The 237766-nt window shown below is 40.0% G+C and overlaps 2 protein-coding genes and 1 long non-coding RNA gene across 12 annotated transcripts; 2 read left to right on the top strand and 1 right to left on the bottom strand.

Annotated features, from left to right (window-relative positions):
- Positions 1–2587: 2587 nt before the first annotated feature.
- Positions 2588–76812, bottom strand: polk (polymerase (DNA directed) kappa). 5 transcript variants are annotated; one of them, XM_063049267.1, is made up of 15 exons: positions 76553–76812; positions 58666–58869; positions 48875–48994; positions 43356–43508; positions 34467–34598; positions 31234–31372; positions 27284–27559; positions 24670–24794; positions 21969–22135; positions 17403–17435; positions 12906–13002; positions 12561–12732; positions 10269–11360; positions 6023–6074; positions 2588–4481 (listed from the first exon to the last, which is right to left on the bottom strand). In XM_063049267.1, the coding sequence occupies exons 2-15, from the start codon at positions 58810–58812 to the stop codon at positions 4397–4399; spliced, it is 2790 nt and encodes a 929-aa protein (XP_062905337.1). In that variant the 5' UTR covers positions 58813–58869; positions 76553–76812; the 3' UTR covers positions 2588–4396. The 5 variants fall into 5 exon arrangements, with proteins under 5 accessions (XP_062905337.1, XP_062905335.1, XP_062905338.1 ...); XM_063049265.1 differs by lacking the exon at positions 76553–76812 and adding an exon at positions 67294–67434; XM_063049268.1 differs by lacking the exon at positions 76553–76812 and adding an exon at positions 67385–67430.
- On the top strand, positions 67475–72936 carry LOC134347118 (uncharacterized). The gene is made up of 3 exons (XR_010018087.1): positions 67475–67762; positions 69287–69344; positions 69536–72936. It is a non-coding gene; the product is annotated as an uncharacterized LOC134347118 (long non-coding RNA).
- Positions 76813–76878: 66 nt separating the features above from the next.
- Positions 76879–215899, top strand: LOC134347117 (ceramide transfer protein). 6 transcript variants are annotated; one of them, XM_063049272.1, is made up of 19 exons: positions 76879–77108; positions 77816–77950; positions 126887–127003; positions 161634–161741; positions 165775–165810; positions 170300–170438; positions 176542–176622; positions 185061–185218; positions 185994–186086; positions 186900–186986; positions 187642–187734; positions 188928–189002; positions 203658–203753; positions 203912–204044; positions 207105–207175; positions 210082–210210; positions 210944–211070; positions 214595–214730; positions 215613–215899. In XM_063049272.1, the coding sequence occupies exons 1-18, from the start codon at positions 77016–77018 to the stop codon at positions 214720–214722; spliced, it is 1899 nt and encodes a 632-aa protein (XP_062905342.1). In that variant the 5' UTR covers positions 76879–77015; the 3' UTR covers positions 214723–214730; positions 215613–215899. The 6 variants fall into 6 exon arrangements, with proteins under 6 accessions (XP_062905342.1, XP_062905341.1, XP_062905346.1 ...); XM_063049271.1 differs by having other exon boundaries at positions 210941–211070; XM_063049276.1 differs by lacking the exon at positions 165775–165810.
- The last annotated feature ends 21867 nt before the right edge of the window (positions 215900–237766 follow it).

Here is a 237766-nt window from a genome sequence, read left to right as displayed (position 1 = left end):
TCATGGATAGATTTGGATCACAAGTTTACTGGTAGAGAAACTAGGAGATTCTTCCCAATGAAAGTGAACACCTAGGGAGACCAGGCACTGAAGTTGGTGTGGTGTCCTCAGATTGTTAGAGGTTAGCTTTTGTTGAGAGTTAGACCACAAGTCCTTAACACATAGGAGCAGAATTAGGTCATTCATCCCATCGAGTCTGTTCCTCCATTTAGTCATGGCTGATTTATTATCCTTCTTAAGCCCACTCTCCTGCCTTCCCCCCATAACCTTTGACACCCTTACAAATCAAGAACATATTAACCTCCATTTTAAATATATCCAATGACTTGGCCAAATGAGATAGCTTAAGTTAGGTTATGTGGGATTTTGCAGGCTACTCATTGATTTTCTTATGTAAGCATTTATGTTGCCTTCATTGTTTTGGACATAGGTTGGTGGAAATGACAGACCAAATTTTAATGGTGATCAGTTCATCCGTCATTGGCTCTGTTGTGGCACATGTTATACAGATACATTTCTGGAATCAGGTTTAGTCTAATAGGTGCTAGTGCATAGATCATAGCTATTGTTGGATCATCTTCTACCTGCCTCTCTGATGAAACCAAGTGTTATTTATATGGAGGTGGTATTCCAAGTGAAGAGTGGAGTCAGTGTTCCCTGATCTTTCCTTATCAATCATTGGTCTGCAACCTTTCCAAACCTGACACTGAAGTTCAGCTGTGACTCTTTGTCACTTAAGCCAGAAGCTGTTCAATGTTATACGAAGATCCCTCCTTGACCTCACCTATAGCATCCAGGATTTGGGGGTAAACACTGATAAATACAACATACTGTTGGTGTGAGCAGAAGTTGTGAAATTATCTCACACTTTACTAGCATATTTTAACAGCAAAACCCATAAATTAGGAAGTCAGACTGTTCCGTACAGCAAAAAAAAAACAGGCCCATCAAGTCTATACTGAACTATTATTCTGCCTGGTCCCATCGATCTAACTTCATAACCCTCCCATCCACGTAGTTATCCAAAATTCTCTTAAGCGTTGGAATCAAACTCACATCCATTACTTCTGCTGGGAGTTTCTTCCATCCTTTGAGTGATGTTCCCTTTAAAATTCGAGATTCAAGTTTGTTTAATGTCACTTCCAGTATACAAATGTAAAGGAGAACTTGAATATGGTGTTGGACCTGAACTTAGCCACATATTCGTAAGTGTAAAGCAATTAGAGCAGGGGGCTAAACACACAGCCCTATCATGCATCTGTGTTGATGGAGATTGTGGAGATGTTATTGCCAATCCAAATTGACAGTGGTCTGCAAGTGAGGAAATCCAATGTCCAATTGAACAAGGGGGTAGTGAGACCAAGGTCTCAGAATTTACTGATTAGTTTTGAGAGGACGATGGTATTAAATGCTGAGGTGTGAATGATAAAGAGCATTCTGAGGTATGTATCTTTGCTGTCCAGATGTTCCAGAGTTGTGTGAAGAGCCAATGAATTGGCATCTGCTGTGGACCTGTTGCTTTGGTAGGCAAATTGGAGTGGACCCAAGTTGCCACTCAGACAGGAGTTGATATGTTTCATCACTATCCTCTCAAAACACATCATCACTGTGGATGTAAGTGCAACTGGGCAATAGTCACTGAGGCAGTTTTCCACGCTCTTCTTAGACACCGGAGTCAATGAAGCCTGCTTGAAGCAGGTGGGTACCACACATTGTCGAAGTGAGAGGTTGATGATACCAGTGAACACACCAGTCAGTTGGTCAGCACAGGTCTTCAGTACTCAGCCAGGTATTCCATCTAAACTTCATATGGAGGAGTGAAGATGTCTGAAAAACTTATTTCAATGTTAGCTACATTGATTCTTCCATTTCACACACACAACCTTGCCCATTACTTCTTTCCCACATCTCCTACCCCCAACCTCCCCAGCTCACACTGCTTTCTGTTCAACTGCCTCCTTTCCTATTCCCCTTCTCCAAACTTTGCTACAGTCAGTACAGATTCACAATTTTAATATTTTGACCCTATGGCCCTGAATCAACAAATTTTGTCAAAATCTATTGCTGGGAATGGTCTGCATCTTCCTACATTTATGGGGTTCTAAGCACTGTCTAAGAGAGCCAGCAGATCCCCAGTCTGGACAGCAATTTGCAGTCTATCATAACTGATGAAACATGGAAATCTGTATGTACCAGAAGAGCTCTATATACCAACACAATCCAGGCAACAAAAATGTATAATGGTTTCGAATAAGGTGAGATTGCATATGGAAAAAAATATACATCTCAAGGCAAGTCAACTAACTTTAGTATATAAATATATATCTCAAAGCAAATCAATTAACTTTAGTATATAAATATACATCTCAAGGCAAGTCAATTAACTTTAGAATATAAAATATCAAGGACAATTCATCAGACAAATCTTCCAATTTAAACACATCCCACCAATTCTTAACAGAACATTTAGGGTCAGCAGGCCATGGCTGAAGATGGTATCACTCAGCTACAACATCCATGATCATACTGAATGGTAGGATAGGCTTGAGAGACCAAGTGATCCACTCCTACTCCACTTCTTTCTTTCACGTCTGATTTTTTGGGTTCAAGATCACATTAGAAATCCAATTCAAAATCTTGTCCAAAATTCCACTGCAGCAAAGGAGTTAGTGATGGATTCCTTCTGAGGAATTGTTAAACTAAGTCTCATCTGTTCTCTCAGATAGTGGAAATGATCTCATTGCCTTAAAAAAAAGGTATCCCTTATGTCCTGATCAATGTTAGTTTCTTAATAAAACAAACACCACAAAATATTAGCTGAATATTACATTTCACTTTTGTGGCAGCTTGTGCAAGTATGCCCATCAGCTACCAACTTCCTAAATATCATTCATTTTCAAAGTAGTGCTGGAGATAAAGAACACTGGAGGTCACACTAATTGAAGCTGTGAAATTTACAATGTAAAAGTAAGTCCTTCACATTTGAACATCTTATATTCACTTTCTCCTCTTGAACAATTTTCAATATATTTTTCTATTTTGCAACAACAGTAATTTTGGGTGCATTGGTACACTGTCTATTTTTGGGGTGATCAGTATTAAACAGAAATAAACTAGCACAGAACCATTTTACAATAATTGTAAAACGCTTTGGTGACACTGCAGCTGCAGTTTTGCTGTTCTTACTTATATAATATATTGCCAGAGGTGGTGCAGTGAATGTACACCAGAATGGTTTTTTGGATAGAGGGACAATCATACAGGGAGAGATTAAGCTACCAAAACCTATTTTCCCTAAAAATGAGAATGGGCAGGGATTACACTGAAACATGCACAACTCTGACAAGGAATGACGTGCTTGGTGCAGGGAGGCTGTTTCTGACGATGACGTTGGTGAAGGAGGGGCCTAATACTCTGGTCATTAGCTCAGGAAGTGGTGCAAATCATTTCTGACTGAATGTACTGAAGGAGATGGAAAGATTTCTAATCATGGCATCAAGGTGTATTGGGAGAGAATGGGAATGTGGTATTGACATAGGAGATCAGACACAATTGTACTGAATGGCAAGGTAGGCACAGGTCAAATGGCCAACTACCACTAGTTTGCAATATTTTCTGTTTTGCAAGCTATTCCTCAGCTTATTGAGCTAAATAAAGCACTTAAACTGAGAAAATAAAGCAAGTAATTTGTTTATCAAAGGGCCTCTCTGTGTGCAGTATAACTGCTAATGCTAACAAATAAATGTTTTAGAACAAGATGTCACATTATTAGTAAATGTTTCACCAGATGACTAGGTACATTAAAACAGATCCAGAAAAACTGAACATGCAAATGCAGATAATGCAGATTTTAATGCAAATAATGGTATATATGAATAAGGCTGGACAGAACCAAATCTCACCACGTCAACCAAGAAGTACTGTTTCACTGATAGAAATACTTAAAAACTTTCATTAAAATAATTCAATTATAGTTTTATATATTTTCATAAATAGCTTATAAAATATTAACAATTAATCATACTAAACATATAGAATTTAAAAATATATTACTCTGAAATAGAGAGCTTTTTTACAATTTTTGCATATTACATGATATAAGAGCCTAATTATATTCTTTATTTCAAATTTGTACTGTTTCTTGTAAATAGTATTTCATAGATTCATTTATTACAATTAAATTCAGTTGATAAAGTTAGTTATACATTATTGATGAAGGTATGGACATTTGAAGTCTGACTTAACTATGTGATGAACAATTCTTTAACAACCTAATCAATGTAAAGTCGCTGATCTGTAGAATCTATTAAATACTTCAACAAAAGTGCTTGCTTACATTTATATTACAGGCAATTCAAAGTGAAATAAAATCAAATATTTGTTACATTGCAGCTTTTCATTTAAAGAATCTGTCAATTGTGTTTATGGAACTATTGCACCTCGCTTTCTTAGTTATTGGCTGCTGGGCTGTTGATCCAGTCCTGAAAATGAGTAAATATTAAAGAAGTATATTAAAAAAAAAACAAAGCAGCAAGAGACAACTTGAGTAATTTAACTTTTGCTGGGATTTCCAAACAGGGCTGAACAGAATACAATACCGAAATTCTAAGACTGCTGATTTTCCATCTGTTAAGTGTTGGTATGAATATACATATCTATTCTTCAGAATACACTGGAATATGATCTATATTAAAATAATCAGAGCAATTTAATGTTTAAAATTTATTTTGATAATTGCTCGCATTGAGGAAAAGCAAGAGAGGAAGGTAAAAAAAAATCACTCCTTGATATTGTGATCTTATTAATTCTTGTACAAATGGTACAGAAAACGATTAACTTTTGTCAGAGTGAATTGATGAACATACACTCATCTACAACTCTTAGTAAAGTAACCTTCTAAGCTTACTAACATTTTAACTTCTGTAAAGCAAAATCAGACATCAGCTGAAAGACATGCAATCTTGAGAATCAGAGAAAACATGTCTGGTGCCACTGACTGGTGATGCAAGGAATCCACAGGAACACAGAAGAAAGATATTAAAGATTATCCCAGTGCTAGTCTGTGCGAGCAAGTTCATCCTTAATGTTGCCCTATTGCCTGAAACTAGAAACCAACAATATGCTTTTCTCAAACAAGAGAAGATCTCCAGATGCTGGAAATAAAAGCATCACACACAAAATGCTTTTCTTATTTAGCAGATATTACAAAGGATTCCTACTAAATTCTCCTTATCTATTTTTGAAAAGCAATAAACATCCCTTTCTCAAGACCTTGAGATTGGGCAATCATGCAGAAAATGATCAGATTTAACAATAGTTATGCTATCCTAAAATAACGAACACCATTAAAAATCAGTGAAAAATTTGTATTACTCAGAAAGAATAATGACCACAGATAACAGAACATGCCCACAAGCCAGAAGTATTCCAAAGGCAAAGCTACAGATGTTGGTGCATTATGCAAACACAAGAAAATCACAGATGCTGGAAATCCAAAGTAACACACAGAAAATGCCGGAGGCCTGAGGAAGGGTCTCGCCTAAAAGGTCGACTATTTTCTCTTTTCCATAGGTGCTGCCTGGCTTATATAATTTGCTGAGGTTAGAATTTAGTAAGTAATGAATAAAATCTATGAAAATAAATTATAAATATACTGCAGTAAAACTGCCTCCTCACAGCTCCAGAGCTCTGATCCTAACATTGGGTGCCATCTGTGTGGAATTTATATGTTCTCACTTTGACTATGTGGGTTTTTCCCTCAGATATTCTGCTTTCTGCCCACATGACAGGCACATGCTGACTGGTAGGTTTTGTGGCTTTTGAAAATTGTCTCCAGAATAGGCGGTTGGTAGAAGAATATGGGGCATGTGAGGGGAGTTGATGGAATACTAGAGGAAAAGAAATGAGATAGACATAGATGGTTATTTGATGGTCACCCCAGACATGATGGGTGAACACAGCCTGTTTCATTTTTATCGCAATGTATAAATAGCAATATTGCAAAGTAACCTAATTATCTCACCTTTTGGTTCGAACAAATGAATTTGAAGATCCCTTTCCAATTTCTGATGGACCTAATAATAAAACAAAGGAATACTATTAATTCTCCCCCAAAACACAGTAACTAAAACAAAAGAATTAACTGTCAAGTTCACCAGTCATGTGGCCCCGGACTTTTCTATTTCTTCCAGCAGTGATCAGAGCTATTTTTCTCTGGGATTGGCTCCAAGCTAGTTACTGAGCCTTCCCAGTTATAAGTAGCTGCTTTGTTGCCATTCAATCCCATGTACAAGGTTGAAGACCATGGTGTAATTTGCATAATAGTGTCCTGTGAGAACTTATCAAATTCAGAATCACACCATTCTCCACTGCAACTCTCAAATTTTATCATCCTTAACTGTATAACATCATCCAACTCTAGGGAGTCACCAAACAGACTGTTACAACTTCTGGGAAATGCTAAATTTTCTCCCTCAAGTTTACCACCTCACTTAAGAACATACCCAGAAAGGTGTAAAAATTTTGAGCAGTGCATATAAAATGTATAAACTACAATTCTATTCTGCTAGTATTTTTCCTACTAGAAAGGATTGAGTGTTAAAACTCGCTGTGATGTTAATCTACTCAACTTCTGTTTAAACATATTACCTTGATGTTACAAAGTCATATTTTACAGATATGATAGCTTCAGTCTTAGTCAGAAATTAGTTAGTTATTGAGTCACAGAATCTTAGAAAAGGACAGCACAGACACAGGCCCATCGGTCCATCTAGTCTGTGCCGAACCATTTGAACTGCCTACTCCCACTGACCTACACTGGGACCATAGCCCTCCAGACCGTTACTATCCTTGTATCTATACAAACTTTTCTTGAACGCTGTAATCAAACTTGCATGCACCACTTGCGCTGGCAGCTTGTTCCGTACCAACACGACCCTCTGAGTGAAGAAGTTTCCCCTTATGGTCCCTTTAAACTTTTCACATTTCACCTTTAAACCGTGTCCTCTAGTTGGAGTCCCACCCAACCTCAATGGAAAAAGTCTTCTTCTATTTACCCATCTATACCGCTCATAATTTTGTATACCTTCATCAAATCTCCCCTCAATCTTCTACATTCCAAAGAATAAAATCCTAACCTATTCAATCTTTCCTCATAACTCAGGTCCTCCAGTTCCAATACCATCCTTGTAAATTTTCTCCGAACACTTTCAACCTTATTTAGATCTTTCCTGTAACCAGAACTGCACACAGTACTCCAAATTAGGCCTCACCAACTTCTCATACAACTTCAACATAACATCCCATCTCCTGTGCACAATACTTTTGATTTACGAAGGCCAGTGTGGCAAAAGCTCTTTATGACCGTATCTACCCGTGCCACCGCTTCTAATGAATTATAGACTTGTATTCCCAGATCCCTTTGTTCTGCTGCACTCCTCAATGCATTACTGTTCACAATGTAATACCTAACCCGGTTGGTCTTACAAAAGTGCAACAAGTCACACTTGTCTGCATTAAATTCCATCTGCCATTTTTTTAGCCCATTTTTGCAGCTGGTCCAGACCCGCTGCAAGATCTGATAAGCAACACACATAAAAGTTGCTGGTGAACGCAGCAGGCCAGGCAGCATCTATAGGAAGAGGTACAGTCGACGTTTCAGGCTGAGACCCTTCGTCAGGACTAACTGAAGGAAGAGTGAGTAAGGGATTTGAAAGTTGGAGGGGGAGGGGGAGATCCAAAATGATAGGAGAAGACAGGAGGGGGAGGGATGGAGCCAAGAGCTGGACAGGTGATTGGCAAAAGGGATATGAGAGGATCATGGGACAGGAGGTCCGGGAAGAAAGACGGGGGGGGGGAGGACCCAGAGGATGGGCAAGGGGTATATTAGAGGGACAGAGGGAGAAAAAGGAGAGTGAGAGAAAGAATGTGTACACAAAAATAAATAACGGATGGGGTACGAGGGGGAGGTGGGGCATTAGTGGAAGTTAGAGAAGTCGATGTTCATGCCATCAGGTTGGAGGCTACCCAGACAGAATATAAGGTGTTGTTCCTCCAATCTGAGTGTGGCTTCATCTTTACAGTAGAGGAGGCCGTGGATAGACATGTCAGAATGGGAATGGGATATGGAATTAAAATGTGTGGCCACTGGGAGATCCTGCTTTCTCTGGCGGACAGAGCGTAGACGTTCAGCAAAGCGGTCTCCCAGTCTGCGTCGGGTCTCGCCAATATATAAAAGGCCACATCGGGAGCACCGGACGCAGTACATCACCCCAGCTGACTCACAGGTGAGGTGTTGCCTCACCTGGAAGGACTGTTTGGGGCCCTGAATGGTGGTAAGGGAGGAAGTGTAAGGGCATGTGTAGCACTTGTTCCGCTTACACGGATAAGTGCCAGGAGGGAGATCAGTGGGGAGGGATGGGGGGGACGAATGGACAAGGGAGTTGCGTAGGGAGCGATCCCTGCGGAATGCAGAGAGAGGTGGGGAGGGAAAGATGTGCTTAGTGGTGGGATCCCGTTGGAGGTGGCGGAAGTTACGGAGAATAATATGTTGGACCCGGAGGCTGGTGGGGTGGTAGGTGAGGACCAGGGGAACCCTATTCCTAGTGGGGTGGTGGGAGGATGGAGTGAGAGCAGATGTACGTGAAATGGGGGAGATGCGTTTAAGAGCAGAGTTGATAGTGGAGGAAGGGAAGCCCCTTTCTTTAAAAAAGGAAGACATCTCCCTCGTCCTAGAATGAAAAGCCTCATCCTGAGAGCAGGTGCGGCGGAGACGGAGGAATTGCGAGAAGGGGATGGCGTTTTTGCAAGAGACAGGGTGAGAAGAGGAATAGTCAGGACTCTGTACTCTGTACTCTCAAACTTTCGCTTTTGGAGGCCTCTGACTTACTACGTATACCTTTGCCAGAAAATAGCCTGTCCCAATCCACACATGCCTTTCTGATACCATCAAAATTAGCCTTTTTTAATTTAGAATCTCAATCCATGGACTAGATCTATCTTTTTCCACATTTACTTTGAAACTAATGGTATTATGATCACTTAATGCAAAATGTTCCCTACACAAACCTGTCAGCTGCCCTGTCTCATTCCCTAATAGCAGATCAAGGATCACACGCTGTCTCATTGGAACTTCTACGTACTCATTAAGGAAACTTTCCTGAACACATTTGACAAATTCTATCCCATCTAGTCCTTTTACAGTATGGGGGTCCCAGTCAATATGTGGAAAGTTGCAGTCACCTAGTTTAACAACCTTATGCTTCTTACAACAGTCTGTGATCTCTCTACAAATTTGTTCGGGTGGTCTGTAATATAGTCTGATTAACATGGTCATATCTTTCTAATTCTTCAGTTCCACCCATAATGCCTCACTAGACGAGTTCTCCAGTCCATCTTGATTGAGCACTGTCGTGACATTTTCCCTGACTAGTAATGCCACCCCTCCTCCTTTAATCCCTCCCACTCTAAAACAATATTGAGCTGCAAGTCTGCCCCTCCTGCAACCAAGTCTCACTAATGGCTACAATACTGATGCATGCCCTGAGCTCACCTGCCTTTCCTTCAATACTTTTTGCATTGAAATATACACAGCTCAGGACGTTAGCCGCATCATGCTCAACCTTTTGATTCTTGACTTTATCAACATCTGTCTCCACAGCCTCTCCACTATCCGTTCTGGCACTCTGGTTCCTATCCCCGGTAACTCTAGTTAACCCACCTCCCATGCAGCACTAGCAAACCTTCCCACTAGGATATTAGTTCCTCTCCAGTTAGGGTGCAGACCATCTCCTCTGGTACAGGTCCTACCTTCTCTGGAAGAGAGCCCAATAATCCAAAATTCAGATGCCTACCCTTCTACACCAGCTCCTTAGCCACATGTTAAACTGTATGATCTTCCCATTTCTGGCCTCACGAGCACGTGGCACTGGTTGCAATCCTGAGATCACAACTCTGTAGGTCCTGCCTTTACCTTAGCACCTAACTCTCCATTAATTGTTCTCCATTGGAGCAAGTAATGGAATAAAGTTTCCCCACTGCTCTCAAACTTGGGACACTTAAGAATATTAAAAGTTTCTTACTCAGCATGCAATCTATTGGCCTTTGTTGTCTGTCAAAGAAATGATTGGGCCTCTATTCCTTGGTCTGGTTGATTTATAAGAGACCACACATGACAAAATGAATGGGTTTCAAAAGAAATATTTCCTTTTAAAAGGCTCTCAATTAATACTCATTACTGAAATTGATTACGTGGAAATAAGGTTGCTCACCTACTTCCTTTGAAGTGCAGTCATTGGAAAATAGGTGTGTTGATCTTTCAGTAAGCTCTTGTATAACCCCTTGATTTAGGCAGATATCAACATGCCCGTTGAACAATGAAAGATCTGTTGTTTCTTGCCTAATGTTGCAAACTGGACATACCAGACCAGTTGGTTCTGCTGACTCTGAAGACAACCTTCCTTTTAACGATGTAGCATGCCGTACTGCCTGGGCTGACTGTTGCTGAGGACCCAGTTTTGACAGGTTGAGTTGTGTAAACAATGGGTAATCTAACCTGCTCGTATTAGATTTAGTTAAATCCAGCTGAATTGAATGAGTATCTTTACCAGACATAACTGAGAAATTGCAGTGGTCTGAAAATTCTTCTTCTAAAATACGTTTATCTTTAATGAGTGTCAGAGATCTATTAGATGGCTGCATGTGATCTTTAAGACAAGTCTGGTTACTAGATTGTACAATCGGACAGGTAATGTTTTTAACTAATGATTCACCATTAAAGCTGTTATTTTCAATCCTTCCATGCAAATCTACATCCGTAATTCTCGGATACATTTCTGAGCAGCTCTCCTGATGTTCTGTTCCTTTTTGTTCATATGGATCCGTTATTTTTTCATTTTTAAAATTAGTGTCCAAGATACATGCGTCCTTCATGATTGTACAGCTTGCCTTTGCTTCCCCTACTGTTACACATAGGCAACAATCAATATGGTTCCTCAATTCCTCTGAAGTTGATATACCTACTCTTTTTAAACATTTTTGGCACTTATCAGCCTTTAACGCTAGAATCAGGCCACCATCCTTGGGCTGCATATCATCCACTGTGCAAGCTGGGGGCGTTATAGCAGGTGTGCACTTTTCTTGTTGTTTGACTGCAAGAACCTGGCTATTTTGCTGTCGCTTTTTATTGAAGAAACTTTCTCCTTTGGATGTTTCTGCTAGTTCTGTTGGGTTCTTCATGTCTACGCACTCAAAATCAGAGCTGCAAATCGGGGTCTCAGATTTTCCAGTTTGGAAAAAATTGATGATGCTTTTCTGGGGAGGTTTTTTCTCATCCTGATGGACAAACCCAGAAATTCGTACACCTTACAGGAGAAACAATAATATATTAATTGAGCAATAGTGACAATTTAATAATACTGAGTGGTTCCCATGAGACTTAAAGGAGAGAAAAATTCAAAGATATACTACATAGTTAAAAAAGTATGAAAAAGAATAGATCCTAATATCAAATAGCAGTGGAATGAATTAACAAACTAGACCAAGTATTTGTCAGGAATCCATGCGACAATGTCCAGCAGTCTCTTCTCCTCAAATAGAATTAAAAGCAAGGAAGCAAATTAGACTAAGCTGAAGCCTCATTCTATCAACTGGTGAAATACCAATGGCTTGGTATGACCCAAGAAAAATGTGGAAGGGAGATTTCAGACTAACATTAGGAAGCATTTCTTTACACATCGAGTTGAGGACACATGGAATAAACTCCCTAGTTGTGTAGTCGAGAGTAGTACCTTGGAGACTTTCAAATCAAAACTTGATAGTTACTTCAACACACTGTATGAATAGGAATTTGGCAAGCTTTGTTGGTCCAAATGACCTGTTCTTGTCAAAAACTTTCTAATGTTCTAATGATACAAAATATGCCAAATAAAGTTTTAAAAAATTAAAACAAAGGTTGTGATTCTCTTTGTTACCGATATGAAATTACATCCAACTTTTATAGCTTTATACATAAGAAAGGTAAATGTACTGTTAATCCTTTCATAATAGCTGTCATTATTCCAAAATTATGTAACTTAGCCCTGGTATATTAACAGAAAGCTATCGGCTTGTTCTGTCTTAAGTTATCTTAAAATGCTCATTACATTCTATGATTCTTACTGCTTTCATAATCAGTAAAGTAGAATAGGTTAAGCTGAATCCTCCAGGTCATTCATTAACGTTCTTTTTTTTGAACTTTTGGCAGTGCATTTTCAGTTCTGAATAAAAGTTTCACTCAGAGTCTTTCTTTTTTCTGCAGAAGCTGACCACTTTATATTTCAAATAGTTGTCTACTATTTAGATTTTACACAATTGTTATTTGCATTGTGTCCCCTTGAGTTTGCAACGTAGGTAACCTGCAACCAGTTGAATTTACAATTTCCTGATAACAGTCTACTTTTGCCATCTCATCAAAGGGAACAAAAAGGGAGTCTAGTCAAAATTAATGACAATTGGCTATTGAACTAAAGAAACATTTATCTGACATTGTACAATTATATTTGGAAATTCCTGTTAAGTGTTACCCATAAGTCTGAGTCTCAATGGCTGAGGATGTAGGTTCTCAAGCTCAGTCTTCAGTAATTCAGATGCAACAGCATAAATTTCTTCTTCCTTAGAAACAGCCGATGGAACTGTACAGGCTCTTGTCTTCACTTCAAAGTTTATATTCTTCAATTTTAGAGTTACAGTCTTCCCCTAAAATTTTAGAAGATTTATTTTACAAAGTCTTAAAAATCCTCTATATACTGAACACAGCTTCAGGTAGCATTCATTATTTTTGTGAAGTACACCATTAAACCTTCAAACTTTACAACGTTTAAGAGGAAAAAGACTTCAGAAATACTTTGACAAAACGAGAAAAGCTGTACCCTTAGTCCCTCCTTGTGGAGATCTTCCTCAAGATCATGACAAAGTTCACGGCATAAGCTGAGCTGCTCCGATGCCTCACTGATTTCATTGAAAGTCCTAGAATTCAAAAATAAATTCTACTTCACACAGGTTCTAAAGTCAGAAAATACGTTGTAGAAATAGCAAATAGCTTGATGACAGTAAATGCCTACAAGTCACGTATGTAAGAATGCATGCTAAAGAGGGAACCCACACTAGTTTCAGCTGAGGCTGGTGGGGGTTGGTATTCTAACAAGCAAGATGTGTAAAGAATTCTGTATATTTGAATTATGAATCCTAAGTCATCACATACAAACTTAATTAGGTCCAACATCAAGCAGGTAAACAGTTTGCTTTATGACCTCTGTGTGGTGCAATTTATCAGTGATCATTCTTTGAATGAGAACTCACTGAAAAATGAATTCATTGCAATGGAATTGATTTACAGCAGATCTTCCCTGTGTGCAGTGGGTGAAATTTGGGGAAGTGCACCACACTTCCCAAAGAATGATGACATTATGCCATTAGAGGTGGGCATGATCATCTTTTTGGAACAAATTCATTACCAGCAGCACCACTCATAAAGAATTCAACTACTGATTTCCTGCGGGACCTCTCAGTGCATTTGGGCTTAACTTACATTTGCAAGAAAAAGTTTGTGAATCCTTTGCAATTATCCGTGATGAAAAAGCGAGCCTGCAGAGAGACTTAGATAGTTTAGGGGAATGGGCAAAGAAGTGGCAAATGAAATACAATGTTGGTAAGTGTATGGTCATGCACTTTGGTGGAAGAAATAAACAGGCAGACTATTATTTAGATAGGGAGAGAATTCAAAATGCAGAGATGCAAAGGGACTTGGGAGTCCTTGTGCAGGATACTCTAAAGGTTAACCTCTAGGTTGAGTTGGTGGTGAAGAAGATGAATGCAATGTTGGCATTCATTTCTAGAGGTACAGAATATAAGAGCAGGGATGTGATGTTGAGGCTCTACAAGGCACTCGTGAGACCACACTTGGAGTATTGTGTGGAGTTCTGGGCTCCTTATTTTAGAAAAGATATACTGAAATGGGAGAGGGTTCAGAGAAGATTCATGAGAATGATTCCAGGAATGAAAGGGTTACCATATGAGGAACGTCTGGCAGCTCTTGGGCTGTATTCCCTGGAGTTCAGAAGGAGGGGTGGATCTCATAGAAACATTCCGAATGTTAAAAGGCCTGAACAGATTAGATATGGCAAAGTTATTTCCCATGATAGGGAAGTCTAGGACAAGAGGGCACAACTTGAGGATTGAAGGACATCAATTTAGAACAGAGATATGGAGAAATTACTTTAGTCAGAGGATCATAAGTCTGTGGAATTTGTTGCCACGAGCAGCTGTGTAAGTCAAGTCATTGGGTGCATTTAAGGCAGAGATAGATAGGTTCTTGATTAGCCAGGGCATCAAAGGGTATGGGGAGAAGGTAGGGGAGTGGGGATGACTGGAAGAATTGGATCAGCCCATGATTGAATGGCAGAGCAGACTCGATGGGCCGAATAGCCTACTTCTGTTCCTATATTTTATGGTCTTATCTGGTTTTCTGCATTATTTACTCATAAAATGTGGTCTGATCTTCACCTAAGTCACAAAAATAGACAAACACAATCTGCCTAAACTAATAACACTTAAACAATTGTAATTTTCATGTATTTATGGAACACATTGTTTAATCATTCACAGTCCAAGCTGGAAAAGGTATGTGAACACCTGTATTTAATAACTGGTAGAACCTCCTTTAGCAGCAATAACTTCCACCAAACATTTCTTGTAGCGCTGATCAGACCTATACAACGGCAAGAAGGAATTTTAGCCCATTCCTCCATACAAAACTGTTCCAGTTCATCATTTTTCAGGGATACCTTGGCCTTCTAAAACACGAATTTTCTTCTTTTTAAACCATTCTGTTGTTTATTTACCCTTGTGTTTCGGATCATTGTTGCAGCATCCAATTTTTATTAATCTTCAGGTGACGGACTGCCACCAACATTCTCCTGGAAAATGTCTTGATACAATTTTGGATTCATTGTTCCCTCAATGATTGCAAGCTATCCAGCCCCTGAAGCAACAAAGCAGCCCCAAACCATGATGCTCCTTCCACCATGCTTCACAGATGGGATGAGGTTTTGGTGTTGGTGCTCAGTGCCCTTTTCCCTCCAAACATAGCAGTGTGCATTTTTGCCAAAAAGTTTAACTTTTGTCTAATCTGTCCACAGATTTTTGTCCTTGAAGCGTTGTGGAACATCCAAGTGGTCTTTTGCAAACCTGAGACACGAGCAATGTTTTTTTTTGGAGAGTGGTGGTTTGCTCCATATTGTCCTTCAATTCTTGTTCAGTGATTTTCTTATAGTGGACAAATGAACAGAGACTTTAGCAAGTTCTCGAGATCTCTGCTGTTACCCTTGGGTTCTTTTTCACCTGCTTCACTGTTGCACATTGTGCTCTTAGTCTTTGCAGGATGCTCACTCCTAGGGAGAGTAGCAACAGTATTGAGTTTCCTCCATTTGTAGACAATTTCTTTCACTGTGGACTGATGAACACTCGGGTCTTTAGAAATGCTTATGTAACCTTTTCCAGCTTCATGCATCTCTACAATTCTTCATCTAAAGCCCTCTGAAAGTTGTTTTGATCAAAGCATGATGTACATGAACAGATCTTTCTTGAGAAGAGCAGGCTGTGTCAGTAACCTAACTTTGGATTTTTTTTAAATCAGGCAGGGCACCTCTATAACACACACCTCCAATCTCATCTCATTGATTAGAACACCTGACTCCAAATAGCTTTTGGAGACGGCTTTACCCCATAGGTTCACATATGTTTTCGAACCTAGACTGTGATTGTTTAAATGGTGTATTCAGTATTGACGAGAAGTATAATTGTTTCTGCGTTATTAGTTCAGGCAGACTGTGTTTGTCTATTAACGTGACTCAGATGAAGATAAGACCACGAATAATTAATGCAGAAAACCAAGTAATTGCAAGGGATTCACAAACTTTTGCAACTGTATGCCTATATTTATCATCAGTGTTTTACTATAATACTGCAAGAACTCAAATTTTGAGTGCCTCCATGCATAACTAAATTACATATTAAAATGATGATGATATGAATCAAAAAAGGCCAGAAATACAGACAGAATTGCATCAGTTATAATGACTAGCTTCCTCATAAAAATATTATTACATAACACCAGAGAATGTCTAGACCTGTGACTTGTAAATAAAAACCTCTTAAAATTCAATTTATTTTCTTCCATAGATATATGTATAATACCAAATATATTGTGCTGCTTCTGAATTCCATTGCCGTGAAAATTTATTTATTCTGGTTTGAAAACTGATAAATAAGTTGATGGATTCCTATACACAAGTGATTATCACGATGGTGACCTTGCACGGGAGCATTTCCTGCTTTTTGCCTCAGCGAGTTTGAAGATCTTTGCAGGAATATTCACCAAACAGCTTTAAGCTTTTTTCTGCCACAAGACTAGCCAAATTGTTCAATCAAAAGTCAAAGTCACTCTCAGCAAAAATAAATCCAGTATTGTGACTGATTAACCTTGTTTCTCCTTCTCAATGTCACCTTAATATTTGACCATTTTACCATCTTTCACACCTGTTCACCAGAATTCACTACTGCTGTGAGTCAACAAGAAAATATAAAATTTCTTCCACTCAAACACAAGTAAAACCTGAGAGTCCTTAAGACCAAAAGACCATAAGACACAGGAGCAGATTTAGGCCATTCGGCCCATCAAATTTCCATTAGCAAACATCAAAACCCCTTCTACCTTGCCAATCCAGCTGAAAATATTTGTCCCTGAGATCAGTTATAAACTTCAAACTGCAACTAATGGCAGTGCTGCCTAATTTCACTGCTTCGGTACAGTCCATATCACCTCTGCTAAAACTCATGTATTTATCACCAAAGTCAATTTCATTCAATGTTTTGCTGGTATTTCAAGCACCAAATTATCAAGGTCCAAATTATTCAAAACCCTGTCAGCAACATTATGCACTGTCCCTATCTTTGCTCGTCTCCAGTGGATATTCATCTCCCAAAACACTGAATTGAAAATCTTTACTATTTATGAATTTCTGGTTACCTTATTTTACCCTAATCCCCAATCTCTTCCAGCCCCATAATCCCAGATAGTTTTTTATGATGATCCTGCATTCTCTGTCCCACCAGTATTAATGTGGCCCTAAACTCTCTTAAGTTTCTTTCTAATTTTCTGCTTTCTACTTCCCATTATATACTTAGAATGGCTTTGATCATTTTCCTTTGCTTGTACCACTGCTCTGTAAAGAATTTTGACCACTACATAAAGACAAGTAATCATAATTCATGTTTTCATATAGGCTTTAACAAAGAGCTAAGCAATAGGAATTATTAAGAGCAAAACTTACAGCCAAATCAGATGTGAAATACTAAAGAGGGCTCACCTTTCTGTGCTCATACTCTTCCGATCACCATCTCTACAACAATAAAAGTTATTATTGTTAACAATACAATTTTCTTCAAAATATATAAAGCTAACATGTGGAGATATTTTAAGAATGAAGTTTAAATCTCTCTTCAAACGAAGATGATTTTGCATTAATATACATCTGCTCTTTTAATTGCAGCAAACATCATTTGTGCATTTACATTTATATTAGTGCTGATACAATCAATGTATATAGATTATGTATTTAGACATAATTGGTGGCTATCTGCAATGACATATCAGAATAAATGTAGAAAGAAATAGAATTAAGTTTAAAAGGAATTTGGATAAGTAGTTAGATAGAAATGGCATAGAGGGGATATTGGCCTAAAGCAGGCAAATAGGATTAGTGTAGATAGGCAACACATTTAGCATAGACACAGTGTCCAAAGGAGACCAAGTCTGCGATGTACGATTCTATGATTAGTCCTTTAGTACTGCATATGATTAGGCAGTGTACAAGACATCCAGTGCCATATATTTGGGTCCATAATACACTTTCATGTTATAGTTTTATTGTATATTTATTAATGTCATTCACAGGTTTCAGAACAAATAAAAAGATAATTTCTAACACTGCATAATGACCTAAATTACTTCTCTTTTTTTTTGAGAATGCACGCTTTCAATTTAACAACTAAATAAAAAACTGACATTTTGCATTTTGCTAGCATTTTTGCATTGCTTCACATTTCAGACTTACGGTTTTCCTTTACAATTTTAGTTTCAGTGCCATGTTCATTTTCCACATAATTCAACAACTGCAGAGCTAGATGTATAAAGAGCTTTAGTTTAAAAAAAAAGGCCCTAGGCAAGCTTCTTTTTTTAAAATAAGTTAATTTAAGACAGGAATGGAAAGGCAGGTGATGTATTCCAACTGCAGTATTTAGGACCTGATTTAAACCATTTATGACCCATACCCAGAGAAGGAGTATGCAGCTGTATCACCTTCTGCACAAGAGTTGAATAGGTGGCTTTCAGCTGGAATGCATCAGGAAGGGGAAAAGTTACTTGAATATTTTATTCCATGGAGCAGTCACACCCCTTTGAAGAAGTACTGCAAAACTCATCAGTCAAGATGGACGGGTGTGTGGGAAAGGTAGCTTTTCAGGAGTTTCAGTCCTTTTACTTGTCCAATAGATAATACAATTTTTGCAGACTATGTGGGTGAGTGCAAAGACTAAAGGGAGAATAAGCAAATTGAACACAGCATCATGGTTCCTAATACATAATATCATCTTCCCTTCTTCAACTATTAAACTACTTGGATGTTTGTTGAGAGATTTGAAGTGACATCAGCAATTCTTTCCTCACAGTTAATAACACTTCAACCTACTGTGAGAGAAGCTTTAGCAAAAGTCTTCCAGAGAGCAAATGATCACACCATGACAAAAGTCATCACTGATACCAGTAACACTACTTTCTGCCTTTCAGTTCTTTTCATTCACCACTAAACATATGCCATAGAATGCAGGACTCTGCTTTATTGGTTTATTGGACTATAAAATTATTATGTGACCCAGAGCCTAACGTGATTCAGCTCGGACAATCCAAACTTAACTCTTGATAATTTTTTCCCCATATCTAACCATCACCATACATATAACAATATCAGATATGCTATTCTTCTAGTTTGGGATGAAACAACTCACAATGATCAAGAACAGAAAGGACATGGGGTAATTATAAACAAATCATCCCTACCTGGTAAAATATTAATTTATTTGTCCAACGAGTTTGAGAGACCTTCAGACACAAGAGTGAACAGGCAGGGAATAGAGGAATACAGACCTTGTGCAGGTAGATGGGATTAGTTGAGATTGTCATTGTGGTCAGTGGAGACACGGTGGGTCAAAGAGCCTGTTCTTGCACTGTCTGTTCTATGCTCTATCACATAGTTCACATAAGATATACACTTGACCTCATTATGATCCTGCTCCTTATTAAGTCCTCTGAGAATATACCTGACCAGTGAGACTGTTACTTCTTTGTATTATGGCTATTCCAAATGATTCCCAAGATGACATACTACCGTTTATTTGACCCTAAAGCCTGAAAAGTTTCGATATGGCTTTTATTTTTTAAAAAAACCTATAGCTGACCTGTGAACCATAATTAAAAATAGCCATCTTCCCAACAGAAAGCTTGGAAGTAATTCTTGCTGGATATAAACATCCACAGATCAGCACACAATACTGTATACTGACTCAAAAACCTAAGTCATGCCACGCCCAAGTTGCATGTGTACTCCACAATACATTTTTATTTACTTTCTAGGTGGTGTTTTCATTTATTTGAATCAGTTTCATTCTTTGTATTTGCATTTGAAACAAATCCATGCTGTGTCTTGTTGGATAACTTTCAGATTCCAAGTTAAATTTCCCAATCCAATTAGATCATCTGGACTGAATATACAAAATGCACAGCTAATACTAGAAAAAAACACAGCTCAAAAACATCTACAACTATTTAACCTTCTCCTCCCACTAGATGGCCATAAAGCTCATGAAAAGTTTCACAGATTCCCTGCTGATCGACACTCACTGCCAAGGTCTTTCTGGCAGCATTCTTTATAAAAACAAAATTTATAACTTGGACAAGATTTAAGATAAAAAGTAAATCTGATCCCCATACTCTCTAGCAACATCCATTTATAATCTATTTTCTCTAAGAATCTGAAATGTGTCAAATTGTCCTTCTTTCATTTCCTATTTAAATCATTTTAGGCAGCTTCCTCCCATCTTTGTCACCAGTAACATTCTTTGGGCAAGGTGGTCCTCATATGCAATTCTCTTGATTAACAGCATAAGATTTTGTCTTCCTGTAACATGACTCGTCAGTAATCAACCACTTTCACACGATTCTTACTAAGTCTTAATTCCTCCTGCAATGGCACTTCAGGCTTCGCCCTACTGCAAATTGCTCCTTTGTCCTATCCATCGCCGCAACTTAAAACTAATCTATATTCTCACTTTTGCAGTTCTGTAAAGGATCCTTAGTTTGAAACTTTCTCTTTCCACAGCTGATGCCTGATCAGAGAGGTTAAGAGAAAACTTAACAAAGGTATTCAAAATGATGAGTAGCTTTAATAGAGGAATTTGGCACTTACTGAAAATGTGATTGAATCATTGGAAATCTATCCCTACAAACTGCTATGATTTCTTACTAGTTTCAAAATCCTTCTTGAGCCTAACTTTTTAAAACACATGAACAAAAAAAAATTGCTGGAAGATCCTAATGAGCGAAGCAGCAACTGCGAAGATGGTTGACATTTTCGGCCATGACTGTGTATCAGGACAGAAGTTAGCCAGCATAAAGTGGTGAAAGGAAGAGGTGAGACAGAGGTTAGCAGGTGATAGTTGGAAGGCAGTTGATTGCAGATAGAGCCAGGTGGGGCAAGGGAGGGAGAAGGTAGAGGCTGGAAGGTGATCAATGGAGCTAGGTAGGGGAGGGGTGTTGGGCAGATGGGACCAGATGGTGGAGGAGATAGAGAGAGTAGGCAAGAGGAGAAGAAACACAGATAGATAGGTGTGTAGGTTACAGCCAACTGTAAATGGGAAAAGTGGACAAAAGGAGAGAGAATCCTGATGCACCAAAAGAAGTAGGAACATCGGGTGCCTGAAATTGGGCAATTCAATATTCATACTATTGAGTTATATACTACCAAAATGGAATACGAAGTTACAAGACAAGATCTTCTAGTTTGCATTTGACCTTGCCTTGACAGCAGACAAGGCAGAGAACAGACAGGGATTAGGAAGAGGAACTGAAGTGACATGCAACCAGAAAGTCAAGATGGGCATTTTGGACTGAGTGCAAGTGATCTGCAAAATGGTTGCCAGATCTACCCTTGGTCTCACAAATGTAGAGGAAGCCGTATCAAGAGCACCAAGTGCAACAGATGAGATTGGAGGGGATGCACATGAATCACTCCACATAGGCATCACTAATTTTTAAACACAATGATTTGTCACATGTATATCGAAACATACAGTGAAATGTGCTATTTGCAACACAGTCCGAGGATGTGGTGAGGGAAGCCCGCAAGGATCAACATGCTTCCAGTGTCAACATAGCATGCCCACAACTTACTAACCCTAAAACCGGAGCACCTGGAGAAAACCCATGTGGTCATGGGTAGACTGTAAAAATTTCTTCCAGACAGTGATCTTTCAACCCCAATCTTTCAGATCACTGGTGCTGTATAGAATTACACTAACCTCTACCGTGCTGCCCTTCAAATCTTATCATCTGTCACAACTTCAAATATTTTCTTATTTGTAGTCACTTTGCTATTCTACTTAGGTGAGATATAATACATTCCAAATGTATCCAACTTGTTTTTCAGGGGAATGAATTGTTAAAAAAGTCTTAACTCAGTATGTTCAAATTCTAAATTCTTTAACACATCCATTTTTCAGATAGTGTTCTCAGTTTTTAATTTAATAACATTTTAGCTGACTAATTATGTTTGTAACAACTGATAACACACTACACAAACTTCCAGAAGCAACTTATTTACCTTTCAAGGTGTGTCTCACTCAGACCAAGTGAGATCTGTAAAAAATGGTACCAGGTACTCTCAGAGAACAACAAGGACAGCAAGGCCCTCTGCTGGTACAGTTCAGTGCATGTTGTAATTCCTAATGCATTCAGCATTTTTTCTGTTACCTTTCCTATACCAGGTACCTGCAGATAAAAGTAGCAAGCAGAATATTTTATTAGTGTAATATCTAAAGGGTAACAATATTCTCCAATACAGTACCTTTAATATGGTAAATCATCCCATCACAAGAGCATCATCAAGCAATATCTGACACTAAGCCACAAGGTTAGCATAACTAAGTTATTACCTTGGTCAGAGAGATGCAATTTCAGAAGTGTCATTATGGGGAGAGGAGCAGAGAGATGAGAGAAAGAGACAGAGAGGATGAAGGATAGGGGTGGGGGACAGGAACACTCCACTTACCTCTGAAGAATCTGGACAGTTAAGACAGCTACATTAGACTATTGTTTATTGACTACATGTGGTTAGACCAGGATAGAGTACTGGTGATTTCTCTCCTAGGAACTGATATTTGAAAGCTTCAGTTCCTAGAAGTGAACATCACCAATATCCTGTCTTGGTCTAACCATATTGATGCCACAATCAAGAAAGCACGCTAGCACCTCTATTTCCTCAGGAGGATAAGGAAATCTGACACGCCTCCTCTGACCCAATTTGTATTGATGTACTACAGAAAGCATCCTGTCCAGATGCATCACAGCTTGGTATGTCAACTGCCCTGCCTGAGACCACAAGAAACTGCACAGATATGTGGACACAATTCAGCTCATCTTGGAAAGCAGCCTCCTCTCCACGGACTCTGCTCTTCTCACTACTTCCAAGTAAAGCAGCCAGCAAAAGTAAATACTTTACCCTGGACATTCTCTCTTCTTCCCCTCGTATCAGAGACTGAAAGCACGTATAACCAAGCTCGAGGACAGCTTCTATTCAGCTGTTATTAGACTATTGAATGGTCCCCTAGTACAATAATATAGATCACTGACTTCAGAATCCAACTCATCATGGTCTTGCACTTTATGGTCTAATTGCACCACACTTTTTCTGTAATTGTAACACTTTATTCTGCAGTCATCCACTGTTGTAATGAACTGATCTCTATGGCTGATAATGGAAAACAGCCTTTCATTGTCCTTTGTACATGTGGCAATAATAAACCAATTTACCACTCCACTATTTTTAGCCAGCTTTTCCAGCAGATTTGTCAGCTCAAGTCTTCTCTAACAAATCTTGCAAGCTCACTCTAGCTGTTGAAACTTTTCAAGTGAGTCTGTCACTCTTAGTTTTGAGAGAGAAGCTGACATAAATGCAAATATTTAATTTAAATAAAAAATGAACTTAAAGATCAAGTTTTAAACATGTAAAACCAGATACAAAATTCACAGGACATGTACGGGGATTAGGAACTAAAAAAAATTGATCAAAAGTCAACATAAATTCCAACAAGCAGGAGATTAACCTGACATAGACTGCAAAGGATAAATATTATAAGGAACTTTAAGTCATTTGACAAGGTCCCGCATGGAAGGTTGGTGAGGAAGGTTCAGCTGCTTCAGTCAAGATGAAGTAATAAATTGGATTAGACATTGGCTTTGTGGAAAAAGCCAGAGAGTGGTAGTAGATGGCTGCCTCTCTAACTGGAGACTTGTGACTAGTGGAGTGCCACAGTGATCAATGCTGGGTCTGTTGTGTTTGTCATCTGTATCAATGATCTGGATGATAATGTGGTTAACTGGATCAGCAAACTTGCAGATGACACTAATATTGGGGATACAGTGGACAGCGAGGAAGGCTATCACGGCTTACAGCAGGATCTGGACCAGCTGGAAAAATGGTAGAGAGAATTTAATGGAGACAAGTGCAAGGTGTTGCACTTTGGTAGGACCAACCAGGGTAGGCCTTACACAGTGAACAGTAGGGCACTGAGGAGTGTGGTAGAGCAAAGGGATCTGGAAACACAGGTCCACAATTCATTGAAAGTGGTGGCACAAATAGAAAAGGTCATAAAGAAAGCTTTGGTACATTGGCCTTCATAAATCAAAGTACTGAATACAGGAGATAGGATGTTCAGTTGAAGTCGCATAAGACCTAATTTAGAGTATTGTGTGCATCTTTGATCACCTACCTACAGGAAAGATATAACTAAGGTTGAAAGAGTACAGAGAAGATGTGGGAGGATGTTGCTAGGACTGGAGGATCAGAGATATAAGGAAAGGTTGAACAGATTACAACTTTATTCCCTGGAACGTAGAAGATTGAGGGAAGATTTGCTCGAGGTATACACAATTATGAGAGGTATAGATAGGGTAAATGCAAGCAGGCTTTTTCCACTGAGGGAGGTGGGACTACAACTAGAATTCATGGGTTAAGGGTGAAAGGTGAAAGTTTAAATGGTTCGGCATGGACTAGGTGTGCCAAAGAGCCTCTTTCTGTGCTGTACTTTTCTATGGCTCAATTCTATTACATGGAATCATCAGCCTCAGAGTGATATGGTCACCTTGATGGATAAAATAGGAACTTCCTCTAAATTGCCCAGGGTTTTAAACCTGGCTTTTTTGCACTATAGTATTAGCGATGGTGTAAGGAGATTAACCACTTCTCAAGTTGATGACTTTGACTGTGTATATGTAGAAACAATAAAATCTACGCAACAGGTTACCTTTCTAATAGGCATATTCTTTACGAAGTTCAGCACAGCATCACTGTCTGCTGGAATTTGATACTGACCATTTGGCTTGTTTACTTCACTGCACACTTTGGACAACATCATGTTTGGCGCAATTCCTAGAAAAATCAAGTTAAGCAGTAATGATTTGTTCAGCATCACTTGGCCACTGAGCCAAGTGTACATATAGCAGCATACGTGCGTTGAACTCATTTCCAATGAAATCTGACCAAAATACAGTATATAGGGTGTTCAATGAAATAGACTACACTCTAGTTGACAACTTGCTGCAGGTTAACAGAATTGGGAAATGAATGAACACGTGAGAGAGAATAGGTTGTAAGGAATTAAGTGACTTAAAGAGAGGGGTCTGAGAGCTGACAAAGACTGGATCTATGACGTTATTAAATCCAACATGTGGCTCTTTTCCCACTGTTGCAATCCTTTGAAACAAGTTACTTTCTCGTTTGTTGATTAGCAGCTTGGTGAATTCCTACAGTTGGGAGATGAACCTGATGTTAACTGTGACAGCTTCTACAGAAGCTCGGTATGATCCCCTAGGTGGGTGAAATAGGAATTTCAATTTAACAGTTTTTAAATCTGCTCTTTACTTCTTTCGGGAGTTATACAGTAAACAATAGTGTACCAAGGAATGTTGATGAACAGAGGGATGTTTGGGATTCAAGTCCCTTGTTCATTGCTGATGGCAATACAGGTATTTAGGGTATGGAGAAAACATTTGATATGCTTGTCTTCATAGGTTGAGGCAAAGAACATTATATGGCAACTTTACTAAATCCGGTTAGGCCAGACTCGAAGTATTGTGTGTAGTTCTGGTCTCCACACTATAGGAAGTTGCACTGTAGACAGTGTAGAGGAGATTTACCGGAATCATGCCGGGCTTGGAGGACTGTAATTATAGGGAAAGATTGGACAGGCTGGGCTTGTTCAAGAAGGCTGACAGGTGACCTGACAGAAGTACATAAAATTGTGATGGCATAGATAGGGTAGATAGCCAGAATGTTTTTTTTCCATGGTAGGGACAGAAATAGAACACAGTTTTAAGTTGAAAGGAAGGAATTTTAATGAGAATCTGAAGGGAAAGATTTTTTTTAATACAGAGAGTGGTTGACATTTGAATGTGTTGCCATTAAAGGTACAGAAATAAGATGTAATCAATACATAAAAGAGGAATTTAGAAATGCACTTGAATAGACAAGGCACAGGATACAAATCTAATGCGGGCAAATGAGATTAGTGTTGTTGGACATTTGATACATCCTTTAAATTTGAGCAAATCTGGCAACCTTTTATTCAATATTTTCATTTAATTTGATTTATTACTCTTTTTTTTCCGAAGTTTTAGATTTGATCAGAAAGTCTTTCTTTTTTTTTGGTCGTATCCTCAGAATGGACTTTTTTTCCCCTTTTTTTGTATAGCGTAGTGGGTTTCTTTTCCTTCATTTAAAATTCAAAGTTTTTTCTTTCCTCTTCATGAACTGATAAGAGGAGAATTGCTGTTTTCTTTTTTATTATATATTATATACTAGCTTAACACTATGTATGATTTTGATAATGTCTATTTCAATCTCTGTATTGTTATATATATTTGAGATAATTCTCCTCTTGTTTGTATTTGTGTTCCTTTTAAATCAATAAAAAGACTATTAAAGAAAGAAATGAGAGAGATTAGTGTAGGTGAGCAAACAAGTTGGCATGAACATAATAGACCAAAAAGGCACATTTCTGTGCTGCATTAGTCCATGAAAGATGAATCATATTTGGTATTTTACAGTTTTTATTTGCCTTATTAAATTAAAATCTTGCTTTATTTGTAAAGACAAGATGTGGAAAATCTTCAGCCCGGAAGCTTAATTCACAAAATGCCAAAGATTTTGAGAAGAATTAGAATGTAAATTAACTGCAACTGATCTTCTAGTGACCAGCATGAGTTTTTACAAAGCCAATGGTGACTATGTTCATAAGACATTATTAGGTTATTAATCTTTCTGTCAGCAGTGGTTCAGAGGGTACAGTTTGGCCTCTGAGAGCAAGCTTGGGTTCAAATCCCACTCCAGGGTCTTGGGTACAACGTTGCATCTGATGCTGCCAGTACAGCACTGTGTAAATGATATTATGTCAGAAGTCAAGGGTAGTACAATGACACTGCTAGAAGTGTTGCTGTCTTACAGCTCCAGCAACCAGAGTTTGGAGATTCTCCCTGTGACTGGTTAGGTTTCTTCCAGGTGCCCCAGTTTCCTCCCACATCCCAAAGATATGCAGGCTGATAGATCAGTTGTCTATTATAAATTCCACCAAGTTTATACGTGAATGGTAGAATCTGGGGGGAGGGTACAAATAATAAGATTACTGTAGGATTTCTGTCAATGTTTGTCATGGATACAATGGCCTAAAGGGCCTGTTTCTGCTGTATTTTATTTTATAATCCTACTGCATTATTCTTTGGCTATTAGTTCAATGTTAAGCTACTAAATGCTGTGCACTGGCATAATGCTTTATTGTGCACAGCTGTTTCATAAAACTATGCCCATGCCCAATACTGAAACAGGAAAAAAAAAGTTAAAGAAATTATAAAGGCACAAATTACCTGCACTTGCTGTTAATTTTGTCTTCTGTTCAATTCTGAAGCGCAGTTCTTTAACAGCCTCCTCTGCTGTAATACCAAACACAATTGGCTCTTTCTCCTGCTGGTATGATTCTTTTTCATTGCTTTGCAGACTAGCATCTGTCTGTTGCACTGCACTGTGAACTGGTTCCTGCTGTGACAACATGGGAGGGCTATCCTTGAAAAGTATAGGTGAAATATCTCCCATATTTCCCACATCTTCATTGCATAGCTGTAAACTATCCATGTTTTCTTTTGCTGTATAAATAGTTCAATTAAATTGTCAGTGTCAAAACATACAGAATTTGGATTATTTCTTAAAATTGCACAGTTCCTCTTCTATTAGAAATCTGCTGGTCAAAAATATTTCTTTGAACTTCTATAATTATTTCATCTGATCTTTTTCTTTCATTCTATATCAAAACACTTGCATTATTTAAAAAAAAACTTAACATACAATGCAGTGTAGACTCTAATTTGATTCCTGGAAGTTGGGGGGCTCCTTTGAGTGGACATTAAATATTGGCTACAAATTGCTGGAGTTTAAAAGAATGAGCAATGATGTCATTGAGAAATACCCTAGTCTGACTGACTGACAACATGGATGGCGATAAACTATTTCCTCAGACAAGTAAGTCTAGGAAAGGGTGGGGGAGTTGCATAATCTCAGAATAAGGGTTCAGATCTTCAGGACCTCAGGTGAGGAGAAAATTCTTTATATTCAGTCGACTGTACATATTTGGAATTCACTGCCCTGAGTGAGCTGTGAATGCTGTCCTCATATGTATCTGCAGACGTAATCAACCAATTTTTGCGTATCATGAAAGTCAGAGGGTAAGAGGTGAAACAAGATACTGTAGATGCATGGGTCAAAACGCAAACAGAGGAATACACTGTAGGAAAGGCAGTGTCTATGGAGGGAAACAGATGTTTCAAGTCCAGATAAAAGGGTTCCAACCCAAAACAGTCACTGTCTAATTCCTTCTAAAGATACTGCCTGACCCACCGATTTCCTCCAGCAGTGTGCTTTATTTGTGCAGAGAAAGGTGGAAAGCTGATCAGCCATCATAAAAAGCAGAAAGGTATATGGGGTGGAATATTTTATGGAATAAAGAAGATTGAGGGAATGGAAACAATGCAATAATTTATTTTATTTAATACAAGATAGTTTCTAAATGACACCAAAAGAAAGAACTCCAAAATATATGAATAATTTTAATGACATTACGATTTTTCTTTAAACAATAAACAACAGTTGAACTTCAGTTATGAAACTGCATTTCCAAGAGAAAAAAGGGAAATAGTGGTTTTCTTTCAGTTATTAAATCATAAAATGCTAAAATTAAATGCTTTGATGGCAGCTGGATGGAAAAAATACAAGTTAATATTCTGTTGTATAACCTTGATCAGTACTTCAGTTTTTTGCCTCTGTGGAACTACTGTGTATTTCAAGCATTTTCTCATTTTTACATAACCATATGTTGGTTTGGATTGTATAGGATTTATTGTAGTTATACAGTATAACAATGTTTTACATGTATTTGGACATCCAGCACAATTAATTAGTTAGCATAAATATCATAACAACATCCTGTTTTGTCAGTAAGTACAAGGAGCTCACAATGGCATCTCTCAGTGAAGGCACTGGGCACTTGCCAGTTCCATAATTTGAGAAAGCTACAATAAAGTTGCCCGCATTACCCATGCCAGAACAACGATGACCAATGCTAGATCAAAAGGTGCCTAATATTTTCTGTTATCTCCACCAACTGAGTCCTGAGTTGGCAATGCAGCTGAAATAATGCTGCAGGTGAATCAATAACACATAGACTTCAAAGATCCCCAAATAAATCTCTTTTCATGTCAATTTCTCAAAGCCAACCAAGTCCAATGTAAGCAAAAGGAATCATGCCTCATCTCACATCTAGACACATTGCAATCTTCAGGTCTCAATATTAAATCTCACGTAACTTATTCTTTCTGTTACTCTCAGAATTGGCTGATTCTACTGTAAGAATACCTTTTTATAAAATGAACTCAGTATTTCTCTCTCCATATCAGTCTAATCTGATGCCTATTTCCAAGAGACTTCATTTGGTATCTGTCCTCTGCAACAGCTCTAACCTACATTTACAAATTGTTAAATGTCTCTTTATTTGTTTTCTCTCTTTCTAAATGTCTCGCTTAATTTATTAACCAAAGAGCCAAATAAAGAGCATATCAATATATCAATCTAGCCTCACCCTATTGGAGATGTCCCTTAGTTCTAGCCACCTTTCCCCTCCCCCCTCTGCAACTTGAAACTAACACTTTTTCTTACCTTCCTCTTTTGAAATGTTAACATAGGAACATAAGAACATAAGAAATAGGAGCAGGAGAAGGCCCTCTGTCCTGCCGAGCCTGCTCTGCAATTCAATAAGATCATGGCTGACCTGACCATGGACTCACCTCCACCTACCTGTCGTTTCTCCATAATCCTTAATTCCCCTACTATACAAAAATCTATCCAACCTTCTCTTAAATATATTTACTGAGGTAGCCTCCACTGTTTCATTGGGCAGAGAATTTCACAGATTCACCACTCTCTGGGAAAAGCAGCTCCTCCTCATCTCCGTCCGCAATCTATTCCCCCGAATCTTGAGGCTATGTCTCCTAGTTCTAGTCTCACCTACCAGTGGAAACAACTTTCCTGTTCCTTTCTTATCAATCCCTTCCATAATTTTATGTTTCTATAAGATCTCCTCTCATTCTTCTGAATTCCAGCAAGTACAGTCCCAGGCGACTCAATCTCTCCTCATAGTCTAACCCCCTCATCTCTGAAATCAACCTGGTGAACCCCCTCTGCACTGCCTCCAAAGCCAGTATATCCTTCCTCAAGTAAGGAGACCAGAACAGCACACAGGACTCCAGGTGTGGCCTCACCAGTACCCTGTACAGTTGCAGCATAACCTCCCTGCTCTTAAACTCCTCTTAATTCCTCGTGTTTGCGCTCTTGAACTCAATCTCTCTAGCAATGAAGGCCACATTCAATTTGCCTTCTTGGTAGCCTGCTGTACCTACAAACCAACATTTTGTGATTCATGCACAAGCACTGCCAAGTCCCTCTGCACAGCAGCATACTGCATTTTTTTCTATTTAAATAATAATCTGCTCTTTCATTTTTCCTTCCAAAGTAGAGGACCTTGCATTTACCAACATAGTACTCCATCTGTCAGACTCCGACCTACTCATTTAACCTATCTATATTTCTCTGTAAACTCTCTGTATCCTCTGCACAACTCTGTTTCTTTTTCCACAGTTGCTGACTAATCTATTAAGTGTTTCCAGCATTTTCTGTTTTATTTTGGATTTCATACATCTGCTGTAGTTGTTTTCACTTCCAACCGGGAAGACAAACCAGGTGAAAAGAGACATTAAATTTGGATTCCAATTGAGCACAGCAAGAATAAATAAATTTTGGAATTAAAGTGCATCAGTAATGTATACAACAAAACTACTGGATCTGCATTTAAAAACTCTGCTGTCCTACTCAGCCTGGGTGGGTCCAGGTCCAGGCTCACAACAGTGTGGTTGACTCATAGGTGACCCAACAAGGTCACTCAATTCAAAGGCAATTATGGATGGGCAATAAATTCTGAATTTGTCAGTAATCCATATATCTGTGACTTAAAATAATAGGATTGAAATGAGATAAATCTATTTTACAAAAGATTGCAATTATATTTCAAAGAAAATCCTGATTCTTTTTCATGAGGCTCACCTATGTCAAATGTGTGTTTCCTTCCAGCTCTGGTAAACACAATGTACAAATTGGGCAGAGATCCATCACCCGGATCATTTACTCGATGAAATTTATCCGTATCAAATGTTGTACTGTGTGAGATCTGAATGACTTTTATATGAGGAAGCAAAATTATTAATTTTTGAATTACCTTCTCCATGGCAGTAATATGTCCTTTTGTGTTCTGGCCAATTCTCTCTTTGTTCTAAATGCTCTGTTATATCCAGGTAGGCTTCATCAAGACTTACTGGTAGGAAATTGGGGTCATAGTCTACCATTATCTCTCGTACCTTTGTCAGAGAAGATATAAAAATATTAAAAATTTTATACAGGCACTGATGATCACATAACAATACATCACATTCTTCCATCAAAAAAGGAACAAAGGGTTTGTACTCTGCAATCTATCTGGCCATCAACCATCAGGTAATAACTAAAGAGAAGAAAATAAATATTCTCACTACAAAAGACTTTCTGTGCACATATAACCTTTTAAAGAATGCTATGACCTACTTGAGAGGATAGTATCAATTTAAAAACTACAGTTTACCATAGAATCTCCTGTTACTTCAGGGAAAAAACGGTTTCACAAAACAGGCAGGTAAACACAGAAATGAGGAAGCATGCTGCAATATGTAGTGGAAGACATATTACATAACAACGTAAAATAATATGACTGAAGCCCATAACAAACAGATTATTACAATACATTGTATGTAACACAGACAGGTCTTATGAGCAGAACAAGATCTGATACCTAGTCCAGAAAAAAATCTACATCATTTCTATTACATATTGTGTTGTTCTGTCTCTTCTGTTGTGTATTAAAACACCCTTTAATATGTGCTTTGAGTATTAAACATGCTTAGTCTTAACAAAAATTCCTGCTCATTGTCATTACTACATTGTAGTTGATAGAAATGTTCTCTACACAAGACAAATTTATAAAGTACATGAATGTAGAGAAAATTATTTCATGCCCATTTCACATTATAGTAACATCTGCTGATAAATGTTTTAAATGAAGGAAGATGCTTTAAATAATTTCATTGTGATTGATGTTATGCAAAGTCATAAAGCTTTGACTTTTGGATAAGATTATATGGAGAACTAAATTTTGAATAGTCAGCAATTTGCCATTCAAATGTTTCAACAAGTTTAGGTGAATTACTTATCTAAAAATATTTCACATGAAAACCTTCCTACGAAGATTAAAACCAAGCTTTAACCTAAGAATACTAATTACAATAGGTTTAAATATCCAAAGTAAATGTGATATTAAATATACCCTAAAAATCCCACAATTTTGAACAAATTATTTCTGAAACAATTTTTTATTTCTAAAAGCAAATAGTATAACATAATTTCTTTAATTTTAACTTCTAGACTACTTCATAACAATGAAATAAAAAGTGATGCAGTAGTGAAAATGGATGCAGGAGAGGTGCTCGCATTTAAGGAAATACTAAAGGAGGGAAGTAGAAAGCCTATGAGAACTCTAGACCAGAGGAATGAGGAATCTGTAGGTACAAGGCTTAGGGAAACACAAAATTAACTGGACTCAGTAAGGATATTCCAGGAGAAAAATCTTTGAATCTGGTATTGAAGCCCTGAAATATGCATTTATCTTCATATCTTAAAAATCTAATTTCTTCCTCATCTATTCCCCCTACCATCCATAAGTTTGAAGTAATCAAAAACTCCTGTTTTAACTTACACAAATTCACATTTAGTGACACTTGCAGAATTGCTGACTTTATCACGAATCCATATAAATTTTCCAGTATTCATCCTTGCCTAACCCTACAATATCCTCAGGCTTTACAACCTCAAAAGTATCAGCAGTTCTTCCATTCTAGCCATTTAATAAAGATTTCTGATTTCACCTAGAAATTAGGAACTTAGAACAGTACAGCACAGGAACAGGTCCTTCTGTCTATGAAGTCTGTGCCAAGTGTGATACCAAATTAAACTAATCCCTTCTGCCTACACAGATCAATATCCCTCCATTCCCTTCAATATTGCTTCTGGAACACCACTACTTTATTTTAATCAATCTACTATTGACAGTCATTGTCTTTGAGAGTTCAAGGGTGGCACAGCAGTGTAACTAGTGGGCCTGCTGCACCATAGCTCCAGTTACCTGGGTTCAATCATGTTCCCTGGTCTAGTGTCTGTGAAATTTGTACTTTCTCACTATAACCACATAGTTTTCACTCACATCCCAAATGCGCGTAAGTGGATATGTTAAGTGATTGCTACCAACTGCTCCTAGCTTGTAGGTTACTGATAGAAACATGGGAGAAATGAGGTTAGTAATAGCTTAGTTGGATAACTGATAGTTGGCACAGACACTGTGGTCTGAAAGGATTTTGTCCTGCTGCATGACTGTAACATCATTGTGAGATTATCATCCTTTATAGAAATGAAAAAAAAAACAAGGCTATGGAGAAAATGTAGTGGAAGGGAGCTAGATGGAATACTCTTAAATAGATCTGGTTTGGAATCAATGGAAATTTGATGAGGAGGCTTGCTAAAACCCATGTAGACTATATCAAATATCCTACCTTCATTAGTCTTCCTCTAAGGAAATAGACAGAAACTTATTTTTTCTTCTTGTTCTACAGGACTAAATCCTTCTTCTTCTTAAGCAGTCCTGTAGGGGTTGACAATAATTTATCTATGGAATTGGCTGATGAGGCTCATATCTCTGAATGTACTCTACTGCCCTTGATACACATGATTTTTTTAAAAATCAGCTTGATTACTTGATTTTTGAACATTTTACCTCAATAGGCTATACTGGTGCACTTAGGTGATGGTGAATCTCATCATACATATCAGTGTTTTATCTTAATATTTGAAAAGTGGTCTAGGTATTCCAGGGTTTCTTTGTGAATCTTTATTCTTGGGGGAGCAGTATTATGCAGGCAGATTGATGACCTTTGTTTGCAAATATTTAGTGCAAGGACCTGACATATGCTTCAGTAAACAAATCAGTGATGCCTTGGAGCTCAGCTGCCCTGTACTTTCTGTAGATTGATAACCAGAGTGGGATGTTCTATAGTGGAAGTGGTGAGATTGAACGGTTCCTTATTTACTCCTAATAAATTGGTTGAAAATGTGCATAGAGCTTTGCAACAATTACTTGGATTTAGTATGCAAAAGATAAAGCAAGATAGAAAAATATTACAAAGATGCTTCACTGGGAATTTTTCATATCTTAGAACTACAATGAAAGTATAAGTAAAATATCTTAAATTAAATTATGGGAAAATAATACAAGGAAAGCAATGGTAAATTTATAGTAAAGATATAGCAGGCAAATCTATCAGAAACAGCAATAAACAAAACAATGGAATATTACCGGAAAATTAGACACACCTCTTTGCTTACTGCTCGATACTTATCAAAGTGTGCTGGAACAATAGTTAAATTTGGACACAGCTTCTTAGCAATAAACCCAGGCATAGCTGCACGTACTCCATATTTCCGAGCATGATAATTTGATGTTGACTAAAAGAATAAAAATTATTGTATTAGATAAGCAACTCTCATAACTACAACAGCTATCTACTAAAATTAATAACAATCATAAAACTCTATAAAACTAAAAATGTACAGATTTCTAAAATAAACATAATCATTAAATTATTAAACACAGAATAGTTGAATACAATACACTTTAAAGCATATTTAGAAAGCAATTGAACAGTGTGATGAATAATCATATCCAAATGACTAGAAATATTTCTTTGGGTAAATTTAAAATGCAAATCTGCTGTGATACTGCTACTTAACTGGAATAAGTGTGCAGTGTGCAAAGGCCTACAAACTGGTACAACTCCATAACTACAAGTCTGTGGAGGTCTGCATTCTCACATATGCTTCTTGTGAGCAGTACCATTGTCAGGCAAAGGAGTTCACAGTAAATTCACAGGTTCAATTCTCTTGCTATTGTTTGTATGAGCTTCTTCTGTGAAAATAGAGAAGCCGTCCACATAGGCACTACGGTAACAAGCAGTTAGTGCAACACTATTACAGCTTGGAGTGTTGGAGTTTGGAGTTCAATTCCAGCTACGCTTGTAAGGAGTTTATACCTTTTCCCCGTGACTGCGTAGGTTTCTTCCAGATGCTCTGGTTTCCAAACACATCACTGGTACATTAACTGGTCATTATAAATCGTCCTGTGATTAGTCTACGATTAAATAGGTGGGCTGCTGGGTAGTGTGGCACGTTGCGTCTAAAGGGTCTGTTCCATGATATATCTCTAAATAAATAAGTAAATAAATCTCAGTATTATAACCATGATTATGTTATAGACAACAGACAACAGATGCAGGAGTAGGCCATTCGGCCCTTCGAGCCAGCACCACCATTCACTGTGATCATGGCTGATCATCCACAATCAGTATCCAGTTCCTGCCTTATCCCCATAACCTTTGATTCCGCTATCTTTAAGGGCTCTATCCATCTCTTTCTTGAAAGCATCCAGAGACTTGGCCTCCACAGCCTTCTGGGGCAGAGCATTCCATACATCCACCACTCTCTGGGTGAAAAAGTTTTTCCTCAACTCCGTTCTAAATGGCTTACCCCTTATTCTTAAACTGTGGCCTCTGGGTTCTGGACTCACCCATCAGCGGGAACATGCTTCCTGCCTCCAGCGTGTCCAATCCCTTAATAATCTTATATGTTTCAATAAGATCCCCTCTCAGCCTTCTAAATTCCAGAGTATACAAGCCCAGTCGCTCCAATCTTTCGACATATGACAGTCCCATCCTGGGAATTAACCTCGTGAACCTACGCTGCACTCCCTCAATAGCAAGAATGTCCTTCCTCAAATTTGGAGACCAAAACTGCACGCAGTACTCCAGGTGTGGTCTCACCAGGGCCCTGTACAGCTGCAGAAGGACCTCTCTGCCTCTGATCCCAGCTCTCATCCATGCCCTCTGACCTACAACTTTCTGAGGCAGAACGCTCTGCCCTCAGTAAGGGCCTCACCTTTGTCCCCCTTCGCCCACACCTCAGCGAGTTCCGCGTTCGCCATGATACGGAACTCTTCTTCTGCCATCTCCGTCTCCGAGCCTACTTCTTCGGCAAGGACTCTTCCACCCCCACTGATGACCCCTTCTCCCGTCTTCAACCCTCCTCCTCTTCATGGACACCCCGCTCTGGTCTTCTGCCTGCTCTGGATCTCTTTATTGCTAACAGCCGATGGGATATCAACCGTCTCGAGTTCACCGCACCTTGTTCCCATTCCAACCTTACTCCTTCCGAACGCTCTGCTCTCCACTCCCTCCGCACTAATCCTAACCTTACTATTAAACCCGCCGATAAGGGGGGGTGCTGTTGTAGTCTGGTGTACTGACCTCTACCTTGCCGAGGCACAGCGACAACTCGCGGATACCTCCTCTTATTTATCCCTCGATCGTGACCCCACTAAGGAGCACCAGGCCATTGTCTCCCACACCATCACCGACTTCATCCGCTCAAGGGATCTCCCATCCACTGCTATCAACCTTATAGTTCCCATACCTCGCACTTCCCGTTTCTACCTTCTACCCAAGATCCACAAACCTGCCTGTCCTGGCAGACCTATTGTCTCAGCTTGCTCCTGCCCCACCAAACTCGTTTCTGCATAACTCGACACAGTTTTATCCCCCCTTGTTCAATCCCTTCCTACCTATGTTCGTGACACTTCTCATGCTCTTAAACTTTTCGATGATTTTAAGTTCCCTGGCCCCACCGCTTTATTTTCACCATGGAAGTCCAGTCCCTATATACTTCCATTCCCCATCAGGAAGGTCTCAAAGCTCTCCGCTTCTTTTTGGATTCCAGACCTAATCAGTTCCCCTCTACCACCACTCTGCTCCGTCTAGCGGAATTAGTCCTCACTCTTAATAATTTCTCCTTTGCGTCCTCCCACTTCCTCCAAATTAAAGGTGTAGCTATGGGCACCCAAATGGGTCCTAGCTATGCCTGTCTTTTTGTTGGCTTTGTGGAACGATCTATGTTCCAAACCCATTCTGGTATCTGTCCCCCACTTTTCCGACACTACATTGACGACTGCATTGGTGCTGCTTCCTGAACGCATGCTGAGCTCGTTGACTTCATTAACTTTGCCTCCAACTTTCACCCTGCCCTTAAGTTTACCTGGTCCATTTCTGACACCTCCCTCCCCTTTCTAGATCTTTCTGTCTCTATCTCTGGAGACAGCTTATCTACTGATGTCTACTATAAGCCTACTGACTCTCACAGCATTTTTTTAAATAAAGGAAGGGTCTCAGCCCAAAACGTCGACTGTACCTCTTCCTAGAGATGCTGCCTGGCCTGCTGCGTTCACCAGCAACTTTGATGTCTCTGCTCTTATACTCAATTCCCCTTGTTATGAAGGCCAGCATGCCATTAGCTTTCTTCACTGCCTGCTGTACTTGCATGCTTGCTTTCAGTGACTGATGTACAAGAACACCTAGATCTCGTTGTACTTCCCCTTTTCCTAACTTGACTCCATTTAGATAATAATCTGCCTTCCAGTTCTTACCACCAAAGTGGATAACCTCACATTTATCCACATTAAACTGCATCTGCCATGCATCTGCCCACTCACTCAGCCAGTCCAAGTCACCCTGCATTCTCATAACATCCTCCTCACATTTCACACTGCCACCCAGCTTTGTGTCATCGGCAAATTTGCTAATGTTACTTTTAATTCCCTCACCTTAATCATTAATATATATTGTAAACAGCTGCGGTCCCAGCACTGAACCCTGCGGTACCCTACTGGTCACCACCTGCCATTCCAAAAGGGACCCATTAATCGCTACTCTTTGTTTTCTGTCAGCCAGCCAATTTTCAATCCATGTCAGTACTCTGCCCCCAATACCATGTGCCCTAATTTTGCCCACTAATCTCCTATGTGGGACTTTATCAAAGGCTTTCTGAAAGTCCAGGTACACTACATCCACTGGCTCTCCCTTGTCCATTTTCATAGTTACATCCTCAAAAAATTCCACGAAGTTGTGAAGTGAGAGACTGGGGAGAATATTATATTAATACAAGTCTGTTCCCTCTTGCTCAGTCCCGTGTTATAGATGTCAGCACATGGTAGTTTCAAATGCCTCCTTGCCACCTGCATGACCGCAGGCACTCCGTACTACGAAGCATATACAGCCTCCAGGTTTTGCAGCTTAAATATTGTACTTTGGAGTTTTGGCGCCTGCTGAATGCACTACAAGGCTACTTGGTTAGCACATTTTTTTTAAGAAAAGGAATATATGACACAGAGGAAAGGAAGCAGACGGGTCATCAGAGAAACGTCAAACAAATACAGTGGGAGTGAATGTATCTCTGTGGAATGCAACCAGAACCGAGGTAATGATACTGTCGGTGTCTCATCTACACAAGAGGGAGGAGCAAGAATCCAAGTGCAAAAGTATTGAATTTGACAGGGAGGGGAATAGACAGGTGTTTCTGCTAATGGAAATACAAGACCAGAATGCTGTGTTGCCTCCCAGGTAATTGGGTTAAAATGTCACAGAGTGACTCAAGGCCTTCTCAAGGGGAAGTGTAAACAACAAAAGATTGTTATTCACATTGATACTAACAACATAGCTTGAAAACAAAAGGGGATGAGATGCTTCAACATGAATTTAGAGAGCAGACTAAAATACCGTACCTCTCAAGTTGGAATCTCTAAGTTACTTCCTATGCCATGTGCTATCAAGTACTGTATAGGAACCGGTATCTGGATAACAAGATACAAGTTTGCTTAAGGAGGTGCACCAAAGGAGGGCCTCAGACTCCCAGATCACCAGCACTGCTTCTGGGGAAGATAGTGTGTGTACAAACTGTAATCATTTAAATGTACAGTATATACAGGATGGTGTGCTAGTACTGTTGTAGAAAGTTTAAACTAATTAGACAGAGCATATGTACAGTTGAGGACAGATCCAAATATAGAAGGAAAATTAATCCACTCTAGTTGACTGAGCATACAGTACATTGGTGCGACAATGCACACGGGAGTATTACTAGATTAAATTCACCTATCTTGATGCAAGCAGTCTGACTATTAAGGAAAATTAACCAAGAGCATTGATTAGCACATGAGAATACAAGAAAACTCCAGATGCTGGAATGGGAGCAACATGCAAAAATGCTGGAGGAACTCAGTAGATCAGGTAGCGTAAAAGGAGAGAAATGAACAGTTGACGTTTTGGGATGAGACCCTTCATAACGACGAAAGAAAGACGGAAAAACTCAAAATAAAGGGGTGGGGGGAGGGGAAGAGCACAATCTGGCATGTTACAGGTGAGTCCAGGTGAGAGGGGAAGGTAGGTAAGTGTGGTTGAAAAGGATTTATGTGAAAAAGCTGAGAGGGGATAGATGGAAGAGGCAAAGGGCTGAAAAGAATGCAATCTGATACAAGAGGGCAGTAGACCATGGAATGAAGGGGAGGAGCTGGAGAATCAGAAGAGGGGAAGTGTAGTGATAGCAGGTTGTGAAGACAGGAGGGGAAGGAGAAGGGGTAATGGGCTAGAAGATTAAGGGAAAAGAAAGTTGGGTGGGGGCAGGTAGGAAAGCAGAGAGGAGTGGTTACTGGAAATCTGAGAAATTAATGCTGGTGCCATCAAGTTGGAGGCTACCAAGACGGAATACGGGGTACTTCCAGCCTCAATTTGGCAGTAGAGGAAGCCATGGGCAGACACAACATTGTGGGAATGGGAAGTAGAATAAAAAGGTTGGTCACCAGGAAGTCCTGGTTGTTACGGATGACAGATCGAAGATGATTACCAAAGTGATCCCACAATCTGCATCAGGTCTCACCGATGCAGAAGAGGCCACAGAAGGAGCACCAGATGCAATAAATGACACGGATGTGTGAAGCATTGTCTCACCTGGAAGGACTGTTTATCGTCCTGAATGGTGATGAGGGAGGAGGTATAGTTCCAGCTATAACGTTTGGGATGGCGAAAGGGGTAAGTGCCTGAAAGGAAATCAGAGGGGAGAGACTAGCGGACAAGGGAACAAGAGATTCATGGACAGAATGATCCGGGCGGAAAGCAGAGAGGGGAAGATGTGCCTGGTGGTGGGCTCCTGCTGAGATTGTGCAAGTTGCAGAGAATATGTTGGATGTCGAGGCTCAAGGGACAATAGGTGAGGACAAGGGGCTCATTATCCCTGTTATGTCGGGGGGGGATGGGGTGAGGGCAGGTATGAGGGAAAAGGAGGATATGCAGATGAGGGCTGTGTTAATAGAGGTGGAAATGAGTCCCTGTTTTCAGAAAAGGAGATGGCATCTCAGATGTCCTGAAATGAGAAGCCCCATCATGAAAATAACTGCAGTGTGGATGGAAGAACTGAGAGAATACAATAGTAGTCTTGTAAGTGTAAAAGTGGGAACAGATGCAATCAAGATAACTGTGGGCATCAGTAGTTTTTTTTTAGCGTGTCCATGGTCCGCTCTTTATCAAATTATTTTATTGCTTTGCACTGCTGTAACTATATGTTATAATAATGTGGTTTTGCCAGTGTTAGTCTTTGGTTTGTCCTTTTTTTTTGTGATATCACTCTGGAGGAACATTGTATAATTTCTTAATGCATGCATGCATTTCGAAATGACAATAAACGGGGACTGAGGGTCCTCATAATCTAAGATGTCGAAAGATATCTGTCTCCAGAGATGGAGATAGAGATCAAGAAAGGGAACAAGGGTGTCATCTGACCAACTGAATTTGTGAGCAGGTGAAAGTTGGTGGCAAAGTTGATAAAATTGACAGGTTTCACATAGGACCAGGATGCAGCACCAATACAGTCATCAATGCAGTAGAGAAATAGATGGGGAGAGTTACTGGTTTAGGTTTAGAACATGTCATACGAGAATATTGTTATAGAGAGATGGTTACAACAAGGGAAGGCCTGGCAAGTTAATATTCCAGGATGTATTTTGTCAGACATAATAGGAGTAGTAATGGGGTGTCAGATGCACAAAATTGCGGAGCTGACATTTAAATATTAATTAAGAAGTTCAATTACTGCAGAAATGAGGGAGAACATCCTAGAAGACTCTTTAAATGAGGCCATATGTTCAGAAACAAAACCAAAGATGAGGGTTGGACATCACTTTGCTACAGCCTCCCATTAGCCAGCAGGAGATTAAGGAGCAGAAATTTAGTTAACTCACAAAAATATGTCAGAATAATAGGCTATAATAAGAAGTGATTTTAACTTCCCCAATATCAATTGGGATATCCTAGTGTTAAAGGCCTAGACAGAATGGGATTTTTAAAATGCATCCAGAAGAGCAATTTGACTAGTACGTGGATAGCCTTTCTAGAGAAGGGGCAGTTGCTCTGACTTGTGTTCTTTTGCAGAACTCCTGAAATCTGTGACTTTTATCACTTATTAGGACTAAGGTCTAACGAATTGCCTTTGTGGCGCATGGCCAAGTGGTTAGGGCGTTGGGCTCACGAGCTGAAGGTCGTGGGTTTGAGTCTTGGCCAAGGCAGCGTGTTGTGTCTTTGAGCAAGGCACTTAACCACACACTGCGCCAGTCCACGCAGCTGAAAATCTGGGGGTTAACCTCGCGATAGACTGGCTTCCTATCGGGGGGGGGGGGAGTCTCGTACTCTCAGTCGCTTCACGCCACAGAAACCGGCATAAGCACTGGCATGATGGGCCACAAGGCTCGGGTTTCCACAGATGTTGCCTAACCTGTTAAGTGTTTCCAACATTTTCTGTTTTTATTTCAGATTTCCAAAGCTCATACTCAATATCCTCTATGTCAGTAAGTCAGTCAACAAGGAGTGAACAAAATATAAAATCATAGATCATGGGTTCAACAGTACTTGATTTTCCATTGCCACTGATGTATTTTTATTTAAACTTAATCACTTAGTTAGTGCACAAAAATATCGCGTATTATAAAGGCAACACTGATAAATCTTAAACTCTAATTCTCTGCATTTATGTGGAGAATCCCAGAATAGCTTCCCCAACTAAATTATACAAATATGAAGAATTTTGAATTGTCTTCGATTTTCTTAGTTTAGCTTTAGAGATAAACAACTGATATGGAGTTACAAAGGACAGATCAACTCTTCTAATTTTTAAACAAAGCAGTATGCTATTAAGGTTCTTCATAGTTTAATTATGGCCTTCGTCTAAGATTAGATGAATAATAGAAATACATACCTGGTCAAGCAGCAGCTATAGATAGAGAAACTGACAATAATTCAAGTCACAAACACAAAATACTAGAGGAACTCAGCAGGCCAGGCAGCATCTTTGGCAGGGACATGGCCCGAAACGTCAACTGTACTTTTCTCCCCCCCCATAGGTGCTGCCTGGCCTGCTAAGTTCCTCCAGCATTTTGTGTATGTTGCTTGGATTTCCAGCATCTGCAAATTTTCTCTTGTTAATGTTTCAAGTCTATGACAATTCTTCAAAACCTGAAATGTCATGCTTATCAGGCATGCTTACATGCTGGAGTCGGTGCTGTCCTCTAATACTTGCTCAGCAGAAGACAAGCTGGATTGTGTTTGACTGCAGGCTGCTGTAACATTCATGGACTCAGGGACAGACTATATATTTACCATGTGACTGCATGTAACTGCTGTCTTGTACAGTATGCGCAATGTATGACTATTGGTATTGTGTTTTGCATCTTGGCCCCAGAGTACTGCAGCTTTGTTTGGCTCTATTCATGGGTACTCATGTATGTTTGAATGACAATTAAATTTGAACTTGGTGTAATCGAATTCTTTTTGCCCATGTACTCACTGCATATTAATCAAAGTTTATCACAATATTTCATATCTCTGTGGGAGGGGGGAATCTCATCTATTCAATTAAAAACAAAGTGGTAATATACATGGAAGAGGATTTAAAAACAGAATAAAAAGTACATTGGTACAAGAAACAGCATTCTCTGGAACTACAAGAGGTAGTGTAAATTGACTTTTGTTTCAAATAGCACAATAACCACTTTGTCAATTCAATGCAGTTAACACAAACACCATTCGTTGTTCCAGTTTTGGCAAACTAATAAACTTACAAACTTAATATTAATGAGGATACATTTAAACTTACGATCCAAATAATACTGCACTGTATATTGATATTATAAGCTATTAGATATTCTAATACTTTTCATTCAGATATTAAACACATAATCTACATACGAATAGCAATATAGTTAAAACTCAATAATTTGATGCTACTCCAAAATATAGGAGTCTAAGCATTATTATTTTATTTTATTATTATCCATACCAGCATACTCATTGATCCAACAGCCATGGGTTTGTCTTTCAGTTCTGGGTTATCCTTCATCTCCACAGCAGCATAAAATGCATCCATGTCAATATGTACAATTGTGTGACTAAGGTCACGGTTCTTCTTTAATTCAATCACAATTCGATCCATCTGGATAATTAGGTGAAGTCAAATATTACATCCATATTAGACAAAATATTGATGTTCTTGGTTATGCAATCTAGGCTCTAAATACATATACTTGTACTAAGTTTTTGTTTGTTTGTCATAGCTCCCACACACAGGATTAGAATGGTACCTGCAAAGAGAAATCAATCATGTGAAGAAACCACATAATTTAGGATGGTTTTCATTAAAGGAGAGAAAACTGGAGACATTAACAGAAGTCAAACTTTTGAAAAAGTTCAGAACAATGTTTGGGCTGACCAGGATGCCAACCTAAACTAACCCCATTCATAAGTACTTGCTTTGTATGCTTCTGTTCCTAGTTTGTCTAAATGCCTTTTAAATATTGCTATCACATCTGCTTCTGTCTCCTCCCTGCATCTACCACTTCCTGTCCAAAAAAAAAACTTGCCTTGCAAACTTCCTTTGAACTTTCTCCCTCCTACTTATGTCCTTGAGTATTTGACATTTCCACCCTGGAGAGAACACTATCTACCTTGCCTGCACACACAAAATGCTGGAGGATCTCAGCAGGCCGGGTAGCATCTATGGAAAAGAGAAAAGTCGATGTATGGACTGAGACCCCTCATCAGGACTGAAGAAACAAAAGACAAGGAGTCAGTGCTAGAGGGTGGGGGGGAGGGGAGGAAGAAACTCAAGGTGATAGGTGAAACCGGGAGGGGGAAAGGGGTGAAGTAAAGAGCTGGGAAGTTGATTGGTGAAAGAGATACAGGCTGGAGAAGAGGGAATCTAATGGGAGAGGACAGAAAGCCATGGAAGATAGAAAAGGGGGAACAGCACCAGAGGGAAGTGACGGACAGATAAGGATATGAGGTGAGAGGGAAAAGGGAGTGAGTAATGGCAAGGGGGGAGGGGGCCTTACCGAAAATTTGAGAAATTGATGTTGATACCATCAGGTTGGAGGCTACCCAGATGGAATATAAGATGTTGTCCCTCCAACCTGAGTATGGTCTCATCGTGACAGTACAGGCCATGGACTGGTAAGGGAATGGGAATGGGAAGTGGAATTAAAATTTAAATGGGTGGCCACTGGGAGATCCCACTTTTTTGGAGCGTAGGTACTTGGTGAAGTGGATTCCCAATCTAAGTCAGACCTCACCAATATACAGGAGGCCACACCAGGAGCACCCCAACAAACTCACAGGAGAAGTGTCACCTCACTTCAAGGACTGTTTGGGGCCCTGAATGGTAGTGAGGGAGGAGGTGTAGAGATAGGTGTAGCACTCGTTCTGCTTGCAAGGAGGGAGATCTGGGGGGGGGGGGAGGGACCTTATCCTTTGACATTCATCCCTCCCCACTGATCTCCCTCCTGGATGAACTCATTAACTGAGCTTCTACAGCCTTCTGGTACAGTATTCCAAAGATTTACCACCATTTTGGTAATGAACTCTCCTCTTTGTAATCCTAAACAACATGCCCTTTATTTTTAGACTACAGTTCCTCAGACAAGGAAAACATCCTCACTGCATTCATCCTGCTGAATCCTGTAAGAAATCTCAATGGTTTTTTTTTATGAGAGGACTTGAATGTCCAACAGTGAAAGACTTATGTGGAATGGGCGAGACAGTTTATAACATAGGTCTATCGATCTCCTTTCATAGCAATCCTGAGTCTTAAATTGTTATTTCACCAAATGATCAATTTTCAAGCTTCCTCTTAATGCTATTCTGCCAGAAAACCTAATATTTCAGTCCCTTTAGATTTCTTATCTGCACAGCATTTTGCAGTGCCCAAATATCAGTTTAATTATTTACTATGCATCACCCATTACAAATCTTGAATGCTAATTTTAGGCTTGGTTCTTCTCCGATAAATATTGATATTATTTTCTGATGATACTTGAAGCAGTATCCAAGGGACAGTTTCAGAAGACTGCCAACTCTAAGCCACACGTCATAAACAGGGACATAAAAGACTTGCTTATGATTCAAATTATGACAGATCACCAATTTATCAAATTCTAGTCAGCAACTGGGACTACTAGAAATAACTTCTGAAACACTAAAATAAGGAGGAGGGGAAAATGAAAATGTTTCCAAATGGTTTCAAGTTGCTTTATAATAATTTTTGAACGGACAGGGTCCAGACTGGTTGAAATACTTTTCAGGGCTACATAACTTTCCATCACACACAAATGATTTACAAAGGAAACTAGCTCTCACTAATCATGCCAGACTATCTGCCCTGAGCTGGTTCCTCCAGAAAAAATGGGATTAGTTTTTTAAAATTAACTTTAAATTTAAAAAAACAAGCAATCATAATGAATAGTTCAGGATAAAATAATCTGAAGAATTTGACAAAAGATTTAATTTTTACTCTGGCTTTGTTCCTTAAATTTCCAGAATCCCATAATAATAATCAATTAATCATACGATACAATTTCTATCAAATGCTATTTTAATATCAGAATAAATCAACTTATTTTTCAATTCTTTAACACAACCATTTAAATATATGCTTAAAAAACATGGCAGTCACATAATCCACTGCTGTTGGTCCTTTTCCAAAACAAAATAAACTGTTCATTTATATTTCAGAAAAAAAAGTATTGCCAAAGATAAATGAAGACATATTAAAGACCAACCTTGATTATATTTTTGACCCTGTTTAACTTGTGACAATCTGGCAAAAACTCAGATCAAGTTTTAAAAATAATGAAGTCCACTATGAACTTTGACTGGTTCTTTTACCACGGGGTTTCAAATATTATAATTAATATTGGAATGAAAGAGCTATGTGTTAGCATGTGAATGATTTTGGAACATCATGCCCCTTGGATGTCACTGCAAATTCCTCATAGTTGAAACACATGATCTACTTCATGCCACGAGGGTATGACTAATCAAAGTTTTCTCACTCACTTAGTTGGCAAGGAATTCACTATAAAATCTATTTAATCAGTACTTAGAAACACTACCAAGAACTACAGTTCATTTGAAGCCACTACGCATTACTTCAGAAAAATAGTGTTATACTTTTCAGAAAAAGGTAACAGAATGAGGTACCGCATACAGATTGACTGAATATACAAAACCAATCAGGACCAAGAACAATGTAAACAAAAGAAAATCTAATGGAAATGTTGCAGGCTATTAAAAGAATTCAGGTGCTTCTACATTACGGACATTTGAGTTAAGGAAATTATCCCTCATGGAATTCATAAATAACAACCTCAGAAATCCAAGATAAGGAATAAAGTTCACACTTATGGAATTTGCATGGGGGAAAATAGGGTACCGGTAAAATGTAAAATTAAATGAATAACCTGGGATTTGAAAAAAAAACACCTGGATTTCATAATGGTGACTGTAGAAACTACCAGGTCAACATAAGAATCTGGTTCACTGATGCGTTACTTCTACCCTTAATTGTTTTGAACTAAGTTGCTTTCTGCTTCCTAAATGGTGGTTTGCTAAATGGTAGTCTTGCTGATGAAACTTAGATCACTTGCAAAAACTGAACAAATTCAATTTGATTTTTTAAATTAGGAGCAAGTTTAAAGAAAAACTCATGCTAACTTTCTTTTACTTGTGTATAGGAAATCTGAAATAAGAGCTGAAAACAGAGACCAAGGTAGCGTGCAATAGGTGGAGGGGGCTCTGAAGAGAATGCAGATTGGGTTCAGGGAATACAGATGCATTTAGTGAATGGGCAAAATCACTGGAGACTAATAGGTGAGGTAATCTATTTTGTTGAGAAAACAGAAAGGCAGATTTTGTTTTAAATGGTGACAAATTATTTGGTGTCAGATAGACTTGGATCTAGATTCAGCAATCATCTAGAAAGGCTATAATGGAAGTGTAAAGTACTGCATTTTGGGAAGTCAAGTAGGGGACATATATAAAAAATGGCTGGGTTCTCAGGAAAGTTGATGAATAGAGGGGCAATGGAGTTCAAGTCCATAGTTCCCTGAAAATGGCAACAGAAGTGGAGGGGGGAGTAAAAAAGGCAAATGGCATGCTTGTCTTCATAGGTCATGACAGAAAATAAATTTCGAAGGCTATGCCCGCAACTTTACCAAATACTAATTAGGCAAATCTGGAGTATTTGTGTAGTTCTCATCACCACTCTATAGGAAAGAAGTTGTGTCAGAGAGAGTGCAATATTCACCAGGATATTGCCTGAATTGGAAGACTTCAATTCTGGGGTCAGATTGGATACACAAGGTTTGTTTTCCCAGGAACAAAAGTGGTGACCTGATATAAGGTGTATGAACTTATAGAAGGCATAGATATCATAGTAAGTCAGAATAATTTTCCCTTGGTAGAAATATCAAAGAAACAAGAGAATGTAGGTTTAAAGTAAGATGTAAGAGCTTTAGAAGACATTTGAAGGCAAGTTTTATTTTATTACATAGAAAGTAATAAATCCCTGGAACATACAGCTGAGGAAGTAGTGACATAACCATGATGTCTAAGAGACAATTGGTCAGGCACCTAAACAGGTGGGGCAGAGAATGATACAGACCTAATGGGATGAGTGTAGATGGGTTAAATGGTTATCACAGATGTGGTTGGAGAAAGAGCCGATTCTGTAGTATACAACTCTCTATATCTTGACCATTTGTTGATCCTGCATGTACAGATGATTTCCCCTAATTATGCAGAACTGAAATATTGAATACAGCTGGCTTCCCTACCTCAGGAAAGATATATCTGGGATGGAGGGAATACAGTGAAGGCTCACCAGATTAATTTCTTGGAATGGCAGGTCTGTCATTATAGGCAAGATGAAACTGAATATGCCTGTGTTTTCTTAAGTTTACAAGAATAGAGTTTCCAATGAAACAGACAAAATTCTTATGAACCTACAGGATAAAAGCAAAGGTAATGCTTCCCCTGGGTGGGGAGTCTAGAATCAGGAGTCACATTCTCCAAATAAAAGGCAGTGATGAAATGAATTTCTTCACAAGAGGATGATGAATCTTTGAAATTCACTGCCCAATAGGGCTGTGGATGTTCAGTTGCTCAGTATATTACAAGCAGAGATAGATATTTAGATATCAAAGGAGTCAAGGGACATGGGGTTAATGCAGAGAGGTGCAGAATCAGTTATGACCCTATTTAAACTGACAGAGTGGGCACAAGAGGCCTGCTGCTGCTTCTATTTTTTTATATTCCAATGTATGTCATAGGGCAGAGACTGAAAGAGACAGATGGTGGTAACGTTGACACAGAAAGTTGTGAAAGCTTATTAACCATTGTTGATCTGTCAGAAGGAAGTATAAATAGAAACTGTGAATGAGAAAAAAATGTTGAAAATGTGAAATATAACTGCTGGAACTGGGAAATAAATACATGCTTATTTCTACTTTCTTCCTTGGCAATTACCTGCTGCTGACGCTTCTTTAGCTGATGCTCTGTAATCTGCATTTTCTGCTGCAACATTTTCTCAATACGTTGATTCACCTGTTGTTCCTTCTTTTGTTCATTTTCATAGAATCTCGATCCCTAGGACCAAAAAGAAATTACAATTAAATTTAGAGTTAAAAAGAATACAAAGATGCTGGCCATCTAATTACAAGCAAAGCAATTTTGAGACTCAATTTTTTGACAAAGATAATCCTCAGATTATAATTAAAACAAAATTATGCAAGATGAGCTGTTAGTTTTCAAAGACAATACTCTTAAATGCTACAATGGTGATGCACAATTTTCAATAAACAAATGAATTCACAAATTCAATATTGGCAGATCGAGACCAATATAGGGAAGTGTAAGATCATCCACATTCAACTCAAGAAAGGTAAGTGAATTTTTCAAATGCTGAAAAACCTCGAAATTATGGAAGAGCAGACAATCAAGAGTCCATGCATTGAAATTAGTAAAAGCCGACAGAACAGATACAAAAAAAAATTAAAGTTCTCCCAATGATTGGAATATAAATGAGGGGAATGTTTATGTTTCCAATACTGGAAATACTTTAGTCACCTGAACCCAAAATAAAAATCATAGTGGCAAGCAATCAGCACAGATATGTAACTATATGTCAAATGTCCCCAATTTTACCATAATTCCTCATGAAAGGCATTAGCAGAGAGGAGATAATCAGACTCTATAACAAATATCAATGTGAAAAATACTAACTTTTTTAAAATTCAGATTTATTTGTTACGTATACCTCAAAACATACAGTGGAATGTATCAATTTTGTTAAAATGAACACACTTAAGGAAGTGCTGGGGCAGTCCACAACTGTCACCACACATTCCAGTGTCAACCTGGCATGCCTGGAATGTACACAATGTAAGAGAAAACTAATATAACATAAAAGAAAATAGAGAGGAGAGGGAGGAGTAAATAAATCTGGATAAGTGAAAGTACAATAGTCAATTGATGATCAACTAGCCTAAATCTGGGATTCCACATAGTGAATTCTTTGTTAGTTGAACTATAGGATAGAAGTTAAAAATACCTACTTAATAACCCTAGTGAATACAGAAGTACAGATAGCATATTATACATGTGTTATTCATAAAGTAAATTACCAAATGATGATACAATTAGCCCATCTTTCCTGATCAGTATACATGAGTCACATAACAACCCAGGGTTTAAACATTCAGTTCCAAGTGAAGCAGTGATTCACTTGCATGTGGTCTAATCTAGTGTACTGCATTTGGGATTCAAAGTATGGGCTCCTCTACAATGGAGAAACTAAATGTAGAGTAGATGATCACCTTAAGACCACAAGACATAGGAGCAGAATTTGCCATTCTATCATGGCTGAATTATTATCCCTCTCAACCCCATTCTCCTGCCTTCTACTCATAACCTTTGATGCCCTGACTAATCAAGAACCCATCAAGCTCCACTTTAAATATACCCAATGATTTGGCCCCTACAGTCATCTGTGGCATTGTATTCCACAGGTTCACCACCCTTTGGCTACAGAAATCCTTCCTCACCTCTGTTCTAAAGGGACGTCATTCTATTCTGAGGCTGTTCTCTCTGGTCCTAGACTCTCCCATAATAGGAAACGTCCTCTCTACATCCACTCTATCTAGGTGTTTTGATGGGTTTAAATGAGGTCCCCCTTCATTCTGCTAAACACCAGCAAGTAGAGGCTCAGAGCCATCAAACACTCATATGTTAACACTTTCATTAGCGGAATTATTCTCATGAAACTCCTCTGGACCCTCTCCAATGCCAGCACATTTTTTCGTAGATAAGAGGCCTAAAGTTGCTCACAATACTCCAGGTATGATCTGACCAATTCCTTATAAAGCACCAGCATTACATCCTTGCCTTTATGTTCTAGTCCTTTCGAAATGAATGGTAATATTGCAGTTACCTGCCTTACCACCAACTCAACCTGCAAGTTAACCTTTCGGGAATCCTGCATGAGGGTTCCCAAGTTCCTTTGCACCTCTGATTTCACAATTTTCTCCCTGTTTAGATAACAGTCTATACCTTTATTCCTTCTACTAAAGTGCACGAACATACACTTCCCTACACTGTATGCTATCTGTAAGTCCTTCTGCAGATTCCCTGCTTCTTCAACACTACCTAACCCCTCCGTATCTCCGTAACATCCGCAAACCTGGCCACAAAGCCACCAATTCCGTCATCCAAATTATTTACATATAACGTGAAAAGAAGTGGTCCCAACACTGACCCCTGCAGAACACCACTAGTCACTGGTAGCCAATCAGAAAAGGCCCCCTTTATTCCCACTGTTTGCCTATCTTCTATCCATGCTAATATCTTTCTTGTAATACCATGGACTCTGATTTTATTTTGAAGCTTCATGTGCAGCACCTTGTCAAAGGCCTTCTGAAAATCAAAGTGAACAACACCCACTGACTCTTCTTTGTCTATCCTGTCTGGTATTTCCTCAAAGAATTCGAACAGATTTGTAAGGCAAGATTTTCCCTTCAGGAAACTATTGCTGACTTTGTGCTATTTTAGCTTGTGACTCCAAGTACCCTGAAACTTCATCCTTAATAATGGACTCAAACATCTTCCCAATCCTGAAGTCAAGCTAACTGGCCTATAATTTCCTGTCTTTTGCCTCAAACCCTTCTTAAAGAGTGGAGTGACATTTGCAATTTTCCAGTCTTCTGGAACCATTCCAGAGTCTAGTGATTCTTGAAAGATCACTACTTATCATTCCACAATCTCTTCAGCTACCTCTTCCAGAACCCTGGGGTAGAGTCTATATGGTCTGGGTGATTTACCTGCCATCAGACCTTCCAGTTTCCCAAGCACCTTTGCCATAGTAATAGCAACTACACTCACTTGTGCCCGCAGGCACTCTTGAATTTCTAGTGGTGTCTTCTACAGTGAAGATTTTCACACTCAGCAGAGCAGTGGTAATCCAAAAACGTCCTGTTGTGTGTCATTTTAATTCACAATCTTGCTTCTCTTCTGACCTGTCCTCCTGCAGCCTCCACCTCTGCTTGGTTGAGATTTAACATAAACTTGAAAAAAATCTCGTCATCTATACAGTCATGCTGTTTCCTTAAAATGTCTTGTTAACTGTCATGCTGTTTATCACCTCATCTAGTTTAACCTATCCCCATAGATCCTCACTAGTCCTGCCAGTTCTGCTTTGAAAATGATAAAACCTCCACTGCCCACAGTTCTGACGCTGGGTCGTTGACCCAAAATGCTAACTGGTTTCTCCTTCCATATAAGCTGCTTGACTAAGAACTCTTTCAGCATTTTAGTTGTTGATTCATAATGTCCACAAACCAATCAGATCCCAATAATCAATTTGTAAGTCAGAGGCAATGATAGAACACAGAACATAGAATAGTACAGCACAGTACAGGCCCTTTGGCCACATTGTTGTGCCGACCCTCAAACCCTGCCTCCCATATAACTCCCCACCTTAAATTCCTCCATATACCTGTCTAGTAGTCTCTTAAACTTCACTAGTGTATCTGCCTCCACCACTGACTCAGGCAGTGTATTCCACGCACCAACCACTCTCTGAGTAAAAAACCTTCCTCTAATATCCCCCTTGAACTTCCCACCCCTTACCTTAAAGCCATGTCCTCTTGTATTGAGCAGTGGTGCACTGGGGAAGAGGCGCTGGCTATCCACTCTATCTATTCCTCTTAATATCTTGTACACCTCTATCATGTCTCCTCTCATCGTCCTTCTCTCCAAAGAGCAAAGCCCTAGCTCCCGTAATCTCTGATCACAATCCATACTCTCCAAACCAGGCAGCATCCTGGTAAATTTCCTCTGTACCCTTTCCAATGCTTCCACATCCTTCCTACAGTGAAGCGACCAGAACTGGACACAGTACTCCAAGTGTGGCCTAACCAGAGTTTTATAGAGCTGCACTCTTAAACTCTATCCCGTGACTCTTAAACTCTATCCCTCGACTTATGAAAGCTAACACCCCATAAGCTTTCTTAACTACCCTATCCACCTGTGAGGCAACTTTCAGGGATCTGTGGACATGTACCCCCAGATCCCTCTGCTCCTCCACACTACCAAGTACCCTGCCATTTACTTTGTACTCTGCCTTGGAGTTTGTCCTTCCAAAGTGTACCACCTCACACTTCTCTGGGTTGAACTCCATCTGCCACTTCTCAGCCCACTTCTGCAACGTATCAATGTCTCTCTGCAATCTTTGACAATCCTCTACACTATCTACAACACCACCAACCTTAGTGTCATCTGCAAACTTGCAAACCCACCTTTCTACCCCCACATCCAGGTCGTTAAAAAAATCACGAAAAGTAGAGGTCCCAGAACAGATCCTTGTGGGACACCACTAGTCACAATCCTCTAATCTGACTGTACTCCCTCCACCACCACCCTCTGCCTTCTGCAGGCAAGCCAATTCTGGATCCACCTGGCCAAACTTCCCTGGATCCCATGCCTTCTAACTCTCTGAATAAGCCTACCGTGTGGAACCTTGTCAAATGCCTTACTAAAATCCATGTAGATCACATCCACTGCACTACCCTCATCTATATGCCTGGTCACCTCCTCAAAGAACTCTATCAGGCTTGTTTGACACAATCTGCCCCTCACAAAGCCATGCTGACTGTCCCTGATCAGACCATGATTCTCTAAATGCCAACAGATCCCATCTCTAAGAATCTTTTCCAACAGCTTTCCCACCACAGACATGAGGCTCACTAGTCTATAATTACCTGGACTATCCCTACTACCTTTTTTGAACAAGGGGACAACATTCGCCTCTCTCCAATTCTCCGGTACCATTCCCGTAGACAAGGACATAAAGATCCTAGCCAGAGGCTCAGCAATCTATTCCCTCACCTCATGGAGCAGCCTGGGGAATATTCCTTCAGGCCCTGGGGACTTATCTGTCCTAATGTATTTTAATAACTCCAGCACCTCCTCTCCCTTAATAGCAACATGCTCCAGAACATCAACCTCACTCATATTGTCCTCACCGTCAACAAGTTCCCTCTCATTGGTGAATACCGAAGAAAAGTATTCATAGAGGACCTCGCTCACTTCCACAGCCTCCAGGCACATCTTCCCAGCTTTATCCCTAATCGGTCCTATCTTCACTCCTGTCATCCTTTTGTTCTTCACATAATTGAAGAATGCCCTGGGGTTCTCCTTTACCCTACTCGCTAAGGCGAAACTTGATACTTTTGTTCAATTAAAAAAACATTCTCCGTATTACATAAGGAAACATAAGGATGGAGATAAAGGGAAAGTGAGAATAAGAAAAGTTAAGAATGACAGCAGAATCAACAGAGCATAAAGCTCAAGAAGGGATCGTTCAGTATGGCCAAGTGATATAAGAACTGATATGGGAGGTGAGAGGAGTAATGAATTAAAAGTATTGTATATGAATGCACGGAGTATAAGAAATAAAGTGGATGTGCTTGGGGCACAGTTGGAAATTGGTAAGTATGATGTTGTGGGAATAACAGAGACTTGGCTTCAAGTGGACAGGGCCTGGGAAATGAATATTCTAGGGTATACGTCCTATTGAAAGGACAGACTGGTGGGCAGAGGGGGTGGGGTGGTTCTGTTGGTGAGGAATGATATTCAGTCCCTTGTGAGGGGGGACATAGAATCAGGAGACGTAGAGTCAGTATGGATAGAACTGAGAAATTCTAAGGGTGAAAAACCCTAATGGGAGTTATCTACAGGCCCCCAAACAGTAGTCTGGATGTAGGGTGTACGCTGAATCAAGAGTTAAAATTGGCATGTCGCAAAGGTAATGCTACAGCTGTTATGGGGGACTTCAACATGCAGGTAGACTGGAGGAATCAGGTTGGTACTGGACCCCAAGAAAGGGAGTTTGTGGAGTCCCTCCGAGATAGATTCTTAGAACAGCTTGTACTGGAGCCTACCAGAGAGAACGCAATTCTAGATTTAGTGTTGTGCAATGAACTGGATTTGATCAGGGACCTCGAGGTAAAGGAGCCATTAGGAGGTAGTGACCATAATATGGTAAGTTTTAATCTACAATTTGAGAGGGAGAAGGGAAACTCGGAAGTGTCAGTATTACAGCTGAACAAAGGGAACTATGGTGCTATGAGGGAGGAGCTGGCCAAAGTTCAATGGAACAATACCCTAGCAGGGATGACAGTGGAACAGCAATGGCAAGTGTTTCTGGGAATAATGCAGAAGGTGCAGGATCAGTTCATTCCAAAGAGGAAGAAAGATCCTAAGGGTAGTAAGGGGAGGCCGTGGCTGACAAGAGAAGTAATGGACAGTATAAAAATAAAAGAGAAGTATAACATAGCAAAGACGAGTGGGAAGCCGGAGGATTGGGAAACTTTTAAAGAGCAACAGAAGGTAACTAAAAAGGCAATACGCGGAGAAAAATTGAGGTACAAAGGTAAACTAGCCAAGCATATAAAGGAGGATAGTAAAAGCTTCTTTAGGTATGTGAAAAGGAAAAAAATAGTTAAGACCAAAATTGGCCCCTTGAAGACAGAAGCGGGTGAATTTATTATGGGGAAAAAGGAAATGGCAGACGAGTTGAACAGGTACTATGGATCTGTCTTCACTAGGGAAGACACAAACAATCTCCCAGATGTAATAGTGGCCAAAGGACCTAGGGTAATGGATGAACTGAAGGAAATTTATATTAGGCAGGAAATGGTGTTGGATAGGCTGTTGGGTCTGAAGGCTGATAAGTCCCCGGGACCTGATGGTCTGCATCCCAGGGTACTTAAGGAGGTGGCTTTAGAAATCGTGGATGCATTGGTAATCATTTTCCAATGTTCTATAGATTCAAGATCGGTTCCTGTGGATTGGAGGGTGGCTAATGTTGTCCCTCTCTTCAAGAAGGGAGGAAGAGAGAAAACAGGGAATTATAGACCGGTTAGCCTGACGTCGGTGGTGGGAAAGATGCTGGAGTCAATTATAAAAGATGAAATTACAACACATCTGGATAGTAGTAACAGGATTGGTCCGAGTCAGCATGGATTTACGAAGGGGAAATCGTGCTTGACTAATCTTCTGGAATTTTTTGAGGATGTAACTATGAAAATGGACAAGGGAGAGCCAGTGGATGTAGTGTACCTGGACTTTCAGGAAGCCTTTGATAAAGTCCCACATAGGAGATTAGTGGGCAAAATTAGGGCACATGGTATTGGGGGCAGAGTACTGACATGGATTGAAAATTGGCTGGCTGACGGAAAACAAAGAGTAGCCATTAACGGGTCCCTTTCGGAATGGCAGGCGGTGACCAGTAGGGTACTGCAGGGTTCAGTGCTGGGACCGCAGCTGTTTACAATATATATTAATGATTTAGGTGAGGGAATTAAAAGTAACATTAGCAAATTTGCCGATGACACAAAGCTGGGTGGCAGTGTGAAATGTGAGGAGGATGTTATGAAAATGCAGGGTGACTTGGACAGGCTGGGTGAGTGGGCAGATGCATGGCAGATGCAGTTTAATGTGGATAAATGTGAGGTTATCCACTTTGGCGGTAAGAACGGGAAGGCAGATTATTATCTAAATGGAGTCACGTTAGGAAAAGGGGAAACACAACGAGATCTAGGTGTTCTTGTACATCAGTCACTGAAAGCAAGCATGTAAGTACAGCAGGCAGTGAAGAAAGCTAATAGCATGCTGGCCTTCATAACAAGGGGAGTTGAGTATAAGAGCAAAGAGGTCCTTCTGTAGCTGTACAGGGCCCTGGTGAGACCACACCTGGAGTACTGTGTGCAGTTTTAGTCTCCAAATTTGAGGAAGGACATTCTTGCTATTGAAGGAGTGCAGCGTAGGTTCACAAGTTTAATTCCCGGGGTGGCAGGACTGTCATATGTCGAAAGATTGGAGCAACTGGGCTTGTATACTCTGGAATTTAGAAGGCTGAGAGGGGATCTTATTGAAACATATAAGATTATTAAGGGATTGGACACACTGGAGGCAGGAAGCATGTTCCCGCTGATGGGTGAGTCCAGAACCAGAGGCCACAGTTTAAGAATAAGGGGTAGGCCATTTAGAATGGAGTTGAGAAAAACTTTTTCACCCAGGGAGTGGTGGATATATGGAATGCTCTGCCCCAGAAGGCTGTGGAGGCCAAGTCTCTGGATGCTTTCAAAAAAAGAGATGGATAAAGCTCTTAAAGATAGTGGAATCAAAGGTTATGGGGATAAGGCAGGAACTGGATATTGATAGTGGATGATCAGCCAGGATCACAGTGAATGGCAGTGCTGGCTCGAAGGGCCGAATGGCCTACTCCTGCACCTATTGTCTATTGTCTATTACTTTCCCATTTTAAAAATTATTTTTAGAGTTCTTATAAAACACTCTGGCTAGGCACGAGATAAATCTCTTCCTAGTTGGTGTGAAAAGGCAGTAGCTTTTCCAGAGCAAAACAATGATGAGAGTAAATTGTACTTCTTGGGCCAAAATTCAGGTCTCTGCTAAAATGCAATTGTCATGTGTTGGATTCCAAATATTCTGTTAATCCTCATAGTGAGTATAATTATACTTTCTTTCACAGAAAAGCATATTCTGTGCAGTAATTCAGGGTGGAAACTCTGATCAATTTATTAATACAGTTGAAAAGGTGGTTTAATTACAAAAACAGTATTTCTAATGAGTGTCCAAACTGTAAGTAATCAGTTTGATCCAAAATAACACCAGCTCAGCCTTGTAAAAGGTAACATTCCTCGGTGTAATTTAGATAAAAAGCACGTTTTTACATCATACCAAAAGAGAAGAAAAATAAAGTTTGTGATATTATTGAAGGCAATTTATAAATAAATCACTGTACAGGTGAAGTCAACTTGTTGATCATATAACTCCAGATATCAATGCCCTATAACAAGCAAGTTCCAGTGCCGCTGAATGGATTTCCAAGCATATTTATCAAAACATTTTTTTCAGTGGCTTTGCAAAGTCATATACATGAATAAATGACTATTTTTGAGGTTTGGAAATTCAGGAAAAGTGCTGTAACGCCTATTTGGGACCATTTGTGAGATAATAGTGAGTGTTTTTCCCAGGACTGAAATGGCTAACGCAAGAAGTTCCAGTTTTAGGGTGCTTGGAAGTAGGTACAGAGGAGATGTCAGGGGTGAGTTTTTTAACACAGAGAGCAGTGAGTGCGTGGAATGGGCTGCCAGTGACAGTGGTGGAGGTGAATACAATCGAGTCTTTTAAGAGACTCTTGGATAGGTACATGGAGCTTAGAAAAATAGAGGGCTATGGGTAACCATACTTAATTTCTAAAGTAAGTACATGTTCAGCACAGCATTGTGGGTCAAAGGGCCTGTATTGTGCTGTACATTCTCTATGCTTCTATAATACAGGATAGTAAAGCTTTAAATGAGTTGAAACTTGGAGGGCAGAGATTCAAAGGTCAGCCAGGCATGCAAGTTATTAGTGGCAATCAGGATACATTAAGAATGTAGGCTGACAAGAATCTGGGTTATACAGTGCTTCAGTAGGAAAAATATTGTGGTGAATTACTCATTAGTTTTATGATTGGGTGTCACATGTGCATTTCTGATAAATATTACCAGTTGAGCCTATTTTAACAATAGGAGGAAAGGAGGAAACCTATTTCATTCATCAATCATAACCTTCCCAGGCAGATAGTTAAATCAGTAGGGTTAGATTTAACATCTCAACACAACTTAGCTCACAAATTAGAAGAGCATGAAAAATGTTTAATCTTGTTTTGTTTCCTAAGATCTGTTTTAACTAACCTTAGAAGTTTCCATTATTATTTTGTTAATTTTTTCTTTATCCAAACCTCCCATTCCAGCTTTGTTATCATTAAGTCCTATTCTGGACAGAATGCCAACATCATTAGCAGTGGTGCTATCTTCGTTTTCTTTTGCAGTGCATTCCATGATGGCTTCTGTTTTTCAATTTCTTTGTACCTTGATCTCTTCTTCAATATCCTAGTCCTAAATAATTAAAATAAGCAAAAAAAGTCTGATCAGTTCTCAAAAAATTAAACAAGTTGACTTATTTTAAAATTGTTGGCCAGCTGAGCTCTACCATTCCTGTTTTTGATTCAGAACCCAACATAAGCAGTTCTACTTGTTTTCTATTTGGCACTGTTATGTCGTAGTGCTAAGATTTACTATGACAGCATTATTAAGATCATTCAGTGTAAAAAAAAATGTTTGAGGAAGGACTTAATGATTATGCTTTCAGATAGGTATCCACTTTCCTTCTGAACACTACAATTGAACCTCCATTCACTACAACCCCTGGCAATGCATTTCAGCACATAAGCATTACATATAGAAAAAATATTTTTTTGTTCTTTTGTCAAACACACGTCTATCTTAATTCTTGGAGCCTTCACCAGTAAAAAAAAATGTTTCTCACAGTCTATTCTGCCTACATCCTCAGTGTTCCCCAAGGTCCCAACATTCACTAAGTACTGTATACCAGTACTCCTAAAGTGCTTCACCTTGTACTTATCAGGATTAAATTCTAACTGCCATTACTCTGCCCATCAGGGTGTCAACATCTCTGAAGATCTATCCTGCGCCCAACATATGATCCAATTACAAAGAAGGGACATAAGCAGCTATATTTCATTAGGAGTTTGAGGAGACTTGGTATGTCACCAAATACTCTCGCAAATTTCTAAAGACGTACCATGGAGAGAGTGAATTCTAACTGGATGCAGTACTGTCAGTGGAGGGGCTACTACAGGTTCGGAAAAAGCAGCAGGAAGTTACAAATTTAGCCAGCTCGCTCCATCATGAGCACTAGCCTTCCCAGCATCGAGAGTATCTTCAAAAGGCAATATCCATCATTAAGGACCCCCCTCCACCCTCAATTACCTAGGGCCTGCCCTCTTCTCATTGTTGCCATCAAGGAGGAGGAACAGGAGCTGTGCAAAAGTCTTAGGCATATATATAGCTAGAGCACCCAAGATTTTTGTACAGTAATCTATTTGGCAATGTGGAGCGGAGAGTGAATTTATAAGTCTGGCAGGAGCAAAGAATGTTGGAAATGGCGAGGGTGGAGCACCACGGGAGAGATGTGGGACAGGTGGCAGAGAACTGGAACGGGGATGGCACAAATGCAGAAACACCCAGCCCTAAGGCACCAGGCAAGGTCATAAGATTCTAAAAAAAATTAGTTTATTGATCATTACAGGATGTCTCTCTGATGTCTCCTACTCCCTCCCTCTCCCTTCCCCTTTTCCCAACCATGATTCCCCTCTTCTTGTCCCCTTCCCGCTCTCAGTCCACAACAGACACTCATATCAGAATCAGGCTTATCATCAAACTTCCTTTTGCAGCAACAGTACAATGCATTATATAAAATTACTACAGTACTGTACAAGTCTTAAGCACTCTAACCATATATATATATGATTTTTGCATGATACTGTGTGTGTATATACATGCTTTTTATATACATTCCTTACTGTCATCTAGAGGGTTTTTTAAATTATGCATTGTAATGTATTGCTGCCACAAAACAACATACTTCAGGGCATATGCCAGTGATATTAACCCTGATTCTGATTTCCAATTGATCATAATCACCTTCCTATCTTTGACTTCCTCAGTTTCAGCAACAATATATTGAATGTCTAGATCTCTGTTGTTATACAACTTTCAGAATTGTGTTTGCTAGTTTATATTGTCAACTTGCCAATCAAAATGTAATACTTTACATATATTCTGTATTAAATTCCTGCATTAAATTTCATCTGTCATATATCTGGCTTGCTACCAACCTCTTTGTGCCTCCTGCAATTCCATTACAATCCTCATCACAGTTTAATAAACTTCCATGTTTATATTACCTCTTCTCATTCTATCAAAACGTAACACTTCACATTTCATCTTCTGTATTTTCGCTTGGTGTCTTTCCTATAATTCTTATCTTCTATCAGCCTCTCTATACCCCTTTGAAATCTCCAACTATCATCCAAATTCACTACACCAAGTTTTTTTTTTGTCATTTGTAAATTGTGGTTTGCACTCAAAAGCCACTATTTTAAAGATGTCACAGCAAGCCAAAACAAACAATCCCAGGCTGGATTTCACTAACTGTATGTTGTTCTAATCAAAGTCTTGAATGTTCTTTGGGCAATCCATTTAAATTGTGCTTTGGGATGTACAGTTTTTTGAGATTTTGTAGTTGCATAGTTTTGCTGAACAAAGGAGTATTTCGAGATCCAGCTTTGTTCTATCTCCTGGCTTCAGATCTCATCAGTAGTTATCAGTGAGTGAACACAACAAATTAGCAATGAGGTGCTGTATTATATCGACATGGCAAGTTCAGCAGAAGGCTTGTGCACAAGTCCACAATACCAGCAAACTCAATGGCAGCCCAGCTGAAGTTAATCGAAACTTTGACCAGCAGTTTACTAGTGAGTCAGTGTCAAAAACTGAACAGAACTCATGTTAGTCAGTTGTGCCCATTACCAACTTCCAGTTCAACGCCACTTTGGGAGCTACATCTGAATCATGCCTTAAACGGTATAAAGATATACTCCGGGTCGAGTTCGCCAGTAAACTCAGCTTATAGAAGACATGAAATTTGCCCCGCAAATGGGATACTGTTGAACACGAGCATTATTTCAGCTTCATTCTGCTCAAGAACCCATGTGACCTATCATTTAACAAAACTGTCCGACAGCTAACAAGCATTTTTGGAGAGCAGTCATCTCTGTTCAGTGTTTGCTATCAATGCCTGAAACTCATTAAATATGACACCGATGACTTCATCACATATGCCAGTGTCGTCAATCACAAATGTAAAAAGTTCAAGCTGGGTAACATGACTGAATCACAGTTCAAATGTCCGATTTTTATTTGCAGACTTCAGGCACTTGGTGATGCAGAGATTTGCAAATGGATCCTGGCCAGACTGGAGCAAGACCCTGATATGACTTTACAAGCTGTCACTCAAGAATGTCAGTGTTTGATCAACCTGAAACATGATTCCAACCTGGTCAAACAGCCCAAACACCAACACTCAGCAGATCTCCAAGTGGCCAAACACAGCTTGTTGGAACTGTGGTGCATGGCATTATGCAAGAAACTGCCAATACAAGAAACTCATTTATAGCAAATGCCAACACCACAGTCACAAAGAAGACTTTTGCCATCTTTCACTCACTTCTAGGCTACTGAAAACACAAGGACAAGAAAGACAAAAGCCATGAAAATCTACAGAGTTTAATGGTCACGTTCAAATTTGACTTTACCCCCAGGAGATGGTACGTCCACATACTTATCGACAATGAGTTGGTCAAGCTACAACTTGATATGGTGTCAGACATGACCATAATCTCCAAACGCATGTGCTGGGCACTTGCCTCCCCACCAGTCAAAATAACTTCTCATTCCGCCTGCAATGCATCCGGTGGAACCCTCCAGATGACTGGCGAATTGCACTGCACCTTGAAGCTGAATTGCAAACAAGCAAATGGTGCGTGCTACCCAACAGACCAGCCAAAATTGAATGTCCTCGGCACTGACTGGATGAACAAGCTTGATCTCTGGAGCACCCCTCCGAATGAGGACTGTACAAAGAAACTGGCCGTTCAAATCACATCAGTCGACACAATACCACCATCAGTATGTGAGATCATGCAACAACACTGCAACAGCACCATGCAGCAGTGTTTCAAGAAGGTTTAGGTTGTTGTACCAAACTGCAAGTGGAAGTGCATCTCCATACAGATGCAAAGCCCCAAAAGATCAGCACCATGCGCTGCCATACCAATCATGCAGCAAGAGCTAGGTCGCCTGCAATACACTGTTGCAATCAAAGCTGCCAACTACTCACAATGGGTGGCTCCAATAGTTATTATCAAGAAAGCTAAGGGTACAGTGAGGTTGTGTGCAAATTTTTCAACAGGTCTCAGTGGGGCTCTGGATTCACTCCAGTACCTATTACCAGTACCGGCAGATCTTTTTCCAGAATTGAACAGTGGAATCTACTTTGGATTTGGCTGAAGTGGCAGAAAATTCACAGGAGCTTCTCACCATTACAACACATTAAGGGGTCACTTTCCTTCCTCTGTCTGCCTTTCAGGGTAAATGCGGCTCCTTCAATTTTCCTAAAGCTTATGGACAGCATGCTGAGTGGCATTGACAGTGTTGCCGCTTACCTCAATGACATCATTGTGATTGGCACAAGCTACTGTTGTCAATCTTCATGTCTAAGAAAGGTATCCTGGTGTACACAGCTAACCATCTACAAAGGTGGGCAACGATTTAATTAGCCTACTGATTTTGAAATCAAGTACACATCAAACAGGAAACTTGGTCAGCCAGATGCGCTCTCCAGACTTACGACTCAGCAGATTGCTGAAAACAAAGACAGTTGTGGCTGCAATTTCAGTGGATTCCGAAGTCCAATAGGTAGTATGGGATGCTGCTGAAGGTCCTCTGGTCACGGTCCACAAGATCTGAGCAGAAATGGCTGCAGATCTTCTTCTTCAGCATATCGCCAGATACCAGATGGTCAGTTAAGGTTGAGGAAGATGTCATACCCTTTTACCATGTCATACATCACTCTCAACTGTGGACTCCTGCCCAATATTTGGAGAGAGAATAGTGATTCCATGAACACTTCGACCAAAAGTATTGAAACAACTCAACTATGGTCACTCGGGTATCAACTGAATGAAAGCACTGGCAAGAAGCTTTGTATACTGGCTGGTCATAGATAAACATTAGGATGCAAGCAGTGGACTCAGTGCTCTATGGCAGCAAAGAATCCAAGTCGAGCTGATCCACAACCATGACCTCACGCTACCAGACCTTGGCATCAAGTACATACGAATAACCTGGAGGAAGGAACCTTATGTAAATTTACCAATGATACAAAAATAGGTAGAAGGGCGTGTTGTGATAAGGAGACTGCGACTGTGCAACAGGATATAGGTAGATTGCATGAGTGGGCAAAAGGTTGTCAAATTAAGTTTATGGTGGGAAAGTATGATGTCATGCACTTTAGTAAGTAAAGTCAAAAGGCAGATTATTATCTAAACAAAGATTGAGATGTTCCAGTGCATGAGTCAAAACAGGTCCAACAAGTAGTTAAGGCGGCAAACAACATTTTGGTCTTCATTACAAAGGGACTGGAGTCTGAAAACAGGGAGGCTTTGTTCAGTTGTACATGGTGTTGGTGAGGTTTCATCTGGAATACAGCATATAGTTTTCATCCACTCACTTAAAAGCAATATATAGTAGCACTGGAGAGGGGATAAAGGATAATTCCTGAGATGCGAGATTCTTGTCCTACAAAGAAAGTCTAAATAGTTTGGGCTATGTTCCTTAAAGTTTTTAAGAACCTTATACAGGAATAAAATATCTTAAGTAGGCTTGACAGGATAGATGCTGGGATGTTTTCACTAGTGGAAGAATCTTGGACTAGAGAACATAAGAACAAGGTAAGGGCCCATTCATTTAAAACTAAGTACACAGAAATTTGATCTTGCAGAGGGCAGAGAGTAGCTGGAATTTTCTGCCCCAGTGGGTGATGGAAGCTGAATCATTAGCCCTACTTACAGTGGAGGAGTTAATATTTGATATTTCAAGCATGAAGAATTGACAAAGAAAAGTTGAGGTCAGAGATCAACCATGATCATATTAGATGGTGAAAAAGGCTTGAAGGGTCTGATAGCTCACTCCTGCTTCTATATTCTTGTGCTCTTATATAAAACTGTACAATCCCAATTAAGTTATTGCTGACCCCTTACCCTCACCATAGTCTTCAACTTACTTTTCAGCAATTAGACTGTGAATGATCATAATGGGAAGACTTTCTCGACTTGGCAATATTGTTAACTGATATATTTCTATACAGTACTTCCTTCTGATATAGGAGACTATTCTGACCCATTGAATCTATGCCAAACATCAGAGCAACCAATCTATCATTAGTTTTTTTGTAACCTATTCTTCCTTCATTTCCTATCAACTTCCCCAGAATTCAATACCCATCTACAGCAGCGGCAAATTAACCTTTGTTACACGGGTGGAAATCTGAGCACTTGGAGGAAACCTACGTGATAACAGGGAGAATGCAGATTCCATAAAGGCAGCACCCATTGTCAGCACTAAACTCTGGTCACGGGAGCTGAGAGACAGTAATTTTATTAGCTGTGCCCAATGCATTTTAGTCGGGTGACTCTTGACCATCCAGATGGTACAGGGAAATGAGATTACATTGGTCCAAATTATGCTGGAATGGACTTTGTATAGAATGCAGCACCAGTGTGACATGTTCCCCTGCTGGAAAGAAGAAAGATTTCCCAGACGTAGAAACACAGAAAACCTACAGCACAATACAGGCCCTTCGGCCCACAAAGCTGTGCCAAACACGTCCTTACCTTTGAACTATCTAAGCTTACCCATAGCCCTCCATTTTTCTAAGCTCCATGTACCTATCCAGGAGTCTCTTAAAAGACCCTATCGTTTCCGCCTCCACCACCGCTACCGGCAGCCCATTCCATGCACTCACCACTCTCTTGTAAAAAACTTATCCGACATCTACTCTGTACCTACTGCCAAGCACCTTAAAACTATGCCCTCTCACGCTAGCCACTTCAGCCCTGGGAAAAAGTCTCTGACTATCCACACGATCAATGCCTCTCATTATCTTGTACACGTCTATCAGGTCACTTCTTATCCTCCGTCGCTCCAAGGAGAAAAGGCCGAGTTCACGCAACCTATTCTCATAAGGCATGCTCCCCAATCCAGGCAACAGCCTTGTAAATCCCCTCTGCACTCTTTCTATGGTTTCCACGTCTTTCCTGTAGTGAGGCAACCAGAACCGAGCACAGTACTCCAAATGGGGTCTGACCAGGGTCCTATATAGCTCGGCTCTTAAACTCAAACCCGCAACTGATGAAGGCCAATGCACTGTATGCCTTCGTAGTGAATGACCTTAGTAAATGAAAAGTTCAGTTCCTTAATTCAGAAAGTTTGAGATTAAGAAAGAGGCAGGAATGATAGCGAAGTGAATCAGATGAAATAGTCAAATCAGAAACCGAAATAAGAAATGGGGAAAGAAAGACTTATGTCAAAGAGAAAGAGACAGGAAAATAAGAGGGAAAGCAACATTTCTCAGTTTCTGCCTGAAATTTGAAACTCCTCAATTAAACTATTCCCTTTTAGATTTACTGTACATTCTTCCAATGTCACTTAATATCTTAGCTGAGACTATTTTATATTGTAAAGTTTCATCTTACTGTTGTAATGAATTTGTTCTTTAATGTAAGCACACAATACTCTAATTAAAGTGAGGATGACTTATTTTAACAAGTCCAACCACACAGTAGCACACCACTTATCATCTTCTGTGGTTTAGTTTACGGAAAAATAATGTACAGTTTTTTTTAGCATTTTTATTGCACCAAGATCAAGTTCAAATTGCATTTCAATATTTGTAAATGTACCACAGGAGATCTTGATGCACCCTGAAATTGTAGTAGTTCATAAGATAAATAATACGATTTCTAAGTTTTGAGAGTTTCCATTTATATACATCTTAAATATAGCAAAACACTGAGGCACTTCAGAGGAGCATAATCAAACTAAAATTAAAACCATCCTGCAGGAAATATCAGGGTATATGGTCGCAGACTTAGTCCGAGACAGATTTTCAGAACACTTTAAGGTTTAGGGAGAAAATTCCAAATAGTAGGGCCGTGGTTACCAATGTTCCAGTTTTTCTATTTGGAAAGAAGTAATAGACAAGAATTATAGAACAGCATATAAACGAAGAGTGGTGTTACAGCACATATATTTGAATAAAAGTGAGAAATCTTATAAAAAGGTGTTACTTAAATGTGGGTTAGCAAGTACAGATGTGAAAAATGAGAGTGGCTTTTTGCTAAGTCAAAGACGAGAAGTAGTCTTTTTGCAACCTCAAGTTCACACAGGCTGATCAGGACCAGAAGGAGTTGAAAATCATGAAGGTTTTAGCAACAGATGAACTGAAACAGGGAAGACTGAGACCAACGTAAAGAAGTGGAAATAAGCTGTCTTGGTGAGGTCCGAATATAGTCTGAATTACATTGAAAATGTGAATATTTGTGTAAGATGACTCCTCCCTCCACCCCCCCCCCCCAGAAAGACATTCAATTAACGGATAACGATAGCAATTTTCTCTCCGGGACTACCACTAAAATTCTCTCAACCCAGGCATTATTGGGGCCGAGCCACTGATTTGCAACAAGTGAACCATTTACAGTTTAGCAACAGGACGCAGACTCTTATGAATTACAGCCTAACGCTATGTGAAATAGCTCAGCATCGTCCCATGACTTGCACAACTTCCGGTGCCGGGAACTGAACGATGCCCTAAAAGAGGAAGCCGAGCCAACCACGCACCATGAAATTCATGTGGCGAAATAACATCTGCTTTACCAGAAACGTTATCGCTCTCTTACTACACGTAGTTTTCTAAAGACACTCATCTCACCACCAGCAGCCACTTCACCATTACTGCGACCATGGTTACGTCACTTCCTCGCAACCGATGATCCACATCCGAGTGAAGGGTGGAACTTCATAATCCTTCTGTCTCAGCTCTGAGAATGAAACTTCAATTCCGTTTCGGGAGACTATTTCATCATTCATTTAGTTTTGTACCATTTTTTATGCATGTTTTGCCTTCACATCTTGACATATGACATAAGAGATTTTGCAGATGCTGAAAATCTTGAGCAATACACACAAAATGCTGGAGGAAATTGGCAGGCGGCATCTATGGAGAGGAATGAACAGTTAACGTTTCGGGCTGAGACCATCAATCGGGATTGGAAAGAGAAAGGGCAGAAACCAGAATTTTTTAAAAAAGGTAGGAGAGAAGCACAAGCTAGCAGGTGGTGGTAAGTCCAGGTGAGAGAGGGGAGGGGAAAATGAAGGGGAACAATGTGAGGGCGTGATCGGTGGAAGAGGCAAACGGTTGAAGGAGGAATCTAACAGAAGATGGTAGACATTGGAATAAAGGGGAGAAAGTGGAGAACCAGAGGGAGGCGATGGGCAGGTTGTGAGTGTTCCTTCCCCCCACCTTTGTTTCCCTCCTTCCTATGCCCCACTCACCCCTTCTCCTTCCTCATCTTCACAACATGACCATAATCACCGTCTGGCTTCCACCTTCTTTCCTTTATTCCATGACCTACTGCCCTCTCCTATCAGATTCCCTCCTGAGCCCTTTGCCTCTTCTACCCATCACCTAGCTTCTCACATTCCCTTTCATCTCCATTCACCTACCTTCCCCCCCCCCCCTTACCTGGACTTGCCTATACCTACCAGTTTGAGCTCCTCCCACTACCCCTACCTTTTTATTTTGGCTTCTGCCCTCTTCCTTTCCAGCCCTGATAAAGAATCTTAGTCAAGGTCATCAATTGTTCATTTTCCTCCATAGATGCTGCCTGACCTGCCTTGTTCCTCCTGCATTTTATGTGTGTTTCCTCGGTACTGTGTGCATTTCTGACTGCAGCACTTCAAGAAAAAGATACAATCCAATTTGCTAAATTCTGGAATCTGATTAACCCATGAGAGACCAACTCAGTAAGATTACTTTAATCAAAGTCTCTGCAACATTAATACTGTATTAACCAAATGTTTTTCAATATTCCTTTTGTCACTTCTGTATCTTATTTCATAAACAACTCTATTCATGACAACACTCACAAAATGCTGGAGGAACTCAGAAGGCCAGGCAGCATCCATGGAAATGAACAGTCAATGATTTGGGCCAAGACCCTTCTTCAGGACTGGAGGGGAAGGGGAATGATGCCAGAATAAAAAGGTGGGGGTAGAGGCAGAAGGGTAGCTAGAAGGTGATAGGTGAAGTTAGGCAGGAAAAGTAAAGGATGGAGAGGAAGGACTCTGATAGGAGATGACAGTAGACCATAAGAGAAAGGGAAGGAGAAGGGGCACCAGAGGAAGGTGATATACAGTTGAGAAGAGGTAAGAGGCCAGAGTGGGAAATCGGGGGGGATTTTTTTTACTTGAAGGAGAAATCAATATTTACGCTATCAGGTTGGAGGCTCCCCAGACGGAATATAAGGTGTTGCTCCTCCACCTTGAGGATGGCCTCATCGTGGCACAAGAGCAAAACTTGGACTGACATGTCAGAATGGGAATGGAAATCGGAATAAAAATATTTGGGTACCAGGAAGTTCCACTTTTGGAGGTTGGAGTGGAGGTGGTCCTTGAAGCGGTCCCCCAATTTACAATGGGTCTCACCTTTGTAGAAGAGGCTGCATCGGGAGCACCTGACACAATAGACCAATGTAGAAGAGATCTCTATACATGATTATGTTTCCTCCAAATCCATGTACTGTATTCAAATTTGTCTCTTTTTTTTAAACAGTGGTAAACTGACATTCATAACTCCTGTCTTTTCCAAAATACTTAACCAGCAACTAAAAGTAAGGAATTTTTACTACCTGTATGCCATGCACCGAATGTATATATCATGTCTGAGATTTTCACAAATGTACTATTGCACACATTTGAATTAATTCAGCAACTGACATTCCTTGCTCATGCTATAAATATCATCTATGATCTTAAATCAAATCCATAAAACTTTGGAAATAAAACATTTTTTATTTTTCAGAAAAGGAGAGGAATGGGCAGATCGAAGAGAATGTGTGTGACAGAAGCCGAGAGAGACTGAAAGAGCAAGTGCTGGTGATGCCAGATGACAGAAGATGGTGAAGGTTGTTAATTAAGATGCCCCAATCATAAACAAGACAAAATCTGCGGATACTGGAAATCCAAGCAATACACAAAAAATGCTGGAGGAACTCAGCACCCCAGAAGCTGTCTGCCCTTTTGAGCATTTCCAATTTCTTCTGTTTTTATATCAGATTTCCAGCTTTTTTTAGGTAGCTTTACTTCACTGGATGAGGATACATGTTGGCCAAACAATAGTACTGTTTTTTGTTAAATATCTCTCAAAGATTATTTAAGTATGCATATATCATCAGATCAATATTTAATACCTCCTCAGGATAATGGTACATTTGTTGCTGTGCTGCTCATAGTTATGTATTCAGTTTTCACAATGAAATTGAGTCCAATGTTTGATATTCCTGGAATGAAAATTATGATGTGAGGCAACGCACATAAAAATTGCTGGTGAACGCAGCAATTCTCAAAAGGACAGACAGCATCTGGCCTGCTGAGTTCCTCCAGCATTTTGTGTGTGTTGCTTGGATTTCCAGCATCTGCAGATTTTGTCTTGTTTATGATAAGAGGTAGAGGATTTCATAGATTTTGTATATGATCTCATAGAAATATCATTTTCAGGAGCACAATGAGTTGGACTACAGGGAACACATTTTATATGTCCGGAAGGTCCAATACTATGCAAAACAGTTTCCCAATGTAATGGGGTCGGATATTAATGATTGAGCTGAGGAGATATTTCTTCATTTTTAAAAAAAGGTGTGAATAGTTAGGAATCTTTCCCCCAAATGACAGTGGACACTTGGTAATTGAATATATTTAAAACTATTGGAATACTAGGGGAAATAATTTGTTAACATTGTGGGAATTTGGAACGGACATATGAGTATTAATTATGATCTTATTGAATGTCAGGCAGTCTTCTTGAGAGAACTTTTGTAATATTGCAAAAGTATTGCCCGATTTTCCTGAACCTTAACTGTTCAAGTAAATTAATTTCCTTTCTTGCCCCCTTCCCTCTCCACCACACCTAGAATTTACATAATATGCTAGTCTGACTGGAAATTGCTTACAACATGTTTACAGAATGCCACCAGTGACAGGCAGTCTGCAGTGGTCAGAGAAGGCTGCTTTCTGTAATCAAATCAGATTAGAGATGGAAGGCTAATGATTAGCTTTTCTTGTTCTTCCTGTTCAGGATAATGTAATTATTTGAAAACTTAAATCTGGTCTTGAAAAAACAGTTCCACTAATTTGATTCATAGTTTTCCATTTATGTAAGTAAAAGCTGGCTTTACTTAATTATTGGAGAAACCTGGTGTCTTGTTCCAGGATAAGGTGTGCACGACTTGTGGGGTTGCAATTAGTGGTGGCGGGTGTGGGAATGAGTGTTTGGAAAACAGCAGTACAGCCACTCTCTTTTAATAGTCTTTCCAAAATACATGTGATTATGAACAAGCACACCCTAAAATGTTAAGGACTTGCACAAGTGCTCCTTCAGTAGCTGGAAAACTTAAATTCCTGTATATGCCCCATTCTACTTTAAATAAAAATTGGGAGAAGCATGTAACAAAGACATTGTGCAATGAATTGCAATACAGAGTTGTGTATAAACTTACTTAGGAGGATGAAGAAATATGTCTTCATTGCGTCAGTTTCTGTCAAATGAAACTGAAGACTATTGTGTACAATGTTGCAATAGTTAAACATGTGACACAGCTCCATAAGGAAAAATTACCTCACAAATCTTACATCTACACTTTTCACATTATATATTTCATATACTGTATGCAAGTATTTATTAAGTGATTCCTTTTTATGTTGAACCACCATGTAGTGAAAAACAGGGGACTCTAGATTCTTTGTTTCCAATATAAATCTTTTTCTCCAAATTGCTACGGTTCACTATGGCAAATGTTGAATTGTAATTTTTTAGAAGTTTTAAAAGTATCCGGGAGATACTGGAGTATTTTACTGTCCAAATCAGAAAATGGAAAAATAACTGTTTTCAGTGTACTGTATATAATAATCATAAAAGGTATTCATTGTTTATTCTCGTCAGGGTAACTTGATACTTTGTGTGTATAATCAAGTTTTGGGTCATAAAACTGAATGTCTGCACATAGGCTCTATTTGTACATGGTATGCCAGAACTGTAAAGGGAGGACCTAACACATAATATTTTTCTCTCTGCTAGATCATGTATTGCAATGAACTGCTGCTGCTAAGTTAACTAATTTCGCGTTACATGCCGGTAATAATAAACCTGATTCTGATTCTAATAAGAGGTACGGTACGACACAAACGAGGAAATCTGCAGAAGGTGGAAATCCTGAGCAATACACAGGATCTATGGAAAAGAGTAAACAGTCGATGTTTCGAGCCGAGACCCGACCCTTCAGCACAGAGAGGGAAGGGGCGAGATGCCTGAATTAAAAGGTGGGGGAGAGGGGAAGGAGCCTGGTTGGAAGGTGATAGGTGAAGCCAGATGAGTGGGAAAGGTCAAGGACTAGAGAAGAAAGAATCTGATAGGACAGGAGAATGGACAATAGAAGAAAGTAGAGTAGTAGTTTATGCAGGGTCAGACTTTATCCTGACACGGGATAAATGCAAATCTAAGCCACACACACTGTAGAGGATTCAGCGTTTACTTGCAAGTGAGACACTCACAGATAGACAGTTACAGACCCATCGACCAGTTTTGGGGATTCTGCGTGCTTACCAGACTCGTAGTCACTGTCTACTTGTAGTTCTATTTGGAGCCACACGTGATTCTGTACTTCATTTCTTGAGATGCAGCGTGGAGTAGCCCCTTCCGGCCCTTCAAGTCGTGCCACCCAGCAACCCCCTATTTAACCCTAGCCTAATCACAGGGCAAGTTATAATTACCAATTAACCTACCAAACAGTAGATCTTTGAACTGTGGGAGGAACTGGAGGAAACCCACACGGTCAAAGAACGTATAAATTCCTTACAGGCAGTGGCAGAAATTGATCCCAGCTGCTGGTACTGCAAAGCGTTGTGCTAACCACTACGCTGGCATGCCACCCATTTTAGAAGAATGTGAATCAGGCAATTAGTCATCTTCATCCATCTATACAGACCTTTTGTACTTGCTGTAGGAGAATTGTGTTCAATGTGTGAACCTTGCATACAAACATACAATTTAGAAGCAGGAGTAAGCCACTCAGTCTCTTGAGCCATGCTGTTATGTTGTTATTTATAATCTTTCAACTCAAATAAATGAAAATCAGGAGTAAGAATTTCTGGTCTCTCAACATTTATTAAACCCCTCGATCATACTTTGTACACCCTGCAGTAATTCAGTTCCTGCCCATTATAAATGTCAATGACTTAGTGCAGATTTCCCTTCTACCTGTTGTAAGGCTCCCCTCAAAACTCAGGTTTAAATAGACGTATGGTAACTTTCTATAACTGATTGGTGATCTTTCCCTATAACTGTGCATCTATGAACCAGCTATCTATTTTTCTTCATTACTGGAGTTATTATATAAATGCAAACTGTAGCCTTGACAGCAAGAAATGGTTGGAGCTGACAGGAAATTTTATGGAATTTGTAAACAGATGGCTTCCAAAACTAAATTAATGTGGGATTGGAAAACAGTTTGGGGTCAAATAGCACAGAGAATGCAAACTGGTTTAGCATTTAACAGTGACAGAAATGATGGCATCAAAGGCAGAGGTACAAAGTTTTACGTTGAGGAATAAAGCTGATGCCTAGCTGGGAGGAAATGCAAATCCTGTAAAACTGCATGAGTGTCAAGCAGTTTGACATAAAACAAAATGCATATTGCCCCAAAATTGGGTAACAGCACATAAGACTGAATAGAGAATTTAAAAAGCAGAACAGAATGACTGAAAGATTAGCAGAAAAGGGAAAAAAAATCAGATGTATATTGGGCATTAAAACACAGGATGGAGTTCAGGAAAATTATAACTGGAATGGTAGTGGCGCAGAGAACTTTTTTCAAGCCATGGGGTGATAATGACTTCACCCCAGGATCCTAAAAGTGATAAGATAGTTAATGTGTTCAGTTTCGATTTACAGAAGTTTCCATTAGATTGTAAAATAGAAAATTTAACCCTATTATTTGAAGAAATCAGGAAATGAAAGGGATTATTGAGATCAACAAAAGTCACACCAATAGATGAGTATACAAACAGTGCTTGTATACTTGCTAATTCAAGGCCAACCTCAAAGTCATGATCAACCCAGTCACTTAAGCATATGGAAGCATATGCCTTACACTTAACACCTTCAAAGCAAAGTTCTCCGGCAACCTACTCTGCTGTATATAATGTTCAATAATAAAGTTTCATGATAAAATCATGGAAAATAGGGACTGTTTTCTATTTCTTGAGATTTCTCTATCACCAAAGACGTACATTGATGAAGATATTCACCATGCCTTCAGTGTACTATTACTGCATTTGCCAACTACTGTCAAGGAAAAAGGTGCTTGAATATCAAAACCTGAGACCCATTACCATACTTATGGTCTGCCCACTACATCTCGGGTAAAGCCCTCCCAACCATTGAGCACATCCACATGAAGCGTTGCTGTGGAAAAGCAGCATCCATCATCAAAGTTCCTCACTGCCCAGGCCATGCTTTTTTCTTGCTGCTGCCATCAGATAGAAGGTACAAGTGCCTCAGAACTCACACTACCAGATTGAAGAACAGTTACGACCCCTTAACCATCAGACCCTTGAACAAAAAGGGATAACTACATTCCTTTTCCAGTGTTTCCACAACCAAAGGTCTCATTTTAAGGGCTCTCTACCTTATTATTTCATACTCATTATTTATTACTATTTATTTATGTTTGCATCCACACAGTTTGTTGTTCATTGATCCTGTTTACAGTTACTGTTCTATAGATTTGCTAAGTATGCCCGCAGGAAAAAGAATCTCAGGGTTGTATGTGGTGACATGTATGAACTCTGATAATAAATCTTACTTTGAACTTTGAAATTGTGATTGTGCCCTCCCATATGCTAATAATACCTGGGCTATCTACAGAAGGCCTTTCATGGAACTTGACAGATAGCGCCAATGCTGTCTTTAAAAATCCTTCAGATCCACTGCCAGGTAAGTGGCAGTGTGCTTTTCCACTACAGAGACATATCATCAACACCACTGTCCAAGCTATATCGTTCTCACACCTGACACCAGATTCACAAAGCACATACTCTATTGCTAGTACAGTAGACAGGTTATCAGGTGATAAGGATTTGGATGTTCACCCTGACTTCGGTTGGGGAAAAACGCCATGTTCCCACCAACCAAGTAGGATTTCTGGCCCCTGAATATTTATTTCAGATGATATTGAGAACTTAAGAGTCCATTTGTTGGGAGCCCAGCATAAATGATGACTGGCATACATAACCTCACAAACTACCCATCTGCCTATCCTCGCAAACACAAGGAATTCTGCAGATGCTGGAAATTCAAGCCATACACATCAAAGTTGCTGGTGAATGCAGGCCAGGCAGCATCTCTAGGAAGAGGTACAGTCGACATTTCAGGCCTAGACCCTTCCTGACGAAGGGTCTCGGCCTGAAACGTCGACTGTACCTCTTCCTAGAGATGCTGCCTGGCCTGCTGTGTTCACCAGCCACTTTGATGTGTGTTGCTTTCATCTGACTGCCCTGTCAGGAATGTCCTCCACATCTATATGGGGATCAGCAAAGGAATGGGCATATTTTTCATGAAGAGGTCAGTTGGTTTCAGGAATGTGCTGCCTGAAGACTTGATGAAGTAGACATTTTCACAACAGTTAAGAAGCATCTTGACAAGTACTTGAATCACCAAGGCATAAAAGACTACAGACCTAATGCAGGTAAATGGGATTAGTGTAGATGCATATGGACATGATGGGCAGAAGGGCTCATTTTGGTGTTGTATAACTCTAAAACCATCTGTACTGCCTGTACAGATTGATGCTCCTTTCCCCATTTTCCAGTTAGGCCTACTACACTCCTCAGGAGTTAATAGTGAGTCGAACAATTTCAAATAAATCTCAGTTGGCAATGACTACCATTGTTTCATTTAGCCTCTGCATCGTTTTGTTCTGAGTGCCTTTTTTGAAAAGTACTTGTTACCTGCACACAATGAATCTGTTCCACATCAGACTATTTATTACACGAGGAAATCTGCAGATGCTGGAATTTCAAGCAACACACATAAAAGTTGCTGGTGAAGAGGTACAGTCGACGTTTCGGGCAGAGACCCTTCGTCAGGACTAACTGAAAGAAGCGCTTACTAGTTAGTAAGCTCTTCTTTCAGTTAGTCCTGACGAAGGGTCTCGGCTGGAAATGTCGACTGTACCTCTTCCTAGAGATGCTGCCTGGCCTGCTGCGTTCACCAGCAACTTTGATGTGTGTTGCTTGAGACTATTTATTAAACTGTTCTTTCCATCTGCCCTCTGCACCTGAAAACGTGCATCTCACTTTTTGCATTGATGATGTGTCCTTCGTCTGAAATGTCAGTCCTGTTTCTCAGTCACTAATGTGGCCTGGCCTTTTGAGTGCTCCTTCACTTTTTTTTTTCCAGACTTCCACTATCTGCAATGTTTTGCTTAAGTAATCTAGACACCCATTTTCAAATCCCAGTATGACAGCTGTATAATATAAAATAATTAAATAATCTGGATTTTACAACAAGACTAGTCTTAGTAATACTGACCTAAAAATAAAACTTGTTAAATTGCCTCCTGGCTCATTAATGTTCTCCAGGGAAGGAATTCTGCCATTCTGACTTACCTTGTGTGGAATTCATATGTGTTAATTAAGGAAATAATAAACTACTGTACCAACAAAACAAGGCCTACTTTATTTAGATAGTTAACATTCAATTTACAGCAGTGGCTGGTGCACCGATGTAGCACTGCACAGTACGCTGCTCTTCAAGTATACTCACAGTCATATATACTATAATGTGGAGGGAAGTTTCCGGGTTCTTTGTGACTCGGAGGAACTGCAGGCTTGGAGAGTAGAAACATGGAAACAATTAATTTAGCTTCATATTTTTCTCTCTGTTTGGTTGTTGTTTACTCGCAGATTGGCAACGACGCTGACTGGCGTCCTGCTTGGGCAACCACAACTCCGAGCAGAGGAGGGGAAAGGCTCCGGACGCTCCCCGCCGCCGCCGCCGCTGTTTCGATGACGCCTCGAACCTTGGCCCAGATCTGGGTTCCACGTCACGAGCAGCCAGCGCCCTGCGCGCGCGCCCTCCGAGCCCGGCCCACCTCCTGGGTGATGTCACAAACATGGTGGCGATTTGAGTCCCGGTGCGAGGAGAAACCAGAGCGGCGACAAAAAGCAGCAGACGCGGCTGCCGTGCCCTGACTCAGCCTGTCCTCGGTTCGCCCGACCCCCTCTCAATGTCGGACAATCAGAGCTGGAATTCTTCCTCCGAAGAGGATCTGGACACCGAATCGGGGCCGCCTGTTGAGCTGTGCGGGATATTGAGCAAGGTGAGTCCACCGAACTGCCCGAGGACGAGTCGGTGTTGCCGTCCCTCCTCGCCTGTTGCTCGGGATCTCCCAGCTTTTCCAGTGCGCCAGGCAGCAGAGGCAGAGCCACGACCGGAGCAGCCAGAGCTTTCTCTCACTGTGGTGCAGACCCTATTCTACCTCTGCTTAAATCTTCGACTACCTCAAGCTGTCTCTCCGGTAACGGAGAGGTTTTGGCTCCGAGCCCCGAGGCCTGTCAGTTGCTCCCAACAACCATGGGGGGAATGGGAGTTGCTCGTTGGTAGTGATTACAAACGGCTGTGTAGTAAACTAAAAGTCACTAATGGTGGGCCGAGTTTCTCTCTGATTTTTGTAAATAAACAGCAGGTAAAGCCCGTTAAATTTTGTTTTCAGTAATAGTTACAATTTGGTCTTTTTGACCGCGAATCAGAAGTTTGTGTACCCGTGCTGGCTGATGTACTCTTCGCTTTTAAACTTTCATATGAAGTCGGGTGTGTTCTTGTTCCCGCAACACTGACAGGAGTGAGTAATGCTCCCATCTCTCCTTGCCATCTAGAACTAGACTGAATTGTTTTATTTCAGCGTATGTTTTCCCGTGGTTTGCGAGTATTCTAGCCAATCGACGTCGAAGAATGATAAAATTCTTGTGATAGGGTATCTTTAAATATAAGCCGAATCAAAGGTTTTCTTGCATATTATATTTTCAGTGGACCAACTATATCCATGGCTGGCAGGACCGATGGGTGGTTTTAAAAACCAATACCCTAAGTTACTACAAGTCCGAGGATGAAACAGAGTACGGTTGTAGAGGTTCAATCTGTCTGAGCAAGGCCGTCATTACTGTAAGTTTTTTATGATTTTATTGATGTTAGTGATCTTACACATTGAGCAATAGTTAATACATTTGCACTATTCACATTTGCCTGGTTAGTTCAGGGTTTAATGTTGTCAATGTAGGTGCCTTGTTGAGGGTTAATCATTGAACCCTGTTAATATATTTAAACACTTCCTTTGTGGCTTTAAAATCTGATTGGATTGCCTTCCTTCTTTTCTGTCATGAACTGTAATGAACTTGAGGAGATACCCTTTTGGCAACTGTAGGCAACCTTTGTCCAAGTATTCTGTAATTCAGCATTGTCACACAAAACAGCTTCAGTCCAAATTTCAAATCAGTATTTGATCAGTTGTAACTTATTAGTTTTGCTCTTGTTTCCAGTCTTATTTGTGTCTCATTGTTGAAGTACGATTTATTTAGCACTAGGCATAAACTTAAGGATGTCTGAACATTTTGCCGTCAATTAAATACTTTTGAAATAAGCTTGCATTGGAATATAAAAAAATCTAAAGTGCTGGGAATGAATTTTTACTACACTATTAATGCTAATGTATTTAGTCTTGAAATCATATGATGGATATGGATATTTATGGTCTTTTAGAAGTTGCTAAAAGGTTAAGCAAGACTAGTGTTGTGGAGATTAGTTTCTCTCCCTCCCTATAGGGAATTTCATGCCATTTACTTGGCAGGCCTTGAGTGTAAAGTTGATTAGAATTGCATTCTGGGAATCATTTGCTTTTTTTTCATTTTAATGTTGCACTGCAGCATGGCTAATGTGAAGTGATTTAAAAATTTGTAATGGTCTTTCTACAATTCAGGGCCTACAATAAATATTAAATGTTCTAATATAAAATATTAGGCATCTTATTATCTATTCAACAGGGTCACTTGTGTTTACATTAGCTTTTGATGAATACGCAAGGAAAGAGGTGGCAGCAAAGGATCTTTCCTGAACCTGAGTGTGTGCCCTGGTAGATTTGTTAATTGATGAGTGTTTTGAGTATTAAACTGAGTGGGGAAAACAATACCACCTGTTGTTTGAATTTGGCATTTGCATACTTATTAAAATGTACTTTTTGCAAGCACTGTAGTCTTTGTTATAACACAAATATGCAACAGGTTGTACAAATCAGATAATCATCAGTTGACAATTTTTAATGATGTATGTGGGACAAATATTTGTTAAAATCTGGCAAAAACTATTCCTATTATTGGGGTAACTTGTGGCTAGTGGAGAGGGCAGATATGGCACCAGGTTCAGATTACTCAGGAAGGAGATCACCTATGACAGTACTGAAGAAATTCTGTGCAGGGCAGAAGTGTCAACCTAGGTTTTGTTGATTCTGAAAAGGGATTTCAATCATAAACACAAGAGGTTCTACAGATGCTGGAAATCTAGAGTAACACAAATTCTGGAGGAACTCATAACATGTCAGGCAGCATTTATGGGAAGGGATAAAGAGTCAATGTTTTGGGCAGAGACCCTTCATGTGATCCTGAGTCCTTCCAGCATTTTGTGTGTTACTAGGGATTTCAACCAGCAGCCTTCTGATATGGTTTCATGTGCCATGGCTGATGCATTCTTAAGAGTGCTTGTTATACCAGTCTGCTGAAATGTCAGAAGTATAGCCTACTCTTGTGAGTAGGACTAGGTGAGGAACAAATGCTAATATTTATGGAAGTACTTTAAAATTTTTCTATAATTTGTTATCGTAGATGTGTATATAGTATGATAAAGTGTTTTTAATGTCTATTCAGTTTAAGTATGTTTAAACTAGTTTTAATACAATACAAATATTGTGCAACAGTTCAGTCCTAAGGTTACATACTTTTCAAATAAATGGAGTTTCTCCCTCCTATTTCTGACATACGAGCATTTATTGGCACTCAAGTGATTTGTTCATATTATATAGCAAGAGAACTGAAATGGTGACTACATTTCAGTCATGGAGAGACTCGATATGTAGTTGATTCCTGAAGTGATTATTAGTCAAGGATCTGGAATGACAAAATGTTCTCTCATTTCTCATCCTTTCCTGAGTGTAAATTTATTTATAACTGGTGTACAAGGTGACTCAGCGCATCAAAGTATGTCCTAATAGTGGTGGGATGTGATAGTTCTGGCTCAAACTTTGTTCCAAGGGATTCAGTGTATGGACTATGTCATTGGTGTATGGTGCATCTGGTTGAATGTGTTCCCTGATACGGCCAAGTCTTTGCCATGTTTGTTTTGGAAGGTAGCTATGTTTATAAGAATAATTAGAATGTCAATAAACATTAGTTATGGCATCACTAATTGTATAAATACAATGGCCGTTAAACAGAATACATTCCTGAGGTTCTTGGTTCTCATTTTAATCTTTTCCTATCATAAATTAACAATAAGATAGATGCTTGCAGCTTGGGTGCATATTGGAACTTTCTAATGAAATGCACAATTTGTGTAAGAGGAATTAGGTACCTGATTAATAGGTAAGTGTATTGGAATGATATGTCACCTAGAGTGATCTCAGTCGTACCTGGTCACTTAGTCAAATTCACAAGACTGTCTGTCTGTCTTTCTTTCTTTCTTTCTTTTTTTTTTTGTTGGCCCTGAACTCCCTTGAGTGCTAAGTTGGGACTTGGTTGAGGCATTAACAAGGAGTACTGTCTTCCTGATGCTGCTTCCCCTCTTCCCCTACATGCCATAATCCTGGCCAAAAAGGTACAGCAGGGAATAAAGTTAGGTTGCTGTCAAGAATTTGTGTTCCTTTTTTTAACGTTCAGAGGTATTTTAAATTATTACAATTGAAGTAAACAAGAAATTATAAATCAAAATGGGGATTCAGAATATCAACTTTAGTTATCAAGGGAAATTCAAGGAGTTACCTTTTTATCAGAACATGGAAGGTAGAGACTTCTCTTTGGAATGATTAATATTTCTTGTTGGTGCACCTGTCCTGCCTCCCTCTTTCCCGCACCCCCCCCCCCACCATTGAACTTTCCACTGAGTTGAGAGGATAAGAGTTAAAACTGAAGCTGGAATTTTTCTTTAAGCAGAGAGGCATTAAGATACAATATTTTGACAGAAATTATATGAAAACAGAATCCCTATTTTTTGATTGGAAGTTGCATTATTTTTGCAGAGGGAGGTGTGGTTGGAGATTAAACAAATTATCTGGAAATTGAGACTATATGGTTAGTTCTTTCAGATAAATGATAGTATAATGGCTCAAATTATCAATAGGAAATAGTGCTTTGACCTGCGTAAGATCAGTTATGCTATTGGCTGAATGGGGAGAAGTTTTCAAAGACATCATAGCACAATATTGTGCTCAAAGTATCTTAATAGAATTTGCTACAATTGTATAGTTTAATCATGTTAAATATATCTGACAATGAATATATATGCTGTTCCTATTGTGAAAGTCAGATTCAGTGGGATTAAAACTCAAAACTGCTCCAGCACTTAAAGTGTTTTGTACTGTAGTGCATATCAAATGTTCTTGAGTATTTCCCAAAGGAGAAATACAGTGGTACAGGTAAAAACTTCCTGCCTCGGACATTGATTTCTATCTTGTATGTCTGTGTTTTTTAAAAAAAAAACAACTGTGACTTTGTCCATTACTGAGTATTTTGTTCTCGCAATGTGGAGCTTTCCATTTCCTGCAGTAGGTCTTCTGAGACTGTTATTATCTTGATGAATCATTTAATCCTTAAGCTTGTGTTGTAGCCACATGGACATAAGTTGTAGAAGCAAGAGCAGGTTGTTAGAATTATTCCTTAATATTTAAAGTATTATGCTGTTCCAATTATGATTGAACCTCCACAGCACACTTGAGAGAGAATTTCAAAGATTTGCCACCCTCAAGTGAAGAAATTTCTGTTCGCCTATGCTGAATAGCTGGGCCTTTTATTTTGAGATTATGACCATTGGCTCCTTACACTCTTGACAGGGAAATGTTAAGGGCTTGATAGGAAGAGACATTATTAAATAATCTGGTGCATTTTATCACAATCATCTCATTTTCCTGAACTAAATAGTCCTGTACTTTTAAAAATAATGTAAGAAATAGGAATAGAAGGAAGTCCCCTACCACCTTAAGAAAACATGGTTCCGTGTGTTTTATCTCTCCTTGTGTGTCAGACCTGCCATCCTAGCCATCTACCTGATGAACCACTGCACTCGTTTATACTTGCCTTTGGTTTGTATGCCCTATCCTCGTTATATGCCGGGGATATGTTCCTCGAAGTTGACACATAATGTGAAATCGCATAATGTGAATAATTATTTAAATGGAGAAAATAGGAATACGTTCCAGAGGGCTTCCTAAATACGTTTTTTCGGTAATTTATTCACAATTTCATACCAATACGACACAAAAGCAGTACTACAAGACAGCATTTGTATTATATTTAATCAATTTAAGGTAATATTCAATGTAATAATTCATATTAAGTTAACATCCTAGGGTGTACAGTACATGCCAACAGTGGCAGGTGTGTTCGCCAGGATCATATCAAGCACAGCAAGGGGTGAAGGAAGACTCACAGAACTCTTAGAACTGCCTGCAGCAGAAGATTACACCGATTTAAATAAAGTGGTGAGGGTTGTTTGCTTGGCAGCATTTTGTTTTTCAGCATAAATTTGCTTGTAGGGAAGAAGGGTTGACGGCAGGGAATGACTGAAATGCTGACTCTGTTCTAAACTTGGGTCCATGTCCATCGCCGTTTGTGCCAAGTGTTCTGACTTCCACCATTCCCTCACTGTTGGTAAACTCCTGGGATTTTCAAAATCGCCTGTTGCTTGCAACATCTGAGAGATAGTTCGCCGTTTAAAGAAAAAAATGTGGATTACACCTTGGTCGAGCGGTTGAATCAGCGATGTTGTGTTAGGCGGCAGGAAACGCACTGTTATGTTAGGATGAATGCTGTCCAAATGTTTAGGATGGGCTGGCGCGTTGTCAAGCAACAAAAGAACTTTAAAGGCACGATTCTCTTCCTGGCAGTAGCGTCCCAGAGCTGTGTTACCTTCAGCGGGTGCTGCGCTGTTTATAATTTCCAACTTTTTTCAAGTGTTAAAGCGGTTCTCTGCCGCTCGGCTGACGGCCCAGGACATGACATCGGACGCTTAGGAGGCATGGTTAAATATTCCGAGCACAAAATCACTGCACTGTAGGTAAAACCAACAGAAGTTTAAGATCGCGCATCCACACCTTGCCAAAACCAATGCGAGATTGGCGGGAGAGAGATCGTGAGGCGCGCGCACCTGACTTGTATTGGCGGGAAAGCGGTGCTTCTCGTCCCAACAGTGAGACTGTGAAGTGTGCACACGTGACTTGTATTGGTGGGAGAGGTGCTCCTCGCATAACTGAGAGTTTTGGACGCATATAATGAGACATTGGTAGAAATAGGTTCCTTGCATAACTGTGAATCCGCATTGTCCGAAGACGCATATAACGAGGATAGGGTGTATTCCAAAAGCAATTTCACTGAGAGTCTACGTATTTGGAATTAAGATTCTTGTATTGGCAATTAAAAGCCAATATGCTGTTTGTCTTCATAATTGCTTGTTGTCCTTGCATGTTAACTTTGATGAATGTACACATTCACCCAGTTCCTTCTCAATGCTAACAGATTTCAAATTCTCAGTACAGTGGATTCTGGTTAATTAGGACACATCAGGACCAGTACATTTTGGCCAATTAAGCGCTTGCCCAATTAGCTGAAGTTTCATGGAAATATTTGATAAGGTATATTTTTAAAAAAAAGACAAACTGAGTAACAAATCATGTGTTTAAACAAAATGTAGAACAAATTAGAACACTAATGTCCCTCAATGTTGCAAAAACAAAGGAGCTGGGTGTGGAGTAGAAGAGGAATAGAGACGGGCTAACCCCTATTGACACCAATGGATCTGGGGTTGAGAGGGTGAACAGCTTTAAGTTCTTTGGCATACACATCACCAAGGTTCTCATGTGGTGTGTAGATACCGGGTGTGTGGTGAAAAAGGCGCAACAGTACCTCTTTCACCTCAGACAGTTGAAGAAGTTTGGTATGGGCCCCCAAATCCTAAAGACTTTCTACAGGGGCACAATTGAGAGCATCTTGACTGGCTGCATCACTGTCTGGTATGAGAACTGTACTTCCCTCAAACGCAGGACTCTGCTGAGAGTGGTGCGGACAGCCCAGCACATCTGTAGATATGAACTTCCCACTCTTCGGGACATTTACAGGTGTGTAAAGGGGCCTGAAGGAGCACTGGGGACCCAAGTCACCCCAACCACAAACTGTTGCAGCTGCTACCATCTGGGAAACGGTACCACAGCATAAAAGCCGGGACCAACAGGCTCTGGGACAGCTTGGCCGTCAGACTGATTAATTCACGCTGAGACAATTGCACTTCTATGCTATATTGACTGCCCTGTTGTACATACTATTTATTGCAAATTACTATAAGTTGCACATTTAGATGGAGATGTAATGTAAAGATTTTTACTCGTGTATGTGAAGGATCTAAGAAATAAAGTCAGCACTACAGTACTATAAAATTGTATTAATTCCTAATAGTTATCAATGGTGGAGTTAATTCCAAGTACATAATGAACAAAATCAGTGCAAACACGTAGTGCAGGTAATGGACTACCTTCATATAATGCTGTCGATAATTGCATCCTCTAAATCTTAATTTTAATTACAACATTAATGATTATTTCAAATTCTTTGCATTTCCTAACTTGTTGAAATAGTGAAATCATTTCATTTTCACTCCTGGCCATTTCTAGCATCTCCAAGCCTGAATGCTTGAAACCACAGTAAGCAAGACAGTTCTGAATTATTTTACTGCTTACTTCTGCCAACTATTAGTGACAAATATCACTGCTGTTTTAACGCAAACATGTGCAACTGTAGCTATTGAAAAACTGTTTAAGCATGCGAGTGCATGCAATTGACACAAGCTAGAACCCGTTCAGCAACAGTCTCTACCCTAATTAAGCGGCATATTCTCCCAAATAAACAAAGGGAATCGCAGCAATTTTCTTGAATGGGTTTTTGTTCTATAAGAGTTGTGCCAAATAACAGCTGCCTCGATTAATTGTCTAATTAACTGGAATCCACTGTATTAAAAACAAAACCATTCTATTTTATTTAAAAATTTTAAACTTCAGTTTTTTTTTCACATTACTTTTTCTCAGCCATTTTCTTGCCAATTCACTTAACCTATCTGTATATACTTGCTTGACGAATAGCTAACTGCCCGCAATAAAAAATATTACTGAACTCCATTCTAAGGGGATGTTGTAAGCAGTTGTGATGTGCTATCAAGAATGACTTTGGAATTGGTTTAACCAAAAAAAAAGGATGTTTGAAAGATGTAGACATAATTATAAAAAGTAGATTGCAGAGTTTGTTCCTCATCTTTAGAATAATTCATTCATTTTATGTAAGTTTTATTTACAAGTCTGTATGTTTGGAGTATGTTTTAAATTTCTGAAGTTCATTACAATGAATTCAGTGCCCCTCTCTACATAGAGAAATGCAGCATACCAAAATGTTATGATGCATTTGTCCAACCTTTTAAAATTGTACGTAACAAAACATCTTCCAGGAATGTATCAATTTTTAAAAAAATAATTCCACATCCCATTCCCATTCTGATATGTTTATCCACGGCCTCCTCTAGTGTAAAGATGAAGCCACACTCAGGTTGGAGGAGCAACACCTTATATTCCGTCTGGGTAGCCTCCAACCTGATGGCATGAAAATTAACTTCTCTAACTTCCGCTAATGCCCCACCTCCCCCTTATACCCCATCCGTTATTTATTTATATACACACATTCTTACTCTCTCTCTCCTTTTTCTCCCTCTGTCCCTCTGACTATACCCCTTGCCCATCCTCTGGGTTTTCCCCCCCCTCCCCCTTTTCCTTCTCCCTGGGCCTCCTGTCCCATGGTCCTCTCATATCCTTTTTGCCTGTCACCTGTCCAGCTCTTGGCTCCATCCTTCCCCCTCCTGTCTTCTCCTATCATTTTGGCTGTCCCCCTTCCCCTCCCACTTTCAAATCTCTTACTAGCTCTTCCTTCAGTTAGTCCTGATGAAGGGTCTTGGCCCAAAACGTCGACTGTACCTCTTCCTAGAGATGCTGCCTGGCCTGCTGCGTTGTGTGAATAGTGTTTGCTGTTTTAATCCATGATTCTTTCAGAAGCCAGGAAAGGTGCACATAACTTGTTGTTTCGTGATTATTTCATTGAGAGTTGATAGAACATGAAAGATAGACTTCTTACTGTCTGTCCATTAGTGAAGAGAAAGCTGAGATTAAGAATGTGCAAACAACAGGAATTCTGCAGATGCTGGAAATTCAAGCAATACACATCAAAATTGCTGGTAAATGCAGCAGGCCAGGCAGCATCTCTAGGAGGAGGTACAGTCGACGTTTCAGGCCGAGACCCTTCGTAAGAATGTGCTGCACTATTCTATTAATAGTTACCTTAAGTAAAAAAGATGTAAGTTATGACAAAATATATTAGTACTCATAGTAATTAGGCAAAATTGGCAAAAATATAACGTTAGAATAAACTTCATAATGTTCAGTAATTGTTAACTTTCTTGAAGTCTTCTGGCTATTTCGTGATTTGCTCACTGTAGCCCAGCAATGTAGGCAGTGTGGCCAAGAGGTTACTAGCACATTAACCATAGTGTTGTGGTCCTCGCAGGATACTGCTTACAGTGGCTGGCGTGTAGCTATTTACTTTTACCTTCTGCTTTCAATGCTGAGTTGGTAATTAATAGCACTTGATAAGGACCTTCCCATCCAGCTCCCAGTGGTTCCTTGTGCAGTTTCTTAATCAGGACTCACTCATGTGGAAATAGGTTGTGTCCTCCTTTTAGTAGGTCTTCCCATGTGGCAGAAACCTGTTGAGAAGCGGACTGGACAGCTTGGGCTAATTTCACACAGCCTCCCTGAGATCAAGGGCTGCCAGCAACGACATAAGATCCCCATTACCAACTCGAATGGACTTGATTCAGTTTTCTTGTTTGGATTTGCTTTGCTGCTACATAAGACCATTGGAAGAGCTGTAGGCCATGGTACGCCTTCCTCATGATACTTAGTCAGTCATTGTTTGGTTCCATTCATCTGTTCGATTTTGTCCTGATGATTTTGGGTGATTGGTATTTTCATTGTCCACTTTCATCAGTCGACATAATTCCTGACATACACTCCCACTGAAATGTGTTCCCCAGTCAGAGTTGAATATAGCATGGCAATCTCCATCTAGAAATATAGTCCTGGATAAGAGTTTTTGCTGTATGTATGGCAGTAGCTTTTCTTGCTGGAATAACTTCCACCCATCTTGAAAACCTGTCCACTATGGTCCACTATGTGAGTATCCTTCACACTTTGGTGAAGAAATGCAGTCCACTAGTAAGTGTAAAAATAGATTGGGCTGGGTAGGAGTACTTAATTGTGGTAGCTTTTCTGCAGCTCTAGGATTCATTTTCTGACATGTCATGCATCTTTAAAATGTTTGTCGAGCTTGTGCCTTGAACTTTGGATTCCACCACCATCTGCAGAACCAGTTGATCATCTTTCACACTGTATTTGGGGCTATCAGTCTATGACTATTGCCATATTTCCGTACTCTATCACTGTTTAACTTCCGACCATTGTCCACCCAGAGCCACTTTTCCGGTGAAGAGTATTGAGCTTGCATCTCCTGAATATCTTGTATGTTCATCTGTGATAGTGTTCAACTTCATTAATATATTCCAGCTGTTGGGTTCACTGCACATAGTCATAGTTATACTTTATTGATCCCGAGGGAAATTGGTTTTTGTTACAGTTGCACCAACCAAGAATAGAATATAAATAAATCAATATAAAACCATAAGGAATTAAATAGTAATATGTAAATGCCAGGAAATAAGTCCAGGACCAGCCTATTGGCTCAGGGTGTCTGACCCTCCAAGGGAGGAGTTGTGAAGTTTGATGGCCACAGGCAGGAATGACTTCCTATGACGCTCAGTGCTGCATCTCGGTGGAATGAGTCTCTCTTCCTACTCTGGAAACTTTTTGGAGAGACATTTTTAATATTATTTCAGAGGTATTGAATATAGATATTTCTCCTCATCCTATTACAACTATCTTTGGATTACCTAAAATTTCCAGTAATCTTTCCCCTTCAGTCCGTAGAATGATTGCATTTCTTACTTTAATGGCGAAAAGATGTATCTTACAACATTGGAAAGAGCCTAATGCTCCAACTACCTTTTTTTGGTTTTCCCAGACGATATTATGCTTAAATTTGGAGAAAATTAGAAGTAATCTTTATGATTCCACACTTAAATTTGAACAAACCTGGAGATCTTTTATTCAATATTTTCATTTAATGTAATTTTTTTTCTCTTTTGTTCCATATTTATATTCCCTTCTTGCCTTTTTTTTAAAACTGTTTTTAATGGAGGTCGGGTTTGAGGATGTGATTTTAAGTTCTTTAACTCTACCTGTTTCCAAGTTAGCCCATTGCTTTGCTTTGCTTTTAGTTTAGTTGCACGGTGGGTTTTTTCCTTTTCTCTATTGATATATATATAAATCAGTATACTATTATTTTATGTTTAAATTGCACTGTTTGTATCAATTTTTTCTTCTGTATTAATATCTCCTGTAATTTCTAACAGTGTATTAGTGCCTTTATGGTTTACCCTTTGTATACTTATTTAATAAAAAGATTTAAAAAGAAAAGAGTCTCTGGCTGAATGTACTCCTGTGCCCAACCAGGACAATATGTAGTGGATGGGAGACATTGTCCAAGATGGCATGCAACTTGGACAGCATCTTCTTTTCAGACACCACAGTCAGAGAGTCCAGTTCCATCCCCACAACATCACTGGCCTTACGAATGAGTTTGTTGATTCTGTTGGTGTCTGCTACCCTCAGCCTGCTGCCCCAGCTCACAACAGCAAACATGATAGCACTAGCCACAACAGACTTGTAGAACATCCTCAGCATCGTCTGACAGATGTTAAAGGACCTCAGTCTCCTCAGGAAATATGTTCTTTTATACCTTTCATTCCTTCCTATGCTGCCTTATTTTTGCAATTTCATCTGTGAATGCATTTCCACAGCTTTCCATTGTAGTTATTTTGGAGTGCCTTTTACATTTTAATATGGCAACTTCTGACGACAGTTGTAGGGCATCCTTAAGTTCTTGTACTAGTTGGCCATTCTTGATTGGGATTCCTACAGCTGTAAGAAATTCTGTCTCCATAAGCTTCCAAAATCATAAACAACTCCAAAAGCGTTTCGAGATTCAGTGCAGATATTAGCTGATCTTCCTTATGCCAACTTGGAGGCTTCAATCAAAGCTTTTAATTCTGCCTGTTGTTTGGAGGTACCATCTAAATTTCTCTGTCAACCGTTGAGAAGCAATCATAGTACAGAATCAGATCTTTGGCAGAGTAATATCTTTGGTGGTGTTGGTCTCCATGTTCTTGAATCAAAATCAGGTTTAATATTACCTGCATCTGTCATGGAATTTATTACTTTGTGACAGCAGTACAATGCACCACATGATAATAGAGAAAAAATGAATTACAGTAAATGTATATGTAAAATGTATATAGTAAAATTAAACAAGTAGTGCAAAAAAAAGAAATCAGTGAGTTAGTGTTCATGAGTTGAATGTCCATTCAGAAATCGAATGGCAAAGGTGAAAAAACTGTTCCTGAATCATTGAGTGTGTGTCTTTAGGCTTCTGTACCTCCTTTCTGACAGTAGTGATGAGAACGGGGCACGTCCTGGGTGATGGGGTTCCTTAATGCTGAATGCTACCTTCCTAAGGCACTGCTTCTTGAAGATGTCTTGGATACTTCAGAAGATAGTGTCCTTGGAGCTGACTAACTTTACAACTCTCTGCAGCTTGCATTGATCCTGTGCAAATGCTCCAACCCACCCCCAAACCAAGTGGTGATGCGGACAGTTAGAATGCTTGCCACATCTGTTGAAATCTCCTTTTTCTTTTTGGTGACATACTAAATCTCTTCAAACTCCTATTGAAATATAGCCACTGTCATGTAGCTGCATCGATATGTTGGGTGTTGAGTTAAGACTGCCATCGTGTGTTTCTCATTTACATACAGGGTGAATAGTTTACCTATATCAGGGATTCTTAATGTATGTGCAATACACAATGTCATTTTGAAACACTTTCACTTGTTTTTCTTTAAGAATCACAGGGTCGTCTGAGCATTTAGTGTCCTGATGCAGATCGTTGAATGGTTGATGAATCTGCCACTAGGTTGTCCGTACATTGATTAATAATGGATTTATCTTCAGTCTTGAGTCTTCACTTCCTTGATCTTTATTGGAACAAGCTGTGACATCGCTGTTGGTCTTATTGTTTCATCACTGTCATCCTCACTTTAAAAAGTCACTTGGAGCTGCTGTAGAATCCACGTCATGTAATTCCTCAGAGATCAGATGGTGTCACTGTATTGGGAGACAGTCCACCGTAGACTAATTCTTTGGAGTTTGGATGGTGTCGCTGTCTGGGAGATCTGTCTGATGTTGGCTGTAATTCTCTGAGTGGAGTTTCAGAAGTGGGTGTTTCCCAGGGCGAAGCAGTAGCAGCGACACTATCAGGACCACTCACTTGAAGTCATGGCTGTGCTTTTCCATTTTGTTTTAGTTTGTGAGCTCTGCACAATGCACTTCAATTGAATTATCATACCATTCTTTCGCTTATTACAAGTTTTTCATTTCTTTTGATTGGTAAAAGACTTTACACGTTATACTAACTCTCAATCACTCACACAGTTGATCAAACTGACCACGAGGTTATATCCTGATATTCATTTTCTTGTGGGAATACTCAATTAATCTATTATAGGATAATAATCATAATAGAATCAATGAGAGACTGCACCAACTTGGGCATTCAACCAGTGAGCAAAAGACAACAAACTATGCAAATACAAAAAGAAAGAAGTAATAATAATAAATACGCTGTAAGTATAGAGAGCATGAGATGAGGAGTCTTGAAAGTTAGTCCAAAGGTCGTGGGAACATTTCAATGATGGGGCAAGTGAAGTTAACTCCTTTGGTCCAAGATGGTTGTTTCTGAACCTGGTAGTGCGAGTCCTGAGGGTCCTGATGGCAGCAGTGAGAAGAGGGCATATTCTGGGTGGTAGAGGTCTCTGATGATAGATGCTACTTTAGTGCGACATTGTTTCGTGTAGATGTGCTCAATGGTAAGGAGGGCTTTACCTGTGATGAAAGGTATCCACTACTTCCTTATGTAGTATTTTCCATTCAAGTGTATTGGTGTTTCTATACCAGGCTGTGATGCAACCAGTCAATATACATTCCACTACACATTCATATGTCAAAGTTTTAGATATCATGCTGAATCTTCATACATACTTTAATCACTTTGACCACAATCTCAAAATATTAATGGATTGTAACCAAATTGCTCCTCCAAGCAAATAGATTGCAACCAAATAAGTTGATCTTACAACCATAGATTGATCCAGCAACCAAGCAGGTTGCAATGCCAATATTTTTCCCAGGTACCAAAAGAGATCATCATGTGAACATATTAATGTAACCAAATTAATATCTGGCTATTAATCATAACCAACTAGGTTGCAGCAATGCTGTTTGCTAGGTGCCAATGTAGATCATAACTGAATAGGCTGCAACCATATATTTTCAGCTGTTTTTCTTTTTAAATAACAATGATGTGTTCTCAATCCTAATTTCCAACTGATATTTGAAACCAGAACCCTTTTTTTTCCTCTCAGACAACAGAAGAACAAAGAAAGTTCTTGCCCCTTTCGTGTGCACTTAAAAAGTCCACTTCTGTCTTCAATTGTTCAAAATTCTAAACTTCAGAATATCCTCTGTGGACTACTCCTTACTGGTATTTTGATGTTTTAATCCAAGGTTAAGAGGCAAAAACCTTGTTGCTATACAATTGTTTTATTGAGAACAGAGGAAAGCTGACAGTGACAGAGGTCTACAAGTCAAAGGAAAACTCCGATTAATGATTAAGTTGGTGCCTCTTTTTGTTTCTCTATTTATACCCATAGAGATGATGAAAATTTAATTGCGGTTGACTCGTATCTACAAATGAGAAAGTACTCATTTGAAATATTGCAGTACCAAGCTAACCAATGAGAAAGCACTTAAATAATGCAGTACAAATAAGCTTCTAGAGCTTTCCAAAATTATACTTCGTAAGCCTCTTTGTGTAGAGGCTATACATATTAAATTGTTATATGCATACAAGAACTAAAAATACAAGCAGATAATTATTAACTGTAAAGAAAATGCAATTTAAAAAGTCTAATCTAAGAATTAAACAGGTTAATCTGACAATGGCAATCAGTGAGCATTTTAAGTTAGACTTCAGGATAATAACACCTTTTTTTTTCTCTCTTGGTTTTGTGTGTTTTGAGATAGCTAATGAAGCCAATATTAGAAGTGGTTAATGGGTAGGTAGTTGGGTAGTTTGTGATGTAACCTATCCACATAAAACTTCAGTGTGCTCTTAAAGTGTGGCCTCAAGGTTCCCAACACCACCCTGATGTGCATCCAAGGAGAAGCAAACCTGTTTAAGGAGATTCCCTAGAGTCAGTTGAGAAGGTGCATTCATCAAGAAATTATATATTCTAGGGTATTTTCCTGTCTGGATTAGATTAGAGCACCTGTTTTGGGAAATTGGCAATGGAATGTGAAAAATGTGGTTTGCCCAGTGTACTTGAATAAGTTAGGAGGGTCTTAACTTTGGGGATATTGACCCAGGAAAGGACGTAGGTGTGGTTTGCTTGTCCTTCCAGTGAATTTGGGGTGTTTTGTGGAGCTGGCTGATAGCTGGGCCTAAGGACTTAATCTTTACATATCTTTTTTTCCTCACTTGTTGAAAGCTGTACTGGCATTTTGAAGGTGACAGTGCATTTCATCTTCCATGATATGAACACACTTAACTGCATATGACAGCAACCTTTCCAGTCCAGCCTTCATGGATCATAAAGAAGTCTATGTCCCAATGATAAGAAAGTCTTGTGAGGAGACGTTATCGTCACTAAGAGTTTCAGACACATGCACAGTTTTTAAGCGGAGGATGTTCCAGGGATATTTGTGCTGTATTCATGATCGTCTTCAAGAAAGGAGACAGGCCCAACTGTGGGGTCTTGCAGCCACAGGGAAAGTCACAAAAAGGGTCCTGCTCAGCTGCTTCCTCCCAATGGCTAAAGAAGTTCCTCCCAGACTTGGTTAAATATGTTTATCTGGGGGCATAGTTGACATGATCTTCACTGCATGACAGCTCTAGGAAAAATGTCAAAAAGATATCAGCTACTAAGTTGCCTCAGACTCGGGAGAGACTAAGGAACACCTTCCTCAGATTCAGCTTCTCCGTCTTCTATTTGCTAGAAATCAGTGTGCAATCTATGATAATCAAAGGTTCTGTAATAGAAAACTGTGGTGTTAAACAATGATGCCCAATGCTTTCATCAACCTACTGCAATGTGTTATCTAACACCCGACAAATATTCTGCAGTGAAATTAATCTTAAGCTAATGGAAGTCTGTAACAAATGTATTCCAGAATTTGGTTTCCCAATCTTTTGTAGCTGCAATATTCAGATTCATGTTTGCAAACACTCAAGAGGCAAAGTAATTTATTACAATTGATTACAGCATCACTGGATCAAAAGGGGTAAATAAGTCACTGTTCCTTTCTTCATTCCTATTCCAGCTGTAGATGGAGGTTTGTATGTATGAATGCTGAGAAGATTTAATCATGCAACAATGCTTCAAGCAATTGTGCAACACATTTGCTTCTGCAAATGTAATAGTAACTTGGGAAAGGTACTGGAGGATAACTGCTTTTGAAACTATCCATACAACTGATTTCAACAGTATAAGATGACAGTTTGTAGTTATGAATTTACTACTTAGAACCTAGCCATTAGATGTGGGACATTCTGATCCTGTGCCACTGTAACCACACAGAGGAAGACAATACATGTACCTGTTAAGCAATCCTTATCGAAATAGTTTTGTTTCTGACTTGAGCAAAAGTTAGTTTATGAACAGTTCTCATTGGCAAATCCCGTGCATAACCTGGGGAAGACCTATAAATTACTAGGTTAATTACTGATGTTAATTCTATGCTTCTATGTTTTAAAATTGCTAAGCCCCTTCATTTTTTTTGCTTGAAATAAAATGTTTTTGTAGTTAATCCTGCATCCTTTAAGTTTAATTATAAGCTATTGTGTATATCATTCTGGCAACAACAAATTCTTCAGAAGTACCTTTATCATTGCATGTTGTTTTGAACTACAGAGTGAATGAAATTCTATTATTGTAGCTGGCAACGTAACTGGGTTTTGCAACACCTAGTTTTATAACAGCTTTTATATTTTGAAGTGCTTGATGTACGTTGTTCCATTATTATACATCTTAACTTTTATCCAAAGAACATTTTAGGCACAGTACCACGTAACTATTGTTTCATTCTCTCTGAGCATTGAAGGCTAGGACTGGATGTTCTAGTTATTGCTACAAACTAACTCCAACCTCAAAATAATTGAGGAGTTGTGACTATCTGAACTTGGGATAGAACAGTGCAGTACTGGCCCTTCAGCCCTCGATGTTGTGCTGGCCTATATAAACCTACTCCACAATAAATCTAATCCTTCTGTCCAGCACAGGCCATGACCCTCCATTGTTCTTATATCCATGTGACTATCTGCAATGTGTTCTAGAAATGTACCACACTCTGTAAATTTAAACAAAAAACTACCTTTGACATCTTCTCTTTCCTCCCTCCACTCACCTCAAATGGTTGTCCTCTGATATTGGCCATTGCCACCCTAGGGAAAAGGTGCTGGCTATCAAACAGGAATTAGCTAAGCATCCGAGGAGGGAAAACATTAGAAGCCATTTAACTTCACTACATCAGGGACATGAAATTCAAGTAAATTTAATGTGGTTTTATGAAACGGGGAAATCATATTGATCTTTTTAAAAAGTAGCATGCTATGGATAAAGGGGAACTGGTGCTCTTGAATAGTGGAAGGCATCAGTTTGTTGCAGAAAGTGAAGGTTGAATGGTTCTCAAAAAAGACGAGTAGACGTTAATAGGTCATTTTCTGCTTGACCAAATATAACTGGTATCTCGAAATGCTGCCGCATTCATTCTTTATATAAAATAATTGACTTGGAAGAAGGCACAGGTGGTATAGTTGCTGAATTTCCTCTGCACTTAAGGATGTGTAAGATAGTAAATTGGGAAGAGGACATAAGGAGAGAAATACAGAAGAGTTAAATGAATGGACAGATCTGGTAATGAAATATAATGTAGGAAAATATAACATTGTCCGTTTTGGTAGTAAAAGCAAATGAAGGTTATCAAAATGACAACAGATTTGCAGAGCCACACACAGCCAGTCAGGCAGCATCTATGGAAAAGAGTACAGCTGATGTTTCGAGAAACGACTGTACTCTTTCCTTAGATGCTGCCTGGCCTGCTGAGTTCCTTCAACATTTTGTGTGTGTGTGTGTTGCTAAGATTTCCAGCATCCGCAGATTTTCTCTTGTTTGAGATTTGCAGAGGTGTATGATGCAGAGAAATTGTAATGTTATTAGACATTTGCAAATCATGCAATATATGTAGATGAAGCAACTGGAATATCTACCACTTGCTGCAAAGAAATGGTCTGTAAAAATCAGAATTATGTGATGGTGAGTTCCCATTTAGATCTTATAGAGCAGGGGTCCCCAACCTTAACAATATTCTTGCGGACCGGCCAACGGTGGGGGCAGGGGTTAATCACAACTGGAATATAGGTGATAAGTCAACTATAAGTCACTTGTAAGTGGTTAATACACTCAATTTCGTTTCTAAAAGGATTTATCTAACGAATTTAATATTAAACACACAGCGTATATTTTCCTCGCATGAATATAGTGATGTCAATTATAAGTCACTTAAGTCAATAGCATCATTACATTTTAAGTAACCTTTGGATATTAAACAAACAGCGCATATTTTCGCATATTTTCCTCGTATGAACATATAAAATCATTGCAACACACCAATATTGCTGAATCAGTGGGAGCCCTGGGCTTGTTTCCTTGCAACAAGACGGTCCCATCGAGGGGTGATGGGAAACAGCGATACTCGAAGGGCGTTCAGAGATATGATGCTGGAAATGGAAGCAACTTTTTCAGTGCTTTCGTGGCTATCTCAGGATATTCAGCCTTGACTTTGATCCAGAATGCCGGCAGAGATGTTATGTCAAACATACTTTTCAGCCCACCGTCATTTGCAAGCTCGAGGAGTTGATCTTCTTCCCACACTGACATGGATGATTCACTGGGGACATTCACAAATGGGTCACGGACCCATTCCTTTGCACGTCTTGGGTCATTTGCGGTTGGGAAGTAACGCTCGAATTCTGTCGACAGCGAAGATAGGTGATTGCGCACCAGCTGTGTGAAGGACAGTGCAGCCTCAGTCTCTCCTAAAATGCCAGCTAATGTTGGGAACATGTCAAATATGCCCCTGTCCACTTGCTGTCCCCACAGTTAGATTATGAGAACACTCGGTCCTCTTTTATTGTCATTTAGAAATGCATACATGCATTAAAAAATTATACAATGTTTCTCTGGAGTGATATCACAGGAAACAAGACAGACCAAAGACTAACACTGACAGAACCACATAATTATAACATATAGTTACAGCAGTGCAAAACAATACCATAATTTGATAAAGAACAGACCATAGGCACAGTAAAAAAAAAGTCTCAATGTCCCGAGTCGATAGACTCCCGAGTCCCCGATAGCAGGCGGCAAAAGGGAGAAACTCTCTGCCATAAACCTCCAGGCACCATCAACTTGCCGATACCTTGGAAGCAGCCGACCCTGAGTCCATCCGTCCGAAAACTCCGAGCTTCCGAGCAGCCTCTCCGATACAGCCTCCCGAGCGTCATCCTCTGCCGTGCACTTTCGACCTCTCCCCAGCCGCTGTAACACGCAAAGCCGAGGATTTCGGGGCCTTCGGCTCCGGAGATTCTGGTTACCACACAGTAGCAGCGGTAGCAAAGCAGACATTTCAGAAGTTTTCCAGATGTTCCGCTGTGCTCTCACGTCTGTCTCCATCAAATCAGGATTGTGCACGGTCCCCTACTTGACAAATAAAAGATATTCATCACCGAAGTGGCTGCGCGTGCTGCCGTCGCGTCGCCATCTTCTCTCCACTCCCGGGAGTTCCAGTTTGGCTTTAAAAGCAGACACTTTATCAGCCAACTTGAAGACAGTTGTCATTCTCCCCTGAAGTGACAAATTGAGTTCATTGAGCAGGTTGAAGATGTCACACAGATAAGCGAGTTTTGCTATCCACTCCTCGTTACTGAAGTGTGCTGTCAGTGGTGACTTTTTTTCTGAAAGAAATCTCTGTAGCTGCTCCCTTAACTCAAAAACCCAGGCCAGGGGTCTCCCCCTTGATAGCCACCTGACTTCAGTGTGTAAGAGAAGGCGTTTGTGCTCTGCATCCATTTCCTCACAAGGCTGCTCAGACAGACATGAGTTGAGGGCTTTTGGTTTGATGTGATTGATAACTTCAACAACGTCACTCAATACGCTGTTAAGATCAGGTGACATTTTTCGGCTAGCCAGCATTTCCCTGTGTGTGACACAGTGTGTTGACTGGCATTCAGGAGCAACCTCTTTGACTCGGGTAGTGAAACCAGACAGCCGTCCAGTCATAGCTGCAGCCCCGTCTGTGCCTATTCCAACACAGAATGACCAGTAGTCATTCAAAGACTTGAATAGTTCTGCCCCATTTGTGTTAGTTGGCAGCAGCAGTGCACACAACATAACCTCGTACACATCATCCTGAAATATATATCGCACATAACCCAGCAGTATTGCCTTGTTGTCGACATCGGTAGACTCGTCGACCTGGATAGCGTACCATGGTGACTCATTAAGCCGTTCCAACAGCTGTGCTTCGACGTCCTCCACTATGTCATCGATTCTCTTTGAAACTGTGGTAGCTGAAAGAGAAACCTCTGCCATCTTGTTAGCTGCAGCTTCTCCCAACAGTTCATGGCACATGTCCTTGGCAGAATCAATTCTTCACCAACAGTGAAAGGCTTCTTAGCCTTAGCAATACGGCTAGCCACTAAGTACGACGCTCTCAGAGCAGCAGCATTTGTGGAGATGGTGGCTCTCAGCACTTGCTTCTGTCCCGCTTGCTCACGTTTTTTCTGCTCAAAAAACTCGACGGGTTTGTCTTTAAGTGCCGGGTGCTTGGACTCAAGGTGCCGAAGCAGTTTTGGGGGCTTCATTGCCTCATTAGACAGCTTGTCTCCACATATCACACACAGGGGGCTTGGAGCGTGCGAGTCACCGATCGCAATAAAGCCGTATTTTATGTACGACTGGTCGTATTTTCTGTTGAAGGAAGCTTTTTTTTTGCAGTCTCGGCCTCAGCTGTCTCTGCGTTATCATCATCGTTTCGCCTTTTATGTCCCCTACCACCTCTTCCAAAGAAACTCTCAAGCAACGTTTGTTTTTTACTCATTGAGTAGTTGTAGGTTAATGCCCAACTGATGACCTCATGTGCATAATGACCTCGTGTGCGTTCAAGTTCAACAGTGGGCATGACGGAATGAGGAAAGATGCAGCTGACTCATCGTTTCCTTGCGGTCCGGTAGCACATGCTCTGCGGCTCGGTGGTTGGGGACCACTGTTATAGAGTATTGATCTCATCAATAAGAGACTATGATTGCTGCTTTTATTAAGTGAAGGTTGACTAGAGGAATAACTTGAATGAAAATTGAATTGCTAGGTTTGCATCGGTTGCAATCTGGGCAAATGTTGGAAATCCTGATTAAAACATACAAAAAGCTAAAGAGTGACAGGATGGATGTGGAGAGATTGGCTCCTCTTGTGGATGAATACTGAACTAGGAAGAGATTGCTTAAAAATAGCAGCTGATTCCAGACCAATAAGGATTTTTTTCCCTTTTGGGATAGAACCTTTTGAACCTTTCCTGGCAGGGCAGTTGAAATTGTATTTTTTTTTACATGCAGTTGAGAAGATACAGGACCACACCGGGTTACAAATTCCCACCTATGGACATCCTGTAGATACAAACAAGCATTTGGGAGATCAGTGAGATGGGTTTGTTGTCTGCTGCAGGGCTGTAAGCTGTTCTTTCCACACCTGATCATTCTCTTATAGTTCATAAGTTGGAAATGAATAAAAAATAATGTGTGGAAAAGGAACACGGAAGTAGCTAGGATAGGAGAATGGAACCCTGTTGTAACCTGGGTCTGCCTGTACATGTTTATCAAGAGTTTGAATTTACAGTCCAATTAGCCACAATCGTACTATACGGTGGAAAAGGAGACCAGCCTTGTGGTCTCATAGAGTTTTAAAATCATATGTTCATGTTGGGTAAAATGATAAGGAGTATGAATTTGCAGAACAAATGTTATCGTATCTGGCTGATCTTGATTGTGTAAAAAGGCAGAAACTTTCCTTGGTTTGTTTGTGCTGTGGGATGCTGACTTGGTGGTTAAAAACCAGTACGGGGCATAAAAACAAGTCTGTCTTTTAATGCAGAATGAAATTGTTTCTTTAAAGTGCTTTCTTGAAGTGTATTAATAGAAATTGTAACCAGAATGCTGATTGTCCTATTGTAATAGACAACTTGGACATAAGCGTTATCTCTTAATTTTCTGAAAAGTCAATTTTGTATCCACTGAAGTTTCTAAACTTAAAATGAAGCAAGATTGCAGATGCTGGTATCTGGAGCAAAATGTTTTAAGTTTCTTTCTAGTACATTTTTTTTTACCTCACAAGCAAGAGAAAATCTGCAGATGCTGGAAATCTGAACAATGCACAAAATGCTGGAGGAGCTCAAGCTGGGCAGCATCTATGGGGGCCGGGGTGGAGTACAGTCAACATTTCAGGCTGAAACCCTTTGGCAGGACTGGAGGGGGAAATAAGCTGAGGAGTAGATTTGAAGAGGATGGGGAGAGAGAGAAATGCCGGGCGATAGGTGAAACCTGGAGGGGGAGGGATGAAGCAAAGTGCTAGGAAGTTGATTAGTGAAAGAGACAGAAGGCTGTGGAAGAAAGAAAAAAGGGGGGGGAGGGTAGGGAGGAGCACCAGAGGGAAGTGATGGGCAGGGAAGGAGATAACATGAGAGACGGACAAGGGGATGGGAAATGGTGAAGGGGGGTGGAGGCATTACTGGAAGTTTGAGAAATCAATGTTCATGCCTTCAGGTTGGAGGCTACCCAAATGGAATATAAGGTATTGTTCCTCTAACCTAAGTGTGGCCTTGTTGCAACAGTGGAGGAGGCCATGGATGGACATATCGGAATGGGAAGTGGAATTAAAATGTGTGGCCACTGGGAGATTCCACTTGTTCAGGTGGACGGAGCATAGATACTCGGCAAGGTGGTCTCTCAATCTATGTCGGGTCCCACCAATAGACAAGAGACCACACTGTGAGCACCAAAAACAGTATATGACCCCAATATACTCACAGGTGAAGTGTCGCCTCACCTGGAAGGACTGTTTGGGCCCTTGAATAGTAGTGAGAGAAGAAGTGTAGGTGCAGGTGTAGCACTTGTTCCGTTTGCAAGGATAGGTGCCAGGAGGGAGATCAATTGGGGGGGGGGAAACGATTGGACAAGGGAGTCACATAGGGAGCGATCCCTGCTGAAAGTAGGGGAGGGGAAGATGTGTTTGGTGGTGGGATCCAGTTGGAGGTAGTGGAACTTGTCCTCACTCAAAATAATTTCTCCTTTGGGTATCCTCCCGCTTCCTTCAAACAAACAAAGGGGTAGCCTTGGGCACTTGCATGGTTCCCAGCTATGCCTGGCTGTTTGTCGGCTGTGTGAAACAGTCTTTGTTCCAAGCCTACACTGGTGACTGTCCCACACTTTTCTTGCACTACATCGACTGAATTGGTCCTGCTTCCTGCACCCATGCCGAACTCGTCGATTTCATCCACTTTGCCTCCAATTTCCACCCTGTCCTCAAATTCACCTGGTCCATTTCTGACACTTCATTTCCCTTTCTCAATCTCACTGTCTCCAGAGATAGTGTATCTACTAATGTCTGTCTATTATAAACCAACAGATTCTCACAGCTACCTGGACCATACCTCGTCCCACCCTGCTACTTGTTAAAAACGTCATCCCGTTCTCTCAATTCCTTCGTCTCCACCGCATCTGCTCTCAGGATGAGGCTTTTCATTCTAGAATGAAGGAGATGTCCTCCTTTTTCAAAGAAAGGGGCTTCCCTTCCTCCACCATCAACGCTGCCCTCAACCGCATCTCTTCCATTTCACACGTCTGCTCTTACCCCATCCTCCAGCCACGCTACGAGGGATAGGGTTCCTCGTCCTCACCTACCAGCCTCCGTGTCCAGCACATAGTTCACTGAAACTTCCGTCACCTCCAACTGGATCCCACTACCAAGCACATCATTTCCTGTTCACTACCCCCCCCCCACTCCCCCAACTTTCTGCTTTCCACAGGGATGGCTTCCTACGTGACTCCTTTGTCCATTCATCTCTCCCCACTGACCTCTCTCCTGGAACTTATCCTTGCAAGTGGAACACGCCCTACACCTACCATGCCCCTATACCACCTCCCTCATTACCATTCAGGGACCCAAACAGTCCTTGCAGGTGAGGTGGCACTTCACCGGTGAGTCTCTTGAGGTCCTACACTGTGTACGGTGCTCCCGATTATGGCTTCTTGTATATCAGTGACCCCCGACGTAGATTGGGAGACCACCAAGCACCTGCACTCCATCTGCCAGAACAAGTGGGATCTCCCAGTGGCCACCCATTTTAATTCCACTTCCCATTCCGATATGTCCATCCATGGTGTCCTCCACTTTCGGGATAAGGCCACACTTCGGTTGGAGGAACAACACCTTGCATTTTGTTTGGGTAGCCTCCAAACTGATAGCATAAACATAGATTTCTCAATCTTCCAGTAATGCCCCCCCCCACTTACTTCCGATCCCCTTGTCCCTCTTTCATGTTATCTCCTTGCCCACCCATCGCTTCCCTCTGGTGCTCCTCCCTCCCTCCCTCCTCCCCTTTCTTTCTTCCACAGCCTTCTGCCTCTTTCACTAATTAATTTCCTAGCTCTTTGCTGCATCCCTCCCGCTCCCAGTTTCACCGATCACCTGGCATTTTTCTCTCTCCCCTCCCTCCACCTTTCAAATCCGCTCCTCAGCTTTCTTTCTCCAGTCCTGCTGAAGGGTTTCGGCTCAAAATGTTGACTGTACTTTTTTTTTTCCCATGGATGCTGCTTGGCCTGCTGAGTTCCGCCAGCATTTTGTGTGTGTTGCTCATCTTTTTTACCTGTCTGCTTTTCTACTGGTATTCTAATACGTTAAATGTCTATTATACTTCCCTGCTATTTCACCAACTATTAAATTAATTTATTTTGGAAATTTTCTTGAACTTTCTGGTTTATATGAACTTTTGGATTGTAGAATCAATTCAAATTCAACCTTCATTAAATTATTTTCACCCAAATGCTGAAATTGTCATGTGGTTGGAAGAATGTCAATAATATTTTGGGTAAATTTTCACCTAAATCATTAAATATTTTTTTTCCTGCACAAATGTTACCCGACTCATGCGTTTCTTAGATTTTTTCTTTTTTTTAATGGCATATAACTTGAAGCAGATTGATTTTTTAAGTTTATTGAATTAAATGTATGGGCTGTAGTTTATAAAGTAAAAGTTTGCTAATAGGTGTAGATAAGCATCAATTGTTCTTGTATGCACAATTTCTGAGTCTGCATAATTAAATGTTAATTTACTTTATTAGTGTACTTTGTCTCAAATCTAAAAAAACTGCTATTTTTTATTTAGTTTTGATCTCAGAACATTTACTTCCAATCAATAATTGAATTTATTTTTTGCCCATCTTAGCTTAATGACATGTTCTACTAGTTATATAAATTTTGTGCTGTGATAACATCACTCTTTGTTAACACAGCATCAGACTTCTCGTATTGCTCACCAAGAATTTTTTTTTTTTTATTACTTCCAAGCCACAAACACTCAATATGTGCCCATGAACATCATTTGTGAGCTATATTATTAATTACAATCTAAGCTAAAAAGCCTGAAAGTATTTCATTGATGGGTTGAATGCCCCAATTTTGCTCTTCTGTCCTATGGCCTTGTAAGCAATTCCCTGAAGTTTCTAGTATTTCCCACTTTATTGTCTCAAATTTTATATTTCCTGACTTTTGCATATATTGCAAGAGATAATAATGATCCAGGGCAGAATTCCAGATATACTGCCTATGAATTTTAATTTCAAAGGAATCAAATTATTTCAAATGATTTGGTTGGCAGTGAAGATGCTCTAAAACTAAATGGATATTAAAGTATGTGGATCGAGTGATTGGAAGTGCATTTTTGTGGTAGAGTGATATGATGCACTTAGATTGACGTAATTTAAAATGGCAAAGATTAGAAGTTAAAAACTTTGAAAGAAGTTGCCTAATTTGTTGCATGTTTTTAGCAATCCTTTTTTACTTCCAGTTTCCAGCATGTTGAATTTTGTTTGCTGTTTGTTAGCTAGTCCAATCTTACCAAGCAGAGGTGACTTGGTAATTATGGACTGATAGTGATTACTTTAAAAGAGTGGAGGTCTTCAAGAAGTAAAGTTAGGTGAGATTTTTATCAATAAGATAAAGATTTTGCCTCCCTTAATCACTTATTTCCATGGTACTTTGAAATAGTGTGTTAGTAAGTGTTCTCTGTTATTATTTCAGAGAACACGATCATTTTGATTTTAAACATATTGCAAAAATCACTTAAAAACAAATCTTTAATGAACTCTTCATGAATCCCCTCAGATTCTACCATTCACCAATAGCCAATGGTTGATTTATAGTACTACATGTCTGGGATTTAGAAGGAAACAAACCCATACAATCAGAGGGAAAATATGCAAACCTCATACAAATACACCAGATGTCAGGACTGAGCGTAAGTCTTGAGTTTTTGAGGCAATGATTCTAATATCTATGCAAATGTCCTGTGTAGAAATAGAGGTTGGAAATTCCACCATCATTATTTAACTATTATAATGCTCTTCTCTGGATTTTCAGCACTCATTTTGTCAAGTATTGACCTTTGACCTTGTGATAGCACACTTCTGAATCAAAATATTGCGAAGCCTACTCTGTCGTTATGGTAATGAGAGTGTTGTATTGCTAAAGTGTTAAATTAAGGTGTATTGACTCCTTAAGTGGATGTAAGTAAATTTATCTAGATTTGTCATTTATATTCTCTTGGATGTAACTTTTAATAAAATCTAGTTATAGTATGTTTCAATATTACAATAGCCATAAGTGTTATGCTATCAGATTTTTTTCTATCATCTATTTTACTTTTCAGATGTCTTCTGTACCTAAAGATTCAAGCTTTCTAATTTCTCGTTCCCTTCCAATACTCATAATATTAAAAGATCTGTACCTTTCATAAGATTGGAAATGGTGCTCAGATAGAATTATTAATTACCCATGCTATGTTTGTCAATATGTACTGTGTGAAGCCAGTTATTGCCTATTCATGAGGTTCAGGAAACATTTCACCTCATTTGGAAATTGGGGCCTTAATGCAATTGCACTTTTGAGTTTTCTTTTCTGTACTCATGAATAACTGCCTTGTGTAACAAAATGGGAGAATTCCTTCACTCTGTGAATACAGGCAGTCCCTGATTACGTAAGGGTTTGTTCCTGAGAACTCTCCATAAACTTTCTTTTCCCTAGATACTACAAGTATAGATATGATTGCCAAGAGGGACTTAGTATGAATTGGGATGTGGAAAGCAAGATTTTGTTTATGTCAGTCCTAAAGCTATGTTGCATTTTCTTATTTAATGCTCATTGTCCCTAGGTGTATATAACTACTGTCAGTCTGTTCTTTAATGCATTAAAGGACTTATTACCGATATCAGTGCAGAAGGTTTCTACAAGCCCACTGGATAATTCACTCACAAAACCAGGTCTTCCAAAGAGCTAATTAAATAGGTTTGGGAACTGAAAATTATAATCAGGAATAGCATTGCCCATATTGAATAATATCTATTCATTAGATTGTATCGCTGTTGTAACATGTTTAGTGTGCACTTCCCATAATCCTATCGCTTAATTAAAAATCATCTTGTGCTTATCCTAATGTAACCTACATTGGAACACATACTGTATTCATTTTTGTGCTTTTCTGTAATTGTCATCTTGAAAAATTCTTAAAATACAAGGGAGAATTTGCTTGAAGATGAACTTGCCAAGTCAGGTCTTCAGTAACTCATGGAGTTCCTGCATAGTAATACTTCAGATGTTGATCTTGTTGAATGTTCTATTTGTTTGACCATAAATTTTCCCTTTAAGTACTGGGTGAGCTTGGCATCTTCCATGGCTTTGGCATTTTTGCAATAACCATGGTAATATAAATGATCTCATGGTATGTCGAGGTAAAGTACAATGCTGGGCATTTATACTCTATTGTAGGGGTTCCCAACATTTTTTTTTATGCCACGAACCAATACCATTAAGCAAGGGGTCCATGGACCCCAGGTTAGGAACCACTGCTCTATTGGCTGGTACATTCAACATGTTACTTGTAGTATATTTACAGACCGCAATAGTCACAAAAGCAAAATGAATAGAAGCAGCACACACAGTGCTGGAGGAACTTTGCAGACTAGGCAGCATTTATGGAAAAGAGTAAATAGTCAACGTTCATCTCAACCCCGAAACGTTGACTGTTTGTTTCTTTCTATAGATGCTGCCAAGGCCTGCTGAGCTCCTCCAGTATTTTGTGTGTGTTGCTTGGATATCCAGCATCTATAGATTTTCTCATGTTTATGGGAAAGGCCAATATTTCATCTGCCTTCCTAAGTGTTGCCCATACCTACAAGTTAATTATCCTTGCATGGATCTGAAATTAACTAAATCCTTTTGCAAACCCATTGTGCACTTTATTTCGATTTGTGCTATTCATTAACTTGACCATCATGAATTCAGTGTGCATTCAGATAGAGCCTTCATTTTGGCCTTTCGCCATTCTCCTCCACACTTGACTGTTTCTCTGATCATTGTTACCACTACACTTTTGTCTTTACTCAAATTTCCTAAATTAAATGCTCAGTTCAACCCAATTTAGATGAAGCCAATCTCAATGAAACTGATGAAAAGTTGCAAATGCTGGCAATCCGGAATAAAACAATGCTACAAAAATAAATGTGCTAATCAGATGGTAGTGGTGGAAACAAAGTTATTAAAGATTCATATGAATGATCCTTGGCCATAATTGGGAAAGAATCCCTTTGTTCAAAAGACAGTTGAGGCAGTATGCAACGGACTAGTTGGCTTAACACCTGTAATTTGGGGGTGGGGGAGAGCTGGGGAGCTTGGAAAAAGTCTGAAGGTAATCTAGGCTGTGATACGGCATTATTTTATGAAATTGGAAATCCTATTAGACCAATGTATTGAACTTCTTGAGGTAATGTGCTCTGGATAAAAGGGAACTAATGAATAGTTAGTTTGGATGTCAGAAATACATTTGATATAACAACATGTTGTAGACTATTGCAGGAAATGGCTCATAGTATAGGACATTTTTTGTGCGGTTAGATTTAGCTGGCTAATGGGGAATAGAGTGGGCATAAATAGGTGATTTCTCATTGGCTGTATGCCATGGGTAGTACTGTGGCTTCCTTCATTGCTTTTTTTAAAAAAAAGACCGAAGGGTACTTTGGTAAAGTAGGTAGAAAAGTGCAGACGGCAAATTGAGATTACAAAGGGGTACAGAGGAAACACGGGATAAACTGGGGGTGCTGCAATCTGGAGCAAAAGATAAACTGTTGAAAGAACTCTGCTTGTAATGCAGGATCTGTGGAGCTAAGTTGCTGTCTTGAGAATAGACCCTGCATTAGAATTGAGAGTTCAGTGGGATAGTAACCTGTATGGAGCACTGAAAGGGAGGGATGAAAAAGAGACTGCAAGATGATGAATGGAGCCAGATACATCACATCCGCCAGCTCTGGTGGGATATCACCATCATCCACAAATTGCCTTTACTGCTCCTGCCTCCTTCCACTTTTTTCTGCAGGAATTACTCCATGATTCCTATTCGTTTATTTCCTCAACTCGCCCCTCCCCAACCTTAGCACATTCCCCTGCCCAGCAACTCTAAAAGCCCATGTCTTGTTTTGCTCCTCCATCACCACCATCCAGTGACCAAAGTAACCTTTGCATGTGAAGCAGAGATTCATGTGCTGCAAACTGGTGAACTGCATTCAGATCTAACAATGAGGCTTCCTCTACATTAGTGAGACCAAGCACAGACTAAGTGAACACTTTCCAGAGCACCTGGACTCTGTCCACAATGGACACCTTGAGTTTTTTTTTGTTCAATGTCATTTGAACTCTAGTGGCTGTCTTTTTTTTCTATACTCTCAGTTCTGATGCAAGGTCTCGACTCAAAGTATCAATTATTCCTTTGGTGCTTGACCTGCTGAGTTCTTCCAACAATTTTTCTTTTGCCACAAAGAGATGCGTATAACTAAGTGGGTAAAGATCTAAAACTGATTTTGATGTGCAAAGAAGAAATTGTACATTTTAGCAGTTAAAAAAAAAATTGTTTTATCCTAAAGTTGAGAGGTTGAATAGTTCTAGCCATGTATGGTCATCTATCTAGGTGACCGAATACTAGTACAGGTAAAGAAAGATAGAACAGTGTTACTGTCTTTTTTAGGAGAATTAATTCAAAAGTAGGAAGATTGTATTTCAATATTATAGGTTACTAATGGACCACACTTGGAATAATACGTACAGTATTAGTTTCATTTAAGAAAAAACAAAGTGCTGGAATTGGTTCAGAAGCTTATTAGCATAACGACTGGAATAGGTGATTTGTTTTACGGGGAAAAGTTGGGCGAGTGCAGTTTGCATTGGCTGCAGTTTAACAAGTAAGACTGGTCTTGACAGAGCATATGTGCAGAGATGTTTCCTCCTGTGGAAGAATCGAGTACTATGGGTCAGTGTTTTTGAAAAAAATAAGGAAACACCTGCGTACTATTTCCTTGGAGGGTGATGAGTCTTTGGAACTCTTCCTGAAATGGTGGTGGAAACAATCTTTAAATATTTTAAGGCAGTGGTAAGTGGGTTCTTGGTAAGTAAAGAGTGGAAAATTACTAGGGGTTAGACAAGAATTGATAGCTGATGTGATCGGATCAGCCAGTATCATGCAGATGCTATTGTTATGGATCCTAATGGTTTCCACAGACTCTTGAGCATTACTGTAACACACACACCCTGCCATTTTAACCCAACGTTTAAAAAAAAATTGTTCAAATCTGCCAACGCCACAATTGACAGAAAATGTATGCTGCATTTAAAGAGTACTGTGCTAAAAGTACAAAGCTTTAGCAGGGCAATTCAGATTTATTTTGAACTGGTCATTCCGAAGGACAAATTAAACAGATGCTTCCTTAATAAATATGGTTTTTAATTCACTCGAGGAAACATTGCTACACACATGCCTTGTCAAGATTGTTCTCTGCTAAACACCAGCTAAAACATGCCAATCCTGTCCAACTTCTACATAAAAGTGGATAACTATTTATAGAAACTTCGTCTGGATACGAAGGAACTGTCATGCAGCTTAGAATGGCTTTCCTCAATCGCTTATTCATGGGTTTCATTTACAGTTATGTTTCAGATGTTCTACTTTAAGAATCTGTAAAGATTTTGGAAATGACTGATAAATATTTTAAGCAAAGGTTGACTTTGGTGATTCTTTCAGTGGAATCACAATTGCATGGCATGCTACGTTGCTTTCTCCTACCTCAATATATTGCGGACAGTGACCTATTAAAGTGAATGGATTGCACCTAACCTGCAATAGGATAATTTTATTTTCCATTTGTGACAATTTTCGCAATTATCAGTGTACTATCCTGATACTGTATTTGGTACATGGCAGCATGTCTCCCAACATTTGAAGAAGAACTGCTAGAGAGAAATGTTCACTAAGTACAGTAATGATACAAACTAAATGTGTTGCTGAAGTGGAATTTTTATCTTTTTCATTGATGTGCTTAAGGTATTGGCAGCAGCTGATCATTCTAATGCAACTCTTTATTTTGAGTACAGACCAAGTACATAAACCAGAAAATTGAAGCAACTGCTTGTGCTTGCGGTGCATTGTCTTCTGGGGTGAATGAAAGGGTGAGGTCAATAACTGTATAATGGAATAAATTCATCTCAAACATAAAACCAATAGACATGGGAGCAGAATTGGGCCATTTAGTCCATCAGTTCTGCTCTGCCTTTCCATCATGGCTGATTTATTATACCCGTTTTCCTGCCTTCTCCCTGCCATTGCTACTAACCTGTGTAGCATCCAAGACCACTTCAAGGAACGGTGACTCAGGAAGGTGGTGTCCATCATCAGCGACCCTCACCATTCAGGGCATGCATTCTTCTCATTGTTACCATCAGGAAGGAGGTACAAGAGTTTCTTCCCCTCTGCCATCCAATTTCTAAATGGACATTGAACCTGTGAACATTACCTCATACATTTTTAAAATTTGATTTTGCACTACTTATTTCAACTTAACAATTTAATATTCATTTATAAATATGTAATTCAGTTTTTTCTATGTTTACCATGTATTGCATTGTACTGCTGCTACAAAGTTAACATATTTCATGACATTAAATTTGATTCTGATTCTAACCTTGAACACCCTTACTAATCAATAATCTATCAACCGCCGCTTTAAATATACCTAATGATTTGGCCTCCACAGCCATCTGTGGCAGTGAATTCCACCAATTCCTCACCCTCTGGCTAAAGAAATCCTTCTCATCTCTTTAATTTTCTGCCCCCCCCCACCCCACCTGAAGGACTGGTTTGCAACTTACAGAGTGACTCAACACATCCTTTGTTTTGCCATGATAGCATTGTTGGTAAGGGTTATCACACTGATCATGCATTAATACTCTTGTTTATTCTATGAGGGAATTTTGTTTTTGTTATTGGCACAGTTGGACTATCTGGGTAGATGAAATTTGGATCTCGCAGTTTAAAACCTGGTTAGAAGAATCCTACATCAGCAGAATTGTATGCTGCTATGACCAGTCATATGGCTTGAAATGTCCTTCCACTCATTGCTAAGTCAGGTTCTTCAAGTAGAGTTGAAACACTGTGGGATATGCAGCTAATTCATCCTTCAGCAATGCTGCCTTTTTGTTTAATATTATTTCTTAAATATATTGTCGCTTTATACAAGATATCCAGAGTCTAGTTAAGATGATCACAAAGTTTTGTATATGGAGTATACAGGTATCATATTTTATAAGTGATTAATTTGGTTACTTCAGAGAAAAATGAAATGTTTGCAAATTCAATTTAAATTGCAGATTGGTTTGTTTTATAAAGCATATTGAATATTAAAAGCCAATCCAACTTTTTTAAATTTAAAAAATTGAGATCATCTGTACTTTTTGAAATAACTCACTAACTTCTAGGATTGCTGTTTTTGTTTGCAAATTTGTATCCGATGAAAATATTGAATATAAACTTTTAATTACAATTGTAACTTTGGGTTATACGAAATAGAAGCAAGATTTGCTCATGTGGTCCCTTGATAAGTCGGTGGCACCACCTGATAAGATCGTAAGCCAACTCTGTATTCCTAACTGACACCATTAGTTTGTGGGAGGAACTATCCTGGTCTTCAGTGTACTCAACTTTTCAGATCCACAGATCTGAGAATTATAAATATTTATAATCATCTGTGAGAAGAAACTTCTCTGTCTACTGTATATATTTATTAAGTGGGTGATCCTAACTCTGAGACGTAGCCCTTTATTCCCCAGGGAAACATTCTCGGTGCATCTGTCCTGTCAAACTGATCAGAATTTATGCTTCAATGAGATCACCTCACTTTTGTCTAAATTTCTGTGTTTGGCCAGTAAAACACAACTTAATAAGGCACCTCCTTTATCCCAGAAATTAACTCAAGCGAGCCTTCAGTGCACTGCAAGAAAACAAGTGTATCCTTAAGTAAGGAGTCAAAACGTTCACACAGGACATCAAGTATGGTATCTTGAGTCATATGCCGTCATAGAATAGCTGTAATATGTAATATCGACAGCTGAAAACAGGGGTTCCTAACCTTTTTTTTTTGGTGACGTGGACCCCTACCATTGACTGAAGGGACCATGGACTCCAGGTTGGGAACCTTCGGATAAGTTCTGAACAATAGTTTCACTCCTTGAGATTTTGTTGGAGGTGTGATGTAATCGTGTCACAAGAAAGATTGTGAGGCAAGTTTGGCAGCAAACCCAAAATATTTCTGATGCATTTTTGTTTGACAATGGTTTCATTGTATACCAATTGGTAGACGTCACGACTTGCATGTGTAGAGCAAATGCACGATAGTAACACATCTGAGAACAGCCGAATTTGAGGGTGCATCGTACTCTCCCCTGTTGGAATCAAAGGCTTCTCTGAGGTCAAAGCGCCGCATGTATATTTGTTAATGCTGTGTCATGTATTTTGCTTGTTGTTAAGGTCAGGTTCATCATGCTCCTTATATCCCAGTGTTGAGGTCCTGAATCAGCTCTGTTTTACAGCCAAATTAACTGTGTGCTCCAAAGGAGACATTCAATTCTGAGCTTCCCCACAAGGTTTAGATTGCCATGTGGACTGGGAAAATTCAAGGATGTGTTCAAAGTCTCCTTGAGGAAATGCTTCATCCCCATTTCTAGAAATCTCTAACCAATGATTTCAAGTAGAGGAGTATTCAGGGTGGTATTGAGAAGTTCAGCATATGTTGGGGCTTAAAGCATTGCCTGCCCCCACCTGCTCTATCTGTGCAAAAGTCTGTGCTTCCCATATTGGTCTCTGAGCTCTCAAAGTATCTTTCCTCAGTCCATTTGTGGCAATATTTCCTTGCTTCTGCAAGTTAAACTTTTGTCTAAAATTCCAGGTGAGAAACAGAAAAATATTGAATATTCTATTATTGCAGGTTAAAGAGCTGCTTTAGCAACTTAGACCAATTTGCAGTTTCAGAACCAGTCAGTGTATGTTTGCAGTGCTTTGAAAGTTCATCTTGACATTCTAGTTAATATAGTTCTAACAGAAAATCTTGTTTCCTGCTTTGAAATAAAAAAAAGTTTGTCTAATAAGAGTAATATGAAGACCTTAAAGACATACAAACGTGTATATTAGAAATGAGAGGAAAAGTAGATTCTACTGAAGAGATGACTAAGAAGATATAAACTTTCAGTTTTTGGCCAGTTACTGATTGGATTGCCCATTAACTTCCTTGTGAAAGGTGGTAGAATATTAATTGCCAGGCCTCATCGATTGAGGCATAATAGAGCAGCAGAAGGAGAGACTGTCAAGTTGGAGGAGATTTGTTTGGGAAGGACAGTGGGATTTAAATACATGTGGAGAGGAGGGAACTGAAGGAATGTGTTTTGATGTGATAATGCAGAAAGTTATGTGCATTAATTGAAGTTTAAGGTGGAGAAAGGGAGCCAAGTTTGAGCACTGAAATAAGTTTGAAGCAATAAATGAGTGTTTGACTATTGTACGGTAATGCATGGGTAGGGAAATGAGGGGTGGGGATTTAAGCTAGGAAGATTATTTATGGCCTGAAAATGATTGCTTTTTGATGTTTGTAATTGGCAAGATTTGTTAATGGTTCATCCAGGGTTATGTATAATGTTTGTGCACAGACTGTGGAGGGATAGAGTTGCCTGTTTCCAATACATCATATAGAAAGCTAGCTCTATCATTCATGTATGCATGATCTATAAATCAAAATATTTTAAACAGGATTAATAGGATGTGTGTTTTGCTGCTTAATCATGGCTAACAAAATTGTCATCCTTTGGTCTTTAATAACTAGAATATATAATTGAATCAATATTTTACTTAAAAATTCAATTTGCTGATTCTCCTATTGTTTAGGGGTTATGAGGGTTGATGAAGGAAGGCTATTTTGTCTGACTGGAGAATCTAGAACAAGGAGTCATTGCACTGAAATGAGGGGGTCAGGCTTCTGGGGTTGAGAAATATCATACTTGGTATTAACCTTTTGGAGATATCTCACCTTGTGCTTTGATTTAAGCTGATTTACCATTTTTTTGGGCTCTAAGAGGATCGGAGTACAGGGATTAGATGGCATCAGTGTAAGTAATCCGTTTGAATGGCAGAACGGGCTTGAGCAACTGCGGTATTTGCATTTATTCACTACACCAAGGATTATGGCAGTTTTTAAAAATTTCCTTATTTGATTGCAACTATTTTATATATGTGAACGTGAGAATGATTTACCATTTTCTTCTCACCACCCCACTCCCACTTTTGTTTAGTCCTGCTGGAGTCTCTTCTCAGTAAACATCCCTAGATATGGTAACAACAGATTGAGGTAAACACTTGTAATTTTTTAAGTGTATGAAGGAGTAAAGTAAATGCACAGAGGAACAATGATATTTTGTAATTTTTTCAGGCTTTAGTGCAGTCTTTAAATATGCAAAAGAGTAAGGTTGTATAATCATTGGATCAATGCTCATTTTACCATTTTGCATATACTGGTGATAAAAGCGCAACTTGCATATTTTCACCAGTAAAGGTTTTTCTTTTGTGGTTGATCAGCTGCAGCCTTATCAGTAGTTTCGTCTTTCTTGACTAATGGAAATTATTGTTTAACTACTTTAGTCTTGTGATCTGATTTTGCTAATCTATCAATGGGATAAAATTTATGACCTTGACAAGTTTTCATATATTTGGAGTTCATGCTGTAGGCTTTTCCTTAGTTTGAGTTTTTAAAAAATCCTTTCCCCTCAAGACATTTGGTCAAGAAACAAGGTTGGGTCACTTATTAAACTACTTGGAGCAGCAGAGCCATTCAAGAATGGCCACTTATGATCTGCTAAGTTGTACAATGATTTGCTGCGCAATTGCAAATTGCTCTCAAAGCAAAACCTCAATAAGCTCCCATTTCATCAAGCAAGTTGCAATTTTAATAGACTTTGTTGGTGAGGAATTACCTAGAAGGTGTGGCTTGGATACTTTTTGAAGCAAATCATGTTGCCTAACTTGCCTGTGCTGATAGTTACATTCCACATGAACCTATTGATGTTCTGTGTACCTCATCTTGGCTTTTGAGCACAATTTTCAGTTTTGTTTCTTTCTGCACAAGCCAGTATTCCTTTAAAAGGCAAAGCAAGTATTCAGTGGAAGTCGTCATTGCCTAATATTGGGGCGGTGTAACTTTGTGTCACTTACCAGCCTGAATGTTGTTGTGTGCAAGTGCACATGGTTTCATTAAGTGAGGATTTGGGTGTGAAGTTGAAGGTTGCAGTTATCAGAAAACATCCCCTCTTCTTGGTCATGATGGTGCAGTTAAAGATAGCTGGCGCCAGGGTTTCTTTGTTGTGTCCTGGGGCTGACATAATTGACCTTGTCTTTGCTGTGAATGGAGATGATTATCACTGATTCACATTCTAATAGAGTCTGTGTTGGCTCTTGTCACATGCCAATCAGTGCCAGTTCCCAATTTACTCTCCTTCACACCCATCGACTGTGTCCTCCCACCACACGAGCTAGGGGTAATTTGCTATAGCCAGTTAACTTGCCAAATGTTGGACTGTGAAAGGAAACTAGAGTACCCAGAGAAACCCACATGGCCACAAGAATGTGTAAGCTCCAGCCCGATACTGTCTGTTGGGATCCTATCTGAGTTGCTGGAGCTCTGTAGCTGTAGTACCAATTGTGTGTGATGTGCCAGCCACACTTGACTGGAGTTTGCTATTTGGGCTTGGTGAATTTTGGATTTTCTGCAACCTACTTTTTGCCAGAAAAGAACACTAGAGTGAGTTTTTAATGAATATTATAGGTTTCTACTTAATTTTTTTTTGTTGTGTGAGGTACAAGTTTTCCAAAGACTTTTTATTATAAACCTCTAATCAACCTTTTTTGACCTGACTGTTATGGGTGCAGAATTATAACTTTGTTTTTATGGACTCTGGCATGTAATTCTGTTAAGAGGGGCTGGCATCAAAAGTAATTAATTGGCTGTGATTTGATTTGACCCAAGGCCATAAATGGCAATACACAGGAGACACAGGAAATTGGAATTTGAAGCAAAAGGTAAACTGCTGGAAGAACTCCCCAGGTCAAGTAGCAGAGGCACAGGAGCAGCTGATATTTCGGGTCAAAACCCTGACAGGAGTGAGTGCGTAGAGGGAAGATGGCCAGCGTGTAGAAATAACAGGGAGGGGTGAGATGAAGGCTGGTCGGTTGTATATGGGGGATGGGAGGATGCAGGAATGGGGTGTGCAGAGAACCATGTAGGAGAGAGGTTAAGAAGAGTGAATCCAGGTTGAAGAGACCCAAGTAGATAGGAATGTGGCTGATGGAACCGAGTGGGAAAGGGTAATGAATCTTGGTATCTGGGTGATGGAAAGAGGGGAGAGAACTTGGATGAATTGATGAAAATGGGAAAGGAACATGGGAGTGGATTATGAGAAATTTGAAAAATTAAACTTCTGCTACTATAAAAATCAGATTTTTTTTTAAAGAATTAATTTGTGTTGAACTCAGCTACAGGATATTTATGCCACATTTGAAACTGATATTGAATTCCTAAAATCCTGCATTGCTAATGATTTTACCCTCATTGTCACAATGGGGGGCGTTGATGGCAGACCCAAATGCAAGACACAAACACATCTTGTGAGGTTAACTTAGTTGAGTTTATTGCTCGTTACAAAGGGAGCAAAGCAGAAGCAGGAATAGCATACTGGACAAGGACTCAGGCCTTGGACGAGGCTGGGACTAAGGGTCTGGGCCAGGACTTGGTACTTGGAGCCTCCGGAGCCAGGAACTCTTCTTATTCACGGGACAGACTCAGACACAGGACATAAAACATAAGCCGGGAATCCTCCTAAGACACAGAACGGAGGGGACTCTTCTTGACACAGGGTCAGGACCCTTCCAGGGTACAGGGCCAGGACCCCTTTTAGACGCACGACATGGATACGGAGACTACACAACAATGGACAGAACTATAACTGGGCTCAAGTACGCTCCAAGCTGCAGCGAGCTCTTGACTCACCCCAGCAGGTTAACTTAGACTGGCCCGTACTGACAAGGGAAGGTGGCTTGCTGGCACTTGCTCCAGGAGGAGACTAGGCTTGCTCCGGCCAGATGACATTGGCTCGCAATACCTTTGGTGACTTTGCAAACGCTCTCGCACTGAACGGCTTAAAGCCGGAGACTATAAACTGCCGGTTCAGCCGAGAGTAAGTTGCCTCCGATCACCCAGCCGGAGGGACAAGGGAAAATAGGGAACCAAAGGGAAACAGGGAGTCAACGGTCCGGATCGTAACATAAACAAAGTAAGTTTAAAGGGACCCCGATCCGGACCATGACACTCATTGGTTTAACGTTGTTGGTTAGGTCAGGAATATTTTTGCATTATATCCATTAACTTTAAGTGTTACTAATGTTACGTACCCCGTAACTGGGTTGCCAAACCAGCAGAAATGGATCACTCAGTTGGAGTCTGGAGTACTAGAACTAAGAAAGTTTTATTAAAGAAACAAGCAACACAGTAATCGAAAGAATAATAAATGCAACAATTCAACAATGATAACCACACATGTGCACAGAATTAAGATAACAGCATCAATCAAGCTCTATCGTTGTCTAGGGGTAAATGACCAATTTCAAAATGACTCAAAGTTCAGTCCAGTTTGTAGTTCAGTTCGCAGTAATCGTTGCCATGGCGATGGACAAGGTGGGGGAAGAGAGACATAGAATAGGAACAACTGATCATTCAGAACGGCTTCACTCACAGACCAGCGGTATGGCTCACAAACAGCTTTTGGGCGGGACCTTGGTGATGTCACCTGAGGTCACCGACTGTGACCTCTCCTCCAGATGCGGTCGATCCTCTGCAGTGAACCCGGCACCCAGGCAAGGGCGGACACACACCGGGTTCCCGCTGATCGTACCTTCCCACCCTGTGCGTTGTCCGGTACTTCTCACCACTCGTGAGAGGCGCACCGCTTCCAGGGTCTCGTTACCTCGGGTGGCGTGTGTCCCTGTCTTAGCGAACCTGTCCCTTTTTATCCCCCTGCTGGGGTATCGCCTGTCCATCACTTCAAACAGTTCAGGGTTCAAAGGGGGAGCCGCTCCAGACAGCTCTCTCTCCCACGTCCCTTCATTACACATCTCCAGACGCTGCTCCATTGTTCCTTATCTCTCCTTCCCCTGAGGGCAGGTGGCAGACCAACTGCTGATGCCACTGATGCTAGCCCAGGCCAGCAAACATCTTAATTTTATGTGTATTCTCGTAACACTTCCCCCCTTTAAGGATTTTTACCGGGAGGTAAAAATTACAAACATGACTACATTATCTGATACATACACAATATACATCTTTAACAGTTATTTAGCTAATACAGAGAATTTGAAGCTGTCAACACCTTGACAGACAGTCATCACATTTTCTGTTCCTTTTACACGTGTTATTAATAATCCCTTAGACCAGGCTCCAACTCAGCAAACTTCATAGTGGCCAAAAACACTGATGAATTGCGACCAATGTAACCTCTCATTTGGTTTTGTCCCGGACCACAATAACAAGGGTCGTCCCATTCCGACTCAATTTTCTCTCGCAGGGGCTTAGTAGGAGGGGAACGGGTATTGACCGCAGAGTTATTGCAAAACTTCCTGCAGTACCCCACCATCTCCAAAAGCCTTCTGAGGGCCCTCTTGTCTGTCGGGGTTGAGAGGTCAGCGATAGCCTGCACTGTAGCTTGCATCACTGCCAGCTGCCCCTGTGTCACCACAATTCCCAGGTAAGTGACCCTTGTGTGGCCGAATTCATTTTTTTTCAAGGTTCACTATCAAACTGGCTTCAGACAGCCGTATTAAATTGCCAATACACACCTCTGTGTTCATCAGCCCTTTAGTCACTGAATTACTCAAAAAATATGGGTGTTGTTTACTTGGCTGCCCTATTGTAACCACAATCACCCAACGTCCCAGTTCTTTGCATTTCCTCGGGACAATCAAACACATGGGTGCGAGTCGTTTAATTACTCCTTCGGGGATTAAGGGAGAGACCTTATCAGTAGACCTGGCCAAAACAATAGCCTTCTCCCATCTGACCGATCCCATCCTAATCTTTTCAAAATGGTTTTTTCCTCTTAACAGGGGGCCCCTAGCTTCATTGATTTCCACGCTAACACCGACTAGGTTTGTTAGCATATCAAAAGCCGGTGACCGTCTCAGTTCGCGTCGGTCATGATCAATAACATTTTTCCCCCTGGGCAGCCGGTAACTCTCTTTCATGATTCCACCAACTGTTTCCTCCAGCACCGCAAAATGTCCACCGGGGGGTACCTCGTGGGCCATGTTAAAAACCTCATCCCCATAACTCTTTTGCACCACCCCCCACTCCTCATCTGCGGATGCTGTACTTGATTTCCCTTTCTTCCTTAGCACTTCCTCCTCCGCACAATAGCTTGTCAAGGCTGTGTCAGAGAGAGCGGTCTCTGCCAAAACCATCAGCCCCTCGTCTCGCTCCTGCGTCTGCACAAATTCTTTCCTGGCTACTGCTACGTCCGTCCCAGCTCCCTCACTACCTCTTATCTCACTACACCCTGTCTCATACAAGGTTGGCAGAAATGTTTCAGCCAAATTCACCATCGCGGGCGGGGCCTCCATGCTGGCAGGCTGACCCGTCAATCTCACGACTGGGAACACGATTCCTCCGGCGATGTCATTACCGAGCAAGACTTCCACGTCTTTCATCGGTAATTCGGACCTCACCCCGATCGTGACTAGTCCAGAGACCAGGTTGCTCTGCAAGTGTATCTGGTGCAAAGGGACTGACTCTGTCCCTTTCCCAACACCTTTGACCTCTACCTCCCCAGTCTGGGTCTCTGAGCTAAACTCTAATACACTCTTCAATATCAATGACTGACACGCTCCCGTGTCTCTCCAGATCCGCACTGGAACTGGTTTTAACCTCTCCTTCACCGACACCAATCCGGCCGAGATAAACCTCTCGCGCCCTTCCTGAACTTTTTCAGACCTGTCCTTCCCTAGCGGTTCGCTTAACAGCTCGATACAGCCATTCAAAATTTCCGCTTTTCCTTTCCCCGTCTCCTTCCTTGGGGCAAAGCACCTGGACGCAAAGTGTCCGACTTTCCCACAATTATAACAGACGACCCCAGGAGACTTCCTACCAGACTGCTCCCGGTCTACCTTATCCTTTTCACTAGTCCCCGGCTTACTTTCTGACTTTTCCGGTGGACTCTCCCCGCCGTCCTGACTACCCTTCTGGTAGCCTTTACTCGGGGCAACCTTCATTTTATGCGTCAACGCATACTCATCCGCTAACTTAGCAGTTGCGGCTAACGTGGCTGCCTCTTTCTCATCGAGGTAGGGTCTCATACCCTCAGGGACACAACCTTTAAACTGCTCAATCAGAATCAGCTGCAGCAGTCTGTCATAATCCCCCTTTACCCCCTTCGAGGCGCACCAACGCTCACAATATGTTTGCATCTCACGAGCAAACTCCAAATACGTGCGGTCCCACCGCTTCCTCGCATTCCGGAACCTCTGCCGGTATGCCTCCGGGACCAACTCATAAATCCTGAGGATGGCCTCCTTCACCACCTCATACTTCTGGGCATCTTCCGCGGATAAAGCGGAGTAAGCTTGTTGGGCCTTCCCTTTCAGTACACTCTGAAGTAAGACAACCCACTTATCCCTCGGCCATTCCTGACTTATAGCCACCTTTTCGAAGTGGAGAAAGTACCGATCCACATCGGTATCGTCAAATGGGGGAACCAGCCTAACCTCCTGAGTCGCCCGGAACCCTCCACCTTGGTTCGGCACGAGCCCCTGCTCGGCCCTTATCTTTAACTTCTCCAGCTCAAATTCCCTTTCCCTCTGTTTCTCCTCTCTCTCCAACTGTCTTTCTCTCTCTTGCCTTTCTACCTCTTTCTCTCTCTCCCGCCTTTCTAACTCTCTCTCTTTCTCCCGCCTTTCTAACTCTCTCTCTCTCTCCTGCCTTTCTAACTCTCTCTCTTTCTCCTGCCTTTCTAACTCTTTCTCTCTCTCCCGCCTTTCTAACTCTCTCTCCTGCCTTTCTAACTGCTTCTCTTCGTGTTCTAACTGCCGTACCCGGAACTCGTGCTCGAGTCTCAGTTTTTCAAGCTGTACCGCGTCTCCAGCAGGTTTTTCAATAGACACCACCCCCAGCTCACCTTGGGGAAACACACCTTTAGATACATAGTGCTCTACAATAGCTCTGTGTATCTCCTCTCTCCTCATTGTCGACTTCACCTTAGCAAGATTCACCCGTTTGGCCACAGCTATCAATTCCGATTTCCTGGCATCCTCTAATGCCTCCAAGGTCGGCGCCTTTATAAATTCCTCAACCTCCATTTCTGCTGTTTGTCTTTTCTTTCTTTCGGGAATTTTAACCCAATCAATTTACTCCGTCCCAAATTTAGCGTTCAAAATCGCGGACGAGAACCCCACTTATGTTACGTACCCCGTAACTGGGTTGCCAAACCAGCAGAAATGGATCACTCAGTTGGAGTCTGGAGTACTAGAACTAAGAAAGTTTTATTAAAGAAACAAGCAACACAGTAATCGAAAGAATAATAAATGCAACAATTCAACAATGATAACCACACATGTGCACAGAATTAAGATAACAGCATCAATCAAGCTCTATCGTTGTCTAGGGGTAAATGACCAATTTCAAAATGACTCAAAGTTCAGTCCAGTTTGTAGTTCAGTTCGCAGTAATCGTTGCCATGGCGATGGACAAGGTGGGGGAAGAGAGACATAGAATAGGAACAACTGATCATTCAGAACGGCTTCACTCACAGACCAGCGGTATGGCTCACAAACAGCTTTTGGGCGGGACCTTGGTGATGTCACCTGAGGTCACCGACTGTGACCTCTCCTCCAGATGCGGTCGATCCTCTGCAGTGAACCCGGCACCCAGGCAAGGGCGGACACACACCGGGTTCCCGCTGATCGTACCTTCCCACCCTGTGCGTTGTCCGGTACTTCTCACCACTCGTGAGAGGCGCACCGCTTCCAGGGTCTCGTTACCTCGGGTGGCGTGTGTCCCTGTCTTAGCGAACCTGTCCCTTTTTATCCCCCTGCTGGGGTATCGCCTGTCCATCACTTCAAACAGTTCAGGGTTCAAAGGGGGAGCCGCTCCAGACAGCTCTCTCTCCCACGTCCCTTCATTACACATCTCCAGACGCTGCTCCATTGTTCCTTATCTCTCCTTCCCCTGAGGGCAGGTGGCAGACCAACTGCTGATGCCACTGATGCTAGCCCAGGCCAGCAAACATCTTAATTTTATGTGTATTCTCGTAACACTAAATAAACATAAAGAGTATGAAACATATTAATGAACTAGTGGAATAAAAGTTGTTTTCAATCCTGTGGCTGAGTTGCTGGCATAAAATATTGTCCTGATGTTGTATAACTGAAGCTTGATTTATTGTGACAGTTAACTGTTAACTTTACAGCTGTTAAAACAGTTATCTTAACTTGCATATCCTATTCACTATATAAAGAACTCTATTTGCTCTTCCCCTCTCGTTCAGTATTTTTCTGTATTGCTTTCCATATTTTTTATTCTGCTAAAATTAAAAATGTACTTTAAGGGCACTGGCAAATACCAGAGTGATGTTCTATAGGTGCTAGAAGCTTCAGATATTATCAAGTTGACAGTTATTCATTTGGTTTATTGACTTCTAGAAGGTTATTTAAAATTACTGCAATACGTGTGTGTGTGTGTGTGTGTGTGATGGTTTTACTGGAAAGTGATCATGTGTCAGTCTTTTTTTTAAAAGAAAAAAATCACTTCCAAGTTTTATGCACCATGACTGGCAATGTAGTCTTTTAGAGCCTTACTGAGATCAGGTGATTAAGCACCATCGTGGAAATGAAACCCAGACAAAGCTTGGCATGGAGTAGTTAAGTTTAAAAGTAAATTGGTTTATTAATGTACTGCCAATCCCTGCGTGGAAGAGCTGTGAAATGTGGAGTATGTGCATGTATAACAGAGTAGCATCACAAGTGTTTAATATCTTCCTTGTGGTGAATACTGGGATCATTGCCAACGTACTTTTCCACCATGAATGCATGTTTGTTTAAGCACTGAAGACTGGTGATCAGGAAAGCCAAAAAATGTATGATCTTATTTGAGTTGATTTTAGTATGGCTGTTGGCTTTCTCAGCTTGTGTAAAGAAGGCGGACAGCTGAAAAACCAATACAGGGGGCATAAAATTGATAGTTGAACTATGAAAAGCATGGAGGTCCAAAATTGGCAGAATCTTTTATTCCATTATTATAATTAAAAATTATGTATGTACTAGAAGTTCAATTATTTCTTTTACATCTTGATGACCAGATTAGAATTTGTTCATATTATGTGGCATGTTCAAAGTGCAAGGCTTTTCAGAAAGAAACAAGTTAAGCTAGTGCTGTTACCAATAATTGTGAGTCATTGCACTAATGCATAACCTCTCTAAGGTAGCGACAGTCAATATACTTTTTGTTTGTGGCTGGCAGCTAAATGTGTTTTAGTTATAGTACAGTTTGGAAGTTCTAGAATTGTTTGGTTTCTGATTCAGTTTTTTGAAGCCAGGAGTTGTCTCTTAAATGAGAAAGAAAGGAAGATGAAGCATCTAAGTTATCCAATCCCAAATTTTTGCTCTTTTCCCCAGAGAAATGTATTTCTTCCCCTCAAAGCAATTGTAAAATTTTTTTTTTGAAGATTGTGGTTGAATCTGTTTCCTCTAAAGCACATGTAAACAGCAGGTGGAGATTACAATCACTTGCTGTGTAAATATTTTTCATTAGTAGCCTTAGTTCTTTTGCCAATTGTCATAAATCATTGGAACCAGTTTTCTTATTTTATCAAAACACAAGGATATTAAACTTGTATTTTCATTTAACGTTGGCTCAGAACAATCCCAGTTATTTTACACTCTCCACATAATTAAGTCCTTAAACTCTAGTAATATTCAAGTGTTCTTGGGCTGATTTAAAGATGAGCATGCATTTGTTTTCAGACCTCCAATATCACAACTCCAGTGCATGCATGTTTTGTGCTAACAAGTTTTATGGTATTATAGTTTTCTTTCTGGGGTTTTGGTAATCCAGTGGTTCATTAATATAACTCTTCAACTTCATGGAGAAAGGACTTTCAAATTTGGCCATTACTAGAAATGCTACAGTGGCAACAAGTGAACAAAGATGGATCATTGATGAATTTTGGCTTTAAAAGTAGATTGTTGTAATTTCATGGATCTTTTCAGTTAATAAGGGAATCACTGGCAAAGCCTGCATTTGTGGATCTTCTAACTGCGTTAAACAAATTTCACGACATATGCCAGTGATATTAAATCTGTTTCTGATTCTGAAGCAAAGTGGTCTTCTAGATCATTTTACGTAGTAATTAAATGTCATTCAGGTTATTGCAAACTGCATGGATGCTAGACTGAATACTTCATATTTCTGCCCCTGCAGAGTGTGGTCAATTACGTAGTTTTCAATAATGAATCCAATAATTTCATGGTCCATGTCACTGTATACTTGCATTCCTCAATTGCATTTGAGGCTGTTGGATCACTAACTGTGAATTCCAGACAGCTGCAGAGGAACAAAACAGCAAAGCTGCCATGTTGCAATATCACATTTTGTTATAGGCCAGTGGCTATGACAATCTCCTTGCAGGGTTTGTAATTGATTTCTGTGGCATTGCTAATGCTGATGTCATGTGTCCGGCTGATGTTATGCACCATTTTGGGCAAGGTGATTTCTGGTTGCTGTGGGAAGGAACTGTAACTGTTTCGTTTGCTTTTGGGTTATAATTCTGCATGTTGCTGTCCACTTACGGGTATTTCAAATATATGTAGGCTTTTCAAATTTATGTAGGCTTATTAAAAAATCTTTTCTGTTACTTTTTTGTATTTGGAACTAAGCTATTAAAAATTTGACAGCATTTCATTATTCTCCAACAAAGTGCTATGTTGAAGCAGACTGAATCAATTTTGATCAATTAAGCATTTATAAAACTTCTAACAAACTAAAGTTGGAGGGAAAACCTTTTGAGTTTTAAATTGCCTTTATTGTTAAAGCAGTTGTCTATTGAACAACAGGGTCAAAGCAAAAGGAGTTAGCTATGTTACAGTGAGGTAATCATTGTTCATCTTTAGGAACTTCATTTGCTAGATTGTTGTTAAATATCAAGTACAAATTGTTATATTTTCCTTAATTAAAACACAGTACAAGTACAGGCTTTTTGACCCACAATGTGCTGAACCAATTAAACAAATGACACCTAATCCCTTCTGCCTACAATTGGTTTCATATGGAAGGATAGTTTATTGATCCCGAAAGAAATTAGTGTTGCAGTAGCACAAGTGCACAGATGTACAAATATTGGGAGAGAAGTAAGAAAGAATTTTTTAAAAAGTTGCCTCAAACAGTCTTAACAGGAGGGGATCATCACTTCCCTAGCTATAGGTTGATTCATTATAGAGCCTATTGGCCAAGGGTAAGAATGACCTCATGTAGCGCTCTTTGAAGCAGGGCATTTGTCTTGGTCTATTATTAAAATTGCTCCTCTGTTCAGCCAAAGTGGCCTGTAGAGGGTGAGAAACATTGTCCAGAATTGCCAGGATTTTCCGTAGGGTCCATTGTTCTACCACAGCCTCCAGTGTGTCCAGTTTGACTCCCATAACAGAGCCAGCCTTTCTGTTGAGCCTGTTGGCATCACCTGTGTTGATGCCATTGCCCCAGCACACCACTGCATCGAAGATTGTACTGGCAACAATGGACTGGTAGAATACATACTTGCATGCTTGCATACTCCAAAGGACCTCAGTATCCTCAAGAAGTACAGGCAACTCTGGCCCTTCTTGTATGTAGCCTCTGTTGGTGCTCCCCTTTGCCGTATTCCAGGTGCACCCCAAGGTACTTGTAGGTCCTCACTATCAATAGTAACAGGGAGCAGTGCAGGCTTAGTCTTCCTAAAGTCCATCACCATCTCTTTTGTCAAATGGTGTAAGCTGAATCACCTGCAGCTCAACATCTGTAAGACAAGGTCCTCCATCAGGGCCCTGTGTGCATCCTCCTGTCTTCTCTTTTATACACCCAACTATTGCTGAGTTATCAGAATTTCTGCACATGAGATGACTCAGTGTTGTATCTGAAGTCCAAGGTATACAGGGTAAATGGGAGGAGAGCCAATACAGTCCCCTGTGGGGCCCCAATGCTGCTTATAGCCATGTTTGACACACGTTTCCAAAGCTGCACATACTGTGGTCTGCCAGTCAGGTAGTCCCTGATCCCGAATATAATGGAAGTGCCAACCTGCACTGATCGGAGCTCTCCACCCAGGCACTTGACAATTTTTTTAAAAAATGATCCTTATAGTGCTGCCCTGCTTATTCAATGGGAGTAGGCTCTGCTCAGCAGGTAGGTGACAGCATCATCTACTTCAGTGGACTCCTGGCAAGCAAACTGCAGGAGATCGAGGGCTGATCGGACCAGGGTTCAGAAGTGAGTCAGTACCAGTCTCTCTCGTGTCTTCATGACGTATGAGGTCAGGGCCTCTGGATGGTAGTCGTTCAAGACCTTCAGTTGGCCCTTTGGTACTGGGACGACACATGATGTTTTCCACATATCCCTCAGTTCTCTGCATATTCATTTGAAATGAATTAGATTTAATAATTCAAACTTATTGAGCAATTAGATACTCACCCCTCCCTTGTAGGATGTCAAGTTTGTATATTAGCTTGAATCAGTCAATGGCGAAAGATCTATTGTCTTGTACCAGAGGGCTTGCAGTTAAGATGAGAAGGGCTACGTCCAAAAGGGATGTGTTGGGCAAGCTTTTTCTAAAGAGAGGTGGATGCCTGAAAGGCGCTGTCTAGGGTGATGGTGGAGGCAAATACGATAGGGTTTTAAGGAGGCACTTAGCACATGAATAAGCAAGGTCTAGATGGATATGGACAGTGTGTAGGCAGAAGGGATTAGTTTAATTGTTTTTATTAATAATGTAATTAGTTTGGCACAACAGTGTGGGCTGAAGGGCCTGTTCCTGTAATGCACTTGTCTATGTTCTATCACTAGAGACTTTCTATACCAAAACGACTAACTTTGAAAGAATTCTCTCAAGCTCATTATGATCAAGAGCCAGTGAAAATCAAAATTTTAATATAATACAGAATTTCAGCAGAGTGGGATTAGTTTTTCAACACCAATTGATTGAAGTGATGAGAATGGATTGAATTTGATCATGGTTGAAAATTAATTGAAATGTAGACTTGAACTATGTATCTATTTGGCAGTGAGGCTTTAATCCTTGTGAGTTCATGGTCCAACTTTATATGAAAGTTTATTAATTTTTATTTATCTTCATTGCAGTTGTGATCTATTTTAACTTGATTTTTTTCCCCAGTTCAATACCTAATAAGTCCTGAACCAAAAATGGTAGTTTCCATACAATCTGTTTCACATAGAGAATTTAAAATCAATCCAGGCTTGCACAGTTTTAAATAAATAGATAAATAACATGATTCTACTCTTAAATGTTGAAGTTTTAGTAGAATGGAATTGAATAATATTGCTGCTTAAAGTCTTCCTGTGCATTCTATTCAAACAAAGGTGAATAGGTTTTGCCAGGGAAAATGATCATGTTCCATACAAACATAATGTCTTTTTTGTTAATTGTCTGCTGTGAAATTTTGAATGAACCCAGACTGATTATGGTTTGCAAATTTCTCCACAGCCCCATGAGTTTGATGAATGTCGCTTTGATATCAGTGTGAATGATAGTGTCTGGTATCTCCGTGCTCAAGACCCAGACCATAGACAGCAATGGATAGAGGCTATTGAACAGCACAAGGTAAAACAAGAATTTTTAATTGTCTGAAATGTTATTTTAAGATTAATTGTGACTGATGTTTCAATCGTACTTAAGTTTGACATATTTGGTTTCTTGCTCTTAATGCCTCTTGAGAAATATTGCATTTCTCATAATGCCTTATGAATTGAACTTTCTTTTTCTTTTTTAAATCTTTTTATTGAGTAAGTATACAAAAAAGGTAAGCCATATAAACATTAATACAATGTTAAAGTATAATAAAATTCCAAAAGATAACAATACCAAAAAGAAAATACTACAAACAATGTAATTTAAGCATGAGAAACCAAGATAACATAATAGTATACTAGATTTTATATATATCAATGGAAAAAAAGAAAAAAAAAACCCAAAAAAAAACCCACCGTGCAACTAACTAAAAGCAAAGCAAAGCAATGGGCTAACTTGAAACCAAACAGAGTTAAACTTAAAATCACGTCCTCAATCCCGACCTCCATTAAAACAGTAAAAAAAACAAGAAGGGTGAATTGAACTTTCAATTGAGTCAATAAGGACAAGAAACTGGAGAAACCTCCACTATCATAATGAAAGATTTGTTTCTATTTAAGTACTAGTGTGTGCCCTTGATAAAGCCGGCTGGTGGTGTAGTGGCATCCACACTGGACTTCAAGGCAAGAGGTCCCAGGTTCAAATTCGGCTGGCTCCTTGCAGGGTTGAGTGTCAAGCTAGCAACTTAGCCTTCTATTTTTTTTTTAAAAAACACAAAAATGCTAAAGGAATGGCAAGGCTGCATGGCAGCCTTTATTTACCTAAAATTGTCTCTTGATTTACAAAATGAAAGGTACTATTTGAGGTTACAGTAAAAAGTATTATGGTATTAATGAAATAGAAAATAAATTGGGAAGAGGGGTGTGTACCATCAAAACTAAATAAATATCTCATTAGTAAATATTGAACATTGGTTTTTGAAATGGTTCGCTTTGAACAAATTAGTTGTCAGTTCCTCCTGCTGTCAGTATGTTCTACCTTATGTTCCAAATGATGGGGCAACTCTTATTTACTATAAATTTAGGAAGTGAGAATATAAAAATTAATGGATATTAAGTTGAAGTGTTTTTTCAGATGTTAAATTTATCAAACATCAGTCTTCATTGAGGGATTAGCAGTGGAAAATGTGTATAAACTCTATCAAATGTAATTCAGGAAGATGATAAGTAGCAGGTGTGACAGTCTTATGTATCGAGACAAAGAAATTTAAATATAGAGGAATAGTGGCTACATTTCAAACACTGAGTGACAGAAGGGTATACTGTATCTATTACAAAGATTGACTATGCAATAACTTGTAGCAATGAAAAAACAAAAAAATAATAGTTTCACTATCTGGAACCAAAAATTACAAAAGCAAGAAAATAATGTTGAACTAGGAGGTGTGGTGAAGACTATTTTTAAGGCTACAATAGAATTATACTATGCACATGTTTGAGCATAACATGAAGAAATAGTTGTTTAAAAAAAAACTTCAAGTCACTGGAATGAAAGTTAGAATTTCTGAAGAGGATTGCGGTAAGAGGTGACCCATGGAGATCTTCATGAGAGCTTATGATAAGGTGAACAGTGATAGATTGTTTCAATTACTTGTGTTATAATGAGAGAGTACAAAGTGGCTCTTATTGCGCAGAACTAGAGGTCATTTTCTTTTCACAATGAAGTTGGTCTCTGAAATTCATCACTGAAGTAGTGTAATAAAACTGTTACTCAGAAAAGAACTTAGTGTTTTGGGTGAACAGAAATTGGGATTAAATGCGATACATTATGAAAAACTGTTGTATTGATTTAGTTACTGAATTATTTGTATGCTCTCATATTCAATGTTTTAGCTTGGCTAGGTACCCATTTAGTCCAATAAACTAGCATAGTGTAGCATAGTGTACTTCGGATTTGTAGCCCTTTGCTCTGCATTCTCTATCAAGTTTAAACTATACACCAGGCACTTAGAGAAAGCACCACATGTATGGAAGACCTGTACTTGCCACCATTTGAACTAATTGCTGGAGATTTTATTCTGAATTTCTGATATTTGTGATGACCATTTGTGCCTCTTGCATAATGAACAATTCCACACTATTATCACTGTAACTTGATCTGCTTTTTAAGAATATATAGAGACTTCCGGTAGCGCTCATGGAGTGAAGTCGCGTTCTTGACTCGCTCCATTACCTCTGAGTTTTTTCTCTCTATGGTCAGCTATACTTTAATTAACTATTAAGGCATCAATTTTTACAATACTTTGAATTAAACTGAATTCTCTGACAATTGGATGATACTGAGATCGGCTATGTCTAAGAACGGGAAAGACGGCAAGGATGGTAAACCTCCGGTTAAACCGAAAGCTACGGATCTCCCTCCGACTGAATCACCGGTGACTTTGAAAGCGATATCGGAGTTAATTCAGAGGGAAATTTCAACCTCTGTTAGGGAGATGATTCGTACAGAAATTATGGGCTTTGTTAAAGACCTGATTCATACGGAAATCTCAACTAAGTTCCAGAAAATTGCCGATTTAATTGATAAGATGCAAACATGTATTGCGGAACATCAGTCGGCTATATCTGATCTTCAAAAATCCGCGCAACAAAGTGAGCTTAAGATGGGGAAAGTCGAAGAAACAATTAATGTAATGAAGAAGAAACTTGACTTTTTGACTTTTAAAAACTCTGACTTGGAATCTAGAATGCGACGGCAGAATTTACGAATGATTGGCGTCAGGGAAGCCGTGGAAGCTAACAACCCTATGAAATATTTCTCCCAACTTTTAAAAGATGCATTCCCTACTGTATTTCCTGACCAACCACCGCTACTGGATCGTGTTCACAGAATCCCATCATACTCGTCTAGGTCAGATAGACCGAGGCATGTTATTTTACGTTTTCATTACTTTCAAGACAAGGAGAGACTGTTTCGATTCGCTCGATCTAAAGGTTTCATTGATTTTTCGGATCTTAAGTTCCGATTCGTGGAAGATTTCAGTAAACCAATCTGGGACCAACGGGTCCGTTACAGATCCGTGATGTCGGAATTCTATAAGATGGATTTAAGACCAGCGCTGCTGTACCCTGCACGTCTAAGGATTCGCATGTTAGATGGAGCCCTTCGTTTTTTTGATTCTCCATCGGATGCTCAGAGTTATCTGGATCAACTTTCATCTTCAACATCTTAATTGCCTTTTTTTAAATTTTCTCCGTTGATCGGAGGCTGTGAATTGGTTGGTTTTAACTTTTCTGTGCCCTATTTGGGCAGAAAAGTTTACTTTCGATTTCTTAATATGGCTGCTAAACTTTCTTTTTAACTGCGTCATTTCTTTCTTTTCCCAGGGGATTCTGAGTGGTTACTTCCCTTTTGTCATCTTACGTATTTCCTGTGCGGCCTTAAATTTTGTAGTTTTTTTTAAATTTTATTCTGTTTTGCTTTTTATAATCATTTTATGTTAATAATCCTATTTTTTTTTGTTGCTGTGTCTATTCATGAGTTTGAGGTTTATTGTGGTTTTTTTTTAATATATACTTTCCGGCTTTTGTTCTGTTCTGTGTGTATTTTAATTGAGCTAACTTTTTTTTACTTATTTTTTTACTGTTTTACAATTAGCTGACCCTTTTCATATTTATACCTTTTTTTTAGGGAGCGTATACCGGAAGTCATGGGGGTAGTTTTAGCGCTTGCTTCTTTCTGGCGGGTCTGCTTTAGATTTCGCCTTGGGGTCTTGGGGTGGGGGGTGGTGGGAGGGGCTTCACGTTTTAGTTTGTTTCTCTTTGGGCTATATACATTATTGAAGTATTGGTTGCGTCCTTTTCCCCGGTATCTTTTGTATGTTCTGTTTCCTCTCCGGGTTTGTGGGTCGCGCCTATTGTCAATCCTCCTTGTTATGGGTTGACTTTAGGATTTATGGAGTCTATTATTAATTTTGTCTCCTGGAATACTAATGGTCTTAATCATCCTATTAAAAGGAAAAAAGTTTTTAAAGTGTTCCGGAGACTTAAAGCACAAATTTTATTTTTACAAGAGACCCATGTACGGAGGGGGGACAGACTACGTTTTTTCAAATTCTGGAAGGGACAACAATTTCATTCGAACTCCAATGCTAAGATTCGAGGCGTCTCTATTTTTATAGACTCCTCAGTTACTTTTATACAACAGGATATTATCTCTGATCCGAATGGTAGATTTTTACTGGTTAGTGGTTTACTATTTAATAAAAAAGTAGTTTTGGTTAATGTTTATGCTCCTAATATGGATTGTCCGGAATTTTATAAATCATTGTTTGATCAGTTTCCGAATTTGAACGAGTTTTCATTGATTTGGGGCGGAGATCTTAATACCTGTTTATCTCCAGCTTTGGACCGTTCGGCTCCTTTACGGACTTTACCTAATAAATCTGCAAATTTGATTAATTTTTTCCTTTCTGATTCTGGGTCGACGGACATTTGGCGTTTTCTGCATCCTCAGGAAAAAGATTTTTCCTTCTTTTCACATGTTCATCATTCCTATTCAAGAATTGATTATTTTTTCATTGATTCTCGTCTCATTCCTTCAGTGATTAAATGTGATTATGATTCTATAACCATTTCGGATCATGCTCCACTTAAGCTTTCTATTAAAATTATGGCCAATATACCAAACAATAGACAATGGCGTTTTAATTCGCTGTTGCTTCAGGACTCGGACTTTGTTAATTTTATGAATGAACAGATTGAGCTTTTTTTTACAATTAACCATACAGAAGATATTTCGGTTAACACTCTTTGGGACACTTTTAAAGCCTATATTCGGGGTCAGATTATTTCGTATTCCGTTGCTTTGAGGAAGAAACAGAAGCAGGAGGAGATGGCAATTGTGGACAAGATTAAAGAAATTGATAAGAAATATGTTATGGCTCCTTCTGAGGAGCTATACAAACAAAGAACTGAACTTCAAATGGAACACAGTTTACTACTCTCGTCCTCGATTGTAAACCAATTAAAGAAAACAAGAAGTGATTTTTATGTTCACAGTGATAAAATTGGCAAGCTGCTGGCTAATCAATTGAAATCTAATTATGTTAAATCTCAAATCAATCAGATTTATAACCAAAATGATCGATTGATATTGGATCATGTGGGGATTAATCAAACCTTTTGTGATTTTTATTCTTCTTTATATCAATCAGAGTCTCCTCGAGATTCTAAATATATGAATGATTTTTTAGATAAGTTAGACTTCCCTCAGATTTCACAGGATATGTCTTCTTTATTAGATACTTCCATTACAATGGATGAGATTAAGAATGTTATTTTTTCTATGAATCTGGGGAAAGCTCCTGGCCCTGATGGGTTTACCGTTGAATTTTATAAATGTTTTGCTTCTTTATTGATTCCTTGGCTCTATAAGGTTTTTGAGGCTTCTTTGAAACTTGGTAAACTTCCGGAATCTTTTAATAGAGCATCAATTTCTTTAATACTAAAGAAGGATAAAGACCCTGCTCAATGTGCATCTTATAGACCAATATCTTTATTAAATGTTGATTCTAAAGTTTTTTCTAAGTTATTAGCAAATAGACTAGAAAAAGTACTTCCTTCTATTATTTCGGAAGACCAAACGGGTTTTATTAAAGGTCGTTACTCTTTTTATAATATTCGTACATTGTTAAATATCGTTTATACTCCCTCACAAAATGTTCCTGAGTGTGTTATTTCTTTAGATGCCGAGAAAGCTTTTGATAGAGTAGAATGGCCTTATTTATTTAAGGTGCTTGAAATGTTTAATTTTAGCTTGAAATTTATATCCTGGATTAAACTGTTATATCACTCCCCTGTAGCCTCGGTTCGTACTAACTCCTTAAACTCACCTTTTTTTCCTCTCTTTCGTGGTACTCGACAAGGCTGTCCTCTTAGTCCCCTATTATTTGATATTGCATTAGAACCTCTTGCAATTGCTATTCGAGAATCTTCAAATATTACTGGGATAACTCGGGGATTAAAGTCCCATAAATTATCACTCTATGCTGATGATTTACTTTTATATATTTCTAATCCTGAGAGATCCATTCCTGCTGTTTTAGAGTTATTAGCACAATTTGGTCTTTTCTCAGGTTATAAATTAAATCTTAGTAAGAGTGAACTTTTTCCGATTAATAAACATCTTCCCTTATATTATAAATTTCCATTTAAATTGATTAATAATTACTTTTCATATCTTGGGATTAAAATTACTTGTAAACATAAAGATTTATTTAAGACTAACTTTTTACCATTAATAGACCATATTACTCAACTTTCATCTAAATGGTTTCCCTTATATTTAACTTTGATTGGTCGTATTAATGCAGTTAAGATGTTTTTTTTGCCAAAATTTTTATATGTGTTTCAGGCATTACCAATTTTCGTTCCTAAATCTTTTTTTGATAAAGTTGACTCTAAAATTTCTTCATTTATTTGGCAGAATAAGAATCCGAGACTGGGTAAAATACATTTACAGAAAGCTAAGAGAGATGGAGGTTTAGCATTACCTAACTTTAGATTTTATTATTGGGCTATTAATATTCGACATATGAAATTTTGGTTACTTGACTGGGACATACTATCTATTCCTAAATGGGTAGCATTGGAATTACAATCTGTTCAGGGTTATACACTTGGTTCTATTTTAGGTTCCTCTCTTCCTTTTGATTCGAAACGCCTTAAGCAGGTCTCTAACCCGATAGTTAAATATGCTTTGCGCATTTGGTTTCAATTCAGAAAATTTTTTGATCTTAATCAATTCGGGTTAGCGATTCCTATTTTAGGCAACATATTTTTTCCTCCCTCTTTTACGGATCGCGCTTTTCAAATTTGGAAGACTAAGGGTATTTTACAGTTTTTGGATTTATTTTTAGATGGTTCCCTTATGTCTTTTGAACAATTATCTAATAAATATAACTTATCAAGAATACATTTTTTTAGATATTTACAAGTTAGAAATTTCCTAAGTACTATACTCTCTTCCTTTCCAATGCTTCCTCCTATATATATTTTAGATTCGATAATTAACCTTAATCCATGTCAGAAAGGTGCATCGGCTATGATTTATAATATTATTATGAAACTTAGGAAAGCTCCATTTGATAAGATTAGGGTAGATTGCGAACAGGAATTGGGGCTTACCATTTCTGTGGATGATTGGGGGCAGATTTTACAATTAGTTAATACTTCCTCTATTTGTGCTAAACATTCCCTAATTCAATTTAAAGTGGTTCATAGAGCACATATGTCCAAAGATAAGTTAGCGCGTTTTTACTCGCATATTAATCCTTTCTGTGATAGATGTTCGGGGCAGATAGCCTCTTTAACTCATATGTTTTGGTCTTGCCCTACTTTGGAAACTTTTTGGAGAGATATTTTCAATATTATTTCTAAGGTATTAAATATAGATATCTCTCCTCACCCTATTACTGCTATCTTTGGACTACCTAAAATTTCTAGTAATCTTTCCCCTTCAGCCCGTAGAATGATTGCATTTCTTACTTTAATGGCGAAAAGATGTATTTTACAACATTGGAAAGAGCTTAATGCTCCAACTACCTTTTTTTGGTTTTCTCAGACGATTTTATGTTTGAATCTGGAGAAAATTAGAAGTAACCTTTATGATTCTTCATTTAAATTTGAACAGATTTGGGGACCTTTTATTCGATATTTTCATTTAATGTAATATTTACCCTTCTTGTTTTTTTTTCACTGTTTTAATGGAGGCCGGGATTGAGGACGTGATTTTAAGTTTAACTCTGTTTGGTTTCAAGTTAGCCCATTGCTTTGCTTTGCTTTTAGGTAGTTGCACGGTGGGTTTTTTTTTGGGGGGTTTTTTTTTTCTTTTTTTTTTCCATTGATATATATAAAATCTAGTATACTATTATGTTATCTTGGTTTCTTATGCTTAAATTACATTGTTTGTAGTATTTTCTTTTTGGTATTGTTATCTTTTGGAATTTTATTGTACTTTAACATTGTATTAATGTTTATATGGCTTACCTTTTTTGTATACTTACTCAATAAAAAGATTTAAAAAGAAAGAAAAAGAATATATAAAATAATCTTATTCCATAAATTAACACACAGAATGCTGGAGGAACACAACAGGATAGGCAGCATCTATGGAAATTAATAAAATGGTCGACATTCCGTGCCCAGACAGTTCTTCAGGATTTACGCCTTTCTGTGTAGGAATGACTTTCCTTTTCCTTCATTTCATGCACTGACTTTTCAGAACTGTAATGGAAACTGTATTTGAGCGAACAATTGGATCTGGCATTTGTGCAAGTCTTATTCTGTATACCATAAAACCATCTGCATACCATCAATTAAATTCTGTATAGAATATAGAAATCTACGGCACATTACAGACCCTTTGGCCCACAATGTTGTGCTGACTATGTAATCTACTCCAGAAACTGCCTTGAGTTTCCCTACCGCATAGCCCTCTTACTTTTTTTGAGCTCCATGTACCTATCCAAGAGTCTCTTAAAAGACCCTGTTGCATCCACCTCTACCACTGTCGCTGGCAGTGCATTTCCACGCACCCACCACTCTGTGGGAAAAAAAACTTACTTCTGACATCCCCTTTGTACCTACTTCCAAGTACCTTAAAACTATGCCCCCTTGTGTTAGCTATTTCAGTCCTGGGTAAAAGCCTCTGGCTATCCACACAATCAAATGCTTCTCACCATCCTGTACACCTCTATCAGGTCGCCTCTCATCCTCCGTCACTCCAAGGAGAAAAGGCCAAGTTCACTCAACTTATTCTCCGAAGGCATGCTCACCAATCCAGGCAACACCTTTGTAATTCTCCTGTAGTACACTGTAGAGTAGTGGTCGCCAACCCGTCAATCGCAATCGACCGGTCCATCTTTGACACTTTCCCAGTAGATCCCGAAAAAAATCAAAAATAAATACACAAATACTCCGGCCAGACGTGGTCCTGTGGTCCACAACAGCCAAGCTGGCATATGTTGTGGAATTGACAGTATCATGGGAAGATGGTGTCGAAGAAGCTTATGAGAGGGAAAAGATGAAGTACTCTGAACTGGCAACTGAAGCTGCCCAGAATGGCTGGAAGACCAAGGTTTTTCCTGTAGAAGTGGGATGCAGGGGATTCGTTGCGACATCTATGACCAGTCTATTGAAGAAGATAGGGGTGAGGGGTCACTCCCTCTAACAAGCAGTCAAGTCCTTGTCAAATGCAACAGAATAAAGCAGCAATTGGATTTGGATTAAAAAGAAAGACAACAACTGGGCTGCAAGATGAAGACAGGAGGGTATGGAACTGAGGGGGGTGTATCTGGGATGCCAGGTAGCACCTTTGAGCCCTCTGGAGACATTGTGAGCTTATCAACAAAACGTTAAAGAAGGAGGGTGCCCACCTGATGACCCCGATGACGTACCTACCCTCCCTCCTTGTCACCACTCCAAGCCCACTGCCAACATCGAGAATGCCGACTTACCATAGGGATTGAAACATCAAGTCCTAGTAGCTCTACTGTAATGTGAGCATTATAAAAATAAGTAATACTAATTAGGATAATGGTAATATAGCAATACTTTCGCTACTGAAAACTGTTTGTAAAGAGAGATTATTTCCGGGTTGCGGGGTTTTAGTTCGGTTCCTTCTGCTCAGTGCGCATGTGTGTAGTTCCCCCACCATGCACCGTGTTTTCAGTGTAGCTTGTGCTGCATCAAAGTGACGAATTAGATTAATTAAGAGTACAGACTGTCGAAAACATCAATATACAGCAGTGGTCCCCCACCGCCAGGCCGCGGACCGATACATTGCCACGAAGAATACAGTGGTGCAGCGGTGGCCGGAATGCACCCAGAACGTTTTTAAGAAAAAAGCCGAAATAAACAAGCTAATTAATTAGGTGCCGCCCGGCACATAAACGTCGGCCCAGATCAGAGGCGACGCAATCATTTCATGTAAGTCACCTTTTGGCTAAACACAAGAAGCCTTTTACAAATGGCGATTTATTCAAGGAAGCAATGGCCATTACTGCAGAGACTGTTTTTAATGACTTTAAAAACAAAAACGACATCACAAACGTAATACATATATACTGCTTGGCCCTGCAGCAGTGACAAGGAGAGTAGAGTCACTGTCAGAGGACGTGGATCGACAAGTGTTAAAGGACTTGTCATTCTGTGAATATTTTTCATGACAGTTCGATGAACCCCTGTATGTAATGCAAACAGCTCAGCCTGTTGTATTTGTCAGAATGGCTTTCCAGGATTTTACAACAAAGGAGGACCCTCCTCACTCTTTTACAATTAAAGGAAAGAACAAGAGGTGAGGATATCTACAATGAGTTTAAAAAACATGTCCGGGAAAATGACATCCCCATTCATAAACTGGTGGCAATTACTACTGATGGGGCCCCAGCAATGCACGGTGTGCGCGTTGGCTTTACAGCACTAAAAGTCAGTGCCTACTTTGGGTCAACTTATCTATGTGAAATTGCATTTTCACAGATGAAAATTATTAAATCTAAGTACAGGAGCTGTCTTACTGACAGACACCTCACAGACTGTCTCAGACTGGCTGTCTGTAGTTATGAACCAAATTTCAGGGAACTAGCAGAAAGTATTCAGCCCTAGTCATCACACTGAGTGCAATAGTCAATTTTTATTCATTTATTTTTCGTGTTGAAATAAAATTAAATAGTGACCCTTAGAATTAAAGGTATGAAGTATTGTAATATTAAAGAAAGACAGCTATGGTCTGTTTGATATGCTAGTTACAGTGTTTTCTAGTTGGAATTAATTTGAAAGTTTGACAGAAGTATTTTGTGTAATTCAAATACAATTAGCCCAAATAAAAGGCCTCAAATTGGAAGTACAATCTGAGCTGTTTTTTCTCTAAACGATTTAGTTGGTAGATCTTGCCTTTCAGTAAGGTCAAGGTAGGGGATCTTGGGCTTAAAAAAAGTTGGTGACCACTACTCTAGAGTGTCCACATCCTTCCCGAAGGGAGGTAACCAGAAGTGAACACCGTACTCTAAATAGGGCTAACTAAGGTCTTGTAGCTTTAACATTACCTCACAACTCTTTAGTCCCATAGTTGAAGGCCATCACACCATACACCTTCTTAACAACACTGTCAACCTGTGCAGTAGCTTTGAGTGTCCAATGCGCACAGGCACCAAGATCTCGCTGATCCTCCACATTGCCAAGAGTCTTAACATTAATACTGTATTCTGTCTTCAAATTTGACTTACCAAAATGAACCACTTCACACTTAGCTGGGTTGAACTCCATCTGCCACTTCAGTCCAGTTCTGCATCCTATCGATGTCCTGCTGTAACCTCTGACAACCCTCCAGACTATCGCAACACCCCCAACCTTTGTGTGCTCAGCAAACTTACAAGCCCACCCTTCTACTTCCTCATCCAGTTCATTTATAAAAATCACAAAGGGGGGGTGGGGGGGTGACAGAACAGATCCCTGCGGAACACCACTTGACACTGTCCTCCATGCAGAATATGAACCATCTACAACCACCCTTTGCCTTCTGTGGGCAAGCCAATTCTGGATCCACAAAGCAAGATCTCCTTGGATTCCATGCCTCATTACTTTCTGAATGAACCTTGCATGGGGAAACTTATCAAATACCTTACTGAAATCCATATATACTACATCCACTGCTCTACCTTCATCAACGTGTTTTGTTACATTCTCAAAGAATTCACTCAGGTTCGTAAGGCATGACCTGCCCCTGACAAAGCCATACTGACTAAACGTAATCAGATTACGTATCTCCAAATGCCCACCACTGAAGTAAGAATCACTGGTCTATAATTTCCTGGGTTATCTCTACTCCCTTTCTTGTACAAGGGAACAATATTTGCAACCTTCCAGTCTACTGGTACTTTTCTCATCCCTATTTGATGATGCAAGGAACATCGTCAGATGCTCAGCAGTCTTCTCCCTCACTTCCCATAGTAGCCTGTAATATATCTCATCCGGTTGCAGTGATTTATCTAACTTAATACTTTTCAAAAGCTCTAGCACATCCTATTTCTTAATGTCTATACACTCAAGCTTTTCAGTCCACTGTAAGTCATCCCCACGATTGCCAAGGTCTTTTTCACTGGTGAATACTGAAGCAAAGTATTCGCTGAGTACCACTCCTACTTCCTCCAACTCCATGCACATTTCCCTTATTGCTCCTCATTGGTCCTGTTTTCACAAGGTTCATCCCCTTGCTCTTCACATACTTGCAGAATGCCTTGGGGTTTTCCTTAATCCTGCTCCTCCTAGCTCTCCTAATTTCATTCTCGAGCTCCTTCCTGGCACCCTTGGAATTTTCTAGAGCTCTAACAGTATCTAGTTTCTTGAACCTTTCAAGAATAGTGACTTTAGTTGCTTATTGTAGAAACATGGAAAACCTACAGCACAATTCAGGCCCTTCGGCCCACAAAGCTGTGCCGAACATATCCTTAGAGATTACATAGGGTTACCCATAGCCCTCTATTTTTCTGAGCTCCATATACCTGTCCAAGAGTTTCTTAAAAGACCCTATTCTATCCACCTCCACCACTGTCGCCGGTAGCGCATTCCATGCACTTAACACTCTTTGCGTTTATTTAAAAAAAAACCTTATCCCTGACATTTCCTCTGTACTTACTTCCAAACACCCTAAAACTGTGCCCTCTTGTGCTAGCCATTTCACCCCTGGGGAAAAAGCCTCCGACTGTCCACACGATAAATGCCTCTCATCATTTTATACACCTCTTTTATGTTGCCTCTCATCCTCTGTCACTCCAAGGAAAAAGGCCGAATTCACTCAACCTATTTTCATAAGGCATGCCAATCCAGGGAACATCCTTGTAAATCTCCTCTGCACCCTTTCTATGGTATCCACATCCTTCCTGTAGTGAGGCGACCAGAACTGAGCACAGTACTCCAAATGGGGTCTGACCAGTGTCCTGTATAGTTGCAACATTACCTCTCAACTCGTAAGCACAATCCCACGATTGATAAAGGCCAATGTACTGTGTGCTCCTCCCTCGCATCCCACAGTAGCCTGGACTACATCTCATCCGGTCCCAGTGACTTATCCAACTTGAGGCTCTCCAAAAGCTCCAGCGCATCCTCTTTCTTAATATTTACATGCTCAAGCTTTCTGGTCCGCTGTAAGTCATCCCTATAATCACCAAAGTCCTTTTCCATAGTGAATACTGAAGCAAAGTATTCAGTAAGTACCTCTGCTATGTCCTCCGGTTCCATACATACTTTTCCACTGTCACACTTGATTGGTCCTGTTCTCTCGCGTCTTATCCTCTTGCTCTTCACATACATATAGAATGCATTGAGGTTTTCTTTAATCCTGTCTGCCAAGGCCTTCTCATGGCCCCTTCAGGCTCTCCTAATTTTTCTTAAGCTCCTTCCTACTAGCCTTATAATCTTCTAGATCTCTATCATTACCTAGTTTTTTGAACCTTCCGTAAGCTCTTCTATTCTTCTTGACAAGATTTACAACAGCTTTTATACACCACAGTTCCTGTACCCTACCATCCTCTCCCTGTATCACTGGAACTTAGCTGTGCAGAACTCCATGCAAATATCCTCTGAACATTTGCCACATTCCTTCCGTATATTTCCTTGAAAACAACTGTTCCCAATTTATGCTTCCAAGTTCCTGCCTGATAGCCTTGTATTTCCCCTTACTCCAATTAAAAGCTTTCCTAACCTGTCTGTTCCTGTCCCTCTCCAATGCCATGGTAAAGGAGGTAGAATTGTGATCTCTATTTCCAAAATGCTCTCCCACTGAGAGGTCTGATGCCTGGCCAGGTTCGTTTTCCAATACCAGATCAAGTATGGCCTCTCTTCTTCTAGGCTTATCTACATATTGTGTCAAGAATACAATATGTAGACCCCATCTAAACCCCTTGCTCTAGGGAAATGCCAATCGATATTTGGGAAATTAAAATCTCCCACCACGACAAACCTATTATTATTACACTTTTCCAGAATCTGTCTCCCCTATCTGCTCCTCGATGTCCCTGTTACTATTGGGTGGTTAACAAAAAAAAAACACCCAGTAAAGTTATTGACCCCTTCCTGTTCCTAATTTGCACCCACAGAGAGTCCGCTCCTTTTCTGCAGCTGTGACACTATCTCTGATCAATAGTGCGACACCCCACCTCTTTTGCCTCCCTCCCCGTCCTGTTGTGGTAAATATTATCTTCAAAGGTAATGAAATGTTGAGGGCTGTTTCATAACGCCTTCAAAGCTGAGACAGAAGTAATAAATTATAGATAATACAGCCAGTTAATCCTGTCTTGAGGTGAGCCCCCCCCCAACCCAAGATTAGCGTAGTTATTACTGCATTGCAAAGTTAGTTGGGTTGGTTGTGACATTATTGTATCAAATTAAGTTGATGAAAGATGGAATGTCTAGTTTTGCTATTTAGGTTTGTAACTGTGCTGATGAAGTTTACCAGCCTATTCAGAGCGCAGTTAAGGGTTAATAAAATTTGAGTGCAGAATCATACATGATAAAGATAGCTGCTCTCTGTTTTGAAAGGACATTGGTGAAATGGGTAGGCTTGATTGACAATCCAGTAGCTACGTGGTCACCATATTGATTGTCTTGTTTTTCTTTCACCTCAGTCAAAATCCAGAAATGACCTATCTTAATTTAAAAGTACAGGTGTCCCCCACTTTTCGAACGTTCGCTTTACGAAACCTCACTGTTACGAAAGACCTACATTAGTACCCTGTTTTCGCTAACAAGGTTTTTTCACTGTTACGAAAAAAGCAATGCACGAAAAATGGCGGCGTGTGGAAAAAAAACAGCGCGCGCCCCGAGCAGCCAAGCTCCTCCCCCAGAACTGCATTCTAGCCGTCATTGCTTAAATCTTGATTTATGTGCTTTATCTTGATTTATTTTGTGCATCCGTTAGCAAGATGAGTTCGAAGGTATCGGAAAAACCTAAAAGAGCTCGTAAGGGTATTACACTTAGAGTAAAACTAGACATAATTAAGCATTTCGATCATGGTGAACGAAGTAAGGATATCGTCCACGTGTTGAACTTGCCTGCATCCACCATTCGCACTATTTATATGCAGAGAGAAAAAATCTTGAAAGCTGCCGATGTTACTGTTGGTTCTGCTTGTTGCAAAGTGGTCTCTCTTAGTCGGCATCCAGTAATGGATAAAATGGAAAGTCTATTGCTTGAGTGAATTGATGGGTGTGCAAAACGTGGTGTTCCTTTAAGTTATCTTATATTTAAGGAGAAATCAGTCAATCTCTTTAATAAGCTGAAACAGAAAGCACTCGCTGATGGTGATGAAAGCATTGCGAAAGTGGAATTTAAAGGTAGTCACGGGTGGTTTGATCGGTTTCTGAGGCGAGGGCAGCTTCATAGTTTAACGTTTACTGGAGAGAGTGCTTCGGCTGATAGCTGAAGCTGCTGAAAGGTTCCCAACAGAACTGAAGAAAATAATTACAGAAGGTGGTTATTCGTATAAGCAAGTGTCTAACTGTGATGAAACTGCAATTTATTGGAAAAAATTGCCGAGTAAGACATTTATTTCAAAAGAAGAAAAGCAGGTTGAGGGACACAAGGCATCGAAGGACAAGTTTCCCCAATGCCTATTATTAACGCTACTAAGCCTCTACTAGTGTACCATTCAGAAAATCCGAGGGCACTTAAAGGTGTTGATAAGAAAACACTTCCCGTTGTGTTCCATTCACATCCAAGCAGTTGGAACACCCAAGTGCTTTTTTCTGAGTACATGAGCAGATACATTCGTCCTTTTGTTGAAAAATACTGTAGAGCAAATAACCTCGATAATAGGTGTCTTGTGATTGTCGATAATTGTGCTGCTCATCCGCCTGCCATTACCGAGTATGGCAGTAACATTCATGTTGCGTTCTTACCGCCGAATACGACATCGTTGCTGCAGCCCTGTGACCAAGGCCTAATAGCCACAATTAAGGCTTACTATACACAAAATGTGATGCGTTGTATTTTAAGTGCTACTGACAGAGAGGGCAACTCCGAAGCATCTTTGCGAGAGGTCTGGAAAGACTACAATATAAAACTGGCAATCGCCAACATTGAAGATGCTCTCGATAGGCTAACAGTCTCGATGAGAAATGACGTTTGGAGGAAACTATGTCCCGAAGCAGGGAACGATTTTAAAGGCTTCGAGCCATCAACAATAAATATGACAATAGTGAGCTTGGCTAAGGAGGCTGGGTTTGTGGAAGTTGACGAAGATGATGTTGAAGAGGTTTTGGCATCCCATGACCAAGAATTGACAGATGAAGAGCTGATGCAATTGCAAGAAGAAAGGATAACAATCGAAAACGAACGCAGTAGCGAAAATGAAGTCGTCCAGGGACTGAACGTGAAGCAGTTGCGTGAGATTTTCGCTGCAATTGACAGCGCTGCAATGATTGCAGAAAAGTATGACTTTAATTTTGAAAGGGCACGTAGGTTTAGGGCAGGTTTGCAGGATGTTTTGAGTGCTTACAAAGAACTCTATGATCTAAAAATGCGCGAGGCTCAGCAGTCAAGTATACTGTCGTTTTTCAAGCCTTGTACATCAGCCACAGCAGACGACGGACCTCGACCTTCGACATCGAGGCAGGCAGACATGGAAGAAGATGACCTGGCTGCCCTATTGGAAATAGACTACAATGAGATGACATCCCAGTCTCCTCTACCTCCCACCACCCCAATTTCCGACGACTCAGCCTAGCACACCATCCCGATTCCCGTAAGTGAAACTACACTGTACATACATTATTTCTACTTTATATAGGTTGTGTATTTTTGTGTTATTTAGTATGATTTGTTGTTTGGTATGATTTGGCAGTCTCACAGCTTAAAGGTTACTGGAGAGAGTGCTTCCGCCGACAGCGCATGCGTGAGATTTTTGCTGCGCTAGACTGTGTTTCAATGATTGTGTACTTTTGTGTTATTTAGTATGATTTGGCAGCCTCATAGCTTAAAGGTTACTGGAGAGAGTGCTTCTGCCGAGAGCGCATGCGTGAGATTTTCGCTACACTAGACAGTACTTCAATGATTGCAAAACGTATTTCTACTTTATATAGGCTGTATATTTATCATATCATTCCTGCTTTTACTATATGTTACTGTTATTTTAGGTTTTATGTGTTATTTGGCATGATTTGGTAGGTTATTTTTTGGGTCTGGAAACACTCAAAAAATTTTTCCGTTATTAATAAATGGTAATTGCTTCTTCACTTCACAACATTTTGGCTTGCGAACAGTTCCATAGGAACGCTCTACCTTCGGATGGCAGGGGAAACCTGTACTTCCATATGAGCTTCTGAAATGTAAGACTGCAGATTACTGCCACAATCATGGACGGTTTAGAATGGATACATTTGTAGGCAAAATTAAAGACCCGTTTAAAAGTTTATAATTTTTGTGGATCAGAATAGTTTTCTTTAATTATTAGCATTCAATGTGTTAATAGGTTAACGTCACTATTTTAAGTTGCCTGCATTGTATGGTGGAAACTGGGGCAGGGCAGGGTGTCAATAAGAATGTAGGCAGAATAAGCAAAAATGGGATTAATGTACACTCGACAAAGTGATATAGATTTAGTGTAAATGGGTTATGGGGCATGCAGTGGGCCTCTGAGCTTATGCTGTATTATGAACTTCACATGTGGTTCATATTATATTTTGGCTTAAGATTAATATTATATTTTTGGCAGACATTTCATTGTATTTCATTGCATCAACGGTAGGTTCTTAACCATGTGGTAGCCAGATGCATTTTTAATTATGAAAGGGTGATGCAAGACCACAAGACCAAAGACATAAAAGCAGAATTAGGCTATTCAGCCCATTGAGTCTGCTCCGCCATTTCATCATTGCTGTTCCCGGATCCCACTCAACCCCATACACCTGCCCTGTCATCATACCTCTTGATACCCCGACCAATCAGGATCTATCACCTTCCATTTTGAGTGTACCCACTGACTTGGCCTCCACCGCAGTCTGTGGCAGAGAATTCCACCGATTCACCACTCCTTCCTTCTGTTCTAAAAGGTCTCCCCTCAATTTTGAGGCTGTGCCCTCTAGTACCCCCACCAGAGGAAATATCCTCTCCATATCCACCTTATCTCGTCCTTTAAATATTTGGTAGGTTTCAATGAGATCCTCTTGCATTCTTCTGAATTCCAGTGAGTACAGGGCCAAAGCTGCCAAATGTTTCTTGTATGTTAGCCCCTTCATTCCTGAAATCATCCCTCTGAACCTCCTCTGGACTCTCTCCAATGACAACACATCTTTTCAGATAAGGGGCCCAAAGTTGTTGACAATACTCCAAGTGCAACCTGACTGTCTTATAAAGCTTCAGCATTATCTCCTTGTTTTTATATTCTATTCCCCTTGAAATAAATGTCAATATTGCATTTGCCTCCTTTACCACAAACTCAACCTGTGAATGAACCTTCTGGAGTCTTGCACGAGTACTCCCGACTCCTCTCGCACTTCTGATGTTGGAATTTTCTCCCCATTTAGAAAATAGTCTGCACTATTGTTCCTTTGACAAAAATTATCATACATTTCCCAACACTGTAATCAATGTATTGCATTTTGCTTGTGGTAATTGTGAAATTATTAGTTATCTACTTCCCATTAATGTATTTAAAACAATCTGATGTAATGTATTTGCAGTCCTTGGGTTTGAAATTACTTGGGTAGAAAAGCCTCAATGGATTGTCAATATATTCACAAATTCTATTAGCTTCTGATTGTTATAGTACTCTTATCTATCCGTAATGATGTGACTGAATGTTGGAAGCTCTTCACAGAATTATAAAATTATGTCAAGTTAAAATCTGCATTTTAACATGAAGATATGTTATGAAGAACCTCTGTGTTCTGAAATGGTTGAATTGACTTATTTCCCTCCAGACAACTTTGCTTGTTTGGTCGAGTTGCTTGTCTTGTCCGCAGTTGCAGAGCGGTTGGGAAACGAGACTTTGTCTTATCCAGGAGGGTAGATGCTTCTTTGGCTGCGGTGAGGTGGGTGTGCAGTGGCAAAGGTGGGGAGGCATTGCTGCAGAAAGGTGAGATGGCTTGCTTATGAGTTTACTCATGTCTACCTGATGGCAGTCTGCATTCCACCTCAGACACTCAATGAGCTATACTCTGCGGTCAACAACCTTGAAGTGAGATAACCAGAGACTATTTTCATCATTGCCGGTGTCTTCAGCTAAGCTAACCTCATAGTGGTAGTACCCACAATACTACCACTATATCTCCTGTCCCACCAGGGGCCAATAATAGTTTGGCATGGACTCAATGGGCCGAGGGGCTGTTTCTGTACTGAGGTGCTCTCTGATTCTGACTCTGCCGGAAAGACCCCAAATCCAGACTTTTATGATAAATCAGACCACCAGGCTGTGGTCCTCCTATCTGCTTGCAAGAGAATCTGGACCAGAAAATCTTACAGAATTGGTCTGAGGAAGCAGATGAGATTTTACATGACTGCTTTGAGTCACTGTTCAAACACTCAGCTGCCAGCTTAGATGATTATATCACTGTCATCACAGACTTAATCAGCAAGTGTGTTAAGTGTGTACCAAAGAGGTATTTCCAAACCGGAAGCCATGGCTGAACTGGGCGATCCACTGTCTTCTGAAGTCTAAATCTGATGTATTCAAAGCAAGTGAGCCTAACCTTTATGAGAAATCAAGATATGACCTCCATAAACCTATCTAAGATGCTGAGACAAAGTACCAGTCCAAAGAGTCTCTGTCCAGCTGTCCGCTGTGGCAGGGCTTGCATATTATAATGGGTTATGAAAGAAAAATGGGCAGCATTGCACATCCCTCCCAATGAGCTTAAAATATTATGCGTAGAATAGAAGGGAACGAGGACAGTATGGCAAAAGTCTTGGTCTTGGCTCGGGTACCTAAGACTTTTGCAGAGAACTGTATTTGTCAACATGGAACAGAGAAAGTTTGTAGATCTGGTGGGAGCAAAGGGTGTTGAAAATGGTGAGGGTGGAGTGCCATAGGAGGGATGTTCAGGTGGTAGAGGAGGAGTGCCAGGAGTAGAGTGGTGCAGGTTTAGACACACTCAGTCCTAAGACACCAGGCAAGGTGACTTGATTCCAAACAATTAGTTTATTGATCATTACAGAATGTCCCTCTGATGCATCCTGCTCCCTGCTCTCTCCCTGCCCCCTTCCCACTCTCAGTCCACAACAGAAACCCATATCAGAATCGGCATTATCACTCACATATCATGAAATTTGTTTTTTTTGTGGCAGCAGTACAGTGTAACACATAAAATTACTAGAGTACTGTGTCAAAGTCTTAGCACCCTAGCTATATAACTGTATGTCACCACCCATCCTGATAGTTTGCCATATACCCTGAATCTATAGTGACTGTCATGGATGTAGGAACAGTATTCTAGAAGGGGAATCCGTGGAAAACATCGGCCTGGTTGGTGTCCCTGTCTGTGTTCTTGGATCCTGTGTGGTTTAGCAGGCAGGGGTATTTGCAGATATTTTCAACTGCTCCCCGTTTCAGGTTGCAGATGTCCTGTGTTTAGGAAGACTAGTTTCATCCCGGTACGTTAGAAAAACAAGATAACATGCCTTAATGACTACTGCCTATTCGCTGTAACGTCTACTATCGTGAAATGCTTTGGAGAGACTGGTCATGGCACATATCAGCTCCAGCTTTACAAAAAACCTCAACTTACTGCAATTTGCCCACCACTAAAACTGATCTACACTCATCTCCTCACCCATCACCCATCCACAATCAGCAACTGGAGTATTTGCACGGTAAAGGCACCTATGTTTATTGTTGTGTTCTTTATATTTATATGTACCGTGGGTTACTAATAAAGAAACATATTCTGGAAGACATAGAACTTTTATTTACAGCAACAACCAAACCACGTTTCTTACAGTATCATGTTCTCGATCATTCTTATCATTTCTACGCATGCTCAGACCTCTCTCCAATCACGTTCTGACACATCATATCACCACATTTATTGATTGAAAGTCTGACTTCCATCCCAGGCAAACATCACCAAACACCAAATGCCTCCTTCTGCAACTGACTAACAGACCGCAATCAGTAAGGATAGGTAAAACCTCTGTCCCAATTATTCTAAGCACCGATATACCATGAGATTGGCCTCAGCCCTTTACTCCCTGTACACTCATGACTGCATAGCTAGATTCTGCTTGAATGCCAACTACAAGTTTGCAGATGATACCACCATAGTAAGCTGCATCTCAAATAATAATGGGTTGGCGTACAAGCAGGAGATAGAGAGCTTAGTGACATGTCGTAGCCACGAGCTTTCACTAAATCTTAATAAGACAAGAGGATGGCACACATGCTCTTGCCTATATAAACTATGTTGAGGTTGAAAGCTTCAGATTCCCAGGAGTGAGCATCAATAGCCTGTCCTGTCCAATCACGTTGGTGTCATGGCCAAGAAAGCGAACCAATAACTTTACTACTTTACTGAAGAAATTCTGCACGTCCTCATCGACCCTTACTAATTTTTATTGATCCTCCATAGAAAGCATTTTTATATAGATGCATAATGTCTTGGTATGGCAGCAGCTTTGCACATGACTGCAAGAAACTACTAAGAGTGCGAACACAGTTTAGCACCTCACAGGAAGCAGCTTCCTCTCGATGGACTCTGTCTGTACTTGCTGCCACAGTAAAGTAGCCAGCATAATTAAAGTCTCTTCCTACCCTGGACATGCTCTCTTCCCCTCTCTCCCATTGGGCGTGTACCACCAAGCTCAAGGTCAGCTTCTGTCCCACTGTTATCAGATTCTTGAATAAGCCCTTTGTACAATAACATGGACTCTTGGTCTTGCAAATTACCTTATGATCTTGAACTTTATCATTTATCTACACTGAACTTTTTTGGTAGCTTTTATGCTTTATTGTGCATTGTTACTGTTTTACCTCAGTGCACTGTGTAATGCTTTGATCTGTATAAACAGTATGCAAAGCAAGCTTTTCACTAGATTTTGGCACATGTGGCAATATTAAACCAAACTATCAGCTGCCTAAACTATTATAAATTTAATGTGTGTAAAATATCTACCTGGGAGAGGGGGTGGGGAATGTTACTGTGGATCTTGGTCTTTAGTCTTGCAGGGGAGGTTGTTGCAGCAGCTGCTCATCAACAAGCATAAGATAGTGGAAACTTTTGTCAGTGGATTTATGACCAAAGAGTTGGTTGTTGCACAGAAATAATACTGTTGGCCAGATCTTGACTTTTGTCTTGAAGTTACCAAATTAGTTGAGATCTCAATGTTAGAAATGGCACATCGTAATTAAGAGAGGAAAAACTATTTCCCATGTACTATCCTTTTCTGTTTTAACTGGAGGAACAAATACAATATTGATACAAATGTAAGTTCTAAAATTTCCATCTCATTTTCTAAAATTCTTCAAGAGCTGTCATCTTTCTCTTTCATTGCACTGTCAGATTTCCAAAGCTGATGAATTTAAAACATTCTGAACTGTTTAACGCAACTATCAGGGTTTATTTCCAGTCACTGACCGTGAGTAACCTTTTGCTATGTCAGGTTTGTATGCAAGTATTGTGCAGTGCCATCTGCAGGTTATGTTGGAAATCAGTTTATTATTGTCACATGTATAACAGAGATAATGAAAATCCTCTGTTTTGCATGCTATACAGACCGATTAGTGCATACGTAATGGATGTACAAAAGCAGAAAAAAGAACGTAGAATATAGTGTTGCAGAGAAACTGCAGGGCAAGTAGACAAAGTGCAAGAACTATGGCAAGATAGGTTGGGCAAGTGAGTTCATCTTTATCATTCAAGAGGTCTATTCAAGAATCTAATAACGGTGGAATAGAAGCTGTCCTGTAGTCTGGTGGTAAGTGTTCTCCAGCTTTTGTATCTTCTGGCCGAGGAGAGTGGGGAGGGGGGGTGCGGGAAACAAAAGAGAAAGACCAGGGTGGGAGGGGTCAGTGATGTTGGTTGCTTTACTGCAACATGGTCTATAGAAGAGGGACAAGTTTTCATGATGGATAGGGCTGTGTTCACAACTCTTAATTTTTTTGCAGGCTTGGTCAGAGCAGTTGCCATACCATCCAGTTGGGAGGCTTTTTAAATTCCACAAATTTAAAAGAAAATGTTCTTGTACATGTTCTTGATCAATGATAGAGCAGCTGCTTTGTTACTAAAGCTAGTTGATCCTCCTCTCTGAGCCACATTTGCTGCTTGGAATATTTGTATATTTGGTCTCTGCTCCATCAATCTTATAGGTTTAGCAACAAATCAACATAGATCTGAAAAATACCCTCCTGTTCGCAGCCATATTAGCGAACACTTGCTATCATCAGAATTTTATTTGGTGGTACTTGGGGTGGACCTGCAAACAGCAGTGTATAAAATTATATATAAAGTTGGAGACAACCAATTGTTTAACCTTCTTCAAATATTTAATAAAGCAGACATTAAAAAGGGTCAGGCAATATGACCAAGGTCAGGTTAGACTTTTTGAATAACGCTGTAGTCTTTTTAATCTCTAATCAATTTGCTGCAGTCTTCAGTGAAACCAGCATGAAATAGGAAAGGCTGTTGTATACTAACATTACATGTTGCAATCCTTTGAAGAGGTGGGCTGTTGTCTTTCCCTCCCCCATCCAATAATGGAGAGATCTTTAACCAAATACAGATTTTATCCTATATTTGAGAGCTTGGTTGATACAGCTGAATATGCAATTGGATAATTAGCTACCGAACAATTAAATGCATTTTAAGTTTAGTAACACTTCCACGTTTTTTTTAGATTAAATGTCCATACAAAATTGTACTGTCAAAGCTAATGAGTATGTTCTTTAATGGTCATATTAAGACCATAAGATATTGGAGCAGAATTGGGCCATTTGGCCCATAAGGTCTGCTCTGCCATGTCATCATGGCTGATCCAACAATTTTCCCCTCAGCCCCTCTCCAGCAGACTTCATCATGATCATCATGACTCCAGTATTTCTACTAGTTTTTAATATTTCTTAATTCTACATATGATTTTTTTTGTTCTATCGCTGAGCAGCAGTGAACCATCTAATTGGCCTGTCAGAATTCTCTTTTGGGAACTAGTTGACTTGACCAGCATTTCTGATCTGGCTATTGTCTAAGATTGCACTTAATAAATAATTTTTTAAAAAACTGCTGCCTTCTCCCCGTATCCCTTCATGCCCTGACCAGTCAAGAATCTGTCAACTCCTGCCTTAAATATACATAAGACTTGGCTTCCACGGCTGCCTGTGGCAAAGAATTCCACAGATTTGCCATTCTCTGGCTAAAGGAATTCCTCTTCATCTCTAGTCTAGAAGGTTGCCCCTCTATTCTGATGCAATGTCCTCTGGGTCTAGGAAACAATCTCTCCACCTCCACGCTATCAAGGCCTTTCACCATTTGATAGGTTTCAATGAGGTCACCCTTCATTCTTTTGAATTCTAGTGAATACAGTCCCAGAGCCATCAAATGCTCTTCATATGACCAGCCATTCAATCCAGGAATAATTTTGTACTAATAAACCTGTATTAATTCAAGTGGTTTATTCTTTTGTTAGGTAATCTATACTGAACTACTTTGTGGAGTAAACTGATAATAAACTAGCTCCACCTAATATAGTTCCTTATGATATAGGAGGCCGTTCAGCTCAAGTCTGTACTGGCCCTCAGACCAATGCCATCCCCCCCCCACCTATTTCCTGTAGCCTATTCTTTCAGAACCCCATTAACAGTCCAGATTTTTTTAAATCACCTGTCTACACTGGGAGCAATTTAATCTACCAAACATTATGTCTTTGCAATGTGGGAGAAAGTTGGAGCACTTGAGGATCCGTATGTACACCGAGATAATATGCAACTCTGCACAACAGTGATCAGAATTAAAACTGGGCTGCTTGACTTGAGATTCTGTATTTGCTGCAGTGCCATTGTGCCGTCCTTTTATACTACCATTGTCATGTATTTTATTTAAAACCCATAAAATGTTGGTCAATTACTAAAATATTTGGAAAAATTAGCCTGAAGTTGTCAACATTTTCCAAATTGTCATTTTCATGATGAATGAAGGGTTTAAGGGCACAGAGCATTCCCTAACCACTCTCTGTAGGTCTCCTATAGAATATTTTTGTATTATTAGGACCATAACGGTAGGGTAGCCATTTAGCCTCATGACTATTGCTTATTTGCACATTTATTTACTAATTTCACTCCTAAATAGCACAGATCTGAGATTGAGATTATGCCTTTTCAGGATTCCTCAACTCACCAGAGAAATAATTCTTCTACCTAAATTTATGCCTTTATATACCTTGTTTAATCTTTGGCCTTCTAAATTCAAGAATTTATTAGTATTCATACATTCTATCACTAATTATTTTCCTTTCACAACAGATCTGTCATTAGCATAGTTTCCTAAAGCCTCTGTGTGCTGTTGCAAATGCAGCTTTCCCCATGCAGCGAATGTTTTTCAATCTGTAGGGCTTTTGAAAATTGGGATTGAAGTATTGAAAATGTCCCCTCTAATTTGCTTTCAACACAATGTCAGAAGAATCATACAAGTATATGTGATGCAGAAGAAAAACATTTGATTGTTGAGCAACACTCCAAATGTTCAGAGATCAGGAGGTCTGTCAGCATTGACAACTAATTGTTTCCAACCTGATGGCATGAACATTGACTTCTCTAACTTCCGTTAATGCCCCACCTCCCCTTCGTACCCCATCCCTCATTTATTTATTATTATTCCCCCCTTCCTCTTTTTTTTTCTCCCTCTGCCCCTCTCACTATAACTCCTTGCCCATCCTCTGGGTTTCCCCTCTCTCCCTTTCTTTCTCCCTAGGCCTCCCGTCCCATGATCCTCTCCCTTCTCCAGCCTCGTATTCCTTTTGCCAATGAACTTTCCAGCTCTTGGCTCCATCCCTCCCCCTCCTGTCTTCTCCTATCATTTTGGATCTCCCCCCTCCCCTTCCCACTTTCAAATCTCTTACTAGCTCTTCTTTCAGTTAGTCCTGATGAAGGGTCTCAGCCCGAAACGTCGACTGTACCTCTTCCTGTAGATGCTGCCTGGCCTGCTACGTTCACCAGCACCAGTGTGTTGCTTGAATTTTCAGCATCTGCAGATCTCCTCGTGTTTGCGTAATTGTTTTCTTGACTACGTTTGTCGGTTTCTCGCACTAACAGTGTTTGAGGATCATCTGTCTTGTTCTGTTTTACGTACTTTCAAAAAGAAAGTGCAGTGGATTCCAGTTAATTAGATCATCAGTTAGTCGAGGCAGCTGCTTATTTGGGATAACTCTCGAAGAACAAAAACTAATCAAGAAAATAAACAAAGATTCCCTTTGTTTATTTGGGACACTGTCTTTAATTGGGACAGGAGAGTGTTGCCAAACAATTTCTAACTAGATGGAATTGTGTGGCCATTAGACACTGCACTGCTTAGTGCATACATTTTTCAGTAGTGTCAGTTGCATGTGCTCGCTATCCATTTGGGCTAACGGACAACAAATCAAATGCTTTTGGATCATTTTGTTTATTTTGGTTAAAATTTTCAGACCCTTACCAAGATGCAGAAAGGCATTGATTTCATTATCTACACTAGGTGTTTGTGCTGATTTTCTTCATTTGCAGTCAATCAAAAGAACACAACAGCATAAAGTAGATCAATTCCTCTGATAACAATTAGAGTTGATACTGTTTTATAGTTCTATAGTAGTATTGGTAATGTTCTAATTTGTTCTGTATTTCATTTAAATACATAATTTGTTACTCAGATGCATGGTACTTCAACTTTTTAACCATTTCTATGAATCTTTGGCTAGTTGAGACAACCATTTAATTGGGCCAAAATGTACTGTCCCGATGTGTCCCAAATTAACCTGAATCCACTGTTCTTGTTAAATGCACTGAATTATTTTCATTGCATCCTGGTTTCTTGAAATGCTGATACCTTAAGTGTGAAATTGGGTGAAGTGTTAATTATTAATTGTCTATAATAATCTTCAATGCACTTGTCTTAGTGAAGCCACATTCCTCTTTATCTTCTATGTTAGTATAGTTGTAAGTGCCTAGAAATTAAATTGTTTAGTGCAATGTTCTGTGTGTTCAGACATGTGACATCAGGGTCTTGCAGGAACAACTATGATTTTAATTTCACTGTCTATCTCCAACTTTCATGAAGGAGCCATTAGACTGTGTATTCGTAACTTTTGCCTCCCAAATTGAGATAGGGGCAGAAGGGAGAAAATTGGACAACTTGAACATAGAAATGTATTGTTTAGGGTGTAGAATTCTACTTAGAAAGTTTGTAATGGCTAAGTAATGCACAAGTACATCACATCTTTACGAGGATTCTGGTAATTTTAGATGGTTGACCTGGAAACAAAAAAAAAAAGATGATTCCTATTTGCTACTGATGGAACTGTTACATAAATCAACATTTTTTTTCCATGTCATGATGACGTAAGGTAATGAGGATCAGCAACAAGTATGTGAATTTTTGGTGTTGTCATCAGTGAAGGTGGAGACCAGAAAAGTATCAGAGAGTATACTGTACAGTTTCAGTTGTATTTTAGTTAACTAGATGAGTGAGAAACCTAAGTTATAGAAACTGTTTATGACCTCTTCATTCGTTGAAGTCTAATAATATGTCAGCAAACTAAACAGACATGAACTGAAGTTTCAGCAGTTCATTTCAACTGAGTTTCGATCTCTCCTATGGTGAAGCAATGTATTTTCTTAAAATGTCTGCATATATCCACTAATTGTGACAACTGATATTGTATCCAACCAGCTTGTTGTACTGCTTTACATGAGGCAGGTATATCCGGCTTGATTCTTGAAGATTGGATCAGGAATCTTCTAGTTGGTGCTTTTTTTTTTAAAAAAGTGCAAGTTGACAACATTCTTGGATATGGAGTTGTTTGTGTATCAGTTTCTCTTTCAAGTTGTCAGGACCGCAATGTGGCAGTTGTCATGTTAAAGGAATTCCACATTTCTTAACTGAAATCAATCATACTGATTTTAGTCTAGCTTCCCAGGATGTTAAGTTGCAGCAGTATTATGAAGAATGCAGGTGCCAGCTGTGTGCTGCATTTTGCTGTTGTTGGCTACAAATAATTATGTTGCAACAAAAAGCTGCCTTAATGCATGCTCGTATGGGACATCAAAATAAAATTTAAATTTGCTTGGCAGAAATATTTTGGTAAAATGCATATTAAATTAATTCCCATGATGCTTTGCATTTGTGCTAGTGTGATTATTGACCTACTTTAGATTGATTAGAACTAAGTGTGGGATGAGGTTTTTGTCTATTTTTGAGGCAGTAAGGGAGAAGCTGCAGACCCACGCTCTGTGCTTTGCTGCCAACAGCATTTCACACCAGCAGTGAACTGAATTTGCAGATTGCAGTGTTTTTCTTTGAAAAACAAGGAAGCTGTAATGGATCCTGTGGTGGGATGTAGCAGACAGCAGCAGCCATCGTTGCAGTGCACCATTAATGTCAGTCTGTGAGAATCATCTGGTATAATTTCTGCATGGATCTCCAGCTCTTGAAAATACACCCTTACTCTTGGCATGGTAACCAGCATCATTAACTTGCAGAGTTTTGTTTTATATGGCATTTGCAGCAGAGCATCACATTTTTGCTTTGCTCCTGTTGGAACCAGGAGACTGCTGTTAACCATACCCCTTCATGGAAATTTCAGTTTGTATTCTGTTGCATTGGAATTATTACATGTATGACAAAGAAATGTATTGTTTCTACAGTTTAAGGCTTTGCAGTGAACAGCTAATGATATGAACCAACAGTCTTGATTATGGCATGAACCAGTTTTGCTTTAGTTGCATCTCTTGAAATACCTTTGCATGTCTGTATACTTACCCTATGCATTTTTCAGATGTAGTTTCTACTACTAATCAAAACTAATCTTAAGTTCTTAGGTATAGTGTGTTTGTTTTATATGTATAATTAACATCACATTTCCATTAATTACTATGAACAAAGGAAATTGACCCTCAGGAGAAGAAATTCTGTCGTGTCTGAATTTGAGCCATTTATTTTGTCCACGGTGTAGTATGCTGCATTAGTCCTGCAGGAAACAAAGTACCAATTAAGTGATTTGTGATCTGCATTTCAGAAGTGTCTTCAGAAAGCAGAGTAAACTACCTTCCAACTTGCTTGCTGAACCTGCTGCTTTGAATATATTCAAGAATAATGGCTGCTGTCCAAACAACATAGCAAATGAAGTTGAATCGTGTGAATTTTTTTAAAAACTGGCAATGTTATCCCAAAAGTCTTCAGTATCAATGTTAGCCTCTACTGCAGTGGAGATATTTTTGACCTAATCATAAAGTTGCATGTGAATTTGCTTATAATTCACTTAGTCATGAAGAATGAGGTTTCATGTGATATTTCTGTTACCCAGAGCTCTCCCCTTCTACCTGCCCTATTGTGAGTTATGCCTTCTCAGGAACTGCTATTTCATAGTTTGTGAACCTGCAGATAGATTAAAATCAGTATTTTTCTCCATTCTTTTGTGAGATGGTTTGAAGGCTTTGTATTTAATCTTGGTTTAAACTGCTAACTTTTTTTAAAAAGAAGTTTTGCCACATGTCTTCCTACTTCAGATCTCCAATACACCTACCTGTGGCTGACTTGTGTTCACACCCAGCAATGCTTCATGCTAAATGCAAATCATGCACTGTTCCATGCCCAAGTAGATAAGTATCATTCAAATTACAAACCATTCTCCACCCTGTCCCTTAACGCAATCTTCATTATTTTTATAATTAATAAATACAAGTCTTCAAACAAAGTTGGGGAAAGACCCAGTTTCTTGATTATGCCCTATGATGTTTGTCCCAGTTACTTGCAACAAAGTCAAGGGGAGTAATATTTTAATTCCTTGCAGCTGGAAACTAAGAATGGCTGGCAGCTCCTACTTGTATTTCCTTATGGCAGCTTCCAGCGTTATACAGCAAATTGTGTTTATCCCAGTGTTAGAGCCCATCTGTCAGTTCCAATATCCCCAGTTAACTAACTGCAACCTATTCTCTGTCGCATGCCCACCAGCTACCCCTGTCTTTTAAACTACAATCACACCTTTGCTACGTTTGATTAAACCAGGGCACCCAGAAGAAACCCATGTAATCACAGGAATTATTTGGATTGAAGACACATTAGTAGAGTTGTCCATAGCACGAACTGATGAACAACTGATAACTGTACTGCCATTCCAGAGTTTGAGAGCAAAGCTTAGATTTGTAGAAAACTGTTGCATAGCAACAGCATTGTTGCAAGTAAAATTCTCACTTCTATTGAGATGTTCAACATTTGTGTACTATTAGATAAAATTTAATTAGAAACCACTGAATGTAATTGGGGACTTACAAACATCAAACGTCTAATTTTCTTTTTGGGTGTGCTGTGTGCCCGATGTGTTTCCAGGAAGGATCACTTAGCATGCACACTCAGTCTAGGTGCCATTAATATTATATACATTTGTGATCTAGTGGCAGAAGCTAATTAGGCAAAGTTGCTCTTTGCAAGACCAGTGAGGCCAGGTTCATTGTAGCTTAAAGGGGACTCTGGATGCATTTGAAATGAAGGACATCTATAACCCGTTTTCCTTCATGTTTTGTGCTCATAGGGCAATTAGAGGAAAGGACTTTGAGACAGTTAATTATGCTACATTTGATCTACGTAGTGCCATTGTCTATGTACCCAATAGGATTTTACAGTAATCTTTGGCATTTTGTGCATTATACATTTTAAGTTCTCTGTGTTTCTAAAAAAAAAACTCCTGGGCCGCCGATTTTAGTACGTGATAAGACATAAATGCATTAGAAATAGGAGCAGGCAAATTAACCCATTGTGCTTGGCCTATGAATCGACAAGATCATGGACGATATTCCACCTCAATACTTTGTTTTGTAACCCAAAGCATTAAACTAATTGAAAGAAAAACATGGGACAGGGGATGACTTGTGTACATTTAGTTTTGCTTTTAGTGCGGAGTGCGCAGATGTCGTGTTGGCTTAATGACGTATAATATTACTGAAGTATTACATACATACCATTTTTCCAAAATGTGCCCAGAATTGCATGATTTTCATCTTGTCCATAAACAATAAGTTGATCTGGTTTGAATGAAATCAATTACTGGATCTCCCAACTATCTTGAGTAATGAATTTTGAAAGGTTGCAACGATTTGACTGAAGAAATTTCTCTTCCTTTCAGTCCCTGAAGGCTTGCATCTTTGATACTCCTCCGCACTGCACTTGGGTCTTCAGTCCTACGCCAACGCTGTATTGGCTCTTATTGAAAAACGTACAAATTGAGTGGGGGAGGGGTGATCACAATTGAAAGCCTGTTACAATACCCAGGACAAATTTGTTGCAACTTCTGCCCATTTTTGCATTTTCTGTTTCCCATCCTCTCGATCAGTGCCACAAATGCCACACATTAAATTTTGAGAGAAAGGGGGTTTGATGTAGTATGCATCTGTTTTAGAGCTCCCATAATATTGTTTCTACAAACAGCAGAATTAGTTTCCTCTTTCTCTCCACTATTAATAATTGTTCTTATCAGTTTCGTGTGCTTTTGATGCCAGTTATTACAATACTGTGCAGAAATGGTTACCATATTGAGTATTTTTTTGTGTATTTTTAGACTTGGAGACAAAATTGATATAGGGATAGCTTTAAAAACAGAACTTGTTTGTTACCCAGTCTATAAATAAAGTTGAAGCACTACAACAGGGTGAACTTACTTCATTTTAGCTAAGACTATAGTGCTGTGCAAAAGTCTTACGCATATGTAAAAAGTCTTACGAGGCCAAAATGTTCTACTCAAAAGGTGCAAAGGAACATCTAAACAAGCCTGATGCATTTTGGAAACAAGTCCTGTGGACTGATGAAGTTAAAGTAGAACTTGGCCGCAATGAGCAAAGGTATGTTTGGAGAAAAAAGGGTGCAGAATTTCATGAAAAGATCCCCTCTCCAACTGTTAAGCATGCTTTGGGCTTGTGTTGCAGCCAGTGGCACGGGGAACATTTACTGGTAGAGGGAAGAATGAATTTAATTAAATACCAGAAAATTCTGGAAGCAAACATCACACCGTCTGTAAAAAAAAAAGCTGAAGATGAAAAGGGGAGGACTTCAACAGGATAATGAACCTAAACACATCTCAAAATCCACAATGGACTACCTCAAGAGGCGCAAGCTGAAGATTTTGCCATGGCCCTCACAGTCCCCTGACCTAAACATCATCGAAAATCTGTGGATAGACCTCAAAAGAGCAGTGCATGCAAGAGGGCCCAAGAATCTCACAGAACTAGAAGCCTTTTGCAAGGAAGAATGGGCGAAAATTCCCCAAACAAGAATTGAAAGATTCTTGGCTGACTACAGAAAGCGTTTACAAGCTGTGATACTTGCCTAATGGGGTGTTACTAAGTACTGACTGTGCAGGTGCCCAAATTTTTGCTTCGGGCCCTTTTCCTTTTTTGTTATTTTGAAACTGTAAAAGATGGAAATATAGAAGTTTCCTTGCTTAAAATATTAAAGAAATGTGTCATCTTTAACTTTATGCCTTTTGGAAATCAGTTCGTCTTTTACTCACTTAGCTATTCACAGTAACAGAAATTTTGACCGGGGTGCCCAAGCTTTTGCACAGTACTATAATGATTTTTTTTTGTATTGCGCTGTACTATTGCCACAAAAAACAAATTTCATGACGTGAGTAATGATAAACCTGATTCTGATATGGGTCTATTGTGAGAGTGGGATGGGGACAGGGAGAGTGAAATCATGATTGGGAAAGGGGGGAGGGGAGGGAGTGGGAAGTACCAGAGAGACATTCTGTAATGATCAATAAACCAATTGTTTGAAACCAAATGACCTGCACCCAAGCCACCCCACCCCACCCCAAGCACTCCTCCTCTGCCACCTGTTCCACACCTCCCACAGCACTTCATGCTTGCCATTCCCAACAATCTTTGCTCCCACTAGATTTACAAACTTGCTCTCCATTCCACGTTAACAAATATAGTACTGTACAAAAGTCTTAACCACCCTAGCTGTATACTGTATATGTGCCTAAGACTTTTGCACAGTACTGCATAACAATAAATGAGGGACACAAATTTCAGTTGGGCAAAGAATTAGTGTGAAATTGAGGAAATTGATGATAGAAAAATCCCTCGCCGTATCTACAGTGTATCTGGATAACCAAGATCTGGGCATTTAACAGCTAGCAGACATCTACATAACATAGAACATAAGAAACAGGAGCAGGAGTGAGCCATCTGGTCTGTCGAGCCTGCTCAACCATTCAGTAAGATCATGGCTGATCTGGCCATGGACTCATCTCTCCCTACCTGCTTTTCCCCCATAACCCTTAATTCCCCTTCTATGCAAAAATCTATCTAACCTTGTCTGAAATATATTTCCACAGATTCACCACCCTGTAGGAAAAGCGGTTCCTTCTCAGCTGTGTCCTGAATTTACTCCCCCGAATCTTGAGGCTATGTCCCCTGGCTTTAGTCTCACCAATCAGTTGAAACAACTTTCCTGCCTCTATTTCTATTAAACATGTTTTGCAAAGGTGCACTGTTACTTTAGTGTTTAAAAAGCATCAGAGGTTTTCCATAATTCCCAGAACCCAATTCCCATATTCGAAATTGGTTATTGTGATAAAAATGCAAAAATCTTGTGGACAGTGGTAGCAAGATGCTAGATAGTGTCTGTCTAAAATATTGTACTTAATACTAAATGAAATGGCACTTTTATGGCACATACAGCTAAGAGAAGCAAACCATGGACATTGTTGAGACATTCCATTATGCGTACTTGCATTCCGTGAGTTTTGAGGACATTAACATCAGAGGTGCAGGCAGTATCAGAAAATTGGACTGAAGTCATAAAGAAGGGTACTTTGTCAGAATCAGGAACCAACAGCATGCATTTGAATAGCAATTGAATGCACCTGCTGTTCTACGTGTTTCCTTTGATCTGACATGTGATATCCATGTCTTAACTGAATGCTAAGGAGCATTCACTTTCCTTGTTTATATGACTATTAAGATTCAGAGTATGTTTGAAAAATATTTGCCATCTTATTCTTTCATTGGTAGAATACCTTGCATTTGTAATCACTTGAGGAATAGTGGCATAAAGGGGTGCTAGAACTGAAACATCAAAGCATGAGGACTGAGGTTGGAAGGAAGGAAAAAGTTTGGATTAGCATTTACATAAAATAACATGGGGAAGAAGCAAACTGATGTGGGGAAAATTATAAAACAAAGTTTATAACAAACCAGGCAGCATCTTTGGAAAGGAGTAAACAGTTGATGAAACATCAACTGTTTACTCTTTTCCATTGATGCTGCCAGACCTGCTGAGTTCCTACAGCATTTTGTATGTGTTGCTTGCATTTCCAGCATCTGCAGGTTTTCTCGTCATAAAGTTTGAACATTCAATTACCTCAAGCTTTAGCAAATGCATAGATTTGAGTTATGAAATGCACATGATGCACTAAGTGTGTTTTTTTTTAAATATAGGCAGAATCTGGCTATGGATCAGAATCAAGTTTACGACGTCATGGTTCCATGCTCTCCCTCACATCAGCAGCAAGTGGTTATTCTGCTACATCCACCTCATCGTTTAAGGTGAGTATATTATCCTGTTATGCACCCTTGATCTTTCCATCCTCGCTCTAGTCCAACCTAAGTGCACCCCATAACAATTTGATGAATTTTATTCCAATGCATCAAATTCTGGAGAAACTTGTTAGGTTTGCGATACGGATTTTGTAGACTAGACACTATTGATTAACATCATAAAATTGAAGTTCTGACGGATTCACTGAAACTGTACCCTGAGGTGGAAATTGAGAGGTTTATTAGTCAATTTGTGATAAAGTAGCCTAGCCCAAAAGATTAAGTTGGGAAGAATAAAAGAGGTTGCCATCTGAATTTTTAACATCTGAGGAGGACTATGACATTAAATAGTCCCGATCTTGCTCCTAAAGCTCCACTCTGGGGTTTGGCTCTATGTATATCTATCCCATGTACGTGAAATAAGAAAGATATCAGAGTATTGTCATTGTGAGGGGATGGGATTGATGAAAGTTGGATTGATTTGGAGCTCTGAAGGGAACTGGACAATTGCCTGATTTTACTTTTTTTTTCAATTTGTATCATTGTTTCTTAATCATCCTTTTAATAATTTTCATCTGCACCTGCAAAAGAATCATACAGCACAGAAAAAGGCCCTATGGCCCAACCCATCCATGCTGACCAAGTCACCGAACTGAGTTAGTCCCATATGCCTGTGTCTGGCCTATATTCCTCCTAAACCTTTCCCATTTGTGTACCGGCCAAATGTCTTTCAATTGTAGCTGCCTGTACCACTTCTGCCAGCTCATTCCACATACAAAACCTCCTCCTGTGATGGGTAAAAGATGCCCCTCAAGTCCCTTTTTACATCATCATTAACCACAGGACTGGAGGGAAGCAAGTATTGTGCCCTTGTTTACGAAGGGCAGTGTAGAAAATCTTGGGAGCTATAGATCAGCAAGGCTGATATCTGTGGTAGTTAAGTTACTGGAGAGAATTCTGATTAATTAGCTATATAAGCATCTGGAATCTCTGATTGATAAGAGATAGTCAACATGGCTTTGAATGGGGGAGCATCTCACAAGCTTGATTTTTTTTTTGATGTGACCAAGAAAGTTGGCAAGGGCTGAGCAGCAGAGGTTGTTTATATGAACTTCAGTCAGGCTTTTGAGATTCCATATGGTAGACTGTTTGGGAAGGTTAGATTGCATGTAATCCAGGGAGAGCTGGCTAATTGGATACACAGTTGGCTTGATGCTAGAAAGCAGAGGGTGATATTGGGACGTTATTTCTTGAATTGGAGGCCCATAATGGTGTGCCTCAGTGCTTGGTGCTGGACCCATTGTTTGCACACTATATCAATAATTTGTGTAGGAATGTAATGGTTAGTAAGTTTGCAAATGACACTAAAATAGATGGTATATAGGACAATAAAAAAGATTATCAAAAATTACAGGGGGATCTTGATCAGTTAAGTAAGTGAGCTGAGGAATGGCAAATGCAGTTTTATTGGGATAAGTGTGAAATGTTGCATTTTATGGAGTCAAATTCAAGTAAGACTTTCACGGTGCATGGTAGGGCCCTAGAGAGTATTACAAAACAGACCTTGGAGTACAAGTACAGCACTGTGCAAAAGTTAGTGCATATTTTTATATATAGATATATAGATTGTAGAGATATATATAAATGCTGTGAAGTGAGGATGCTTTCAAAAATAATGAAATGAAATAAGGTTTCTAAGTATCAAAAATTCTATAAAGAGCAGTAAACAGTTTTTAAAAGACTAAATCAAATCAATATTTGATGTGACCACACTTTGCCTTTAAAACTCTTTGATACACTGTTGTGCAGTTTTATAAGAAAATCGGCTGGTAGGTTGTTCGAGGCATCTTGCAGAACTTGCCACAGTTCCGCTGCAGACTTTGGGATTACCTGGAGAGACAGAAGCAAGTGACACAGCCAGATAGCCTCAATGATGTTGAGATCAGGGCTCTGTGGAGACCATATTACCTGGAAGCCAAATTTAAAAAAAAATCTAGGGTGCTCAAGACTTTGGGACTGTACTGTACATATGTACTGAAAATTGAGTCATAGGTTGACAGGGTGGTGAAGAAGGGTGTACAAGATATTGGTGAGGCTACACTTGGAGTATTGTGTTCAGTTTTGATCACGCAGCTTTCAGAAAGATATAAATCTTTTCTGTACTCTTTCCAGTTTAGTACAAGGATGTTTTCAAGGCTTGAGGATCTGAGTTGCAGGGAAAAGTTGAATAAATTAGGAACTTATTTCTAAGACTGTAGGAGATTGAGAAATGATTTTATAGAGGTGTATAAATTCACATGGGGTATTGGTAGGATGAACGCATGTAGTTTTTTTTCCCCCAAGGATTGGGGAACCAAGAACTTGAGGCAAAGGTTTACGGTGAGAGAGTAAACATTTAAGAGGAACTTTGACAGGCAACTTTTTTTTCCCCTCGTGTGTACGTGGAATAAGCTGCCAGAGAACATAATTGAGTTGGGAACAGTAATGACTGTTGGATAGGTACATGGTTTGGAAAGGTTTAAAGGCCATGGGCAAATGCTGCTAAATTGGACAAACTTGTATGGGCCATTCCATAAAGGGTCAAGTTCCAGGTGGTCATGACTTCGTTTATTTAGCTAAAGTGTTGTCACTGGACTTGTTGGGCATGAGGAAACAGGATGTCATTCTGGCACCGTGGTAGCATAGCAGTTAGTGTGACAGTGTTAGCACAGGGCATTCCGGCGTTCAGAGTTCAAATCCGGTGCAGTCTATAAAGCATTTGTACATTCTCCCTATGAACATGTGGGTTTTCTTCGGGTGCTCCAGCTTCCTCCCACAATCCAAAGACATACTGGTTAGTAGGTTAACTGGTCATTGTAAATTGTCCTGTAATTAGGCTAGTGTTAAATAATTGGATGTGTGGGCACGTGGCCAAGTGGTTAAGGCATTGGACTAGCAACCTGAAGGTCATGAGTTCGAGCCCCAGCCGAGGCAATGTGTTGTGTCCTTGAGCAAGGCACTTAATCACACATTGCTCTGCGACGACACTGGTGCCAAGCTGTATGGGTCCTAATGCCCTTCCCTTGGACAACATTGGTGTCGTGGAGAGGGGAGACTTGCAACATGAGCAACTGCTGGTCTTCCATACAACCTTGCCCAGGCCTGCGCCCTGGAGAGTGAAGACTTTCCAGGCGCAGATCCGTGGTCTCGCAAGACTAATGGATGCCTTAAATCATTGGGTTGCTGGGTAGTGCAGCTCATTGGGCCAGAAGGGCTTGTTCTGTGCTGTATCTATAAATAAAAAAACAATTAATAGTGTGTCACTCAGAATTCATGTCAGTAGTGGAGTTCACCATTCAATGCTTTCGTTTGCCATGACTTTTATATATGATAGCTTTCCAGGTTACTGATTTCAATCCATGGAAGTTGTTACATTGTACAAAAGTATTAATGAAATTTGTACAGGAAGAGGGTGGAAGATGGGTATTCTGAGAATGGAATCAGCCTTGGCTGGTGATGCAAAATTATCCTCAGAAGAAAAATTGTTCAGGCAGAGTATAAAGAAGGCTTGTTGCTGTGTTTTTCAGCTTTTGTGCTGCTACCAAGTTAAACCTCAAATTAAAAAAAAAATATGAATCCAAACAAATAGAAAGGTAGAAGAAAGTCTGGCTTTTCCATTCCAGCATATATAGGTGAAAGTTTCTAAAAGTATAACTGAATTATCCTTGTAAATGATTTTTTTTTTAAAAAAGGGGAGAGAGTTAAATGTACTCAGTGACCCAGCGACATCTTGTTCTTGAAAAATTTACTCAGGTTTTTGTGCTGTTTCTGATGAACCGCTTTGGGCTGACTCCTAGATTTTCTGAAAATAGACACTACAGAACTATTTTACAGATGCCCTACGTTCCACATGTGGGTCAAATAATTCCTTTGTAGTGTACTTTTGCATAACCGCCATCAACACAAAAATGCCGACTCTGTTCAGTTCCAAGAGACACTAGTTACTTGTGTAAACGAATGGTTATAGATGAAAAACTATACAGTCCTTCATTTGTTACCACAGACTTCCATTGGGCCAGTCCAAGATCTCAACCTTCAGGTAGGAAAGATTAAAATTTGCACATAAGCAACATGCACCATTGGCTGTCTATAATCTACAAGCTAACTTTCAACACTGAGATTTAAGATAAGATGTACCTTGTACAATTATATCATCTTTGATCAATTACAAAAATACTGTATAATTGGGCTTTAATCGGTTATTTTGGGTCAAATCATAAAGCAATCCACTTTGATGAGTAGTGCATATCTCTGGGCTGGGGGGTGCAAAGTACAGCTATCTTTGAAAGATTCAGGTAATGAAAACTATAACTTGAATGATGATGTCAAAAAGCTCACCTACACAAGTCATGCCCATAAATCTGATTCAGAACCTATTATTATTTGAGGAAATTGAATTTTCTCTTGGTCTTGGCATTGTAAAAATTCAGTAAAAGGGACCAATGTGACTGACCTGTATCAAAATGTAAAAACAGAACAAGCCAGAAACACTCAGCAGACCACAGCGCATTTGCCAATTTGTTTTTTTTTGTTTCAGATTTCCAGCTTTTTTTTGCTTTTGAATCTTTGATTGTAACGCTGAGCTATCAACCTGTTACAGTTACTGAGCTTTTCTGTCTCCACAGATGCTGTCTGATCAGCTGGGGTTTTCCGGCATTTCCTTTCTCAGATTTACAGTAACTATTGTATCTAATTGGTCTAGCATTTTCCTCTGTTCTCTGTTTATGCTATCTCCAGAAAGATTAACTACCACTAATCAGTCTTCATTCTCTTCCAGCCAATGTGAGTTTGAGATCTGTTTTTGCTTGGGCTTCACCTTTAACACAGACATTCTTGGTTTTTTCCCTTCAGCTACTGTCTCTCCAACTCAAAATGCGCCTGTGTTCAAACATTTACTAACCCTATTGAAAAGTCAAAGACTTGAAGCATTAGTTCTACTTCCCTATCCACAGAATTTACCTGACCTGCTGAGTGTTTCCAGCAGCTTCTGTTTTTATTTCAGACCTGCAACAAATGCAGCAACATGCACAAAATGCTGGAGGAACTCAGCAAGCCAGGCAGCATCTGTGGAAAAAAGTACAGTCGAAATTCAAGCGAAGACCCTTTGGCAGGACACCCTGAAACGTCGACTGTACTTTTTTTCCATAGACACTGCTTGACTTGCTGAGTTCCTACAGCATTTAGTGTTTTGCTTTGATTTCCTGAATCTACAGGTTTCTACAAGTGCAGCAATCTTGCTTTTCAGTACCAAGATATATTGCAATCAATCGTTTTAAGACAAATGCTGTATAACTTTTTTGAAGACAAGTGAGCATATTGTGGTTGCATTTCAGCCTTCTGATTAAGCAATAAAAGGTGTCTTGTTTGCCCTTGAATATAATGAATGAAGTGCTGGGGTATTGTGCGAGATGTCTAGTGAACATGGTTGTATCCTACTTGAAACTTGGTAGTATTGGTTATATGTTCTTTGTAACGGATGACAACTTTTGAAGACCCACTAAGCATTGGAGATAAATCATTTCCCATCTCAAATTATTTATTTAGCCAAAAATATGATACAGTAAGAAAGCCTTACTTTCTCCTGCCATGGCACAATACTCAGTTACCCATCAAGAACACCCAGTCAAAATCTCTGCATAGTCCTTTTGAACTTAATTGCAATATTTGGCAGATCATTCTGAGCCTTCAGCAGGTAGGTTCTTCATAATAAGTATTTCTAAATCCATGTACCTCCTCTTACAAATATTAGCAATTTAAATTACCTTCCCTGTATAATAATTGCAAACCCAGAGTAACAAATGCACCATAAAAAGTGAGACGGCATTCTACTTTTTTCCAAAAAAAAGTTCACTCAACCCCAAAGAAGGATCTGTGCTCAGTAAATCTATAAGGAACAGTATTGGAGATTGAGCTAGTTTTGGACTGTATGTTATGTTGCAGCAGCCTTATTTACCAGTACAGAATGTGTTTCCTGTACAGTAATTGCTGTCTGCTTCAGTTTAGAATTAGAATCCGAATCGGATTTAATATCACTGGCATATGTCATGAAATTTGTTGTTTTCCAGCAGCAGTATATTGCAATACACAACGAAAAAAAACTATAGATTACAGAAAGTATATACCTATATAAAAATTAAATTAATTGAGTTAGTGTGGGAGAGAAGTGAGGTGGTATTCATGGGATCCTTGTCCATTCAGAAATCTGATGGTGGAGGGGAGGAAGCTGCTTCCTGAAACATTGAGTGTGTGTCTTCAGGTACCACCACCTTGATGGTAGCAATGAGAAGAGTACATATCCTGGGTGAATGGGGTCCTTAATGACAGATGCTGCCTTTTTGAGGCATAGCCTTTTGAAGATGTCCTCAGTGCTAGGGAGTCTAGTACTTATGATGGAGCTGGCTGAGTTTACAACTTTCTGCACCCTCCATACCAGATGGTGATGCAACCAGTTAGAATGATCTCCATAGCCCATCTGTAGAAATTTGTGTATATGTCTTTGACTACGAAATTTCCTCAAATTCCTGATGAAGTATAGCCGCTGTCATGCCTTCTTTGTAATTGCATCAGTATGTTGGACCCAGGATAGATCTTCAGAGGTGTTGTCACCCAGGAACTTCAAGCTGCTCCCTCTTTCCACTGCTAATCACTCCATGAGAACTGTTGCGTGTTTCCTGAACTTCCCCTTGAAGTCCACAATCAATTCCTTGGTCTTATTGACATTGAGTGCAAGGCTGTCATTGCGACACCAGTGAACCAGCTGATCTATCTCACTCTATACTTCCTTGTCACCATTTGAAATTCTGGCAATAATAGTTGTGTCATCGGCAGCTGAAAGATGGCATTTGAGCTGTGCCTAGCCATACATTCGTGGGTGTATGCTAAGCATGCATCCTATACATGTGCCAGTGTTGACTGTCAAGAAGTAGGAGATGTTATTTCCGATATGGTCTCCTGGTGAGGAAGTAAAGGATCCAGTTGCAGAGGGAGGTACAGAGGCACAGGCTTAAAAGCTTGTTGATTAGAAATGTGTGTATGATTGTGTTGCACACTGAGGTGGAAGTAGTAAACAGCAGCCTGACATTAGTATAACTTTTACTCAGATATCCAAGGCCAAGTGGAGACTTGGTGAGATTGCATCCGCTGAAAACCTATTGTGGCAATAGGCAAATATATTGGGTTCAGGTCCTTGCTTAGATAGAAGTTGATTCTAGCCATGACCAAACTGTCAAGGCACTTCATCACAGCAGATGTGAGTACAACTGGGAAAGTTGCATTTCGGGTGAGCAGGACTGAGACAGAACTGCCACGTCTGTGCACCATGATAATCATAAAACATACTTCACCTCCTCTGCTTTTAATAGACTGAGCTGCCCTGTCTTTACGGAGAATGGTGAAGCCATCGAGCTGCAGCGCTGCATCCAAAACGGCAGGGACAGCCAAGTTTCCGTGAAGCAAAGTATACAGCAGTCCCTGATGTCCCTCTGGTACTGCAATCTTGCACTGAGGTCTTCAGTTTTATTTTCCAGAGACTGGACATGCACTGGCGGGATGGTTGGGAATTGGTGGGGTGGGTGGGGGAAGTGGTCTAAAGCCTCTATATTTCAAATGTACTTATAGAGTGGCTAAGGTTTCGCACTTCCATTTTCTTAAAGGGAACTGCACCTGAGTCTGCAGTCCAGGGTCTGCGGATTTTTAGAATTTTTTTTAAAACATCTTAAAACAATGTTGCTTACTGAAGTACCTTATGGCTGTGACTGTGGGTTTCAGCTGTAGTATTCGTAAAGGGGAACATTTGATGATTCCCATTGGAGCTGCAAACAAGAGTTTCCAAAATCAGTGCCATTTAGCATTAAACTGGTGACTATTTGTCTTCTGAGTTGGTGTTGGAGAAAATTCCATAAGTGCCATCTCTGTCTATAGTGCATGTATAATCAAGAGCAGAAATGAACTTTATCTTTTTATTTATAGTTCCACGTCCCAGTTGTTGAAAGAAAATCTTCCATCTCAGGCTTAGTTTCATTGCTAAAGTTGAACTGAACTATTTGAAGGTGATAACTTTGAGCAGTAGAATGAAACTATCATACCCAACTTTGCTAGGTAAACTCATCCATGTAGATACCGGGTAACATATTTGCAGTTTTAATAATAATGGGAATGGAGAAAATTAGATTTGAAATATACATTCACAGATTCTGGATTTTGTTTAACAAGCCTACAATATTTCTATTTTATAGTGTTACCATTGGCTAAATTAATCTTCAAGAATTTTTTTAAATCTTGTTTCAGTAGAACATGTGATTTGAAATTACTGGCTGTTTTCAAAATTTTAATTAAAAGCCCAAGTCTCAAAACAAATTCATATAGCTGCTGTTACGATGCCCATTAAATGTACTCTTTTGCAGTGTTTGTCACTACAGGTTTATCTAATTAAATGGCATGGTTTGCCACTTACTGAAAAGTATCTTATCAAATTTAATTAACAGCATTTTTTGTAGAAGTTAAAGCTTTCTTTGTGCTTTGAATTTCAGAAAGGCCATAGCTTGCGTGAAAAGCTTGCTGAAATGGAAACCTTCCGTGATATCCTCTGCCGACAGGTTGACACACTACAGAAGTACTTTGATGCTTGTGCAGATGCTGTATCTAAAGATGAACTTCAGAGAGATAAAGGTGCATTTATATTTTCATTCTGAGTTTGAAATCATTTTATTGACATTTTAATTTTAAAATCTAATTACATTGTCTCTTTGTGGGTTCAAAAGTCTTATTTGCTATTAATAGGGATACTCATTCAAAATATTTGTTCTTCAGGTAGAAATAGACTAGAGCAGTGTGTTTAATTTATTGCCTCTTCCTATTGTTTGGGGCTGCAGATTTTTTTTGGCAATCGTGAAGTGCTAGAACTTCAAGCCACCAATGCAACAGGAAATCCCAAAAGGATGCATCTTAGTTTCATGATCTCCAGAAGTCCATAAGCCAGGGGAGTACATTAGGCCATTTGGCTCATTGAGTCTGTTTTGCCATTTGATCGTAGCTGATTTCTTATTCCTCCCTGAACCTCATTCTTTTGTCTTCTCCTTGTAACCTTTGAGACTATTAATAATCAAGAACCTCTCAACCCCTGTTGTAAGTACACCCAATGGCTCAGTCTTTAGCTTCAGTGGCAATGAATTCCATAAATTCACCACCCTCTGGCTAAACAAATTCATCCTTATCTGTTCTAAAGGAATGTCCATTTATTCTGGTCCAAATCCTAGAGTCTCATCAGTGTCATCCTAGAGTTTTCCTCAGTGACTTTGTCCTAAAGGCAAGGCCTTGGCATCAGTTTGAAACAGCTGTGCCTTGTTCCATTCCTTTGTCACTTTCCTCACTACTTCACTGTTTTTGTGTTGAATCTCTACTTGCTCATTTTGATGAGGTCCAATATTGTCTTGTTAAATTATGAGCTTCACCAGAAAAATCTGCTGTGAAGCTAGCTAGTTGTATCACTTCTCTATTTAATCAGGTTTTGTTGGATCTTGCGGTTTAATTGTCCATTTTCTTTGCAGTTTAACAGTTAATTATCTGCTCATAATTTAAGTAACCTTTATATATCTAACAGTTTAATATGCTTCTAGTGGCTATACAAAGTGTAATCCTGGAAGCTGCTTTGCTCTTCATTAAGTGAATCAGTGTTTTCTCACTGGTCAAATTTTACTGCAGTATTGAATGTGATTTTTAATTGGTTTATTATTATCTACAAATTTGAATGGAATTTTTCGTAAAAATGGCTGTTTTATACGAGACACCATCCCAGCAACTGCGTAACAGAGGGATTCTCTGATCTACGGGCTATTCCTGGGGACACACACGGAGACCAACATCCGGTGCTGCTGGCAGATCATCAACTCAGTGAAAGACGCTCTTTGGTCAGCCCGAAACTTGATGATCTACCAGCACATGGAGATGTCCGTGGGAGAATGCTGCCGACTGGCACATCCTCGGCTGCAGGAGTATGTGCTGAGGGACGCACTGAAATTTGGTGCAGTCACCGCAAGGGCCCGGTGGGGAAGGACCATGGTATAGGTTTCTTCACCCGTGGGAGTGGGAGGGGTCGGGTGGCCAGGAGTATACTCCTCAACAATGATGTGGTAAGGTGAACAACTGGAGGGCCACATGGGTGGCCATAAGTATGGATATGTATAGACCATAATGGAAATGTATGTAAAGGATGGAAAGTTATTGAATGGTTTATTGTATATAATTTTATTTTTGAATAAAATGTATTTTGAAATTTTTTAAAAAAGTAGATGCTACGAAACTGTGCACCCTGGTGCCCTCCCTATCTTTGTGGGAGATTTCAACCAGGCCAGCTTGAAGTTTTTGAACAACTACCACCAACATATCACCTGTGGAATCAAAGGGGCCAACACACTTGACCACCATCAAGAACGCCTACCATGCTAGCCCATGCCCACACTGTGGAAACTCTGATCACCTGGATGTACTTCTCCTTGTGTATAGTTAGAGACTAAAGCTGGCAACACCAGTAGTGAGGACTAAGAAAGAATGGTCAAGGGAAATAGAAGAATGCTTGCAGGACTGCTTTGAGTTGGTAAACTAGACAATACTCAGAGATTCATCTTCAAATCTGAATGAATACACCACAGTTGTCACTAACTTCAAAACTCAAGTGGGTGAGTGTGTGCCTTCGAGAACATACCAGACATATGCAAACCAAAAGTCATGGATGAACCAGGAAGTCCATTGTCTGCTGAAGGAGGGATCTGTGGCATTCAAAGACAGTGATCCATAACTAAACAACGTACAGCTATATCCTGTGGAAGGCCATTTTAAGAGTGAGAAAACAATTCCAATTGAGGTTAGAGACCACACTGGATGCACATCAACTCTAGCAGGGTTTGCAGGCCATTACTTCCTGTAGAGTAAAACCTAACGTCACGAATGGCTGTGATGCTTCATTCACAGATCAGCACAATGCCTTTTATGCACACTTTGAAAGGGAGAATAAAACTACATCTGTGTGAATCCTTGCAGCATCTGTCTCAGAGGCCAATGTCAGAATATCTTTCTTGAGGGTGAACTTTCGTAAGGCATTAGGACCTAATAGTGTACCTGGTAGGGTCTAAAAGCCTTGCTAATCAACTAGCGGTAGTATTCAAGGACACCTTCAATCTCGCTGCTGTCGTTGGAGGTTCCCACTTGCTTCAAAAGGGTGACAATCGTACCAGTGCCCAAGAAGAGCAGGATGAGCTGCTTTAATGACTGTCGCACCGTAGCACTCACATCTACTGTGATTAAATGCTTTGAGAGGTTGGTCATGGCCAGAATCAGCTCCTGCCTAAGTGAGGACCTGGATATGATGCAATTTGCCTATCACCATGATAGGTCTACAACGTATGCAATGTTACTGTTTCTTCACTCTGCCTTGGATCACCTGGACAATAGTATTATCTGCGTCAGGCTGTTGCTTATTGATTACAATTCACCGTTCAACACAATCATACCCTTGGTTCCAATCAACAAGCTCCAAATCCAGGGCCTTTACCTCCCTCTGCAACTGAGTCCTTGACTTCCTCACTGGAGACTACAAAACTTGGCACTCTACATCATTAAAACCAAGGAATTGTTTGAGAACTTCAGGAAGGGGAATTTGGGAGTACACACCAGAACTCATAGAGGGTCAGAAGTGAAGAGCCTCAGATGTTGGGTGTTAACATCTGAGACTCAATCCTGGGCCCAATATGTTGTAATTACAAAGGCACAACAGAGGCTATATTTCATTCAGAGTTTGAGAATTGGTTTGTCACATTTCCTACAGGTGTGCAGTAGAGGGCCATCTGAGTGGGTGCATCACCAACTGGTATGGAGGGGCCACTGCACAAGATTGGAAGAAATTGAAGAAAGTTGTAAACTCAGCCATCTCTCCCATGGGCACTAGTCATAGTCATACTTTATTGATACCGGGGGAAATTGGATTTCGTTACAGTTGCACCATAAATAATTAAATAGTAATAAAACCATAAATAGTTAAATAGTAATATGTAAATTATGCCAGGAAGTAAGTCCAGGACCAGCCTATTGGCTCAGGGTGTCTGACCCTCCAAGGGAGGAGTTGTAAAGTTTGATGGCCACAGGCAGGAATGACTTCCTATGACGCTCTGTGTTGCGTCTTGGTGGAATGAGTCTCTGGCTGAATGTACTCCTGTGCCCAACCAGTACATTATGTAGTGGATGGGAGACATTGTCCAAGATGGCATGCAAATTGGACAGCATCCTCTTTTCAGACACCACCGTCAGAGAGTCCAGTTCCATCCCCACAACATCACTGGCCTTACGAATGAGTTTGTTGATTCTGTTGGTGTCTGCTACCCTCAGCCCGCTGCCCCAGCACACAACAACAAACATGATCGCACTGGCCACCACAGACTCGTAAAACATCCTCAGCATCGTCCGGCAGATGTTAAAGGACCTCAGTCTCCTCAGGAAATAGAGACGGCTCTGACCCTTCTTGTAGACAGCCTCAGTGTTCTTTGACCAGTCCAGTTTATTGTCAATTCGTATCCCCAGGTATTTGTAACCCTCCACCATGTCCACACTGACCCCCTGGATGGAAACAGGGGTCACCGGTACCTTAGCTCTCCTCAGATCTACCACCAGCTCCTTAGTCTTTTTCACACTAAGCTGCAGATAATTCTGCTCACACCATGTGACAAAGTTTCCTACTGTAGCCCTGTACTCAGCCTTATCTCCCTTGCTGATGCATCTAACTATGGCAGAGTCATCAGAAAACTTCTGAAGATGACAAGACTCTGTGCAGTAGTTGAAGTCCGAGGTGTAAATGGTGAAGAGAAAGGGAGACACGACAGTCCCCTGTGGAGCCCCAGTGCTGCTGATCACTCTGTCCGACACACAGTGTTGCAAGCACACGTACTGTGGTAGCCTCCCAGTCGGGCATCAGGGACATCTTTAAAAGGTGATGCTTTAAAAAGGTGGCATCCATTATTAAAGAACCCCATCACCTAGGTCATGCACTTTTCTCATTACTACCATCAAGGAGGAGGTCGACGAGTCTGAAGACACACTTGGTGATTCAGGAACAGTTTCTTTCCTCTGCCATCAGATTTCTGAATGAACAATGTACCTGTGATCACTATCTCAGTATTTTATTTCCTCTTTTTGCACTCCTTATTTAATTTATTTTTTATATATACTTGTAATTTATAGTTTCTATTTTTATATATTGCAATGGACTGCTGCCGCAAAACAATAAATTTGACAACATAAGGCAGTGACATTAAACCTGATTCTGATTAAAACAATTGTGAAGCAATGAGTTTTGTGCCTCTTTCCTGACTTCTAAAAGAACCTTGGATTAAACACCAAAATCCTTCCGTTTCAAATGCCAGATTCCGTCACAAAGATACTGTGCTTCCATCTCGGTAACATTTGTCAGGCCTAGTTCCTGTACCAGGCTATCATTGCCAAATGTACATGCTTGCCTCCTCCTCCTCCTTCCCCCGCCCACCCCCCCCCAACCTTGTCCCCTGACTACACTGTTGTTCTTGGCTTGCTTCCCAAAAACTTGAGTCTGTCCAATTTACTGCTGCCCACATTCCAACATGCATCAAAACCTATTTGTATGTCACCCTATCATTGTTTTCACTTAGCCCATTTGCAAATTAGCTTTTGCACCTTTTTGTCCAAATCCAAGCTTGCACTTCACATAACTAGCCTGTACAACCTTCACTTCCATCTCACTGGTCCATTTCTGCCTTTCCACCTGTCTCCATCCTGTATTGTACATTCTCTCCATGAACTGTGTATGTTTTCTCAGTGCTTTGGCTTCCTCCCCCTATCCAAAGACTTGCCAGCTAGTCATTATAAATTACCCTGTGATTAGACTTGGGTTAAATAGGAGGGTCACTGGGCAGTGCGGCTCATTAGGCCAGAAGGGTCTATTCTGTGCCATATCTCTAAATAAATAATGGTAATTGAGTGTATCAATCTAGTTGTAGATTATCTTTCCATTGCTGTGTTTGTGTCTGTCCTCCCCACCTCTTAACCTGTATTAATCACTAACTCTTGTGGGCGCCATTTTAGCATGTCTTATTTTTAACTGTTTATTTTACTTGATTATGCTTTTAGAAAATCTCCTTGGAGTGTTTTATGTTGTGATCTTAATGGCTGTACGTTGCATTCTCAGGATTAGCAAATTGCCCAGGAGCAAAAGGTCGAACTTCCATCTAAAAGCCATAAAGAATAATCAGTCAAAAGCTATCAAAGTTAATTAAGAGATTTTTATTTTTTTTTGAATTTTGCTACAAAATCTTTTTCTACAGAGGGGGAGGAAGAATTTTAAGTACAGACCTTAAAGTGCTGGTTCTATTTATTATGTTTAATGGAGGGTGGCTGATACAATAATTGTCTAATTTATAGGGAGAGTTAGTTTTACAAAACTAAAGACCTTGGGATTGTACTGGACTGTTCTTCCACGTTCCTGGTAGCGCTGCTCTGTCTCTTACTGTAGCTGCACTGGTACCAGTTGTGTATTCGAAGAAATCCAAGTGCAACAATTGTAACTTCTCCTCGGCATTATTCATAAAACTGTTAACACTTTTAAATAGCCCAGTGTTGTTGGAATGTATGAAAACACTGTATGTTCCTGGACTTGGAGCAGATATGGATTAAGCTGGATTTGAAGCTGACTAAGAGTCAGTTTGCTTCACAAGTTAAGAATAATGTATTAAAAATATGAATTTTACTGTTGCAGTAGTGGAAGACGATGAAGATGCCTTTCCAACCACACGATCAGATGGTGATTTTATACACAATAATGGCAGCAAAGAGAAATGTATGTATCTTTAAAATTTGTATTTTAACAGTTATATACTCTGATCTTCAATTCTCTCAGTAACTGATATTCTGAGTTATTTTAATTAGAATTTTTTCTTCCTTTGCATTGACCAATTTTCATGTAAGTTTGTTAAACCAGACTATTTCAATCTGGAACAGTTTTTTCATACCGCCACATGAATATGTATTGTGCATCCTTTACTGCTTAATCCAGGTACAAGGAAAGATGTAATCAATTCAGGTCTCATCCTGTATAATAGTCTTTGCTATTTTGATGCATATTTGTTTTGTAGACGATGCTGCCTTTCTACTTAATAGAGCCTTTTAAATCCTTAATCACTTTTTGGCTATATTTTCAATTAGTTAATTCCTCTGGATCAGAAGAACTGCACCCTAGGGTTCTGAAAGAAGTAATGTTGAAAATAGTGGTGGCATTAGAAATGATCTTTCAAAAATCATTGGACTCTGGCGTGGTGCCAGAGGGCTGGAAAATTACAAATGTTACTCCATCCTTTAGGAAAGGAGGAAGGCAGCGGAAAGGAAATTATAGACCAGTTAGCTTGACCTCCATGGTTGAAAGATGTTGGAGTCGATTGTTAAGGATGAGGTGATGGAGTACTTGGTGGCACGGGACAAGATAGTACAAAGTCAGTATGGTTTCATTCAGGGAAAATCCTGCCCGACAAACCTGTTGGAATTCTTTGAGGAGATTACAAGTAGGATAGATAAAGGGGATGCAGTGGATGTTGTATATTTGGACTTTCATAAGGTCTTTGACAAGGTACCACACATGAGGCTACTTAGCAAGTTAAGAGCCCATGGTATTACAGGAAAGTTAGTAACATGGTTAGGGCATTGGCTGATTGGTAGGAGGCAGCAAGTAGGAATAAAAGGATCCTTTTCTGGTTGGCTGCCAGTGACTAGTGGTGTTCCACAAGGGGTTGGTGTTGGGACCGCTTCTTTTTATGCTGTATATAAATGATTTAGATGATGGAGTAGATGGCTTTGTTGCCAAGTTTGCAGATAATACGAAGCTTGGTGGAGGGGCAGGTGGTGTTGAGAAAATGGGTAGAATGCAGAAGGACTTGGACAGATTAGGAGAATAGGTAAGAAAGTGGTAAATTAAATACAATGTTGGAAAATGCATGGTCATGCATATTGGTAGTAGAAATAAATGTGCGGACGATTTTCTAAACAGGGAGAAAATCCAGCAATCTGAGATGCAGAGGGACTTGGGAGTCCTTGTGCAGAACACCCTGACGGTTAACTTGCAGGTAGAGTCAGTGGTGAGGAGGCAAATGCCATGTGAGCATTCCTTTCAAGAAATCTGGAATACAAGAACAAGGCTGTGATGCTGAGGCTTTATAAGGCACTAGTGAGGCCTAACCTTGAATATTGTGAACAGTTTTGGGCCCCTCATCTTTTTAAAAATAAAAGAAAGAAAGAAAGAAAGAATTGCTGGCATTAGAGAGGGTTCAGAGGAGGTTCACAAGGATGATTCCAGGAATGAAAGAGTTATCATATGAGGAGCATTTGATGGTTCTGGGTCTGTACTCACTGGAATTCAGAAGGATGATGCGTATCTCATTGAAACCTTTCGAATGTTGAAAGGCCTAGACAGGGTGGATGTGGAAAGGATGTTTCCCATGATGGGAGAGTCTAGGACAAGAGGGCACAGCCTCAGGATAGAGGGGCGCCTTTCAAAACAGAGATGCGGAGAAATTCCTTTAGCCAAAGGGTGGTGAATTTGTGGAATTTGTTGCCACATGCAGCTTTGAAGGCCAGGTCGTTGGGTGTATTTAAGGCTGAAATTGATAGGTTCTTGATTGGACATGGCATCAAAGGTTACATGGAGATGGCTGGGAAATGGAGTTGAGGAGGAGACGACAGAAAAAAGGATCAGCCATGATTGAATGGCAGAGCAGATTCAATGGCCCAGATAGCCTAATTTTGCTCCTATGTCTTATGGTCTTATCATATGGTCTCGTGTAAAGTGTCCTGAAACACTTCATTGTGGATTTTTTTTAAACAAAACTCCTAGCCAGTAGTATAGTTGTAAAATTTCACCAGTGAAACTCAATAGATTTTAAGATAATAGCTCGTTTTCTTTTAAATCTAGCTTATTATCAATGTTTATTATCAGTGTTTTATGCAGCTATCAAAGTTGCTGGCCAAGTTTCTCTCCACATCTTGTTTTAATGAGCTATCATTTGCTTATTGTTAAGTTGAAGGTTATTTAGGCTTTTGGACCCACATCATCTGACTTCAGGATGAGCCAGGTGCATCAGCTTGTTCACTGAAAATTGTTAAACCTAATTCATTGAGGCCATTACATTTGATTTATAGCGATAAGCATCCATCTAAAATGACTATCTGCTAAGAATATGTATGGTGCATGGAGAAATGTATTTGATTATAAATATTGTTGCACATATAGCAAATCAAATTATTTTTTTCAAATATGGGAATTACTGAAAATTTTTTGCCCCAAGTTCTTGTAGTAACAGCAATAACATTTGGAAATCTAAACTTGTCCTGTACAATACAACATAAAGCATTACAGCACAATGCAGGTATTTCGTCCCACACACCAATTCTGAATCCGCTACTCTACCTTCAGTGTATTTTGACACATCTTCGAAGAATTCAGTCAGGCTCACGAAGCATGACCTGCCTATCACAAAGCTGATTCTCCCTAATCCAGACTACGCTTCTCAAAATGCTCATAAATCCGTGTCAAAAAATCTTCTCCAATAATTTGCCCACCACTGAAATATGCTTCACTGGGTTATCCCTAATCCATTTCTTGAACAGAAGAATATCATTTGCCACCCTTCAGTCATCTGGTACTACCCCTGTAGCCATTCTACACATATGTGAAGGATAAGTGGATGGCTAGAGTGAAGGTAGAACCAAACAGGGATAGTGAAGGAAACCTGCCTGGATTTGGAGCAGTTAGGGGAAGTTCTTAAGACCATAAGATATAGGAGCAGAAGTAGGCCATTAGATCCATCGAATCTGCTCTGCCATTCAATCATGGGCTGATCCAATTCTTCTAGTCATCCCCACTCCACCCCATACCCTTTGATGCCCTGGCTAATCTAGAACCTATCTATCTCTGCCTTAAATACACCCAATGATTTGGCCTTCATGGCTGCTCATGGCAACCAAGTCCACAGATTTAACACCTTCTGACTAAAGTAATTTCTCTGCATCTCAGTTCTAAATGGATGTCTTTCAATCCTGAAGTCATGCCCTCTTGTCCTAGAATCCCCTACCATGGGAAATAATTTTGCCATATCTAATCTGTTCAGGCCTTTTTAACATTTAGAATATTTCAATGAGATTCTCCCCTCATTCTCCTGAACTCCAGAGAAAACAGCCCAAGAGCTGACAGATGTTCCTCATATGGTAACCCTTTCATTCCTGGAATCATTCTTGTGAATCTTCTCCAAACCCTCTCCAATGTCAGTATATCCTTTCTAAAATAAGGAGCCCAAAACTGCACACAATACTCCATGTGGTCTTACGAGTGCTTTTATAGAGCCTCAATGTTACATTCCTGCTCTTATATTCTGTACCTGTAGAAATGAATGCCAAAATTGCATTCACCTTCTTCACCACCTTCTCAACCTGGAGGTTAACCTTTAGGGTATTTTGCACAAGGACTTCCAAGTCCCTTTGCTTCTCTGCATTTTGAATTCTCTCCCCATCGGAATAATAGTCTGCCTGTTTATTTCTTCCACCAAAGTGCATGACCATACACTTTCCAACATTGTATTTCATTTGCCACTTCTTTGCCCATTCCCCTTAACTTAGTCTCTCTTGTAGGCTCTCTGTTTCCTAAACACTTTCCGCTCTTCCACCTGTCTTTGTATCATCGGCAAATTTAGCCACATATCCGTTAATACCATAGTCCAAATCATTAACATATATCATAAAAAGCAGCGGTCCCAACACCGACCCCTGTGGAACTCCACTGGTATCCAACCAGAATAGGATCCCTTTACTCCCACTCTCTGTTTTCTGCCGACCAGCCATTGCTCCACCCACACTAGTAACTTCCCTGTAATTCCATGGGCTCTTACCTTGCTAAGCAGCCTCATGTGTGGCACCTTGTCAAAGGCCTTCTGAACATCCAAGTACCCCACGTCTACTGCATCTCCTTTGTCTACCCTGCTTGTAATTTCCTTAAAGAATTGTAGTAGTTTTGTCGGGGAGGATTTTCCTTTCAGGAAATCATGCTGGCTTTGGCTATCTTGTCATGTGCCTCCAGGTACTCCGTAATCTCATCCCTAACAATGGACTTCAATAACTTCCCAACTACTGATGTCAGGGTGACAGGCCTAGAGTTTCCTTTCTGCTGCCCCCCACCCTTCTTAAATAACGGAGTAACATTTGCAATTTTCCAGTCATCCAGTACAATGGCAGAATCTATCGAACCTTGAAAGATCATTGTTAATGCTTTCACAATCTCTCCAGCTACTTCCTTCAGAACCCAAGGGTGCACTCCACCAGGTCCACGAGATTTATCCACCTTCAGACCATTAAGCTTCCTGAGCACCTTCTCAGTCATCATTTTCATTGCACAAACTTCACTTCCCTGACACTCTTGAATGTCCGGTATACTGCAGACATCTTCCACTGTGAATACTGATGCAAAATACACAATCAGTTCCCCTGCCATCTCTGCATTTCTCATTACAATATCTCCAGTGTCACTTTGTATTCATCCTATATCTACCCTCGACTCTCTTTTACCCTTTATGTACTTAAAAAAGCTTTTAGTATCATCTTTGATATTAGTCACCAGCTTCCTCTCATAATTCTTTTCCTTCCTAATGACCTTCTTAGTTTCCTTCAAGTTTTTAAAAGCTTCCCAATCCTCTATCTTCCCACTAGCTCTGGCTTCCTTGTATGCCTTCTCTTTTGCTTTTATTTTGGCTCTGACTTCACTTGTCAGCCACAGTAGTGTCCTCCTTCCCTTTGAAAATTTCTTCTCATTTAGAATATACCTGTCTTGTACTTCCCTCATTTTCTGCAGAAACTCCAGCCATTAATGCTCTGCTGTCCTTCCTGAAAATGTCAACTTCGGCCAGTTCCCCTCTCATGCCATTGTAATTTCCTTTATTCCACTGAAATATCAACACATTGGATTTTATTTTTTCCCTCTCAAATTTCAACGTGATCTCGATCATAGTGTGATCACTGTTCCCTAAGATCTCCTGAACCTTAAGCTCTCTTATCACCTCCGGATCATTGCACAACACCCATTCCAGCACAGCCGATCCCCTAGTGGGCTCAACAACAAGCTGTTCTAAAAAGCCATCCCTTAGACATTCTACAAATTCTCTCTTGAGGTCCAGTACTGACCTGGTTTTCCCAATCCACTTTCATGTTAAAATCTCCAACAATTATCATGACATTGCCTTTCTGACATGCCTTTTCTATCTCCTGCTGTAATTTGTAATCCACATCCCAGCTGCTGTTTGGAGGCCTGTATACCATTCTTATTGAATATTTTGCTTTAGTATTCACCATTGGTAGGTAGAGATTGCAGAACCTCTAGCAACATTCTTTGCATCCTCACTGGCTACAACCCAATAATTTTTCACCTTTCAAAACTCTGCCTCCCAAATTGTCCCTCAGTGATTCTGTTACTATTGGGTCATCTGTAGAATACTCCCAATAGAATGATTCCTCCCTTCCTGTTTCTGACTTCCACCCACACTAACTCAGTAGGCAATCCCTCCACGATGTCCTCCCTTTCTGCAGCTGTGATGCCATCCCTGATTAGGAATGTTGCTTTGCCCACCTCTTTTACCTCCCCCGTTGTTCCTTTTGAAACATCTACACCCCAGAACATCCAGCAGTGATTTCTACCATTGTGACAGACAAGTCTCAGTAATAGCCACAACATAGTAGTTCCGTGCTACGAAGACCTGTGCTCTAAGCCAGTGGTCCCCAACCACCGGGCCACGAGGAAACGATCTGATTTGGTGATGTGAAACGATATAAATCAGCTGCACCTTTCCTCATTCCCTGTCACGCACTGTTGAACTTGAACACCCTCCTCCCCCACCACCCCGTCGGCCGGTCCGCAAGAATATTGTCAATATTAAACCGGTCCGCGGTGCAAAAAAGGTTGATGACCCCTGCTCTTAAGTTCATCCTTGTTCCTGGCGCTACTTGCATTAAAATAGACACCTCACTGACTGCAGTTTTGCCCTATCAACTGACTATCCTCCCTTGCAGACTCTACATGCTGCATCTACTGGTACACCAATTGCCCCCATTCCCTAACCTATCACTCTGGTTTCCATTTCCCTGCCAAACTCGTTTAAACCTTCTCAACAGCTCTAGAAAATCTGCCCACAAGGGCATTCTTGCATAAGTGAATTATTCAATAGTTATTGGCTGTTCCATGTGGTTTTGATGGTATTGCTCTTGTATTACCAATAAGTTTGCATAAAAACACTATAGTAGCTGACAAAGCATGAAAATTTTGCAGCTGGCTCCACTTGTTGAATCCCAAGTGCTTATGTCCATAGAATCTGTGTCAGAATACTGAGTCAGGCAAGTGTGGTGTTAAGCTTGAGTGGTGGGGGCGGTGGGGGGTGGTGTTGGTTTGGAATAGGAACCACAGCAGTCGGGTAACACTTGGTAGGGTTGAGGGCATAGATATTATGACAAGTAAGACTGAAAGGAAGGATAGCAAGGAGCATACTAATGAACATGATGAGAATGATGGACTGAGGTGGATTTATTTCAGGCTATAATTATAATGAGTGAGGAGGATGAAGTTAGAGCCTGATTGTTGCCTTTACAGAAACTGGGTTGTATATGAGACAGGACTGGAAGCTCAGTGTTCCTAGGTTTTATTGTTTTAGACATGATAGGGAAAGTGTTAAGAGGTAGTGGAGTTGCACTACTGAAAGCAGAATGTCACATCAGTATAGAGGACACGCTGGAGGCTCATCCACAGAGACAATTTGAGTGGAGTTGAGAAATACAAAAGATGCGATTAAAATGACAGAATTATACCATTGACCACTGAGAAGTGGAGAGACAGATATGTAGGCAGATCAAGGAAGGGTGCAGAAACCTCAGTGTTGTTATAGTGGGACACCTTGACTTCCCCAGTATTAATTGGAACTTTCTTACTTCAAGAAGCTTACATTGGGTGGGATTTCTTCTATGCATCCAAAAGGAGTTCTGGAAACCATATGTGGAGAGTCCAGCTAGAGAAGAAAACATACTGGAGTCGGTTTTTGGAAATGAGCCAGGGACAGATGAGATAGTGGATGAACACTTTGGGAATAGTGACCACAACTGTTTACTTCAAAACTAGTTGTAAGTTTGGGTAAAATCGGATCTTGCCAGAGGGTAGTAAATTGGGGGAGGATAAACTATGATAGGGTAAGAGGCACTGACTGAGAGCAGCTGCTGTCAGACAAGTCTATGTCTGACATGTCAGAGTTGGTTCAAGACCAGGGAATCAGAGTTCAGGTTTGGCACCTTCAGGTAAGGAGCAAGGATGAGGATGGTAAAGTATTGGGACTTTGGATGACCCAAGATGCTCTAAATTTAATCAGGAACAACAAGCAAGCATACGTAAGGATACGTACATACAAAAAACAAGGATTAGTTAAAGCAAAAACTAAATCAGACACAGTCTTTGTAAAATATAAAGTTGCAGAAAAGTGCACATGCTGGCAATTAAGACCAAAATGGGCCATAAAATGTCCTTGGTAAGCAGGATCAAGGAAAATCTCAAGGCATTTTATACTTGTATTAAGAAAGAGGATATCTAAGGTGAGGTTAGGTCCATTCAAGGACAAAGAAGAGAATTTGTGCTTGGAAGCAGAGCAAGTGGCTAAGGTACTAAATTCATACTTTGTGTCTGTATTTACTGAGTAACTTCTGGAGAATACTGAGGGAAGGATGGGGCAAGCTAATGTGCTGAGATATTTTGTTATTGAGGTGGTAGTGCCAGGTTTTCTGAAAATCATTAAGGTGGATTAAGTCCTCAGGGCCAGATGGCGCATATCCAAAAATTTTCAAAGGAGCCAGTGAGGAGATTGCCAAGGATTTCAAAGATCTTTGTGTCCTCGCTAGTAACAAGCAAGGTCCCAGAGGACTGGAGAGCAGCAAATGTTGTGTCCTTGTTCAAGAAAGGAACTAGAGGTAATCCAGGTAGACCAGAGAGCCTCTTGTCAGTGGTAGGAAGCTATTGCAGAAGATACCAAGGGATTGGATTTGTGCATATTTGTCCAGCAATACGTACTGGCAGCATGGCAACTTTCAAGTTGATGAGTTCAGTTTTTGGCATTTCTTTATTTCTGGAAAAAAAAACTTGTACATGTTACCTTGGAGTTAATCTATGGTTAGAAAGTTTAATCACAACTTATCATCTATGGATAATCTTTTTTGTAGTGTTTCCATGTGTGTCACCCAAAGGGATCAATGGAATAGATTTTAAAGGTGAAGCTATCACTTTTAAAGCTACTACAGCTGGAATACTGGCTACGCTTTCTCATTGCATTGAACTAATGGTAAAACGAGAAGACAGCTGGCAGAAAAGAATTGATAAGGTAATACTGTGAATCCTGTGTATTGTTAAAAAACTGAAATTTCCCCACGTTTGCTTAAAACCATTATAATGGAGGTGCCAATAGATATTTTCCATGGTGATGTAGTTTGAGTTATCTTCAGAAAACAAGCCAAGGTTCTTCTGTAGAATTGAGTGGTGGGGGGCAGGGGAGAAAAGAGGATGGTCTATTCTGATGTGAATTTGGATGATGTAGCAAGGAGCTTCGGGGTTTTTTGAAATATTAAAGAGAAAAGGAAATTTTCACTTTACATATTGGCATCCAAATTGGAATGGGGCCATGATCTGATGAGATAAATGAAAGAAGTTTGGGTAAAGCTAGGGAGGGGAAACTAGGTTGGTTGATGTCTATTAGAGATCTCTAATGATCTCCGCAATTAGAGAGAAAAGTTCTATATAAAAATGCAAAAAATTTTGGGAATAACATTGGAAATACTTGCTATAGATAACTGGTGATGAACATTATTGAAATTTGGCGGGTGAATAAATTACAGAAATGCATGATACTGCCAAAGGATATCATGACCAAATTTGACTTATCTGCTCTGGACCTAGGGGAATGTGCTTAATAGAGAAAAGCTAAACTGATTACTTGTTTATAGATATAATTTCAGGATTTTGTATCTTATATTTTAAAATTCATAGTTAGACCCAGGTAGCAGAAGTGAAATGACCACTGTAGGCCGCAATAGTTTTTCTTCCCCACAACCTCATCTGTGGGATGGAATAATGTGCAACATTTGATCTTAAACATATAGGAGATTGAAAAGAGACGAAAAGTAGAAGATGCTTACAAGAATGCAATGTCGGAACTTAAGAAGAAATGTCACTTTGGTGGACCTGATTATGAGGTAAGACTCATTATATTCAATTTCTCTAATAACTCATTTTTGCTTGTCCTACAATGTTCATAATTTGAGTTGGAGAGCAAGGAAATTTGCAAAATTGCGAAGTTTGTTATTAATGATATAGTAGTTTTGCCTAAAATAAATTTATTTGGATTTTGGGTGCTTAGTTTAAAACCTTCTTGATTTTTTTTTAGAATAATTTTAGCTTGGTAAACACAAACTTTGCAGCAAGATTATGTTCCTTATTTAAACAAATGCTAAACTTTTCCCGCTTAATACCAGCATCGAATTATAGACAATGATTGTTGGAAATAATTTCACAATCACATTCTTGCAGCAAGCAAAAGGAAAGTTGGGATATGTGCTGCAGTACCAGAGGCTATTCAGAAATAGTCTTGCTGTGAAATTCATAACATTGTGAAATAATTCCCAGAATAATTCAGACTCCACACAAGAAATTATGATTTTTTTCCAAGGTCAGAGGTTCAGCGGTAATTGTATATGAATTCACTTTTTAGATCTAGCTTAATACCATTGAATGAGGTGTTTTAAAGAGAGTATAGTACTCTGATTCTGTATTAGTTGCCAAACCAAAGACTGCCATGGCAAATTTTGTATAAACACAACACTGTCTAATGGGAAAACTGTGAATTTCTATAACAGTGCTTGTATAAACTTCAAACGTTGTATTTAGTTTTGGCGAACAGTAATTGCAAACTGCAACCTCAAGTTCTGTGTCAACGTGAACAGCCTTCTGCATATAATTATATATTTGCAAGTCATTTTAGAGTTCATTTTGTTTTGTGCAATCCTTAGGAAGGTCCAAACAGTTTGATAAATGAAGAGGAATTCTTTGATGCTGTTGAAGCTGCACTTGACAGACAAGATAAAATTGAAGAGCAGGTATTCTTTACCTTGTAAATGAATTTTTGATGTAACATGCAGAATAAATAAGTGCAAGCCAGTTAAGTGAAATTAAGCTTCAAAAATATGGCTCTGAAATTATTGACAAAATTATTATACATATCATCTGAGAGGTAATTTTTTTTATATGGATTCAAAGATGTTTAACAGACAAAGTGGATTAGAAGTAAGTTGGGATTTTAGGTCAGAACCCTTGAGTGTAAAAGAATGAGAGATGATCTCACTGAAACAAAATTCTTGGTTTTGACAGGAGGTTGCAGCTATGATGTCACTCCTGGCAGAAAAATCTAGAAACGTTTTAAAATAAGAGATTGGTTATTGGATATTCTGGGCAATTTCTTTAACCAGAGAGTGTTGAATCTTTGGAATTCTTTACCCAACAAGGCTACGGAAGTTCAGTCATTATGATTTTCAAGAAAGATAAATAGATCTTTAAATGTTAAGGGAATAGGGTGATATGGAGTTGGCTAAGAAAGCACCACTGAACTGGAAGATCAGGCCTTACAGTTAAATAGTACAGAAGGTACAAGGGGCTGAATAGCCTTGAATCTCTTGTGGCTTTATTTTCCTGAACAGAAGCAGTTGTGTGTGTTAATCAATTTTAACTGAGTGTTGTAATCATTTTATTTTTCAGTCTCATACAGAGAAGTCAAGAATCCATTGGTCAGCTGCTGTGCCTTTTGGTGATTCCTTCTCAACAGTTGGTACTCACAGATTTGCCAAACAGGTATTTTGAACATTTTTTCCATTGTTAGACAGGAATTCAGAGGGATAGCGGAGTATATCCCGATGCCACTGTAATTTATTATGTTCTATAAAAGTTTGTTAATTGTTTAAACTTTTTTTGTCAAAGGCTTAAGTTGGTCGTATCTATGGAGATGCTACTTGTGATGTCACTTAATGTTGCGATGCCACTGTGAAATCACTGAAGTTCTGCTTGTGAAGGTGTTGATTAGTTGCTACCTTCAGACAAGCAGCAATGTTTTCCCCTTGACTGTGAAATATTGGCATGGGAAGGGGAGAATGAGACACTTAACAATTCATTGACTATTAGATCTGATGGAAAGCCTGAAATTCTTTTCAGTGGTGTTGATGAGAAATAGAATTCAGTAATTTCACAATAGAAATAAATTGGGCATTCATTCTAATCGAGAACATTTTTGTTCAATGGATATGTTAAAAATAAGGCCTAATTTTGTTTTTTCAACTGTTTGATTACCTTCTGGTGTTTAAAATGCCACCAGCATTAACCATGGTTTTTACTAGAGGCAATAAAATCTCTTTTTCATCTGTGATTAGTTTTCATGAGCCATTTTTACAAACAAGCAAAAACATTTGAATTGGTGTTTAGGTACTGGATTAAGAACTGATTCACATGTAACTGTTGCATATGAAGCTACTTTGGGCCAGCACCACATAAATGACGTTTAACTTACAACTGACAAACTATTTAGTTTGAAAATAGAGAACTTTATCCTTGTATTTCTACTGCATTTATCTGAAGTATTGAAAGTAATAAACAAATAATCAGTTTCTTAAATGTATATCATTTTTTTTTAAAAATGTCTTTGTGGATAATACTGGATTACTTAAACAATTGATTTCAATATCAAGAATTCTGTGAAGCAGTGGTTAATAACCTGTATAACAGTTATACTTGACAATTTTTGAGAATCTGGGCACTAATGGTGACAGTCCAGCAAAACAAATTGATCGTAAACATGCACCTGATTATTGCATTTTCTTCAGGCTCTTCGCAGTGGAATACACTGTTTAGTTGCATGACATCATTGTGGCTGTTCTCATTTCTTTAAAGCTTATTGGCACTTTATGCACTTTTTTGTGGTGAAGGTTAATGTTTGACTACCTTATTGTGCCTCTGTTCTGAACTGGGTTTTTCTTTATCTGTCTCTGTGGTAGCCCTTTAGTCGCTCTTCCTCCATGTCTTCCATTGATCTAGTCAGTGCCTCAGATGATCACAGATTCAGCACCCAGGTACTGTATGAACTCAGAGTGGTTCTTCTCTGCAGTTCAGTTCTCTTAACTACTTCACCTGGGTTTCCTCCCACTCCTAATAGTGGTTGATGGTGATGTTTGTTGATAATAACTTATTCCCTTGGCTAATTTTGTGTGTCCACTGCAATATAGATTTTTTTTGTAAAAATACTTAACTGTTTTAAAAACTTTAAACTGCAACTACTGTAGTAAAGATAATCCCAGTAAAGAAATCATAATAGCATGTCAAATTTTGTACAGTTGAAAATCAAAACTTTTGGAAAGCGATTATTTCTAAAGCTAAAGAACAAAATGAAATGTGTCATAAAATTGTGTGCTGTTAAGATGTATCTCCTATGGAATAGGTTAATCCAAGCATCACTGCTACAATAATGCATAACAGCATGCCATTACCTGAAACCTGCCATTACTAATATACATGTTCTGATGTTTTGTACTCATTTATGCATGATTGCTGATCTATAATGTTGAAAGTTTAACAATTGCATCTAGGTTCACTTAGCATGTTTACGTTTTTTGTGCAGTTGGCAATTTGCTTCAGCTTCATGTGGGAGAGGGAATTTCAGTTGATCTTAATGTCCTTATGACGCCTTTTGTCATCTGGTATTCATTAGTTTAAAATTAATTGCTCTCTAATTCTGAGGCAGGCCATGCTTTTTCAAGATTTGTCAGTAGACACCTCATATTATAATGTAGAAATTAATTTGTATTTCCAGCTCAATTCCTCCATTATTCCCCTTCCGTACCCCAATTCCCTTTTATATTCATGCAACAACTACTTTAAGTCCCATCAAGGAAGTTCATGATTTTTAAATTTAAGTAATTGAATATATTTAGAATCTATATTTAAAAGTACAGAAATTAGATTTTCGTAATTTGTCCTTCAGGTAAAGAAATAGTCATACAGCATGGAAACAGGCCCTATTTGTCCAACCCTACCTTGACTGCCCAGTATATGATTAGACATACACTAATATGGTTGACTTTAACTGCCTCTGTACTTGAGGGATGGACAGTAAATGCTGGTATTGTCAGTGCTGTTTACCTCCCATCAACAAATAATTTTGTTTTAAAAACCTGTCTATTTTGGACAGCATTGTTGAATAGTGTAAGAGTTCAATTTTGTGTTTTTTTTATTTGAGGATGTTAATGAATTAGTTTACCCTACCATGTCCAATGTGACACAGTGCCAATGATCTGCAACTTCATCCTCCGGTATTCAATGTAATTTTAAGAAAAATCCTTGTAGGCCTCAATTTGGTGTACATCCTCTAAGAACTGTACACTCTAGATTTAATTGCTGGCACTTTACCTAAAGTAGTGAAATAGATTATTGGGTAAGATGTGGGATGAGTGAGTAGAGGTAAATGCAGTTGGCCATGTAAATTATGCATCAGTTTTTGGAATGGTTGCTTAAATGAATCATTATATCCATTAAAAGTTTAAGGAACTCTGCAATTTAAACCTATTTTTGTAGAAGTGTTTTCATTAGTCATCAGTTTTAACCATGTATAATTAGCTTTATCTATTGATTCTTAAGCATTCACTCAAGGCCAAGGAAGAGTCGAACGCTTTCACAGAAGAGCATTGGCATTCCAGGTTCAATGGAATTTGAACTTGCATTGCCTTTAACTGCTTATTAATTTTACTGTATTTTATGAAGAGAAAATTCCAGAGGCTGCAAACTCTGCATTCAGTTATCCACCCTGTAAATTTAATGTTCTTCAAAGGTCTGCTATCTGCACTATGTTCGCTCCCTCCTTGAGTAGTGCATCAATCTTGCTTTCAAATCAACTTGTGTCTTCCCCACCCACCCCACTAAAATTTAGTTGATAATGTGTTATAGTATGTTGTACACCATTGTGAGCATGTTAAGATTCCTGTAAAGTCAGCGTTGCAAACTTCAGTCCCAAGTCAAATTTGTGTTGACAGTGAAGGAGGGCTGTTTCCTCTGCCTCATGCAAATGTTTGCTCTTATGAAGAGGAACCATTTACAGCTAAGCAAGTTATCACCAGTAGGATTGCCTTATAGTTGATACATTGACACCACTTATTACTTCAAATGTCTCAAGAATATGTTGAGAAGTATCAAATACTGTGCACTCTTAAAATAAGTTTAATTATATGCTTTCTCTATCACACTCGATGCACTCCTGCCTGAAAACTTGTTCATGCTGTAAGTAGATAACAAGTCTGCTCATTTTTATATTAATATTGTAGTACATTCTGAGTCTGATCCAGAATGGTAAGCTACAGGATAGTGAAGATGCTGCCTGACCTGCTGAAATTTCCAGCATTTTGCTTTTATTCGCAGCAATTTGAACTTTCTCATCAGTTATAGTTAATAATTTAAAGATGTTCAAGTTCAATATGTTTCAAACCAGTGTAAGAATTTCCATTTTTAATCATTCTAACAGTTCAGAAGTTAAATAACTTGTGTAGCTTTAATTTTTTCCGCATGCTATATACTACTACGCAACCATGAAACTTTCCACTTCATTTTTATTCAATTATATCTTGACTTAGATATATAATGCTCAGCAGCCTCAGCAATAAGTAGTCCATTATTTTTAACATCGCAAATAATGCAATTGCTAACAAAATAGCTTCCTGACAATTTGCTCAATTCTTCCTGCTTCACTTCGCCTTGGTGTATCTGAGAATAGGACAGTCATACACAATCTTGGAAATTTAATCCTCCACTAATGACACCATGGAGACAATTCATCAATTCCTTTCTCTCAACACCACCCCTCACTCTCGTCACTATTTTTAGCAGCAGCATTGCAGCTTCCTAGTAGAAAATGTTTTTTTTGAGAATTAGTTCATACTGATAAATTCTAATTTCTTAAGGTTTGGTAGCATTCGTTCCTTTTGTTAATCTTTCTATGTAAAATGTCTGTCACTTATTCTAAATAAATTTAATTTTCAGTTAAAGATTTAATGGATTTGCCCGAAGCATATCAGTTAACAGGATCTTGAGTTTAATGTCAGTGCACATTTATAATGCAGAGCTTTGTTTCTGTATAAGCAATAGAAGAATGTGATTATTGGTTGTAGTAATGATGCATTTCAAAAGATCAAGTTAAGAATAAGCACTATTGCGTTAGATAGCAGTTCTCATCTTAAAACTTCACTGTTTACACTCTACTGGAATGTCTGTTTTTGTAAACCTCCGTGTTTCCTCAGGTGGTTTGTTGGTGTCTGTATTTTTTCTAGTTGATTTCAGTTTGTAATACAATTGCATTATAAATGTTGTTCTTGCTCATTTGACAGCTTGTCTTTGGTAATCTTGGATAAAACTGCCATAAATGGAATGTGTTGCATGTATCAAAATGGTACACATAGAACAACTTCTCCAAAAGTACAACTTGTTTTGCATGTTGGCCTGAAACAGATTTTAGTAGAAGCAATTTGAAGTTTTATGTAATATGCAAATGCAGCACCAAATGTTATGTTCGTATTGTTGGAACCTATTATTATACTTTTCAACTTCAAATTCTATTCTATATTTTAGAAATCATATTTATAAAATATCAGCAAATCTGCTACAGATATAACATGCATTTTCTAGAATTGATTTCAGCGCAGGGAAATTGCTTGTATTATAAATCAAGATTTCAATATGTTCTTTACATTTGGCAGTTTTAAAAATTTCAATTTGGTGAATTTGGGTTGAATACATCAAGCTAAAAAGTAATAAGTGTTCAGGCTTGTATAAGGTGGATTTGAATTGATGAATTTGCTCCAAAATGACCACTAATTTGAGTGGATTTTAATACTAAATAGATTAGTGGTATGCACTAGTCCTCTAGCTTCATCTAAATCTTGAGACCTAATTTAGGTACGTAATATATTGTGGAATGTATGAGCCATAAATTGCCAGGGTACAAAGAAATAAATTTATGAAGTTGTGAGCATTTTCACTGGGGTTACCACTAATCAGATTTTCTTTAAAAATCCATATAATGCATTTTAGGATATGGTCTTTTGGCAGTTGTTACTCTCAACCATTCCCTTTCTTTCCCATCAGACTTTAAGTTCATTATTAACTTCAGTTAATGATCTGGAGCAACAATATTTACTCTTGATAATGATTATGGAAAAGCTACTGGATTGTTGTAAAAACATGTCTGCTTTACTGATGTTTTCTGTGAGGGTGGAAATCCTGTCATCCTTTCCCATAAGCTCATATTATTCCCAACTCACCCTGTCTGGTTGATACTTAAAAATGACTTCTGAAATTGCTTGAGTGATAGGGCAAATAGTAATGGCAATGTTGGTATGACATGCAAACCATGAATGGGAAAATGTGAATTTTCCTATTTGTCAATATAAATTATGACTCTTGACAAGAAAATCATAGTTCTGGTCTTGGTGATATTTTAAATACTTAATCACCTCATCATTTTTAAAAGCTTAATCATTAGATAGTTGCTCAAGTTTTGATGGTTAGCCCCAATAAGTTCTGGCTAACATTCTTTAAATTAGTTCATTTTTATTTCTGAAAATTTAAGTTTCTTTAAGCATTAAGACAAAATGCTTAGTTCCATTTATCATTGATTGATGACGAAGTTGAGTAAGATTGCAATATTTTTCAGAAAACACTTTAAACTCTGGGAAAGGGTGAGATCCAAAACAAATGAGCCCCAGAAAACATTACACGTGACCCTCACATAGGGTGAAAGAGGTTTTACGTTCCTAGAAAACAGTCCATGTCACAAATTTCTGTAATATGAAACCACATATTTGTGTGCACATGTGAGGAAATGCAAGTTGTTTTTTTTAAAAGCTATCTATTTACTTACCACACAAGTTCCATGAGAACAAATTTTATTCTGTATCTCAATCTTTTGAGTAGTGATTTGTTTAAGTTCCATTATGCACACACCGACAGTTGTCTTGATGCCCCAGCAGTAGCAAGCTTGTCTACATTATTATTTTGCAGATAGTTAGTATTTACCATTTGGTGGGTTAGAGTACCTAATGACTATTACAGATAATCTCTGATGCTCAGAAAGCTCAAGATGCTAATACCAGTGGAATATTTGTTATACAAAAGCTACATCCTTGACTAAAGAATGGTGACAGTCTGGAAATTGGCCAATTTATATAAATTTTTACAGTACCATGTTTTTGCCAAGTGAAATGATGCAGGTTTTTGCAGTTTTAATAATGAACTGTAGTAGATGCTTATACTAAGCTAAATGTACCGGAGCCTTCGCACTCAGATCGGCAGCTGCATCTTCAACTTCCTCACAGACAGGACCCAGGCTGTGAAAATAGGGGACAAGCTCCCCTCTACAATCACTCTGAGCACCGGTGCCCCACAAGGCTGTGTACTCAGCACCCTGCTGTACTCACTGTACACCCATGATTGTGTAGCCAAGTTTCCATCAAACTCAATATATGAGTTTGCTGATGACACAACAATTGTAAGCCGTATCTCGGGTAATGATGAGTTTGAGTACAGAGAGGAAATTAAGAACCTGGTGGCATGGTGCGAAGACAATAACCTATCCCTCAATGTCAGCAAGACGAAGGAATTGGTTGTTGACTTCAGAAGGAGTAGTAGACCGCACGACCCAATTTACGTCGGTGGTGCACAAGTGGAACAGGTCAAAAGCTTTAAGTTCCTCGGGGTCAATATCACAAATGACCTGACTTGTTCCAACCATACAGAGTTCACTGCTGAGAAGGCCCACCAGTGCCTTTACTTCCTGAGAAAACTAAAGATATTTGGCCTGTCCCCTTAAACCCTCACTAATTTTTATAGATGCACCATAGAAAGCATTCTTCTAGGGTGCATCACAACCTGGTATGGAAGTTGTCCTGTCCAAGACCGAAGCTGCAAAAGGTCGTGAACATGGTACAGCAAATCACACAAACCAATCTTCCGTCCGTGGACTCATTTTACACCGCATGCTGTCGGAGCAGTGCTGCCAGGATAATCAAGGACACAACCCACCCAGCCAACACCCTTTTCGTTCCTCTTCCTTCGGGGAGAAGACTCAGGAGCTTGAAGACTCGTACGGCCAGATTTGGGAACAGCTTCTTTCCAACTGTGATCAGACTGCTGAACGGATCCTGACCCGGATCTGGGCCGTACCCTCCAAATATCTGGACCTGCCTCTCGGTTTTTTTGCACTGATTTACCTCCCAATTTTCTTCTTTCTATTTATGATTTATAATTTAAATTTTTAATATTTACTAATTTTAATATTTAATATTTGTAATCCAGGGAGTGGGAAGCGCAGTATCAAATAATCGCTGTGATGATTGTACATTCTAGTACCAATTGTCTGGCGACAATAAAGTATAAAGTATTCAAATATTTTTTTGTTATTGATGAAATAACAAGGTAAGGATTTTCTCCCAGTTTATTTTTGTTTTCCTCCTTTATATTTGCACAGTTAGAACAGTAGGGATGCAAGGCAGGATAATTGAATGTGCCTCTTGCAGGACATAGGAAGGCAGGGAGACCTCCAGTGTTCCTGAGGACTACACCTGGAAGAAGTGCATCCAACTGCAGCGTCTAACACTCCACGTTCAGGAGTTGAAGCGTAGAATTGGATGGACTCTGGATCATTCAGAAGGCTGAGGGGTTAACAGATAGCATGTAAATAGCAAGGTAGTTGCACCCAAGGTGTAGGACACAAGAGACTGGGTGACAGGGAAGGGAAAGGGGTTAAACAACTAGTGCAGAGTGCCCCTGTGGCCATCCCCCTCAGCAACCACCTTGGGTACTGTTTCAGGGGGATGACCTGGTAGAGGAAAGACACAACGGTCAGATCTCTGGCACTGAGTCTGGCTCTGTTACCTCAGGAGGGAAGTTGCGGGGGAGAAAAAGCGAGCTGTGATGTTAGGGAGCCTGTTAGATAGGGGGAATAGAAAGGAAGTTCTGTGGACAAGAACTACATTCCCAGATTCTGCTGGGTTAATGGTCCAGACAATCTCTGATCAGGTCCTCAGCATTCTTAAGTGGGAGGGTGAGCAGTGTGCAGTCAGAGGTCATGGTCCATGTGGATACCAATGACATGGGTACGAAGAGTGATGTTGTTCGGCAGAATGAGTTCAGGGAGTTAGGTGCTACGTTAAGGGATAGGATCTCCAGGGTTGTGATCCCAGGATTGCTACCTGTGCCACGTGCTGTTGATAGGAAGCAAGTGGCACAGGGAATTAGTAGCCAAAAATAGGATGATCATGCAGTTTAACACATGGTTGAGGAGTTGTTGGCAAGGGAGAGTGTCAGATTTTTGGGTTATTGGGCTCTGTACAGAAGAGATGGTTTGCACCTGAAATGGAGAGGGACTAGTGGGAAGATTACTGGCACTGGATTGGGGGCGGGGGGATAGTGGTGAAAACCAGGGTTGCAAGGTGATGGGAACCAGAGTGCCAGAACAAATAGTGGAGATATTGTGGAGACATGTTGTTAAGATCTCAGATAAATTCAGGAATCAAAAGGTTGAGTGTGCAACAATGTCCTGAGCTGCGTATGTTTCAATGCAAGAAGTATCATAGGAAAACTGGATGAACTGATGGGCTCAGGGCATGGTTCAACACCTGGAATTGTGATATTGTAGCCATGAGTGAGATTTGATTGCAGGAGGGGCAGGTCCAGAAGCTCCATATTCCAAGGTTCAGTTGTTTTAGAAGCAACAGAGCAGGAGGGGTTAAAGGGGAAGGGTGGCGTTATGAGCCAGGGAAAATTACAGGCAGTGCTCAGTCAGGCCAGACTGTAGAACTTGACTAGTGAGGCTTTATGGGTGGAACTGAGGAATAGGAAAGGTATGACCATGTTAATAGGGCTATATTATGGACCACACAACAGCCCACAGGATTGGAATTGAAATGACTTTATTTCTTACATCCTTTACATCCTTCACATCCATGAGGAGTAAAGATCTTTATGTTACGTCTCCATCTAAATGTGCAATGTGCAATCATAGTCATTTATAATAATTTATAATAGAACAGTCAATGTAACATAGAAATACACTCAAATCAGTGTGAGTTAATCAGTCTGATGACCTGGTGGAAGAAGTTTTCCCAGAGCCTGTAGGTCCTGGCTTTTATGCTGCAGTACCGTTTCCCGGATGGTAGCAGCTGGAATAGATTGTGGCTGGGGTGACTTGGGTCCCCAGTGATCCTGTTTTCACACCTGTCTTTGTAAATGTTCTGAATCATTTGTAAAGAGATGGCACCTGTTGCGAGAAACATAAGGTTGTTATAGTAGGTGATTTTAATTTTCCACGTATTGACTGGGACTCCCATACTGTAAAAGAACCGGATGGAACAGTTTCTCAAATGTGTTCTGGGAAGTTTTCTTAGCAAGTGCACAGAAGTCCCAACGAGAGAGTGCAACACTTGACAAATTAACAAATTGCATGTCACATGCCGGTGATAATAAACCTGATTCTCATTGATCTATTATTAAGGAATGAGGCAGGGCAGGTGACAGAAGTTTGTGTAGGTGAACAACTTCGCCATTAGTTTTAAAGTAAATATGGAAAAAGATAGGTATGGTCCATGGGTTGAGATTCTAAGTTAGAGAAGGGCCAATCTTGGTGGTATCAGAAAGCATCTGGCAAAGATGTACTTGGAAGTGGAAGGCCTTCAAATGTGAAATTTTGAGCAGAAAGCTGGTATGTGTCTGTCTGAATAAAAGGCAAAGATAACGGGTGTAGGGAACCTTGGTTTTCAAGAGATAATTGGGCCCTGGTTAGGAAGAGAAGGAGGGCATAGCAGGTATAGGCAGGGGAAAACAAATTAGGTAGTTGAGGAGTATAAGAAATGCAAGAGAATACTCCTGAGAGAAATCAGGAGGGCTAAAAGAAGGCACCTTATGAGAATAGGTTGAGTGTACTTGGCCTTTATTCCTTGTAGCGACAGAGGACAAGAGGTGCACAAGATGAGGGGCAATGATTGTGTGGATAGCCAGAGGCTTTTTCCCAGGACTGAAATGGCTAACACAAGGGGGCATAGTTTTAAGGTGCTGAGAAATATGTACCAAGGGGATGTCAGGGGTAAGTTTTAAACAGGGAGTTGTGGGTACATGGAATGCACTGGCAGCGGTGGTGGAAGTGGATGCAATAGGGTCTTTTAAGGGCCTCTTAGAGAGGTACATGGAGCTTAGAAAAATAGAAGGCTATGCTCTAAGGAAATTCTAGACAGTCTCTAGAGTAGGTCACATGGTCGGCAAAACATTGTGGGCCGAAGGGCCTGTAATGTGCTTTAAATTTCCATGTTCTATATGCTCTTAAGACATGAGATTGCCCTAGCAGGCAAGGCAAAGGAGAATTCGAAGAGATTCTACAGATATATTAAGAGCAAAATTATAGCAAGGGTCAAAATGGGTCCTCTGGAAGATCAGAATGGTATTCCATGTGTGGAGCCCAAAGAGATGTGGGAGTTTGTAATTGGATTTTTTGCACTTGATGGTCACAGAGGCTGTAAAAGTGAGGCAAAACAGCATCAAGACGTGGACACTATACAAATTAGAAGAGGATGTGCTTGCTGCCTTGAGGCAAATTAGGGTGGCTAAATCCCCAGTGCCTGACAAGGCAAGGACATGGCAGACCAATTGAATAATTACTTTGGTTCTGTCTTCACTAAGGAGGACATAAATAATCTTCCAGAAATAGTAAGGGACAGAGGGTCCAGTGAGATGGAGGAACTGAGTGAAATACATGTTAGTAGGGAAGTGGTGTTAGGTAAATTGAAGGGATTGAAGGCAGATAAATCCCCAGGGCCAGATGGTCTGCATCCTAGAGTGCTTAAGGAGGTAGCCCAAGAAATAGTGGATGCATTAGTGATAATTTTTCAAAACTCGTTAGATTCTGGACTAGTTCCTGAGGATTGGAGGGTGGCTAATGTAACCCCACTTTTTAAAAAAGGAGGGAGAGAGAAACCGGGGAATTATAGGCCGGTTAGCCTAACGTCGGTGGTGGGGAAACTGCTGGAGTCAGTTATCAAGGATGTGATAACAGCACATTTGGAAAGCTGTGAAATGATCGGACAAAGTCAGCATGGATTTGTGAAAGGAAAATCATGTCTGATGAATCTCATAGAATTTTTTGAGGATGTAACTAGTAGAGTGGATAGGGGAGAACCAGTGGATGTGGTATATTTGGATTTTCAAAAGGCTTTTGACAAGGTCCCACACAGGAGATTAGTGTGCAAACTTAAAGCACACGGTATTGGGGGTAAGGTATTGGTGTGGGTGGAGAATTGGTTAGCAGACAGGAAGCAAAGAGTGGGAATAAACGGGACCTTTTCAGAATGGCAGGCGGTGACTAGTGGGGTACCGCAAGGCTCAGTGCTGGGACCCCAGTTGTTTACAATATATATTAATGACTTGGATGAGGGAATTAAATGCAGCATCTCCAAGTTTGCGGATGACACGAAGCTGGGTGGCAGTGTTAGCAGTGAGGAGGATGCTAAGAGGATGCAGGGTGACTTGGATAGGGTGGGTGAGTGGGCAAACTCATGGCAGATGCAATTTAATGTGGATAAATGTGAAATTATCCACTTTGGTGGCAAAAATAGGAAAACAGATTATTATCTGAATGGTGGCCGATTAGGAAAAGGGGAGGTGCAACGAGACCTGGGTGTCATTATACACCAGTCATTGAAAGTGGGCATGCAGGTACAGCAGGCGGTGAAAAAGGCGAATGGTATGCTGGCATTTATAGCGAGAGGATTCGAGTACAGGAGCAGGGAGGTACTACTGCAGTTGTACAAGGCCTTGGTGAGACCACACCTGGAGTATTGTGTGCAGTTTTGGTCCCCTAATCTGAGGAAAGACATCTTTGCCATAGAGGGAGTACAAAGAAGGTTCACCAGATTGATTCCTGGGATGGCAGGTCTTTCATATGAAGAAAGACTGGATGAACTGGGCTTGTACTCGTTGGAATTTAGAAGATTGAGGGGGGATCTGATTGAAACATATAAGATCCTAAAGGGATTGGACAGGCTAGATGCGGGAAGATTGTTCCCGATGTTGGGGAGGTCCAGAACGAGGGGTCACAGTTTGAGGATAGAGGGGAAGCCTTTTAGGACCGAGATTAGGAAAAACTTCTTCACACAGAGAGTGGTGAATCTGTGGAATTCTCTGCCACAGCAAACTGTTGAGGCCAGTTCATTGGCTATGTTTAAGAGGGAGTTAGATATGGCCCTTGTGGCTACAGGGGTCAGGGGGCATGGAGGGAAGGCTGGGGCGGGGTTCTGAGTTGGATGATCAGCCATGATCATAATAAATGGCGGTGCAGGCTCGAAGGGCCGAATGGCCTACTCCTGCACCTATTTTCTATGTTTCTATGTTTCTATGTTCCCTTGGAACCTGTAGGAGGCAAGTGTAGGGGCCCTGCAGAGATATTTAAAACATCCTTAGTGACCAGAGGATAGCTAATGTTCGCTGTTTTAAAAAAGGCTGTAAAAATAAACCAGGAAATTACAACTGATGAGCCTGACATCGGTAGTGGGAAATTTATTTGAAGGTATTCTAAAGGACCAGATATGAGTTTTTGGATGGAAATGGATAGAAAATAGTCAGCATGGTTTTGTGCATAATAGGTCATGTGTAACCAATCTTGTAGAGTTTTTTGAGGAAGTTGCCAGGAAAGTGGATGAAGGCAAGGCAATGGATGTTGTTTACATGGACTTGAGCAAGGCATTTGACAAGATCCCACATGGGAGGTTGGTCAAAAAGATTCAGGCGCTTGGCATTCAAGATGAGATAGTAAATTGCATAGACATTTGCTTTTTGGGACAGGCCAGAAAGTGGTGGTAGTTGGTTGCCTCTCTGACTGGAGGTATGACCTGTGGAGTGCTCTGCAGGGATCGGTGCTAGGTCCATTGTTTGTCATCTCAATCAATGATCTGGACGATAATGTGGTTAAATGGATCAGCAAATTTGCGGATGACACTACAGTTGGAACTTTAGTGGACCGAGAGGAAGGCTCTCATGGCTTGCAGCAGGATCTGGGCCAGCTGGAAAAATGGTTGATTGTATTTAATACAGACAACCGGGAGGTGTCACACTTCGGTAGGGCCAACCAAGGTAGATCTTGCACACTGGTAGAACCAAAGGGATCTGGGAATACAGGTCTATAATTCATTGAAAGTGGCACAGGTTGATAGGGTCGTAAAGAAAGCATTTGGCGCATTGGCCTTTTTAAATCAAAGTATTGAGTACAGAAGATGGGATGTTATGAAGTTGTATAAGACCTTGATGGGGCCTAATTTGGAGTATTGTGCACAGTTTTGGTCACTTGCATACAGGAAAGATGTAAATAAAGTTGAAAGAGTACAGAGAAAATTTACATGGATGTTGTCGAATCAGGAGGACCTGAGTTATAAGGAAAGATTGGGTAAGTTCGGACTTTATTCCATAGAATGTAGAAGTTTGAAGGAAAATGTGATAGAGATGTACAAAATTGGGAGTATAGATGGGATAAATGCAAGTAGGCTTTTTTCACTGATGTCATAGATTAAGGGTGAAAGGTGAAAAGTTTAAGGGAACATGAGGGAAATCTTTACTTGGAGGGTCATGAGATTTTGGAACGAGCTGCTCGCACAATTGGTGCATGCAAGCTCGATTTCAACGTTTAAGTTTGGATAGGAACTTGGGTGGTAGTGGTATGGAAGGCTATGATCTGGGAGCAGGTTCATGGGAGTAGTAAGTTTTAAGTTTGGCACAGACTAGATGGGCTGAAGGGCCTGTTTCTGTGTATTTTTCTATGATTCTATGACTCTAGAAGATGGTAGCAATCCATTGAAAGGTCTCGCTAGTCCCTCAAGCAGGGTACATGCTACTGGATTAAAGGTCATTTAATTTAATCTTGACTCTAAAGGCAGTGAGCAGTTTCTCCCACTGGAGTGAGAGTGAACTTTCTAGTACAACTACATTTCACATTTTCATAATTGTTTTCATGTAGGTAGAGTTATGTAGTCCTAAAGCAATGCAAATACAGAGATCTTAATTTTTCACAGAATAGCAGGTAATAAGTAGATATATGACAGGGTGGTCAGGTAGCAAATTCATAACAAAATTATCTTGAGTCCTTTCTGGAGACTTGGAAGAGAAAGTTCCAAGACAGTGCAATGTTATTCAAAGTAAAGCTGTGTGTGGATATTGAGAACTGAAGGTTGTGTGCAAAAGCATAAATTCAAGTCATTAGAGGTAAATAGGGGTGAGGATTTGAACTGTAGTTGATTGCTAGAGAAAACTAGAGCGTGAGGTTAGTAGATATAGTTTAGGCTGGAGAAATCTGAACATAGAATAGCAGCACATACAGGCCTTTTGACCTACAATGTCTTACCTGTGCCATCCAAACTTAAACATTGAAATCGAGCTTGCATGTACCACTTGTGCTAGCAGCTCATTCCACATGCTCATGACCCTCTGAGTAAAGAGGATTTCCCTCATGTTCCCCTCAAACTTTTTACCTTTCACCCTTAACCTCTAGTTGTAGTCCTGGATTGAAATTTATGGTAAAGCAGCTAGGATTGGAAATAGAGAAAAGTACACGAACGTAGGTGGTATAAATTTTAAGTTTGCAAATGCCACATAGATTGCCATTGTGGATATTGAGGGTAGTCTTCAGCACCTGACCACTATTGATTAGCTAGTACAGTAGACGGTGGTGGAGTTAATTCCTGGTGGAGAAGGCTGAGGGTGGTGTGAGTGAAAGGGTCTGTTTCTATACTCTGTGATTTAAACTTGTGTTGGGGTGGCAATGCTGATTCTGTGATTGGGGAGTTTGAAGGGTAAAGAGCAATAAACTTGGTTGCAGTCTTATGACGGGGGGAAGTGGAGGAGGAGAATAATGACCAATTCTATAGGAATAAAATATTTAGATCAAAGGATTCAAATTGTGAGTGATATGCTATGTTCCAGAACTGTAAAAGGGAAAGTATGAAGACTGGGCAACAATTGAGTATGGTGGTGGCTGAATATTACGTTGAGTAAATACTGAGACTTGAAGAATAATTAAGAGTGAATTGGTGATATGAACAATGCTTTACAAGCCATATTAAACAAATGTATGCTGCTTTATGCTAGAATATTGTGTACAAGATTAATCCGTTTAAGTAGTTACTTCAGAGAAATATTACACTAGTAACTGATTAGATGTGATACAGAATATTGCACTGTCGAAGTCTCAATACTAATATTTGGGGCTTTTCATCCTTGCATAAGGAGTTGGTCTTATTTGTGCAGACATCAGTTAAACTAGTAGGAATTTCATAAGTATGAAAGAGATCAACAATGAACTAAGTTATTTTTGTTTTTATTACATTTGAAAACTGGCATTTTAATGGGAAAGCAACTCAGACATAATTTGCCCTTTGAGTAATAAGCATTTGCAGTATGTTACAGACAAAGGAGTAAAAGCAAGTGGTATGTACTTGAGACCATCTGTTGACTTTCTGTTTGGAAATGGTAGAGAGTAATGAGGAAGCTGAAATTGATGCTGCATAAAAATCAGGCTTGTGACAACCTGCATGTTTGTGTCTCTGAAACTTCCTATGACCAAGGACCTCTGTCGGCCTGGTTTCCATCTGATAATTCTGTTTCTGCAAGAACATGGTTTAAGTATTGAAAATTCAAAGAAGTGTTTTTTTTGGCAGGTTGAAGAAATGGTGCAAAATCATATGCAGTACTCTCTGCAGGATGTAGGTGGAGATGCTAATTGGCAGTTGGTGGTAGAAGAGGGAGAAATGAAGGTGAGTAATATTTACATTATCATAATTTAAAATGCATTTGTTTGAAGAGTGGAATAGATTTTGATCTGGGCTAGATCCGGCCATTGTTGTCAACAGATGGACAGTTGAATCATATAAATAGCAGTGAACGTTATCCGTGCTGGTCCATTTTACCACAGGTGTACAGAAGAGAAGTAGAAGAGAATGGGATTGTCCTGGATCCTCTCAAAGCAACACACTCTGTTAAAGGTGTTACAGGTCACGAAGTTTGCCATTATTTCTGGAATGTTGATGTCCGCAATGATTGGGAAAGTAAGAATATTTTGCATTACTTTCAAATTTATTAAGGATGCCTGTATCATTGAGTTTATTGAATAGATCACCAGCAGATAACTGGTAATTTCCACCATGCGGTTTTACTCATCTAGGATTATTAGCTGTTCAAAATGCTGAATTTTAAATGTAAACATTTTTACACATTACCTGATCTGTTTGCTGTATTTAATTATTTTTAAGTCCATGGACTGTTCATTTCCTCCTTTCATTCCATCTGACCTGTTCATTCACATTCCTCATAGTGGTCTAACAAGTCCCCTTTTTCAGCAATTTGAAATGCAAAATAATTAAGCCTAAAATGAGAAAGATGAGTGTAAACGGACCAGATACATCTAAATCCTCTGCTTCACCAAAGTCTAGCCTTTCCTGCTGAACCCTGATTTTGACCTTTCTAATAGTAAGGCATTACGTAAATACCTTTCATAGTTTTATAAACACCTGAGTTACTATGGAAAAAGGATGTGTGTTTGATGGCCAAATGTGGTAGAAAGAATTCCTTGACTGTGTTGTTTTTAGTTGAGAGATGATTGTTGGTTCAGGCCCGAAGGAGTTCACTGCTCCCCACCACTCCCAAGTGACCTTGATACAACAAAGAACTTCCAAAGCAGTCAGATGTGCCTGCTCTTCTTGTCTGACAGGTAGCATTTCCAGTAATGAACTCTCCCTCAGTATTGTAATAAAATATCAAGCTAAAATTATGTTGTTTATTCTTGGAAAGGAGGTCAGGCTTACGCTATTGACCGTAAGGTGTGGATTACACTTTGCCCAGCCTGTTGCTTCCACTGTGGAGGAACTTCCTTCTGTTTGGGGGAATGTGGTGTGGGTAGATACATGCACACCCGCGCACACCTCCAATTTTAGATATTTATATAATTGGAGAATCATTTAGCGTGTGATCCTTGTAAAATTTAATGTGTATGTATGTATGTCCCCAAGGAAGACCTGCTAGGAGAATACTTCACACAGCAGGCAGGGGATGTGGAAGTGGGTGAGGCAGAACCAGAGGACCAGAGGCCATGGCAGGACAAGCCACTGCTCAGGATGTGCTAATCGCCGGATATCAGAGGAGGCTGACATAAGGAAGTCCAACCAGAGGCTGGAAATGGCAGAGCTGAGGGACAGCACAGAGGCGCTGCACAAGAGCAATAGAAGCAGGGGTCTATCTCACCAGACAAGACCCAAGATGCAGACTGTGCAAGGAATCCACTGAAACCATCTAGCCCATAGTAGCAGGGTGCAAGATGTAGGCAGGGATAGCATACACCGAACGGCACAACCAAGTTGCAGGAATTGTGTACAGGAACATCTGCTCTGAGTATGGATTGGAGACTCCCAGGTCCAAATAGGAAACACTGGAGAAGGTAGTGGAGAATGGAAGAGTTAAGGTCCTGTGGGACTTCCAAATACAGACTAATAAGCAGGTGCTGGCCAACCAACCAGACATAGTAACACTGGACAAGGAACAGAAGAAAGCAATAGCAATAGATATGGCAATCCTGAATCTTGGTAACATCAGGAAGAAAGAATATGAGAAGCTGGACAAATACCAGGGATTGAAAGACAGATAGAAAGGATGTGGAAGGTTAAATCCAGAGTAATCCCAGTGGTGATGGGAGCACTTGGAGCTGTGACACCTGGACTGGGAGAGTGGCTCCAGCAAATCCCGGGAACAACATCTGAGATCCTGATCCAGAAGAGTGGACTACCAGGAACAGCACGGATGCTGTGCCGAACCCACAAGCTCCCAGGCCTCTGGCAGAGGACCCGAGATTCAGAAAATACACATACACATCACCCAACACCCATAAGTGGTGAGAAAAAAATATGTATATGTGTTTGTATACATGTTGAGGACAGGAGATTCAGAAAATACACATACACATCACCTATAAAGGGTGAGAAAAAAATATGTATATGTGTTTGTATACCTGTTGAATTTTAAAAGGATCATGCACTCACTACCTGATCCTCAAATGATCATCAACAATGTGCTTTCAAAACAGTTGAAATCAAGTTCTAATTTAACTGTTTAAGTGAAGCAAGCCCAAGAATTTAACAATTGCATATTTGCTTGTAAAAATGACAAACTTATTGACTTATTTTTGAATGCAAAATCTGTTAGTTTGTTCTGTAGTTGCAATCCCACAATAAAGCTCAGTCTTGCAGAGCTTCACTGGTATTTACCAATCTAGGATCCTGTACTTCCTGTGTTAAACTGTGAGCCATTGATTTTGCATGCTTACAGATGTGCAGGCAGAAAGGTACATTTCATATGTTTGTTTTGATCTTTTAAATCTATTTTAAAAACCTAAAAGGTGCATTTAGCAGATTGCATTCATTTTTAAGTTTAAATGCAACTGGACGTTAGAAAACCACATTGCTTTTACAGCTAGGTGTGGTGTTTTGCCAGCTGCTACAGCTTTCTGGTGCACCAGTGGTGGGGGGAGGGTGGTGTTTCCATTGTCCTCAGGCCAAGTATCTAAAGACTTAAGCAAGGAAAGCTTGAAAATGGATAACTGCAGCTGACTACAGTATGTCTGGGCCAGCAAGATCTTGCCCATGGGTAACAAGTAGCTTTCGGTCTCTCTCTCACCCCTCTCAAAATGTTTAGTGTGTACTTTTTCTTTTGGCCTCTGTTTCAAGAATAAAATCATTTTTCAGGTGGGAAATGCAGATAGCAAATCAAATAACATTGGATAACTAGTTGAAATGAAACTGAGCATGATATAAAATTAAACATACATATTTCAATATAAAACATATTATCAGCCATGATAAGGGCAAAATATTACATTGAATGCAGTATTCTCAATACTTTCCTCTGCTCACAGGTGTGTTCACCAGTCCTTAACATTTTGCTTTCCATCTAAGTAAGAAAACCCTTTTTATTAAATTGTGCACCTTTATCTAACTTCAGAAGCAGATATTGAACTCTTGTTAAAACCTGTACAATCTAATCATATCTTGTACTTCATGTAATATGTATACCTTCATTTGTGTGAAGTGGTTGGATGATTTGTTAATTTCTACCCACAGCAACAATTGAAAACTTCCATGTAGTAGAAGTTCTATCAGATAATGCAATCATTATCTACCAGACTCACAAGGTATGTACTTTTTTTGCTTTTAAGCTACTAGTATCACAGGTAGTGACTGTGGAGAACAAATATCCTAAGTTTCTAGATGGTTTAGGTGCAAGTCATATTAATTCTTGGGCTTGCATGTTAACGTTTCCAGTAAAGGATATTAACCTGAGTTCATCCTCAGTGATGAAACTTCAGTTCACAATTGTTAAACATCAACAAGACACTATGGTAGACAAGTCTCCAGGCCCTAATGGGATCTATTCCAGGTTATTGTGAAAGGCAAGCTTTAGTCACGTGCAACGTCTCAGAAGACCAGTGACTAGCAAATGTTGTTCCTTTAGAAAGGGGAATAGGGACAGTCCAGCAAACTATAGGCAGGTGAGCATTCCGTCAGTGGTAGAGAAGCCATTGGAGAGGATTCTTGAAATAGGATTTACTTGCATTTAGAAATTAGGGAGAGTCAACACAGACTCTCACCTTACAACTGATTGAGATTTTTGAGTAGGTTACAAAATTGATTGAGGACAGAGTATTAGAAGTTATCTACATGGACTTTTGTAAGGCATTTGCCAAGATCCTTCATGGTAGCTTGATTCAGAAGAAAATGGCACATGGGATCCACAGATTCTTGTTAGATACGTTTCAAAATTGGCTTGGTCACAGAAGAGAGGGTAGTGGTAGAAGGGTTTTGTTCTGATTGGAGGTCTGCGACTAGCTGTGTTCTGCAGTGATCAAAGCTGCGATCTCTTGTTTGTTATGTGTACAAGTGGTTTGAATGAAAAGCTAGGTGGGATAATTTGAAAGTTTGCTGACAGTGAGAAAATTTGTCAAAGTATTACAGCAGCATATAGATCATGTGGGAAGTCAAATATAAGACGAGTGTGTACAGTAAGTGGCAGGATCCTTAAGTGCATTGAGATGTACCCAAGATTCTGCTGCAAGTCCATAGCTCCCTGAACTTGACAACACAAGTAGATAGGGTGGTAAAGGAGGAGTACAGCATGCTTGCCTTAATTGGAGTGTTGAGATTAGAAGAATGGAAATCATGTTGCAGCTGCATAAAGTTCTGGTAGGTTTGATTGGAGTATTGTCTCTAGTTTTGATTGCTCTATTACGGGAAGGATACTGAAGCTTTGAAGAGGGTCCAGAAAAGCTAATTAAGGTTCAATGTTCATTTTATTGTAAAATTATGGGTGTACAATGTAACTTTGATATTTGCCTTCTCGAGATAGCCACGAAATATACATGAAAAAGTAAAAGAAACAAAACTCGCAGACTCCAGAATCCCCCACCCCCTGCCTGCAGAAAAAGAATAGTGACAATAACAATCCCTGAACTCCTCCCCTGTGGGGGAAAAAACAGCCAATATAACAATCTCTGACCCCCCCCAGGAAAAAAACAGCAACAATAATAATCTTTGACCCCTTCCAGCAGAAAAAACAGCAATGATAATAATCCCTGACACCCCCGCCCCCCGGGCAGGATAAAACAGCAATAATAATCTCTGACCCCTTCCAGCAGAGAAAAACAGTAACAACAATCTCTGACCCCACCCCACAGGAAAAAAAACAACCATAACAATCTCCAAACCCTCTGCTGCAGAAAAAAAACACAGCAGTAGCAATCCCCAGCACCTCCCCTGCAGGAAAAGAAAACAAGGCAACAATAGCGACGCATCCCCCAACCCTTCCCACGCAGAGGGGAAAAAGCAGCGACCAACCCCCTCACTCAAAAAAGTTCAGTGGCGGTAGCATCAAAAACCCTCCACCCCCCACCCACACACAAAGAACCTACAGATCACCCACCCACCAATTGGGCATACGAAAGAAAATGCCAAAATGTGAAGGCGACCAATATAACATACAGTCCAATCACAGAAATCACAAAACATCGAACAATCCTTCCATGACTCAGAGCTCGCAGCTGGTCTGACCAGTGATCTGTGTTGGGAGCGATTGCTGACCCTCTGGCCCTGTTGGGAGTGATCGTTGATCAGGTCGAAATGCTATCGTCCTGACGACAGACCCAGGACACTGCCTCCGTCAGGAGCGCTCACTGACTGGGTCCAAATGCCTTCACCTCAATGCTTAAATCTTCCTTGCCGCTTCAAGATGGAGTCACTTATGACCCTGTGTCCTATCTTTGGTTTCTTCCATGAGTCAGCTTGTGTTCTGGGTCCTTTCCGGGTTCTCAGCTCTGATCTCCATGAGGCAGCTATCTGAACAGAGCACAGCACTGGAGCCTTCGATCAAGATCCAAACTGTGCACCACGGGCACCAACAGTTTCTGCAACACAAACAATACAAAAAGATCAAGCAGCAAGTGAAGAAATACTGAAGTAACTTAAAAGATTTGCTATCTGGAAGATGTTGCCCAAGGATTCATTGTTTGCTGGCGCCATCTGACTGAAAGTCAAGGATGTGGCCAGGATTAGAGAGTATTACCTATCAGGAGAAGGTGGACGAAACTTGGATTGTTTCCACATTGTCTCTGAGGGGCAACCTGATGAATTATCATAAATGCAGTTGCTATAGATATTTGGAGGTTTTATTTTTCTCCCCAAGGTGGAAATGTCATATTCTAGGGGTCATAGCTTTAAATGAGAGTGGAAAGTTTAAAGGAGATGTGCAGGATAAGTTTTTGACACAGTGGTCAATGCCTGGGCAGACTGCCTGTGGTGGAATTGGAAGCACATACAATATTGTCATTTGGAAAGGCACTATCAGCATGCACGGAATGGAGAGATATGGAGATTGTGCTGGCAGATGGGAGTAAATTTAATTTGACTTCCTGCTTGCCATGGACATGGTAGGTAGAAGGGCCTGTTCCTGAGCTATATTAATGTTCTATGTAAATAAATATCAATATCATGATGAGGACTTTATGGTTTGACATGCTGATAGATAGTTTTGTTTTCTTTTGTCCAGAGGGTTTGGCCGGCCTCGCAAAGGGATGTACTTTATTTGTCTGCAATTCGAAAGGTTCCAGATACCAATGAGAATGATCCAGATACGTGGCTTGTTTGTAACTTTTCTGTGGAACATGACAATGCACCTGTAAGTGGCTGCTTTCATTTTTAAAAATATTACTATAGTTGAAAATAATAAAACAAATAAAGGAACTTTGTAACCTATAATCTGGTTTGGGTGCTAAAATGGATAAATATTCTAATTTGCTAACTGTCAGCTTAGTCAGTGGCAGACTTCCCACCCTGCAAAAACTCATTTCAGGGAGGTAGCACCATCAATTAGCGGGAGACTCCCGGAACTTCCGGGAGAGGTGGGATGTCTGCAATAGAGTAGCTCCTTAGCAGCTTGCCAGCTAGTTTAAATAACGTTAGCTATGCTAATAAACGAACAACACCTGTTAAACTCACCTCATCATATCCTTTACAGTCTTAACCCACCATGGGCAATAGAAAAGTCACTGTTGCAAACAGTGCAGCGAGCAACACTGTCATTATTTTTGACCCCTATTAGGCAGGGGTACACTTTAGTGTAGTCTTGGTTGAAGTACGTTTTGTATTTTCTCTTTTTGGAACACTCTACCATGGTGGGCGTGCAGGGTCTTGCTCTCTGTCGCTCAAAAGAATTGATTTCCGGGGTATTGTATATAATTTGCGGGCATAGGGAGCCACTATCAACATGCGGGAGACTCCCGGAACTTCCGGGAAAGGTGGGATGTCTGCATTGAAGTAGTTGCTGAATGTACTATTTAGTAACTTGGTTCCGATTTATGCACATTTGAACTTCAATATGGTTATGTGTTTCTGCACCTATTTAACAGCAGAATAATAGATGTGTACGTGCCAAAATAAACATTGCCATGATCTGCCAAACACTAGTAAGCCCTCCAGAAGGTAACCAAGCAATCAGTCGAGACAACATTCTGTGCAAGATTACTTATGTAGCCAATGGTAAGTTTAATTTCTTTTTAAATCTGAAATTTATAGCTAAATATTCTGTGGAGTGCAGCTGCTTCTACATACCAGACTCTGAAGGTGGAAAATCTCAAAGGGCATTTTGTGTTTCCCTATTAGATCATTTCTCAGCAAACTAATACAGTCAGTCTGTAATAATGTAGTTCTAGGGCCATTATGTATCATCTTGGCTGTGATGTCCAAAAATTCCACGCACATAACTCCAGATGAGTTTTTAGGAACCCTCAGTCTAACTGCCCATCACATTCTCACTTTTTGTTTTAACCTTTTAAAACATTACATTAGCCACCTTGATTTTGTTTTTGTCTGTAAACTAGCTTTTAGTATTGTGTGTATGTAGAAACTATCATCTCATTTACTGACCTTTAAATTGAGGAAATACTTTAGTTGGTCCTCCTGGGGTCCAAATACCAGACAGACCTCCTGTTTCCCACACTAGTTCCACGTTCTTATTTTCTTGTGCATTTTGCATTTTTATTCATTCAGCTTCACGGTTTCCTGTTTCTTGGAGATGGCAATCATCTGCAAGCTTGATTGTCTAATTCTTGGTTCCTTCATTGTGCTCCTGAAGTTGAAAACAATGTAATGTGTTATGGTCCAACACCACTTCTAACAACCCGCCAATCAGAGATCGTAAGACCATGGATCGATCACAAGACATGGGAGCAGAACGAGGCCATTCGGCCCGTTGAGTCTGCTCCACCATTCCATCATGGCTGACCCCGGATCCCCCTCAACCCCATACATCTGCCTTCTTGCCATATCCTTTGATGCCCTGTTGATCAGGAAATGATCAACTTCCACCTTAAATATACCTCCACCACAGTGGCAGAGCATTCCACAAATTCAATACTTTCCAGCTAAAAAGAAAAATTCCTCCTTGCCTCTGTTCTAAAAGGTCGCCCCTCAATTTTGGGGCTGTACCCTCTAATTCTGGTTACCTCCACCATAGGAAACATCCTCTCCACATCCACCCAATCTAGTCCTTTCAATATTCGGTAGGTTTCAATGAGATTCCCCCCCCCCCGCATTCTTCTAAATTCCAGTGAGTACAGGCCCAAAATTGCTAAACACTCCTCATATGTTAACTCCTTTGTTCTTGGAATCATCCTCGTGAACCCCCTGTAGACTCTCCCTAGAGATATGAGGCCCAGAACTGTTGACAATACTCCAAGTGGGGCCTGCCTAGTGTCTTATAAAGGCTCAGCATTATCTCCTTGCTTTTATATTCTATTCCCCTTGAAATAAATGCCAATATTGCATTTGCCCTCTTTACCACAGACTCAACCTGTAACTTAACCTTCTGGGAGCCTTGGACTAAAACTCCTAAGTCCCTCTACACCTCTGATGTTTGAACCTTCCCTCCATTTAGATAAAACTCCACATTATTGTTCCTTTTACCAAAATACATTATCATGTATTACCCAATACTATATTCCATCTACCACTTTTTTGCCCATTCTTCCAATTTGTCTAAGTCCTGCTGCAATCGCATTGTTTCTTCAGCACTACCTACCTCTCCACCTATCTTTGTATCATCTGCAAACTTTGTCACAAAACCATCAATTCTATTATCCAAGTCATTGACAAACAATGTGAAAAGTCGCAGTCCCAATACTGTCCCCTGAGGAGCACCACTAGTCACTGGCAGCCAACCAGAAAAGACCCCTTTTATTCCCACTTGTTGCCTCCTGCCTGTCAGCCATTCCTCTATCCATGCCAATATCTTTCCTGTAAGAGCATAGGATTTTATCTTGTTAAGTAGCCTCATGTGTGGCACCTTATCAAATGCCTTCTGAAAATCCAAATAAATGACATCCACTGCCTCTCCTTTGTCCACCTTGCTTGTTATTTCCTCGAAGAACTGTAACAGATTTGTCATGCAAGATTTCCCTTTACAGAAACCATGCTGACTTTGACTTACTTTGTCATTAGTCACCAAGTTGCCCTTAATAATAGACTCCAACACTTTCCCAACCACTGGGGTTAGGCTAACTGGCCTATAAATTATTTTCCCTTCCTCCCTTAAAGAGTAGAGTGACGTGCAATCTTCCAGTCCTCCAGCATCATGCCAGAGTTAAGTGATTCTTGAAAGATCATGACCAATGTATCTGTTATCTCTTCAGCAATTTTTCTCAGGGCTCTGCAATGTAGACAATCTGGCCCAGGTGACTTTTCCACCTTAAAATCTTTGAGCTTGCCTTGTATTTTTCCCTTTGTAATAGCAATGGCATTTAGTTCTGTCCCTGACACTCATGGACTTCTAGCACACTGCTAGTGTCTTCCATAGTGAAGACAGTTGCAAAATACCCATTAAGTTCATATGCCATTTCTTGGTCCCCCATTACTACCAACATCATTTTCCAGTGGTCCAATATCAACTCTCACCTCCCTTTACTCTTTATATAACCGGAAATATTTTTGGTATCCTGCTTTATATTATTGGCTAGTTTGCCCACATATTTCATCTTTTCTGTTCTTATAACCTTTTTAGGTGCCTTTTGTTGGATTTTAAAAGTTTCCAAATCATCTAACTTCCCACTCACTTTTGCTACCTTATATGCTCTTTCCTTGGCTTTTATGCAGTCCTTACCTTCCCTTGTCAGCCACGGTTGCCTACACCTGCCATTTGAGATCATGCCCTTTATCCTTGAACTTCCCAACTAATTACCAACCCACCTTACAACTTTGCATCCAGTATTACTACTTTCCTTCTAACTCATTGGCAAAACCTTATCAAATGTTCTCCATAAAAGTAAACATCAACAATCATGAACATTTCTCTCTTTATTATATTAGTGGCATTTTCCATGCAATTTAACTAGATTTATTTTGATGTAATATGCATTGCTTAAGTCGACACTTTTTAATTAGCACTTATTATCCTTGATAAATTTCCACAATTTTCCAGGGCCGAAGCTAGGTTTTTTTGTCATCTGCTTGTTTTCTTAAGTAACAGAGTGACTCTTCGCAATTTTCTAATCAGTTGGTGCAATACCCAATTTTCTAACCTGTTGGTGCAACAAAGTGTTACTGTGTTCAGTCATTATGGAGCGCATATGGGGACATGAGCTGTCCAGAGCTTCCACCCAGCAGCAGAATTAATTTATAGTGCTGCACTTGGGAAACTATAGAGTTTTCTAATGAGCCCGAGAATTGGCAGCTATTGGAGTTAGGGCGCTACCAAACCGTTGTCACAAGTGGCACAATCACAATTCAGAGTCTTAATCGTTCATAGTTAGCAGAACTACACCATCAAGATACAGGGAAGCGAATGCTGCTCTGAATTAACAATGAGATTAATGGCAGTCACTCAGTGTCTAAGAGTACCTTGCTACTTGACCAAGGATGCTGTGAAGTTCGAGTCATTTTCCAAAGTTTGCTCACGAACAGTATTTTAATGTCTGTTTCCCCAGTAAATGTAATTGAATAATGTGATGTCAGAGAAAACTTCTCACTTGTCCTGCTGCAAGGGTTCAAAATATAATTTCTGTTCTTAGTAAACCCTGGAGGATGGGCCCCAGCTTCAGTACTTCGGGCTGTTGCAAAACGTGAATATCCCAAATTCCTCAAACGTTTCACATCATATGTGCAGGAGAAGACTTCAGGCAAAGACATTCTTTTCTAGTCTCCAAGGTACAAAATAGTATTAACCCTTTATTTTTATAGAAGAGTCATTAAAACTGATGCCTAGTGTTTTCTGGATGTATTGTGTGCATTTGAAGGCAAATACTTTGATATCTTGATAGCTGTTTGAGTTTTGAAATTTGAAATTGATATTGCTTGTGTGATTGTTGGGGTGATTGGATTATTTCAGGTACTAACAGAAACTCTCTACGTCTTAAGATTAAAAATAGTTCTTGCTGCCTGTTGCTTCTCCATGAATTGTGAATAATCCCATATGGTCAAACTTCCAAGAGGGAAAAGTAAATTACTGCTTCAACCTCTCCTCTTAAGATTTTATTGTAGTGCTGATGTAAGTATAATATATTGTCAATACACAAATTCGAGGCTCTCAGCCTTGTAGTCAAGAAGTAAAATTTGTGCTGAACACTAGTTTCGGTACTAGCCATTTGTAACACCATGGATACAGTCCTAATCACATTACGTAAATATAGCTGAAGAGATACATTGTCAGGAGGTCCAATTGCTTTGTATAGAAAGGGAAATGAAATATTGTCTCTGTTTGCTCAGGGAAAAAAAATCAGAATAATTCTAATTGTTATGTGCAACAGCAAACATGTATTGATACTAAAACAAATTGTTGGAAGTACTCATCAGATCAGGTCGCATCTGCACCAGGCAATGGAGTTAACATTTCAGGTAGTATTGATACTCTCTTTACAGGCTACCTTGAGCTACGTTGCAGAGAATAATTAGAGGAGCATTCTTGTAATAAATTTCAAAATGTTGCAGGAAAAATACCTTATTTGCATCGCTTGTTCATGTACATTGGTGTCTAAATGTGGTCCTTATGAAACTGTCTTAAAATGCAAATGTGCTGTCTTCTTTCTTTAGCATTCACCATGGATGTGCTGCTGTTCCAACCATGATGATCAACAAATAGTCACGAAGGTATCTCTGACGCTCGGGGATTGCGTGACTCCAAACTGGCACGATGGATTTCTAACGCAAGGCCAGTCCCAGTTCTCAGCCTGCACCCAGCTGCTATCGGCTGCTACATTGCATTTGTGGCTGACTGTTCAACACTGTCTGTGCTCTGTTGCATTTTGGTACTTCAGTGTGTAATTCATTTCTATGTACTGCTCATACAGCCGTTTACAATTTGACCCAGCGTTTTTTTTTACAGAAGCAATCATACTTTGGATCGAAAACAATAGGTTGATGGCTTTAATTGTTTAAAAAGAATAGCATGCTTGTTAATGTAGGCCTGCATAATCATGGCCAAAGTTTCAACTTTCTTTTTGCAGCAAACAGCCTAATTTGTGTTCTTAAATTTACAAATGTTAACCATCTTTGGGGTCTACAGTGGGATGTATTTTCTTTAAGTCTTACTCATGTGTGATTAATCAGCACACTATAATCACTGACCTCATCACATTCTCTTATTGGTCATTTCTAACACCAGTGTCCTGTTTTTCCCCCTTTGAGACTAATCTCTGTAAAACAGGTTCAGGGCTGACTTTGTCCTTTGACCTCTGGCATTTGCCCCTTCTTTCTTACTGTCTCCTATGAAGAACAAGTAGTTTTGATGGAGATTTTGAAAAGCTTTATTTCTGTTTTGTTTACAACTTTCTACTACATTTTTTAGTTTGTATATTTGTTACAAATATTTTTGTGTTGTAATTGAAAGTTCTGAATTCTTTAAGATGATGGTATGGGCTGAAAGGGTACCAGTACTTGAAACATGTCAAACAGGATTTTTTCCATTTTGAAATAGATTAATGTTCTGGTTATTACCAGTGAAGGCATATCGTTAAAGAAGGAGTGACTGTTTTAATCAATATTTGGTGCAAGAAGGATGTATTTTTGTGAGTAAAGTACGCTGGCTAAATATAGTTGATAGACAAAGCCCGATGCATAAATATTTAATGCACCCATTACAAAAAATGTACATCTTGCTGTTCAGTAATGCTATTGTGCAAAATCATTTCTGAATTGAATTAATTATCTGATCGGCAGATCCAGCCAGCTGTATTTCAAAGATGGCCAGACATGCTCTTCAAATGTTATAGCTATTTGCAATTGATGTGTCTGAAGAATTTTGGTTCCCTGGAAATTCTATGCAGTGAGACCTTTTTTCCCTTCCACTTGATTTCAAAGCTGTACTTGATATGTTTGCAACTGCATGCAGCTTTTGGTTCTCATTGCTGGAATATAGAAATATTTGGTCTTGAGTCATGCACCTATAATATTTCTCTCCTATTTTGCAACTTGGCTTTTTTTTTATATAACATCTAAAGTTTAAATCTACAACAAACTTTTGTATGGTGAACAACTGTTGTTTGTGATCAGCATACAGGGCTTTATTTTTGCAGCATATTACTCAGTACATCGTATCCAAAACAAAGAGCTATAATTGTGAAAGTGCCTAAATTTGAGGATTGGTTATTTAGTCAATAGACTGTCCTAATAGATTCTGAAAGCAGTCTATTCCATGATGGGTACTATGTATTGAGAATTGATCTAGAACATTTTATTTAATTGAGCCTGAACTTCCAGGCTTTGACTAAAGGCAATCCAAGTGTTTGTAGCAACTTGCTGATCAGTTCCATCATTCAGCGGACATTTATAATCTCCATGTATTAAATAATCATGTAAATAGCTATAAATCAACAAGAGGAGATGTTTGCTTAACTAAATACAGATGATTCTGTCAACTAGACAAAATAAATCAATCTCTTGCTAGTGTACAAATGAAATAGATTTCCAGATATGGTTCATTTTGCCATTGAGTGAACTTGTAGCTCTTGTTAATCAGGAGCAACATACTATAAAGGGTACTTTGGACTCTTGCTTATTCCAATTCTATTTTAGCTGGCAAAATATATTCTGCTTATTGAAAAAATGAAGGCACTTCACTCAATACTAATAATAATTTAGGTGCGACTACACAGAGCCCTTCGTGCCAGCTTTTTCCATCCCATACCATGGGCACTCTACCAAGCTGCTAGCTCATTGGTTTTTTTTTTGCATGTACAAATTGATCGCATGATTTTCAAACCAGCGTAATTGTTCTTTTGACCTGGAATAACTACCCTACACAATCTTATGCCAAGTTAATATTCCAAATTGTGTATGAAATAACTGTGATTGGAAGTATAGTGGTGCCATGTAGTACATGTTCAATGGCCAACATTGTCAAATGCTCTCAGAGCTGTTTTTCCTCTCCCTATTCCACCCAAAGGTGTTTTCATTGGGTGGACTACAATAACTGAAGTTGAGCATTGCAGAATCACATACTGTAACCTAAACAATAGACCTGAATAATAATGGTAACGCTGGGAGATAAGTTGTTGCATAGTATTAATTTAAAATGTTTATTTCAAATAATGGGGTTTACATTTTGGAAAATGTCCTTACACTAGCTAGCTCTGGAACTTCTCTTAAAATAATAATGGTTCAAGCATTAGTGTTGTTGAGTTAAATAAACTGGTCACTGCTGATGAGAGTACCCTTTGTAAACATTTGGCCCATCTTTCTTACAAAATTCATTTCACCTATTTTTTAAACTAGAAATATGGGCATTGATGTCAATTGCACAAATGAACCATACACTGGATTTAAAGTAGACAAAGTGTAACAGGTTGCAGAACCTGATGTAGATAAAACCACTGTTAATTTCAGTCGCGCATTAGAATCACATGCATTCAATACAGTTTTTTTCATAGGTTTTCTTGGGAACTTAGGGTTCGGGCAAGAGTACATTTTGATTGAACATCCCAAATGAAAACAGTTATATACCTGACTAACTTATCAGTGGAACTTTAACAACAGGTGGCAGGTTGAAAACCTGCAACTTGATTGATTTAAGCTAACTTTTAATAAATTGGGAAGTTTACGTGTATAGAACTTGATATTGTTAGTCGCATTTGCACTAAGTGTGATATAATTTTGAAATTCTGGTATAAAGTGATTACACTAAAGAGACAGTTGTAAAGTATTGAAACTTTGGAATGTAAAACAGCTCATTTGCAGGTTAAAATATGGACTTCTATTTCAAAATATATTGTGTGTAGAACGTGCTGAGAGAGATTTGTTTTTATGAAAGCTTTATATCCTGATTTAGCTTTGTGTACAATAAAACACTGGTTAATGTCTGTGATACTGAACTGTAAAAGTTTTTTCAATCAGCAATGTGTAAAGATCAGTTTATAAAGTTTAGTTCCTCCATGTTATTACAAATTAAAATCCAGTATTTAAAAAAAGTGAGAAGTATTAAAATATTATAGAAGATCTTGACTGTGTGTTCTGTTAAAATGTCCTACTTTATTGGTAAAATTGTCACAGAGCTTTAATTATATTCAGTGTTTTGCTGTTTTCTTTAATGCTTCTTCATAGGCAAAGACAAAATTATTATTGGATATTGAGAGTCTGTAGCAATTAAGGCATCAAAAGGTATTGCAAGTGCTTTCCATGAACTTGAAGTACTCTGAAATATAGGGGGAAGAGATTGCAGTTGCTCAGTGCTGGAGGGAAATAAAATCAATATTACGGATTGAGACATCATCTGGAATGATACATGAAAGGTCTCAACCCAAAAATGCTGCATTTCCGTCCACAGATGCTGCTGGAACTGCTGAGTTCCACCAGTATTATTCCCAGTATCCCTTTAGGCTTATTTGTATTCAGTGGCCAACAAATAATTGCCGCCTAGAGCTGACTCCATGAGTATAGTGCAGTGAGGCAGCAAGGCCACCCACAACGTGGTTTATAGTATGGATAGTGCTTAGTGAAATGACCTAGTGAAATGATGCTAACAAACACTGGTAATTTCACTGAAATTTCTGTGCAAAACAGCAATACGGCTCCCATCAATTCATTGCCATCACCTCAGGGGGTCTATTTGCATCAAAGATGTCTTGTTACCACTCTGGATTTGTGGAAGGTGAGACCAGTGTGAAATCTACAGGTGGGTAAGAATTGTATGACCTTAGTTTAAGGTTGTCCACTTCTTCAGCTTATGTAGGATTCAACATGTTCCCAACCACAAATTCAAGGTTCTCAGTTACAACCTCATCTTCTATTTGTGGACTGGAGATTTCATTTGGTGTTTTGCGATGTTTTATGAGGTGATATGACTATATCCTTGGCCAGCTGGTGGTGTAGTGGCATCAGCGCCGACTTCGGAGCGAAGGCTCCCGAGTTCGAATCCAGCCGGATCCCTTGCACACTTTCCATCCGTGCTGGGTTGAATGTCAAGCTAGCAACTCGGCCTCGTCAAAATAAGAAAGCCTGTTTTGAAAGAAACACCGTCATGACAGCGTCCCGATGACTCCACTCGGAGTTAAGGGCTTTCTTCTTCTTCATGACTATATCCTCAGTTCTGTCTACAAGTCAAATCTGTATCTCTTCCAGTGATAAGAGCTCAGAATAGAGTAAACACAAAATAATCTGCAGATGCTGGGGCCAAAGCAACACTCACAACACGCTGGAGGAACTCAGCAGTTCGGACAGCTAATCGTTTCCACGGATGCTGCCTGACCTGCTGAGTTCCTCCAGCGTGTTGTCAGAATAGAATATCATTTTTTGGGAAACAAGCAAAAAGAGACCTGTTCAGAGTAAATAACTGGGAATAACACAGACCCCATTGCTGGAGATCTTGGCCTGGGTGAAGATGGTGGCATATTAGTTCTTCACCCAGTGAATATGGATGATCATGCAGACACAACTTTGATATCTTTCCAGTGTCTTGAAGTACCCACTGTACTGGTCCCATTCTTGGAAACAAGAGGCGGGGGTGGAGTTCCCTCTCACCCTGATTTATATTCTCTGGCACCCTACAGGATAATATTAAGAGATGAGTGGCAGGAGAATCTTTACTTGACTCTTGCATGTCTTGTAGCAGTGATCTGGTGACACCATTTACAATAGGAAGGGTGATACATAATGGAGCATATTAAACCCAACAGCTTCAGTGAGAAGAGGTGGATGTGAAGGAGGCTAAACACGTTGTAGATTAATTTTTTTCTGAGGTGACAATTAGGGGAGTAAACGGTCATTGCAGGGCTCGTGTGTGGCATTCCCCTCAGCAGCAAGTATACCCCTTTGGATACTGCTGGGGGGGTGGGGGTGAGGGGATGACCTAGCAAGGCACAGCAGCAGCCAGGCCACTGGCACTCTGGCCAGCTCTGAGGCTCATCAGCGAAGGGTAAAGTCAGAGCAATAGTGATGGAGGAATGGACGGGAGGATCTGGGGTTGAGAAAGTGACACCAGGATGGTGTGTTGCCTCCCTGGTTCTAGGGTCAAAGACGTCTCAGTGGCGACAATATTCCCAAGGGGGAGGGTAAGCAGCCAGAGGCTATGGTGCACATTAATGCTAATAACATAAGTAGAAAAGGGGAAGAGGTTGGATCACTCAAGGATAAAAGGGGGTGGGGGGAACATTTGCTTGGATGCAGAGGATATGGGTGAGTTTCTGAATGGGTGTTTTACATCAGTACTTACCAAGCAGAAGAACGTGAAGAGCTTGGGGTGGAGCATATTGATATTCTAGGGCATATTGAGGTAAAAGAGGAGGTTGCGTAAGGTCTCTTAAAGAGCATTAAGGGGAATAATTCCTCAGGCCTTGGTGGGATGTAACCCAGCTTATTGAGAGAGGCAAGTGAAGATTTTGCTGGGGCCTTGACCAATATCTTTGTGCCCTCTCTAGCAAAAGGGGAAGTCCCAAAGGATTGGCGAGTAGCTAATGTTCCGGTATTCATGAAAGGAACCAAGGATTATCCTGGAAACTCCAGTCCTGAGAGTATCAGATCAGTGGTAGGGAAGTTACTGCAGAGAATTCATAGGGATAGGATTGATGAGCATTTGGAAAGAAATGACCTAATTAAGGAGAGCCAGCATGGCTTTGTGCAGGGCAAGTTGTCTTATTAACTTGATTGAATTTTTTTTGATGAGAGTGATGGAAGTGCTGTGGGTGTTGTCTACATGGACATTAGTAAGGTGTTTGACAGGGTCCCTCATGGGAGTCTCATTCAGAAGATGCAGGGGTCTGTAGTGAATTGGCTGTTTGGATTCAGAACTAGCTTTCCCATAGAAGACGGTGTAGTGGTTAAAGAGACTATTTTAACTGGAGGTCTGTAATTAGTGGTGTTCTGCAGGGATCTGTACTGGGATCTCTTTGTGTATATAAATGACCTGGATGAAAATGTATGTCAGTGTGTTAGTAATTTTGTAGATGATATGAAGATTGGTAGTGCTGTGGATAGCATAGAAGACTGACAAAAAAATACAGTGAAATATAGTTCAGTTGCAGATATGGATGGAAAAATAGTAGATGGAGTTTAACTTAGCCAAATGTGAAGTGCTGCACCTTGGCAAATCAAATTTAAAGAGACAGTACTCTGTTAAGAGCAAGGCACTTAACGGTGTTGATGAATGGGGGATCTTGGGGTCCAGGTTCATTGCTCCCTTAAAGTGGCTACACAGGTTGCTAGAGTGGTTAAGAAGGCACATGGCATACTTGCCTTTATTAATCAAGGCATTGAATTCAAAAACAGTAATTTATGTTGCAGCTTTATAAAACACTAGTTAGGCTGCATCTGGAGTATTGCATACAGTTCTGGTGACCCTGTTATAGGAAGGATGTTGAGGGCTTGGAGAGGGTCAAGAAGTTTACCAGGGTGTTAGCTGGATCAGAGGACGTGCTATAACAAGAGGTTGGACAAACTTGGGTTGTTTTCTGTGGAGCGGCAGGGGCTGAGGGAAGATCTAACAGATTTATAAGGTTGAGAGACATAGAGTAGACAGACTATCTTTTTCTCAGGGTTGAAATGTCTAATACCAGACAGCATGCATTTAAGATGAGCGAGGAGAAGTTCAAAGGAAGTGAGGGGCAATTTTTTTTTACACACACAGCAGTAGGTGCCTGGAATGCACTGCCTGGTAGAGGCAGATACATTGGAGATATTTAGATGGGCACATTGAATATGAAGGGAATGGAAGAATATGGGTATTGTTTAGGCAGAAGAGGTTAGTTGGCCATATGATTACTATGGTAATTTAATTGTTTCAGCACAACATTATAGGCTGAGTTCTCTCTACTGTTCGGTGTCCTAAACTGAAAAGTTAATAGTTAAATCCACTGCAGTACTGGAAATACTCTACATATCACTGAAGTTATCAGCAGAAAATACAAATTATGTATGAGAAATAATTATTTTCCTGTATTGAGCCTTTTAAATGGTGTTATTAATAGTGTGATCACTGTGTTAAGTAAAATGTGAAGTTCTGTTGTCTGCAGTGCAGTCACTTCTGCTGAATGCTTCCTTGTTAAAAAAGCCTAGGGTTGAAGTGGTGAGATCTGATGTAACATCAGGCGATTGGCTGCAGTAATTCTGCAGAGCAAGTCACCAGTAGTATAGGCGATATGTTTTGTAATTGCAATGCATCTTTTTAAAAGATCTGTCTTCAATAAAACCGTGTAATTATCTGAATACAGCATCTCTAATTTGCTGTTAAGGACAGGATTTAGCTTTTGACTGAATTTTTATATTTATGGATGTTTTGTCTCTTTAATAAAATGCCAGCATTTTTAGTGGCTGGTGCTTGTAGAAAAATTCAGAAAATGTAGCTGGAAATATAATCTGAGTTGTGTTTTGACAAAAAAAAAACTATGGTTCACTCTTCAGCTTAATGATTAATAAATTCCACCATTGACAGCCATGAGCTCTGATGGTGATATATGCCCGTAACAGTGTGTACCATGATACCTAAGCTATTTGGTCTGTTGTGTTCACACCAGCAGAATATTTTCTGAGTTACCTCGTACAGAAATAAAGAGGCCACTGTGGGAGTGTGATCTCCCTCCTGGCATTTATCCCTGCAAGTGAAACAGGGCTATACCTGCCCCTACACCACTTTTCTCACCACTGTTCAGGGTCCCATACAGTCCTTCCAGGTGAGGCAACACTTTACCTGTGAGTCTTTCTGGGTCATCTACTATATCCCGTGCTCATAGTGCAAAATCCTTCAATAGGTGAAACCCAATACAGATTGCGGAACCTGTACATCGACTGCCTTTCTTCCATCTGCTATAAGAGGCAGGATTTCCCTGTGGCCACCCATTTCAATTGGATTTCCCTTGCCTACAAGACATAGGACCAGAATTAGACCATGTGGCCCTTCAAGTCTGCTCCATCTTAGCTGATTTATTATCCCTTTCAACCCCATCCTCCTGCCTTCTCCCTGTAACCTATAGCATCTTAGTAACAAATAACCTAACAGCTCCACTTTAAATATACTCAATGACCTGGCCTCTACAGCTGTCTGTGGCAATGAATTCCACAGATTCACCATCCTCTGGCCAAAGAAATTTCTCCTAGTCTCTGTTGTAAAGGGGTATCCTTCTGTAGTGGAGGCTGTGCCCTCCAGTTCTAGACTTCCCCTTCATTCTTCTAAACTCCGACAAGTACAAACCCAGAGCTATCAAGTGTTCCTCATATGTTAACCTGTTCATTTCCAGGATCATTCTGAACTTCCTCTGGACCCTTTCCAATGCCAGCTTTTCCCCTTTCTTGGATAAGGGGCCAAACCTGCTCTAAACACTCAAGTGCAGACTGACTGTTGCCTTATAAAGCCTCAGCATATCATCCTTGCTTTTATATTCTAGTTCTCTTGAAATGAACATGAACATTGCATTTGTCATCTTCACCACCTGTGCAGTGTCATTTTCCAGTGATCTGATGTCCACTCTTGCCTCATTTACTCTTTATAAATCTGAAAAATCTTTGTATCTTCTTTTATATTATTAGCTAGATTACCTTCATATTTCATCTTTTCACATTTTTAGCTACCTTCTGTTGATATTTAAGTGTCTCAATTCTCCAGATTCCCACTAATTTTTGCTATGTTTGCCCTTTTTGTTTTTAACTTTTATGCTGTCTTTGACTTCCCTTGTCAGCCATGGTTGCTTGACACTTCCTTTAAAATACTACTACTGTGGGTGAATCTATCCTGCACATTCCAAATTGCTCTCAGAAATTTCAGCCATTGCTGCTCTGTCATCATCCCTGCTAGTGTTCCCTTCCAATCAATATGTCAGCCTATGACCTCCTCTAAGGCCAATGAGGCCACACTCAGGTTAGAGTAGAGTAGCCTCCAACCTGATGGCAGAAACAGATTTCTCTAAATTCTTCCCCTTCTCTCTTCTTCCTTCCCCCATTCTGGATCCCATCTTACCCCTTCTATTTCTCTTTCCCTGCCCATTACCTCCCTCAAGTGCTCTTCCTTCTTCCTTTTCTTCCATGTTTCATTGTGCTCTCAGATTCCTTCAGCCCTTTACCACCTCCACCAATCACTTTCCAGCCTGTTTATTTCCCCTCCCCCACCACAAACCCACCTTCCTCTTTGCCTTGTTTCACATATCACCTACCAGCTTGAACTCTTGCCCCTCCCCCTTCCCCACCACACCACCATATTCTGTCTTCTGCCCCCTTCTTTATCAGTCCTGATAGAGTCTCGGATGGAAACATCAATCTTATATTTCCCTCCATAAATGCTGCCTGACATACTGAGTTCCTCTGGCATTTTGTGAGTGTTGCTCAATACTTCCAGAATCTGCAGCATCTCTTCTGTTTATATCTTTAAATCAAGGCTGTTGCCATGAGATCTTGCATTTGTCTTTCTACTTGGTGGGGGGGGGGGGGGGCGGTGGTGTTAGTAACGTCAAGTTCATGTTCCAAGAACTTTGTGAGGATTCCACTTTCCAGAGCGTTCAAAAGACTTGCATCCTTTACAACCTTCTTAAAGTCACCAAGGAGGATCAGTTCTTCTCCCTGTGGGACTCCAGCCAATATTTCTTTCTGAATAATTTTTCTCTGATCTGAGTTTTTATATCAGATTTCAAATTTTTTTTTATTGTTTCAAAAAGCTTAAGTTGAATAACACATTCTGTTTCAAAGAAACCTCCAGGGCTTTGCAAAGCTTGTTACGCCTGTCCATATTTGACAATTTAGGTTAAATCACCTTATATTTCAATTTTAAGAGACAGTTCTGATTTGTACAAAAATACACATACAGTAAAATTTCTTCAGGCAAAACAATCAACAGAGCAACAGTACAATTATCTGTTGATGCATTGATTGGTATTTTATAAAGCACAACTTATGAACTTGATGTTCCTATGGTCCTCTCTCCTCCCACAATGTTTCTGTCTGAAAACTTGAAAACAACATAGTGGAAAACAACTAATTATAGAAATTCCTAGCCATTATAGCATTGAAAACCTTTGATACTTGTCCTCTCCTGCCATGGGCAAAATGAAAGCCGGAACCCCAGGCAATAATTATTTCAGCATCATAATTCCCACTCCTTCCCACTCTTTCTCCATGCTCCTCCAGTCATTTCCCCCTTCACGTTCCATCTCTGTTTTCAGCCATCACCTTCCCCTTTTGCTCAACTGCATTGCCTTATCCCCTCTGCAGATCTGGGTAAATAAACCCCCAGTGCCTGACTGAGTGCATCCTCAGGCTTCGTGGGAAAACTAGGGAAGAAACTGCAGAAACTCTTGCAGAGATATTTGCATTAGCTTTAGCAACAAGTTAAGTTCCAGAGGGTTGGAGGACGGCTGATGTTGTACTGTTATTTTTGAAGCCAAAACATGAGTTGGAAAGATTTAAAGAACATGGGAAAATAGGGCAACACACACAAAATGCTGGAAGAACAGGCCAGGTAGCATCTATGGAAAAGAGTAAACAGATGATGATTCGGTCCTAGGCTCCTCTTCAGGTCTTGGGATAAAAAAGATGAGAAGTAAGAGTAAGAAGATGGGAGAAAGGAAGGAAAAAGTACAAGGTAGTAGGTAAAAGAGTCTTCTATATATTGGCGAGACCTGATGCAGGCTGGGAGACCATTTTACTGAACACCTACGCTCTGTCCGCCAGAGAAAGCAGGATCTCCCAGTGGCCACACATTTTAATTCCACATCCCATTCCCATTCTGACATGTCTATCCACGGCCTCCTCTACTGCAAAGATGAAGCCACACTCAGGTTGGAGGAACAACACCTTGTATTCTGTCTGGGTAGCCTCCAACCTGATGGTATGAACATTGACTTCTCTAACTTCTGTTAATGCCCCACCCCACCCCTGTTCATACCCCATCCCTTATTTATTTTTTCTCTCTTTTGTTTTCTCCCTCAGTCCCTCTCACTATAACTCTTTGCTGTCCTCTAGGCTCCTCTCCTTCTTCCTCCATAGGCCTCCAGCTCTTGGCTCCATCCCTCCCCTTCCTGTCTTCTCCTATCATTTCGGATCTCCCCCTCCCCCTCCCACTTTCAAATCTCCCCCTCCCCCTCCCCCTCCCACTTTCAAATCTCTTACTATCTCTTTCAGTTAGTCCTGATGAAGGGTCTCGGCCCGAAACGTCAACTGTACCTCTTCCTGTAGATGCTGCCTGGCCTGCTGCGTTCACCAGCATTTTTTATGTGTGTTGCTTGAATTTCCAGCATCTGCAGATTTCCTGGTGTTTGCATTTTGTTCTGGGTGTCACATGTGGGACTTCCAGGAGACTCCCAGCCACATCTATACTAAGTGCATCGAGTTGCAGCTCTTTAGAGACCATGTTAGGGAAAGTGATGCAGTGCTAGACAGGAGCTACAGGGAGGCAGTCACCCCAAGGTTACAGGAGACTGATAAATGGGTGACTGTCAGGAGAGGGAAGGGAGAATGCCAGATAGTGGAGAGTACCTTTGTGGCTATCCCCCTCAACTATAATTGCTCCATTTTGAGTACTGGTGAGGGGTCGAAATGACCTACCTGGGGGACACCTCTGGCATTGTGGCTCAGGGTAGGGAACTGAATAGGATGGTAGCAGTTATAAGGGGGGCAGATGGGTGATTCTGTGGATGCGAAAAGGAAACACGGATGGCAGTTTGCCTCCCAGGTGCCAGGGTCTGAGATATTTCTGAACTGGACCAATGACAAAAGAAGAAAAAAGGAGGCGGTCCTAAAAAAAAATCTGGGAAGTCAGGGAGTTCCTAAATTAGGGAGAAAGAATTGGGGAGTTAGGAAGGAAGCCGAGAAGCAGGACCTCAAGGGTAGTAATCTCGGGATTGCTGCCTGTGCCAAGCGCCAGTGAGGATAGGAGGGGGCAGGGATTCAGATTTCTGGATTATTGGGACCTATGCTGGGGTAGATGGGACCTGTACAAAAAGGATGAGTTGCACTTGAATCTGAGGAGGACCAATATTCTTGCGGGCAGATTTACGAGAGCTATTCGGAGTGGTTTAAATTAATATGGCAGGGGGATGGGAATCAGTATGATAGAGCTGAGGATGAGCCAGCAGATTTACAAGTAGATGATGGGTGTAATATGAATGTAAGGAAGGACACACTAATGATTGGGTACAAATGCAGACAGAGCAAACAGTTATATTGTACCACAGAGGCAAAATTTAAAAGGGCAAAGAATGCAGAACTGCAGGTATTGTATTTAAATGAGCATAGCATTTGAAATAAGATGGATGAACTCATATGACATTGAGCGCATCACTGAGTCGTGGCTGAAAGGAGGCCATAGTTGGGAGTTTAACATCAAAGGATATACTTTGTATTGAAAAGACAGGCAGGAGGGCATGCTTGGTGTTGTGGCTCTGTCGGTAAGAGATGGAATTATATCTTTTGAAAGAGGTGATACAGGGTCAGAGAATGTTGAATCTTTGTGGGTGGAGTTAAGTAACTGTAAAGGTGAAAATACCATTAAGGGAATCGTATATAAGCCTCCAAGTAGAAGCTAAGATGTCAGGTTGAGATTGCAAAGGGAGCTGGAAAAGGATCCAGGGTAATGACACAATTATAATGGGGGACTTCAATATGCAAGGGGATTGAGAAAATTAGGTTGGTGTTGGATTAGGGAGTTTGCTGAATGCCTGCAAGATGGCTTTTTAAAGCAGTTTGTGCTTGAGCCTACTCGGGGAAAGGCTATCTTAAATTGAATGTTGTGTAATAACCTAGATCTTATTAGGGAGCTTAATGTAAAGGAACCCTCAGGAGACGGTATTCATAATATTGAATTCATGTTGCAATTTGAGAGGGAGAGGCATTACTCTCCTGTACCTGTCTCACAATGGAATAAAGAGATTACAAAGGTGTGAGAAGAGCTAGCCCAGGTGGATTGGAGGAGGATATTTGTGGGGATGACGGCAGAGCAGAGATGGCTGAAGTTTCTATGAGTAGTTTACAAAGCGCCAGATAGATATGTCCCACAGATGAAGAAATTCTCAAATGGCAGGGTAGGCAACCAAGGCCGACAAGGGAAGTTAAGGACTGCATAAAAGCCAAGGAAAGGGCATACAGGGTAGCAAAAGTGAGTGGGAAGTTGGATGATTGGGAAGCTTTTAAAATCCAACAAAAGGCAACTATAAAAGCTATAAGAAGAGAAAAGATGAACTATGGGGGCAGACTAGCGAATAATATAAAGCAGGATAACAAAAGGTTTTTTTTCAGTCATAAAGAAGAAAAGGGAGGTGAATTGATATTGGACCACTGGAAAATGATGCTGGTGAGGCAGTAATGGGGGACAAAGAAATTGCAGATGAACTTAATGGGTACTTTGCATCTGTCTTCACTGTGGAAGACACTAGTAATGCTCCAGAGTCCATGAGTGTCAGGGAGCAGGAGTAAGTGCTATTGCAAAGGGGGAAGATAGGCAAACTCAAAGGTCATAAGGTGCGTAAGTCAATTGGGTCAGATGAACTAGTTGCCAAAGCCCTGACAGAGGTTGTGGTTATCCCTCGAGGTTGAGGATGATGGTCTTCATTCTGAAGAAGTGGCCCACAGAGTGAAGATGCCTGTGCATGTATTTGTTTAATGTGTACTTGACGTTGCACTCCAAGAAGCACACGATACTCCACAAATCAACTAACTGATTCCAATGGCATGAAAACCACGATGATTGGAGCTGATGGATTTGTCGCAGCCTTCATCCGCCTTCACATCCGTTGAGTTCGAAGTAACTTTGTCCACCTGTTCCACCGTTGAGGTCTTGGTTGGATTGTTCTTTGTCAGGGACCTCACTCTCGACCTTACCGCCATAGGTGACCCTACCAGGAGCATAGCTCCAGATGGCATTGATCTTGGGATCACAGGACCACACAAGCTTCTCCACCATGACAAGGTGACAATCCACGGAGAAGTGACAGAGGTCACTGAAGAGATAATAGATGTGTTGGTCATCATCTTTCAAGAATCAGTTGATTCTGGCATGGTCCTTGAAGACTGGAAGTTTTCAAATGTCACTCCACTCTTTAAGGGAGGAAGGTAAAAGAAGGGAAATTATAGGCCTGTTAGCCTAACCTCAGTGATTGGGAAAGTGTTGGAGTCTATTATTAAGGATGAGGTTTCGAGGTACTTGGAGACTAATGATAAAATAAGTCAAAGTCAGAATGGTTTTTGTAAAGGGAAATCTTCGCTAACTAATCTGTTAGAGTTCTTCGAGGAAGCAATAAGCAGGGTGGACAAAAGAGGCAGTGGATGTCACTTATTTAGATTTTCAGAAGGTGTTTGATAAGGTGCTACACATGAGGCTGCTTAAAAAGATGAAATCCTTTGGCATTACAGGAAAGATGCTGGCATGGATAAAAGTGGCTGACAGGCAGGAGACAGCGAGAGGGAATAAAAGGGGTCTTTTTTGGTTGGCTGCCAGTGACTAGTGGGATTCCTCGGGTGAGTATTGGGACCACTACTTTTCACAATGTTTGTCAGTGATTTAGATAATGGAACTGATGGCTTTGTGGCAAAGTCTGTGGATGATACGAAGATAGTTGGAGGAGTGGATAGTGCTGAGGCAGCAATGTGATTGCAGTAGAACATGGGCAAATTGGAAATGGGCAAAATGGCAGATGGAATACAGTGTTGGGAACTGTATGATGCATTTTGTTAAAAGGAACAATAGTGAAGCCTATTGTCTAAATGGGAAGAAGGTTTCAAACATCAGAGGTGCAAAGGGACTTAGGAGTCCTCGTGTAAGTCTCCCAGAAGGTTAATTTGCAGGTTGAGTCTGTGGTAAAGAAGGCAAATGCAATGTTGTCATTTATTTTAAGGGGAATAGAGTATAAAAGCAAGCAGATAATGCTAAGCCTTTATAAGACAATAGTCAGGCCCCACTTAGATTATTGTCAACTGTTTTGGGCCCCATATCTCATAAAGGTTGTATTATCATTGAAGAGAGTCCAGAGGAGGTTCACGAGGATGATTCCAGGAATGAAGGGGTTAACATATGAGGAGCGTTTAGCAGCTTTGGGCCTATACTCACTGGAATTTAGAAGAATTCGGGGTGATCTCACTGAAACTTATTGAATGTTGAAACGACTAGATGGGGTGGATGGGAGAGGATGTTCCCTATAGTGGGGGTATCCAGAACTAGTGGGCATAGCCTTAAAATTGAGGGGTTGGGGGGGTGACACTTTAGAACATAGGTAAGGAGGAATATTTAACCAGAGAATAGTAAGTCTGTGGAATGCTCTGCCACAGACTGCGGTGGAGGCCAAGTCCATGCGTATATTTAAGGCAGAAGTTGATCATTTCCTGATCAGTCAGGGCATCAAAGGATATGGCGAGAAGGCAGGTGTATGGGGTTGAGTGGGATCTGTGATCAGCCATGATGAAATGGGGGAGAAAACTAGATGGCCTGAAACGCCTAATTCTGCTCCTATATCTTATGATCTTATGGGAATGGGAAATAGTGAAGGATAGGGAGGAGGGGTGGAAATTAAAAAGTTCAAGAAATTGATGTTCATACCATCAGGTTGGAGGCTACCCAGAGAGAATATAAGCTGTTACTCCTCCAAAGGGGCAGTAGAAGAAGCCATAGACTAACGAGCCTGAATGAGAATCTGAAGTAGAATTGAAATGGCTGGCCATCGGAAGCCAGAAAAAGAGGGATCTCCTTGGTCGGGCATTCCATGCCCCTATCATTCTATTTTTTAAAAAGCCCTTCTGATTTTCTCCCTATACTTCCCTCCAATAACCTTAAAATGGTAATTCTCCTCTGTATTCTCTCCAAAGCTTTCACATCCTTCCTATAACGAGGCAACCGGAGCTGAACACAATATTCCAAGTTCGGTTTAATCAAGTTTTTATGGAGCTGCAACATTATCTCGTGACTCTTGAAATCAATCATCCAACACTATGCACCTTAAACATCCTTACCAATTTGCTTTGCAACTTTGAGGGATCTACAGGTGTGTACCCAAGATCCCTCTGTTCCTCCACACTGCCAGGAAGCCTGCCATTAACCCTGTATCTGCCTTCAAGTTCAACTTTCCAAAGTAAATCACTTCACACTTTTCTGTGTTGAACTCTATCTGCCTCTTCTCAGCCCAGCTCTGTATCCTATCAGTGTCCTGTTCTAACCCTTGATACCCTTTTACACCATTCAAAATACCACCTGCCTTTGTGTAATCTGCAAACTTAGTGATGCAACCCTCCACTTCCTCATCCAACTCATTGATGAAAATTGCACAGAGCAGGGTTCCAGAGTAGATCCCCGTGGACCACACTGGTAACCGACCTCCAGGCAAAATACATTCTATTTACTACCATCCTCTGTTTTCTATAGACAAGCCAATTCTGAATCCACTGCTTTAACTTCGTCAATATATTTTGTCACATTTTCAAAGAATTCAATCAGTCTCATGAAGCATAACCTGCCCCTCACAAAGCTGATTCTCTCTAATCCAGTCTATGTTCTCCAAATGCTCGTAACTCCTGTGTCTAAAAATCTACTCCAATAATCTGCCCACCATTAAAATATGCTTCACTGGGGTTATCCCTACTCCATTTCTTGAACAAAGGAATAACATTTGCCATCCTTCAAACATCTGGTTAACTACTGTTGCCAGGAAGGGCACAAAGATCAAGGCACAGCAATCTCTTACCTTGCTTCTCCTAGTAACTTGGGACGTGTCTCATCTGGCTCCAGAGGTTTATCCAAAATTTCCAGCATATTCTCTTTCTTAACATCAGCATGTTTTAGCATATCGACCTGATTTATACTATCCTTATAATCGTCACAATTTCTCTCACTGGTGAATACAGAAGCAAAGTATCCTTTAAGGACACCTCCTGCCTCCTCTGACTCCAAGAACATGTATCCTCTTCATTCCTTGATTGGTCCTACCCTCACTAGTCATCCTCCCGTTCTTCACATACCTGTAGAAAGGCTTGGGGATTTATTTAATCCTACTTGCCACACCCTTCTCATTCCCTGTTCTAGCTCTCATAATTCCATTCCTAAACTCCTTCCTGGCTACCTTGTAAATCTCTCGACCCTCTCTGATCTTTGCTTCCAAAACTTCAAGCAAGCATTTTTCTTCCTCTTGACTAGATGTTTCACATCTTTGGTCAACCATGGTTCCTTTACCCTACCATCCTTTCCCTGCCTCAATGGGACCAAACCTAGTCAGAACTCTGTCCAAGTGCCCCATAAACAAAGTGCATATTTCCATTGTGCATTTCCCGGGGTACATTTGTTCCCAATTTACACTTCCAAGATCCCCCCTGTTGGTTCATAATTCTCCTTTCCTCAATTACTTTCCCATACCATTTGCTCATGTAATTTAAGCTAAGTTAGAGTAATATATCCAACTGTTAAATATTTGTCTCTCCAGGTTTTAGTCTGTATTGTGCAGGACTCTCACTTTGCAGATGAATCTTTCCACCAGTAAGCACCTGTTGGTAGAAGAAAACTTCAAAAATTAGCAAGTCATATAGCTTATGGTCCTGAAATTCAGTGGAAGTCAGGAGTATTACAAGTTCTAATTCATGTTGCAAAGAGTTGGAATTGCACCTTTGAATAATTTCTTCAAAAATACATTGTTGAAATAGTAAGAGAGATTGAAAATGCATTGTGTAGGGTTGTTGCTGTCTACCTTCCTCAGCATGATGTCAGTCACTGGATGTTTGATCTGCATTTTCCGAAAGCTGGCTGGTTTTGAGAATGGATGTAACATCGATGTGTATCTCTTCTGTTCTTGTGCAGCTACTACACCGCAAAACCAGTAGTCAACTTGTCGTCTTACAATAGTTAGCAGCCACTGATATAACAAAGTGCAAAATAAATGAGTGATCTAAGATGTAAAATTGTGATAATTATGCAGTGACAATTCGGCAAACTTATTATGAAATACCAAAGTATGAAAACGTACCAAAAATGCAGGACTTCCATGAGATCACGTCTGCGATTGTGATCTCCAGTCAGATGTATGGTTGCCTTTGATATAATGCAACAGCACCTCTTTCACTTCAGACCATTGAGGAAGCTTGGTATGGGCCCCCAAATCCTAAGAACTTTCTACAGGGGCACAATTGAGAGCATCCTGACTGGCTGCATCACTGCCTGGTATGGGAACTGTACCTCCCTTAATCGCAGGATTCTGCAGAGATTGGTGTGGACAGCCCAGCGCATCTGTAGTTAGGAACTTCCGATGATTAAGGACATTTACAAAGACAGGTGTGTAAAAAGGGCCCAAAGGATCATTGGGGACCCGAGTCACCCCAACCACAATCTATTCCAGCTGCTGCCATCCAGGAAATGGTACCACGGCATAAAAGCCAGGACAAACAGGCTCTGGGACAGCTTCTTCCACCAGGCCATCAGACTGATTAACTCATACTGATTTGAGTGTAATTCTGTATTATTTTGACTGTTCTGTTTATAAATTACTACGATTGCACACTTAGACGGAGATATAATGTATAGATTTTTACTCATGTATGTGAAGAATGTAAGAAATAAAGTCAATTCAATTCAAAAATGTACTTGAATGATGCATGGAGTGAGGAGGGAATAAGTCTGAGTTGTATTGAACTGAGCTTAGAACAAGAGGTGATCTTGATTATCCATTAAAGATTTCTGGGGGGGGTGGTAATGGTGTAGGTATTAAGAGACTGTTCCTCTAAGTGGAGAGTCTAGAGCTAGATGACGCTCAGAATAAAAAGATAGTTGTTTAGCACTTAAAGAAATGTCTTAAATCCTATTTCAAAGTTACATGTTTGTTCTAAGGTTAGACTCTTTTGAGTGGCTGAGGAGATGTAAGGGTTCTGTGGTATATTCTTGCAGGTGGACATCCATGTTTGCTCTTGGGCTCAAAGTTAGCTCATATTGTCACTGGACCCTTAAATTTTCCTTTTACCTATTTGACTGCCAACCTCAATGTGCTGAGAAGAAACACAAACTCTGTGCCTTGGTACTCGCGTTGAAGGTGGTAAAAATTATGGAGGGTGAGCCATAGAGGTGGAGGGAACTGAAAATGTGAGAAATCACAGGGACATAATCTGGTTGAGGACCTTATCAATTACTATGGAGCAGTAGCTGACCAATGTGGAAAATGTTGCTTTCAGAACAGATGTGGTACACTTGGAGAAACTGGGAGAGTGTACTAGAGTCCTAACAGCAAAAAAGCAAATGATGGGGTTGGTGGGGGAAGGGGGCCAAAGCCAGGGGAAAGTGAATGGGGAGAAGGGTATGGGCATTTCAGCTGTAGTTGAATATGTATGCTCAGTTTTTTATCCCATCAAACTGTAAGGTTATGTCATGAGAATAGGTGCTTCAAGTTAACTGTATCACTTTTTGCTGATGCATTGGGTAACTACACAATAAATCATCCATTTTGCTGCCCTGTAGCAATAAAAATCAAAAAAAATCACACTGCCACATTCTGCCATTGTAAACGAGCCTAAGTGAGTAAACAAATGTCTCCGCTTACTACTTTGTTGTACAACCAGTTACCAAAATGAGAACACAATTTATATCAGGCAGGAGGGGCCACTATACACGATCGGGAAAGCCATGAGAGTCGTAAACTCAACCAGCTCCATTATGGGCACTAGCCTCCCCATCAAGAACATCTTCAGTAGGTGAATCCTTAAAAAGGCAACATCCATCATTAAGAATCCTCATTGCCATGGCCTCTTCTCATTATTACCATCAGAGAGGAGATACAGGAGCATGAAGATCTACACTCAACATCTTAGAAAGAGTTTCTTCCCTTTCTCTATCACATTTCTAAAATGGCCAATGAACCCATGAAACTCTACTTTTTTGCTCTCTTTTTACACTTAGTTTAATTTATATATTTGTTATATACAGTATATCGCCTATCTGTTCCCCTAACTATCGAGTCCCCTATGACTATTGGTCTGACTGCTGCTGCCTTGCCCAGATAGGTCATCCCCCTCAGCAATATCCAAAGCGGTATACCTGTTGCTGAGGGGAGTGTCCACAGGGGGACCCTCACTGACTTCCTTCTGCCTTTACCCCTCTCGACGTTCTGCACTCTGGGTGTAACCACCTGCTCAAAAGTCTTAACTATCAATTGCTCTGCCTCCCAGATGATCCTTAGTTCATCCAGCTCCAGCTCCTTAATGGGGTCTTTCAGGAGCTGGAGTTGGCTGCACTTCCCACAGGTGTAGTCATCGGGGAGTCTATCAGGTTCCATGAATTCCCCATCCTCAGGAGCATTCCACTGCCATATCTGCCATCCTGCCTGCATTATACAATGAGCAACCAAGAACAAGTCTTCTAATCTGTGTCTTTGGCCTCAGCTTCTTCTCATCAAAGCCTGACTCCTACTCTCACCACTGGTCTGCTCCCAACAATAGCCACCCTGTTTGCCCCTTCTGTACTTCTATTTGATTCACAGTGCTCTGCTGTTAGTGCTGATTGGACCTGTGGAATATCTGAACGCCCGCGAAACCCTCCTTTTATACAAGCTTTGCCAACCTGCGAGTAACCTCTTCGAAGTGCTCTGCTGCTGACGCTGATTGGGCCTCCGAAAACCTTATTGTGTTATATACTGTTCAATGGTCAATAAAGATCAAAGCACACATTTAACACCTCTATTTAACGGCGACATCTGGGGACATGTAGACATGCATTAGAGATACTTGTTGTAGACAGCCATTTAGTATATTTTCTTTTGTTTACGACACCTTTTTTAATTCCTCACCGTATTTATATAAAATCTTCATTGCTTCTGTCAATAGTCTTCAAATATTTCTTTTCTTTCCTGATCTCCTTTCTAATTTATGCATGCACCTTTTATACTGCAGTCAGATTTCTCCAGGTTTGTTCTCCATTTTTGTCATACTCTTTCTGTGTATTTTCCTGGTCATTTGCAGGAGTCTAGTTTTGCTTGACCTGCATTTTCTGTATCCTCCTTGAAGACCTCTGATTATCTTTCTTTCAACTGATATTAAGAACCAGCTTTTACAGATTGCAGCTACAACCAGCATACCACCTGATCATGCCTGCTTTGAGTTCTCCAGTTTAATTATTTGTGTTCATATCTTTCAACTGTTAAGCAATGTCTCACGTACAAAAGATGTATGGTTTTGAACTCATTCCTAAACTTTATTAAAATAAATCTCAGCCCATGTAGGAATAAATGAAAATTGATTAGAAATGCATATACAACTTATTAGAAAAGCTGCCCTCTGAATGCACTGTCTCGTGAATTGGCATTTTTTAATAATAGATGCAACAAATGGACATCATAGATGGTTTAGTATTTATTACCCTTCCATTAGGCAGCATGGTAGCGTTTTGCTTTACACGGCCCGTGATCGTGATAAGGGTTTACTTCCCACTGCTATCTGTAAGGAGTTTGTATGTTCTTCCTATAAATGTGTAGCTTTCCTCCAGGTGCTCTGATTCCCTCCCACATTCCAAAGACGTACATTTAGATTAATATGCTACGTTAGCGGCAGAAGCGTGGCGACACATGCAGGCTGTCCCTCTCAATCCTAACTGATTTGATTTGTTGCACACTGCATTTCACTGCATGATTCGATGCACATGTGACAAAAAAAGTTTATCTTTATAACTGCTTAGTCCTTTTCTTATCGTGGAAGCAACTCTCATGATACTGAACTCAGTCTAAACCAGGTCTCTCTGAATGCTATCATAAAATATCTCTACATTGCTGCCACCAATATTCTGGATCTGGTAACGAATTGGATTTAGCAGATCCACAGTGCGGCTGTAATTTCCA

This window comes from Mobula hypostoma, chromosome 5 (assembly GCF_963921235.1).
Source record: "Mobula hypostoma chromosome 5, sMobHyp1.1, whole genome shotgun sequence".
Taxonomy (NCBI): domain Eukaryota; kingdom Metazoa; phylum Chordata; class Chondrichthyes; order Myliobatiformes; family Myliobatidae; genus Mobula; species Mobula hypostoma.
This window is presented reverse-complemented; position numbering and strand designations above follow the sequence as displayed.

Excerpts from the sequence above, each read along its gene's own strand:
- LOC134347117 (XM_063049271.1), top strand. The coding sequence starts at position 77,016 with ATGTCGGACAATCAGAGCTGGAATTCTTCCTCCGAAGAGGATCTGGAC. Across the intron at positions 187,735-188,927 it reads CTCACAGATTTGCCAAACAG|CCCTTTAGTCGCTCTTCCTC; the intron begins GTATTTTGAACA and ends TCTCTGTGGTAG. Across the intron at positions 204,045-207,104 it reads TGTCCGCAATGATTGGGAAA|CAACAATTGAAAACTTCCAT; the intron begins GTAAGAATATTT and ends TTCTACCCACAG.
- polk (XM_063049267.1), bottom strand. The coding sequence starts at position 58,812 with ATGGAATGCACTGCAAAAGAAAACGAAGATAGCACCACTGCTAATGAT. Across the intron at positions 27,560-31,233 it reads ATATTACTGCCATGGAGAAG|CAAAAGAAAACATGGATAGT; the intron begins GTAATTCAAAAA and ends CTATTTATACAG. Across the intron at positions 17,436-21,968 it reads AGTGAGACACACCTTGAAAG|AGATGGTGATCGGAAGAGTA; the intron begins GTAAATAAGTTG and ends TTATTGTTGTAG.